Source organism: Triticum urartu, chromosome 6A (genome assembly GCF_056163025.1).
Source record: "Triticum urartu cultivar PI428250 chromosome 6A, HENAU_Tu73, whole genome shotgun sequence".
Taxonomy (NCBI): Eukaryota; Viridiplantae; Streptophyta; class Magnoliopsida; order Poales; family Poaceae; genus Triticum; species Triticum urartu.
The window spans coordinates 552,883,169-553,171,526 of record NC_141878.1 but is presented as its reverse complement, the minus strand read 5'-3'; the positions used below and the strand labels follow the sequence as shown (position 1 = coordinate 553,171,526).

The 288,358-nt window shown below is 47.5% G+C and overlaps 4 protein-coding genes, 1 long non-coding RNA gene and 2 pseudogenes across 7 annotated transcripts; 5 read left to right on the top strand and 2 right to left on the bottom strand.

Annotated features, from left to right (window-relative positions):
* Positions 1 to 89,778: 89,778 nt before the first annotated feature.
* LOC125516919 (subtilisin-like protease SBT1.4 pseudogene) lies at positions 89,779 to 232,346 on the bottom strand (annotated as a pseudogene).
* LOC125512705 (uncharacterized) lies at positions 137,795 to 138,555 on the top strand. The gene is made up of 4 exons (XR_007285492.2): positions 137,795 to 137,992; positions 138,080 to 138,175; positions 138,263 to 138,388; positions 138,484 to 138,555. It is a non-coding gene; the product is annotated as an uncharacterized LOC125512705 (long non-coding RNA).
* Positions 172,646 to 182,671, top strand: LOC125530859 (chaperone protein ClpC2, chloroplastic-like). The gene is made up of 10 exons (XM_087528774.1): positions 172,646 to 172,733; positions 173,038 to 173,154; positions 173,933 to 174,351; positions 174,440 to 174,568; positions 174,655 to 174,840; positions 175,008 to 175,223; positions 175,334 to 175,551; positions 175,707 to 175,782; positions 175,870 to 175,959; positions 181,574 to 182,671. The coding sequence occupies exons 1-10, from the start codon at positions 172,646 to 172,648 to the stop codon at positions 182,624 to 182,626; spliced, it is 2,592 nt and encodes an 863-aa protein (XP_087384900.1). The 3' UTR covers positions 182,627 to 182,671.
* On the top strand, positions 176,916 to 178,243 carry LOC147966257 (uncharacterized). The gene is made up of 2 exons (XM_087528775.1): positions 176,916 to 177,873; positions 178,200 to 178,243. Exons 1-2 carry the CDS (start codon positions 176,931 to 176,933, stop codon positions 178,241 to 178,243), a joined length of 987 nt encoding a protein of 328 aa, XP_087384901.1. The 5' UTR covers positions 176,916 to 176,930.
* Positions 232,347 to 236,293: 3,947 nt separating the features above from the next.
* On the top strand, positions 236,294 to 238,426 carry LOC125512690 (pentatricopeptide repeat-containing protein At3g29230 pseudogene; annotated as a pseudogene).
* A 1,262-nt stretch (positions 238,427 to 239,688) lies between these two features.
* LOC125516912 (DNA (cytosine-5)-methyltransferase DRM2-like) lies at positions 239,689 to 245,801 on the bottom strand. 3 transcript variants are annotated; one of them, XM_087528772.1, is made up of 8 exons: positions 245,396 to 245,801; positions 243,424 to 243,549; positions 243,221 to 243,329; positions 243,091 to 243,137; positions 242,837 to 242,995; positions 241,524 to 241,623; positions 241,340 to 241,431; positions 239,689 to 241,248 (listed from the first exon to the last, which is right to left on the bottom strand). In XM_087528772.1, the coding sequence occupies exons 1-8, from the start codon at positions 245,399 to 245,401 to the stop codon at positions 240,070 to 240,072; spliced, it is 1,818 nt and encodes a 605-aa protein (XP_087384898.1). In that variant the 5' UTR covers positions 245,402 to 245,801; the 3' UTR covers positions 239,689 to 240,069. The 3 variants fall into 3 exon arrangements, with proteins under 3 accessions (XP_087384898.1, XP_087384899.1, XP_048538133.2); XM_087528773.1 differs by having other exon boundaries at positions 243,433 to 243,549; XM_048682176.2 differs by lacking the exon at positions 245,396 to 245,801 and having other exon boundaries at positions 243,433 to 243,558.
* Positions 245,802 to 255,430: 9,629 nt separating this feature from the next.
* Positions 255,431 to 256,036, top strand: LOC125512692 (uncharacterized). The gene has a single exon (XM_048677782.2). The coding sequence runs from the start codon at positions 255,513 to 255,515 to the stop codon at positions 255,762 to 255,764; it is 252 nt and encodes an 83-aa protein (XP_048533739.2). The 5' UTR covers positions 255,431 to 255,512; the 3' UTR covers positions 255,765 to 256,036.
* The last annotated feature ends 32,322 nt before the right edge of the window (positions 256,037 to 288,358 follow it).

The window sequence follows — 288,358 nt, the reverse complement described above, 5'->3', positions numbered from 1 at the left end:
CATGGGTTACTGTTGGAATGGAAAGCAAAAGATGGATCCAGGCAACCCGTTGTTCGGATACATGACGCTGCGCCGAATGTTTCATCGTAACCGTAAAGGACTGTTACGTCTCACAATGCCTGCATCAGTATCCATCGTCTATGTAATGGATGGATTTGCATGCACATGTGTTCTTACGGAGAGGAAACCCCCAACAAATGAACGCGGACGGAGACGGTGCAATGAATACGTTACACAGACCAACACATACCAGATACATACAATGCTTTTCACTGTGACTTCCTCCTGACGACGAAGCGATTCTACGGTGCCTCCAACACCTGTCCGCATCAGCATTCATCGTCTGGCAAAGAACCACCGTTCGTCCCATATAAAACCGTGAGATGGATGGATGTGGATTTGCTCAGGCAAGCATGCATGTTCGTTCAGGCAAGCATGCATGTTCCTCCACGGTTCATTCGTGTGCACTGAAAACCAAGTGCACATGCGCATTGCTACGCTGCTGCAACTCTTCAGAGGTGTACGCACGTGGCGTGCCGTGTAGTACAGCGAGCTGTGCAGCAACATGAGGCGGCACATGGGTAGGCTCTTGTCACGTAGTTGCATGTCCTCCTCTGTCTCTCGATTATTTGGCTCATTGTGCGACCCGTACGACTCCATTCTCGTCTTTGATAACAGAAGCAAAGGTAGGTGATGATGTTGTCCTTGGATGGATGGATCATAGTGTGCACCGGAAGACTCACATGATCACACATCGAGAAAACCGAACGAAGCATGCTAACAAAAACAAAAGGATGGGCTAAATTAACCAACTATACTGAATAATTCTCACTTCAATTGACACCAGTATTTCATAGTATATAAATGAATATAAGGTTTATATTTAACAATGAAAAGTTATGACAACAATCAATAATTGATTCATTACATGGAGAACTTCATGATCAGTATTATGATGAGCATTTTTAGGAAGATTTTCTTTGACAGTTTCGAGAGGGGCGATGGAGGGTTAGGAACATCTACAACACTTGCAGTTTTCATGCGGTGATAAGACCTTTTCCATTCTTCTTGTGTTCCTAGATGGACTGATGTATCATCCAATCAGTCTTTTTCAGTTTCCCACCTTTTAACATAATCTCAAAAAAAAAGTTTCCCACCCTCGGCATGCACTCACATAGACCACCATGATCTTTTACGAACGACTTGCTTTGCTTCAATTATAACAACCTTCCAAGTACTTGTCTTGAGCCAAAAGATGTAACGACGACGGGGGAGGAGATAGATCGAACGGGGGTGGGGGGGGGGGGACTGTTGCCCCCCTCCACCCAGTGGCGTAGCTAGGATTTTATGCCAGGGTGGTCCAATTGATAGGAATCTTTTTTACACCACAATGAGTGGAGGATACTTTGGTACTGCAGCAATACAAAAAGATTGGCAAATCAGGGGTCAAAGAACTAAGAATAGTCAAGGCAGGGGAAGAGAAGCAAGAGTTCGGAGATCCACGGGGAAGAAGAGAAGCAACGTAGTGTGACTATGGCCCTGTGGGTGGAGCCTAGAAGCAGATGGGGAGAAGGGGTAGCAGATGAGGAGGAGAAAAGAGGAGACTTACTAGAGTGGCGGGGGTAGTGAGGCTCTGGAAGATGACTTAGCGATGCAGTGACTTCACCGGGCTGCGCCAGAGGAGATGAGGCCGCCGGCGCAGGACTGAGCCGTGGAAGGTGGTGCTCAAGTTGCAACTGCCGGCCACCGCCCAAAGCTCTGCTCTCAATCGTTTAGTATGGTTTGCACCCCTCTCCTCTGTACCCTCTTATATTTCTGAAATGGTAACTAACCCCAAAAAAAATCACTGTGTTTTTGGACTGAAGAATTTTCCTCTTATCCTGGTGGTTGGAACTTTGCATGTATAGTGCATACCAATATATTGTATAAAATTTATCAAAAGACACATCAATAAGGTCTTACAAAGCATATAAAAATCCACAGTTGAATTTCTAAATTTGCATAAGAGAATACCACACCTTATTTGTCGGGATAACGCCTTCTCAATCAGTGACGGAGCTACAAGCAGAATTATGGGCGGGCCAGATTGAACCTGGGCTACAGCTGGGCTGGTGCTACTGACCTGTTGCAGTACGTGGGCTGGGCATACCTACATAATTGTATTTTTTTACAGAAAACATGGGCGGGCCACGGCCTGGTTTGGCCCTAACGTAGCTCCGCCAGTGTTCTCAATGTCATGAAAGTATCGATTATATCATCATCACTTTGGAGAAAGCATCTCGCTCAATGTATGTGACTAGACAATCATCCAACAGACTATCAACCATCTTATTTCTTGGCTTGCTCTTGACCAAACTCATTGCACAAAATGCTCTTTCAACACTTGCGGTCAACACTGGTAGCAGCAACACCAATTTGAGAAGCAAGTACACCAAATTATAAACTATATGCCTCTTTGTTTGAAGAAGATTAACTGAGAACTGAGAGATCAACAAGAGAGTTTCTTGGCCTCTCTATTTTGCAACAATTTCAAAATAAAAAGAAGTTTGATCTGTAAATTGTCTGTTTGATTGAATACATAATAATCATTAATCAATCAGCTCGGTACATAAATTCTGAGTTCCAATTTGCAGTCAGAGTAAACTTGTTTAAATCGTAAAGGCAAATTATACCTTGAATAAAATAAATGGAGATCATACTTCTAATGTAGACACTGCGCGTCCGTGTTGCTAGCCGGCGATGCCGGGCGCCGGCGCCTCTAACTCCCTCCTTCGCCAATCCTCCTCTACCTAACAGCCTCCAGCCGCCGGCCGTGCCTCGCTAGGGTTCGCTGATAGCCTTGCGCCAGTTCGAGTCGTACAAAATATGAAGGAAACGACGACTGGGAGGCTGGGAGCGAACGAGGAAGCCAGGCGCTAGCCATCGATCGACTGCCGTCCTTATATTTTGGGGGCCTTGGCCGCTGCAGACTAGTTTTTTTGAATTCACATATATATAAGAGGATGAAGTAATGGGCCGAATTACAGGGTGATCCATGGACCACCCAGCGCCCCCCCCCCCCCCCCCCCCCCTCGGATTCATGCATATAAAAGATCTCTAATGTAAAACTTATGAATGAAATTAATTGTGGTGAGTAGACATAGACCAACGTAATACAAATTATATATCACAAAAAACATATCATTAGAAAGTTCAAATCGTACACTTTCTAACGGTATTATAATTTTTAAACTATACTCCCTCTGTAAACTAATATAAGAGTGTTTAGATAACTAAAATAGTGATCTAAACGCTTTTATATTAGTTTACGGAGGGAGTACAACTTATCTTATTGGTCAAATTATAGATCTAGGGATACACGCAAGTCTTATAAACCAAAAAGGAGGTAGTAGCAAACTTGCCGCCAATAAATTACTCCTGGTTGCTGATATAAGTGTCTTATGCACAGGATTATATCTATAGGGTGTAGATTAAATGATCTTTTTTCCCTTTATAATTGCTGTTTGGAATGTAGCGATATCAGACAGTGTGGCAACCAATTGACTCGGCACTCTTGAGTTGAGGGTTCATAGCAACTCCAATGTGCTAAACTATTTCGTCCGCGCGTGTTCGTGTGGGTCGAAACGGACACAAAAGTCGGCTAACGAGCCGACCCAAACAGACGCGTGTTCGCTTTTTGTCCGTTGGGCGACACATTCCAGGCTCAAATTTGGGCCTCGTTTCTTTCTGCGCGGACACAGAACGAACACGGGCGACGCCTGCTTACTCCCTGACCTGGCCCGCTAGTCGGTGGCACATAGGCCATTCTCTTCCTCGCACCAACAGCCAACACGCCTCGGCACACAACCCCCGTTGCCGCCGCTGCCCAGTTCCGGTGCCCAGGCCAGCCGCTTGCACAGTCGTCCCTCTCCCTGCAACACGCCACCTACCAACGTCGCCGCCACCACCACCCCATCGCCGCAGCTTCCTCGACATCGCCGCCAGCACCACCTCACCCCCACCCATGCCTGAAGCGGGCAAAGCATGGCGATCATGCTCGCCGGACGCCGACAGGGCCTGCTACCAGGTCCAGGGAGGCGTGAGGCTCTTCGACGACGAACTTCTTCAACGACGCCCGCAAGCTATTCGTTAGTTTTCCCGCAAGGTACAAATGGACTCCGGCGATCAGTTCTTTTTCCACAGTTTCCTTTGCGACCGAGATGATTCCTCATCCGACGATGAGGAGCTTGTGGCTGCTGTGTTGGTCATCCATGACCACCTTAGTAGGCAGCGGCCGATGTTCCGGTGCTCGATCCCGGGACACACTCCGGCGTTGAATTGCAACCGAGAGAGCGACCATTTCCTTCTTTGGAAGGACTACTTCGAGACCCCCCCCCCCCCCCCCCCGCTGTTCAAACACCACCTATTCTGGCACCGCTTCCGTATGGCTAGACATGTGTTCAACCGTATCCGGGAGGGGGTTGTGGGGTACGATTATTATTTTGAGTGCAAGGAGGATGCCCTGGGAAAGATTGACTTCTTCTCTTATCAAAACTGCACTACGACTATTCGGATGCTTGCAAACGGAGTTCCCGGTGATCTCATTGAAAAGTATGTCTGTATGAGCGAGTCCACGTGTCTAAAGTTCATGTACAAGTTCTGCAAGCCTGTGATAGCAGTGTTTGGCCTTGAGTACTTGAGAGATCCAAATGCTGCAGATACAACCTGGTTGTTGGCGATGAATGCCAGCAGGGGCTTTCCGGGGATGCTTGGTAGTATAGATTGTATGTACTGAGAGTGGAAGAACCGCCCTTCTGCTTGGGAGGGGCAGTATAGGGGCCATGTCGAAGCTTGCACCATCGTACTCGAGGCTGTGGCTTCACAAGATCTCTGGATTTGACACTTTTTCTTCGGCATGGCCGGATCACACAACGATATCAACGGCTTCTACGCTCTCCTTTGTTTGCAAGGCTTGCAGAAGGCAACTGCCCGAAGGTTGATGTTGACCTCAATGGCCACAACTACAACTAAGGATAATACCTAGCTGACGGTAACTATCCCCAGTGGACTACTCTTGTGAAGACAATCCCCAACCCTATAGGAGATAAGATGAATAGATTTGCCCAAGAGCAAGAGAGTGCTAGGAAGGATGTGGATCATGCCTTTGGTGTTCTGCAATCTCGATTGGGCATCGTTCGATATCCTGCTAGAACTTGAAGCACCAAGAAGTTGTGGGAGATAATGACTGCTTGTGTGATCATACACAATATGGTCGTAGAGGATGAGTGCCCGGAACGTATCTATGACCAAGGGTTTCAGTTTCAGGGTGACAATGTTGTGTCTGAGCATGAAGGAGTGGCAATGTTTGCATAGCTCATCCAATTTCATTATCAAATGTGTGATTGAGAAACTCACATGCAACTGCCAAATTTTTTAGTTGAGTATATGTTAGCTCACGTTAGTAACCAATAGATGTATATTTTTTCAAATGAACTTGAGACAATTTAATTTTTATTTGGCTTTGTAAACTATGATATATTTGTTTGGTTGTGAAACTCTATAAGATGTTTGTATTTCTTTTGAATTATTATGGAAACAATGGTTAAATTTTCATATGTTTGAAAAAAAGACAGGCCGGCCGCGAGGACGAAAATGCGTCCGGGTGTTGGGTGCACCGTCGACCCAAATGCATAAGCACGCAGACCACGAGTGTGCAGCCGACCCAAACAAGTAAAAAGCGGACGAAACATGCATCCGTTTACGACCAGCAAAGCAAGCTGCTCATGCCCTCCATGTTTTTTTTATGATTGTTCTGAACATCAGTTTACCTGAAGCAACCTTGCTGTATGCTACATTAAGAGGTGTTCAGCTTCTTCTAGAAATATTTTCTGTTTTATCATGGCATTGCACCATGCATGATTAACCTACATGGAGTGAAGCGATAACATACGCAAGTGGAGGCAAACAAGAATTTAGTCCACTGGAGTAAGCGTTGCATATTATGAGTGTGCTAGATACATCTGTATCTTGACACTTCTGCATCAAAATAAAGCTTGGAGACCACCTACACTTTTACATATGTGATCACACAAATATATTCGTAAAGTCTGAGAAGATGCTGGAGTGCTCTGCTGATACTTACTAGAAATGTATGACCACACATATAGTTATAGTACATGGGATTATATCATCTAATGCAACATATTCTAGGTCTACCGGTACTTCAATATGTTGTAGTTTTCCTGTAGAATCTTATGCTCGACTTTTTTGTCCCCATATAACATATTTTTTAATATCGGATTCTTAGAACACATCAACTTTTCTCACTTATTCAGGTTAATGTTAAATAGTAGAAGCTGCATTGAAGGTGCCTCCATAGTAAGCTAATCTTTCTAATTGGTTAACCATTTCTTTTCTTTTCTTGCGTACCTTCTATTTTCTTCTTATCAATGTAGCAACTATTACGTAGTTTACAAGAGATATCCTCCCCCCTTTCATGTGATTTTTCTCCAGTCGATTTTGCTGCAGGATGATGCCCTTTTTGTATATGAACCGATTGGTTGTGCTCACTGATTCACAACCTTTTGAAGTGCATTTTCTCCAGGAAGCTCTAAGTTTTGGTCTCTGGAAGCAACGCAAAGCAGCTTCTCAGCTTCTCTGTCCAGTCCCATGTCTTCATCTTTCATCAGTGAGTACCACTCAGCAAAAATTTTTGTAATCTTCTTCATATTTTTTCCTTGCGACTATTGTGGTTCCAAATCCCATGATCATTCTATGTTCTGTTCATTTTATTGACATGGATTTTGCCTCATAAAAATAGTTCTGATCTACATATTCTACTATTGAAGTTTTCTGAATATTGTGAATGAGCAAGCACTGGTGCAGCAGCCCACTTGTGCTCATGCTTTAAAAGATATGCAATTATCGAAGTTTCTTATTTTCAGAAATTGGCTTCTAATTGAAGTGAAAAACTTATGTGGACAGTCTGGCAGATTCAGTGGCAAGATTTTTTGCACGTTTTCAGTGGAATATTTCAGAAAATTATTGATTTTTTGACAGAAAATTGCCCATTTGAACTGTTCTTATTTGGTAAGTTTACTATTATGTTCTGTTGAGTGCACAACTCACTGCTTTCAGTATGAACTCTCTCGCTTGCTGATGCGCTACATTCATTCTCTCAATATTATTGAAGGAGTCAATTATCTTCAAACTTTATGAACTTTTGGAGAACTCAATGTTCTAGCTAGAACTTAGCATGGATGTATATTTATTTTTATTTATGAATCTGAACAAATGTTTACGGTTCATTGAGTATGCAATATTTAAGCCATGGTAGCAAAGGGAAACATGCACTACTTATATCTAGATAAGTGTGCATGTGTTTATGATGTCATATTATCTCATGCCACGTCATTATTCTTTGCTATTTTAGGCAATGCTATTGCGCAGAACGGCATCGTGGTAACTGGTAAGGCATCATAAGGTTCCATATGAGTTTCCATTCATACTTCTTGCTTCAGTTTGTTGCCACTGTAGCTTATACCTTCATGTGAATCTGATAAAAAAGATGCATGTGTATAGTTTGTTGTTACCTGTAATGTGTTCCAACGCCCCATATGGAACCTTATGATGCCTGCAGTAGATGATCTAGCTAGTACCTAGATTGAAAATATATTATTATTTTTTTGTCTTTGTGAATCTGAACATCAGCATCATAATTGAAAGGTACAATAAGTTTAGGCATACAAGAGATGGATTAGTATCGTTTGTTATCTTACTTTACTATACGATCATGATAATTTGCTTAGTATGATGCTTCACTTTCAAATTACTTCATCTTTCATCAAATTTAATTTCTCCAATCATTTGTAGCTGGATTAATGTAGGCGTGGATTAGAGAAGCAAAAGAGTATAGTCCTTCAAAAAGTTTCTTTTTTTGACTTGGAAGTCCACTAACAATGTACTAAAGAGTTATCTGTCCGAACCAAGCTGGGGCTAATCTGTTGGAAAGAAGAAAAATATATACATTACCAGCAGTCAATATCTGCTGAGTTCACTTCAAAGTACGTTCCGTGTTTTCTTAGTGTGGAAAATAGCAACATGACACTTCAATACGGTTGTGGGGCTGGGCGTACAAATTAAACCATTGTAATCAGTTTCAATTGTATGACAGAGATTGAAGTGGCTCTACTGGTTTAGTTCCATTCGAATGTCTCTTTGCCCACCTTGTCCATTGAGCCATGTCCTTATTTCTATGGAGAATGATAAAATGATTCACCTTTAAGTGATTCTGCTGCTTCATTTATCTTTAGTTTCTGAATGTTTCTTTGCCAACATTTTCACCTACTAACCATTCTTTTATGTAGTACTCCCTCTGTAAACTAATATAAGAGCGTTTGGATCACTATTTTAGTATTCTAAACGCTCTTATATTACTTTACGGAGGGAGTATTTATTAAGATGTCATCAGCTTGGTGTGAATAATAAGTGCCAATGTACCTAGCTGTCAAATTGTTCTGTTCTATTTATAGAAGTAATTCTGCATTTATGACAGTACAGCTTCAGTTTGTTTACTCTTGCAAGTCGTAAGAATGCTTTCTTTCCCCTAGCCCTGTTCCGGCATGGAAAACCATGAGTCATCTCCACTTATTCGCATTTCTTCACAGCCATATATTCCACCTAATCCAATGCCGCTTCCTGAAGCTAGCATCGTCGATATGCTTAATGGTGCCTCCATTCCTGACGGCACTCTTGTCCCTAATGATATCATGGATGAACGTCTTTCACCTACTTAATGTACTAGGACTTCGCCTACATCTTGAGATTCCATCCCCCATTCAGTCCGACCAACATTTTGCATACATAAAAGAGATAGGACGAGTGCTAAAAGAAGATAATGTACAATGGCAAGCATACAATGTGGAAACAGAGGCGGAAGAAGTGGATGAAGAAAGCAGTGCTCCCGCAAATGGAGAGTGCAGAAACTCAAAATGGCATGATTATGGCTTCCTCATCAGATGAAATTGAATTATATTGATGTTGTGATCTGTATATGAGTGTACGAACTTTGGCGCGTATGGTACTACTCAGTTCACGGTCTACTTGCTCTTATTCCGTTTATGTAAAACTTATGCAACTTCATTTTATTTCAATTTGCGCTGTAGTTTTTTCATGTAAAATACTTGAACTAGCTTATATTAAATAAATAAACATCCATGAACACCACTTCTACAATCTGCACCCTTTACCAAGACTAACAAATAAGAAAAATGTATACAACAAAATACAATGTCATACGCTGCCACGTACAAGGCGCGGCGTGCCGCTGCGCGGGTATAAGCTAGTATAGACTAAAAAGGAACGGAGGGAGTACTCAGGAGTACTCTGTAGGCTCATAACTTAATTTGGGTAGCTTCATTGGCCCCTGCTGTAGAATATTACTACCATAGGATATGTGTTTTTTTGTGTGAGTAGGATATATGAGTCTTGCTCACCTTTCTTTTTTCTTTTTCTTATGTTATTTTGAGAGGGGGTCTTGCTCACGTTCACCAGCCGATCACTACCATTTTCGCAGTACAAGGTTGCGCTTGTGCCACTATACGTAATAAAATCAATTTTTCAAAAACGGCGAAGGGGCGGAATAAACCTTTGCGGCTGAAACTTTATTAAGCAAATAGTAGTACTACTACTACCCATTTCCAACATTTAACTCCACGCGTAGTTAGATTGATCTTCTGTGTGTGGAGCATTACTTGATTTTTTTTAGTTTAAAGACTAGATCGTTGAGAGGAGATGCAAAGTTAAGTTGCCATTCTTGTAGTCCTAGACACAAAAAAGGAAAGCAGTACTAAACCACCGCATGCAGAACTACTGATACAGTCCACATGAAACCGATGAGAGAAGTTTCCTCGCAAAAAAAAATGAAACTGATGAGAGAAGTTGGGGGAGTAGCTCGTTAAGAAAAGAGACAAGAACACACATTCCAGTCTTCCGACAGCACACATCACAGACACACACGCGTTTCGATAATTAAGCCCATCACAATCATCACACTAAGAATAATACTACTACTCCAGTAATTATGCCAATTACTGTATAATCACTAAGATCCATGGATGTAGTGTTGATTGGTAGAACCGTAGAAGAAGATAGATCGATGCTGCGAGCTGGCACTTATGGCTCTACGTAGTACATGCAAACAGCAAGGTGTGCGGCAGAGCGAGAGTGAACCGGACTCGCGCTACAAGGCCAGCTTATTTACGCTACTAAAGGTGACGGCCGGCGACGTTAGTCTGAGAGGGCGGCGGCGAGGCTGGCGCAGAAGAAGGCGAAGAAGGAGGAGGCGATGGAGATGTGGGTCCAGACGTCGAGGACGTCACTACCGGAAAACGGCTCTACGCCGACGGCAAAAACTATGCCGACGGCTGCTGTCGGCCTACATGGAGCTATGCCGACAGCCTAGTCCTGGCCGTCGGCTTAGACTGGCCGTCGGGCTATCCCGATCTACGCCGACGGCAGCCGTCGGCACAGAAGAGCCGTCGACCTAGATGCATGAACGCCGACAGCAGCCGTCGGCATAAACCAGCCATCGGCATACCTGTGGGCCCGGCGACCCCGCCCGTGACCAGCGGCTAACGGCGTCAAACCTATGCCGACGGTCGGGACCGGCCGTCGGCATATATCCGCACGCCGCGTCACTGATCCGCGGTGCAGATATGCCGACGGCTGCCGTCGGCATAGGCGCCACGTCACCGATCCGCGGCATGGCGCCCACCCAAACCCTGTCGTCTCTATGCCGATGGCATAGTTATTTTTTTACTTGTGTTTCCTTACATATGTTTTTATGCATTTTTACATACTATGTTTTTTATGCTTTTTTTTACATATGAAATAATAATACATAAAAAAATGAAAAAGAAAAAAATATAACTATACAAAACATCAAAAAAATTATATGAAATAAAAAAACATAAAGAAGAAAAAAAATATAAACTATTATAAACATTAAAAAAATAAAAAGTATAACTATACCTACGGCTAAGCCGTCGGCATAGTTATTTTTTTTACATGTGTTTTTTTACATATGTTTTTATGCTTTTTTTACATATGTTTTTATGCTTTTTTACATATGTTTTTATGCTTTTTTATGTATTATATGAATATATTTATGTAGTTTGTAATTTTTTCATAGATTATGAATATATATATATATATATAATTTGTTTTTTTTCGAGCACATTAATAATGTGCCGTCATGTTCTTTTGAATATAGGACATTATATTTTATTAAAATCAAAAACAGCTATGCCGACAGAAGTTTTCTGGCGGTTGCAAACTCCCGGCACCCGTCTCCGGAGTGTGACCCCCTCATGTCCGCGGTGTGCCCCCCTCACGGACAGCGTCGCCGCCGGCATCTGGAGGGCGGAAATAGCTGCATCAGGTCTATACGGAGGGGACGTTGCTCCGAAGTGTTTCTATGGGATGACCTACCACAACCGGGTGGTGTTGTGGCATGTCCGAAGAGGCGGCAAGCATCTCCGGGGCGTGGTCCCCCTAACGGAAGGCGCCGCCGCCGGCACCTGGAGGGGGGAAACGGACGCATCGGGTCTACACGGAGAGGATGTAGCTGTCGGTTTGGCCCCGGATGTTGCTCCCAGGTGTCCCTTTGGGCTGACCTGGCACAACCGGGTGGAGAGGTCCACTGTTTAAAGCCGGTCCGTGGAAAGTTAAAGGGCTAGATCTCGTGGTCAACCGCTCCAGGGTTAGGCGGAACGGGGGCCCTGGGGGTAGCAATGCCACCGGAGCGTCGCATCGGCCCCTCATACAGGCGAGGTGGTGTTGTGGCATGTTTGAAGAGGCGGCATGCGTGTCCGGGGTGTGCCCCCCCTCACGGACGGCGCCGCCGCCGGCACCTGGAGGGGGGAAACGGACGCGTCGGGTCTACACGAAGGGGATCTTGCTGTGGGTCTGGCCCGGTTGTTGCTTCAGAGTGTTCCTATGGGCTGACCTAACACAACCGGGTGGGGAGGTCCGCTGGTCAAAGCCCGTCCGTGCAAAGTCAAAGGGCTAGAACCCGTGATCAAACGCGACAGGGTTAGGCAGGACGGGGGCCCTGGGGGGGGGTAGCAATGCCACCGGAGCGTCGCACCGGGCCCTCATACATGCGGGGTGGTGTGGTGGCATGTCCGAAGAGGCGGCACACGTCTCCGGGGCATGGCCCCCCCCACGGACGGCGATGACACGGTAGTAGACGTTCTGCGGTAACGATGCGGCGTGAATATTATTAAATACTCGGAGCGTGATAAAATCATGAGTTTTTTTGCACGACGTGGGAACATGTGCTATAGGAACGGTGGTATTTTTTCATAATTTTTGGTGATGGAGCAGTATCCAAAAAATTCCCTCTACGCGGATTGCCCTTCGTGCGTCTACGGCTGTGGACGGCGGCTCCGGGGGCTAGCATGTCGCCAAATCTTGCGTAGGCGGCCTCTCACAAGTCTGGAAGTGTTGTGGCGGTTGCAAACGCCGGCACGCGTGTCCGGGGTGTGCCACCCCTCACGGACGGCGCCGCCGCCGGCACCTGGAGGGGGGAAACGGACGCGTCGGGTCTACATGGAGGGGATCTTGCTGTGGGTCTGGCCCGGTTGTTGCTCCAAAGTGTTCCTATGGACTGACCTAACACAACCGGGTGGGGAGGTCCGCTGGTCAAATCCCGTCCGTGCAAAGTCAAAGGGCTAGATCCCGTGGTCAAACGCTACAGGGTTAGGCGGGACAGGGGCCCTGGGGGTAGCAATGCCACCGGAGCGTCGCACCGGGCCCTCATACTTGCGGGGTGGTGTGGTGGCATGTCTGAAGAGGCGGCACGCGTCTCCGGGGCGTGGCCCCCTCTCACGGGCGGCGATGACACGGTAGTAGACGTTCTGCGGTAACGATGCGGCGTGAATATTATTAAATACTCGGAGCGCGATAAAATCATGATTTTTTTTGCACGACGTGGGCACATGTGCTATAGGAACGATGGTATTTTTTCGTAATTTTTGGTGATGGATAATTATCCGAAAAATTCCCTCTACGCGGATTGCCCTTCGCGTGTCTACGGCTATGGCCGGCGGCCTTCGGGGGCTAGCATGCCACCAAATCTTGCGTAGGCGGCCTCTCAAAAGTCTGGAAGTGTTGTGGCGGTTGCAAACGCCCGGCACGCGTGTCCGGGGTGTGCCACCCCTCACGGACGGCGCCGCCGCCGGCACCTGGAGGGGGAAAACGGACGCGTCAGGTCTACACGGAGGGGACCTTGCTGTGGGTCTGGCCCGGTTGTTGCTCCAAAGTGTTCCTATGGGCTGACCTAACACAACTGGGTGGGGAGGTCCGCTGGTCAAAGCCCGTCCGTGCAAAGTCAAAGGGCTAGATCCCGTGGTCAAACGCTACAGGGTTAGGCGGGACGGGGGCCCTGGGGGTAGCAATGCCACCGGAGCGTCGCACCGGGCCCTCATACATGCGGGGTGGTGGGGTGGCATGTCCCTCATAGGCGCCACGTCACCGATCCGCGGCACGGCGCCCACCCAAACCCTGCCGTCTCTATACCGACGGCAATGCCGTCGGCATAGTTATTTTTTTTACTTGTGTTTCCTTACATATGTTTTTATGCTTTTTTGCATACTATGTTTTTATCTTTTTTTACATATGAAATAATAATACATAAAAAATGAAAAAGGAAAAATATAACTATAAAAAACATCAAAAAATTTATATGAAATAAAAAACATAAAGAAGAAAAAATATAAACTATTAAAAACATTAAAAAAAATAAAAAGTATAACTATGCCTACGGCTAAGCCGTCGGCATAGGTGCCACGTGGCATCGCTACCTTCTTAACAGAGGACCATTATCGATATCTAGTCACACAACTAATACACATGCATATTGATGTCCTTAACAGTTCAAAGAGGTGCGGGAGAAGCTCCTAACAGAGGACCACATAGAAGCAATTCAAGAGGAAATAGCGGGATTTTTACTCGACCAGGTCATAGATCCCAAAGGAGAATACTATTACCCGCTACCGCCCCCATGAACCACTTTCAATTGTCCTCGTGCTCCGAAGGCACCAATTAGGCTAATGCCACTGGCTCCAAAGGCACCAATTAGGAGAAATTATATATATATATATATATATATATATATATATATAGTATATATGTGTGAATTAACTAAAGGTGGTTGTGAGACATTCGATGATATATATATATATATATTATGATCGGTTCTACTAGAAATTCTATTTATATATATGCATAACGTGTACAATATGTAGTATCGTAAAATACCAGCAAATGAAAAAAAATTAAATGAAAAACACAAAATTAAATGAAAAAGAAATCATAAACCCCAAACCCCCCAACCTTTTAATACCGGTTGGTGACACCAACCGATACTAAAGGGCTCCCTGCCCCCGAAGCTGGCTCGTGCCACGTGGTTGCCCTTTAGCACCAGTTCGTGCTGAACCGGTACTAAAAGGGGGGGGGGCTTTAGTGCATACACTTTAGCGCCGGTTACCAAACCGGCACTAAAGGGCCTTACGAACCGGTGCTATTGCCCGGTTCTGCACTAGTGGTTTGATATCCTGCTAGAACTTGAAGCACCAAGAAGTTGTGGGAGATGATGGCTGCTTGTGTGATCATACACAATATGGTCGTAGAGGATGAGTGTCCGGAACGTATCTATGACCAAGGGTTTCAGTTTCAGGGTGACAATGTTGTGCCTGAGCATGAAGGAGTGGCAATATTTGCATAGCTCATCCAATTTCATTATCAAATGTGTGATTAAGAAACTGACATGCAACTGCCAAATGTTTTGGTTGAGTATATGTTAGCTCACATTAGTAACCAATAGATGTATATTTTTTCAAATGAACTTGAGACAATTTAATTTTTATTTGGCTTTGTAAACTATGATATATTTGTTTGGTTGTGAAACTCTATAAGATGTTTGTATTTCTTTTGAATTATTATGGAAACAATGGTTAAATTTTCATATGTTTGAAAAAAAGACAGGCCAGCCGCGAGGACGAAAATGCGTCCGAGTGTTGGGTGCACCGTCGACCCAAATGCATAAGCAGGCAGACCACGAGTGTGCAACCGATCCAAACAAATAAAAAGCAGACGAAACATGCATCCGTTTACGACCAGCAAAGCAAGCTGCTCAGCCCCCAGCAGCCATTATTGTGGGTCATGTCCACGTAATATACTCCATATGTTAAATTTGTGTCAAGTCAAACTTTGCAAAGTTTAACCAAATTTATATTAAAAAATATCAGCATCTACAATACAAAATATATATTCTATAAAACTACATTTCGTAATTAATTTAACAATATTGAGTTGGCATTATGAATGGATACTTTTTTCCTATAAGTTTAGTCAAAGTAGAGATACTTTGACTTTGGACAAATTCTTTATTTAGGGGGAGCCTAATCTTTATTGATCAAAAAGCCACAAAGTGACCACGTGACATATGTGGTAAGCAATTCAAACCAATCCAAAAAATAAGCCACAAAGTGTGGGGTAACATTTGCATCATGTGCTTGGCTAAAATTTATATATATACTAAAAAGGAACGGAGGGAGTACTCTGTAGGCTCATAACTTAATTTGGGTAGCTTCATTGGCCCCTGCTGTAGAATATTACTACCATATGATATGTGTTTTTTTGTGTGAGTAGGATATATAAGTCTTGCTCACCTTTCTTTTCTCTTTTTCTTATGTTATTTTGAGAGGGGGTCTTGCTCACGTTCACCAGCCGATCACTACCATTTTCGCAGTACAAGGTTGTGCTTGTGCCACTATACGTAATAAAATTAATTTTTCAAAAACGGTGAAGGGGCGGAATAAACCTTTGCGGCTGAAACTTTATTAAGCAAATAGTAGTACTATTACTACTCATTTCCAACATTTAACTCCACGCGTAGTTAGATTGATCTTCTCTGTGTGGAGCATTACTTGATTTTTTTTAGTTTAAAGACTAGATCGTTGAGAGGAGATGCAAAGTTAAGTTGCCATTCTTGTAGTCCTAGACACAAAAAAGGAAAGCAGTACTAAACCGCCGCATGCAGAACTACTGATACAGTCCACATGAAACTGATGAGAGAAGTTTCCTCGCACAAAAAAATGAAACTGATGAGAGAAGTTGGGGGACTAGCTCGTTAAGAAAAGAGACAAGAACACACATTCCAGTCTTCCGACAGCACACATCACAGACACACACGCGTTTCGATAATTAAGCCCATCACAATCATCACACTAAGAATAATACTACTACTCCAGTAATTATGCCAATTACTGTATAATCACTAAGATCCATGGATGTAGTGTTGATTGGTAGAACCGTAGAAGAAGATAGATCGATGCTGCGAGCTGGCACTTATGGCTCTACGTAGTACATGCAAACAGCAAGGTGTGCGGCAGAGCGAGAGTGAAGCGAACTCGCGCTACAAGGCCACCTTATTTACGCTACTAAAGGTGACGGCCGGCGACGTTAGGCCGAGAGGGCCGCGGCGAGGCTGGCGCAGAAGAAGGCGAAGAAGGAGGAGGCGATGGAGATGTGGGTCCAGATGTCGAGGACGTGCCCACCGGCGACGACTGCCACCTTGTAGACGACTCTGCAGAGAAGGTACGTGTTGCTGGCGGCGACGACGAGCGCGCTGGCGACGAGGCACCGGCCCAGAAATGCGAGGGAGCCCCCCGCGAGGACCACGACGGCCGCCGCGGCGGTCATCGCCTGTGCGACCCCGAGGAGCACCAGGGTGAGCGCAGGCGCAGGCGGCGCAGCGCCTCCGCCTCCATGGCCGCGGCCGCGTGCCCGATCTGCGACTGCATGCATTGCATGGGTAACCATCCAGCAAATTAGTACGTACGAATACGATACCGATAGATGCCGGAGTTGTGGAGTTACCTGGAAGTCTCCCGGGTTGCTGGTGGCGGCAACGACCCCGATCACGGCCATCACCAAGCCCAAGACGAAGCAGGCCTTGGCCACCATGAACACTTGCCTCAGCGCAGGTTGATCGCCACCAGCCATCGATGCTTGTCTCTCTTCCTCTTCCTCTTCTCGCGCAGGCGGTGCTTTCCTGATGGGTCAAGGCAGCGAGGGACGGGAGGTTTGGCCGGGCTATATAAGGAAGCACATGAAGTGATGAACGGCTGGCGAGACGAAGGCGTGGGCAAAGGAAAGCACGACACGTATAAACGTACCATCGATCGATCTTTGGCAGTGCCCAGCCCAACTTCTTTGCAATTGCATGTGCATATCCTGTGACGCCGTTCGCCGAGCGTTTCACACTTTTATGCTTCCACAGGATGGCTTGAATTCTTGCACACGAATGAAGTGGCGTGCATGGGGCCATGGCCACGTACGAAACGCATCGTAGTGCTACATAGTGATAGTAGCAGTTAGCCGGCCTTTAAAGGATCCATACATGCATTCATCGACGATGGAGACATAAGCTAGGTGGCTGGACCGGCCGGACCTCACGCTCTTCTCCACTTCATTTGATAATCTTAAGAATTGATTGTTCTACTACTAATTACTTCCTCTGTCTCAGAATATAAGAACATTTTTTACACTATGCTAGATATCTGTAAAAAAAGTTAACTTACAACATTTTTTTTCTGCGAATAACTCACAACATATCCCTCAAAAAAGTTAACTCACAACATATCCAATACCAAGCGCATATATACATGGCTAGCTGGAAGTGATTCACAAACAGAGTTTCCAAGACCAAGAGGACTGTAGCCTGCTAAAAAAAGAGTATTTTAGCTACATGGAGCAACTTACTACTACTTTGTTCTTTTTTGATACTTACCACTAGTAGAAAAAGGGTCTTCTGTCCCGATTGGTAAGGGCCTTTTGTCCTGATTTTTGAACCGGGACTAAAGGATCGTTACTAATGCCCTGGCCCTTTAGTCCCGGTTTAAACAGGAACCGGGACAGATGGGCCTCCACGTGGCCGGTGCGCCGAGCCGAGGCAGGAGGGCTTTTGGTCTCGGTTGGTGACACCAACCGGGACCAATAGGCATCCACGCGTCAGCATTTCAGGGGCTGAGGTTTTTGTTTTTTTTTGCCTTTGGTCCGGTTGGTGGCACCAACCGGGACCGGTAGGCATCCACGCGTCAGCATTTCAGGGGCCGAGGTTTTTGTTTTTTTCTTGAGGGGGGGGGGGGGGGGTGGGGGTTTTGGGAGGTTAATTTAGGTGTTTCATATATTGTGTTAGCTAGCTAATTAATAGAGAGAAGTGTCCTCTCTTATGTCCGTGCTTGGTCGACGCTACATACTATATACGTATAGAGAGGACTAGACACGCTAGCTAGCTAGTAAGCAAACGAAGGAAACAGAAGATCGTCATGAACATATATGCATACAGAGAGAAGTGATATCGACCACCTCTCCTTCTTCGAGAGATTGGTCGAACAACAAGTTCTCGTATATCTATCCGACACTACCGGCTACATATATACAATAATTATCTCTTACAATATAATCTCCTAATTATATACGAACACATGATCCACATAGTATTCTCCTTCTTTAGCGATCACGTGGTCAAGGACGAATGCCGCCAATTCCTCTTGAATTGCTCGCATACGATGTGGTGCTAGGAGTTCATCCCGCATCCGAAAGATCTAATTTGAAGAAGGGGGTCAATATACTTTGGTGCTACGATGTGGTGCTAGAAACTCAACACAAATGATGGTAATAAAATAAAATTGTGAATATTATTGCTTACGCACTTCATATTGTTCGTCAGAGTACTCTCGTTCACAGGTCGTGTGGCGGATGGACTCGCAAACGTAGTATCCACAGAAATCATTCCCTTGTTCCTGCCACAACCACTTTACAAGAAATAGAGGTCAATCAAACTGATAAGTAAGCATGCCAAATGGTATTAATGAAAGTAGCGCTTGAATCACTAGGAGATGCGTGGAACATGTTACTATAGTACTTACTTTCGGGTGTCTAAATTGCAGCTTCTTCGGCAGTCCCGGAGCTTTTTTGGTGAATTTTCTCCAAACCCTGCCAGACAAGAAAACAATTACTTGATATCAGGAAATGAACAAAGTTGCTGATATGGTGGATAATGATCAATTTAACTTACTTCTCGAGCATTTGAGTCATGTCCGGATAGTCCTGGGGATCTTTTCGTCTCGAGTCTAAGACGGTTGCTAGTCCCTGCTCAAACTTAATCTCTAGGAGAATATAGTGGAACATGTGCACGCATGCATAACTCATCAATTATATTATTATAACCTGGACTAATAAGGGAAATCGAATATGCACAAGACAGTAACACTCACTTGAAGTTGTAAGGAAAAAGTATTATATCTTTGTTTTTATTTATTACCAACGATCGTAGCAAGTTGGCCTCGGTATCTTCGGCACGATATTTAACCTCGGTTGCATTTATGAAATTTGTGTTAATGAACCCAATATCACCGATTTGTCTTTTCTTCAATTCGGTGATTTTCAATCTGCATCGTAGTGCTACATAATGATAGTAGCAGTTAGCCGGCCTTTAAAGGATCGATACATGCATCCATCGACGATGGAGACATAAGCTAGGTGGCTGGACCGGCCGGACCTCACGCTCTTCTCCACTTCGTTTGATAATCTTAAGAATTGATTGTTCTACTACTAATTACTCTCTCTGTTTCAGAATATAAAAATGTTTTTGACACTATGCTAGATATTTGTAACTCACTAGATATCTGTAAAAGAAAGTTAACTTACAACAATTTTTTTCTGCGAATAACTCACAACATATCCCTCAAAAAAGTTAACTCACAGCATATCCAATACCAAGCGCATATATACATGGCGAGCTGGAAGTGATTCACAAACAGAGTTTCCAAGACCAAGAGGACTGTAGCCTGCTAAAAAAAGAGTATTTTAGCTACATGCAGCAACTTACTACCACTTTGTTCTTTTTTGATACTTACGTCCATTTCGACTACTAACGATGGTAAATGACACATGAAAAGACGACTTTATCTCTGATGCAACTTGTGACCAGGATTAATGTGATGAACAGCTGGTGAGACGTACGCGTAGGCAAAGGAAAGCACCGCACGTATAGACATAGTACCGATCTTTGGCGGTGCCCAACTTCTCTGCAATTGCATGTGCATATCCTCCGTGACCGATGCGTAGGGCCATGAGCTAGTGCCATGTGCTGATGTGAAGGAACATGAATCATACACAATTCCTAAGCAGAGAAGAATGTGTAATTGGCCTAGTAAAATTTTAGTTGTAAAAGAGATACTGTATGGATGGGTCGGCATGTTGCACACAGCCATGATAGAAGGTGCATGCGTGACGCCGTTCGCCAAGCATTCCAGAGAATGGCGTCAATTCCGGAACTCACACTCTTCTCCATCACCAGTTTGTGGTAGTAGAAGGTTAGCTGTAATAGTTTGATGCCATGTTATGTCTAATCAACGTTATTCCAGTGCATGACCCTTTTTTTTTACTGTGAAAGGTGTACAAACTCAGAAGCAAAACAATGGCATATATAGTTACTCCCAACAGTTATGCAGCTCTGAATGCACATAGCAGTTCATAGCCTCAAGAACTGTTCTACTGCTAAGAGTGTGGTTGTTCTACACCCACGCACATTCAACCCCCGGTGCACCCACGATAAAAAACTTAGCAAAACATTTCAAAAAATTCTGAAACTTGGTGGATGTGATTATGTGCAAATGTTTTAGGCGCTTGCAAAATTTGGTGGCGAAATAACATCCGAGGAAATCTGTACAAAAAAAAACAAAGTTTTGCTGAAAACATGTGAACAGTAACGTGGGTGCACAACATCATTTGTATTTCGTTTTGTATGGAAATCATTTGATATTTTTTGGTGACCAAACTTTGCAAGCACCTAAAACATTAGCTCATAATCACATCCACCAAGTTTCAGATTTTTTTTACTGTTTCTTTCAAATTTACTGTTCATTCTGTGGGTGCACCAAAGGTGGGTGCAGCCACTACTTACTCCTACTGCTAATTAACTCACAACATATCCCTCAAAAAAGTTAACTCGCAACATATATCCAATACCAAGCGCTACTAGCTGGAAGTAATTTACAAACAGAGTTCTGAAGAGTACTGTACCTACCTGCACGCTACATTGTGTTGATTGATGGAATTGCTCAGCCCACTCGTTGATGGAATTGCTCACATCAAGTACCGAAGCAGAATACAAAGCATTAGCGAATGCAGCAGCATAGATTATTTGGGTCAAATCCATGTTAAAGGAACCTGAAATACATCAGACACAAACTGCATATCTTTCGTGTGACAATCTTGGTGCTACTTACTTGTCTGCAAATCCTGTCTTTCATGTGAGAAACAACCACATTGAAATTGGTTATCACTTTCTAAGATAAAGGGTTGCTAGCAAGAGGTTAGAAATTCGGTTGGTGCATTCCAAAGATCAAGTTGTTGATGGATTCACAAAGGCATTGCCTACAAGACCATTTGGAGAATTTTAGCTTAATCTTAACTTTGGAAAGTTATGATTAGGGGAGGATGTTAAACAAGTATATGGTTAGCCGCAGTAACCATGACTTGTGCGCTACACATTGATAGGATAGAGATAGATTTCCTATGGTTTAAACTTGTTGTTTATCTGTTGGCCATATGCATCGTTCTGATGCAGAGGCCGGGGAGTCCCCCTTTTCGAAAAAAAACTTGTTGTTTATCTCTATCTATCCCTCTTGTAAATCTCTTTCGGTTGCTAACCGAAACTCCTTGTACTCCATGCCAATATCAATATATACACACGAGGCTCCCATGTTAGAGAGTAGGAACGCTTCGACGTAACTTTACAGAGAGAACAAGTGGAGTAACCCGTTTACTTTTATTGTTTCTTTATCGATTCCCTTTACTGATTTCTTTGGGCTCGTTTTGATTTTTGGGGGGGATTTTGTGGGCTCGTTAACAGAAAATGGTGAGGCGGGACAAATAGAGGACAAAGGGCATACATTACACAACCACACTTTTGTTTCGAACCTGCCAACTTGTGGTTCATCCAACTGTTAAATAGACAGTCCCTAATTTAATGTTTAATGTTTTACAACGAGAGAAATAATTTACATCAAAGCTAAATAATGTTTTCTATACTCTGTATTGCTAATGAAGCGGGGAGTCGGAGAATGATGTACTGGAGAATGATGTTAGATAGTGGCAACAAACGACTTGATTTGCGAGTAATAGCCAGAAGATTATGATACGTCCATTTTGCATCATGCTTTTATATCGATATTTATTGCATTATGGGATGTTATTTCACATTATGTCACAATACTTATGGCTATTCTCTCTTATTTTACAAGGTTTACATAAGGAGGGAGAATGCTGGCAGCTGGAATTCTGGGCTGGAAAAGGAGCAAATATTAGAGACCTATTCTGCACAACTCCAAAAGTCCTGAAACTCGACGGAATACCTTATAATAAATAATGAAAAATTCTCGCCAAAGATGAAGACCAGGGGGCCCACACCCTGCTCATGAGGGTGGGGGCGCCCCCCTAGGGCGCGCCCCCTACCTCGTGGGCCCCCTGGTGGCTCTCCGATGACCATCTTCTCCTATATGAAGTCTTTCGTCGAGAAAAAAAATAAGAAGCAACCTTTCGGGACGAAACTCCGCCGCCACGAGGCGGAACCTTGGCGGATCCAATCTAGAGCTCCGGCAGAGCTGTTCTGCCGGGGAAACTTCCCTCTGGGAGGGGGAAATCATCGCCATCGTCATCACCAACGCTCCTCTCATCGGGAGAGGGCAATCTCGATCAACATCTTCATCAGCACCATCTCATCTCAAAACCCTAGTTCATCTCTTATATCCGATTCTTGTCTTCAAGTCCGGGATTGGTGCTAGTAGGTTGCTAGTAGTGTTAATTACTCCTTGTAGTTGATGCTAGTTGGTTTAATTGGTGGAAGATCATATGTTCAGATCCTTTATGCATATTAATACCCCTCTGATTATGAACATGTTTATGCTTTGTGAGTAGTTACGTTTGTTCCTAAGGACAAGGGAGAAGTCTTACTATTAGTAGTCATGTGAATTTGGTATTCGTTCGATATTTTGATGAGATGCATGTTGTCTAGCCTCTAGTGGTGTTATGTGAACGTCGACTACATAACACTTCAACATTATTTGGGCCTAGAGGAAGGCATTGGGAAGTAATAAGTAGATGATGGGTTGCTAGAGTGACAGAAGCTTAAACCCTAGTTTATGCGTTGCTTCGTAAGGGGCTGATTTGGATCCATATGTTTCATGCTATGATTAGGTTTACTTTAATACTTTTGTTGTAGTTGCGGATGCTTGCAATAGAGGTTAATCATAAGTGGGATGCTTGTTCAAGTAAGAACAGCACCCAACCACTGGTCCACCCACATGTCAAATTATCAAAGTACCGAACGTGAATCATATGAACGTGATGCAAACTAGCTTGACGATATTCCCATGTGTCCTCGGGAGCACTTTTCCTTATATAAGAGTTTGTCCAGGCTTGTCCTTTGCTACAAAAAGGATTGGGCCACCTTGTTGCACTTTATTTACTTTTGTTACTTGTTGCTCGTTACAAATTATCTTATCACAAAACTATCTGTTACCACTTATTTCAGTACTTGCAGAGAATACCTTGCTGAAAACCATTTATCATTTCCTTCTGCTCCTCGTTGGGTTCGACACTCTTACTTATCGAAAGGACTAGATAGATCCCCTATACTTGTGGGTCATCAAGATTCTTTTCTGGCGCCGTTGCCGGGGAGTGAAGCGCCTTTGGTAGGTGGAATTTGGTAAGGAAAAATTTATATAGTGTGCTGAAATTTACTGTCACTTGTTACTATGGAAAGTAATCCTCTGAGGGGCTTGTTCGGGGTATCTTCACCCCGACCAGTAGAGCAAAGAGTTGCTCCTCAACCTACTGAACCTATTGAAAATGAATATGAAAATGAAATTCCTTATGAGTATCCTTCGGGTATGATAGAAAAACTGCTAGCTAATCCTTTTACAGGAGATGGAACAAAGCATCCTGATGAACACCTAATATATGTGGATGAAGTTTGTGGATTATTTAAGCTTGCAGGTATATCCGATGATGTTGCTAAGAAGAAGGTCTTCCCTTTATCTTTGAAGGGAGACGCATTGGTATGGTATAGGCTATGTGATGATACAAGATCATGGAATTATAGAAGATTGAAATTGGAATTTCATCAAAAGTATTACCCTATGCATCTTGTTCATCATGATCGTAATTACATATATAATTTTTGGCCTCGCGAAGGAGAAAGCATCGCTCAAGCTTGGGGGAGGCTTAAATCAATGTTATATTCATGCCCCAACCATGAGCTTCCAATAGAAACAATTCTTCAAAAAATTTATGCTCGGTTTTCTGATAACAATCGCACCATGCTTGATACTTCTTGTGCTGGCTCTTTTATGATGAAGACTATTGGATTTAAATGGAATTTATTGGATAGAATTAAACGCAACTCTGAAGATTGGGACCTCGACAATGGTAAGGAGTCAGGTATGACACCTAAGTTTGATCGTGTTAAATCTTTTATGGATAACGATATTTTTCGTAAGTTTAGCACTAAATATGGACTTGATTCTGAGATAGTAGCTTCTTTCTGTGAATCTTTTGCTACTTATGTTGATCTCCCTAAGGAGAAGTGGTTTAAATATCATCCTCCCATAGAAGTGAAAGTAGGTGCACCTATTAAAGTTGAAGAAAAGACTGTCACTTATAATGATCCTATTGTTCCTACTTCTTATGTTGAGAAACCACCTCTTCCTATTAGAATAAAGGATCATGCTAAAGCTTCAACTGTGGTTCGTGAAAGCAATATTAAAACATATACACCTCCTGAGCAAGTTAAAGTTGAACCAAATATTGCTATTGTTAAAGAGCTCTTGTCTGATAATATTGATGGGCATGTTATTCAGTTCTGCGGTGAAACTGCTAGAATTGCTAAACCTTGTGCTAAAGATAAACATAGACCTGTGGTAGGCGTGCTTGTTATTTCTGTTAAAATAGGAGATCATTGTTATCATGGCTTATGTGATATGGGTGCTAGTGCTAGTGTTATACCTTATGACTTGTATAAAGAAATCAAGCATGAAATTGCACCTGCCGAGTTAGAAGATATTGATGTCACAATTAAACTTGCTAATAGAGATACTATTTAAGCAATGGGAATTGTTAGAGATGTTGAAGTCTTGTGCGGGAAAACTAAATATCCTGCTGATTTTCTTGTTCTTAGTTCCCCACAAGATAGCTTTTGTCCCATTATATTTGGTAGACCCTTCTTAAACACTGTTAATGCTAGGATAGACTGCGAAAAGAATGACGTTACTATTGGCTTGGATGATATGACTCATGAATTTAATTTCTCTAAATTCAGTAAACAACACAGTGAAGAAGAATTGCCTAGTAAGGATGAAATTATTGGTCTTGCTTCTAATGCCGTACCTCCTAGTGATCCTTTAGAACAATATTTGCTAGACCATGAGAATGATATGTTTATGAATGAAAGAAGGAAAATAGATGAAGTATTCTTTAAACAAGAACCTATGCTGAAACACAATTTGCCTGTTGAAATCCTAGGGGATCCCCCTCCACCTAAGGGTGATCCCGTGTTTGAGCTTAAACCGTTGCCTGATAATCTTAAATATGCTTATCTTGATGAAAATAAGATATACCATGTTATTATTAGTGCTAACCTTTCAGAGCATGAAGAAGAAAGATTATTGAAAACTCTGAAGAAGCACCGTGCTGCTATTGGGTATACTCTTGATGATCTTAAGGGCATTAGTCCCACTCTATGTCAATATAAAATAAATTTGGAAGCAGATGCCAAACCAGTTCGTGATCCTCAACGACGTCTGAACCCTAAAATGAAAGAAGTGGTAAGAAAAGAAATACTAAAGCTTCTGGAGGTAGGTATAATTTATCCCGCTGCTGATAGTCAGTGGGTAAGTCCTATTCACTGTGTCCCTAAGAAGGGAGGTATTACTGTTGTTCCTAATGATAAAGATGAATTGATTCCACAAAGAATTATTACAGGTTATAGGATGGTAATTGATTTCTGCAAATTAAATAAGGCTACTAAGAAAGATCATTACCCCTTACCTTTTATCGATCAAATGCTACAAAGATTATGCAAACATACACATTATTGCTTTCTAGATGGTTATTCTGGTTTCTCTCAAATACCCGTGTCGGCTAAAGATCAATCAAAGACTACTTTTACATGCCCTTTTGGTACTTTTGCTTATAGACGTATGACTTTTGGTTTATGTAATGCACCTGCTACCTTTCAAAGATGCATGATGGCTATATTCTCTGACTTTTGTGAAAAGATTTGTGAGGTTTTCATGGACGAATTTTCCGTTTATGGATCTTCTTTTGATGATTGCTTGAGCAATCTTAATCGAGTTCTGCAGAGATGTGAAGAAACTAATCTTGTCTTGAATTGGGAAAAGTGCCACTTTATGGTTAATGAGGGTATTGTCTTGGGGCATAAAGTTTCTGAAAGAGGTATTGAAGTTGATAAAGCCAAGGTTGATGCTATTGAAAAGATGCCATGTCCCAAGGACATCAAAGGTATACGAAGTTTCCTTGGTCACGCCAGATTTTATAGGAGGTTCATTAAGGACTTCTCAAAAATTTCTCGGCCTCTGACTAATTTATTACAAAAAGATATACCATTTGTCTTTGATGATGATTGTGTAGAAGCATTTGAAATATTTAAGAAAGCATTAGGCTTTGCACCTATTGTTCAGCCACCTGATTGGAATTTACCCTTTGAAATTATGTGTGATGCTAGCAATTATGCCGTAGGTGCTTTTCTAGAGCAAAGAATTGATAAGAAACTAAATGTTATCCATTATGCTAGTAAGACTCTAGACAATGCTCAAAGAAATTATGCTACTACTGAAAAAGAAGTTTTAGCAGTTGTATTTGCTTGTGATAAGTTTAGACCTTATATTGTTGATTCTAAAGTAACTATCCACACTTATCATGCTGCTATTAAATATCTTATGGAGAAGAAAAATGCTAAACCTAGACTTATTAGATGGGTTCTCTTGTTACAAGAATTTGATTTGCATATTGTTGATAGAAAAGGAGCTGAGAATCCTGTTGCAGACAACTTATCTAGGTTAGAGAATGTTCTTGATGACCCACTACCTATTGATGATAGCTTTCCTGATGAACAACTAAATGTCATAAGTACTTCTCGTAGTACCCCTTGGTATGCTGATTATGCTAATTACATAGTTGCTAAATTTATACCATCTAGCTTCACATACCAACAAAAGAAAAAGTTCTTCTATGATTTGAGACATTACTTTTGGGATGACCCACATCTTTATAAAGAAGGAGTAGATGGTGTTATTAGATGTTGTATACCTGAGCATGAACATGAATAGATCCTACGCAAGTGCCACTCCGAAACTTATGGAGGACACCACGGGGATATAGAACTGCACATAAGGTATTGCAATCCGATTTTTATTGGCCTACTCTCTTCAAGGATGCCCGTAAGTTTGTCCTATCTTGTGATGAATGTCAAAGAATTGGTAATATTAGTAGACGTCAAGAAATTCCTATGAATTATTCACTTGTTATTGAACCATTTGATGTTTGGGGCTTTGATTATATGGGACCTTTTCCTTCCTCTAATGGATATACACATATTTTAGTTGCTGTTGATTATGTTACTAAGTGGATAGAAGCTATTCCAACTAGTGCTGATCATAACACTTCTATTAAAATGCTTAAAGAAGTTATTTTTCCTAGGTTTGGAGTCCCTAGATATTTAATGACTGATGGTGGTTCACATTTTATTCATGGTGCTTTCCATAAAATGCTTGCTAAATATGACGTCAATCATAGAATTGCATCTCCGTATCACCCACAGTCTAGTGGTCAAGTAGAATTGAGTAATAGAGAAATCAAATTAATTTTGCAAAAGAGTGTCAATAGGTCTAGAAAGAATTGGTCCAAGAAACTTGATGATGCATTATGGGCCTATAGAACTGCATATAAAAATCCTATGGGTATGTCTCCGTATAAAATGGTATATGGAAAAGCATGTCACTTACCTCTCGAACTAGAACATAAGGCATATTGGGCTATTAAAGAGCTCAACTATGATTTTAAACTTGCCGGTGAAAAGAGGTTATTTGATATTAGCTCTCTTGATGAATGGAGAACCCAAGCTTATGAAAATGCTAAGTTGTTTAAAGAAAAGGTTAAAAGATGGCATGACAAAAGGATGCAAAAGCGTGAGTTTAATGTAGGTGATTATGTATTGCTATACAACTCTCGTTTAAGATTTTCTGCAGGAAAACTTCTCTCTAAATGGGAAGGCCCCTATGTTATCGAGGAGGTCTATCGTTCCGGTGCCATAAAAATCAACAACTTCGAAGGCACAAATCCGAAGGTGGTAAACGATAAGAGAATTAAACATTATATCTCAGGTAATCCCATAAATGTTGAAACCAATATTATTGAAACCGTAACCCCGGAGGAATACATAAGGGACACTTTCCAGAATGTTTTAGACTCCGAAAAGGAATAGGTATGTGGTACGGTAAGTAAACCGTCTCCAAAAAAAATTTTAAGGCAATATTTCTCCGTTTTGGAATATTTAGAAAAATAGAAAATTAAGTAGTAGTCCGGGAAGGAAACGAGGGCCCCACGAGGGTGCAGGGCACGCCCCCTACCTTGTGAGCTCCTCGTGTGCCTTCCGGACTCCATTTTCTTGCACGATACGTATTTTGGTCGGTAAAAATTCATTATATAATCTCCCAGGGGTTTTGACTCCCGTATCATGCAATTATCCTCTGTTTTTGTTTCGAGCTGTCCCGCTGCAGATTAGATCAACATGTCTTCCCAGGATTCAGAAGGAGAAATCTATGTGGATGATTACTTAGCTAATCCTAAGGTCTATGGAGATGTGGAGCACGATGGTTGGACCACGGAGGAAGAAAAGACTATGAACCCTATGGGAAGGAGGAGACGGGCTCAGATGAAGATGAAGCCCCATTACCTCGACCTGGGGATATGCACGTGGAGTTCAAAAAGTCAAGTCTCCCTAATAGGGTAAAGAAACCAAAATTCGAGTTTATCCCTTTTCGTCTCTTGCAGGAAAATAAGAAGGACCTATGCAAAAAGATATTAACCCTGGAGTGGGAGATTGATGATCTGAGGGATCAAAATGCCGTCCTCAAGCGTAAATTAAGGGAGAAGTCTATGCCATCAACTAAGATCCCGTTCGGATCTCCTCCACGATCCAACTTCTCGAGAAGCTGGCGAGAAGCCAGTCGAACGACCCGGCTCCTGGAATCTGGCTCCTGGAATCTGACTCAGCTCCAGTGCAATTTCTAGGAGCAGCCCCGCCCCAGCTCCTAGATTCTGGAGAAGCGGGAGTTGCCGGATATTACATTCCATGCCATCCCGAAGTGCTACAGCCCACCCAGCGAACCGTTTTCCTATTGCTAATGCCCCATCGAATCGTTTTTCTCTCACTACAGTGTACCAAGTCGCTGCCGAACGCTGCCGAACGCTCGCTGGCTCCCGTGAGAAGCCAGCTAGCACTAGCTCGCGTGAGAAGTTGGCTTTCATAGAAGCCAGCGGACTTCCGAACGGGCCATAAGTCAACAACACCTCCACCTTCTTCACCAACCAAGGAGATATAATCACATGGGTATGGGCAGTCCCCTTGGCAACTGCCAAGCTTGGGGGAGGTGCCCCGGTATCGTATCACAATCACAACTCCTATCTTTACCATTTTTCTTAGTTCGATCCTATTAGTAGTATTTTGATCTAGTAGAATAAAGTTTATGGCATGATCTAGTTTCGAGTTTTGCTTTATGATCTCTCTATGTAATCGAGTCCGTGAGTTATATAATAAAGATTAGTGATTGAGTCAAGGGCTTGCTTATTTTTGCCATGATCCCAAATAAAGGAAAAGAAAAGAGAAAAAGAATAAGAAGAAACAAAAGTTCATATTGATCTTATTGATAGTAATGACTTCACATAGAAAGAGTGTGATGATTAAAAGTTGTTGGGAGTTGGCAGACATAGCTTCGATCATCGTTGCAATTAATAGGAAGTAATAAGGAAAGAGAGGTTTCACATATAAATACACTATTATTGACATCTTTTATGATTGGGAACACTCATCAAAATATGACATGCTAAAGAGTTGATGTTGGACAAGGAAGACAACGTAATGGGTTATGTTTTCTTATATCTGAGATAAAGTATGTTGTCATGGATCATCCAACATGTTGAGCTTGGCTTTCCCCCTCATGCTAGCCAAATTCTCAGCACCAAGTAGAGATACTACTTGTGCTTCCAAATACCCTTAAACCAGTTTTGCCATGAGAGTCCACCATATCTACCTATGGATTGAATAAGATCCTTCAAGTAAGTTGTCATCGGTGCAAATCAATAAAAAATGCTCTCTAAATATGTATGATTGATTAGCGTGGGAGAAATAAGGTTTATACGATCTTGTGATGTGGAAGTAATAAAAGCGACGGACTGCATAATAAAGGTTCATATCACAAGGGGAAATATAAAGTGACGTTCTTTCGCATTAAGATTTTGTGCATCCAACCATAAAAGCGCATGGCAACCTCTACTTCCCTCTGCAAAGGGCCTATCTTTTATTATTATCTTCTACCTTATGCAAGTGTCATGGTGATCTTCACCTTTCCTTTTTCATTTTATCCTTTGGCAAGCCCAACATGTTGGAAAGAACCTGATATATATATATATATATATATATATATATATATATATATATATATCTAATTGGATGTAAGGCGGCATGAGTTATTATTGTTGACATTACCCTCGAGGTAAAAGGTTGTGGGGCAGAACTATAAGCCCCTATCTTTCTCTGTGTCCGATTAAAATTCCATAACCACAAGTGTTGCGCGAATGTTAGCAATTATGAAGGACTAGATGATAGTTGAGTATGTGTACTTGCTTTTTAGCTCTGAGATAGACTCTTTCTGATGTTATGATAAATTGCAATTGTTTCAATGATTGAGGTTATAGTTTGTTGGTTCTTGTCGGTGTCAAAACCGGCGGATCTCGGGTAGGGGGTCCCGAACTGTGCGTCTAGGACAGATGGTAACAGGAGACAAGGGACACGAAGTTTTACCCAGGTTCGGGCCCTCTTGATGGAGGTAAAACCCTACATCCTGCTTGATTGATATTGATGATATGGGTGTTACAAGAGTAGATCTACCACGAGATCAGAGAGGCTAAACCCTAGAAGCTAGCCTATGGTATGATTGTATGTTGTGATTGTTGTCCTACGGACCTAAACCCTTCGGTTTATATAGACACCGGAGAGGGTTAGGGTTACACAAGGTCGGTTACAAAGGAGGAGATATCCATATACGTATTGCCTAGCTTGCCTTCCACGCCAAGTAGAGTCCCATCCGGACACGAGACGAAGTCTTCAATCTTGTATCTTCATAGTCTAACAGTCTAGCCAATGGAGATAGTCCGGCTATCCGGAGACCCCCTAATCCAGGACTCCCACAGTAGCCCCTGAACTAGGCTTCAATGACGACGAGTCCGGCGCGTAGTTGTCTTCGGCATTGCAAGGCGGGTTCCTTCTCTGAATACATCATAGAAGAATTTGAATATGAGGATAGTGTCCGACCCTGCAAAATAAGTTCCACATTCCACCGTATAGAGAATAATGTTTTCGCAGATCTAATTTGCTAGCTTGTTTTGGCAACATGACGTTACATCATGGCCCGGTGATTATTCGAACCGTTTCTTTTAACCAGCCCCGCACATAACGCGAGGCAGTTTTTCAACACGTCTTGTCAAAGCAGAGATCGTGTCCCCTTATTACGGGATTCTCATCAATACAGGCATGGGTAACCCAACCGCGCCATTAATTACGGTGCTTGGGGGATAAGCGAGTTTTACCAGGCAAGTGGGGACGCTTAGTTTTGTTCGCCCATATAAAGGGATACGGATTCACCTTTCTATCCACGCCTTCTTCCTCCTCTGCTCATCCGCTCCCGCACACTCGAGCTCTAGCTCCCAAGCTCTCACTTCCATCTCAACCTTCTCCAACCATGTCCGGAGCGGGAGGCAAGTGGATGGTCTCCTCCGTCACGGAGGGAGACGTCAAGAAACCGAGGGGAGCCGGATACCTGCCCGACGACATCGCGCACCGGCTCCCAGATGAGGGACATCTCATCCCCACCCCCGAGCCCCATGAGAGGGTGGTATTCCTCACCCATTTCCTCCGCGGACTAGGATTCCCTCTCCATCCCTTCGTCCGGGGGCTCATGTTTTATTACGGCCTGGATTTCCACGATCTGGCCCCGAACTTCATCCTCAACATCTCGGCGTTTATCGTCATGTGCGAGGCCTTCCTCCGCATCAAGCCCCACTTCGGCTTATGGCTGAAGACCTTCAATGTCAAGCCGAAGGTAGTGAGTGGCTGCCAGGCGGAGTGCGGAGGCGCCATGGTGGGCAAGATGCCCAACATCACATGGCTCGAGGGCACCTTCGTGGATACCATAAAGGGGTGGCAATCGGGGTGGTTCTATATCATCGAGCCGTGTGACCCCGCATGGGTAGCGGCCCCCGAGTTCCGATCTAGCATCCCCATGTGGCTCACCTCCTGGAAAGAGAAGGGCCTATCATGGGGTAATTCAAAAGAGCTGACCGGACTCCAGTCATGTATTCAGAACATGGTGGACAAGAAGCTCAAGCTTGTAAACATAGTCCAGGTTATGCTCGTCCGCCGGATACTCCCGTGCCAACAACGGGAGTTTACCTTGTGGGAGTTCAATCCGGCGTAGCACCGAACTCTGAACAGGCTCTTCGATACGACTCATGAAGATGCCTGGAGGGTGCTGTTCAAGAGCGCCGAGGTCCCTCCCCCCATTACTGAGGATCGCGGATTCAGCGCGAAGCGCCACGCCAGTGCAGTAAGTTGTTTTACCTTTTATAGGATATTTGTTTTCTATATAGATTGGCTCTATGCGGGATCTAAACTCCCGTAATTTTGATAGGACTGGCAGAAGATGGCCGGACAGATCGACTGTCCGGCTCCCTTGCCCGAAGGCCCCGCAGACGCTCTTCTAACGAAGATGCTAACTCCGGCCCCTTATAAGGTGCTGGAGAAGACCAAGAAGGCCAAGGGAGCTCGAAAGAGTTCCCGACGCCAGGTGTCGTGGGACTCACCGTCCGATGACTCTGCGGCGCACTCTTCCCCCGAAGACGAGGAAGAGGAAGAAGAGGCTCCCCCACCGACCGGGGGAGACAAGAAAAGGCAGGCCGCCCCAGCTGGGGAGGCCGGAGGGTCCAAGAAGGGAAGGACGCTCCTTCTGGACAGCTCCACCGCCGCCGACGAAAGTGAAGACGAGTGGTTGCCCAGGGCCAAGCCCCAGGGGAGATCGTAAGTATTCGAATATCAAAGTAACCCATAGGATTCCTTTGTCGCATTGATGTCCCTAACGCCGAACTCAATTGTGCAGGCCACCCCAAGCCAATATCGAGGTATCCTCGGACGGCTCCCTGGGCTCGTCGGACATGGATAGCGATCCAGTCCCGACCGCCACCTCCCCTCATCCTACCGACGATGCCGAGGTGTTGTCCCAAGAGGCACCGGATCGAGGGGAAACAGTCCTGAAGGCGCCTCAAGGCGACCTTCCGGACTCCGGGAGCAGAGGGGACGGGCCCCCTGAGAGCTCCGAGTTTGGCCCTCAGCCGAACCCCGCGCCAGAACCTCCAGCGGTTCCGGGCTCGGGCAGGCTGTCTCCTTCTAAGAGGGGTGAGACGCCTGTGCCGGCGACCTCTGTCCATCCAGAGGCACCGGATAATATGTTGGAAGCGCTTCGCAGCGCTTCCATCGAGGAGGAGCACCACACTATCATGAGTACGGTGATCCAGAAGGTTCAGTCCGCCAAGAGCGGATTGACTGAAGCCTGTACTAGCCTTCTAACAGGCTTTGAGGTAAGTGTTTTAAAATGTAGTAGGAATATTACCGCATAGACAGTAGCCCCTGATGCTTTGTTCGGTGTTCACAAGGAAAAGCCGATCAGAGGATCAAATAATATCGCAGGAGTTTAATATGAGTATGTCAATATGCATATGCAGGCTTCGCTACTGGCGTCCGCCGCACTAACCGCGGAGGTCGCCGTACTGAAGGAGGCCCTCGAGGGGTCCCAGAAAGAGCTCGGCCATGCTAAGAGGTAGCTCGAGGAGAACAAGGGTAAGTAATACCTCGTCTATAGATAAGAAAAAGGACGCGATTGCTAAATGACAGGACCGTTGTATGTTTGCCAGGGGCCACGACCGAGGTGGCGACCCTGAAGCAAGCGCTGTCCCAGGCTGAAGAGAAGGCGGCTCAGGAGCGCACCGAGCGAGAGAGGCACGAGGCTCGGGTGGGCGAGGTGCAGCAAGAGCTCCAGGCTCTCGTGACGAAGCATAAGGCGTTGGAGCTTGACTTGAAGACGCGAGAGTCTGAGCTTGCCGCGGCCCGTGAGAGCACGAGGAGTGCCAAGGCCGAGGCCCAGAAGGCCCTTCGGGAGATCGACACGATGAAGAAGATAGCGGCGGGTAAGGCTTTCTATATGCAAAGCTAGCATGTAAAAGTAAATTATCGATTACTTACCCGGATCCGGAGCTCTTCGGGAGCATTCGCAGATTTGCCCCGCAGTGTGTCCGATGCTGCATGCTTTTACCAGGCCGAGGACGGGAGCTCGACGGAGAAGCTGTTCTGGTCTCAGTATGCTGAGGCCGAGCATCCGGTGCCGATGAGCGACCAGCTGAAGCAGATGGCTGAGCTACATAAGGCGCCCGATCAGGCCATGAAGGGCTTCATAGTCCGGTTGTGGCCTGGCGATGCCCTTCTGAAAAGCTTCTTTGGCCTGGTGAGGCGGCTTGTGGATGCCTGCCCACGGCTGGAGGTCGTCAAGCGATCCGTCTCCATTGAAGGTGCACGCCGGGCCTTCGCCCGTGTAAAAATGTAGTGGGTCAAGCTAGACGCCGTGAAGCTGATCAAGGAGGGGCTGCCGGAGGGCATGGAGCACCGCCACCCCGAGATGTACTATGAGGGTGTTCTGCCGGGCGCCCGTCTTATTGCGGATGAGTGTTCGCAAAATGTAATATGTGAATGAGACTTGCTCGTTTTGTCCTGTATGTATGAAAACTTGTATCGTATTCGTTATGCAACGCTTGTGTAAATTTAAAATATTACCTTCTGTTTGGCTGTTTATCCAATCTAAGAGATGGCTAGTCCTCAGCTTTTGCCCCCATGCCACGAGTGCTGGGGTGTTCAGGATAAACCTGAGCACTCTTGTTCCCATGCTTGGGTCCTTCGAGGGAGGTGCTCAGCACAACGAACAAGGCAACCGGACTAATAATGCTTTATCACTCTCACTTAGCCATAGAATTCTATAATTTTAAATTTCAGCGAAGCCCCTGGTATTCAGAAAGCCGAATTGGGGGCGCGATACACGCCTTTAAGCCGGACGGAGTCGACCCCTCGCCCTAAGCGGCATAAGTCTTTAGGGACTCGAAAAACCTCGCCGAACAGCGACCAGTCTCTCGCCTTATCATGACAGTCAGTTTTAGCTTTCTCTACTGAGGTGCTCGGCCCGGCAGAACCGGGGCACAATCGCAGTAGTTCTCCTAGCGCTACCTTAGCCGATAGAGCGGAACGTAAGGTACCAAAACATAGGAGCCGGACAAACCCAACATTTGACCAAAGACATGATTCAGAGCTGATGCATATAATGCTATAAGTTCGGGGTGCCGCACTTGTGAAAGTGTTCGGACTTTTCAGACCATATTGTGGGTACGCAAGCCCCTGGTGCATTGGCCATACCAGAGTGTATGGTTGCAAGGCGTCATTAATGAACACAGATATATATATATGTATATATATGTATAACAAAAATGCAATAATAGTCGTAATGTCATGCATTGTGTATTAAAAAATTGCATTAAAGCAGAGTGATACAGATAGTGCAATAAGCAAAAGAGTAGGACTATGTCCCTTCCAAGGGCGAGATGAGGAATGATATGAAACCTATAATCCACCTGGGAATTCCGTAGTTGTCTGCCTCCTTGGTTGCTGTATCATGTGTTCGGCAATAGAGCGGCCGGATAGTGTTTCCAGAGATTAAAGTCCTGAAAAAAGAAAAATAGCCAAACGGGAAGCCCAGAGTGCGGTTTAGGCCGCGTTTTGGGACGTGCCGCAGTTGTGCCCCCCTACCCACCTGTGCCCATGGTATTTTTAATGCGTAATTATGTACGCGCGGCACGAATAACGCTGTTGGGCTGGGATTGGGGTGGGGGCCGTATTGCTAAGCGAGCTTAGATCGCGCCAGGCGGTCTGTTTGCCGATTGCCCTGGGCGCGCTTGAAGGTGTCTGAGCTTTGAAACGCCGAACTGGTAGATTGCCTTGGGACGCTGCTTTGCGCTTCTGCTACAAGGGCCGCGGTGTGCTCCTCTGTTCGGAGAGAGCGCTCTGTGTTTCCATTGACTGTGATAACTCCGCGAGGTCCTGGCATCTTGAGCTTGAGGTATGCATAGTGTGGTACCGCATTGAATCTAGAGAATGCGGTTCGTCCGAGCAGCGCGTGATAACCACTGCGGAACGGGACTATATCAAAGATTAACTCTTCGCTTCGGAAGTTATCCGGGGATCTGATGACCACTTCCAGTGTAATTGAGCCTGTGCAGTGGGCCTCTACGCCTGGAATGACACCTTTAAAGGTTGTTTTTGTGGGTTTGATCCTTGAGGGGTCTATACCCATTTTGCACACTATGTCTTGATAAAGCAGGTTCAGGCTGCTGCCGCCATCCATAAGGACTCGAGTGAGGTGAAATCCGTCGATGATTGGGTCTAAGACCAGTGCGGCGAATCCGCCATGACGGATACTAGTGGGGTGGTCCCTGCGATCGAAGGTGATCGGACAGGAGGACCAAGGGTTGAACTTTGGGGGCAACTGGCTCCAACGCATATACGTACCTGAGCGCATGCTTCCGCTCCCTCTTGGGGATGTGGGTTGCGTATATCATGTTCACTGTCCGCACTTGCGGGGGAAACCTCTTCTTTTTTCCAGTGTGCGGCTGCCGGGGTTCTTCCTCGTCGTCGCTATGCAACCCCTTGTCCTTGTTTTCGGCAATTAACTTGCCGACCTGCTTGAACACCCAACAATCCATGTTGGTGTGATTGGCTGGCTTGTCTGGGGTGCCGTGTATTTGGCACGAGCGATCGAGTATACAGTCCAATCTGGACGGACCCGGCGTACTTTGTTTGAACGGCTTTTTCCGCTGACCGGGTTTAGAGCCTTTGAATCCGGCATTGACTGCCGTATCCTCAGTACTTTCACCGTTAATGCGGCGCTTATGCTTGTTGCAACGTGACCTGCTATTGCGGTCCTTGGTATCTGAGGTACCATGGTTCTTGGATATGTTATTACTGCGAGCCAACCAGTTGTCTTCTCCCGCACAAAAGCGGGTCATGAGCGTCGTGAGGGCTGCCATAGATTTTGGCTTTTCCTGACCAAGGTGCCGGGCTAGCCACTCGTCTCGGATGTTGTGCTTGAAAGCCGCTAAGGCCTCCGCGTCCGGAAAGTCGACAATTTGATTTTTCTTTGTAAGAAACCAAGTCCAAAATTTCCTGGCCGACTCTTCTGGCTGCTGAATTATGTGGCTCAAGTCATCGGCGTCTGGTGGTCGCACATAAGTGCCCTGAAAGTTGTCGAGGGATGCGGCTTCCAGATCTTCCCAATAGCTGATGGAGTCCACTGGCAAGCTATTAAGCCAATGCCGCGCTGGTCCTTTGAGTTTTAGTGGGAGGTACTTGATGGCATGTAAGTCATCACCGCGGGCCATGTGGATGTGGAGGAGGAAGTCCTCAATCCATACCGTGGGGTCTGTAGTGCCGTCGTATGATTCAATGTTTACAGGTTTGAAACCTTCTGGGAATTGATGTTCCATTACTTCGTCTATGAAGCATAAGGTGTGTGCGGCACCTCTGTATTGGGCTATATCGCGACGCAGCTCGAATGGGTCCTGCCCGCTGTGTTCAGCCCGGCCGGATTTGCTTTTACTGTATCTGGCGTGACGTTTATCGTCTCATAGAGTGGTGCGCCCTCGTGATCCGTAGATCGATCTTGAATGCTTTGCTTTGTCCTCCAATATGTCTCGCAGGTCTGTCATATCTCCCCATGCCTTTTTATTTGAATGGTGTTGGGGTGGAGGCTGAGCTTTTGGCTGGAATGCCTCTCTATCGCGGCCACGAGGTGGCCGATCAGCCGTTTAATACGCTTCTTCCTCCAGTCGGGGAAGTAACCTACGCCTTGGATAACTCTTGGAGGGATGCTCGAGTTTATATTACTCGGCTGCGAGGACTTCTGTCCATTTGTCAGCTAGCAGATCTTGATCAGCTTGAAGCTGCTGCTGCTTTTTCTTCAGGCTATTTACCGTGGCCATAAGCCTGCGCTTGAAGCGCTCTTGTTCGACGGGATCCTCTGGTACGGTGAATTCATCGTCGCCGAGGCTTGCCTCGTCTTCGGAGGGGGGCATGTAATTGTCATCCTCCTCCTCTCCGCCAGCCGCTCTCTCACGAGAGCTGGCTCCTTCCTCCTCCTGCTCTAAATCTTGCTGGAGGGGATTGTTGTTGTCTTCGGCGCTATCCGGAGTGTTATTATCTCCTGTGCCAGTATCACCACTTTTGCTTTGGCAGGACTTAGAGCGGCACCTCTGACGTCGGCACTTGGGTTGCTTCTTGGAGGGGTCATCCTCCATTATCTCGTCGCCATTGCCTTCATTGGGTGTATCCACCATGTATATGTCATACAACGAGGTGGCTATCTAGTGCCCTGTAGGTGCTGGTTCATGTTCGTCTCCTACATCGTCGTCCATACCGTCGATGTCTTCGGAGTCGAAGTCGAGCATGTCGGTTAAATCATCGACAGTGGCTACAAAGTGGATGGTGGGTGGGCGTTGAATTTCTTCGTCGTCCGCATCCCAGTCCTGTTGGCCATAATCCGGCCAGGGCTCTCCTGACAAAGAGAGAGACTTTAGTGAATTCAGAATGTCACCGAAGGGCGAGTGATGAAAGATATCCATGGCGGTGAATTCCATGATCAGCGCCCACTCGGATTCGATTGGCAGGGGCGCGGATGGTTCAGGGTCCGGAAGAGAGTCCGGCACCTTGGAGTCCCGGGCTGCGCAGAGGATTATGCTGGTGTTTGGCTCGATCGCCGTCGAGACTGCAGCCCCTGAGGCGGTGTCTAGCATCCCGTCCTCGATTGGCGCAGTTGGCTCCGAGCTAAGGGTCGGAGCTGATGTGGGCGCGGCCTCTGGAGTATCGTCCGGTGGCAGAGCTAGGTCATACCCATCGCGACAGTGCGGCGCGCCCGGCTGTGGCTCGAATCCGTCAAAGATCAAGTCCCCACGGATATTGGCCGTGTAATTCAAACTTCCAAATCTGACCTGATGGCCAGGGGCGTAGCTTTCAATCTGCTCCAGATGGCCAAGCGAATTAGCCCGCAGTGCAAAGCCGCCGAATACGAAGATCTGTCCGGGGAGAAAAGTCTCACCCTGGACCGCATGTAGGATCGAAAGTATGTCTAGAGGGGGTGATTAGACTACTTGACCAAATAAAAACTTAACCTTTTCCCAATTTTAGTTCTTGGCAGATTTTAGCTATTGTAGGACAAGTCAAGCAATCATCACACAATTCAAGCAAGCATGCAAAGAGTATATTGGCAGCGGAAAGTAAAGCATGCAACTTGCAAGAATGTAAAGGGAAGGGTTTGGAGAATTCAAATGCAATTGGAGACACGGATGTTTTTCCCGTGGTTCGGATAGGTGGTGCTATCCTACATCCACGTTGATGGAGACTTCAACCCACAAAGGGTAACGGTTGCCCGAGTCCACGGAGGGCTCCACCCACGAAGGGTAACGGTTGCGCGAGTCCACGGAGGGCTCCACCCACAAAGGGTCCACGAAGAAGCAACCTTGTCTATCCCACCATGGCCATCGCCCACGAAGGACTTGCCTCACTAGCGGTAGATCTTCACGAAGTAGGCGATCTCCTTGCCCTTACAAACTCCTTGGTTCAACTCCACAATCTTGTCGGAGGCTCCCAAGTGACACCTAGCCAATCTAGGAGACACCACTCTCCAAGAAGTAACAAATGGTGTGTAGGTAATGAACTCCTTGCTCTTGTGCTTCAAATGATAGTCTCCCCAACACTCAACTCTCTCTCATAGGATTTGGATTTTGTGGAAAGAATATTTGAGTGGAAAGCAACTTGGGGAGGCTAGAGATCAAGATTCATATGGTAGGAATGGAATGTCTTGATCTCAACACATGAGTAGGTGGTTCTCTCTCAGAACATATGAGTTGGAATTGTGTATGTGTTCTGATGGCTCTCTCCACGAATGAAGAGGAGGTGGAGGGGTATATATCACCTCCACACAAAATCCAACCGTTACACACAGTTTTCCAATCTCGGTGGGACCGAAACAACAAACTCGGTCGGACCGAAAAGGTAAACCTAGTGACCGTTAGATATTTTTGGTGGGACTGACATGCAACTCGGTAAGACCAATATGGTTAGGGTTTGGGCATAACGTAATCTCGGTGAGACCGATTACACAAACTCGGTGAGACCGATTTTGGTAATTAGCTAACCAGAGAGTTGGTCAGGCAAACTCGGTGGGACCGATTTGTTCTTTCGGTGAGACCGAAAAGTTACAAAAAGGAAACACTGAATTTACATTGCAATCTCGGTGGGACCGATTCGCTCTTTCGGTGAGACCGAAAAGTTACAAAAGGGAAACAGAGAGTTTGCAATCCCATCTCGGTGAGACCAAGATCCCTATCGGTAGAACCGAATTGCTAGGGTTTGGCAGTGGCTTATGACAAATGAAACTCGGTTTCGCCGGATAGAAAGAATCGGTAGGACCGAGTTTGGCTTAGGGTTTAGGTCATATGTGGATATGGGAAAGTAGTTGAGGGTTTTGGAGCATATCATTAAGCACATGAAGCAAGAGGATCATTAAGCAACACCTCATCCCTCCTTGATAGTATTGGCTTTTCCTAAAGACTCAATGTGATCTTGGATCACTAAAATATAAAATGAAGAGTCTTGAGCTTTTGAGCTTGAGCCAATCCTTTGTCCTTAGGATTTTGAGGGTTCCACTTTCACATCCATGCCATGCCAATCATTGAGCTTTCCTGAAATAATCATCTTGGAATAGCATTAGATCAATGAGCTATATGTTGTTATGAATTACCAAAACCACCTAGGGATAGTTGCACTTTCAATCTCCCCCTTTTTGGTAATTGATGACAACATATAGATCAAAGCTTCGACAAATGATAATAAGCATGAAATATATCGTCGCTTTGAGAAGTATGTGACAAGTAAGAGCCCTGACAGAAGATAATGCACTGAGCCAAATTTGAAAGTTTCAAGAGCTTTATTTGGAATTTCTTTGTACATATTTGCTATTGAGTTGTGGTCCATCTTCTTCTTGGCAGAAATGTCCAAGTCATCCTCATGCTCTTCAGGGGCGTTGATCAGCTGAGCCCATTCAGCAACTGTAGATTGGTACCTCGTACCCTCAGACATCCAAGTTATCCTACCATCTGGATAAAAGTGTGCTGTGGAATAGAACTGCATGATAAGCTCCTCATTCCACTTTGTGAGCTTCTGCCCAACAAAGTCTGCAACTCCACAAGCACTAAAGCTGTCTTGCACTCCAGGATAGTGCTCTTCATTGTCCTTGATGTACTCCCAATCAACCCATCTCATGTCACAAACTATTGGCTTCTTGTCAAGCAAAACTGTCTCATAGAAGTCCTGCTGTTCCTTGGTGTGAAATCTGTAATCCACAGCAGTTCTTCTCCTTGAAGCATACGGATCTGCTTCTCTCCACTTCCTGAGCCCTGAGTCTCTCCTGAGCTTCATATCCTCAGCCACAGGATGAGCATCGTTGTGGTCTGGGATCTTGGGCTTGAGCTTTCTCAGAACATTCTCTTCCTCTTCTTCTGCAGCTTCAGGCACTGGGGCCTTGTTCTTTTCAGCAGCTGGGATGCTTCTTGTATTTCTATTTGGTTTTGGCTTTGGAGCTGGCTTGGCCTTGGAAGCAGCTGCCCCTGATCTTATGGCATCACCCATCAGCTTGGGTGCCTTAGGTGCTGGTGCAGCTACCTCTTCTTCTTCCTCTTCTTCCATGATGGAAGCCTTTCCAAGCACTCTGGCTACGGTCTTCTTGACCCTTTCCTTCCTCTTCTTGCCCTCAGCAGCAATTGGCTCTATGGGAGTGGGCTTCTCAGAAATCTTGGTTGAAGCTCTGGCCTTTGGCATTGGCTGCCTACCTGCTGGCCTTTTGATCTTTAAGTCTGGCTTTGTGCCCTGTGCTGGCTCAACTCTCTTGGAAGTTGCTTCCTCTTCTGCCACATAATCTTCATCCTCAGAATCTGAAGTTCTCTTCTTCCTCTGTCTGGTGGCAGCTTTTGGCAAATTGCTAGGAGTGCTCCTGCTGCCATCATCTGACGAACTTGAGGGACTAGTGCCCTCACTCATCTGCACTTGCTCTTCTGACATGTTCTGGCTATCACTTTGGTCTGACATGATAAACAAGCTGACTGCTGACCCTGTGAACAGTTTATAGATGAGGTAGAGTGGATGAGCATCACAAAATGCAGAGATTTTTCCAAAAGAATGATCCAAAAACTTAGTTTTAGTTTCCCACTGAAATCATCTCGGATCTACCGATTTTCAAACTCGATGATACCGAAGCAGTTTTGGAACCTAAACTAGTGAACTCGGTCAGACCGAGTCACAGTTCGGTGGCACCGAGACTGCTAGGGTTTCACAAAGTTCCAAAATCGGTCACACCAATAAGTAATTCTTGGTCAGACCGAGTCTCACTTGTGCAATGGCATGAGCCAAATCGGTGGGACCGAGTTTTTCAACTCGGTGGGTCCGAGATGGTTTCGGCGGAAACCTAACCCTAAAATTTTCGAATCAAACCTAATCTACGAATGCATTGACTGGACAGGAGTGTTTCAATCGTGGCAAGAATCATGATGATCACAATGTGCTAAGAATCGGATTGGAGAATAGCACAAAGATCGAGTCCATACCCTAGTTCGGCGGAGACTCGCTACGGCGGCAATGGCGGGGTAGAATTCCGTTGACGGCGACGGAGACTAGCGATTGGAGGCGGCTAGCGGCGAGGAGACGATCCCGAGACCACGCTGGCAGAGCAGGCTATCGCGCGGGTGAAGGGGTTCAAAGAAATTTCCAAATTTTTACCCGTGACTATATATAGCCCGACCCTGTCGGTGTGACCGAGTGGAACAACTCGGTGGCACCGAGATGCAAAACTGTATACAGTTGTTGCAACTCGGTGTGACCGAAAGGTTCAAATCGGTTGCACCGAGATCGAAAACCTAGATCAACTTAATGATCTCGGTAGGACCGAAAGTGGGGTATCGGCCAGACCGAGAATCATAAAGAGGTTTTGGAAGTTTAAGTCTATGACGAATCGGGGACTCCGAGCGCTCCTCACACAGAGTGGTTCGAATCTGACTTGATCAAATTTTGTGATGTAGCATGAATAGAGTTTGAGACGAGAAAAGCATAGATAGCTAGAGGAGGTTCTTAGGCATTCTTGTCCATCCACTTGGCAGAAGGAAATAAAACCAAACAATCAAAACAACAAGTGGATGTCCTCGAATGAGTAAAATATGCGACCAGCATGCTCACACAATAAGATGGCAAATGAAATATGTGACAAGACATGCACAACCAATTTTAGCATCTATCAAGCAATTTGCGATGACAAGGTCATCTATATATGAGCATATTGACTTAGGAGTCAAGTGAGAACACTTGATCATAGGTCATACTCATCGTTTAAGCTCAAGTGGGGTTACCACTTTTACATAAAGCATTGTTGTGTTCACATCTTTAGAGTTGCTTTAGCTCAAGTCTTAGAGTAAAGCTCCCCCTAGATGTGATATCCCCCCTTAGAGGGATGAACTAACCTCAGGTTTTGTCGATGATGACTTCATGTAGATGTTGACGATGTGGATGCTCAATGTTGATGTAGATCACTTGGAGCTATCCATTTGAGTGAATTGCACTTTCAATACCTACATGGGTTAGTCCCACAAGGAACAAACAAGGATATCCATAGACATAGAGTGATGCACACACAAGATGATGTCCACGAAAACTTTCAGGTTACCTTGTCCCTTGTCTTACCAACAAGAGGGTTTGTGACTCCTTGAACTAGTGCAAGATGTGGAAGCTGATTGCACTTGTTCTTGCCAAAATGATAAGAGTGAAGTATGTTGGCGGAGTCACCCTCAAGAACTCTCTAGTTTTTCTTCTTTTGGATCCACATCATCTTGATGGGAATCCTTGGAGTTGTAGTCGTACTTGATGAAGTGGAACTTGAAGTAGTCTTGGGAATCCACTTGACTAAGGTCATAGGAGCTTCTTCAAATGCATCAATTTCCTCTTGAAGATTGTCCTTGCCTTTTTGCTTGTAGTCTTGTGGTGGAAGATCATCTTGAGCTTGTGTCCCCTTGAAAGAAGTATCATACTTCTCTTGTTGAGGAACAAACTTTGTCTTGGGGTATTGATCTTCTTCCCACTCAACTCCATTGGCATTGAACTTTCGTTCAAAACCAACACCTTGATTCTTCCGGTGCATTCCTTGCTTGCGCACAATTTCCTCTAATTGCTTACTCCCGGCAAGGCTTTTGTACACTCCTTTCTCTATAATTCCCTTCAATAAGCTATTTTCTTGCTCAAGTGTAACTTGGCTAAGAGAATCATTAGTGGAATCAAGAGAACTACTAGAAGCAACAATATTGGATTTTGCATGATCATTGTTACTGCTAGAGGAAGAATCTTTCTTGTTCTTGTTACTAGACTTGACTTGAGGCATGTAAGTGGATAAGAGTAAACGCTTGGCAATGTAAGAAGAACTTTTCTTGCGGAGATCATCATTGATTGCTTTTAAGAACTCATGCTCTTGCTCAAGATTGATCTTTTCAAAGCGTAATTTCTCATGAGCTCTCAAAAGTTCTCGATGATCTTCGAAGATAGTTTCATGAGCTAACTTAAGAGTGTTTAGTTCTTTAGTTAGAGCCTCAATCTTCTCCTTATCATTGTCATTCGTTTTATCTTGATTAGCATGATTAATTGACGTTTCATCATAGTATTCATCACTAGAGTTGTCAACAAGCAAATCATCACCTAACAAGTCATCTTCATCACTATTGAAATCAACATACTCGGGGTGTGTTACCTTAGGACCTTTGGCCATGAAGCATCTTCCAATTTCTTCATTTGGTGAGTCAAATATGTCGTAGGAGTTGGTTGACACAAGTGCTAGACCGGCAACACCTTCATCTTTAGTATCTTCGGAGTCGGAGTGATAACTTCTCTCGGAGTGGCTGTTGGAGTCGGAGCTGGATACCCATTCACCAACATGAGCTTGATGTCTTCGTTTTGTGTAGCTCCTTGATGATTTTTCCTTCCTTTCCGAATCCTTGCTTCTCCGTGAGTATCTTCGTTCATAACGATCATCTCTACTCCTTCTCTCTCTTGGTGGTGATTCTTTGCTTCTTCTTTTTGGAGAATCTTCTCTTCTCTTGTAGGGAGCCGTACACTCATTGGAATAGTGTCCGGGTCTTCCACAACTGTAGCAGTTTTGCTCTCGACTAGAAGATCTTTTGTCATTGTAGGACCTTGACTTGAAGCTTCTATCTTTGCTTCTACTCTTGTAGAACTTGTTGAAGTTCTTCACCATTAAGCTCAATTCTTCATTGAAGTTTTGTTTCTCACTTGATGATGTAGGGGCTTCACATGAGGCTTTGTAGGCACCACTTGATTTGTTGTGAAGTTCCTCTTTATCCTTAAGTGACATCTCATGAGCAACAATTCTTCCAATCACCTTCGTTGGCTTGAGATCTTTGTAATTGGGCATCATTTGGATCAATGTGCACACGGTATCATATTTTCCATCCAAGGCTCTTAGAATCTACTTGATGATGAATCTATCAGTCATCTCTTCACTTCCTAAGCCGGTAATCTCATTTGTGATGAGAGCAAGCCTAGAGTACATTTCAGCAACACCTTCACCATCCTTCATTTTGAACTTGTCAAGTTGACTTTGAAGCACATCCAACTTGGATTCCTTGACGGAGTCGGTACCTTCGTGCATATCAATCAAAGTGTCCCAAATTTCCTTTGCATTCTCAAGACGGTTGATTTTGTTGAATTCTTCGGGGCACAATCCGTTGAAGAGAATATCACAAGCTTGAGCATTGTATTGCAACATCTTCAACTCGTCCGCGGTAGCTTCACGGTTTGGTTCTTTCCCATCAAAGAAGTCACCTTGCAAACCAACACACACAATAGCCCAAACGGCGGGGTTATGTCCAAGAATATGCATTTTCATTTTATGCTTCCAACTAGGAAAGTTAGTACCATCAAAGTAAGGACCTCTACGGTGATAATTTCCCTCGCTAGACGCCATACTCTCCTAGGTTGTGAAACCAAGGCTATGACCACCAAAAGCTATGGAGATCAAAGCAAATGGAGACCAAAGCTCTGATACCACTTGTAGGATCGAAAATATGTCTAGAGGGGGGTGATTAGACTACTTGACCAAATAAAAACTTAACCTTTTCCCAATTTTAGTTCTTGGCAGATTTTAGCTATTGTAGGACAAGTCAAGCAATCATCACACAATTCAAGCAAGCATGCAAAGAGTATATTGGTAGCGGAAAGTAAAGCATGCAACTTGCAAGAATGTAAAGGGAAGGGTTTGGATAATTCAAACGCAATTGGAGACACGGATGTTTTTCCCGTGGTTCGGATAGGTGGTGCTATCCTACATCCACGTTGATGGAGACTTCAACCCACAAAGGGTAACGGTTGCGCGAGTCCACGGAGGGCTCCACCCATGAAGGGTAACGGTTGCTCGAGTCCACGGAGGGCTCCATCCACAAAGGGTCCACGAAGAAGCAACCACCCACAAAGGGTCCACAAAGAAGCAACCTTGTCTATCCCACCATGGCCATCGCCCACGAAGGACTTGCCTCACTAGCGGTAGATCTTCACGAAGTAGGCGATCTCCTTGCCCTTACAAACTCCTTGGTTCAACTCCACAATCTTGTTGGAGGCTCCCAAGTGACACCTAGCCAATCTAGGAGACACCACTCTCCAAGAAGTAACAAATGGTGTGTAGGTAATGAACTCCTTGCTCTTGTGCTTCAAATGATAGTCTCCCCAACACTCAACTCTCTCTCATAGGATTTGGATTTTGTGTAAAGAAGATTTGAGTGGAAAGCAACTTGGGGAGGCTAGAGATCAAGATTCATATGGTAGGAATGGAATGTCTTGATCTCAACACATGAGTAGGTGGTTCTCTCTCAGAACATATGAGTTGGAATTGTGTATGTGTTCTGATGGCTCTCTCCACGAATGAAGAGGAGGTGGAGGGGTATATATAGCCTCCACACAAAATCCAACCGTTACACACAGTTTTCCAATCTCGGTGGGACTGAATCAACAAACTCGGTCGGACCGAAAAGGTAAACCTAGTGACTGTTAGAGATTTTCGGTGGGACTGACATGCAACTCGGTAGGACCGATATGGTTAGGGTTTGGGCATAACGTAATCTCGGTGAGACCGATTACACAAACTCGGTGAGACCGATTTTGGTAATTAGCTGACCAGAGAGTTGGTCAGGCAAACTCGGTGGGTCCGATTTGCTCTTTCGGTGAGACCGAAAAGTTACAAAAAGGAAACACTGAATTTACATTGCAATCTCGGTGGGACCGATTCGCTCTTTCGGTGAGACCGAAAAGTTACGAAAGGGAAACAGAGAGTTTGCAATCCCATCTCGGTGAGACCGAGATCCCTATCGGTAGAACCGAATTGCTAGGGTTTGGCAGTGGCTTATGACAAATGAAACTCGGTGGCGCCGGATAGAAAGAATGGGTAGGACCGAGTTTGGCTTAGGGTTTAGGTCATATGTGGATATGGGAAAGTAGTTGAGGGTTTTGGAGCATATCATTAAGCACATGAAGCAAGAGGCTCATTAAGCAACACCTCATCCCTCCTTGATAGTATTGGCTTTTACTAAAGACTCAATGTGATCTTGGATCACTAAAATATAAAATGAAGAGTCTTGAGCTTTTGAGCTTGAGCTAATCCTTTGTCCTTAGCATTTTGAGGGTTCCACTTTCACATCCATGCCATGCCAATCATTGAGCTTTCCTGAAATAATCATCTTGGAATAGCATTAGCTCAATGAGCTATATGTTGTTATGAATTACCAAAACCACCTAGGGATAGTTGCACTTTCAATCTCCCCCTTTTTGGTAATTGATGACAACATATAGATCAAAGCTTCGACAAATGATAATAAGCATGAAATATATCGTCGCTTTGAGAAGTATGTGACAAGTAAGAGCTCCCCCTAAATTTGTGCATATTTAAAATTTGCTTTGGACTGCAAATGCACAAAGAGTTAGAGTCATGGGTTACTCTTCCATGTCACATACATCTTGGTGGAGCGCTTAAAATGATAAGAATGAAATCCATGCACTCATCACCAAGAATAGTGAATGATCACATAAGATAGATAGGATAATAACATTAAGCACATTAAGTGTAGCTTATGATCAAACACATGATCATCAATGTCTCACAAGCATAGTATCTCAAGCACTCAAAAGCAAACAAAGTTTGAAAAACCACCAAATAAAGAAAGAGAGAAAAAAGCAACACTCTCTCGAAGCCTATGATCTATACATTTTTCTCCCCCTTTGGCAACAAGTTACCAAAAAGTTCCTAGAAAATGCATAGTGCTAGATCGACACTCAGGCTTGATCTTCAGGTGGTGGTGGAGTCCGGATTACTCCAAGGACGAAGGCTTCTGTAGACGCTGAAGTAGACGCTGGAGTTGGAGCTGAAGTAGACGCTGGAGCAGGTTGGGCTGGTGCTACGGCTGGAGCTGAGGCGGTTGCTCTTGTGTTAGGAACTGGCACTGCAGATGACCTCGGACCTCGTGGCACTCTGGCAAAGGCATCAGTTGTAGTCCTGCCTCTCCTCTCCTGCATGTCATCTTGGAGCTGCTCCAATGCAGTCTGAATCTCTGTCACCTTGACATCCAGGTCATAGAACTTTTGTTCCATGATTCTCTCTAGGCTTGCCTGGTTCTGAGTTAGGGTGGCTAGTCCTTTCTCAATCCGCAGGGTGGATGCAATTAGGTAACCAAGCTGCTCTTGTTTAGTTTTCAAGAAATATTCAGATGCCTCATCTTGAGTTGGCATCTTGGCATCTTTCTCCTTCCTTGCCTTCTCCTTCTTTGCTTGTGCTTGTGCTGATGATGGTTCATTCTCAGTCATACCCACTTGATTATCCTCAAAATCTGGACGGATGGGCAGGTGTTCCTTGTCCAATAAGTATATGCCCGTGCCCATCTTGGAGTTAATGAGCTCCTGAATTTGTGGGGCATACCACAGCTCCTCTTCTGATCTGCTGCAGTTCTCTTGATAGTTTCTACTATGAGGCTCATGACCTTGAATTTCTGAGGCACATCAAATACATGAAGCAAATTGATTGCATGGCCTCTGATCATCTTGTGATCTCCAGACTTGGGCAATAAGGTGTGCCTCAAGATCCAATTGATAGTTGGCAGCCCTGACAGAAGATAATGCACTGAGCCAAATTTGAAAGTTTCAAGAGCTTTATTTGGAATTTCTTTGTACATATTTGACATTGAGTTGTGGTCCATCTTCTTCTTGGCATAAATGTCCAAGTCATCCTCATGCTCTTCAGGGGCGTTGATCAGCTGAGCCCATTCAGCAACTGTAGATTGGTACCTCGTACCCTCAGACATCCAAGTTATCCTACCATCTGGATAAAAGTGTGCTGTGGAGTAGAACTGCATGATAAGCTCCTCATTCCACTTTGTGAGCTTCTGCCCAACAAAGTCTGCAACTCCACAAGCACTAAAGCTGTCTTGCACTCCAGGATAGTGCTCTTCATTGTCCTTGATGTACTCCCAATCAACCCATCTCATGTCACAAACTATTGGCTTCTTGTCAAGCAAAACTGTCTCATAGAAGTCCTGCTGTTCCTTGGTGTGAAATCTGTAATCCACAGCAGTTCTTCTCCTTGAAGCATACGGATCTGCTTCTCTCCACTTCCTGAGCCCTGAGTCTCTCCTGAGCTTCATATCCTCAGCCACAGGATGAGCATCGTTGTGGTCTGGGATCTTGGGCTTGAGCTTTCTCAGAACATTCTCTTCCTCTTCTTCTGCAGCTTCAGGCACTGGGGCCTTGTTCTTTTCAGCAGCTGGGATGCTTCTTGTATTTCTATTTGGTTTTGGCTTTGGAGCTGGCTTGGCCTTGGAAGCAGCTGCCCCTGATCTTATGGCATCACCCATCAGCTTGGGTGCCTTAGGTGCTGGTGCAGCTACCTCTTCTTCTTCCTCTTCTTCCATGATGGAAGCCTTTCCAAGCACTCTGGCTACGGTCTTCTTGACCCTTTCCTTCCTCTTCTTGCCCTCAGCAGCAACTGGATCTATGGGAGTGGGCTTCTCAGAAATCTTGGTTGAAGCTCTGGCCTTTGGCATAGGCTGCCTACCTACTGGCCTTTTGATCTTTAAGCCTGGCTTTGTTCCCTGTGCTGGCTCAACTCTCTTGGAAGTTGCTTCCTCTTCTGCCACATAATCTTCATCCTCAGAATCTGAAGTTCTCTTCTTCCTCTGTCTGGTGGCAGCTTTTGGCAAATTGCTAGGAGTGCTCCTGCTGCCATCATCTGACGAACTTGAGGGACTAGTGCCCTCACTCATCTGCACTTGCTCTTCTGACATGTTCTGGCTATCACTTTGGTCTGACATGATGAACAAGCTGACTGCTGACCCTGTGAACAGTTTATAGATGAGGTAGAGTGGATGAGCATCACAAAATGCAGAGATTTTTGCAAAAGAATGATCCAAAAACTTAGTTTAGTTTCCCACTGAAATCATCTCGGATCTACCGATTTTCAAACTCGGTGATACTGAAGCAGTTTTGGAACCTAAACTAGTGAACTCGATCAGACCGAGTCACAGTTCAGTGGCACGGAGACTGCTAGGGTTCCACAAAGTTCCAAAATCGGTCACACCGATAAGTAATTCTTGGTCAGACCGAGTCTCACTTGTGCAATGGCATGAGCCAAATCGGTGGGACCGAGTTTTTCAACTCGGTGGGTCCAAGATGGTTTCAACGGAAACCTAACCCTAAAATTTTTGAATCAAACCTAATCTACGAACGCATTGACTGGACAGGAGTGTTTCAATCGTGGCAAGAATCATGATGATCACAATATGCTAAGAATCGGATTGGAGAATAGCACAAAGATCGAGTCCATACCCTAGTTCGGCGGAGACTCGCTACAGCGGCAACGACGGGGTAGAATTCCGTTGACGGCGACGGACACCAGCGACTGGAGGCGGCTGGCGGCGAGGAGACAATCCGGAGACCACGTTGGCAGAGCAGGCTATCGCGCGGGCGAAGGGGTTTGGAGAAATTTCCAAATTTTTCCCCGTGACTATATATAGCCCGACCCTGTCGGTGTGACCGAGTGGAACAACTCGGTGGCACCGAGATGCAAAACTGTATACAGTTGTTGCAACTCGGTGTGACCGAAAGGTTCAAATCGGTTGCACCGAGATCGAAAACCTAGATCAACTTAATGATCTTGGTAGGACCGAAAGTGGGGTATCGGTCAGACCAAGAATCATAAAGAGGTTTTGGAAGTTTAAGTCTATGACGAATCGGGGACTCCGAGCGCTCCTCACACAGAGTGGTTCGAATCTGACTTGATCAAATTTTGTGATGTAGCATGAATAGAGTTTGAGACGAGAAAAGCATAGATAGCTAGAGGAGGTTCTTAGGCATTCTTGTCCATCCACTTGGCAGAAGGAAATAAAACCAAACAATCAAAACAACAAGTGGATGTCCTCGAATGAGTAAAATATGCGACCGGCATGCTCACACAATAAGATGGCAAATGAAATATGTGACAGGACATGCACAACCAATTCTAGCATCTATCAAGAAATTTGCGATGACAAGGTCATCTATATATGAGCATATTGACTTAGGAGTCAAGTGAGAACACTTGATCATAGGTCATACTCATCGTTTAAGCTCAAGTGGGGTTACCACTTTTACATAAAGCATTGTTGTGTTCACATCTTTAGAGTTGCTTTAGCTCAAGTCTTAGAGTAAAGCTCCCCCTAGATGTGATATCCCCCCTTAGAGGGATGAACTAACCTCGGGTTTTGTCGATGATGACTTCATGTAGATGTTGAAGATGTGGATGCTCAATGTTGATGTAGATCACTTGGGCTATCCATTTGAGTGAATTGCACTTTCAATACCTACATGGGTTAGTCCCACAAGGAACAAACAAGGATATCCATAGACATAGAGTGATGCACACACAAGATGATGTCCATGAAAACTTTTAGGTTACCTTGTCCCTTGTCTTACCAACAAGAGGGTTTGTGACTCCTTGAACTAGTGCAAGATGTGGAAGTTGATTGCACTTGTTCTTGCCAAAATGATAAGAGTGAAGTATGTTGGCGGAGTCACCCTCAAGAACTCTCTAGTTTTTCTTCTTTTGGATCCACATCATCTTGATGGGAATCCTTGGAGTTGTAGTCGTACTTGATGAAGTGGAACTTGAAGTAGTCTTGGGAATCCACTTGACTAAGGTCATAGGAGCTTCTTCAAATGCATCAATTTCCTCTTGAAGCTTGTCCTTGCCTTTTTGCTTGTAGTCTTGTGGTGGAAGATCATCTTGAGATTGTGTCCCCTTGAAAGAAGTATCATACTTCTCTTGTTGAGGAACAAACTTTGTCTTGGGGTATTGATCTTCTTCCCACTCAACTCCATTGGCATTGAACTTTCGTTCAAAACCAACACCTTGATTCTTCCGGTACATTCCTTGCTTGCACACAATTTCCTCGAATTGCTTACTCCCGGCAAAGCTTTTGTACACTCCTTTCTCTATAATTCCCTTCAATAAGCTATTTTCTTGCTCAAGTGTAACTTGGCTAAGAGAATCATTAGTGGAATCAAGAGAACTACTAGAAGCAACAATATTGGATTTAGCATGATCATTGTTACTGCTAGAGGAAGAATCTTTCTTGTTCTTGTTACTAGACTTGACTTGAGGCATGTAAGTGGATAAGAGTAAACGCTTGTCAATGTAAGAAGAACTTTTCTTGCGGAGATCATCATTGATTGCTTTTAAGAACTCATGCTCTTGCTCAAGATTGATCTTTTCAAAGCGTAATTTCTCATGAGCTCTCAAAAGTTCTCGATGATCTTCGAAGATAGTTTCATGAGCTAACTTAAGAGTGTTTAGTTCTTTAGTTAGAGCCTCAATCTTCTCCTTATCATTGTCATTCGTTTTATCTTGATTAGCATGATTAATTGACGTTTCATCATAGTATTCATCACTAGAGTTGTCAACAAGCAAATCATCACCTAACAAGTCATCTTCATCACTATTGAAATCAACATACTCGGGGTGTGTTACCTTAGGACCTTTGGCCATGAATCATCTTCCAATTCCTTCATTTGGTGAGTCAAATATGTCGTAGGAGTTGGTTGACACAAGTGCTAGACCGGCAACACCTTCATCTTGAGTATCTTCGGAGTCGGAGTGATAACTTCTCTCGGAGTGGCTGTTGGAGTCGGAGCCGGATACCCATTCACCAACATGAGCTTGATGTCTTCGTTTTGTGTAGCTCCTTGATGATTTTTCCTTCCTTTCCGAATCCTTGCTTCTCCGTGAGTATCTTCGTTCATAACGATCATCTCTACTCCTTCTCTCTCTTGGTGGTGATTCTTTGCTTCTTCTTTTTGGAGAATCTTCTCTTCTCTTGTAGGGAGCCGTACACTCATTGGAATAGTGTCCGGGTCTTCCACAACTGTAGCAGTTTTGCTCTCGACTAGAAGATCTTTTGTCATTGTAGGACCTTGACTTGAAGCTTCTATCTTTGCTTCTACTCTTGTAGAACTTGTTGAAGTTCTTCACCATTAAGCTCAATTCTTCATTGAAGTTTTGTTTCTCACTTGATGATGTAGGGGCTTCACATGAGGCTTTGTAGGCACCACTTGATTTGTTGTGAAGTTCCTCTTTATCCTTAAGTGACATCTCATGAGCAACAATTCTTCCAATCACCTCCGTTGGCTTGAGATCTTTGTAATTGGGCATCATTTGGATCAATGTGCACACGGTATCATATTTTCCATCCAAGGCTCTTAGAATCTTCTTGATGATGAATCTATTGGTCATCTCTTCACTTCCTAAGCCGGTAATCTCATTTGTGATGAGAGCAAGCCTAGAGTACATTTCAGCAACACCTTCACCATCCTTCATTTTGAACTTGTCAAGTTGACTTTGAAGCACATCCAACTTGGATTCCTTGATGGAGTCGGTACCTTCGTGCATATCAATCAAAGTGTCCCAAATTTCCTTTGCATTCTCAAGACGGTTGATTTTGTTGAATTCTTCGGGGCACAATCCGTTGAAGAGAATATCACAAGCTTGAGCATTGTATTGCAACATCTTCAACTCATCCGCAGTAGCTTCACGGTTTGGTTCTTTCCCATCAAAGAAGTCACCTTGCAAACCAACACACACAATAGCCCAAACGGCGGGGTTATGTCCAAGAATATGCATTTTCATTTTATGCTTCCAACTAGGAAAGTTAGTACCATCAAAGTAAGGACCTCTACGGTGATAATTTCCCTCGCTAGACGCCATACTCTCCTAGGTTGTGAAACCAAGGCTATGACCACCAAAAGCTATGGAGATCAAAGAAAATGGAGACCAAAGCTCTGATACCACTTGTAGGATCAAAAGTATGTCTAGAGGGGGGGTGATTAGACTACTTGACCAAATAAAAACTTAACCTTTTCCCAATTTTAGTTCTTGGCAGATTTTAGCTATTGTAGGACAAGTCAAGCAATCATCACACAATTCAAGCAAGCATGCAAAGAGTATATTGGCAGCGGAAAGTAAAGCATGCAACTTGCAAGAATGTAAAGGGAAGGGTTTGGAGAATTCAAACGCAATTGGAGACACAGATGTTTTTCCCGTGGTTCGGATAGGTGGTGCTATCCTACATCCACGTTGATGGAGACTTCAACCCACAAAGGGTAACGGTTGCACGAGTCCACGGAGGGCTCCACCCACGAAGGGTAACGGTTGCGCGAGTCCACGGAGGGCTCCACCCACAAAGGGTCCACGAAGAAGCAACCACCCACAAAGGGTCCACGAAGAAGCAACCTTGTCTATCCCACCATGGCCATCGCCCATGAAGGACTTGCCTCACTAGCGGTAGATCTTCACGAAGTAGGCGATCTCCTTGCCCTTACAAACTCCTTGGTTCAACTCCACAATCTTGTCGGAGGCTCCCAAGTGACACCTAGCCAATCTAGGAGACACCACTCTCCAAGAAGTAACAAATGGTGTGTAGGTAATGAACTCCTTGCTCTTGTGCTTCAAATGATAGTCTCCCCAACACTCAACTCTCTCTCATAGGATTTGGATTTTGTGGAAAGAAGATTTGAGTGGAAAGCAACTTGGGGAGGCTAGAGATCAAGATTCATATGGTAGGAATGGAATGTCTTGATCTCAACACATGAGTAGGTGGTTCTCTCTCAGAACATATGAGTTGGAATTGTGTATGTGTTCTGATGGCTCTCTCCACGAATGAAGAGGAGGTGGAGGGGTATATATAGCCTCCACACAAAATCCAACCATTACACACAGTTTTCCAATCTCGGTGGGACCGAATCAACAAACTCGGTCAGACCGAAAAGGTAAACCTAGTGACCGTTAGAGATTTTCGGTGGGACTAACATGCAACTCGGTAGGACCGATATGGTTAGGGTTTGGGCATAACGTAATCTCGGTGAGACCGATTACACAAACTCGGTGAGACCGATTTTGGTAATTAGCTGACCAGAGAGTTGGTCAGGCAAACTCGGTGGGACCGATTTGCTCTTTTGGTGAGACCGAAAAGTTACAAAAAGGAAACACTGAATTTACATTGCAATCTCGGTGGGACCGATTCGCTCTTTCGGTGAGACCGAAAAGTTACGAAAGGGAAACAGAGAGTTTGCAATCCCATCTCGGTGACCGAGATCCCTATCGGTAGAACCGAATTGCTAGGGTTTGGTAGTGGCTTATGACAAATGAAACTCAGTGGCGCCGGATAGAAAGAATCGGTAAGACCGAGTTTGGCTTAGGGTTTAGGTCATATGTGGATATGGGAAAGTAGTTGAGGGTTTTGGAGCATATCATTAAGCACATGAAGCAAGAGGCTCATTAAGCAACACCTCATCCCTCCTTGATATTATTGGCTTTTCCTAAAGACTCAATGTGATCTTGGATCACTAAAATATAAAATGAAGAGTCTTGAGCTTTTGAGCTTGAGCCAATCCTTTGTCCTTAGCATTTTGAGGGTTCCACTTTCACATCCATGCCATGCTAATCATTGAGCTTTGCTGAAATAATCATCTTGGAATAGCATTAGCTCAATGAGCTATATGTTGTTATGAATTACCAAAACCACCTAGGGATAGTTGCACTTTCACCGCATCGCTATCGATGATAGTAGGAGCCATCAAGCCTAACGGCGACAACACTGAGGAACTCTCAATGAAAGCACCAATGTCGGTGTCAAAACCGGCGGATCTCGGGTAGGGGGCCCTGAACTATGCGTCTAGGCCGGATGGTAACAGGAGACAAGGGACACGAAGTTTTACCCAGGTTCGGGCCCTCTTGATGGAGGTAAAACCCTACGTCCTGCTTGATTGATATTGATGATATGGGTGTTACAAGAGTAGATCTACCACGAGATGAGAGAGGCTAAACCCTAGAAGCTAGCCTATGGTATGATTGTATGTTGTGATTGTTGCCCTACGGACCTAAACCCTTCGATTTATATATACACCGGAGAGGGTTGGGGTTACACAAGGTCGGTTACAAAGGAGGAGATATCCATATACGTATTGCCTAGCTTGCCTTCCACGCCAAGTAGAGTCTCATCCGGACACGAGACGAAGTCTTCAATCTTGTATCTTCATAGTCTAACAGTCCGGCCAATGGAGATAGTCCGGCTATCCGGAGACCCCCTAATCCAGGACTCCCACAGTTCTCAATAAGGTTTCTGATTCATACATTTGCATTGTGAAAAGATCATCACTTGAACATAAGTAATCATATGACAATATCTATATATGTTGTTGTTATGAGAATAATCATGATGCCCTCATGTCCGTATTTTATTTTTATCGACGCCGCTACCTCTAAACATGGGGACATATTTATTGTTATCGGTTTTCGCTTGAGGACAAGCGAGGTCTAAGCTTGGGGGAGTTGATACGTCCATTTTGCATCATGCTTTTATATCGATATTTATTGCATTATGGACTGTTATTTCACATTATGTCACAATGCTTATGGCTATTCTCTCTTATTTTACAAGGTTTACATAAGGAGGGAGAATGCCGACAGCTGGAATTCTGGGCTGGAAAAGGAGCAAATATTAGAGACCTATTCTGCACAACTCCAAAAGTCCTGAAACTCCACGGAATACCTTATAATAAATAATGAAAAATCCTCGCCAAAGATGAAGACCAGGGGGCCCACACCCTGCTCACGAGGGTAGGGGGCACGCCCCCCTAGGGCGCGCCCCCTACCTCGTGGGCCCCCTGGTGGCTCTCCGATGACCATCTTCTCTGTCTTTCGTCAAGAAAAAAAAATAAGAAGCAACCTTTCGGGACGAAACTCCGCCGCCACGAGGAGGACCCTTGGCGGATCCAATCTAGAGCTCCGGCAGAGCTGTTCTGCCGGGGAAACTTCCCTCCCGGAGGGGGAAATCATCGCCATCGTCATCACGACCGCTCCTCTAATCGGGAGAGGGCAATCTCCATCAACATCTTCATCAGCACCATATCATCTCAAAACCCTAGTTCATCTCTTGTATCCGATTCTTGTCTTCAAGTCTGGGATTGGTGCTAGCTAGTAGGTTGCTAGTAGTGTTAATTATTCCTTGTAGTTGATGCTAGTTGGTTTAATTGGTGGAAGATCATATGTTCAGATCCTTTATGCATATTAATACCCCTCTGATTATGAACATGTTTATGCTTTGTGAGTAGTTACGTTTGTTCCTGAGGACAAGGGAGAAGTCTTGCTATTACTAGTCATGTGAATTTGGTATTCGTTCGATATTTTGATGAGATGCATGTTGTCTAGCCTCTAGTGGTGTTATGTGAACGTCGACTACATAACACTTCACCATTATTTGGGCTTAGAGGAAGGCATTGGGAAGTAATAAGTAGATGATGGGTTGCTAGAGTGACAGAAGCTTAAACCCTAGTTTATGCGTTGCTTCGTAAGGGGCTGATTTGGATCCATATGTTTCACGCTATGGTTAGGTTTACCTTAATACTTTTGTTGTAGTTGCGGATGCTTGCAATAAAGGTTAATCATAAGTGGGATGCTTGTTCAAGTAATAACAACACCCAAGCACCGGTCCACCCACATGTCAAATTATCAAAGTACCGAACGCGAATCATATGAACGTGATGAAAACTAGCTTGACGATATTCCCATGTGTCCTCGGGAGCGCTTTTCCTTATATAAGAGTTTGTCCAGGCTTGTCCTTTGCTACAAAAAGGATTGGGCCACCTTGCTGCACTTTATTTACTTTTGTTACTTGTTGCTCGTTACAAATTATCTGATCACAAAACTATCTGTTACCACTTATTTCAGTACTTGCAGAGAATACCTTGCTGAAAACCGTTTATCATTTCCTTCTGCTCCTCGTTGGCTTCGACACTCTTACTTATCTAAAGGACTGCGATAGACCCCCTATACTTGTGGGTCATCAGATTACCACTGGGCACAACACAAGCAGCAAGGGCGCTTGCCCTTTGCCGCTCTCTTCCTGCGTTCCTCCGCCTGTTTCGTTGCCTCGTCGGGGCACCACCGGTGCTTGGCTAGATGATATAGGCGTCGCAGTAATTTTTATGTCGTCCTACAGAAAAATCACATCGCTTATGTGCCATATAGAAACCAACACGTTCAAAGTTAGATTAATTGACGCATATATAAATGTGCATACATTACTATGTAGACAATGAGGAAGATGAAGACGAAGAGGATGACTGGGCAGAGGAGGCAGAAGAAGGCATTGCTTGCTTGGGTAAGCCGGGCTAGTGTCGTAATCGAAGGTACAAATGAGACCAACAAGGTCCATAATAGTGAAAAAACCAACATGGATAGGGGGCATATGCCCCCCTCCTCGACACAGTTCACCACATTGTATTTATTCAATAGTTATTTACAGTTAAGTACATTATAATCATTATTTGCATCATATAATCACATATAGTTGGTGTATTGAGACATTATTTGACAAGATCAAGATGCACACCTCGCATAAGAGTTCTTCACTTGACGGCAAGGAAGGAAGATGCCCAGTTTACAGACTGAAGGAAGGAAGTCATCCAGTTTTTTATAGACTGAAGGTAGGAAGAAAGACGCATAGTTGCATGCGTACACATATGGTTTGCTCGTGTGCACCTGCGCATTGCTACATTGCGGGAGGTGTACCCATCATTACAGTACAACGAGCCGTGCAACAACTCTACTCTGCTACATAGATGCTGCAAGAGGTGTGCAGTTCAGCAACTGCGGAACTAAAACCCACGTCACATCACTGTGATTTCGCTCACCGACGGCCACCAGGCGACAGTGATGGGGCTAGTCACCCTGTGCGTGCCGTCGCTCCACGCGATGGACCCGAACGTGTACTTGAAGGAAATATGCCCTAGAGTCAATAATAAAGTTATTATTTATTTCCTTATTTCATGATAAATGTTTATTATTCATGCTAGAATTGTATTAACCGGAAACATAATACATGTGTTAATACATAGACAAACAGAGTGTCACTAGTATGCCTCTACTTGACTAGCTCGTTGAATCAAAGATGGTTAAGTTTCCTAGCCATAGACATGAGTTGTCATTTGATTAACAGGGTCACATCATTAGGAGAATGATGTGATTGACTTGACCCATTCCGTTAGCTTAGCACTTGATCGTGTAGTTTGTTGCTATTGCTTTCTTCATGACTTATACATGTTCCTATGACTATGAGATTATGCAACTCCCGTTTACCGGAGAAACACTTTGTGTGCTACCAAACGTCACAACGTAACTGGGTGATTATAAAGGTGCTCTACAGGTGTCTCCGAAGGTACTTGTTGGGTTGGCATATTTCGAGATTAGGATTTGTCACTCCGATTGTCGGAGAGGTATCTCTGGGCCCACTTGGTAATACACATCACTTAAGCCTTGCAAGCATTGCAACTAATGAGTTAGTTGCGGGATGATGTGTTACGGAACGAGTAAAGAGACTTGCCAGTAACGAGATTGAACTAGGTATTGAGATACCGACGATCGAATCTCGGGAAAGTAAGATACCGATGACAAAGGGAACAACGTATATTGTTATGCGGTTCGACCGATAAAGATCTTTGTAGAATATGTAGGAGCCAATATGGGCATCCAGGTTCCGCTATTGGTTATTGACCAGAGAAATGTCTCAGTCATGTCTACATAGTTCTCGAACCCGTAGGGTCCACACGCTTAATGTTCATTGATGATATAGTATTTATGAGTTATGTATGTTGGTAACCGAATGTTGTTCGGAGTTTCGGATAAGATCACGGACATGACGAGGAACTCCGTAATGGTCCGGAGATAAAGTTTGATATATGGGATAATAGTGTTTGGTCTTCAAAAGGGTTCCAGAAGGGGTTCCGGATGTTTCCCAAAATGTTTGGGTACGAGAACACTTTATTTGGGCCAAAGGGGGAAAGCCCATGATGTTTTTGGAAAGCGCAAAAGGAAGTTTTGCGGAGTCCAGGGGCCAGACGCCAGGGTCCCTGGCGTCTGGGTCCAGACGCTGGGAACCCTGGCGTCTGGCCCTGGAGTCCAAGAAGGACTCTTGCCTTTCGGGTGAAACCGACTTTGTGGAGGCTTTTACTCCGAGTTTCGACCCCAAGGCTCAACATATAAATAGAGGGGCAGGGCTAGCACCCAAGACAGATCAAGAAACACCAAGCCGTGTGCCGGCTACCCCGTCCCCTCTAGTTTATCCTCCTTCATAGTTTTCATAGTGCTTAGGCGAAGCCCTGCGGAGATTGTTATTCGCCAACACCGTCACCACACCATCGTGCTGCCGGATCATCAACTACTTCACCCCTCTTGCTGGATCGAGAAGGCAAGGACGTCACCGAGCCGAACGTGTGCAGAACTTGTAGGTGCCGTGCTTTTGGTACTTGGATCGGTCGGATCGTGAAGACGTACGACTACATCAACCGCGTTGATATAACGCTTCCGCTTTCGTTCTACGAGGGTACGTAGACAACACTCTCCCTTCTCATTGCTATGCATCACCATGATCCTGCATGTGCGTAGGAATTTTTTTGAAATTACTACGTTCCCCAACAGTGGCATCCGAGACAGGTTTTATGCATTGATGTAATATGCACGAGTAGAACACAAGTGAGTTGTGGGCGATATAAGTCATACTGCTTACCAGCATGCCACACTTTGGTTTGGCGGTATTGTTGGATGAAGCGGCCCGGACCGACATTACGCGCACGCTTATGCGAGACTGGTTTTACCGCCGTGCTATGCACACAGGTGACTAGCGGGTGCTAGTTTCTCCAACTTTAGTTGAACCGAGTGTGGCTACGCCCGGTCCTTGAGAAGGTTAAAACATCACTAACTTGACAAACTATCGTTGTGGTTTTGATGCGTAGGTAAGAACGGTTCTTGCTCAGCCCGTAGCAGCCACGTAAAACTTGCAACAACAAAGTAGAGGATGTCTAACTTGTTTTTGCAGGGCATGTTGTGATGTGATATGGTCAAGACGTGATGAGATATAAGTTGTTGTATAAGATGATCATGTTTTGTTGAAGTTATCGGCAACTGGCAGAAGCCTTATGGTTGTCTCTTTATTGCATTAGATGCAAGCGCCAAATAATTGCTTTACTTTATCGCTATGCGATAGCAATAGTTGCAAGAGCAATAGTTGGCGAGACGACCATGTGACGACACATTGATATAGATCAAGATGATGGAGATCATGGTGTCATGCCGATGATGATGGAAATCATGACGATGCTTTGGAGATGGAGATCAAAGGCACAAGATGATGATGGCCATATCATGTCACATATTTTGATTGCATGTGATGTTTATCTTTTATACATCTTATTTTGCTTAGTTTGACGGTAGCATTATAAGATGATCTCTCACTAATTATCAAGTTACAAGTGTTCTCCCTGAGTATGCACCATTGTGAAAGTTCTTCGTGCTGAGACACCACGTGATGATCGGGTGTGATAGGCTCTACGTTCAAATACAACGGGTGCAAAATAGTTGCACACACGGAATACTTAGGTTAAACTTGACGAGCCTAGCATATAACAGATATGGCCTCGGAACACTAAGACCGAAAGGTCGAGCGTGAATCATATAGTAGATATGATCAACATAGTGATGTTCACCATTGAAACTACTCCATCTCACGTGATGATCGGACATGGTTTAGTTGATTTGGATCACGTGATCACTTAGATGATTAGAGGGATGTCTATCTAAGTGGGAGTTCTTAAGTAATATGTGAAAGTGCGTTATATCGACTAGAGGGGGGGGGGGTGAATAGGCGATTTTTATGAAAGTCTTCAAAACGTGAGAGTTATGAAGACAAACAGTGAAGATTATGCCTATTACTATGCAGCGGAAGTTAGATTACACTAGGGCAGCCATGGTCATGTATTCAATAGAGTGAAAGCGCAATGACAAACAGCTTCAGTGTAATAAGGATCAGGTAGGAAGAAGTTATGAAGCCGAACAGATCACACATTCATGTTGTGAAGACAAAAGATAAAGCAAGCATGCAATGGCTTCACAATGAATAACTGTAAATGAAGGGAAGTGAAGATGAAACCAGTGACACGTTGAAGACAATGATTTGTTGGACCAGTTCCAGTTGCTATGACAACTGTACGTCTGGTTGGAGCGGCTAGGTATTTAAACCGAAGGACACACAGTCCCGGACACCCAGTCAAGGACACTTAGTCCAAGACACCCAGTCCTCACCGTTTTCTCCTTGAGCTAAGGTCACACAGACCTCGCCCAATCACTCTGGTAAGTCTTCAAGGTAGACTCCCAAACCTTCACAGACTTCGTTCACCGGCAATCCACAATTTCTCTTGGATGCTCAGAACGCGACGCCTAACCGTCTGGAGGATGCACAGTCCTCAAGTGTAATAAGTCTTCAAATCACACAGACACGAAGACTTAAGTGATGCCCAATTTACTCTGGCTCTGGGTGGTTAGGGCTTTTCTCCTCACTGGGAATTTTTCTTTCAAAGGCTTCGAGGTGGGTTGCTCTCAAACGACAAAAGCCGTGCACTGAAATTTGAGCAGCCAGCCATTTAAGGTTGTGGGGGGGTGGACTATTTATAGCCACTTGGAAACCCGACCTGATCTGTCCAAAATGACCCTGGGTCACTAAGGAATTGACACGTGTACCAACGGTCGGATTTCGAACTCACACGGCAACTTTACTTGGGCTACAAGTAAAGCTGACTTGTCTGACTCTGGACATGATTTTCTCTCATAGGCTTCGCTCGAAGACATAGGATTTGAATTAGGCATCACTTCAGTCATTCTGACTGGTTCTCTTCGACCCCACTTAACAGTACGGTGGTTCCTATGACGCAACATGAATAAAATAAAACTACGAAGGATCTAGGTCTTCGAGTTTCAAAAGCTTCATAGGGAGTCTTCTCATGTCATTGTCTTTAATATGAATATCTTCATAAACCACCATTGTCTTCAATGTCTTCGTACTTTTTTTAGGGGTCATCTCTGGTAGTAAAACCGAATCAATGAGGGACTTCTACCTGTGTTTTCCTGCAATTCTCACAAACACATTAGTCCCTCAACTAGGTTTGTCGTCAATACTCCAAAACCAACTAGGGGTGGCACTAGATGCACTTACAATCTCCCCCTTTTTGGTGATTGATGACAAACTAGTTGAAGTTTTCAACGGGGAGCATAATTTGTGAAATAGTAAAGGAATTTGTCTTCATAAGTTGCAAGGGCTCCCCCTGAAGATGTGCATATAAGTAATTTGCTTCTTGAATGCAAATGCACATGGCAGGTTGTACTTGTGGAGATCCACTTCAACTTATGACAATCCACTATGCATGTGAAAGTATATGAAGATAATGACATGCATAATGGAAAATGGACGTCTGCAGAATGAGATGAGTGCGGAATTTATCGTCGCACATGTGGAATTTATCTTCGCATAACGGAGTGACAAGCAGGTAGCAGACGGCCATCAAGGCTAAGTGTTACAACTCAAGGAAGCAAATGTAGCAAAAACGGGAGTTGTAAGCACGAAGCAAAATGTAGCAAGATATGAAGGCACCCGCCCATAGTGACCCGCTTGAAGACTATTACCATCATATGCTTCTCCCCCTTTTGTCAGTGATGACCAAAAAGGTTTGAAGACATAGAGATTTCTACGTGTTCCCAGGCGCAGCAGGGTCGGTGGAGTTGTTTGGCGGCGGTGCAGACGAGCTTGGTGCAGATTCGACGCGCGTTGAAGCAGGTGGAGATGATGTCGCGTCGTCTTCTTCAATAATCCGGGCAGACACGGTGGCAGCAGAAGAAGAGAACTCTGACTCTTCAAGTGATGGTGTGCTGCGCATCACCGCTCTTCTCGGAGGCGTGGAGTCAAACTTGAAGTGCTCTGTGAAGCCATCCTCATGCAGTTCAGCTTCAGGGCACATCATGGTGAGGCCCTTCCAAGTGCGGCGACAGGTCTCGTGTGTGACAAATGCATTCTTTGTTGCCATATTTCTGATGCGATTGACGTCTTGCATGATGCTTCTCATCTGCCTCTTGAGCCAGTCGTGATGCCTATCTTGTTTTTGGTGAAGAGCCACAAGAAGCTCTCTGTCATTGAGTGCACGAGTGCGCTTCTTGGGTCTCTTTGCAGCTGTGCTGTTGGTGGCTTCAGTTGATGCAGGGGCACGTGTGGTGCCAGCCATTGGATACACTCGGGAGAGAGCTTCAACACCTTCAATATTTTGAGTGAAGCTCTGGTGTTCTGCATTCTGAAGACTTAGTGGTTGCTTGGCCGGCTCGGGATATATGGCTTCAGCAGATGTGTCCACATCTGGCAAAAATATCCTATGATTGCGGGCTGAGGGTTGATAGGAGATGGCAGAGTGAAGCTTGATCAGCCTCATAACCCAAGGAGCATAAAACTTTAGTCCAAACAGTTCTGAAGCAGATGCTGCAAATTGACGGATGAAGAAATCCTGTGCATTGAAGCATTTGCCATGAAGAATGCAGAAGAGGAGAGTCTTCATTGCACCATTAATCGTTGCATATCGAGAGTGTCCCTTGACTGGCCAGAGAGTCCGCCTTATGATGTGATATATTGTTCTGGGCAGGTATTCTAAGTCTTCAACGAAGAACCTAGTTGGATAGGGTGCATTTGGAGGAAATGGCTTCATCATTGAGAGCATCTGACTCATATCTGGCTCAGGACGCTGAAATATGCTCTCAATTGCTTCAGCATGGAGTTGGCACCCTTCTTCAAAGAATTCGCCAGGAGTGGGAAGGCCTGTAAGCTCAATTAGGTTGAAAGCATTGGCTTCATGATGGATATTGCCTGTCATCCACTCCAGGATCCATGTCTTCGGATCTCTGTTATAGCCTTTGATATGCAAAGTGGCATAGAACTGGAGCAGAAGCTCTTCGTTCCAGTGCTCTTCGTCAGTGATAAATGGCAGCAAACCCACTTGCTTGAAGCAATCCAGTGCTTCTTCCAGACCAGGCAGACCTGCAACAGCTTCAACCTCAAGGCGCTTGTGAGGAAAGATGCGGCCTTGGTTGTAGAGGATGCATGAATAATAGCTGCGCTGTTGATGGCTGCAGAACCTATCTGATACAATCCGTTCCCTTGAATAAGGGTTCTTGGAGCGGTCGAAAAACGTGTTATCTGCCCTGAAGCCGTTGATGTTGAAGGAACCAGGAGCTGATGCAGGACCTGGGAACCTTGGTAGTCGTGGGATCGGCTTCTGGACCTGGGGCCTGTGCACAATATGATAGTTGAATTGTGGTCCGGCAGTAGACTCAGGCACAGAATGTTCAGGAGCAGTAGCTTCAGTGTCTTCTGAAGCTGTTGTTGGGGAGGGCTCCACATTTGCTTCGGCGTTGTTTGTGGCAGCCTCAACATTTTCAGCTTCAGGCACGTTCTCCTTGAGAACTGCTTCTTGTTGGTGCGGGGGAGTTGGAGCTTGTGGTGGTATTTCTGCTTGCTCTTCGGCTGATGCAGCCGGAATGTCTTCAACAGCCTGAGCCCTTGGCCCTTTGCGAAGCCTATGGAGTGTAGGCGCTGGTGGAGTTGCAGTGGGATGGGGCTCATCTTCCTCATGTGGGCTATCTGCCCATGACGCATTTTGTGTGATTGGCGTCAATGGACGACCAATACTGATCTGTTCGCTTGTCTCAAGCTGAGGAAGGGCTGCATCACCTTGCACATCGTCTTGGGGATCAATGTCTTCAGCAGCATTGGGGTTGGCTGCTGGAATGTCTTCAGCGTGCGGAGCCTCTATGTAAGCAGGCTCATGCACTGTCAGCTGACGATCTGCGTCAGGATAGCGGACGCAGAGTGGTTCAACTATCAGGGGCTCTGTGGGAGCAGCCAGAGATTTCTTTGTCTTGTGCTTCTTGATAATGGGTTCAGAAGGAGAGGCTTCAGAATGTTTTCTCTTCTTAGCCTTAGCCTCTGCAGTCCGTGTCTTCTTGTGCTGTGAGGCTGTTGATTGACTCTTTGGCTTCGAGCCAGTCGTTGCAGCGGGGAAGACAATCGGAGCATTAGGTTCTGACCTTGGCGCTTCAGGTTCGGGCACAGACGCCTTCTTTTTCTTCTTCGCGGCCATCCTGGGATCAATGCCGGGATGCCCAAGTGCCTTGCGCTTTTCTGCCTCATTGTAGGCTTGCACGCAACGTTCAGCCAAAGTCTTCATGCGTTCTCGTGAGCCTTGAGCTTCGGCACGCGTCTTCAGGAAGTTTTCTTTCAGCTCGTGCAACATGATCTTGAAGTTTTTCACTTCTTGCACACTGAGTTTGGCCACGTGCTTCTTGAACTGAGCCTTTTCATGATCAATTTTCTGCTTCAGTTCTACAATGCGCTGGGCTATTGCAAGTTCTGAAGCAATTGCACCTTGAAAGGCAACGCTGAGGCCTATGGGTAGCTGCAGATCATTGAAGCTTATGTCTGGTGTGTCAAACCATTCATCGATGAAGTTGTGGATGATGGCGACATCAAACAGAGGAAGATTGTTGAAGATTTCAGCCTCCTCCTTGCTCTTGATGAGCTGCTCAAGAGCATCATCTCCAAGATCTTCATCGCTTGAGAGATCAATGGCTTTGCAGCGTAGAATGCCAATAGCTGTGAGCTCTTTGCCTGTGTGTGGCTGAGGCTTCTTGGCTTTTTGGGGCTTGGACACTCGTGATAAGCCTTCTGACTGCACACTGGCTTCAGGAGGTGCAATTGTTAAAGGCTTCACTCTTGCGATCTTGGGAGAAGCGGCTGGCTTTGAAGCTTTTGGAGCTTTTGGCTTCTTCTGCTTTGTCTTCAGAGCAGCAGGGGCGTCATCTGACTCAGTATCTGCTGGAGGGTCATTCACAGCAGTCCCTTGGATTAGGATGCGAGTGATGAGGCCTGCAAGATTGGCATACGGCCCGATGATATTGGGATTGGCGTTGCGTGTGCCATCTGCCCTTGGTGAGGAGGGACCAGGGTTGAAGTCAAGCCCAAATTTCTTCTTGTTTATCTTCGCTGACTGTTGTGCAAACTGAAAGTTGCGCTTGAAGAGATTATCATCGCGGCACCAGAGAAGTGATGACGGATGTGCCTCAGCTGGCTGTGGTCCTCTCACCATGCATGGATAGAATCCTTGAGCAATGGCTTCGTCTTTGGACTTGGGTACGAGATTTTTGTATAATACATCTCCCCACGGTCTCTTGATGGCGCACTTCTCCGCATATTCCTGAGTGACGAAGCGGTAGTGGAACCATTGCTCTGCCCAATATCTTCGAATCCATTGGATTCGTGTCTTGCCTGACCATAGCTTTCTTCAGGATCAGTTTTGTACATCTCTGCCAATTCATCAGGCAGATCTTTGGACGTTTCACCACGTCGCTGTCTGCCTCCCTTCCTTGCTGCTGTTTCTGAAGCCATGGATAACTTGGAAGGCTTCAAGATATTCAAAGGCTTCAAGGGCTTCCTTCTGCAAGAACTGGCTTCAGGCGAGTTGATGTGATGCTGCAAGTACTCTGCAAATGAATGCAGACTATGAGAACCGAAGGATTCTCCCACGGACATGTACCTGTGACAGCATTAAGGTGCGAGGGAAGGGGAAGAGGTCATATGCATTCTCAGAAGATTTTGAAGATAAATCGGTTTAGAAGACATTGACCTCATTATGCGAAGACATTCACTTATAGATAAGAAGTTGGTTCCAGATTTGTACGAACCCATAGATCAGTACAAGTGAGGAATCTAACTACTTTATGAAGTACAAGTGAATATACTAGGCATGTTATGAGATGCAGCGAGAGATTTAACTGGTGTGAAGAGAAACTTCTTATGGCAGAAAGTGACTGAACTGTAGGATCAAAAGAAGCTGTAAAAAGAGGTTTTATTTACCACACTTGGAACTGCTAGACGAAGTGAGATTTGAGGCCGAGCAGTTCGATCCTCCGTGCCCTAACTTGGCGACGGAAGACACCTATGGCGACGGCGGAGAGAGCGATGTCCGCTGTCGGCGTGAAAACGGCGTCGGAGATTTTGCGGCAGTGAAGCGCTTCGTCGTCGGCGTCGTCGAGTGCTAGCGGTGGCGCTAGGGTTCGTGCGAGGGTGGAAGAAGGAGATAATGACCGCAGTGAATCGTATATTTATAGGGATAGAGGCGGCACTGCGCTATTACGCAGGTACCCCTGGCGGTTCGCATTTGAGGCACGCGTGGCCAGTTAGATTATCGGGATTTGTTCCACGTCCCACGCACGCCTAAATTATCGGGCGGTCGTTTCTGCTTCTCCGGATCTTATGTGGAGGAATGAGCATTAAAACTGACTTTTATGGTTGTCTCAATGTCTTCGGCTGACAAGGACACAGTGAAGACATTCGACAGTTTCAACAGAATGCATATGACTTGGAGAGATAGAGTTTGAGATAGAAAGCATAGAGAGGTTAGGGTCCGATCACATTCACTTAGTTCAAAAGATTCAACCAAGAAGACATAGCTATAAGTGAATGCTGTAGAGGACAGAACATCAGTACATATATATATCCATATAATCAACGCAGTGAAGATAATCATGAAGACATACAGAGAATGAAGCCAAACCAATTGTGAAGACATTGAGAGGTGACGCCATGAGAGAAACACTTCAAAATGGAACGTTTGGTGGTGGCGTTACCCACCGTATAGGAAGTATTAGACCCAGACACGGCGCACAATTATCGTGGCGCTCCGAAGTCAAATTCCACATTAATGTATTCACACTTAGAATGTATGTCTTCATTGATTGAAGATATACGCTACTTCGTGTGTTGCACATCTAAGTCATCAATATGCATAAGTGTTAGGATGTGTGCCTGATCACAGGACATTTGAGGATTCCAAGATATTTAGCTCACACCGTAACTTGCAAAATCTCTTCTCATCCAAGGGCTTTGTGAAGATATCTGCCAATTGCTCTTCAGTGTTGACATGTATGATATCAATGTCTTCCTTCACAACATGATCTCTGAGAAAGTGATGACGAATTTCAATGTGCTTTGTCTTCGAGTGCTGAACTGGGTTGTTGACAATCTTGATGGCGCTTTCGTTGTCGCAGTAAAGTGGCACTTGCTTCAGATGAATGCCATAATCCTTGAGTGTTTGCTTCATCCACAGAAGCTGAGCGCAGCAAGATCCAGCAGCAATGTATTCAGATTCAGCAGTGGAGAGAGATACACAGTTCCGCTTCTTTGAAGACCAACATACAAGTGATCGTCCCAGAAAATGACATGTGCCTGATGTAGATTTGCGATCAACTTTGTCACCAGCATAATCAGCATCCGAAAATCCAACCAGATCAAACTCTGAGCCCTTTGGATACCATAATCCTAGAGTTGGGGTGTGAGCCAAATATCGAAGAATTCGCTTCACAGCTAAGTGATGCGACTCCTTTGGTGTCGCTTGAAATCAAGCACACATGCAAACACTAAGCATGATATCTGGCCTAGATGCACATAAATAAAGCAAAGACCCAATCATGGAGCGGTATACCTTTTGATCGAACTCTTTACCATTGTCGTCGGGACCCAGATGATGCTTGGCTGGCATTGGTGTTGTGAAGCCTTTGCAGTCTTGCATACCGAACTTCTTCAGGCACTCTTTAAGATATTTCTCTTGAGATATGAAGATGCCGTTGCGTTGTTGCCGTATTTGAAGACCGAGAAAGAACTTCAGCTCCCCCATCATGGACATCTGATATTGCTCTTGCATCATGTATCCAAACTCTTCACTATACTTCTGATTGGTGCAGCCGAAGATAATGTCATCCACATATATTTGGCACACAAACAGTTCACCATCATATGTCTTCGTGAAAAGAGTGGGATCCAGGGAACCAGGTATGAAGCCTTTGCTTTTCAGAAAGTACTTGAGTGTATCATACCAGGCCCTAGGGGCTTGTTTGAGGCCATACAGTGCCTTGTTGAGCTTGTATACCATATCAGGATGTTTTGGATTTTCAAAGCCAGGTGGTTGTGCAACATACACTTCTTCTTCAATCTTGCCATTGAGAAAGGCACTTTTCACATCCATCTGATAGAGAAGTATGTTATGATGATTTGCATAGGCCAGTAGTATGCGTATGGCTTTAAGCCTAGCCATAGGAGCAAATGTTTCATCGAAGTCAATGCCCTCCACTTGAGTATATCCTTGAGCAACTAGACGAGCTTTGTTTCTGACAACTTGACCATGCTCATCTTGCTTGTTGCGGTATATCCATTTAGTGCCTATTATGTTGTGCTTCCGTGGATCAGGGCGCTTAACCAGTTCCCATACATTATTCAGCTCAAACTGTTGAAGCTCTTCTTGCATAGCTTGAATCCATTCAGGTTCCATGAAGGCTTCTTCAACTTTCTTGGGTTCTGATATTGAGACGAATGCGAAATGCCCACAGAAGTTTGTTAGCTGAGTTGCCCTTGAACGAGTGAGTGGACCGGGTGCATTGATGCTGTCCAGTATTTTGTCAATTTGTACTTCATTTGCAACACGAGGGTGTGTGGTGCGAAGACTTTGCTCTTGCTGATCTATGTGGTCATTTGAAGGTATATCTTTAGTCTGAGCATTGTCTTCATGTGGATCAGGGGCTGAGATGATAAGTTCTTCTTCAGGTTGAGCTTCAGAAGGTACAATTTCTCCAGTTCCCATAAGCTTGATTGATTCATTTGCTGGAACTTCATCTAGCACATTTGGCAATTGCTCTCTTTGTGATCCATTGGTTTCATCAAATCGCACATCCACTGTTTCAACCACTTTGTAGTGGAAGAGATTGAAGACTCTGTAGGAGTGTGAATCATTTCCATATCCAAGCATGAAGCCTTCATGTGCTTTTGGTGCAAACTTTGAGGTGTGGTGTGGGTCCTTGATCCAGCATTTTGCGCCAAATAATCTGAAATAACCGACATTTGGCTTCTTGCCAGTTAGGAGTTCATAGGATGTCTTGTTCAGAAGCTTGTGAAGATAAACACGATTGATTATATGGCATGCAGTATCAATGGCTTCAGTCCAGAATTTTCTTGGAGTCTTGTATTCATCTAGCATTGTTCTGGCCATCTCAATGAGTGTTCTGTTCTTGCGTTCGACGACGTCATTCTGCTGTGGCGTGTATGGAGCTGAGAATTCATGTGTGATGCCCAAGGTATCCAGATATGTATCAAGGCCAGTACTCTTGAATTCAGTGCCATTGTCACTTCTGATGTGCTTTATCTTGGCGCCAAAATTGTTCATAGCTCGATTTGCGAAGCGTCTGAAGACATCCTGCACTTCAGTCTTGTAAAGGATTATGTGCACCCAAGTATATCTAGAATAATCATCAACAATTACGAAGCCATAAAGGCATGCAGAAGTAGTAAAAGTTGAGTAGTGAGTGGGACCGAAAAGATCCATGTGAAGCAATTCGAAGGGTTGAGTAGTGGTCATGATTGTCTTCGAAGGATGTTTTGCCCTTGTCATCTTCCCTGCTTCACAGGCACCGCATAAGTGATCTTTCTTGAACTTGACGCCTTCGATGCCTATGACGTGCTTTTTCTTCGCAAGGGTGTGGAGGTTCCTCATGCCAGCATGCCCAAGCCTTCGATGCCAAAGCCAGCATTCTGAAGCTTTTGCAAGAAGACATACTGCAAGTTGTGGTCCTGCTGAGAAATCTACCACATAAAAATCACCTTTCCTATACCCTTCAAACACTAGAGATTTGTCAGATTCCATTAGCACCAGGCAGCGATATTTGCCAAACATTACAATCATATTCAAATCGCAAAGCATTGAGACAGACATTAAGTTGAAGCCAAGGGATTCAACAAGCATGACTTTCTCCATGTGTTGATCCTTTGAGATTGCAACTCTACCTAGACCCAATACCTTACTTTTACCAGTGTCAGCGAATGTAATGTGGCTCTTGTCGGATGGACGTAAAGTTGAGTCCATAAGAAGGCTTCTTCTGCCAGTCATGTGATTTGTACACCCACTGTCAATAATCCATTCTGAAGACTTTGAAGTCGCTGGTATCGTACCCTACAGTGCAGTTAGGGGGATAGGCTTCACGAAGAGTGTTGTGAAGCATAAACATTTGACGAACCAGTGGGTTATGAAAACTTAGATCCAGACTAGGACTAATGGGGAGAGTAGCATGCGATTCAGGAACGAAGTACATAATGATGCCATTTGGGCATTTTATCTTGCGCCCCACAAGATTTTTATGGTCCCCAGCAATAGCATCAGAAGATTTTGTTTTTGTGCTGGAGACCTTTCCCTGCAAAGGAGAGTTAAGCTTTCTTAACCACCCACATCTTCAAGGGTGGCTTAGAAGCTATAAGTCTAAGTGCAGCATCTGAGAATTTTGGCTTTGAAACCTTAGCAAACAGTCCAGCAGGTGGACAATAATACTCATAGGAATAAGCAGAATAATTTTTGGTCATATGAACATGACGGTTCGACGAACCACTCTCATATTCATATGCCTGAGTATGGTTCCCCTGCAAAACATTTGCGTTAGTGCGACTCAGGTGAGTCCCCTGTTTGTATGAAGCATTTGGACCATATGAAGCCTTTGGTCTGAGGTTTGTCTTCTTCAAGTGAGGTGTCATGAAGACGTTCACAGGAAAATTTTCCAGACATGTTTTCGGAACCCAGATCTTCTTCATAGGCGGTCCATTCCTGCAGTTAGTACCAATGTACCTGGCAAACACTTTATCATTCTGATTCTTAAACAGTTTATAGTTTGCATCAAAGGATTCATCAATGATAATTGGGTTAGCACAAGTGAAGCCAGACAGATTGGATGGATCTGCTGAGGATTCCTTTGCAGCAACCCATGTGGTTTTGGGGTACTGCTCAGGTTTCCAGTAAGACCCATCTGCATTAATTTTCCTCACGAACCCAACACCCTCTTTCCTAGGGTTTCGGTTCAGAATCTGCTTCTTAAGGACATCACATAATGTCTGATGCCCTTTCAGACTTTTGTACATCCCTGTTTCAAGCAATGTCTTCAACCTAGCATTCTCATCAGCAATAGCAGTGGTATCCTTAGCAGAGGGGTTAGTTACCACGTCAACAGTTGAAGATATTGAAACGGTAGTAGCAGTGGAACATTCAGCAATAGAAGCAGCATTATCACGCTCAATGCATTTAAGACATGGTGGTTCAAATCCTTCCTGAGCGGGACTGATCTGTTCAGCGCGAAGTGACTCGTTTTCCTTTTGAAGATCTTCATGAGCCACCCTCAATTTCTCAAGTTCTTGCTTCCTTTGAAGATAATCATAGGAAAGCTTTTCATGAGTTGTTGAGAGAGTATCATGACGATCTTCAAGTTCCTGATACTTAACGTGAAGGTTTTTTATGTCTTCAATTAAGGATTCAGATCGAGTCATTTCAGCACCCAACAGATCATCGCTTCTGTCTAACAATTTTTGAATATGTTCCATTGCTTTCTGTTGTTCAGTTGCAATTTTAGCAAGTGTTTTGTAGCTAGGTTTTGAATCACATTCAGAGTCATCGTCACTAGATGTTTCATAGAGAGTTGTGCGTGTGTTTACCTTGGCACCGCGTGCCATGAAGCAGTAGGTAGGAGTGGAGTCGTTCTTGTCATTTGCGTCGGTGTCGGTGATGCAGTCATTGTCTTCAGTATTGAAGATGGACTTGGCGACGTATGCTGTAGCCAGACTCGCAATGCCAGAATTAGACTCCTCCTCAGACTCCACCTCTGCCTCCTCAGATGCGGACTCCTCCTCTGAATCCATCTCCTTTCCAACAAACGCACGTGCCTTGCCAGATGAGCTCTTCTTGTGTGATGAAGACCTTGATGAAGTTTTGGAAGAAGACTTTGAGTATTTCTTCTTCTTCTTGTCGTCAGAGTCATATTCCTTGCTCTTCTTCTTCCTTCTGTTCTCATTGTCCCACTGTGGACACTCAGAGATGAAGTGCCCAGTTTTCTTGCACTTGTGACATGTTTTCTTCTTGTAGTCATGAGCAGAAGCTTCATCATTCCTTGAGCTTGATCGTGAAGATTTTCTGAAGCCTTTCTTCTTGGTGAATTTTTGAAACTTCTTCACTAGCATTGCAAGTTCTCTTCCAATGTCTTCAGGATCATCAGAACTGCAGTCAGATTCTTCTTCAGATGAGGAGACAGCTTTTGCCTTCAAGGCACGAGTTCGCCCATAGTTTGGGCCGTAGATATCTCTTTTCTCAGAAAGCTGAAACTCATGTGTGTTGAGCCTCTCAAGTATGTCAGACGGATCGAGTGTCTTGAAATCAGGACGTTCTTGAATCATCAGGGCCAGAATGTCAAATGAACTATCAAGTGATCTCAGCAGCGTCTTGACGATTTCATGTTTGGTGATCTCAGTAGCGCCGAGGGCTTGAAGCTCATTTGTGATGTCAGTGAGCCAATCAAAGGTGTGCTGGACATTCTCATTGTCATTTCGTTTGAAGCGGTTGAACAGATTGCGAAGGACACTGATTCTTTGATCTCTCTGGGTTGATATGCCTTCATTAACTTTGGAGAGCCAATCCCAGACCAGTTTGGATGTCTTCAAGGCACTCACACGGCCATACTATCCTTTGGTCAGATGACCACAGATGATATTCTTGGCAGTAGAGTCCAGTTGAACGAACTTCTTGACATCAGCAGCAGTGACACCTTCTCCAGCCTTGGGAACGCCGTTTTCGACGACATACCATAGGTCGACGTCAATGGCTTCAAGATGCATGCGCATCTTATTCTTCCAGTAGGGATATTCAGTTCCATCGAAGACGGGACAAGCAGCGGAGACTTTGATTATCCCTGCAGTCGACATAGCTAAAACTCCAGGTGGTTAAACCGAATCACACAGAACAAGGGAGCACCAAGCTCTGATACTAATTGAAAGTGCGTTATATCGACTAGAGGGGGGGTGAATAGGCGATTTTTATGGAAGTCTTCAAAACGTGAGAGTTATGAAGACAAACAGTGAAGATTATTCCTATTACTATGCAGCGGAAGTTAGATTACACTAGGGCAGCCATGGTCATGTATTCAATAGAGTGAAAGCGCAATGACAAACAGCTTCAGTGTAATAAGGATCAGGTAGGAAGAAGTTATGAAGCCGAACAGATCATACATTCATGTTGTGAAGACAAAAGATAAAGCAAGCATGCAATGGCTTCACAATGAATAACTGTAAATGAAGGGAAGTGAAGATGAAACCAGTGACACGTTGAAGACAATGATTTGTTGGACCAGTTCCAGTTGCTGTGACAACTGTACGTCTGGTTGGAGCGGCTAGGTATTTAAACCGAAGGACACACAGTCCCGGACACCCAGTCAAGGACACTTAGTCCAAGACACCCAGTCCTCACCGTTTTCTCCTTGAGCTAAGGTCACACAGACCTCGCCCAATCACTCTAGTAAGTCTTCAAGGTAGACTCCCAAACCTTCACAGACTTTGTTCACCGGCAATCCACAATTTCTCTTGGATGCTCAGAACGCGACGCCTAACCGTCTGGAGGATGCACAGTCCTCAAGTGTAATAAGTCTTCAAATCACACAGACACGAAGACTTAAGTGATGCCCAATTTACTCTGGCTCTGGGTGGTTAGGGCTTTTCTCCTCACTGGGAATTTTTCTTTCAAAGGCTTCGAGGTGGGTTGCTCTCAAACGACAAAAGCCGTGCACTGAAATTTGAGCAGCCAGCCATTTAAGGTTGTGGGGGGGTGGACTATTTATAGCCACTTGGTAACCCGACCTGATCTGTCCGAAATGACCCTGGGTCACTAAGGAATTGACACGTGTACCAACGGTCGGATTTTGAACTCACACGGCAACTTTACTTGGGCTACAAGTAAAGCTGACTTGTCTGACTCTGGACAAGATTTTCTCTCATAGGCTTCGCTCGAAGACATAGGATTTGAATTAGGCATCACTTCAGTCATTCTGACTGGTTCTCTTCGACCCCACTTAACAGTATGGTGGTTCCTATGACGCAACATGAATAAAATAAAACTACGAAGGATCTAGGTCTTCGAGTTTCAAAAGCTTCATAGGGAGTCTTCTCATGTCATTGTCTTCAATATGAATATCTTCATAAACCACCATTGTCTTCAATGTCTTCGTACTTTTTTAGGGGTCATATCTGGTAGTAAAACCGAATCAATGAGGGACTTCTACCTGTGTTTTCGTGCAATTCTCATAAACACATTAGTCCCTCAACTAGGTTTGTCGTCAATACTCCAAAACCAACTAGGGGTGGCACTAGATGCACTTACAATATGATTAATTGAACTTTAGTTTATCATGAACTTAGTCCTGGTAGTATTAGCATATCTATGTTATAGATCAATAGCTCGCATTTAGCTCCTCTATTTTATTTTTGATATGTTCCTAGAGAAAACTAAGTTGAAAGATGTTAGTAGCAATGATGCGGATTGGATCTGTGATCTGAGGATTATCCTCATTGCTGCACAGAATAATTATGTCCTTGATGCACCGCTAGGTGACAGACCTATTACAGGAGCAGATGCAGACGTTATGAACGTTTGGCTAGCTCAATATGATGACTACTTGATACTTTAGTGCACCATGCTTAACAACTTTGAATCGGAACTTCAAAGACGTTTTGAACGTCATGGATCATATGAGATGTTCCAGGAGTTGAAGTTAATATTTCAAGCAAATACCCGAGTTGAGAGATATGAAGTCTCCAACAAGTTCTATAGCTAAAAGATGGAGGAGAATAGCTCAAGCAGTGAGCATGTGCTCAGATTGTCTGGGTACTACAATCGCTTGAATCAAGTGGCAGTTAACCTTCCAGATAAAATAGTGATTGACAGAATTCTCTAGTCACAATCACCAAGTTAGTAGAACTTCGTGATGAACTATAGTATGCAAGGGATGAGGAAAACGATTCCTGAGCTTTTCATGATGATGAAATCAATGAAGGTAGAAATCAAGAAAGAGAATCAAGTGTTGATGATTAATAAGACCACTAGATTCAAGAAAAGGGCAAAGGGGAAGAAAGCGAACTTCAAGAAGAACGGCAAGCAAGTTGCTGCTCAAGTGAAGAAGCCCATGTCTGGACCTAAGCCTGAGACTAAGTGCTTCTACTACAAAGGGACTGGTCACTGGAAGCGAAAATGCCCTGAATATTTAGTGGATAAGAAGGATGGCAAAGTGAACAAGGGTATATTTGATATACAGGTTTTTGATATGTACCTTACTAGTATTTATAGTAGCCCTGGGTATTTGATACTTGTTTGGTTGCTAAAAATTAGTAACTCGAAACAGGAGTTACAGAATAAATAGAGACTAGTTGAGGGTGAAATGACGATGTGTGTTGGAAGTGGTTCCAAGATTGATATGATCATCATCGCACACTCCCTATACTTTCGGGATTAGTGTTAAACCTAAATAAATGTTATTTGGCTTTTGTGTTGAGCATGAATATGATTTGATCATGTTTATTGCAATACGGTTATTCATTTAAAATCAGAGAATAATTGTTGTTCTGTTTACATGAATAAAACCTTCGATGGTCATACACCCAATGAAAATAGTTTGTTGGATCTCGAAGGTAGTAATACACATATTCATAATATTGATGCCAAAAGATGCAAAGTTGATAATGATAGTGCAACTTATTTGTGGCACTGCCGTTTAGGTCATATCAGTGTAAAGCGCATGAAGAAAATCCATGCCGATGGGCTTTTGGAATCACTTGATTATGAATCAGTTGATGCTTGCGAACCATGCCTCATGGGTAAGATGACTAACACTCCGTTCTCCGGAACAATGGAGCGAGCAACAGACTTGTTGGAAATAATACATACTGATGTATGCAGTCCGATGATTGTTGGGGCTCATGGCGGGTATCGTTATTTTTCTGACCTTCACAGATGATTTGAGCAGATATGGGTATATTTACTTGAAGAAACATAAGTCTGAAACATTTGAAAAGTTCAAAGAATTTCAGAGTGAAGTGGAAAATCATCGTAACAAGAAAATAAAGTTTCTACGATCTGATCGCAGAGGCGAATATTTGAGTTATGAGTTTGGCCTTCAATTAAAACAATGTGGAATAGTTTCACAAACTCATGCCACCTGGAACACCACAGCGTAATGGTGTGTCCGAACGTCATAGTCGTACTTTATTTGATATAGTGCAATCTATGATGTCTCTTACCAATTTACCACTATCATTTTTGGGTTATGCATTAGAGATAGCTGCATTCACATTAAAAAGGACACCATCTAAATCCGTTGAGACGACACCGTATGAACTGTGGTTTAGCAAAAACCTAAGCTGTTGTTTCTTAAAGTTTGGGGTTGCGATGCTTATGTGGAAAAGTTTCATCTTGATAAGCTCAAACCCAAGTCGGAGAAGTGCATCTTCATAGGTTACCCAAAAGTAACTGTTGGGTACACCTTCTATCACAGATCCAAAGGCAAGATATTTGTTGCTGAGAATGGATCCTTTCTAGAGAAGGAGTTTCTCTCGAAAAAAGTGAGTGGGAGGAAAGTAGAACTTGATGAGGGAACTGTACCCACTCCCTTATTGGAAAGTAGTTCATCACAGAAATCTATTTCTGTGACTCCTACACCAATTAGTGAGGAAGCTAATGATGATGATCATGTAACTTCAAATCAAGTTACTACCGAACCTCGTAGGTCAAGCAGAGTAAGATCCGCACCAGAGTGGTACGGTAATCCTGTTCTGGAGGTCATGTTAATTGACCATGACGAACCTACGAACTATGAGGAAGCAATGATGAGCCCAGATTCCGCGAAATGTCTTGAGGCCATGAAATCTGAGATGGGATCCATGTATGAGAACAAAGTGTGGACTTTGGTTGACTTGCCCGATGATCGGCAAGCCATAGAAAGTAAATGGATCTTCAAGAGGAAGACGGACGTTGATAGTAGTGTTACTATCTACAAATCTAGACTTGTCGAAAAAGGTTTTGACAAACTTCAAGGTGTTGACTACGATGAGATTTTCTCACTCGTAGAGATGATTAAGTCTGTCTGAATCATGTTAGCAATTGCCAAATTTGATGAAATCTGGCAAATAGATATCAAAACTGCATTCCTGAATGGATTTCTGGAAGAAGAGTTGTATATGATGCAACCAGAAGGTTTTAACGATCCAAAGGGTGCTAACAAAATGTGCAAGCTCCAGCGATCCATCTATGTACTGGTGCAAGCGTCTCGGAGTTGGAATATATGCTTTGATGAGTTGATCAAAGCATATAGTTTTATACAGACTTGCGGCGAAGCCTATATTTACAAGAAAGTGAGTGGGAGCTCTGTAGCATTTCTGATATAATATGTGGATGACATATTGCTGATTGGAAATGATATAGAATTTCTGGATAGCATAAAAGGATACTTGAATAAAAGTCTTTCAAAGAAAGTCCTCGGTGAAGCTACTTACATATTGAGCATCAAGATCTATAGAGATAGATCAAGACGCTTGATAAGTTTTTTCAATGAGTACATACCTTGACAAGATTTTGAAATAGTTCAAAATGGAATAGTCAAAGAAGGAGTTCTTGCCTGTATTGCAAGGTGTGAAGTTGAGTAAGACTCAAAACCCGACCACGGCAGAAGATAGAGAGAGAATGAAAGTCATTCCCTATGCCTCAGCCATAGGTTCTATAAAGTATGTCATGCTGTGTACCAGACCTATTGTATACCCTGCCCTGAGTTTGGCAAGGGAGTACAATAGTGATCTAGGAGTAGATCACTGGACATTGGTCAAAATTATCCTTAGTGGAATGAGGATATGTTTCTCGATTATGGAGGTGACAAAAGGTTCGTCATAGAGGGTTACGTCGATGCAAGTTTTGACACTGATCAATATGACTCTAAGTCTCAATCTGGATACATATTGAAAGTGGGAGCAATTAGCTAGAGTAGCTCCGCGCAGAGCATTGTTGACATAGAAATTTGCAAAATACATACGAATCTGAATGTGGTAGACCCGTTGACTAAACTTCCCTCACAAGCAAAACATGATCACACCTTAGTACTCTTTGGGTATTAATCACATAGCGATGTGAACTAGATTATTGACTCTAGTAAACCCTTTGGGTGTTGGTCACATGACGATGTGAACTATGGGTGTTAATCACATGGTGATGTGAACTATTGATGTTAAATCACATGGCGATGTGAACTAGATTATTAACTCTAGTGCAAGTGGGAGACTGAAGGAAATATGCCCTAGTGGCAATAATAAAGTTATTATTTATTTCCTTATTTCATGATAAATGTTTATTATTCATGCTAGAATTGTATTAACCGGAAACATAATACATGTGTGAATACATAGACAAATAGAGTGTCACTAGTATGCCTCTACTTGACTAGCTTGTTGAATCAAAGATGGTTAAGTTTCCTAGCCATAGACATGAGTTGTCATTTGATTAACGGGGTCACATTATTAGGAGAATGATGTGATTGACTTGACCCATTCCGTTAGCTTAGCACTTGATCGTTTAGTTTGTTGCCATTGCTTTCTTCATGACTTATACATGTTCCTATGACTATGAGATTATGCAACTCCCGTTTACCGGAGGAACACTTTGTGTGCTACAAAACATCACAACGTACCTGGGTGGTTATAAAGGTGCTCTACAGGTGTGTCCGAAGGTACTTGTTGGGTTGGCATATTTCGAGATTAGGATTTGTCATTCTGATTGTCGGAGAGGTATCTCTGGGCCCACTCGGTAATACACATCACTTAAGCCTTGCAAGCATTGCAACTAATGAGTTAGTTGCGGGGTGACGTGTTACAGAACGAGTAAAGAGACTTACCGGTAACGAGATTGAACTAGGTATTGAGATACCGACGATCAAATCTCGGTAAGTAACATACCGATGACAAAGGGAACAACGTATATTGTTATGCGGTTCGACCGATAAAGATCTTCGTAGAATATTTAGGAGCCAATATGGACATCCAGGTTCCGCTATTGGTTATTGACCAGAGAAATGTCTCGGTCATGTCTACATAGTTCTCGAACCCGTAGGGTCCGCATGCTTAACGTTCGTTGACGATATAGTATTTATGAGTTATGTATGTTGGTAACCGAATGTTGTTCGGAGTTTCATATAAGATCAAGGACATGACGAGGAACTCCGGAATGGTCTGGAGATAAAGTTTGATATATGGGATAATAGTGTTTGGTCTTCGGAAGGGTTCCGGAATTCACCGGAAGGGGTTCCGGATGTTTCCCGAAATGTTTGGGTACGAGAACACTTTATTTGGGCCTGATACGTCTCCCATGTATCTATAATTTTTGATTGCTCCATGCTATATTATCTACTGTTTGGACATTATTGGGCTTTATTATCCACTTCTATATTATTTTTGGGACTAACCTATTAACCGGAGGCCCAACCTAGAATTGCTGTTTTTTGCCTGTTTTAGGGTTTCGAAGAAAAGGAATATCAAACGGAGTTCAAACGGAATGAAACCTTCGGGAACGTTATTTTCGCAACAAATAAGATCAGGGAGACTTGGACCCTACGTCAAGAAATAAAACAGGAGGCCACGAGGTAGGGGGGCGTGCCCACCCCCACCAGGCGCGCCATCCACCTTCGTGGGCCCCTGTTGCTCCACCGACGTACTCCTTCCTCCTATATATATCCACATACCCCCAAATGATCAGAGCAGGAGCCAAAAACCTAATTCCACCACCGCAACTTTCTGTATGCACGAGATCCCATCTTGGAGCCTGTTCCGGAGCTCCGCCGGAGGGGGCATCGATCACGGAGGGCTTCTACATCAACACCATAGCCCCTCCGATGAAGTGTGAGTAGTTTACCTCAGACCTACGGGTCCATAGTTAGTAGCTATATGGCTTGTTCTCTCTTTTTGGGTCTCAATACAATGTTCTCACCCTCTCTTCTGGAGATCTATTCGATGTAATCTTCTTTTTGCGGTGTGTTTGTTGAGATCGATGAATTGTGGGTTTATGATCAAGTCTATCTATGAATAATATGTGAATCTTCTCTGAATTCTTTTATGTATGATTGGTTATCTTTGCAAGTCTCTTCGAATTATCAGTTTGGTTTGGCCTACTATATTGATCTTTCTTGCAATGGGAGAAGTGCTTAGCTTTGGGTTCAATCTTGCGGTGTCCTTTCCCGGTGACAGTAAGGGCAGCAAGGCATGTATTGTATTATTGCCATCAAGGTTAACAAGATGGGGTTTTCTTCATATTGCATGAGTCTATCCCTCTACATCATGTCATCTTGCTTAAGGCGTTACTCTGTTTTTAACTTAATACTCTAGATGCATGCTGGATAGCGGTCGATGAGTGGAGTAATAGTAGTAGATGCAGGCAGGAGTCGGTCTACTTGTCTTGGACGTGATGCCTATATACATGATCATACCTAGATATTCTCATAACTATGCTCAATTCTGTCAATTGCTCAACAGTAATTTGTTCACCCACCGTAGAATACTTATGCTCTTGAGAGAAGCCACTAGTGAAACCTATGGCCCCCGGGTCTATCTTTATCATATTGATCTCCTACTACTTAGTTATTTCCTTTGCTATTTACTTTGCCTTTATTTTACTTTGCATCTTTATCAAAAAAATACCAAAAATATTATCTTATCATATCTATCAGATCTCACTCTCGTAAGTGGCCTTATAGGGTTTGACAACCCCTATTTGCGTTGGTTGCGAGGATTTATTTGTTTTGTGCAGGTACGAGGGACTCGCGCGTAGCCTCCTACTGGATTGATACCTTGGTTCTCAAAAACCGAGGGAAATACTTACCCTACTTTGCTGCATCATCCCTTCCTCTTCGGGGAAAACCAACACAGTTCTCAAGAGGTAGCAAGAAGGATTTCTGGCGCTATTGCCGGGGAGGTCTACGCAAAAGTCAACATACCAAGTACCCATCACATACCCTTATCTCTCGCATTACATTATTTGCCATTTGCCTCTCGTTTTCCTCTCCCCCACTTCACCCTTTCCGTTTTATTCGCCCTCTCTCTCTATCCTTCCTCTCTTTCTCTATTTGCCTCTTTTTGCCAGCTTGCTTTTTGCTTGCTTGTGTGTTAGTTTGCTTGCTTGTCGTTATGGATAGTCCCTTATCTTCTCCGTTGACTCCTGAGTTCGAAATCTTTCACTTTAAACAGAGACTAGGAGAAAACTTAAAAGATGCCTGGTTGAGAATAATGGAGTCTTATCGTAATTGTACCTCTGAAATAAACCTGAGAATTTTGCTACGCAATTTTTATGTTGGTTTAAATATGTCTCATAGACAACTCTTGGATTGCATTGCCAAAGGCAATTTTATTGAAATCGATCCCCATATTGCACTTGAAATTATAGAAGGTATAGTGGGAACACTACCTCAACAAAAGGGGCCTCATCCTACTCAGGAAGAGACACACGTTTTTGAAAAAATTTGTGAAGTTATTAAAATCTTGCAGAAATCTCTTGAACCTCTTAAGAACATTAGTGGAAATATTCACCGCATGAATATGTTGATTACCCTTTGCAATAAGCGGTTGGATTCATTAGATCTAAAAATTTCAGAATATGAAGGGAAACGTAAAGAACCTCCCGGATTCGAGCTTGATTCCGCAAAAAAGTTGAAAACCAAAGATGGCAATGCATAGATCTATTCTTGCTTGTTATGCCTAGCTAGGGGCGTTGAACGATAGCGCTTGTTGGGAGGCAACCCAATTTTATTTTTATTACTTGCTTTTTTCTCCTGTTTAGTAATAAATAATTTATCTAGCCTCTGTTTTGGTTGTGTTTTTTGTGTTTAATTAGTGTTTGTGCCAAGTAGAACCGTTGGGAAGACTTGGGGAAAGTCTTGTTGAACTTGCTGTAAAAAACAGAAACTTTAGCGCTCATGAGAACTGCTGTCATTTTTATTTGGAAAGTGATATTTAGTTAATTATTTCTGCAGATGATTAATAGATAAATTCCTCACGTCCAGAAATTTATTTTATAATTTTTGGGGTTCCAGATCTTGCGCTAGCTATAGATTACTACAGACTGTTCTGTTTTTGACAGATTCTGTTTTTCGTGTGTTGTTTGCTTATTTTGTTGAATCTATAGCTAGTAAAATAGTTTATAAACCATAGAGAAGTTGGAATACAGTAGGTATAACACCAATATAAATAAATAATGAGTTTATTACAGTACCTTGAAGTGATCTTTTGTTTTCTTTCGCTAACGGAGCTCACGAGATTTTCTACTTTAAGTTTTGTGTTGTGAAGTTTTCAAGTTTTGGGTAAAGATTTGATGGATTATGGAACAAGGAGTGGCAAGAGCCTAAGCTTGGGGATGCCCATGGCACCCCAAGATAATCTAAGGACACCTAAAAGCCAAAGCTTGGGGATTCCCCGGAAGGCATCCCCTCCTTCGTCTACTTCTATCGGTAACTTTACTTGGAGCTATATTTTTATTCGCCACATGATATGTGTTTTGCTTGGAGCCTCTTGTATGATTTGAGTCTTTGCTTGTTAGTTTACCACAATCATCCTGTCTGTACACACCTTTTGAGAGAGTTATACATGATTTGGAATTTGTTAGAATACTCTATGCGCTTCGCTTATATCTTTTGAGTTATATAATTTTCTCTAATACTTCACTTATATCTTTTAGAGCACGGTGGTGGATTTGTTTTATAGAAACTATTGATCTATCATGCTTCACTTAGATTATTTTGAGAGTCTTAATAGCATGGTAATTTTCTTAAAATCCTAATATGCTAGGTATTCAAGATTAGTAAAATTTTCTTAAGAGTGTTTTGAATACTAAGAAAATTTTGATGCTTGATGATTGTTTTGAGATATGGAGGTAATAATATCAAAGTCATGCTAGTTGAGTAGTTGTGAAATTGAGAAATGCTTGTGTTGAAGATTGCAAGTCCCGTAGCATGCATGTATGGTAAACTTTATGTGACAAATTTGAAACATGAGGTGTTATTTGATTGTCTTCCTTATGAGTGGCGGTCGGGGACGAGCGATGGTCTTTCCTACCAATCTATCCCCCTAGGAGCATGCGCGTAGTACTTTGATGACTTGTAGATTTTTGCAATAAGTATGTGAGTTTTTTATGACTAATGTTGAGTCCATGGATTATACACACTCTCACCCTTCCATCCTTGCTAGTCTCTTCGGTACCGTGCATTGCCCTTTCTCACATCGAGAGTTGGCGCAAACTTCACCAGTGCATCCAAACCCCGTGATATGATACGCTATTTCACACATAAACCTTCTTATATCCTCCTCAAAACAGCCACCATACCTACCTATTATGGCATTTCCATAGCCATTCCGAGATATATTGCCATGCAACTTTCCATCATTCCGTTCATCATGACACATTCATCATTGTCATATTGCTTAGCATGATCATGTAGTTGACATAGTATTTGTGGCAAAGCCACTGTTCATAATTCTTTCATACATGTCACTCTTGGTCCATTGCATATCCCGGTACACCGCCGGAGGCATTCATATAGAGTCATCTTTTGTTCTAGTATCGAGTTGTAAATAAATAGAAGTGTGATGATCATCATTTTCTAGAACATTGTCCCAAGTGAGGAATAAAAAAAGAGAAAGACCATAAAAAAGAGAAGGACCAAAAAAAGAAGAAAGGCCATAAAAAGGAGAAAAGGCCCAAAGAAAAAAAAAGGAAAAAATGAGAGAAAAAGAGAGAAGGGACAATGTTACTATCCTTTGCTACACCTGTGCTTCAAAGTAGCACCATAATCTTCATGTTAGAGAGTCTCTTGTTTTGTCACTTTCATATACTAGTGGGAATTTTCATTATAGAACTTGGCTTGTATATTCCAACAATGGGCCTACTCAAGTGCCCTAGGTCTTCATGAGCAAGCAAGTTGGATGCACACCCACTAGTTTCTTTTGTTGAGCTTTCATACATTTGTAGCTCTAGTGCATCCGTTGCATGGCAATCCCTACTCCTTGCATTAACATCAATCGATGGGCATCTCCATAGCCCATTGATTAGCCTCGTTGATGTGAGACTTTCTCCCTTTTTGTCTTCTCAACATAACCCCCCTCATTATATTCTATTCCACCCATAGTGCTATGTCCATGCCTCGCGCTCATATATTGCGTGAAAGTTTATAGGTTTGAGATTACTAAAGTACGAAACAATTGCTTGGCTTGTCATCAGGGTTGTGCATGATGAGAGCATTCTTGTGTGACAAAAATGAAACATGACTAAACCATATGATTTTGTAGGGATGAACTTTCTTTGGCCATGTTATTTTGAGAAGACATAATTGCTTAGTTAGTATGCTTGAAGCATTATTATTTTTATGTCAATATGAACTTTTGTCTTGAATCTTTCGGATATGAATATTCATACCACAATTGAGAAGAATTACATTAAAATTATGCCAAGTAGCACTCCGCATCAAAAATTCTGTTTTTATCATTTACCTACTCAAGGACGAGCAGGAATTAAGCTGGGGATGCTTGAGACGTCTCCAACGTATCTATAATTTTTGATTGCTCCATGCTATATTATCTACTGTTTTGGACAATATTGGGCTTTATTATCCACTTCTATATTATTTTTGGGACTAACCTATTAACCGGAGGCCCAGCCTAGAATTGCTGTTTTTTGCTTGTTTTAGAGTTTCGAAGAAAAGGAATATCAAACGGAGTCCAAACGGAATGAAACCTTCAGGAACGTTATTTTCGCAACAAATAAGACCAGGGAGACTTGGACCCTACGTCAAGAAATAAAACAGGAGGCCACGAGGTAGGGGGGCGTGCCCACCCCCACCAGGCGCCCCCTCCACCTTCGTGGGTCCCTGTTGCTCCACCGACGTACTCCTTCCTCCTATATATATCCACATACCCCCAAATGATCAGAGCAGGAGCCAAAAACCTAATTCTACCGCCGCAACTTTCTGTATCCACGAGATCCCATCTTGGGGCCTGTTTCGGAGCTCCGCCGGAGGGGGCATCGATCACGGAGGGCTTCTACATCAACACCATAGCCCCTCCGATGAAGTGTGAATAGTTTATCTCAGACCTACGGGTCCATAGTTAGTAGCTAGATGGCTTCTTCTCTCTTTTTAGATCTTAAGACAATGTTCTCCCCCTCTCTTGTGGAGATCTATTCGATGTAATCTTCTTTTTGCGGTGTGTTTGTTGAGACCGATGAATTGTGGGTTTATGATCAATTCTATATATGAATAATATTTGAATCTTCTCTGAATTCTTTTATGTATGATTGGTTATCTTTGCAAGTCTCTTCGAATTATCAGTTTGGTTTGGCCTACTAGATTGACCTTTCTTGCAATGGGAGAAGTGCTTAGCTTTGGGTTCAATCTTGCGGTGTCCTTTCCCGGTGACAGTAAGGGCAGCAAGGCACGTATTGTATTGTTGCCATCGAGGATAACAAGATGGGGTTTTCTTCATAGTGCATGAGTCTATCCCTCTACATCATGTCATCTTGCTTAAGGAGTTATTCTGTTTTTAACTTAATACTCTAGATGCATGTTGGATAGCGGTCGATGAGTGGAGTAATAGTAGTAGATGTAGGCAGGAGTCGGTCTACTTGTCTCGGACGTGATGCCTATATACATGATCATACCTAGATATTCTCATAACTATGCTCAATTCTGTCAATTGCTCAACAGTAATTTGTTCACCCATCGTAGAATACTTATGCTCTTGAGAGAAGCCACTAGTAAAACCTATGGCCCCCGGGTCTATCTTTATCATATTGATCTCCTACTACTTAGTTATTTCCTTTGCTATTTACTTTGCCTTTATTTTACTTTGCATCTTTATCAAAAAAATACCAAAAATATTATCTTATCATATCTATCAGATCTCACTCTCGTAAGTGGCCTTACAGGGATTGACAACCCCTATTTGCGTTGGTTGCGAGGATTTATTTGTTTTGTGCAAGTACGAGGGACTCGCGCGTAGCCTCCTACTGGATTGATACCTTGGTTCTCAAAAACTAAGGAAATACTTACGCTACTTTGCTGCATCATCCCTTCCTCTTTGGGGAAAAACAACGCAGTGCTCAAGAGGTAGCAGGGCCAAAGGGGGAAAGCCCATGATGTTTTTGGAAAGCGCAAAAGGAAGTTTTGCGGAGTCCAGGGGCCAGACGCCAGGGTCCCTGGCGTCTAGGTCCAGACACCGGGAGCCCTGGCGTCTGGCCCTGGAGTCCGAGAAGGACTCTTACCTTTCGGGTGAAACCGTCTTTGTAGAGGCTTTTACTCCAAGTTTCGACCCCAAGCCTCAACATATAAATAGAGGGGCAGGGCTAGCAAGCCATGTGCCGGCTACCCCGTCCCCTCTAGTTTATCCTCCGTCATAATTTTCGTAGTGCTTAGGCGAAGCCCTGCGGAGATTGTTATTCACCAACACCATCACCATGCCGTCGTGCTGCCGGAACTCATCTACTACATCGCCCCTCTTGCTGGATCTAGAAGGCGAGGACGTCACCGAGCCGAACGTGTGCAGAACTCGGAGGTGCCGTGCTTTCGGTACATGAACCGGTCAGATCGTGAAGACGTACGACTACATCAACCGCGTTGATATAACGCTTCCGCTTTCAGTCTATGAGGATACGTAGACAACACTCTCACCTTTCGTTGCTATGCATCACCATGATCCTACGTGTGCGTAGGAATTTTTTTGAAATTACTACGTTCCCCAACAGTACTCCTTGATGCTCCCCGCAGCTCGGATAGCAAAGGTGACCCGGTACTCCTGTGTGTTGTGAGTCGTGTTGAAGCGTAGCTTTCGTGGCTCCACGGTGACGCGCATGCCAGCGGAGCTGGTGACCGCGGCTCGGTACGTCGCGTCCACATTGTTGCCGACGTTGCGCACCATGCGGCGCTGCGTGATGGTCTCGCTACGCGAGGTGAACACCGCCACGAAGGCCGGGTAGTTGTGGTCTCCCAGGTAGGCAGAACCCCGGGGCGTTGAGTAGTTAGTCGACGGGCCATCTCTCGTGAAGACGGCCATCTGATCAGCGGTGTAGCCGAGCGCGCACAGGAAGGTAACATAGTCGTCCGTGCCGGCGTCGTACACAAGGCCTGTATCAAGGGCGTTGTTGGGGTCCACGTGGCCTGCCCCGCGCGCGAACGGCGTGGACGCCTTGCTAGTGGCCATGTCTCGGATGACGTGGCCGCCGCTGTCCACATTAGACGCGGTGGTCATCAAGGCGGACTTGATCGCGGCGGGGCTCCACTCCGGTCTCGCCTGCCATAGCATTGCGGCGATGCCGCTCACGTGAGGGCACGCCATGGACGTGCCTGATATAACATTGTAGTGCACTCGCCTCGTGTCGGTGTTGAGGCCCGAGGGAGAGGCGGCGCCGGTCCAAGCGGCGAGGATCTCCACGCCGGGTGTCGTGACGTCCGGCTTGAGGATCTCCGGCGCATGGAGGTTCGGCCCGCGGCTCGAGAAGGGTGCCATTCTAGGGGAAGGAGGCGTCAGGCTGATGACCATGCCATGGAACACGGTCGTCGCGATCGGAGATGTAGTCGTGTTCATGTACATTTTAATCCTTCTCGCAGCAGCGAACGCAACGGTTGTTGCAGGGAAGGTGTGGGGCTGCCGATGACCAGCTCGTTGAATTCTTTGGTGCTCGTGAGGATTGCTCCGACGCCGCTGGCGAGTTTGATTGTCTCTCCTTGCGCAGCATTCAAGACAGCAGGGCCGCACAAAATGATCTTCCCGGCGACCAAGCTGGCGTTCAGCTTCTCGGCTTCACAGGTTTTTGAGCCGGCGGTCTGGCCGTACACGAGCGGTATGTCGGTAGCGCCAAGCGCCGGGCCGGCGCAGGGCGAAGCGCCAGAAAAGGTATCGCCGTTGCCGAGGACGACGTTCACCGGGAAACGGCGGTTGATGGTGGACGCGCCGAGGGTCAGGAACCATGGCGCGATGTTGATGGCGGTGGACTCAGCTGGGTCGGAGTTCCCCGCCGCGGCAGAGACGATGATGCCCTTGCGGACGGCGCTGAAGGAAGTGATGAATCGAGTGTTTGACTGAAACAAGCGAAGGAAGGATTGGTCAAAGCTGGTCATGCTAGCTGCTTGAGATGCATGCATGCGTGCGTGTCGGTCCCACCCTCCATCCATCCATCCAGGGAAAGGGAAGGCGCCGGTGCGGTCTGCTCTGCTCGCGACTCGCGAGGCGTACACCAAACAAAAGTCTCATTTATTCTGTCAATCAATCGAATCAGCGTTTTCATTTAGGATGCGTCTAGTGGGCGGCCGGCTGTCCACTAGTGCGATCGAGCGGCCAGTCTGAAAAGAAAAGTCTCTGTCCCCCGCGAAACAGAAAAGGAAGGGCCACCAAACCGACCGATCGATCGGCCACAAAACAGACCGATCGAGCGGCCACCAATAGAATTGCCCACACCCCCACGTGGCCAGCTGTCCCCAGCTCGCCCCCACGCCCCAGCCCCTCCCATGCTACCTTCTTCTTCTTCTGCACGCCAGAAAGGAGATCCAATAGAATCGCCCCCAGCCCTTCTTCCTCCTCCTACACAGCCGCCATGGAAGCCCCAAAATAGAATAAGGAGCTGCTTCAGAAAAGAAGATCTAAGGGCAGGGTGGTCAGAGCCATACCAGGCAGTAATATCAAGTAGGTAAGCCCCCTCTGCCCCTCTTCACTCCCCCCTTTCTTCTACTACATATATGTAGGCATATGTAAACCCCCTTCTCCATGGATCTAGCACAAATCCATGGAGAAGCTGCTTCAAAAAAGAGGTGAATCTGGCACACCACCCTACTTGATGTTATTTGATGTGTTAAACAAGCCAAAAACTACTTGGTACATGCCAAACAAGTTTCTACCGCCTGGATGTGTTAAACAATCCAACTAAAAAAATTCACTGGCCAATTAAAACATGATTAAAGCCAAGTCAACAAAGCATTGTAGCCAAAAACTAAACATGCATTCTACCAACTTGTAGTTATTGTTTGCAAATGAACAAAAGGATGAACAAATTGACTGTCCAATAGATATGTGCAACGAAAAATTCATAAATGTGCAACTAAACATGCATCCCAGCCAACTGAAACTATATTCTAGCAACTCAGCATGCATGCTAGCCAAAACTAAAACATGCATTGTACCCCACGTGTACTGGATATTTGTGAGTAACACTTTAGAAAACCTGTAGTATATGTGCAATAAAAACATGTTTTCTGGCCAGCTAAACATGCATGTTGGCCAAAACTGAGAAAATGTATCCTAGCCAACTGAGACATCTATTCTAGCCAACTGAATACATTAACTGTCCTACTGAACATGCATGTTGGCCAAAACTGAAAAAATGCAACCTGGCCAACTGATACATCTATTCTAGCCAACTAAAAAACATTGAATGTCCAACTGAATATGTATGCTGGCCAACTGGAAAAATGCATCCTAGCAATTGAGACATCTATTGTAGCGAAAACCAGAAATTTGTAGTGCGACAGCAAAAAACACAAGAACTTTTGTCCATGGCTAATGAAGCCACAAACCATATTAACATATTCATGCATGTAATCTTGTCCCACACATATATTCTGGTCCCACACCTATTGCAAACCATATTAAATATGTTCAATATAGCAGAACTAAAAACATAAAAACGGCGATGAAAAACATATAACTATAATCTGTCCTGCAATTCTTCTTTCTTCTTTCACCTGGATTCTCCGTCTCAAATGTAACATCAAATTATGTGCAGAAAAATCTGAAACAGCTCCTTGCAGAAAACCTACAGATGATTGCAACAAAACAAAGGGAAAAAGTCAGAAAACTCTGAAAAGAAGTCATGCTCTTGCCAGCTATTTACTACAAACTGTGCAACTAACATAACAACTCTGTGCAAACAAAAAAAATTCACAACTGTTATAATAAAAAGATTATGCTATAGTCATGTTGCTTTTGGAACTAAGATTGTCACAAAATGGTGTGCAAACTGCCTATTTACTAAGTTTTTAGGTTGTTTGAAACACTCTTTTCTGTGGTTACCAACTGATGACATCATTTTCTTCCTTTTTATATGTGCAGGTAGTGTGTGGCAGCATCCAAAAAAAGGAAAAAAAATGCTTGATCTCAATGAGTTGCCTCCTGATCTCAATGAGCTTCCTCATGATATGGACCAGTAGCAACCCAGCATACAACAAGGAAATTGGACAGAAAATGGTCGATCTGTTTACTACACGCAGGCAAGTTATGATGGTAACCCTATGGGCCATGAGAATGTGGCAGGCCAGTCATCAGACCGTGGTGCCCCTGCAGTGGTGTCTTTGTAGTCAGAGAGCCATACTCTTGATAACACGAGAACCGAGGCAAATGTTTCTGGTCCAACCAGGACTGAGCTAGGAGCTGAGGCTGTTGATGGAGCTGTGCAAGGAGAAGAAGGAGAGGATGAGGCTGGTTCTCAACCTATGGAACCCTATGTGTTGGCATGAGATTTGACAGCCTTCAAATTGCTAAGGATCACTACAACAACTACGCACTACGGATGGGTTTATCTATCAAGATGAACACCGCTAGACGGACACCCCACACCAATGATTTGATAAAACAACAGTTTTGCTGCAACAAGTTCAAGAAGCCCAAGGCTGATGATGGAGGAGCTGAGGCTCCTCCTGTCCTGGACCCTATTCCAGATCCAAAATCTGTTGACAGTGGTGAGGAGATGGAAGAAGAACCTCCAATATTTTCTGAAGAGGAGGTTGGTACTAGTAAGAAGAAGATGAAGCACAAACGCGAGACAATAAAGCAGACTTAATGCAAGGCGAAAATGTTGGTGAAGCTGATAGATGGGCGATGGGAGGTGACGCACTTTGTTCGTGACCACAATCATCCGCTTGTGAACAAACCTTCATTGTCCAAATACTTGAGATCCCACCAAGGCATCTCACCTGATGAAAAGGAGTTTCTACGCATCTTGTATAACTGCAACTTGACTACAGGTGTGGTGTTTTTCTATATCCCTTAAAGAATTAAGTTTCCCTCTAGGCAGTCCAGTGTACAGCTGTTATGGTACTACTGTGCAACTGGTGTCCAACTTCCCATGCTGTTTGTATATCACTTTTGTTGCTTGTTGTGCAACTAGATTGTCTTTACTGTGCAACTACACAATGTCCTGTATGCAAAAAGTGCAAAGTGTTTTTAAAAAGGTGCAACTAGGTGTCCATTTCCTGCGATTATCTTTTGTGCCAACACATGTCCTATTACTGTGCAGATGGATGTGCACGTTCGTGCAACTAAAAAAAGGATATACTGTTTGTTTTTGTATTATGCAGGACGTATGATGCATATAATGGCAGAGTTCTACGGATCTGAGATGATGGTGCCATTCGGACTAAAAGCAATAACAAATCTGTGTACAAGTTTCTGTAGAGATGACACAAAGGAGGGTGATCTGATTGAGACAATTGCGCACTTCAAGGATATACAAAAAACCAATCCAGACTTCTTCTATAAGGTAAAATATGATGAAGAGGACAGAGTTGTCAACATATTTTGGGTGGATGGCTTAGCTCGAAAAGCTTATGCGAAGGCGTACCACGATTGCATATCGTTTGACACCATCTACATGACCAACATGTATAATATACCGTTCGCGCCCTTCATAGGAATAAACCGACATGGCCAATCTTTCATGCTGGGTTGCGCGTTTGTGAGGTAGGAGTTGGCATCGAGCTTTGATTGGGTCCTGGGAGCATTCCTAGAGGCTATGGATGGCAAACCTCGTGACAACTTCATCACCGATCAGGATGGTGCAATGAGGCAGTCAATACAGAGCATCTTTCCAACCATCGTGCACCGTTGTTGTCGATGGCACATCGTGAAAAAGGCTCAGGAAAAAGTTGGTTGGCTGCTGTGCCGGAATCCAGGACTCTCTGATGATTTCAACAAGTATGTTGACTTCAGCTTCACTATAGACGAGTTTGAGCACAATTGGGTTGGGTTAATGATGAAGTACGTGGCTATGACACACACGCACTTTGAGAAGTTGTACGAATACATGTCAACTTGGGTGCCGTGCTACTTCAAACACAGGTTCTTCCCCTTCCTACAGTCTACACAGCATAGTGAGGGGTTCAACGCCGTCCTAAAAATATATGTGAACCCACACAACTCAATGCTGAACTTCGTCAAGCAATATGAAAAAATCCAGAACCACATCCTTGCTAAGGAAGGCTGCAATGATTACAGGACAGAACACCTTGAGATTGAGCTGTGGTCCAACTTCCCAATAGAGAAGCAAGCTTACAAAACCTATACTAGGGACCTTTACCGCAAGTTCAGAGAAGAGTTTAAGCTGATTGGACGTTATAATGCATTCCAAGTTGGTGCTGATATATTTGAGCTCGGACCGAACCAGGAATTTGTTGCCAAATATGGTTCTCGAAACTACTTGGTGCAGGCAAGGGTGGAGGAGGGTTCCTATTTGTGTGAGTGTTGTAAAATGGACAAGGACGGCATCCTCTGTTGCCACATCCTCAAGGTGTTCACCCATATTGGAGATGATGTCATACCGGAAAGGTACCTGCTAAGACGGTGGACACCTACTGCTATACCTAGTGCGCCAGGGACTGGTTATGAGCACCCGGATGAAATGCCTCCTCAATCAAAGAAGCAGATAAGGGAGAGGAACATGATATACGATTTTCGGAAACTAGCAAAGTTTGCGAGTGGTTCTGATCCAGCACAAGCTATTGTATACAAGCATATGCGCGCAACACGTACCGAGATCGGCCACCTAAACAAGTCCAAGAAAAAGAAAAAACCGACTGCTGCCACGGGGCCATCAGATGATGGCAACCCTCGAGGACCTCCTCCACCTCTAGGCAACAATCAGGGGGCTCATCATCCAGGTAATTACATGCCCCAACTCCTGATCTAACTAGGTGTGTAACTTTAGTTGCACACATCATTGTGCCCAGTTGCACACATCATGGTGGCCAATTGAACATAACATGCTGCCTAGTTGCACACGCTGTGTTAGTTCAAGCATCAAGATAACACAACTAACTTGTTATTCCTGTTCTGGATATAGGTGATGTCAACCCTCAATGACCTCCTCCACCTCCTGGCTGTACACGGCATCCTCCGCCACCTCCTCCCCCGCGTGCTCCTCCCAATGGCCCTACAGGCAACACTTAGGGGGCTCATCGTCCAGGTAATTACCTGCCCCAACTCCCCATCAAACTAGGTCTGTAACTCCAGTTGCACACATCATGGTGCTCAGTTGCACAGAACAGGCTACCTAGTTGTGCACGCTGTGTTAGTTCGAGCATCAAAGATAACACAACTAACTTGTTTGTCCTGTTCTGGCTATAGGTGATGCCAACCCTCAAAGACCTCCTCCCCCGCCTGGCCCAACTAGCAGTGCCCTGCGTGCTACTCCCAATGGACCTACAGGCAGGACTCAGGGGGCTCATCACCCAGGTAAATACCTGATACGTCTCCAACGTATCTATAATTTTTGATTGCTCCATGCTATATTATCTACTGTTTTGGACTATATTGGGCTTTATTTTCCACTTTTATATTATTTTTGGGACTAACCTATTAACCGGAGGCCCAGCCCAGAATTCCTGTTTTTTTGCCTATTTCAGTGTTTTGAAGAAACGGAATATCAAACGGAATAAAATCTTTGGGAATGTGATTTTCTCACCGAACGTGATCCAGGAGACTTGGACCCTGCTCCAAGGAACAAAAGAGGCGGTCACGAGGGTGGGCCCCCCTAGGGCGCGCCCCCTGCCTCGTGGGCCCCTCGTTGCTCCTCCGGCATACTTCTTCCTCCTATGTATACACACGTACCCTCAAACGATCAGAAGAGGAGCCAAAAACCTAATTCCACCGCCGCAACTTTCTGTATCCACGAGATCCCATCTTGGGGCCTGTTCCGGAGCTCCGCTGGAAGAGGGCCGTCATCACGGAGGGCTTCTACATCATCCTAGCCCCTCCGATGAAGTGTGACTAGTTTACCTTAGACCTTCGGGTCCATAGTTAGTAGCTAGATGGCTTCCTCTCTCTCTTTGAATCTCAATACAAAGTTCTCCCCCTCTCTTGTGGAGATCTATTCGATGTAATCTTCTTTTTGCGGTGTGTTTGTTGAGACCGATGAATTGTGGGTTTATGATCAAGTCTATCTATGAATAATATTTGAATCTTCTTTGAATTCTTTTATGTATGATTGGTTATCTTTGCAAGTCTCTTCGAATTATCCGTTTGGTTTGGCCAACTAGATTGGTAGTTCTTGCCATGGGAGAAGTGCTTAACTTTGGGTTCGATCTTGCGGTATCCTTTCCCAGTGACAGAAGGGGCAGCAAGGCACGTATTGCATTGTTGCCATCGAGGATAACAAGATAGGGTTTATTTCATATTGCATGAATTTATCTCTCTACATCATGTCATCTTGCTTAAGGTGTTACTCTGTTTTTAACTTAATACTCTAGATGCATGCTGGATAGTGGTCGATGAGTGGAGTAATAGTAGTAGATGCAGAATCGTTTCGATCTACTTGTCACGGACGTGATGCCTATATACATGATCATGCCTAGATATTCTCATAACTATGCTCAATTCTGACAATTGCTCAACAGTAATTTGTTCACCCACGGTAGAATACTTATGCTCTTGAGAGAAGCCACTCGTGAAACCTATGGCCCCCGGGTCTATTCTCATCATATCAATCTCCATCACTTTAATCTTGCTTTGCTTTTACTTTTTACTTTGCATCTTTATACCAAAAATACCAAAAATATTACATCTATCAGATCTCACTCTCGTAACTGACCGTGAAGGGATTGACAACCCCTAATCGCGTTGGTTGCGAGTAGTTATCGTTTTGTGAAGGTACGAGGGACTTGAGCGCGGCCTCCTACTGGATTGATACCTTGGTTCTCAAAAACTGAGGAAAATACTTACGCTACTCTGCTGCATCATCCCTTCCTCTTCGGGGAAAACCAACGCAAGCTCAAGACGTAGCAATACCTTCCCCGACTCCTAACAAAACTATGGTTTGTTACTTCAGTTGCACATATCATAGTGCCCAGTTGCATAGAACATGCTGCCTAGTTGCGTGCACTGTGTTAGTTTGAGGATCAAGCTAAAAATCTAACTTGTTTTTCCTGTTATGCCCATAGGCGATTACAATCCGAGTACCATGACAGGTCATGCTACTACAGGTGTTTTATTCAACTTAACTTGCACACATCAACCAGTTAGTTGCACAACATGGGTTGTGTGGTTGCAGAGAACATCAGTGCTGGTTGCACAACAAAAAACCTAAACTTTTTATATGATTATTACACAGGTGATCGTGATGGTCCTACTGCCCCGTTGGAGGTTGCATCCCCTGCACAAGCTTCTGATGATTTTGTGCTCAGGGATCCTCCAAGGTCTACTACAAAGGGTAGGGCAAAGAGTCGGCGGTACAAATCGGTGCTGGAGCTGCACCCAAAGAAGAAAAACAAATGCAACCAGTGCCAATCTACAGCGCACACTGCTGGTGTGTGTCCACTCAGGCTACTGTGATTCTGTTTCATCGTTTGTAACTTTGGGACAAAAATGAAAAAAGAATGATGTTTTTTAGCAATGTTGGGACCAAGTGGACACAAGCTGTGTAAAAAATGTTGTTGTTTGTGCCGCAGTGGATGGGCTAACCATGGCAACTGGTTAAATATTTAGTTGTTGAACAATTGTATGTCCAGTGCTCCTAATGTATCAACAAAAGTGATGATATTGAGTTGCAAACAAAATTACTACTAGTGTGTACAAAATCTGCTTAAAAATTGTGCAAACCAGCAACTTCCTCCATGGAGCAGAGAAAGAAAAAGAGTACTGACCTAGTCCTTGTCATATCTCAGCAACTTCCTCCATGGGGCATCGTTGTGCACGCTAGTGACCCAATCATATGCCAGCTTCTTCCTGATATTGAGTACTTCCTTGGGTTCGTGGTTAGTCAGTTGGCTACCGTTCCACTCGGTGGCGTTAAGCAGTGCGAACAACCCACACTCATTACTGCGATGGGAAAAAAAGAAAATTTGTCAAATAAAATTAAAACCAAAAAAGATAATGCACTCTGTGCAACTGCTTATGTTCTACTGTGCAACTACTTATGTGCCACTGTGCAACTACTTATGTGCCAGTGTGCAACTACTTATGTGCCACTCTGCAACTGGCTAGATAATCCATTAGAAACTCATAAAAATGATAAGCAGATTGCAGACTAGTTCTGTGTCCTGAAAAACTAAAGATTGCACAAGTAGAACAATTGTAAAAACTACAAATTGATGGTGAGAAATTGAGAAGAATGCCATTCTTAATGTCTTACTTGCCGAGCTGCTTTGGTACGTTAATGTCAATAATCTGGAAGTGCTCGATGCTGAACTTTGGGTAATGCTTCCTCCATAGCTGGCGTACTGCCCCCGTGATGGTAGAGGCAGTGTTCATCAGCTCAATGTTGTCCAACTTCCTGCTTGAATCAAGAACTTCGAAGCATCCGTCCCTCAAGTTGACACTGAAGACCCAATAATGCCTCCCTCCGTCCTTATCGGTTACATCAGTACACTCGAGCACTGGCAGCATGACCTGCAAGCGTGAATGATTTCAGACACAGATATAGGTTGTAGCTAAGAAAAATAGTAAAAGACTTGGTCAAGTTAAAAACAAGTTGCAACAAGTATTTGCCAACTAACAGGTGTATCATGTGCAACTGAACATGCTGCGGGTGCCAACTAAAAAGAGATGGATCATGTGGGCACAACAATCACCAATTCTTTCTTGTCGAGACGGTTCTTGTAATCAAACTTCTTGTTTATCTCATTCACGTTGTGGATCTCTTGCTGTAAATTCATCTGCAGAGATTATAAAAGCATGCCTCAAACTCCTTAGTAGATGAAAGGCCTCCCTCAATTGGTCAACAAAAAAAGTACTACAGAACAAAAGATGAGGGTAAAGAAGGTTTTGGAAAAACTTACAGAAAACCTCAGTGGCATAAAGACCTTCTTTGACCCTTCTGGTAAGTTATCCATGATGTGTAAGATTCCAGTCTCAATAACAATTTTTGACAGCCATTGAATAGTCTTCATCGAATCAACTAACTCCTTTAAAGAAATGTAGAAAGCACCAAACCTGAAAATCTCAGGGCAGAATTTTTTTTGAAAGAAAATAAAAAGACAAGTTAGCTCGAAGGGTCACAACAGCAAAAAAAATGTGCATGAAACTGAAACAGAACAGTGTGCAACTAAAAGCCCTGTTTTGTGCAACATGCTATGCTTTCTGTGCAACTAAGTGGCTGGTCCTTTGCAACTGAAAAAGATATGTATGTAGGCTGTGGGGAGTTCGTTTACCTGGTAGTTTCACCATTTGCTCCTGGGTGATGCCTGACCCAATACAAGAGGGCATCGTAAAGCTTGTTCACTGCCTCATTGGAGCTGAACGTCTTCTTCTTGTTGTAGTCAATGAATGGAGTCCTTTGAGATGCTGCGGGCCTTCTTACCCTCCTTTGTCTTCGTGCAAGAGGTGGTCCCAAAGAACTACTCGCACCAAGTTCTGGTTCTGCGCATATTGGGGTGTGGCAATTCTCTGGTGATCCAACATCTAGCTCTTGAGCTATTGCCTTGCCAGCATCAGCAGCAGCGCATCCTTCATTCGCAGCTGCTGGGTCCAACTCACACTCATCAATGCAAATCACACTGGCTTCCGCTGTTTCTGCTGCTGGAGTAGGTGCTGGAGCATCACCATCTATGCCGAGGTCAAAAGATGGTGCATTGCAGAACCCGTCACCATGATAAGAATTTGATCTTCGTATGGGTTCAAGGACCAGGGAATCTCCTTGCGGCACAAACACGGGTGCATCGTTCACTGACTTGGTTCGCAAAAGTGTTGTAGTTGGCGGCCTTGGAGGCTTGCACCTACTTATAATGTTGAACACCTCCTCTTGTGTTAATGGTTGCTGAAAGTCAGCTCTTGGTGATGCAGGCTTGCTTGGCTGCTGTGTGCTAGCTCTTGGGGAAGGCACTTTGGTAGTTGGATCACCTCCTTTTGTGTTCGGAATTGAAGCATCTCTACGAGTAGGCACCTTGGGGCTTGTAGTTGCAGTGGTGCCTTCCTGAGCAGCTGTTGTGGTTTTGATTGTGACCACGCTGCTAACTGACACATCAGTTGGGACATTGGTATCTGTAGTTGGCATCTTTCCAGTCTGAGTTGGCAGCAACCTAGCAGAACTTGGCACCCCTGCATCAATGGCTGCGGCACGCAGTTCTCTCTCGTCTCTGAACCCCAAATCTTTTGTGGCATGTTCCCCCTTTGTGCCACTGGCAAACTTGACAATCTTTTGCTGCTTAGGTGGTTTTGGTGGGACTATTGAAAGGGGAGTCTTCCCCTTGATCTGTTGAACTCCTGTGATGGTGGTTGGCTCTCTACTCACTACAGTTGGCATATCAGTTTGAAGCACAACTTCCTTGACCATATTTATTTTAGCATCTGCACTCACCATCTTCTCCTTGGTTTGAGACAACTGCAGATTCTTCTTCATTGAAACTGCTTTACGCTTCTGAACCACGTGAGGTTTTGCCATGGATGCTGCCTTGCTCTTGCTGGAGCTTAGGTCTGGAAGCTTCTTCAAATATTCCTTGTATTTTTCTTTTGAATGAACCCAATCAAGACCCTTTCCTGCTTCCCCCGTGTCAATTTGATTCTTTTTAGCATCACTTGATAAGAATAGGCTCTTGTCAATGGCAAAGTTGATCTTCTCACACATATCTTTGTCGCTAAAATCTGGCACGGGAAATGTGGTTGGCAAAGCTGGCTTCAAATTGCAGAGCTTGAACATATCAATGCTGCATTGACACTCTGCTTCGTCATTTTTCTTCGACTTTGGCAAATCCTTGTCTTTCCAGCAAGTTTTGTCAATCAACATCTGTAGTGTGCTCCTACTACTCAATGAATTGTTGCTGCTGGCAGGGGTGGCAAAAGTGCTAATCCTCCTGGATGTGTTGCCGCCTGTACCACCAGAACTAGGGGCGTTGTCATCATCATCATCATCATCATCGCTATTGTCGCTGCCTCCATTGGATCCCCTTTTATCATCACCATAACCATCCTCGTCTTCTTCATCGTCGTCTTGTTCCCTCTCACTGCTATCAACTGCTGCATCTTTGTCTTCTCCCCACTCACTGCCATCAACTGCTGCACCTTTGTCCCCGTCCCCCTCTTTGGCCTCATCTTCTTCTTCCTCCTCCTCTGCCTCTGTGACGCCCCCGATTTAATCGTACACTAATCATACACGCAAACGTGTATGATCAAGATCAGGGACTCACGGGAAGATATCATAACACAACTCTACAAATAAAATAAGTCATACAAGCATCATATTACAAGCCAGGGGCCTCGAGGGCTCGAATACAAGAGCTCGATCATAGACGAGTCAGCGGAAGCAACAATATCTGAGTACAGACATAAGTTAAACAAGTTTGCCTTAAGAAGGCTAGCACAAACTGGGATACAGATCGGAAGAGGCGCAGGCCTCCTGCCTGGGATCCTCCTAAACTACTCCTGGTCACCGTCAGCGGGCTGCACGTAGTAATAGGCACCTCCCGAGTAGTAGTAGTCGTCATCGACAGTGGCATCTGGCTCCTGGGCTCCATCGTCTGGTTGCAGCAATTGGATATAGGAAAGGGGAAAAGGGGAAGAAAAGCAACCGTGAGTACTCATCCTAAGTACTCGCAAGCAAGGAGCTACACTACATATGTATGGATTGGTATCAAATGGAATAAGGGTATCATATGTGGACTAAACTGCAGAACGCCGGAATAAGAGGGGGATAGCTAGTCGTTTCGAAGACTACGCTTCTGGTAAACTCCATCTTGCAGCAGGAGAAGAGAGTAGATGGTAAGTTCACCAAGTATCATGGCATAGCATAATCCTAACCGATGATCCTCCCCTTGTCGCCCTGTGAGAGAGTGACCACCGGTTGTATCTGGCACTTGGAAGGGTGTGTTTTATTAAGTATCCGGTTCTAGTTGTCATAAGGTCAAGGTACAACTCCAAGTCGTCCTATTACCGAAGATCACAGCTATTCGAATAGATTAACTTCCCTGCAAGGGTGCACCACATAACCCAACACGCTCGATCCCATTTGGCCGGACACACTTTCCTGGGTCATGCCCGGCCTCGGAAGATCAACACATCGCTGCCCTACCTAGGCACAACAGAGAGGTCAGCACGCCAGTCTAAATTCTATGGCGCAGGGGTCTGGGCCCATCGCCCATTGCACACCTGCACGTTGCGAGGGCGGCCGGAAGCAGACCTAGCCTAGCAGGCGTTCCAGTCCAATCCGGCGCGCGCCGCTCAGTCGCTGACGTCACGAAGGCTTCGGCTGATACCACGACGTCGAGTGCCCATAACTGTCCCCGCGTAGATGGTTAGTGCGTATAGGCCAGTGGCCAGACTCAGATCAAATACCAAGATCTCGTTAAACATGTTAAGTATCCACGAACGCCGACCAGGGCCAGGCCCACCTCTCTCCTAGGTGATCTCAACCAGCCCTGTCGTTCCGCCACAAAGTAACAGTCGAGGGCCGTTGGGAACCCAGGCCCACCTCTACCGGGATGGAGCCACCTGCCCCTTTAGCCCCCAACTCCGAATAGTACCACAGGTAATGTAACAGTGCAAAGTATATAGTATATGCCTGTGATCACCTCCCGAAATGATTATGGCACAGTAGTATAGCATGGCAGACGGACAAGAGTGTAGGGCCACTGATGATAATCTAGCATCCTATACTAAGCATTAGGATTGCATGTAAAGGTAACAACAGTAGTAGCAAGGACAGGCTATGCATCAGGATATGATTAACGGAAAGCAGTAACATGCTACACTACTCTAATGCAAGCAGTATAGAGAAGAGTAGGCGATATCTGGTGATCAAGGGGGGGCTTGCCTGGTTGCTCTGGCAAGAAAGAGGGGTCGTCGTCGATGTAGCCGATCACAGGGGGTATCAACAACGGTCTCAGAGCCTACCGGAAAGAAGTAACAGAGGGGGAACACAATAAATAATAGAGCAATCAAATGTAACACAAAGCAAGACGCGGCAATACGGTGTGCTAGCGGTGACATAACGCAGGGATATGTGATATGAGCGAAGGGGGGGAAACATCCGGGAAAGTATCCCCGGTGTTTCGCGTTTTCAGACAGATGTATCGGAGGGGGAAAGTTGCGTGTTTGCTATGCTAGGGATGTGTGGCGGACGAACGGGCTGCGTATCCGGATTCGTCTCGTCGTTCTAAGCAACTTTCATATATAAATTATTTCCATCCGTGTTACAGTTTAAAAGATATGATTTTCTAAAGATTTTATTAATTTCTGGAATTTAATTAATTATTTAAATTAATTCGAAATAAAACAGGATATATTTTTTATACCCACTGAGGGCTCGCCATAGTCAATGACATGTGGGGCCAGGGGACTAGGTTGACCCGGTCAAATGTCCAGTCAGCAGTTGACTAGTCATCTGTTGACTGGTCAAACCTGGGTAGTGGGGCCCAGGTGTGTCATTGACTGTTTTAGTCTACTCTAACCATTTAGTTACCTAAACTAGGTGGTCACCCTAATTAAGCTTAATTAATTAAGATAATTAATTGTTTAACTAATTAATTAATTATTTTTATTAGTATAAATTGTTTTTACATTTTTTTTGCAAACAGGTGGGCGTGGGGCCCCGTTGTCATTGGCCCCTGGGGCTTTAACGAGCGCGCGGGTTCGGGCGAAGCCTCCTGGGGTGCAAGCGCAGCCCGCATGGGCGCACCCCAGGGGCATGGCCGTGGCCATAGCAGGAGCGGCCGGTGCTGGTCGGCGGGTAGAGGCCGCGGGGGGGGCCAACGAGGACGACCGCCGATGCGGCCAAACAGCGGACGAACGGGCGCGGGGGTAGGCAGAGCAGCAGGTGGCAGCGACGGCATCGGCGTCAAGGGATGCACGGGAGCACGGCCGAAGGCCAACGGCGCGCGACAGGAAGCGGGTCAGGCGTGGTTTGTGCGGCGGCGGAAAGGAGGCCGAAGGCGGGGCGCCGGAGCGAGACGCGTCAGCGGGGCGCCGCGGGGTTGGCCGGTTGCGGCCGTCCACGGGGGGGGGGGGGGGGAGGTGCTGGGCGCGCAGGGGAGAGGGGAGAGGGGGAGCTCACTGGGGCAGTAGGGGTTAGGCAGTGGGGGTCGAGGAGGATGACTGAGGCGACGCGTCGTGGGGGAGGCCGACCGGCGAGGAGGTCCGGTGAGGTCCTCGGGCGGCTGCGCGGGATCCGGGCGGTGTCCATGGAGCTCCGGGCGGCGGTGAATCGAGGACGAGGTGGCAGCGTACGGCGGGTCGGGCGCGGCGTCGGAGCTCGCAGATCAGGAGAGGGGGAGGCGAGGAGGACGGCGGTGGGGCGGCGGGGACATGCCGGGGCATCGGGCGACCAAGGCGTCGGGTGCCCCGACCCGATCCAGAATGGGGAGTGGGAGAGGTTGTGGGGGGGAATCATGGGGGAAGTGGGGAGGGGCCGCTAGGGTTTCGGGGGGGAGTGGGTTAGTAGGCAGGGGGTGGGCTGGCCTCGGGTTTGACCTAGCTAGCAGCTGGGCCGAGTGGCCTAGTGGGGGGTTGTTTCATCCCTTTCCTTTTTTTTACCTTTTCATATTTTTCTTTTTTTGTTTTATTTTAGTTACACATTAATTTTAATTTTAGACAAATATATCTTTGGCCCCTAAAATAATGTTTCAGAACAATCCACTACTATAAAAAGTTTTACCCTGATAAAAATAGTCTAGTATTTTATAAAATACCAAAGTCGTTTAAATAGTTGTTTAGCTACTGTTTAAATCATTTTAGTGCTTTAAATCTTTTTACTAAAATGTGGTTCCTCCACCATTTGGACTTAGGATTTATTTGTCCCATTTTGAACATTTAGTTTTAACGTTTGAAGAATTTGCCGTTTGACTCGATTTTGAATTTGAATTTGAATCGGTTTCGAACTAACACGAGATTAGCAACAGTAACCATGATGACGTGGCATCATGAACAGAGGTTTACTATATCTCAAATACCCGGGCGTCACAATTCTCCTCCACTACAAGAAATCTCGTCCCGAGATTTAAGAGGGGAGTAAGGGGGAAAGATCTGGTTACGAAATTCTAACGAGTCTTCTCGGTCTTGCTTGCTCTTCTCGAAATGGTCGATCCATTACGTTGATGTTTTCATTTCTCCGCTTCAGGTCATCATGGTGAAGTCGTCCTTTTCTTCGGGAACTCCAACGTACTTACGAATAGGTAAGGGGCAGCTTGGCTACGACAGAATGCTTATGAGGGGAACAATCTGGGGATAACCCATGAATGAACATAAGATTATCTCTCGAGTTGAACATATAAAATACATCAAGAGTAAGGTACGAAGGTACCATGAGAAGTTTCAAACGGATAGGCAATCATTCCATGTCTGAAACAACACGCGAAAGGGGTCCAGAGCAACGAGATTGAGTATTGCGTCTGTTACCAGAATAGATCACTAGGACGGTGGTCCGTGAATTACATACAAGGCCACGCACGAGGAATAACTTTAGGAACAGGGGGTGTACAGGAGGGTCAGGTTTCGATCCTGGGACCTGTGGGTTATGGGCCCACCATGTGGGTTAAAGTAGGAAGGGCAGTGACGTCTTGCAAGATCATGTAAGCAAGGCATGTCAGAGGATAGCCTGTCAGCTATGTCGGCAAAAACATCGATATCAAGGGCGAGGGACGAAGAGAACCATTTTCCTGCTCGTTGAACTAGGCGGGCCAATAGGCAAGGTTCTCGTCCATCGGTGGCTACCGAAATGTCATCAACAATAGTAACAGGGTCTTGCTGACAGAATTGTACACCGAGGTGTTTACATAAGCAGGAGAATATTACCGCTTAGATCATATAGATCACAAGACGCGTTAAACCAACCAATGGAAAGGCAAATATGATTATCAGATTAAACAGAACAATGGAAAGGAAAATGGGTTTAAACACATATTTCAAAGGTATATCCTTCCCAAGGACAAGTAGAGCATGATATCCATGACAGGATATAATGTAGAAAACTCTTTAGGTACGGGAGAGAATTTTCATGACATTACCCATACAGCGGTGTTTGGATAATTGAGCAGGAAACATTTAACATTGGGCTTCAAATGTTCCTGTTGAAAATCGGAGTACCATAGACATGCTTTGAGATAGCATTGACATGGTCAACAGGTGAAGATCAGACTTTGGAGACAAAAAGGATCCATCAGGAACAACTTATATAATAAGTCTTACAATTTCCTCACGGAAGAATGACTAACCTTGCCAAAAGGAAACTATAACAATAGGTCCTCCGGTCAGGTGTGCTAGGCATGACATCACCTTACCGGGTCATATAAAGACCAATGCTATAACTCTTGGAAATATGTTCCAACCATCATATCTGGCCGAGATTCAAATCTGATTGGTGTCAGGATACCTCAGACATTTGGATGCCTGAGAAGAAAAGGTGCAACACAATTTGACGAGAAGACATTGTAAGATTCTCGGGAAATGTACTATGGAAGGGAGTTCCAGAAAAAGAGCTCATCATTAAACCAATGAAGGAATAAGGAGGTAGTTGATGAACTCAGTGACAATTCATCGAGATTTCGAAAGGATGGGTTTCCACAATTATCTGAACAAGGAGATAACATTTGTCAGATAAAATGATATAATATAATGATGTATGCTTGAGGAAAGCATACACAATTGAACATTGATTGAAAGGTGCACCCAAAAGATGGGCTTAGGTAGCATGATCAACGTTTGAATGGTGGTTCAACAACCAATAGTCTAAGAACGAACTATCGACCATCAACTTCAAAGCAATAGGGTTGTTAGAAGTACAAAATCCACGTAGTACAGCTCACTTGTTGGAATCCCAGTTAGAACCAACATGGGGACCAAGAAAGAAAGGTGATGGTGAGAAGTATTACCTGTATCAAGAATCCTTAAGAGGTGATGAAATCCTCACGACTTTCTTGACATTAAAGATGGTAATACTCCAAGGTAAAGAAGAACAAATGCGGGATAGCAAGGAACTCAAGGTATAACACAAAACACGAACAAGTTTGTGTTGGAGGGAAGTCAATAAAGTGGTCGATGGTAACACAAATCATCGAGGGAAAGGATGGTATTTATCATCATGAACTCAATTGATATCTTGGAAGAGCTCGGAATGCTGATGATGATCACGACACATTTGTCGAGAGATTTCATGAAGATGTAATCAATCGGTGATGACATCTAGTCAAACGAATGATAAACGGAAAGTTATTGGAACCATGGTTACGACACAAACTCGAAATCAAGCTTGCGGTTCAAGGCAAAATGATATGATGAGGAAAATCGACGTAAGCTTAGCTCATCATCGAGAATTGTGCTCCGTGAAGAAGGACCAAGTAGCACAGTTAAAATTTAGCACCATGATGATATAGCCGATCAGGCTAGGAATGACTTAAGTGATTATTAACTCGTAAGCAACAACAATTATTTAAGAGTTATTGAACGAGAGTGCGGAATCGATTCACTTATTGGTGTCCTCGGTTGACGACAACCCAAAACCCGGGAAAATTGGAATCGGTGAGAAATAATAGTTGATGAAGAACCCATAAGAAGTTATGCAGTTCTATGATATTCTTAAGATACCAGAGTGTAATACACGACGGTAGATCAAAGTAAAGGTTTGTCGGGTGCAATGATCTGTAGAAGACAATTACTTCAACTTGTCCGAGAAATGGTATTTAAAGGAGAACATGGTCGAAAACACTATTGCAAAAGGCCAGATCCCGGATATAAGATGAACTTATACCAAAGGAATAATTTAATTTAAGAGAAGCTTTAATGATAAGATCTACATCGTGTCCATGGGCATGAACACAAAGTTCAAGGTCGACTCCCACTTCTCCAATGCATAACCTTTCATTCACTTCTCACTTTCGAAGAAGTTGTAGTGTTGAAATTTTATTTGGCAAAATACTAGAAGTGTATGACTCGTGAAAACTTCCGAGTTCACACAGTTTAGAGAAGGCATATGTTCAACCCATAGGGGCTTCTTAGAAACATATACCACAAGTTTCAAGAGTAAATATCACAAGCTCGAAAGTAGATCAAGGTTGAGAAAGTAGATGATACCATTTACCAAAGGCATTATGTATCCGAAGGAAGGCTCACAAGGTTATTGAATATGAAGGACGTTGTTGGATAAAGTCCATTAAAGGATCTTCCGGTCCATAACAGAGCTGACGTGAGCATCGGCACACAACCAGAGGAAGTAACAATGCAAAGGCATTGGATTATGGAAACAACTGACTAATCCAGAGCTCGAATGCAAAGGAATTATGATTTTCAAATCAAGGGATCAGAAGCAATGTTCTGATTAGGGATGGATAAGTTGAATAGACTTAGGGGTACAATCGACGGCAATTGGATTTGTTGAGAACCAGCTCATGTTTAAAATGACGTCTAAGCCGGAAAGATAATTTAGAAGGATCAACTGATGATTGCGTGCATTCGCACTCATGTTGAATCAAAGGGATCAAAATGACGGTGTCTAAGGATACTAACGAATATTGCCAGACATATGGAAAGCATCCATCATGCAAGCAGACAAGTATTGCAGAGAAATAAGCTACTAATGATTTTTGGAGGATCGAATAGTATTTCAATGACCATTGTGAAACACATGAACAACTGGGGGATGAGCGGACACTCGATAAGTGCGAGAATTATCCGTAGGGGTATTCAGGTGACAAAGAACAGCAAGGCAGTAAGCTCAAAGGATTATCGAAACAACGACGAGTATTTCGGGGTATCTTGTAATAACAAAACCAACTGGGAATAAAAGTAAGAACGACAGGTGTAAGTATTTATCCATAGGGATTTTTCAGTGGTAGGGAATTGCAAAAGCAATGGCACAAAGTTTCAGGAGAACATCGGAGAGTATTATCAGAATCTTCTGTTGAAGCAGTCGATCATCTGTAATGAAGGGCTCTCCGGGAGAAAGTGATAACGAGATCCTAATGTTAGATTTTAGCAAAATTCATTTAACCCGAATAGAAGAGAGTTCAGAGTCCCAGAGTAAGGATCGAGGAGTAAAAGATCCTAATACCACCCAGAGGGCGACGTGGGCCCGTAAGCCGCACAGCCATGTTGGTAAAAGTTTTTCAATGACTAGACTCGACTTCGGCCAAGGAGTTGGAAAGGGGGATTCCTACAGGCATTCGGCTCTGATACCAACTTGTGACGCCCCCGATTTAATCGTACACTAATCATACACGCAAACGTGTACGATCAAGATCAGGGACTCACGGGAAGATATCACAACACAACTGTACAAATAAAATAAGTCATACAAGCATCATATTACAAGACAGGGGCCTCGAGGGCTCAAATACAAGAGCTCGATCATAGACGAGTCAGCGGAAGCAACAATATCTGAGTAGAGACATAAGTTAAACAAGTTTGCCTTAAGAAGACTAGCACAAACTGGGATACAGATCGGAAGAGGCGCAGGCCTCCTGCCTAGGATCCTCCTAAACTACTCCTGGTCGCCGTCAGTGGGCTGCACGTAGTAATAGGCACCTCCCGAGTAGTAGTAGTAGTCGTCATCGACAGTGGCATCTAGCTCCTGGGCTCCATCGTCTGGTTGCAGCAATCGGATATAGGAAAGGGGAAAAGGGGAAGAAAAGCAACTGTGAGTACTCATCCAAAGTACTCGCAAGCAAGGAGCTACACTACATATGTATGGATTGGTATCAAATGGAATAAGGGTATCATATGTGGACTGAACTGCAGAATGCCGGAATAAGAGGGGGATAGCTAGTCCTTTCAAAGACTACACTTCTGGTAACCTCCATCTTGCAGCAGGAGAAGAGAGTAGATGGTAAGTTCACCAAGTATCATCGCAAAGCATAATCCTAACTGATGATCCTCCCCTCGTCGCCCTGTGAGAGAGCGACCACCGGTTGTATCTGGCACTTGGAAGGGTGTGTTTTATTAAGTATTCGGCTATTCGAATAGATTAACTTCCCTGCAGGGGTGCACCACATAACCCAACACGCTCGATCCCATTTGGCCGGACACACTTTCTTGGGTCATGCCCGGCCTCAGAAGATCAACACGTCGCAGCCCTACCTAGGCACAACAGAGAGGTCAGCACGCCGGTCTAAATCCTATGGCGCAGGGGTCTGGGCCCATCGCCCATTGCACACCTGCACGTTGCGAGGGCGGCAGGAAGCAGACCTAGCCTAGCAGGCGTTCCATTCCAATCCGGCGCGCGCCGCTCAGTCGCTGACGTCACGAAGGCTTCGGCTGATACCACGACGTCGAGTGCCCATAACTGTTCCCGCGTAGATGGTTAGTGCATATAGGCCAGTGGCCAGACTCAGATCAAATACCAAGATCTCGTTAAACGTGTTAAGTATCCGCGAATGCCGACCAGGGCCAGGCCTACCTCTCTCCTAGGTGGTCTCAACCTGCCCTATCGATCCGCCACAAAGTAACAGTCGAGGGCCGTCGGGAACCCAGGCCCACCTCTACCGGGATGGAGCCACCTGCCCCTTCAGCCCCCAACTCCGAACAGTACCACAGGTAATGTAACAGTGCAAAGTATATAGTATATGCCCGTGATCACCTCCCGAAGTGATCACGGCCCAGTAGTATAGCATGGCAGACGGACAAGAGTGTAGGGCCACTGATGATAATCTAGCATCCTATACTAAGCATTAGGATTGCAGGTAAAGGTAACAGCAGTAGTAGCAAGGACAGGCTATGCATCAGGATAGGATTAATAGAAAGCAGTAACATGCTACACTACTCTAATGCAAGCAGTATAGAGAAGAGTAGGCGATATCTGGTGATCAAGGGGGGGGGGGCTTGCCTGGTTGCTCTGGCAAGAAAGAGGGGTCGTCGTCGATGTAGCCGATCACAGGGGGTATCAACAATGGTCTCGGAGCCTACCGGAAAGAAGTAACGGAGGGGGAACACAATAAATAACAGAGAAATCAAATGTAACACAAAGCAAGAGGCGGCAATACGTTGTGCTAGGGGTGACATAACGCAGGGATATGTGATATGAGCGAAGGGGGGAAACATCCGGGAAAGTATCCCCGGTGTTTTGCGTTTTCAAACACATGTATCGAAGGGGGAAAGTTGCGTGTTTGCTATGCTAGGGATGTGTGGTGGACGAACGGGCTGCGTATCCGGATTCGTCTCATCGTTCTGAGCAACTTTCATATATAAATTATTTCCATCCGAGTTACGGTTTAAAAGATATGATTTTCTAAAGATTTTATTAATTTCTGGAATTTAATTAATTATTTAAATTAATTCGAAATAAAACAGGATATACTTTTTATACCCACTGAGGGCTAGCCATAGTCAATGACATGTGGGGCCAGGGGACTAGGTTGACCTAGTCAAATGTCCAGTCAGCAGTTGACTAGTCATCTGTTGACTGGTCAAACCTGGGTAGTGGGGCCCAGGTGTCATTGACTGTTTTAGTCTACTCTAACCATTTAGTTACCTAAACTAGGTGGTCACCCTAATTAAGCTTAATTAATTAAGATAATTAATTGTTTAACTAATTAATTAATTATTTTTATTAGTATAAATTGTTTTTACATTTTTTTGTAAACAGGTGGGCGTGGGGCCCCGTTGTCATAGGCCCCTGGGCTTTAACGAGCGCGCGTGTTCGGGCGAAGCCTAGTGGGGTGCGAGCGCAGCCCGCATGGGCGCACGCCCAGGGGCATGGCCGTGGCCATAGCAGGAGCGGCCGGTGCTGGTCGGCGGGTAGAGGCCGCGGGAGGGGCCGACGAGGACGACCGCCGATGCGGCCAAACAGCGGACGGACGGGTGCGGGGCTAGGCAGAGCAGCAGGTGGGCGCGGCGGCCGGAGATAAGGCCAAGGGCGGGATCACGAGGGACGGTGCGGGGAGGCGGCAGAAGCAGCAGGAGGCAGCGACGGCAGCGGCGTCGAGGGATGCACGGGAGCACGGCCGAAGGCCAACGGCGCGCGACAGGAAGCGGGTCAGGCGCGGTTTGTGCGGCGGCAGAAAGGAGACCGAAGGCGGGGCGCCGGAGCGAGACGCGTGAGCGGGGTACCGCGGGGTTGGCCGGTTGCGACCGTCCACGGGTAGCGGCAAGCGACGGAGCTGAGCACGGGGGGAGGTGCTGGGCGCGCAGGGGAGAGGGGAAAGGGGGGAGCTCACTGGGACAGTAGGGGTTAGGCAGCGGGGGTCAAGGAGGATGATGGAGGCGACGCGTCGTGGAGGAGGCCGACCGGCGAGGAGGTCCGGCGAGGTCCTCGGGCGGCTACGCGGGCTCCGTGCGGTGTTCGTGGAGCTCCGGGCGGCAGTGAATCGAGGACGAGGCGGCGGCGTACGGCGGGTCGGGCGCGGCGTCGGAGCTCGCAGATCGGGAGAGGGGGAGGCGAGGAGGACGGCGGTGGGGCGGCGGGGACGTGCCGGGGCATCGGGCGACTAGGGCGTCGAGTGCCCCGACCCGATCCAGAATGGGGAGTGGGAGAGGTCGTGGGGGGAATCATGGGGGAAGTGGGGAGGGGCCGCTAGGGTTTCGAGGGGGAGTGGGTTAGTAGGCAGGGGTGGGCTGGCCTGGGGTTTGGCCTAGCTAGCAGCTGGGCCGAGTGGCCCAGTGGGGGGGTTGTTTTATTCCTTTCCTTTTTTTACCTTTTCATATTTTTCTTTTTTTGTTTTATTTTAGTTACACATTAATTTTAATTTTAGTCAAATATATCTATAGCCCCTAAAATAATGTTTCAAAACAATCCACTACTATAAAAAGTTTTACCCTGATAAAAATAGTCTAGTATTTTAGAAAATATCAAAGTCGTTTAAATAGTTGTTTAGCTACTGTTTAAATCATTTTAGTGCTTTAAATATTTTTACTAAAATGTGGTTCCTCCACCATTTGGACTTAGGATTTATTTGTCCCATTTTGAACATTTTAGTTTTAACGTTTGAAGAATTTACCGTTTGACTTGATTTTGAATTTGAATTTGAATCGGTTTCGAACTAACACGAGATTAGCAACAGTAACCATCGTGACGTGGCATCATTAACAGAGGTTTAATGTAGCTCAAATACCCGGGTGTCACAGCCTCACTATCTTCTTCCTTGCCCTCCTCCTCTCATTTGTCCTCTTTTTCTTTATCCTCCTCCTCCTCCTCTTCCTCCTCCTTTGTATCTTCTTCTTCGTCCTCCTCCTCTGATTCATCCGCGTCTGTGTCCTCGTCATCGTCAATATCTATCGCTGCTTCTATATCCTCATCTCCTTCTAACTCCTCCTCAACAAACTCTTCTTCTCCTTGTATAGTTGGCCCCCGTCTCTTTCTTTTTGGAACACGGCATGACGGCCCGGCTCCCATTGATGGCTGCTGTACATAAGGATCAAAATCCGGTTCCTCATCATCGATCTTGGCAACTGCTTCAATGAAGGTGCCAACCTGTTCAGTTACAGCCTTGTACAGGTCATTGACCACTTTCGCAATCTTTGCCTTTTTCTGCATCAACACACAAAAGAAAAAGATTTAGTCCCGATTCAGTTAGAAAAAAAATTCAAAAGTAAAATGTCTGTAACTGACAATGATGTGATAAGTAAAAACCAACTAAGACACACTTTCTGGCAAACTAAAAACATGATTCTAGCCAACTACACATGCACTGCGGCACAAACTAAAAACATGCATTCTGCCAACTTGATGCCAATGGTTGCAAAAGAACACTTGGACTGTCCAAAGAAAATGTGCAACTACAGAAGCTTATATGTGCAACTGAACATACATCCCAGCCAACTGAATCATGTATTCTCGCAACTACAAAAGTTATACATGTGCAACTGAACATACATCCCAGCCAAAATAAAAATGTTGGTAAGTGGTACAAATTTCTGTATGCAAAACACTAACCTGCGGATTGTAGGTTATTGGTAACTTGGATGCCACGAATGCTTCAGCTTGTAAAATTCCACCAAATAGTGGTGTCTGCTCCGTGCCTCTATACTCCTCTTTAGAGAAAAATAAAAGAACAAGGTTATCAAAACATATTTGTGTGTTGAACGAAACCAAACATTATAACCTGTGCAACTACAACAAGATACTAGGGTAGATAATTCAACTATACATATATGCAATTGAACAAAGACACAAAAACTGTGCAACCCACATGGCACCTAAATTTTTTTTCTACCAACTGATGCCACACATCTGTGCAACAAATTAGTAAAATTGTGCAACTTAAAAAAGATGGTGTGCCAATTTAAAATGAACATGTGTGCAGATGCCAAGCTTAAAGCTACAACCTGTGCAACTACATGCATTGTTGTGCCAACTGACGACCGTTTTTTGTGCAATTTCCAAAAAAGTGACCAGACATCAAAAGAACATAAAAAGAAGACACCGTTGGAAAAAACAAAGAGAACTCACTTGTAATTTGCCGAGCACACCAGGAGAGATAGTATCCTTCTTGATCACCTTGGCAATTAGAGTACTATCCCATGCATTCGATCGTATCGCGCAGTTGCTTACTAGGATGTCATGTACGAGTGCATCAAGGTATAGTATCTGCACCAGACCCAACAAAAGAAAAGCCAAGTTCAGTTATTATTATGAGTATTTCAATAAACTATAACTGCACAAAAGAAAAAGAACAGATGGAAGTGGTCGTTTTCACTAACCATCAAGTGATACAAGCAGCAGCAAACAGTTTGCTTCTCCTGGTCCATGTTCCAGAAAGCTTCATTAATGTGTTCTGCTATAAAGAGGCAAATTTTTGTGTTCTTGAGCGTTTGATGATCTAGCACAAGTCCGTAGCACTTTGGGCTGAGCTGCAAGGCCGTGGTTGGTGCTAGAAAAGTGCTGAAGGCAACCACAAGCCAGGCCATAAAGAATGTGTCATTCGTTCTTCTAGCCATATCCCGAATCATCTTGAGCCATGTAGTGATCTGGGGATGAGAATTTCTAGTTATGTTGAAAGCCTCTCTGAATCTCCTAGTGGTATCCTTGTCAACTAAATATCTGACTTTTTGACCCCTGTTTGGGAGATCAAATACCCTCTGAACACTGCCAGCATCGACACGGATCCTTCCCCTTTCTGGGAAAACCATTTCAGAGGTCTATGGCTAGTAGGACTGCACCAGGAACTTAGTGAGGTCCGCTGGAAGTGTGTCTGATAAGTTCAATACCCCCTGAACAACCTTGAAACTGGCTCTGACTTCTGTGATGGGGTTAGAGAGGCGTTTAAATTTGCAAACCGCGCTGGTGATGCCCTTATCCTGCCCGCTTGTGATGGTCGCTCCACATCTTCCCCTGCAGCCACCTCAACTCCTTCACCGCTGGCCTGTTGATGAGAAGATAAAAACATTAAGGAAACATTAAACAAAAACAGAAAAAACAAGAATGAAAAAAACTAGCAATCATCATTTGGATTCAGTATTGGAATAAGCTATATATTCATAAAATTGGATCATGCCAACTAATATGATGTATTTGTGCAACTAATAAAGCTCATGAGGAAAACTGAAGACTGTCAGTGTGCAACTTTAAAAAAACTAAGAAAAAATACGAGACCTGGCAACTACAAAAAGTTCTAGCGGATGTGCAACGATAAAAAATGATATAGCAACAAGATAACAACAACTAAAAAAAGGTTTGCAAGGAACTGTTCAATAGCTCATAAACACACACAAAAAACCCACATACCTCAGCATCTGCTGCGGAAGATGAGACACCTCCTCTAGCAGCTGCTGCCTGCACAAAAAATTGACCAGTGATGTCAACTATAAAAGATGCCAACTTGTCAACTACAAGATGTCAACTAATGCCAACTAATGTCAACTGTATTTAGATCAAGATGACTAGAGATGTCAACTACAAGGTTGCTATTGACAAACTAAAAACAAAAATAGTGGTGCGAACTGCTGCATAATTTCATCGGCATCTAAAAAGCTAGAAACACTTATATTCGAGAATTTACTTACCCTAGAAGATGACTCAGCTCCCTTTCCAAGTGCTGCATGTCTAGTCCGCTTTACAACACGGAACTAATCAGCATCCTAAGAAAAAATAAAAACATGAGCATGGGAAAAAACAAAAAATGTTATATGACCCAAACAAAACCGAAAAATGGGCATGTGTCATCAGCATGCCACTTACCTCAACATCCTCTCCCTGCTCAACACTCCGTGCAGGTCGTGGCTGGCGATTAGCAGGACGCTTCGAGTTCCGGCGAAGCGACTGACTTCTAGAACGCTGATTAAGCAACCGAAAGAAAACATGAAAAAAGGACATTAGCATACATGCATAAGTTGAAAAACTCAAAAACACAGAAAAAAGTGAAAAAAATACATCTTCATTGCCATCCGCATCTCCTCCTATTATAACCATTTTTGCCCTGCGGGAGGAAATACAACAAAAGAAAACTTAGTTAGAAGATGCGGAAACAAACTAGAGAAATCATAGAAGGTTGCTTTGATCTGCGGAAAACATGTGGACAACGAACTATAAAATGTGTGAACAACCAACTACTATAGTGATGCAATCAACTAGGCAGTTAACCTTGTGCAAACTGGACAGCATATAAGCCAACTAAGTTTAACTGTGGAAAGTAATAACTAGGAAGAAAATAGTTAACTAAAAGGCAACAAGCTCATTATGATAACTTGTGCAACTGGGACAAACAAAAAATGCATAGCCAACAGGAAAAAATATTCAGCAAAATAATTGAGTATAATATATTGGAAATTGGAAAGCATTGGTACTGATTTGCACAAATAAGGGTCCCTATTTGCACACATCAGGTGAAAACACATGAACAACCACATCCACAACAAAGACCGCGAGATTCGGGTAGACCATATTGAAAAATTGGTAAGCATTGATACTAATTTGCACAATAAAGAGGGCCTAGTTGCACACAGCAGGGGGAAAACGCATGAACAACTAGATCCAACACAAAGGCTGGTAGAAAAATCAGTAGACTATATTGGACAATTGTCAACCATTGGTACTGATTTGCACAAGTGATGATCTCTATTTCCACACAGCCGAATAAAAAACACGTGGACCACCAGATCCACCACAAGGCTGGCAGATTGGGTACACTATAATGCAGAAAAATGGCAAGCATTGGTTCTAAACTGCACAAAACAAAGGGTTCCTATTTGCACATAGCAGCGCGAAAACACACATACCACCAGATCAAACACAAAAGGCTGACAGCTTGGATAGAGAATATGGGGAAATTGGCAAGCATGGGTACTAATGTGCACAGGTAATGGTCCCTAATTGCAAACAAGAGGAGAAAAAACACATGACCCACGGGAACCACCATAAGGCTGGCAGATTGGCTATATTATCTCAAAAATTGTCCACTACTGCTCCTAATTTGCACGCAAGGGGCGACAGAGTTGCACACCGCGGGGGAAAAACACTCATAAAAACCACCAGATCCACCGCGAGGCTTCAATCCACAGAAGAGGCTATATCGCCACGAACCACTCATCCTCCCTGAACCACTCGTACCGTACGTATATGCATGAGCTCACCCCCTACTGCAACGTAAAAACGACGGGATGAGCACAACCCTAACCCACCCCTGCCAATCCGGCGGTTTCCCAAACGAAGTAGCCCGCGGAGGTGACCTCAACCTCGCCGGAAAATGAGTTCGACCTCCCTAACCCCGACCGCGACCTCGACTTCGACCTCTACCTCGACCTCCCTGACAACAACCGCGACCTCATTGGAAAACGAGTGACCTCACAAGAAAAAGGAGGGCGGGCGAGTGGAGAAACAAGAAGGGATGAAGACGACGAGTGCGCGTAGGAGCAGTACCTGTGCCGCCGCGGACGACGACCCTCGCGGCGCGCCCCGCCGTCGACCACAACCCGGCGGATTTGGAACCGCCTCCGAGCACCAACCAATGGCAAAAGCAAAGGGGGAAAGTGGAGGAATGGGCGGCGAGAGGTGGGGGTGGATGGGGTAATGGCATGAAATTCGAAACTGCCGCCCACTACGCACGACGGCTAAAACGCTCGAGAACTACCTAATCCTCAATGACATGTGGGTCCCACGGGCGGTTTATCTCGCGCGGCGTGGCGCAATCGGACCAGGCGATCGGTCCACGCGCGGTTCTGAGCGACGCGGCCCCACCTCCCAACCAGGGGACACCTGGACACCGCGCGGCGTCGATCGGGACGAGATCGAGCGGCTCTCGTTCGACTGCTCATTCTCTCTGTTTAGCGCGCGACCACTTTTTAGATTTTGGGTAATCAATAATATATGGGTGAACGAGAAGCCTACCTCGAACGTCATATCACCCTAACAACGACCGAGAGGGCGACGTGGGAGGAGGAGTGGCCGTAGTGGTGCAACACCGCCCTCGTCGCCTACACGTGAACAGATCCCATGAAATCGGTACCGCAAATGTAAATCACCGGTAAAGGCTCACATGTCGGTGTTTTTTCTCTCTCCTTTTGGTCTTGTTTCCCACCGAATCGACAGTAGGCAGCTACTTCCAGTCAGTCGCTGCACATTTCCCCTGCCTGTGTGCTTGGCTAGCACTAATAAATCTGGTTGCGCGTTTGCGGGAGTGACCAACCACGGTAGACTGGAGCACACGCGAGCCGCCGCGGTCCATTAGGAGCACGCGCCGCCACGACCTTGGCCTCCCAGTGCCGATCCTTCACCTCGCGGCTTACAGCTCATAGCCCAAGCTTGATGCGCAACCAACGCTCGGAATCGGCACACCGTGGTGAAGTTTTTCCGGATTCCAGCGTGTGCGGCACATATGAATCTGTCATTAAAATGCGCATCTATCTAGTACTCCCTCCATTCCGATTTACTCATCGTGGTTTTAGTTCAAATTGAAACGTATTTCTATGGTATATGAATCATTCATGGGCAAAGTTAAAATAATCCATCCATCTTGACCAGCCGTTGGATATGGACGAGCGGCTGAAATCTGTTGAAGAGGCGAGTTGATCCGAGGGAGATGGGCATTGACCAATAAGGAAGTAGCCAATCCGTGGGAGTGGTGGGGAGGTGCCGATTGAGTTGGCCAATGGAATCAGACTAGCCACAGTGGGAGCAACTTCAGCAGTAACATCGAGTCCAACTCAGTAAATTTGCTTATGTGGCAATGAGTTAATGAAGAGAGAGGTAGTTTGAGTAACTTAGCTAGTTACTATAACATCACATGTCCCAATGTAATATGAGTCTATAACCTAATAAATGAGGCTTTGCATGTTACCATACCTATGTTACTACCCACTATGAAGGTAGTAACATGGTCTAGAGTACACTCAAAAAAATCATGGTCTAGAGATATGTGTATGTTAATGTATGTTACTCTCCATTCTCCATTGTGGCTAGTCTCGATCGTATAGTAGGCCCAGCAAGCCACAACTTTTTTCTCTTCTTCGTGGGGAGAGCAACCCAGCCCACCCACCCGACCCGACCCGATTCAGTCGTCCCCTCCCCTCCCACATCATGCCGTCACCCACCGCCGACCTCGCCGCCGGCCTCCCCCACCCTTACCACAGAGAAGAGAAGAGAAGAGAAGAGAAGAGGGAGATCTACCTGGCCCCGCAATCGCCCGCGTTCCGGGACAGGACCGACGACGCGCCCGTCCGTCAGGAGACGGCTGCCTTGCTCACGATTCAATCCTCACCTCCCGGTTCAATCCTCTCCCGACATGGCCGCCGCTCCCCACCACGATCTTCAAGGGCCTCGGCAGAGAGCGGGCTGGGCGGCCATGGCCGCGGTGCTGCCTCCCGATCCGGAGAGGACCGCACCCTCCATGCGCTTCGCTTCTTCTCCGGCGAGGGTGCAGCCGTGAGGATTGCATGCAAGACCGCAGGCCACCTCCAGACCTAACTGGCGGTTCCTGCCCCCAACCCCAACGGCATCTACCTCAACGTCAACGGAATCATCCACTCCCTGCTTCCACCCCTACCCTAGTGCCTGCCACGTATGTCTCGATTACGCTAAAATTTAACTGTAATTGTTTCCCTGCTTATTGTGCTCACTCAGTTTGGCCTTTTCTAAAATTCTTCCAAGTACAAGGCAGCCTTGTGCGTGTCAATATATGGTTGTTCTACAAGGCAAAATTTCCTTCTTTGATTAATGTGTCCCCGGAAATGCCCAGTTTTGCAACTTTGCTTAGATTGGAGACAACAAGCCAGTGAGTGTGAGATGCTATGATAACGGTGGGAGGGATGGAGGTCCCTAGTCGGCTCCGCCGACTCCACTCCCTCCGCGCCTCCCCCCCACCCCCGTCGCCGGCGTCTGCGATGTCGGCCGGTTTGCCGCCCTCCTCGCCCGCTCCCCGCGTCCGGTGGGCCGATTTTGCGGATGATGAGCCGTTCCCCCCCCTCTCCCGTTGCTCCCCGTCGCACCGCCAAGCCCGGCCGGGCCGGTGGCTCAGCCCCCCATGAGAGGGGTTCTGCCACCGGCTCGTGGTAGGTGCGGTCGCCGCAGCGGCCCTCGAGCTCGTCTCGGGCCACGGGCACGCAAGGCCGGAGCTTGCGGGTTGGGGATGCGCGACGCCGCCGTGCCCATTCATGGGGTGTGGCCGGCCGCTCGGACCGCGGCCTCGCGCGCGCTTCCTGGCGCCACCCGCCGCCGGTGCGGTTGGAGCTTGCCCTGGCTTCGCCTCTGTCGTGACGTGTCCAGGCCCTCAAGGCTTCGGTGAACCGCGTATCGCCCTTTCGGCCATTTATTGCCTCGTTTGGGTCTTCATCCCTCCGCGTTCGCGTCTCCCTCCCCCTGTGCCGCCTTGCGCCGGCCATCACCGGCGGCGGGTCGCTGGTGCAGTCTGCCACGACGGCGGCTGCCAGTTGGAGGGAAACCCTACGGCTCCCCCCCCCCCCCCCGCCGCCGCCTGCTGGGCCTCGCTGCTCCCAGCCAGGGCATCCTGGGCTGCGGCCCGGGCCGTATGGTGTTCGCGCCCGCTGGGCCTCCTTCGCCTTGGCCCTAGGTGCCCTGGCATCCTGGGCCGCGGCCTGGCCCGTATGGCGTCCGCGCCCGCTGGGCCACCTTCGCCTCGGCTGGGCCCGCTCAAGCTGGCTGGGCCGCCTAGGTGCCCTTGGCCCACATCCCCGGCCGGCTCGATTTGGTTCCCTTGGGGTTACCCGATCGCCACTCCCCCCCCCTCCGCCGCCATTCCTGCTCTCCCTCCCCGTCTGCCTGCCTCTCCCCACCCGCCCTCCTCCCCGCCGCCCCCCGTTGCACGCTCGTACTCGCATCCTCTCCCGCCGCTGCTGCCGGCCATGCGCCAATGGCACGACGGCGAGCCGCGGCCGAAGCAGGGTTCGGACGACCACCGCGAGCCCCGCCGGCCGTCGCCTAATGCGTTGCGCCGCGAGGAGGACCTGCGACGAGAGCTGCGGGAGCTCCGTGACGGCCGACGTGATGCCCGGCGTTCGCCGGCCCGTCATGACGACCGGGGTAGGTCGCGCTCCTCCTGTGCTGCTGCTTCGGGTGACTGGCGGTCCCGCCGCCGCTCGCCCTCCCCCCCCTCCCCACCGCGGCGTGGCCGCTCTCCGTCCCCGCCGCGTTCGTCGATCCCTGCGACATCCCGTCCTCCTGCTCAGACTACGGCGGCAGCTCCATGGAAGTATGTCCTGCCCCACGCCGCATGGACCTCGGTGCCGGCCCCTTCGGCCGCCCCAGGCTCCGGTCCGTCCCGCGGTCGTCAGGGTCCAGCCAAGAAGAAGAAGCACCGCGGGCAGGGGCCGGGCACCCCCGCTTCGCTTCCCTCGTTGGCTCCGGGCTCTGCCCCGCTTTCGGGCCTGGTCTCCAACCTTCCTCGCCCCCCGTGCTTCAATTGCGGGGTGGCGGGGCACTCGCAAGTCAACTGCGTCAACCCCCAGTGTTGCTACATTTGCCAGGACCCCGGCCATCCCACCCTGCTTTGCCCTGCTCGCCCTGTGACGTCGGAGCTCATGATGTATGGCCACGGGATTGAGGAGTTGGGCTTCTTCCACCTCGAGGTCCCCGATCTCCCCCCACCCACCCCCTCCCTTCAGCCGATCGTCACTGTGGTCGACGGGGTGGCCTCTCCAGAGATGATTGAGGCCGAGCTTAACCACCTCTACCGTTGCCGGTGGGACTGGCTGGCCACTCCCACTGCCGGTCACATCTTCACTGTGGTCTTCCCCAACTCCGTTAGCTACGGGTACGCCACGCGTAGTGGACAGATCACCCTCGCCCTCAACCAGCTTGTCGTCGACATCACCGAGCCGATCCTCAACGCCCTGCGGTGGCTGTGCTGGATACCGCCTGGCTGCTTGTGGGTGGTCTCCCCGACATCGCCCGGTCCGAGCTCGTCATCCGCCAGATGTCCAGGATGTTGGGCACGGTGGTGGTGGTGAACGAGCTCTCCCTTCGCAAGGAGGAGGAGGTCCGGGTCAAGGTCAAGTGCTTGGACTCCTCCAAGCTTCACGTCATCGTCCGGGTTTTTTTCAACGACCAGGGCTACGATCTCCGCATCGCCCCCGAGCCCCCCAACCACATCGGCCGCCCCCGCTTCACCGACGATGGACCTCCTGGCGGCAACCCGGGGACCGGTGGCGACTACCGCGGCCGCCACCACCCGCGTTCCCGCAGGTCAGAGGACGGGGAGGGCTCGGATGACTCGCCCTCTCGGTCGGCGTCCCGCTCGCCTTCTCCTCCGGCTGATGGTGGGCACGGGCGCCAGGTCGCGTCGGGCCCCCTCCCCTGGCTCCCCGCGGCCCGGTGGCCGAGTCCCCTGCCGCCAGCGACGCTTCCAGCGTGGGCTTGGTCGTCTGCCCCGCCTCCTCTCCACGCTCCCCCATCTCCACCGTTCCGGACGGGCCGGTTCTGGACCTGGCTCTACTCCCTACGGGATCGGTGGTCCAGGACCCGACCTCGCCGCTCGCCGGGGGCGAGGAGACCTTCCCCTCCTCCTCCCATGGTGCCGCCCCCATCGTCGCCCCCTCGGCCCCCCTGCCGTCCTCGGTCGCGACCCCCCTGCTGTCCCCGGTCCGGACCGGGGCCCGGATGGCTCTCGCCGACGACTCTGCTCCTCCGCCGTCATCCCCAACAACGCTGTCGTCTTCCTCTATGACCCCGGCTCTTCAGCTTCTCCCCACTGCAGTCTCTGGCCTGGAGGGGGAGTCCCAGGTGACCACCCCCCTGGTTGCCCCGGCTCTGCCTCCACGCGTTGTGGCCTTCTCTCGGCGCGCCCGTTCGGCCTCTTCTCTGGCAACTGCCTCGCGCCGGAGCGCTTGGTTGGACACAGTGCTGCCCATCCGCGAGCGGGCGGAGCTTCGTGCCGCGGCACGGAACCTGGAGCCAGGTACCCCTTCAGTCCCCCCCTCGGCAGCTACTTGTTCCTTCTCTGCTCTTGAGTGGGTGCCTCTTGGAAACCTTGTGAAGATCGTGACTGATTCCGTCATTATCTTTAGGGGGAAGGTCGGCCCCCCTTAGTTCAGATCGCGGCCATTAGGGGGCGCGAGATCCACGACGGGAAGCTAGCCGAGGCTAGAGCATCCCTGCTCTCGCCCCTCGGCTTGACGTCCGAGTCGGTGGTGCCCATGCCACCCCCTCCTTAGAGGATTGGTGGAATTCCCCCTCTGACTGCCTCCGAGCTTCGGGGTCGTACCCGCTCTCGGACTGCCGCTCTCCGTGCCCGAAGCGCATCTCGTGTTCTGGGGTCAAGCAGCCCCTCAATGGTTGCGTGATGCATGCCCTTTTCTGGAACATTCGCGGTTTCGGCCATGACGAGCGCCACCGCCAACTCATCGAGTACATTCGGGACAAACACATTGATATTGTGGCTATTCAGGAGACCATGCGTACGGATTTCTCCCTCCCTGAGCTTGACCGCCTTAGCTCCCACCTTTTCGCCTGGCATTGGCTCCCTTCTAGTGGGACCGCGGGCCACTCTGGTGGCATCCTGCTAGGTGTGAAGGATGCCACCTTCGAGGTGGACAGTATGGACCGGGGTCAGTTCTTTGTTAGCATGGAGATTTTTGAGCGCTCCATTAACTTCAAGTGGGAGGTCATTATTGTCTACGGCCCCGCCGATCACAGCCGATCCGCCTCCTTCCTCGAGGAGCTCAACAGGAAGGTGTTGGCTGCCTCTCTGCCGGTTGTGGTGGGGTGATTTTAATCTCCTCAGGTGCGCAGAGGACAAGAGAAATGCTAACGTCAACTTTGCTCTGATGCAAATGTTCAACGATTGCATTGCTGATCTTGGCCTCAATGAGATTGACCGGGTTGGCGCCAGGTTCACCTAGACCAACCGCCAGGCAGCCCCAACCCAGTCCGTCCTGGACCGGGTCCTAGTCTCTCCGGAATGGGACCTCCGTTGCTCCCTTGCCTCCCTCCGGGCCATCACCTGGATTGGCTCCGATCACGTCCAACTCCTCCTCTCCTCCGCCGATGAGCGCCCACCGCTCCCCCCCCCCCGATTCCGGTTTGAGACTTTTTGGTTGTCCCAAGCGGGCTTCATCGACGCGGTCAGTGCGCGTTGGTTGGAGACTCGCTCCCTCGCACGGACTCCTTCTCGCCCTTCCTCTGTTGTCAACTCTTGGCACGCCTATGCCAAACGAGGCAGGCAGTTCATGAAGGGGTGGGGCGCCAACCTGGGGCGCGACCTCGGCGAGCGTAAGAAGGCCCTGCTGTCTGCGATCCAAGCCCTGGACTTGCGTGCTGACACTACCGGCCTCTCTCCCAAGGAGTGGCTTTCCCGCTACGACTTGGAAGATCAGCTCTCTGTCATCTACACTGATGAAGAGGCCTACTGGCGTTTGCGTGGTGCTCAGAAATGGGTCTTGAAGGGCGATGCGAATACGGCTTACTTTCAGGCCATTGCTAATGGTCGTCGTGGGTGCAACACCACCCCCCTCCTTTGGGATGGCCCGACCCTCCTGCAGTCCCCCCGGGACATTAGGTCCCACGACGACGGCTTCTATAGGGCCCTGTTCATGGCCGCTCCTCGGAGCGGCCTATCTTTGGCTCTTGGCTGCTAGTCCGGTCGCCAGCTTGTCACCGAACCTGAGAACGCCGCCCTGTTGGCACCCTTCTCAGAGGCTGAGGTCTGGGCCGCCATCAAAGGCATGAATCCTGCCTCGGCCCCTGGCCCGGATGGCCTTCCAGTCAAGTTCTTCCAAAGCTTCTGGAACGTGATCAAGCCGGAGGTCATGGCCCTCTTCGACGAGTTCTATGTTGGGTCCATCGATCTCGGGCGCCTTAATTATGGGACTATCTCGCTCATCCCCAAGGTCCCTGGCGCTTCTAACATCCGTCAGTTTCGCCCAATTGCTGTGATCAACGTGATCTTCCAGATTCCGGCAAAAGGGTTCTCCAATAGGGTGACCCTGCTCGCGAACCAGATTACTCACCCCAACCAATCGGCTTTCATCCAAGGCCGTTATATTCTGGATGGGGTGCTGGTCCTTCACGAAGTCCTCCATGAGGTCCGTTCCAAACACCTCAAGGCGGTCTTCCTGAAGATCGATTTCCATAAGGCCTATGACACTGTTAGCTGGCCCTTCCTTCGAGAAGTTCTCCTGCGAAAAGGCTTTGATGACCGCTGGGTGACGCGGGTTATGCAAATGGTCTCGTGTGGACACACCGCCGTCAACATCAATGGGGAGATCGGTCCCTACTTCCCCACTTTCTGTGGGGTGAGGCAGGGCGACCCATTCTCCCCATTCCTGTTTAACATGGTGGTCGATGCTCTTGCGGCCATTCTGGATAAGGCCAAGGTCGCGGGTCACATTAGAGGTATCACCCCCCATTTGACGGGGGGTGTTGGCATCTCCTTGCTCCAGTACGCTGACGACACCATCATCATGGTCGAAGGCTCGGATACGGACATCGCTAGCCTTAAATTCCTCTTCCTCTGCTTCCAACAAATGTCTGGCCTTAAGATCAATTTCGAAAAGAGTGATGTGATGGTGATGGGCTATTCTTCGGCTGAGGCACTTGACATTGCCAACCGCCTCAACTGCCGCATGGGCTCCTTCCCAACGACCTACCTGGGAACACCCATTAGTGATTCTCGGCTTACTGTGGCGGACCTTCGCCCTGCGGTGACCAAGTTGCAAACGCGCATTGAGTCTTGGCAAGGTCAGTGGCTCTCGAAGGCAGCCCGGACGATCCTCATCAACTCCTCGCTCTCTAGTCTCCTCCTATTCCTTATGAGCTTCTACAGCCTCCACGAGACCCTCCATCACGAGATCGCCAAAATCCAGTCGCGCTTCTATTGGGCTGGGGACAATAACAAACAGAAGTATCATATGGTTAGCTGGCCCGACATCTGCAAGCCCCGGGAGCAGGGAGGCCTTGGCATCACGTGCTCGAAGCGCATGAACATTGCCCTCCTCTCCCGCTAGCTATGGCGCATTTCACAAGGGCATGGAGGTTTGTGGTTAGATATCATCCGGAATAAATACTTGCGTGGCCAGCCTCTGGCCTTCTGCCAACGTTCGGGTGGATCCCAGTTCTGGAAATCGGTCATCCAACTGTTCCCCGTCCTCTGCATTGGGACTTCCATCTCGGTCGGCTCGGGCTCAGCGACCTTGTTCTGGTTTGACCGCTGGGCGGGGGACGCTCCTTTCGCAGCCCGCTTCCCTGACCTCTTCTCCATCGCCGTCGTCCCTACAATCTCAATTCAGCAGGCCCTTATTGACTTAGGGCGCCTCGCGTTCCGGAGGCCATTTGGGCCTCCGGAAGTGGCCGCGTGGCACGAACTTCTTGATTGTATTGCTCTCCATGAACCGTTGGTCGATGCAGGCCCGGACGAGGTTCGCTGGCGCCTCGAGACCTCGGGACAATTCTCCACCAAGTCCCTTTACGCGGCTATCGCCCCATCCTTCGCCCCGCCTCCCCTCCAGGCGGTATGGTCCATTCGCCTGCCCCTCAAAATCCGCATCTTCATGTGGCAATGGATTCGTGGCAGGCTGCCGTCTGGAGTTGAGGTCCGCAAGCGCAACGGCCCGGGCTCCGGTCTCTGCCCCCTCTGTCTTACCCCCGAAGACTCGAACCACATCTTCTTCTCCTGCGTGTCTGCTCAGTTTGTTTGGAGCTGCTTTAGAGAGGCGGTTGGTGGGGATTGGTGCCACTCCAACTTCCCCGACCTCTTCGCCGAGCTTCAGGCCTCGCCGTCGCCATCTCACCACATTAGGTGGCTTGAGATTGGGGCCCTCGCATGGACGCTCTGAACTATTCGCAATAAGCTTGTGATTCAGCGCTCCCCTCTTTGACGCTCTACTGACGCTCTCTTCAAACTGTCTGGTTACTTGCAGCTTTGGCGGCCGCTTAGCCGCCTTCGGGACCGGGACGCCATCTCCGCCTTCATCGCCGATCTTCGCTCGATGGCCTTCCGCCTGTCGCCGCCTCCGCCGCCGCCTCCACCTGAGCCTGATTAGTAGTCTGTTTGCTCCCCGGCCTTAGCCCCGGCTGAGCAATCTTTTATGTCGTGTGTGTTTTGGGCTTGTTGAGCTGTGCCCTCAGCAATACCTATGGATTTCTCTGTTGTGCGTCTTGGGTGTGTGTGTCTGAACTAGTCCTTGTATGTGCTCTTGGCGGTTTGCTTTATTTATAAAGCGGGGCGAAAGCCTTTTTCGGTAGTGTGAGTCTAGTCTTGCTATATGCATGTGGTTGCGGGGAGCACTTGTTTCCCTGCATGTAATCTATAAGTGTGCAGGGTGCACAGCACCGGAGCACTTCCTTTGTCAAAATTGCCCATCACCGCAGTTTGGATCTAGTGTTGGGTGAAACAGTGAAACGCGGCGGATCGTGACTGCTATTTTTCTTCCTAGTAACAAATGTCGTATACATCTTGGATTGTCTAGTTGTCGCATATTTGTTTAGTTAATTTATTAAAAGTTCCTACCAAGAATTTGTTGCAAACTAAGACCTGGATTCATATCACTAATGCTTACTCCCTTCATTCGGAAATACGTGCTGTGGTTTTAGTTCAACTAGTTTTTAAAACCTGGAGTGATGTCTGCTTACAGTTGTTAACAGGGCTGATTTGCGCCACTGACCTTGTTGTAACCATGCCCACCTATCATTACCGCAGGAAGAGAACTTTAAGCAGTTCATACAATGGGGATGCTCCACCCCGAGAACTTTTAGACTCCTGGAGATCAGAACAAGTTCAATGTCTTCTCTTCCTCTTGGAGGAGGAAGATGAAGTAGAATATCTTGGAAGAATAATAAAAGATGAGGGGGGGTTAGCATGGTAACGATGGTGTTGCTGTACACGGTGGTGGTGCCACTGCTGCAGCTGGCCTTGTACCTCTTCCTCGCCATGTTCCTCATGCTCTTCGCCGAGCACCTCTACATGGGGATCGTCGTCGCCGTGCTCTGGCTCAACCGCCGACGCCGTCAGGCGCCATCGGTGCCGCAACCGCAAACCAAGCAGGAACAAGGCGGAGCTGGAGGGTGCGATGATGATGACCTGGCATCGGGTGGCGCATACCGGCCCATGGTCCTGGTCCAGATCGCCATGTTCAACGAGAAACAGGTCAGTATACACACGTAGTGGTGTACTCCATGGATTGAGTGATCCATCATTTCGATGTGCATGACCACTCGTCCACTCTGATTGCGGCTACTTACTACACGCATATGATGATCCATCCATGCGTGTATCATTCATGTCATATGCACTGCGAGTAATGCTGGTAACGCTAGCTGCATGTGTAGCACGCATATTCTTTTTCTGCTTATTAAAATTCTTCTACAAGGCAACAGCCTTGTGCGTGTCAATATATGGTTGTTCTACAAGGCAAAATTTCCTTCTTTGATTGACGCGCCTCCGGAAACTCCCAGTTTTGCAACTTTGCTTAGATTGGTTGTCGGAGTAGAATGCAAGGGGTGCCCTTGTTTCCCTGCAAGTAATCTGCAAGTGTGCAGGCTGCACAGCAGCGGAGCATCACTGAAATCAAATTTCGGTGTTTTCATTACTGTACTAAGTACCAACCCAGCATGAGAGGCTGGTCACTTCCGTTAGAGCTCGCCCTTTGTCAAACTAAGCTGCAAGTTTATTATTAGGTAAAAAGCTAGCCATTGTCCGTCACCACTGCAAGGACCATTATAGTTTTTTCTTCTTATGTGCGCAGTTTGGATCTTGTGTTGGGTGAAATAGTGAAAGGCGGCGTATTGTGACTGCTATTTTTCTTTCCAGTAACAAAATGCCATATACACCTTGGATTGCCCAGTTGTCGCAGATCTGTTTAGTTAACTTAAAAGTTCCTACAGAGAACTTGTTGGAAACTAATTAAGACTTGGATTCATCACTAATGTTTACTCCCTCCGTTCGGAAATAAGTGCTGTGGTTCTAGCTCAACTAGTTTCTAGAACCTGGAGTAATGTCTACATATAGTTGTTAATAGGGCTCATTTGCGCCACTGACCTTGTTGTAACCATGCCCACCTATGATTCCTGCAGGAAGAGGACTTGAAGCAGTTCAGACGGCGGGGATGCCCCACCCAAGAACTTTGAGACTCTTAGAGATCATAACATGTTCAATATCTTCTCCTGCTCTTGGAGGAGGAAGAGGAAGAAGATCTTGGAAGAAGAATCAAAGATGTGGGGGGTTAGCATGTTGACGATGGCGTGTGCGGTGTCGGCGGTGCTGCGGTACACGGTGGTGGTGCCACTGCTACAGCTGGCCGTGTACCTCTGCGCCACCATGTTCCTCATGCTCTTTGCCGAGCGCCTCTACACGGGGATCGTCGTCACCATGCTCTTGCTCAACCGGCGCGCTCTCAGCGCCGCAACCGCAACCAAAGTAGGAACAAGGCAGAGCTGGGCAACTGTGATGACGACAACCTGGAGTTGGGTGGTGCAGACCGGCCCATGGTCCTGGTCATGTTCAACGAGAAACAGGTCAGTAAACACATGTAGTAGTGTACTCCATGGACCGATTGATCTATCATTTCGATATGCATGACCACAGTCCACTCTGATTGCTGCTACTTACTGCATGCATATGATATTCCATCCATGCACGCATCATTCATATGCACTATGAGTACTGCTGGTAATGCTAGCTGCATGTGTAGTACTTGATTTTGTCGCTTTCTCCAATGATCAATCATGCAAGAGCTGCTTTACAACTCCATTAAATTCATCTCTTTCAACATATGCTACTCCCTCCTTCCATCTATATAGGGCCTAATGCGTTTTTAAGACCGTCTTTGACTATGTATAAGATTAATAATACCTGAGATGTATAATGTGCAAATTATATCCTTGGAAGCTCCTTGGAAGGCCCTATATAGATGGAAGGAGGGAGTAGGTGATATGCATGCACAACTACAACTGTAATTGCTGCACTATACTCACTCTTGTTGGCTGGCTGTTGCTACGTCCATCCAGATTCATCAAGATTAATAAGTAAATAAGAAATGGCGGTATGTAAGACAAGAGTCAACTATCACTCTGGGTTACTGGAGTGACGACGTATGCCAGTCTTCCTTTGTTTATTCCCTTTCCAGTCAGCACCACTCATAAGCTACTCTACTCACTAGCTTGGTTTGCTTCTTTCTTGCTTTGTATGTCTGTGTGCACGTACGGAACATGCATGGTTCACGGTGACTAATTACTGAATCAACCATGCGTATGTACAACAGACAATGTAGGTGTACCGCCTGTTGGTCGGCGCGGCGTGTGCCCTGTGGTGGCCGGCGGAGAAGCTGCTGTGAATGAATATATGGCTATATCCTATATGGGCAAATTTTCCTTCTCTGACGCTCATAGGAAATGCCAAGTATTGCAACTTGTTTAGCTTGGAGAAAACAAGCCAGTGAGAGTAGTCTTGCTACATATGAGTATATATATGGTTGTCAAAGTAGAATGCAAGGGGTGCCCTTGTTTCCCTGCAAGTAATCTCTTAATGTGCAGGGTGCACAACACCGGATCATCAATAGAATCAAATTACAGATTTTCCTTGCCGTACCAACTATAAACCCCGTGTGACAGGCCGGCCGGTCATTTCCGTTCGAGCTCGCCGTTTGTCAAACTAAACTCCACATTTATTATTGCTTAAAGCTAGCTACTTCTGTTGCCACAGCTAGGACCATTATAGTTCTTGTTCTTGTGTGCGCTGTTTGGATGTTGTGTTGGGTGAAACAGTGAAAGGTGGCGGATCATGACTGCTATTTTTCTTCCTAGTAACAAATGTCGTATACACCTTGGATTGTCCATTTGTCGGAGATATGTTTAGTTGACTTAAAAGTCCCTACCAAGAATATCTTGGAAAGTAAATTGTGCATGCATCTTAGATTCGTCACTAATGTTTACTACTCCCTTCGTCCCATAATATAAGATCTTATTACATCCAATATATTCACATATTAGATGTAATAAGATCTTATATTTTGGGACAGAGGGAGTAGTTTCTAAAACCTGCAGTAATCTGCTTAGTTGGTTAACATGGCTGATTGTGCCACTGACCTTGTTGTAGCCTATGTTTGCTGCAGACAGAGGACCTGAAGCAGTTCAGATAGTGGGGGAGCCCTACCCTGAGTACTTCGGGACTCCTGGAGTTCAAGTCACCACTGGTCTGTTCATCTCAGTTGAGCTCAGACACAGTAATTCTTATCTGCCGCGCCGTTTCACAAAGCTGAAGTTTTGACTTTTGTTTGGCTTATGCAGGTCTTCTTGGCCAGAGCTCATGTGAACCGGAGTTTGCAACTGAACCGATGCGAATTCAACATAGTAGTAGTTTAATAACTTATGGATTAAATGACCAGGCCAGTTAATTCAGTAGGTCTGCAACTACCCCATAATAATTGCAGTGCCCAACCCTTATAATTAAGCCCTCTTTTTTACTGGAAAAGATATAGAGCCGGTTAGTAATTAATTATACTGAGTAGTAGTATAGATGTAAAATCTGTAATATTTTCACTTCAAGAGCTAGCTAAGTGTGCAGAGTTGTAACAACTAGCCAACTAATTGCAGCTAATACATATTATACAACTTTTTCTGGATGTTCCATGTTCATTAGCTAGCTCAACAATTTTGCAGTTGGATAATTTGTTATATGAGCATCGCTTTCACTTTGATTTGTACATTTGATGATCCAGACATGTTGTTTGTGACCTTGTTGTCGAGTTATGATCTCTACATATGAATTAATAGTTGTTTGTCTCCAGTGCTAGTACTTGATGTGAAATTTCTTATTTTTATGTGACCCGTTTGCCACGCCAAAATTCAGTATCGGGTATTTGACTGTTAACATCTCATCTTTTCCTTTTTTTTTAAGAAAAGGAGGATGACCCCCGGCCTCTGCATCTGGGAGATGCATACGGCCACTTTATTGATTATTCTCAAGGACCTTACAAAGTATTACAATAATGTGCCTGAATCCACCATCTTGGCAACATATGCCGCTACTCCTATTCAAAATGATGAAGGGGTGCTACCTGGGCCACTACCCAAACCACTCACCTAAGCCTAACATCAAAAGCCGGAAGCCGAAACTCATTCGGAAGCCCAAGCCGAGCCACATACCGGGTCTGGGGCACAATCCAGTCAGACGCACTCGTGTGTCGTCGCCGCCATCTTCCACAGTTCTTCAGATCATATTGAGGCTTCTACCTTGTCTGGCCACTCTGCCATCGACGTCACCATGACGCCAGACAGCAACCTCCTCCTGCGCGAGCCCATCTCCGCACGTCAGACGCCGAGTCTCCACAGCGCCATGCCATCGATCTCCGCCGCCATCAAAGTGTGGGATGGAACACCGCTCCACCATCCCTCCAGCCAGCACTTGCTCCAAGACGATGCCCCCAGAAGAGAAAGCGATAGAACGCCATCATCATCCGATCCGGAAGACCCAGATCTGGGGTTTCCCCCTGAGCACCCCGAACCTGATGGCGCAGACTACCAACGATGCCTCGACCATCGGCAGTAGCTCCACCAGACGAGCGCCGCCTACGTCGTCGCAGCCTCCAAGATGAAGCTGACCAGAATGCATGTGTCGACACCGAACCACCGCCACTTCCACCGCCGCTTGAGCAGCCCCCGAGCAACGCCTTCAGGAAGGAGCACGCCACCGTGGTGTCGTCGTCGCTTGGAACAGGGGGGTCTGAGGTTTTCACCTGAGCTCCTAGGAGGGGTGGAAGGAAGGAGATCCTCTCCGAAGCCTCCAACAGGGGAAGCAACACCCAAAGGCACTGCCATCGGAGTGGCCGCCACGCCGGCCAAGAGATTCCCCCGGAACCCTTCCAGCCACCGGATCTGCAAGGCCAGCACCCAGAACAGTGACCCAAGCCACCAAGGGCCGGATCCGCTGCAGATCGGAGTAGATCGGGGTCGAGGACGAACATCACCATGGCCACCAACATCCAGCGAGGAACCGCCGCCGCAGCCGAAGTCCACCACCTCCCCGCCATCCACATAGCCAGGGGAGTGGCCCACCTGACCACGCCGGCGCCGCCCGCCGCAGCAGCGCCGCGTGCCACCAGCCATGGCCGCCGGCATGGATCCGAGCTGCAGGTGGGCCGCCAACCGCGGGGCCCCGCGGGAGAGGAGAGCCGCGCCACGGGCGGAAGACCCCGCCGCCGCCGCCACGACGCGGGCTTCGCCCGGTTGTGGCCTCCGGCGGCGGCGAGGGGATTAGCTAGAGAAGGGTGGCCCGGCGGCGGCGCGGTTGGGGGCTGCCGGGCGACGCGGGGGCCGACGCGGAGATGGTTTTGTCTTAAAATGGGGGTAGAATTTCACTTCCCCGGCCTCTGCACCAACTAGGGATGCATCACTACCGGAACAGGGCTCTAAGCCGACAGCCAAATGTATGCTGACGGCCACCGTCGGCCTAATACGAGATATGCCGACAGCTAGATCCTGGCCGTCGGCGTACAATGGCCGTCGGGCTATCCCCGTCTACGCCGACAGCAGCCGTCGGCAGAAAATAGCCGTCGGCTTATCCCGGACTACGCCTACAGCTGTCGTCGACATATATTGGCCGTCGGCATAGATGCGGGCCCACCGACAACACTCATCACGGCCGGCTAACGACGTCAAATCTATGCCGACGGCCGTGACGGCTGGCCGTCGGCATAGATACGGGTGACACATCACCGATCCAGAGCGCACCGACCAGGACCTATGCCGACGGCAGCCGTCGGCATAGATGACACGTCATTGATGCGCGGCGCTGTCCATCTGCCCTGGCCGCAGCTATGCCGTCGGCATAGTTTTTTTTCTTTTTTTCTTTTTTCCATATAGTATTATTATTATTAAGCATACAGTATGTGTTAATAAGCATACATATAGATTGTGTTAATAAGCATACATATAGTATGTGTTAATAAGCATATAGTAAGCATACATATAGTTTTTTTTTCTTTTTCTTCACTGTTTTCTTTATTATTATTATTTAACTAACTTACATACAATATGTGTTAATAAGCATACATACATTATTTTTCGGTTCTGTACAGAGCGGTGTGACCCCCCTCACGAACGGTGCCGCCGCCAGCCGGCAACTGGAATGGGGAACAGCCGCATCGGGTCTATACGAAGGGGACTTTGCTCCAAGTGTTCATATATATCGGATGACCTACCACAACCGGATGGTGTTATGCCATGTCCGAAGAGGCGGCACGCATCTCCGGGGTGTGGCCCCGTCACGGACGGCGCCGCCGGCACCTGGAGGAGGGGAACGGATGCGTCGGGTCTACATGGAGTGGATGTATCTGTGGGTCTGGCCCGGATGTTGCTCCCGGGTGTCTCTATGGGCGGACCTGACACAACCGGGTGGAGAGGTCCACTGGTCAAAGCCCGTCCGTGCAAAGTCAAAGGGCTAGATCTCGTGGTCAACCGCTCCAGGGTTAGGCGGGACGGGGGCCCTGGGTGGTAGCAATGCCACCGGAGCATCGTACCGCGCCTCATACATGTGGGGTGGTGTTGTGGCATGTCCGAAGAGGCCGCACGCGTCTCCGGTGCGTGGCCCCCTCACGGACGGCGCCACCGCCGGCACCTGGAGGGGGGAAACTACCGCATCGGGTCTACACGGAGTGGATTTAGCTGTGGGTTTGGCCTAGATGTTGCTCCCCGGTGTCCCTCTGGGCTGACCCGACACAACCGGGTGGAGAGGTCCACTGGTCAAAGCCCATCCGTGCAAAGTCAAAGGGCTAGATCCCGTGGTCAAACGCTACAGGGTTAGGCGGGAGGGGGGCCTGGGGGGTAGCAATGCCACCGAAGCATCGCACCGGGCCCTCATACATGCGGGGTGGTGTGGTGAAATGTCCGAAGAGGCGGCACGCGTCTCCGGGGCGTGGCCCCCCTCACGGACGGCGCCGCCGCCGGCACCTGGAGGGGGAAACGGACGCGTAGGGTCTACACGGAGGGGATCTTATTGTGGGTCTGGCCCGGATGTTGCTCCCGGGTGTCTCTATGGGCGGACCTGACACAACCGGGTGGAGAGGTCCACTGGTCAAAGCCCGTCCGTGCAAAGTCAAAGGGCTAGATCCCGTGGTCAAACGCTACAGGGTTAGCCGGGACGGGGGCCCTGGGGGGTAGCAATGCCACCGGAGCGTCGTACCGGGCCCTCATACATGCGGGGTAGTGTTGTGGCATGTCAGAAGAGGCGGCACACGTCTCCGGGGTGTGGCCCCCATCACGGACGACGCCGACGCCGGCACCTGGAGGGGGTAACGGACGCTTCGGGTCTACACGGAGAGGATCTTGTTGTGGGTCTGGCCCGGATGTTGCTCCCGGGTGTCTCTATGGGCGGACCTGACACAACCGGGTGGAGAGGTCCACTGGTCAAAGCCCGTCCGTGCAAAGTCAAAGGGCTAGATCCCGTGGTCAAACGCTACAGGGTTAGCCGGGACGGGGGCCCTGGGGGGTAGCAATGCCACCGGAGCGTCGTACCGGGCCCTCATACATGCAGGGTGGTGTTGTGGCATGTCGGAAGAGGCGGCACACGTCTCCGGGGTGTGGCCCCCTCACGGACGGCGCCGCCGCCGGCACCTGGAGGGGGAAACTACCGCATCGGGTCTACACGGAGTTGCAGTACGAGGTGCGCTGGGTTGCCGTCTCGCAGTACTACCACTACTACCTGCAGCAAAAGATGACCAAAACTCAAGCGCAGAAGCTACGACTTACCTTGAGCAAGGAGCAGTTCATGATGGTAACTATTACTAACTTTTCATTGTTTCAAGTAGTCAACTATATGTTTCGTGCTCACATGTCATGCTTTCAAAATTTGCATAGGTTGTTCCTCGTTGGTGCTATGGAAGGCATGACGGATGGGCGAGTTTGGTGGATAGGTGGCTCGGCGCCGATGCAGAGTTTGCTGCCAAGAGCATCAAGGCCCGGGCTAACCGTGGAGACGACGGGACACACGGCCAAGGAAACAGGAACCACTGGGGCTTCAAGGCCATGAAGGTATATCTATGTGCATGATGCATTTTTGTTCTTCTTTACGTCATGTTCTTATGTATGGCTGACTTCTATTTGACGTTGTAGGAGGACAAGTTGAAGAGGCCGCTCTCAGACATGGAGTCGTGGAAGCTGGCCCGCGAGCGGAGTCATCGCAAGGAGGGCGAGAGCCAGTACTACGGCAAGACCGAGGAGCACCTGGGGTCTTACATTCATCACTATCAGGAGTTGCATCTGGATGTTCCTGTTGCTGAGGTCGCCCAGTCTCAGATCGACGACACGGCGGTGGTGGCCATCCAGGGGAAGAAGAATGGCCGGTATCCGTGTTTCGATGGCTTGATCACTCCTTCGATCTCGTACACACGGCTTCGGGCTAGCAACCCGAGCCAGTTAGAGAGTACGGGGCGTTCACAGACTCCCTTAGCCCGCCAGCATGCTGTAAGTACTTCCTCCTTATCTTTTTCTATCTTGCATTCTCAGTTTATTTTCAGCATTGCTCACTTAGAAACAACCTAAATTATGTAGGCATATAAGGAGTTTGTCGAGCATAGGAATCTCGAGGTGCGGGAGTACTTGAAACGAGTGAAGGCAAACGATGATTACAACCGTCAGATGATGACGGTTAGTTTTGCCCTCTTAAAACCAACCTAAATTTTTGCACTTCCATTCCTTCTGATCTTCTAGTTTGCTTGTTTAACTAACATTCAGGCTATGTTGGCGTCTTGGACTAACCGCACGGATCCACCACAAATGGGACCCCCACCACCACCTGCGGGAGAACCCCCACACGTGCCCACGTTCGATGAATGGGTGGCACTAGGCAGTGATGGTTCGGTTAGTACATTTGCCTAACTACTAGCAAACTAGTTCTCGTTCATGAAACACTATCATATCATATTTACCGTTAGAATCTTTTTTGAAACATGTAGGGGACCGGTGGCTCGACTCCTGCTCCGTCGACCCCAGTCACTCCGATCTGGCAGAGTGGTGGTGGTCGCGATGACGGTTTTGGCGGAGGTGGTGGTGGTTATGGCGGAGGTGGTGGTTTTGGCGGGGGTGCTCTTGCTTGATGATTCCGTGCATGTGGCCATCGTGCCATGCCTTTCATATTCCTACTTTTATCATGTTTCATGTCTTGCACTACTTTTATGTTCATGAACTTCCATCCGTGATGATCTTTAGATGATGTGATGAACTTGAGTATGTTTAGATGAACTTGAGTATGTTCACATGATGAATTGTCATATTTCATATTGTTCTGTTTTGAAATGCTGTCAAATGAATTGGAAAAGAGAAAACAGGGAAAATAAAAAAAACAAAAAAAAACTATGCCTACGGCAAAGCCGTCGGCATATATACGCCCAGGAGTTACCAGGGCTTGCCACGTGGCAAACTATGCCGACGGCTTTGCCGTAGGCATAGCCCTGCTGCCAGGAGAAACCAGGAGCTGCCACGTGGCAGACGTATGCCTACGGCAAAGACGTCGGCACAGATGGAAATCTATGCCGACGGCTTTGCCGTAGGCATACGTCTGTGCCGTCGGATAGCCGTTGGCATAGATTTCCATCTGTGCCGACGTCTTTGCCGTAGGCATAGTCCTGCCGCCAGGAGAAGCCGGGGGGCGACACGTGGAGCAGGTATGCCGACGGCCAAGCCGTCGGCATACCTGCTCCACGTGTCGTCTCCTGTATCGCGCCACGTGTCGTCTCCTGAATAGCGCTGTTGACGGCGCCGTCCGTTGCCGTCAGACGGAAAACAAGGCCGACGGCTAAACTATGCCAACGGCTATCCCACGGCCGTCGGCATATGCACCTATGCCGACGGCTATACTACGCCGACGGTCTGACACATCTACGCTGACGTGATCTACGCCGACGGGGCTATGCCGACGGCAGCCGTAGGCATAGATCTATGCCGACGGCAAAGGACCTATGCCGACGGCCTTGGGCCGTAGGCATAGCCCGCGAGTCCGGTAGTGCATACGGCCATTTTAGTATGAGTACCAAGATAAACATGGTCCTCGGAATTTTTTTAAATGAGTATCAAGATATTTTTTGATGGGTGGTTTCACCACACACCAAACTTGATCCTCAATAAATGGGGGAAAATCCCTGTGCATCACCTGTCAATTCTAGGAATTGAACTCGATCGGGTCGTTAGGCTGCACAACCGCATGCCCAACCACTAAGCCAAGGCTCTCTTTGCATCTCATCTTTTCCTACCATTGTGCTTGATTAAAGTTAGCTGCACCGGTTTTGCATGCATATATAAACTGGGTCGTGCTCTTGTAGTTCTTGTAGTACTTTACATGAATTAGCCCGCGCCTACTGTGATGTTAAGAACTTCAATATGAGAACAATATTATCTGTGTGAATTAGGACGAGGAGGAAGGAGGATGGCGATGAGATGATCTTCTTTATTCTTGTAGTCACTACTGTGAGGAAGTTTCAATTTTTCGGTTGCCTTTTTGTAGGATCATGCCTGGACACTCGGAATGGCAATGTGTTTTTTTTTGGTGTTGGTGTGAAGTTCATCTTCTGGCCAGCTTTCCTCTATAGCAACTGAATTTTGTGATTTTTTTGATTGGTTTCTTTGAACTGTGAGGTGAAGGTGTTGGAGACTTGCATGTCCAGTATTCTTTAGGATGTCTTAGTTTCCAATCTCCCAGGCTTCTTCCATTACAAACTTGTACATATGTCATTGTTACCTGAATCGTGCAAAATTTGTTTGAAAACGGTGGTTGAATTCCCGTGAATGGTATGCTATGGCATTGCTTTTTGAACGGCGGTGATGCTTTTGTTTGAGTGTGATGGAATTGCATTTTGAATGGCCGCTACGCTTTTGTTTGAACCGGTGGTGTTGAATGACCGTGAGTGGCAGGCACGAAGTGTGCGGGTCGCTGCTGGTGAAACCCTTCATGTTCTTTGTGTTGGTGTGTTTGCACTTTTAGTTGTTCCGATAATTGTTTGTTCTCTCCATGTGCTGCCTCTCCACACATGAGTAGTGGTATGCTTTCTTCTTGTCATCAGGAGTTCGATGGAAACTCCAGAGCCAGAAGGGATCTTTCCCTTGTGATCAGGAACGTAGTTAGTATTTTTATTTGTGTTTGCACTTTTGCTATATTCCATATATGAGGGATTAATTAATTCCTAAGGGAAAATCCCTATGTTGACTTGGCATTTGGCAAGTGCCTTTGAGAGTTAGCATTAGTATTGCATTTATAGGTTAGCTGAATTTAATCTGAAGGCTAACCTCCGTACTAACTTAATATGGGCATTTCTTCTAAGGAGCTAGTGTTGTAGGGTTTCATTAGCTAAAGATTGTGGCTTTGATTAAGTTTGATCAGGTTCCTGATGTTGTTTTGATGAAGTAGTGTTGCATTCGTTACTTCATGTGTGGCTTGATCTTGCTTTGGTCATTTCCGTGTTTCTTGGACATCTATTGCTGCTGGATTCATAAGAAACCCACTTTTAATTTCCCAAGTGCCCTTATCTGAACATTTATTTACTTCATTGTTGAATAGCCCCTTTGATGCCTGGCTGCGTCTTCGAAGGCCTGGCTGGCGCTCCCCCATGCCCGTGCACACGGTTCAGTACGGCAAGGTGCTCCAGCTCGAGGCATGGCAAGGTTCATACGGCAATTTACCGTTGCTTTGGTCATTTCCTTGTTTCTTGGACATCTATTGTTGTTGGATTCGTAAGAAATCTACTTTAATTTCCCAAGTGCCCTGATCTCAACACTTATTTACTTTATTGCTGAACAGTACCTCCGGTGAGCATGGCCACGGGGATGGGAACTAGAACAAGATGGCGAGCAACAACAGGTCTGCGTTCATCAACTTGGGTTCTTCGTCTTTGATCTGATGGCACACCCCAGGCATCTGTTTTGGTAAGTCCTGGTTTTCCTGTGTCCTTTCCTCTATCCCACTTGCTCCCGAGCCGTGGTTTAGCCCATTGCTTGATATTGGTGCCAAGATTGATTGATGATGTGGTTAACCCCCAAAAGCTTAAAGCGGAGCTAGTCGTTTTGTTCAGATTTTTCATCTGATTGATTTGTTTGTTTTGTTCCATACTATTGTGCAAGTAAATAATGTGGGAAAACAAACATAAGGCAGTTACTTGTGTTTCGATTTTATGTTTCTCCATCTTCCACTTTTTTGCGTTGGTTCGGTCAAGTGAGATGAGAATATATGATTGCCTGATGAAATGGACTGCTGATCCACTGGAAATATGTTTCACAATCTAATTACAGTCGTACTATAGCTGCCATTTTATTTGTATGGCGGATATGGAGGGGTTCCACCTTGGCTCCACTCATCTAGTTAGCAAAACTTGGCACCCATAAAAAAAAGTTTCTATCTTGTTTCTCGCCATAGCTTTTTCTAAAATTCTCTTGCATGAACCATTTTTTTGTCCGGCTGGCTGACATAGCATGCATTAGTGATAAATTGAAGGGTTTCTACATTGGCATCACCTCATCCAGTTTGCAAAACGCCCCACATGATTGACCAACCATGGCCACTTCTCTAAATTTGTTTGATATTTATATGTTTGTTGCATATTCTTGTGACAGTATGTGCGGATGGGGTTATGAGAGTATCCAGGATCGATAGCTTTAAGCAAGTCATTTCATTCTATGCGAGCTATCCCTTGTTACAACATATTCTAACACTACGAGGTGCTGCAGGATTCTTTAGATAAACTCGCCTGCTGGGGCACATCCCACTGCCATTGCTTTCTCAGAAGGGGCATCATATGTTGCTGTGGCAGCACTGGCACTGTTAGTCTCGTCTCTCTACATGTACGCGGGTGCTGGTGCTCCTCCTACTGGGGAAAACAAACAGCAGGGCAAGCTTTTCCCTCCTAAGATAAAGTGGGATCACAAAAAGATTCACAGCAAAGAATCGGTACTGATCCTTGCGGCAGCTCAAGTGACTCATGGGACTGGTTATGGGAGCACAATAGTAATTTCTTGCTCTGAAGGTATGGGTTGTATACTTTCTTTGGACTATTTTCATTTAAGTAGTTACTCATGAGTCAGACTTGCTTACTACAGTGATCTTTTAAGATCAAAAGGCAATGGTCTGCGGATATTTGTAATTACTGTGTCATTATAGATTTTTTTTATTTCAGCATTCATTATTTCGCCATGAATCGTAATACCATATATGCAGTTAGAGCTTTTTTGATCCTGTACCGGTGTAGGCTCCATAATATTGTGCATGATTTGATTCTGGCATAAGTTCATGTCTTTCAGCTGATAAGAATAACAGATGCTACACTTGGTCTGGTTATACATGGATTGCTTTCTATTCATAATATGTTTATAGGGCTTTGTTCTTAGTTATGGAGATAAATTGGTCTGTGTGGGTTGTGAAACTGGTGAAAGCTCCTGTAGATTGCTGGATGGTCCCAACAAACATTCATAGATCATCACCTAACACACGAACAACTGACAGCAACAGTAAGTTTTGACAAGTTTGTAGTTTCTGAAATGTGTAAATAAGCACACAGTAGCAGTTTGTTTGTTTTAAAATGACAAAGAAAATCCATGTACAAATAGTTTTGGAGTACATCCATCATGCCTAGCTTGGTGATTTTCCCATAAAGTGGTGTCAAGCTTCTCTACACATGAATAAGAGCAAAATGCAGAAGGCTCACAATCATTGTGTCTATATTCTCACTAATCCGGTGGATATCTGCTGCTTGGTGCTCCAGGACATTGACGATGAGATCACCGAGCTGAATCTCTCGGTGAACACACATGGCTGGCCAGCTGGTTCATCTGATCTCACTGGCCGACTTCTCCTCCTCGCATAAGGACCTATTCTTCATTTGGAGTTCCTTGACCTCCTCCGAGGAGGCATTGGCTGCTCTCCTCGGAGCAACGAGAGCTTTTGAAGGTAGTGGTGCGACGGGTCAATTGACAAACGTAAGGAATAGTGTGAAGGAACAATTAGCTATTAGAAAAGTGTCTGGCGAGGTTTAACTATGAGCCACAAGAGTAGTAGAGAGTATTGGTGTATTACATATGGTTAACAGTGGAGTTCGATGTTATTATGTATAGGGAGTAGATTAAATCATCTTTTTTCCCTTCATAATTGCTGTTTGGTGGAATAAACCTTTGCGGTCGAAACTTTATTAAGAAAATACTACTCATGATTGATGCATGCATTTCCAACATTTAATTACACACTTAGTAAGATTGATCTCCTGTGTCTGGAGGATTACTTGATTTTTGAGTTAAAGGCTGCTAGACCGTTCAACCGCAAAAAAAAGACTGCTAGATCCTTGAGAGGAGATGCATAGTGAAGTTGTCATTTCTGTAATCCTAGGCACAAAAAAAGAAAAGCAGTACTGAACCGCCGCATGCAGTACTACTGACACAGTCGTGCCACATGCAACTGATGAGAGAAGTTAGGGGGCTAGCTCGGTAAGAAAAGAAACAAGAACACACAATGAAATGTGAAACACACATTCCAGTCTTCAGACAGAACACATCGCAGATACACACACGTTCCAATAGTTAAGCCCATCTTGATCATCACGCTAATAATGTACTACTAGTAATTATGCCAATTATAATCACTAAAGATCCATGCATGTAGTGTTGCTTGGTAGTCGTAGAACCGTAGAAGAAGATAGATCGATGCTGCGAGCTGGCAAACTTAAGCTAGGCTAGAGGGGGCTCCTAGCTTAGCTTAGCTTATGGCTCTATACGTACATGCAAAGAGAGAGGTCGATCTGCGGCAGAGACGTGAACACAACTCACGCTACAAGGCCAGCTTATTTACGCTAAAGGTGACGGCCGGCGAGGTTAATTAGGCCCAGCCAGGGTGGCGGCGAGGCTGGCGCGATGGAGATTTGGGTCCAGAGGTCGAGGACGTTCCCGCCGGCGCTCTGCCCGCCGGCGACGACTGCCACCATGTAGACGACTCGGAAAAGAAGGTAGGTATTGGTGGCAGCGACGACGAGCGCGCTGGCGACGAGGCACCGGCCCAGAAATGTGAGGGAACCCCCCGCCAGGACCACGACGGCCGCCGCGGCCGTCATCGCCTGAGCTACGCCGAGGAGCACCAGGGTGAGCGCCGCCGCGCGCAGGCGCAGCGCCTTCGCCTCCGTGGCAGAGTGCCCGATCTGCGACTGCATGCATGCATGGGTAACCATCCAGCAAATTAGTACATACGATACCGACGATAGTAGGTACCAGCGAAAAGGGAGATAGATGCCGGAGTTGTGGAGTAATTACCTGGAAGTCTCCCGGGTTGCTGGTGGCGGCAACGAGCCCGATCACGGCCGCCACCAAGCCAAGCCGAAGACGAAGCCGATCACGGCAGCTGGTTGGTCACCACCAGCCATTGATGCTTGTCCTTCTTCCTCTTCCTCTTGTCGCGCAGGCGGTGCTTTCCTGATGGAGCTAGCTAGCTATCTCTCACGGTCACGGGTCAAGGCGGCGAGGGACGGGAGGTTCGGTCGGCTATATAAGCAAGTAGTAGTACATCAAGTGAAGTGATGAACGGCTGGCGAGACGTAGGCGTGGGCAAAGGAAAGCACGACACGTAACTGTACGTACCATCGATCTTTGGCAGTGCCCAGCCCAACTTCTTTGCAATTGCAATTGCAAATGCATGTGCATATCCTGTGACCCCGTTTGCCGAGCGTTTTACACTTTTAATTTGCTTCAAGCGGACGGCTGAATTCTTGCACCCGAACGGAGGGGAGTGGCATGCATGGGCCATGGCCACGTACGAAAGCAAGCATCCCAGTGCTACACAGTGATAGTAGCAGTTGGCCGGCCTTTAAAGGATCGATGCATACATCCATCAACGATGTAGACATAAGCTAGGTGGCTGGACCGGCCGGACCTCACGCTCTTCTCCACTTCGTTTGTGGTGGAAGCTAGGTTTATCTGTCACACCACAGTTCACTACCAGAAATTATCTAGTTGCCGACGGCCTCATCTATGTCGACGGCGCCCGTCGGCATAAATGGACATATGCCGACGGCCAAGGGCAGGCCGTAGGCGTAGAATAGCCGTCGGCATATGTGTATCTATGCCGACGGGGGCCGTCGGCATATTACGGCCGTCGGGACAGCTCGCGGTACGCCTACGGGGACCGTCGGCATAGAAGAGGCCGTCGGCATAGAAAGGGCCCCCCTACCCGATTAGCGGCGACCGTTTGACGGCGTCAAAACTACGCCGACGGGGGATAACGGCGGCCGTCGGCATAACTGGCCGTCGGCATAGAATTGCTAACATCACCGATCCGCGCCGTCGACACGTCATCGATCCGAGGGAGTGAGGGCCTGTGGTGTGGCAGAGATATGCCGACGGCTATGCCGTCGGCATAGTCCTAGCCCATGCTATCTGCCACGTCATCAATCCGCGTGCAATGCCATGTCATCGATCCGTGGGATCGTAGCTCCGTGTGCGCAGCTATGCCGGCGGCCTTGCCGTCGGCATACCTTTATTTTTTTATTTTTAGTTTATATATTTATTATTTTGTATTTTTTCACAGCATAAATGTGCCTTATCTAAACAAAAAACATGCCCCGATGGTATATCGATTGCCCCCCTCACGGACGTCACTGCCGCCGTGTCACGGAGGGGGGAAACAATCGACATGGAGGGAATCTGGTTAGAGGGGGGATTCGCGGTGGCCTTCGGGGTGTAGCTATGCCACCGAAACATCGCACGGGTCCCGATGCATGTGTGAAAGTGTTCTGGCATGCGTAGACGCCCGTCTTGGGGCTCCGTGGTGTGGCCCCCCTCCACGGAAGGCAGAGCAGCCGTCACTTAGAGGGGGGGATGGTGCGGGTGCGATGGAACCGGAGGGAATCTAGTGTTGGGTTGGGTCCAAACCGTGTTCGGGGATGTTGCTATGGGCTGGCCTATCACAACCAGGTGGAAGAGTCCACCGGTCAAAGCCCGTCCGGCGAAAGTCAAAGGGCTAGATCTACTGGTCAACTGGGATTCGGGGTGGCCTTCGGGGTGTAGCTATGCCACCGAAACATCGCATGGGTCGCGATGCATGTGTGAAAGTGTTCTGGCATGCGTAGACACCCGTCTTGGGGCTCCGTGGTGTGGCCCCCCTCCACGGAAGGTAGAGCAGCCGTCAGTTAGAGGGGGGGATGGTGCGGGTGCAGTGGAACCGGAGGGAATCTAGTGTTGGGTTGGGTCCAGACTGTGTTCGGGGATGTTCCTATGGGCTGACCTATCACAACCAGGTGAAAGAGTCCACCGGTCAAAGCCCGTCCGACGAAAGTCAAAGGGCTAGATCTACTGGTCAACTGGGATTCGGGGTGGCCTTCGGGGTATAGCTATGCCACCGAAACATCGCACGGGTCCCGATGCATGTGTGAAAGTGTTCTGGCATGTGTAGACGCCCGTCTTGGGGCTCCGTGGTGTGGCCCCCCTCCACGGAAGGCAGAGCAGCCGTCACTTAGAGGGGGGGATGGTGCGGGTGCGATGGAACCGGAGGGAATCTAGTGTTGGGTTGGGTCCAGACTGTGTTCGGGGATGTTCCTATGGGCTGACCTATCGCAACCAGGTGGAAGAGTCCACCGGTCAAAGCCCGTCCGATGAAAGTCAAAGGGCTAGATCTACTGGTCAACTGGGATTCGTGGTGGCCTTCGGGGTGTAGCTATGCCACCGAAACATCACACGGGTCCCGATGCATGTGTGAAAGTGTTCTGGAATGCGTAGACGCCCGTCTTGGGGCTCCGTGGTGTGGCCCCCTTCCACGGAAGGCAGAGCAGCCGTCACTTAGAGGGGGGGGATGGTGCGGGTGCGGTGGAACCGGAGGGAATCTAGTGTTGGGTTGGGTCCAGACTGTCTTCGGGGATGTTGCTATGGGCTGACCTATCGCAACCAGGTGGAAGAGTCCACCGGTCAAAGCCCGTCCGGCGAAAGTCAAAGGGCTTGATCTACTGGTCAACTGGGATTCGGGGTGGCCTTCGGGGAGTAGCTATGCCACCGAAACATCGCACGGGTCCCGATGCATGTGTGAAAGTGTTCTGGCATGTGTAGACGCCTGTCTTGGGTCTCCGTGGTGTGGCCCCCCTCCACGGAAGGCAGAGCATCCGTCACTTAGAGGGGGGATGGTGCGGGTGCGGTGGAACCGGAGGGAATCTAGTGTTGGGTTGGGTCCAGACCGTGTTCGGGGATGTTGCTATGGGCTGACCTATCACAACCAGGTGGAAGAGTCCACCGGTCAAAGCCCGCCCGGCGAAAGTCAAAGGGCTAGATCTACTGGTCAACTGGGATTCGCGGTGGCCTTCGGGGTGTAGCTATGCCACCGAAACATCGCACGGGTCCCGATGCATGTGTGAAAGTGTTCTGGCATGCGTAGACGCCCGTCTTGGGGCTCCGTGGTGTGGCCCCCCTCCACGGAAGGCAGAGCAGCCGTCACTTAGAGGGGGGGATGGTGCGGTTGCGATGGAACCGGAGGGAATCTAGTGTTGGGTTGGGTCCAGACTGTGTTCGGGGAGTTTAAAAACTGTGCCGACGGCTAGGCCGTCGGCATAGGTGCCATGTGTCAGCTACTGGGAGCTCTGTATGAAGGACTATGCTGACGGCCTGGCCGTCGGCTTAGTTTCAAACTATGCCGACGGCCCGGCCGTCGGCATAGACCTGGTCCACGAGCAGCGGCTGGTCGCCACGTGGCACCCCTATGCCGACGGTCTAGCCGTCGGCATAGGTTTTGACTAAGCCGACGGCTAGGCCGTCGCCATAGGGGTGCCACATGGCGATCAGGCATTTGGCAGACTTGACGGCGGCCGCCGTTAGGCGTGATAGTTGCCGACGGCCGGGGCCGTCGGCATAGATGTACGGCCCCCGTTGGCGTATCATATATGCCGACGGCTTTTCTAAGCCGACGGCCTTCCTGGCTGTGCCGACGCATATGTTGCCGACGGCCCTATGCCGACGGGGGCCGTCGGCATAGGTCAACCCCGACGGGACTCAGGCCTATGCCGACGGCCAGGGGGGCGATTCTGGTAGTGGTTTGATTCCAAGTGGATGACTTTTTTTACTGGCAAATGTATGTACAAATTCAGAAGCAAAACAATGGCATAGATAGTTACGCGCAACAGTTATAGAGCCCTGAAGGCACATACCAGTTGATAATCTCAAAAACTGATTGTTCTACTACTAATTAACTCACACTAGATATCCTTAAAAAAACTTAATTCACACCATTTTTTTCTGCGACAACATAGCCCTCAAAAAAGTTAACTGACAACATATCCAATACCAAGCGCAGACATGGCTAGCTGGAAGTAATTCACAAATAGAATTCCCAAGAGTACTGAAGCAATAATGCTAAACATACAGAGTTACACGCAATTACATGCTGACTAGAATGTTTTCCATCTACTAACCAATCACAAACTTGCCCCCCCCCCCCCCCCCCTGATTTTCAGGGGGATAGGCCGTCTCCCCATCTATTGACCAATCAAATTAAGCCTCTTTGCAAAATCGTGTAACTCGTTTGTACGTGTAGCATTACTCGTACTGAAGCCTGCTAAAGAAAGAGTATTTTAGCTACATGCAGCAACTTACTACTTGTTCAGTAGCAGTTAGGAGGTAGAAAGGCAGCTTACTTACCATTATTAAAGCATCTCTAGGCTCTAGCATATCCCCTTAAAGTGTATCAATGGGTATGTTAGTCTGCAAAAACAAGATCATGGTTTCTTTATACAAGATCAGAGAGGGCAGCCTTTCTTTTGGTTAAAAAATCCCCTTAAAGTCATATTTAAGGAGAAAAACTGTCGTGTAGGAAAAAAGTGTATTTAGCAGATCCCTAAACCCAAAAGAGAGAATTCCTTATCTAACATTTTCTTTCTTATCTAACACAAAGTTTAAATTTTGTTCCTTTTGTGATAATTACGTCCATTTTGAGTACTAGCGATCGTAAATGACACTAGAAAAGATGACTTTACCTCTGATGCAACTTGTGACCAGGATTAATGTGATGAACGGCTGGCGATATGTACGCGTAGGCAAAGGAAAGCACGGCACGTATCTACGTACCATCGATCTTTGGCGGTGCCCAACTTGTCTGCAATTGCATGTGCATATCCCCCGTGACCGAATGAACTAGTGCCACGTTTATGTGAAGGAACATGAATTACTCAAGAGAGGCATGCATCATATACAATTTCTAAAGAGAAGGATGTGTAATTGGCCTAGTAAAATCTTAGTTGTAACAGAGATACGGTAGGCGGCATGCATGGGTCGGCATGTTGCACACAGCCATAATCAGAAGGTGCATGCGTGACGCCGTTCGGCGGGCATTCCAGAGAATGGCGTCAACTCTTTGCACCCGAACGGAGTGGCATGCATGGGGCCATGGCCACGTACGAAAGCAAGCATTCGCAGTGCTTACTACACAGTGTGGCTGTGGAAGGCCCTTAAAGGATCGATGCATGCATCAAGGACGATAGAGGCATGAGGTTGGCCGCGCGCCAGGCTTTATTCTGAAACATCAGAGGTTTTTGCGCTAGGGGGCGCAGGGACCAATTCAAAGATTTGGTGCAGTCTGAAAAAGTTGATTTTATTGGCCTTGTTGAGACCCTCAAACCCTCCTTCTCCTCGAGTGAACTTTCGGCTGTTGCTGGGATAGACAGATTCAGGTGGAATTTTGTGGCCTCTGTTGGTCAGTCGGGTGGCTTTCTTCTGGGCACCAATAATGATATATTTGATTTTGTAGCCTTTGATCATGGTAGGTACTGGGCTAGTACGGTAGTTTCCCATCGTTTCCTCAATTCTCTTCTCGAGTTCATGGTGGTTTACGGCCCGGCAGATCATTCCTTTTCTTACGATTTCTTGGACGAGATTTATAATAAAACTGACTCCTGCCAGCTCCCCCTCTTGATTGGGGGTGATTTTAACCTGTTGAGAGACCCTTCTGATAAGAGCTCCGCTAATTTCTCTTGAGCTCTGGCTGAGGCCTTCAATGCTTTCATCAGGGATACGGCCATTCGTGAAATCCCTAGGGTTGGGGCCCGCTTCACTTGGACTAACCGTCAAGCTTCCCCCATCCGCTCTGTTCTTGACAGGGTTTTTCTCTGTCCTGGCTGGGATGCCCTTTTCCCTCAGGTTTGTCTGCGTGCCCTGCCCATTGTGGGATCTGATCATGCTCCCCTAATCCTTGACGATGGGTCCGGTCCAATTGGTTGCCAAAGGTTTCAATTCGATGCGTCTTGGCTCTTAGTGGAGGGGTTCCCCACCATGTTGGCCCGGAAGATCTCCGCATGTCTTTCATCTCCTCGTCGCTCTTTTGGCCCAATGGATGATTGGCATCATGTTTCCTACTGCCTGCGCAAATTCCTCAAAGGCTGGTCTAAGAATCATTTTGCTGAGTTAAGGCGTGACAAAACGAGGCTGGGTGCCCAAATTGGCAATCTTGATATTCGTGCGGACAGTTCTGATCTCTCTGAGGCCGAATGGCTGCTCCGGTATGGCCTAGAAAAGGCGCTCTTGGATATTCACCGCCAGGAGGAAGTTTATTGGAAACAAAGAGGCATGATTAACTGGACTCTTAAGGGTGATGCGCCCACAGCTTATTTCTTCGCCATTGCGAATGGTAGACGTCGTAGATGCCTAATCAACAGCCTTCTGATTGATGGTGTTAGGGTTTCGGACCCTTCGGTCATTCTTCGTCATGTGGTCCAATTCTTCTCTAACTTATTAGCGGCTAAACCTGAGCTGGGTTTTTCGCTTGCTCCGGCCTTCTGGCCTCCCCTTGAGCAGTTGTCGAGCGTTGATAATGATCTCCTGCTTATTCCCCCCTCTGAAGAGGAAATCTTCGAAACTATTCGGACCGCCAATTCTAATGCGGCTTCAGGCCCTGGCGGCTTCTCCATCCCTTTCTTTCGGCATTTCTGGCCTCAATTAAAAGGCCTTATTAAAGCAATCATCCAAGGATTTTGGCTAGGCACCGTTGACATTTCGAGGCTCAATTACGCGGTTCTCACCCTTATCCCTAAAATCAAAGGTGCTGATTTGATTTCGCAATTTCGGCCCATTGCTTTAATTAAAAACTTTGCTAAGATGCCAGCTAAGGGCATGGCCACTAGGGTGTCCCTGTTAGCTCATCGGGTCATTAGCCCTTTCCAATCTGCTTTCATTAAAGGGAGATTCATCTTGGATGGGGTGCTGTGCTTACATGAGATAATCCATGATCTGCGGATTAAGGGGACCAAGGTTGTGGTCCTTAAGCTTGATTTTGAGAAGGCTTACAACTCGGTGAGTTGGAATTTTCTTCGGCAAGTCCTACTGGCTAAGGGCTTTGAGGGTCCGGTGATGCACCGTTTGATGCAACTTGTTTCTGGTGGGCACACGGCGGTGGTTGTGAATGGCCAAACTAGTGATTTTTTTGCTAATGGTAGGGGCCTTAGACAAGGGGACCCGGTGTCCCCTCTGCTTTTCAATTTTGTTGCTCATGCTTTATCTCGTATCCTCTCTCGGGCCGCGTTGGCTGGGCATATTTCCCCGGTGAGCTCTCACCTTATCCCTCATGGCATTACTCATCTTCAGTATGCGGATGACACCATCATTATGGTAGAGCTCAACGAGACCAGTCTCACCAATCTGAAATTCCTTCTGCTTTGCTTCGAAGCTCTTTCAGGTCTTAAAATTAACTTTTCCAAGAGCGAGGTCATTGTGACTGGGGTTTCGGATTTGGAAGCGCAATGGGTGGCTCACCTTCTAAACTGTTCCCTTGGGTCTTATCCTCTCAAATATTTAGGAATTCCTATTTCCCCGTTTAAGCTCTTGGCAAAAGATTTTGCCCCGGTGGTTGCTAAAGTTGGCAATAGAGTCCTCCCTTGGAGAGGACGATATAACACGCAGGCGGGCAAGGTTGCCATTACCAACTCATGCCTCTCATCCCTCCCGATGTACCTGATGGGTTTCTACCTTCTGTCCAACGGGATCCACTCTGGTTTCGACAAGCATAGGGGTGCATTTTACTGGAACTCCACGGACAATAAACGCAAATATAGATTGGTGAGATGGAACATCATTTGCCGTCCTAAGGACAAGCGGGGTCTTGGCATTATTAATACGAGAGTCATGAACAATTGTCTTATGATTAAATGGTGGTGGAAGATAATGACACTTGAGGAGCGCCCATTCTGGCTCTCGATCCTTAAAGCTAAATATTTCCCTTCCTCGAGCCCTATGTTCGCCTCTGCTTCTGGCGGGTCTCAATTTTGGCGTCAACTGGTTAAAGTTCGGCCGATTTTTTGGTCCCTTGTCAAATTTGTTGTCAGGAATGGTAAGTCCACTCGTTTTTGGTTAGACTGGTGGGTCGGGGACACCACGCTTGCGGCTGCCTTCCCGGCCTTGTTTTCTTATTGTGCTGATCCTGAGATCTCTATCTTTGAGCTCTCGGTTCAGGGTTGGGTTTTAGATTTCCGGCGATCCCTTTCCCCTGTAGAGTTGGAAGACTGGCAGCGCCTTACTGCTTGCTTCCCCCTGCTCTCGGAGGAAGAGGATTCCGTGGTTTGGCCCCTCTCATCTTCGGGGCGCTTCTCTGTTAAATCGGCTTATTCTAAGCTTATCTCTGGTAGCCGCTCATTGAAGTTTAAGGATATTTGGTCTGCCCGAATCCCCCCTAAGATTAAAATCTTTTTCTGGCAAGCTGTTCGCCGTAAGCTGCCGGCGGCCGATCAAATTAAGAAGAGGAACGGGCCGGGCACTGATAGGTGCGTGCTATGTGGGGCACTTGAGAACACTGATCATATTTTCTTCCACTGCTCCTTAGCTAAATTCATGTGGTGTTGCATCAGACTTTGGCTTCATGTTAACTGGACTCCCTCCTCCTTTGAGGACCTGAGGCAATATACTAACTCCTTATCAGGGCAGTCCAAGAGGGTCTTCTTAGTGGGCTGGGCTGCGATCGGGTGGTCGCTGTGGACTATTAGGAACAAGTTCACGATTGAACGCATTTTTCCGGCTAACCCTGTCAGCTGCTTATTTAAAGCCAATGTCTTTTTGCAGCAGTGAAGATTATTGACTAAGGAAGGGGACCTTCAGGCTTTCGACGACATGTCATCCAAAATGAAATCTACGGCGTCTTCCCTTCTTCGGCGTACTTCGAGGGCGGCTTCCTAATTTCACTGCCGGTGTTTTTGGTGATTTGCTGGCCTGCGTGTCATGTTAGGCTGGAGGCCTTGTAATGCTACTTATGTTCTCTGGCCGTTAAACTTGTTCTGTGTGCTGGTTCTGCTAGTGTAACTCTGCCTGGTGGCTTTATTTATAAAGTCGGCCTCTTGCCTTTTCTCTAAAAAAAAGGTTGGCCTCGCGCGCGTCGTGCTTGCCTGACCTTTCTGCCATTCGAGTCGATACAGCTGGGCTCGACGGTGAGCCTACGCCCCTGATGGATGCTTACCGGAAACGGAAACTAGCCGAGCCATCATCACTCACTAGCGTATGATATGTGTCGACTGAGAGAGAAGCGGGCAGCTTGCATTGTCTTCGCTGTCAACGGGCAGCTGCTGCTATGACCGGCCGCCCGGCCGGACCGCCTCACGCTCTTCTTCACTTCCGTTTGTAGTAGTAGAACGTTAGCTGTAATAGTTTGATGGCATGTTATGTCTGATCAACGTCATTCCGGTGCATGGCCCTTTTCTTACCGGGAAAGGTGTACAGACTCAGAAGCAAAACAATGGCATATATAGTTACTCCCGACGGTTATGCAGCTCTGGATGCGCATAGCAGTTGATAGCCTCAAGAACTGTTCTACTGCTGATTAACTCACAACATATCTCTCAAAAAAGTTAACTCGCAACACATATCCAATACCAAGTGCATGCATGCATGGCTAGCTGGAAGTAATTCACAAACAGAGTTCCAAAGAGTTCCGTACCACCTACCTGCACGCTGCATTCTGTTCATTGATGGAATTACTCAGCCCACTCGTTGATGGAATTGCTCACATCAAGTACTGAAGAAGCAGAATACAAAGCATTAGCGAATGCAGCAGCAGAGATCGTTTGGGTCAAATCCATGCTAAAGGAACTTGGAATACATCACACACAAACTGCATGTCTTTGGTGTGACAATCTTGGTGCTGCTTACTTGTCTACAAATCTTGTCTTTCATGCGAGAAACAAGCATATTAAAATTGATTATCACTTTGTAGGAGAAACAGTTGCTAGCAAGGAGTTAAAAATTTGGTTTGTGCATTTCAAAGATCAAGTTGCTGATGGATTCACAAAGACATTGCCTACAAGACCATTTGAAGAATTTTGGCGTAATCTTAACTTAGAAAAGTTATGATTAAGGGAGAATGTTAAACAAGCATATGGTTAGCCGCCTAACCATGATTTGTGCGCTACACATTGATAGGATAGAGATAGATTTCCTACGGTTTAAACTCGTTGTTTATCTCTATCTCTCCCTCTCCTAAATCTCTTTCCGCTGCTAACCGAAACTTGTTATACTCCACGCCAATATCAGTAGATATACATGGCTTAGGGCGTAGAAATGCTTCAACATAACTTTACAGGGGGAACAAGTGGATTAACCCGTTTACTTTTTGTTTTTTTATCAATCCCCTAGTTCTTTGGGCTCGTTTTGAATTTTTTGAGGAATTTGTGGGCTCGTTAACATAAAAAGGTGAGGCGGGACAAACAGAGGACAGAGGGGCATACGTTACCAAGCGACACTTTTGTTTTTAACCTGCCAACTTGTAGTTGGATGAAAATCAATTGGGCTTCAATTGATTTTCATCCAACTGTCAAATAGACAGTCGCTAATTTACTGTTTAATGTTTTATAGTGAGGGGAAGAATTTACATCAAAGCTAAATAATGTTCTCTATACTCTGTATTGCTAATGAAGCGGGGAGCCAGAGAATCATGTCAGATAGTAGCAACGAACTGGAGAATGATGTCAGATATTAGTAGCGGATGACTTGATCTCCGAGTAATAGCCAAAGATTATCACTGGGCACAACACAGGTAGCAAGGGCGCTTGCCCTTTGCCGCTCTCTTCCTGCATCGCTCTGCCTGTTTCGTTGCCTCGTCAGGGCACTACCAGTGATTGGCAACATGATACAGGATCGCGGTAATTTCCCTCTCACCCAGTAGAAAAATCACATCGCTTATGTATCATATAGAAATCAACATGTTTGAAGTTAGATTAATTGGCGCAAATGAGACAAGCAAGGTCCACGATAGTGAAAAAAACTAACATGGACAGGGGGCATATGCCCCCCTCCTCGACGCACTTCACCACATTGTATTTATTCAATAGTTATTTATAGTTGAGCGTATTATAATCATTATTTGCATCATATAATCACATATAGATGGTGTATTGAGACTTTATTTGACAGCTAAAATTATGTCTTTTATGTTTATGCATTTATATTTTTTGATGATGTACAACATATATTGCTGACAGTATATATGTTACTTTGTTAATGTTCATTGTGCCTCAATCGCACTAGGGCCTTCATAATGCTAGGGCTGGCCCTCCCAGGCCTTGACGTCCTGCCAAAATCCTCCAGGGAGGTTCATGACTGACTGGTATGACAGCGTCGCCGCCAAGGATGCTAGCAATATAAGCGACCCACGCATCTCCTTGATCCACTTGTTATGCCTCTCCAACAGCTAGTCGTCATTGTCATCCTCATGGAGGACGACCATGCTACTATCCGAAGGAGGGGCGCTGGCACCGAAACCGGCCGACCCGCCGCCCTGCTCGATGTCGATGAAAATGTGTCCTGGAGCACCTCCCCGTGCCTTGTGATGAGACGACATAGTCTGCTACCTAGCACGATCGAGTAGCACACCGTATTTAGAGAATGACAAAGAACCATGGAAGTGAAAGTTTGCGTGGAAGCGTATGCCTTTGGGCAGGGACGCGTACGTGTTTATATAGCCAGAGATAAGATACAAGGCGCAGTAGTTAGGTTATGGATTGATCCTCAAGAAAACCTATACAAGATCTAAGGATAAACCCTAACAACCTAACTACCAGATTACAACAAACACACGCACACGTTCTAGCCCTATCTACGGGTGAGTACGGTTTATACAATACCGTATACCCAAAGTACAATACTTTCTAACACGCCCCCTCAATCACAACTTCACCAAGTTGAGATTGGTTTTAAAATCTTCTAACTTCCGTCATGATAAGGCTTTGGTGAAACCATCTGCAACTTGATCTCCTGTAGGAATAAAACGAATGTCCAGCAATTTGCTAGCTACTCTCTCTCGAACAAAATGATAGTCAACTTCTATATGTTTTGTCCTTGCATGAAACACTGGATTGGCTGATAAATATGTAGCACCAATGTTATCACACCAGAGGCGTGCAATTGGTGAGTGCATAACTCCAAGTTCACGTAGCAGAGCTTGAACCCAAATAATCTCATCACGTCTTGACCATATCACATCACAACATGCCCTGCAAAAACAAGTTAGACGTCATCTACTTTGTTGTTGCAAGTTTTACGTGGCTGCTACGGGCTGAGCAAGAACCGTTCTTACCTACGCATCGAAACCACAACGATAGTTTGTCAAGTTGGTGCTGTTTTAACCTTCGCAAGGACCGGGCGTAGCCACACTCGGTTCAACTAAAGTTGGAGAAACTGACACCTGCCAGCCACCTGTGTGCAAAGCACGTCGGTAGAACCAGTCTCGCGTAAGCGTACGCGTAACGTCAGTCCAGGCCGCTTCATCCAACAATACCGCCGAACCAAAGTATGACATGCTGGTAAGCAGTATGACTTATATCGGCCACAACTCACTTGTGTTCTACTCGTGCAAATATCAACGCATAAAACCTAGGCACAGATGCCACTGTTGGGGAACGTAATAATTTCAAAAAAAATCCTACGCACACGCAAGATCATGGTGATGCATAGCAACGAGAGGGGAGAGTGTTGTCTACGTATCCTCGTAGACCGATAGCGGAAGCATTATGACAACGCGGTTGATGTAGTCGTACGTCTTCACGGCCCGACCGATCAAGCACCGAAACTACGGCACCTCCGAGTTCTAGCACACGTTCAGCTCGATGACGATCCCCGGACACCGATCCAGCAAAGTGTTGGGGAAGAGTTCCGTCATCACGACGGCGTGGTGACGATCTTGATGTTCTACCGTCGCAGGGCTTCGCCTAAGCACCGCTACAATATTATCGAGGATTATGGTGGAGGGGAGCACCGCACACGGCTAAGAGAACGATCACGAAGATCAACTTGTGTCTATGGGGTGCCCCCTGGCCACGTATATAAAGGAGTGGAGGAGGGGAGGGGCTGGCCCTCTCTATGGCGCGCCCTAGGGGAGTCCTACTCCCACCGGGACTAGGATTCCCCCATTCCTAGTAGAACTAGGAGCCCTTCCAAGTAGTAGGAGTAGGAGGGAAGGAAAGGGAAGGGAAAAGGAGAAGGAATGAAGGCCCCCCCCCCTTCCCTAGTCCAATTCGGACCAGACCAAGGGAAGGGGTGCGGCCACCCTTGAGGCTCTTTTCCTTCTTTCCCGTATGGCCCAATAAGGCCCAATACGTATTCCCGTAACTCTCCGGTACTCCGAAAAATACCCGAATCACTCGGAACCTTTCCGATGTCCGAATATAGTCGTCCAATATATCGATCTTTACGTCTTGACCATTTCGAGACTCCTCGTCATGTCCCCGATCTCATCCGTGACTCCAAACTCCTTCGGTACATCAAAACTCATAAACTCATAATATAACTGTCATCGAAACCTTAAGCGTGCGGACCCTACGGGTTCGAGAACAATGTAGACATGACCGAGACATGTCTCCGGTTAATAACCAATAGCGGAACCTGGATGCTCATATTGGCTCCCACATATTCTACGAAGATCTTTATCGGTCGGACCGCATAACAACATACGTTGTTCCCTTTGTCATCGGTATATTACTTGCCCGAGATTCGATCGTCGGTATCTCAATACTTAGTTCAAATCCATTACTGGAAGTCTCTTTACTCGTTCCGTAATACATCATGTCGCAACTAACTCATTAGTTGCAATGCTTGCAAGGCTTTAGGTGATGTGCATTACCGAGAGGGCCCAGAGATACCTCTCCGACAATCGGAGTGACAAATCCTAATCTCGAAATACGCCAACCCAACAAGTACCTTCGGAGACACCTGTAGAGCACCTTTATAATCACCCAGTTACGTTGTGATGTTTGGTGGCACACAAAGTGTTCCTCCGGTAAACGGGAGTTGCATAATCTCATAGTCATAGGAACATGTATAAGTCATGAAGAAAGCAATAGCAACAACTAAATGATCAAGTGCCATGCTAACGGAATGGGTCAAGTCAATCATATCATTCTCCTAATGATGTGATCCCGTTAATCAAATGACAACTCATGTCTATGGTTAGAAAACATAACCATCTTTGATCAACGAGCTAGTCAAGTAGAGGCATACTAGTGACACTCTATTTGTCTATGTACTCACACATGTATTATGTTTCCAGTTAATACAATTCTAGCATGAATAATAAACATTTATCATGATATAAGGAAATAAATAATAACTTTATTATTGCCTCTAGGGCATATTTCCTTCAGTCTCCCACTTGCACTAGAGTCAATAATCTAGTTCACATCGCCATGTGATTTAACATCAATAGTTCACATCATCATGTGATTAACACCCATAGTTCACATCGACATGTGACCAACACCCAAAGGGTTTATTAGAGTCAATAATCTAGTTCACATCACTATGTGATTAACACCCAAAGAGTACTGAGGTGTGATCATGTTTTGCTTGTGAGAGAAGTTTAGTCAACGGGTCTGCCACATTCAGATCCGTAAGTATTTTGCAAATTTCTATGTCAACAATGCTCTGCATGGAGCTACTCTAGCTAATTCCTCCCACTTTCAATATGTATCCAGATTGAGACTTAGAGTCATCTGGATCAGTGTCAAAACTTGCATCGAAGTAACCCTTTATGACGAACCTTTTGTCACCTCCATAATCGAGAAACATATCCTTATTCCACTAAGGATAATTTTGACCAATGTTCAGTGATCTACTCCTAGATCACTATTGTACTTCTTTGCCAAACTCAGGGCAGGGTATGCAATAGGTCTGGTACACAGCATGGCATACTTTATAGAACCTATGGCTGAGGCATAGGGAATGACTTTCATTCTCTCTCTATCTTCTGTCGTGGTCGGGTTTTGAGTCTTACTCAACTTCACACCTTGTAACACAGGCAAGAACTCCTTCTTTGATTGTTCCATTTTGAACTACTTCAAAATCTTGTCAAGGTATGTACTCATTGAAAAACTTATCAAGCGTCTTGATCTATCTCTATAGATCTTGATGCTCAATATGTAAGCAGCTTCACCGAGGTCTTTCATTGAAAAACTCTTATTCAAGTATCCCTTTATGCTATCCAGAAATTCTATATCATTTCTGATTAGTAATATGTCATCTACATATAATATCAGAAATGCTACAGAGCTCCCACTCACTTTCTTGTAAATACAGGCTTCTCCAAAAGTCTGTACAAAACCAAATGCTTTGATTATATTATCAAAGCGTTTATTCCAACTCCAAGAGGCTTGCACCAGTCCATAAATGGATCGCTGGAGCTTGCACACTTTGTTAGCTCCCTTTGGACTGACAAAACCTTCTGGCTGCATCATATACAACTCTTCTTCCAGAAATCCATTCAGGAATGCAGTTTTGACATCCATCTGCCAAATTTCATAATCATAAAAAGCGGCAATTGCTAACATGATTCGGACAGACTTAAGCATCGCTACGGGTGAGAAGGTCTCATCGTAGTCAATCCCTTGAACTTGTCGAAAACCTTTTGCGACAAGTCGAGCTTTGTAGACAGTAACATTACCGTCAGCGTCAGTCTTCTTCTTGAAGATCCATTTATTCTCAATGGCTCGCCGATCATTGGGCAAGTCAATCAAAGTCCATACTTTGTTCTCATACATGGATCTCATCTCAGATTTCATGGCCTCAAGCCATTTCACGAAATCTGGTCTCATCATCGCTTCCTCATAGTTCGTAGGCTCGTCATGGTCAACTAACATGACCTCCAGAACAGGATTACTGTACCACTCTGGTGCGGATCTCACTCTGGTTTACCTACGAGGTTCGGTAGTAACTTGATCTGAAGTTACATGATCATCATCTTTAGCTTCCTCACTAATCAGTGTAGTAGTCACAGGAACAGATTTCTGTGATGAACTACTTTCCAATAAGGGAGCAGGTACAGTTACCTCATCAAGTTCTACTTTCCTCCCACTCACTTCTTTCGAGAGAAACTCCTTCTCTAGAAAGGATCCATTCTCAGCAACGAATATCTTGCCTTCGGATCTGTGATAGAAGGTGTACTCAACATTTTATTTTGGGTATCCTATGAAGACGCACTTCTCCGATTTGGGTTTGAGCTTATCAGGTTGAAACTTTTTCACATAAGCATTGCAACCTCAAACTTTAAGAAACAACAGCTTAGGTTTCTTGCCAAACCATAGTTCATATGGTGGCGTCTCAACGGATTTAGATGGTGCCCTATTTAACGTGAATGCAGCTGTCTCTAATGCATAACCCCAAAACGATAGTGGTAGATCGGTAAAATACATCATAGTTCGCACCATATCTAATAAAGTACGGTTATGACGTTCGGACACACCATTATGCCGTGGTGTTCTAGATGGCGTGAGTAGTGAAACTATTTCACATTGTTTTTAACTGAAGGCCAAACTCATAACTCAAATATTTTACTTCTCCGATCATATGGTAGAAACTTTTATTTTTTTGTTACAATGATTCTCCACTTCACTCTGAAATTCTTTGAACTTTTCAAATGTTTCAGACTTGTGTTTCATCAAGTAGATATACTCATATCTGCTCAAATCATCTGTGGAGATCAGAAAATAATGATACCTGCCACGAGCCTCAATATTCATCGGACCACATACATCAGTATGTATGATTTCCAACAAATCTGTTGCTCGCTCCATTGTTCTGGAGAACGGAGTCTTAGTCATCTTGCCCATGAGGCATGGTTTGCAAGCATCAACCGATTCATAATCAAGTGATTCCAAAAGTCCATCAGCATGGATTTTCTTCATGCGCTTTACACCAATATGACCTAAATGGCAGTGCCACAAATAAATTGCACCATCATTATTAACTTTGCATCTTTTGGTTTCAATATTATGAATATGTGTATCACTACGATCCAGATCCAACGAACCATTTTCATTGGGTGTGTATCCATATAAGGTTTTTATTCATGTAAACAGAACAACAATTTATTCTCTTACTTAAATGAATAACCATATTGCAATAAACATGATCAAATCATATTCATTCTCAACGCAAACACCAAATAACACTTATTTAGGTTCAACACTAATCCCAAAAGTATAGGGAGTGTGCGATGATGATCATATCAATCTTGGAACCACTTCCAACACACATCGTCACTTCACCCTTAACTAGTCTATGTTCATTCTGCAACTCCCGTTTCGAGTTACTACTCTTAGCAACTGAACCAGTATCAAATACCGAGGGGTTGCTACGAACACTAGTAAAATACACATCAATAATCTGTATATCAAATATACCTTTGTTCACTTTGCCATCCTTCTTATCCGCCAAATACTTGGGGCAGTTCCGCTTCCAGTGACCAGTCCCTTTGCAGTAGAAGCACTTAGTCTCAGGCTTAGGACCAGACTTGGGCTTCTTCACTTGAGCAGCAACTTGCTTGCCATTCTTCTTGAAGTTCCCCTTCTTCCCTTTGCCCTTTTATTGAAACTAGTGGTCTTGTCTACCATCAACACTTGATATTTTTCTTGATTTCTACCTTCGTCGATTTCAGTATTACGAAGAGCTTGGGAATCGTTTCCGTTATCCCTTGCATATCATAGTTCATCACGAAGTTCTACTAACTTGGTGATGGTGACTAGAGAATTCTGTCAATCACTATTTTATCTGGAAGATTAACTCCCACTTGATTCAAGCGATTGTAGTACCCAGACAATCTGAGCACATGCTCACTGCTTGAGCTATTCTCCTCCATCTTTTAGCTATAGAACTTGTTGGAGATTTCATATCTCTCAACTCGGGTATTTGCTTGAAATATTAACTTCAACTCCTGGAACATCTCATATGGTCTATGAAGTTCAAAACGTCTTTGAAGTCTCGATTCTAAGCCGTTTAAGCATGGTGCACTAAAATATCAAGTAGTCATCATATTGAGCTAGCCAAACGTTCATAACGTCTGTATCTGCTCCTGCAATAGGTCTGTCACCTAGCGGTGCATTAAGGACATAATTCTTCTGTGCAGCAATGAGGATAATCCTCAGATCACGGATCCAATCCGCATCATTGCTACTAACATCTTTCAACTTAATTTTCTCTAGGAACATATCAAAAATAAAACAGTGGAGCTAAACGTGAGCTATTGATCTACAACATAGATATGCTAATACTACCAGGACTAAGTTCATGATAAATTAAAGTTCAATTAATCATATTACTTAAGAACTCCCACTTAGAAAGACATCCCTCTAATCTTCTAAGTGATCACGTGATCCAAATCAACTAAACCATGTCCGATCATCATGTGAGATGGAGTAGTTTCAATGGTGAACATCACTATGTTGATCATATCTACTATATGATTCACGCCCAACCTTTTGGTCTCCGTGTTCCAAGGCCATATCTTTTATATGCTAGGCTTGTCAAGTTTAACCTGAGTATTCCGCGTATGCAACTATTTTGCACCCGTTGTATTTGAACGTAGAGCCTATCACACCCGATCATCACGTGGTGTCTCAGCACGAAAAACTTTCGCAATGGTGCATACTCAGGGAGAACACTTGTACCTTGATAATTAGTGAGAGATCATCTTATAAAGCTACCTTCGAACTAAGCAAAATAAGATGAATAAAAGATAAACATCACATGCAATCAGAATATGTGACATGATATGGCCATCATCATCTTGTGTTTTTGATCTCCATCTCCAAAGCATCGTCGTGATCTCCATCGTCACCGGCATGACACCATGATCTCCATCATCTTGATCTATATCAATGTGTTGTCACATGGTTGTCTCACCAACAATTGCTCTTGCAACTATTGCTATCGCATAGCGATAAAGTAAAGCAATTATTTGGCGCTTGCATCTTATGCAATAGAGAGATAACCATAAGGCTTTTGTCAGTTGCCGGTAACTTCAACAAAACATGATCATCTCATACAACAACTTATATCTCATCACATCTTGACCATATCACATCACAACATGCCCTACAAAAACAAGTTAGACATCCTCTACTTTGTTGTTGCAAGTTTTACGTGGCTGCTACGGGCTGAGCAAGAACCGTTCTTACCTACGCATCAAAACCACAACGATAGTTTGTCAAGTTGGTGCTGTTTTAACCTTCGCAAGGACCAGGCGTAGCCACACTCGGTTCAACTAAAGTTGGAGAAACTGACACCCGCCAGCCACCTGTGTGCAAAGCACGTCGGTAGAACCAGTCTCGCGTAAGCGTACGCGTAATGTCAGTCCGGGCCGCTTCATCCAACAATACCGCCGAACCAAAGTATGACATGCTGGTAAGCAGTATGACTTATATCTCCCACAACTCACTTGTGTTCTACTCGTGCACAACATCAACGCATAAAACCTAGGATCAGATGCCACTGTTGGGGAACGTAGTAATTTCAAAAAAAATTCCTACGCACACGCAAGATCATGGTGATGCATAGCAACGAGAGGGGAGAGTGTTGTCTACGTACCCTCGTAGACCGATAGCGGAAGCGTTATGACAACGCGGTTGATGTAGTCGTACGTCTTGACGGCCCGACCGATCAAGCACCGAAACTACGGCACCTCCGAGTTCTAGCACACGTTCAGCTTGATGACGATCCCCGGACTCCGATCCAGCAAAGTGTCGGGGAAGAGTTCCGTCAGCACGACGGCGTGGTGACGATCTTGATGTTCTACCGTCGCAGGGCTTCGCCTAAGCACCGCTACAATATTATCAAGGATTATGGTGGAGGAGAGCACCACACACGGCTAAGAGAACGATCGCGAAGATCAACTTGTGTCTATGGGGTGCCCCCTGGCCACGTATATCAAGGAGTGGAGGAGGGGAGGGGCCGGCCCTCTCTATGGCGCGCCCTAGGGGAGTCCTACTCCCACCGGGAGTAGGATTCCCCCTTTCCTAGTAGAACTAGGAGCCCTTCCAAATAGTAGGAGTAGGAGGGAAGGGAAGGGAAGGGAAAAGGAGAAGGAAGGAAGGAAGGGGGCTCCCCCCTTCCCTAGTCCAATTCGGACCAAACCAAGGGAAGGGGTGCGGACACCCTTGAGGCCCTTTTCCTTCTTTCCCATATGGCCCAATAAGGCCCAATACGTATTCCCGTAACTCTCTGGTACTCCGAAAAATACCCGAATCACTCGGAACCTTTCCGATGTCCGAATATAGTCGTCCAATATATCGATCTTTACGTCTCGACCATTTTGAGACTCCTCGTCATGTCCCCGATCTCATCCGGGACTGCGAACTCCTTCGGTACATCAAAACTCATAAACTCATAATATAATTGTCATCGAAACCTTAAGCATGCGGACCCTATGGGTTCGAGAACAATGTAGATATGACCAAGACACGTCTCCGGTCAATAACCAATAGCGGAACCTGGATGCTCATATTGGCTCCCACATATTCTACGAAGATCTTTATTGGTCAGACCGCATAACAACATACGTTGTTCCCTTTGTCATCGGTATGTTACTTGCCCGAGATTCGATCGTCGGTATCTCAATACCTAGTTCAATCTCGTTACTGGCAAGTCTCTTTACTCGTTCCGTAATACATAATCTCGCAACTAACTCATTAGTTGCAATGCTTGCAAGGCTTTAGGTGATGTGCATTACCGAGAGGGCCCAGAGATACCTCTCCGACAATCGGAGTGACAAATCCTAATCTCGAAATACGCCAACCCAACAAGTACCTTCGGAGACACCTGTAGAGCACCTTTATTATCACCCAGTTACGTTGTGACGTTTGGTGGCACACAAAGTGTTCCTCCGGTAAACGGGATTTGCATAATCTCATAGTCATAGGAACATGTATAAGTCATGAAGAAAGCAATAGCAACAAACTAAACGATCAAGTGCTATGCTAACGGAATGGGTCAAGTCAATCACATCATTCTCCTAATGATGTGATCCCGTTAATCAAATGACAACTCATGTCTATGGTTAGGAAACATAACCATCTTTGATCAACGAGCTAGTCAAGTAGAGGCATACTAGTGACACTCTGTTTGTCTATGTATTCACACATGTATTATGTTTCCGGTTAATACAATTCTAGCATGAATAATAAACATTTATCATGATATAAGGAAATAAATAATAACTTTATTATTGCCTCTAGGGCATATTTCCTTCAGTACTGACATACCTTATTGACAGGGAAACAAATATCAGGTCTTGTCAGTGTTAAATATTGCAAAGCACCTACCATACTCCTATATTTGGTTGACTCTTCGGCCCCCAATGGTTCTCCTTCTTCTCTTGACAATTTTTCTGATGTAGAGAGAGGCATGTTTGAAATCTTGCAATTTACCATTCCTGCACGCTTAAGCATGTCCAAGACATACTTTTCTTGGGTGAGAAGTATTTCATCTTTTACTTCTCTGATTTCAATTCCCAAGAAGTTGTGTAGATCACCTAAATCTTTCAAGGCAAAATCCTTCTGAAGATCTACCAACAGTGCTACAGTTGCATCTTGTGATGAGCTAGCGACAATGATATCATCAACATAGACCAACATAAAAATAGTGATATTTCCTTTCCTATAAAAGAACAAGGAAGTATCTCCTTTGGATGATTTGAAACCAAGTGTCTGAAGTTTTTCACTTAACTTGGAGTACCAAGCCCTAGGTGCTTGTTTTAATCCATATAAAGCTTTATCAAGCTTGCAAAGATAATTTTCCTTGCCTTTGACCTCATAACCAGGTGGTTGTCTCATATAGACCTCTTCCTCTAGAACGCCATGGAGGAACGCATTCTGAACATCCAATTGCCTCAAACTCCAGTTTCTTGATACTTCAACAGAAAGAACAAGTCTGATAGTAGCTGCTTTCACAACGGGACTAAAAGTATCTTCATAGTCTATACCATATCTCTGTTTAAACCCCTTTGCTACTAGCCTTGCTTTATACCTATCAACTTGACCATATGCCTTCCTCTTAATATGGTAAACCCACTTGCAATCAATAACATTTTTGTTTTGTGTTGGTGGGACTAGATGCCATGTCTTATTTTTAATAAGAGCACCATACTCATCATTCATAGCCATTTTCCACTTAGTATCATTTAAAGCTTCATGTAGACTACTTGGTTCACCAGTGGTCGTTAAACCCCCAAACCGAATCTTAAGCTTGTCATACCTGACCGTACCATCTGTACGAACTTGTGGTTTTACAATACCGTGTTGTGATCGTGTTCTCCGAGTTGGCACATCAAGAGCTGTATGAGAATCCAGCGTAGAGGATCCGGGAGAAGGTGACACAGCCGCATGAGATCCTGCTTCGATCCTATCGTCAGCGGCGGGAGATCCCATATCGATCCAGCCGCCAGCAGCAGGGGACCCACCATCCTGTCTTGTTTCTGCGCCATCTGATGCTCTCGCGACAGGTTGGGCCACCTGGTTGCGATCGAGGGACGGCGTGCGACGCGAGGAGCCGGTCGGCTGGTCTAGCGAGCCGGTCGGCTGGTCCCGCGCACCAGCGGTTGGCCCACCTGGGGAAACAGCGCCCGACGCACCCACGCGTCGTTCTCTGGGTGGAGTGCGCTGACCCGAGGCAGATTCGCCTGGGCTGCCTGCACCTGCGCCACCTGCGCCAGAATCAGCGCCAGGATCAGCCTCGGGATCACCAGCACCTGGATGTGCTTCGTGCTCCGCGCCATTTTCGCCTTGTTCTGGCTGCATAAAATGATACATGGGAGCTGGATTTTCATCGAGATTAGTAGGAAATTTAGCATGCTGATCAAATACACGTTCTTCCCCATGATCAATAGGCTTGGAGGGAGTAGTTTCGGGAAGCAACAAAACTTCAGAGCGGAGAGGGGTGCCTGCATTTGGATTGAGTGCTTTGAATGGAAAAAACGTCTCATCAAAGATAACATCACGAGATATATAGACTCGGCCGGCAGCAACATCAAGGCACTTGAAGCCTTTGTGAAGGTTATTGTATCCAAGGAAAACACATTGTTTGGATCTGAATTCTAATTTTCTAGAATTATATGGGCGGAGATTTGGCCAACAAGCACATCCAAAGACTCTAAGCGAATGATAGTTTGGTTGTTCATGAAATAAACGGCCTAGGGGAGTTTCATAGTTGATCACCTTGTTGGGTGTGCGATTTATTAGATATGTGGCAGAGAGAAACGCCTCATCCCAGAATTTGAGGGGCATAGAGGCATGAACCAAGAGGGAAAGTCCCACGTCTACAATATGGCGATGTTTTCTTTCGGCTGATCCATTCTACAATATGATGAGCATGTGGACAGGCGACATGGTGAGTAATTCCTAGTTGGCGAAAAAGGTGTTTAGGCGTTCATATTCGCCTTCCCAGTCTGTTTGCATGGTGATAATTTTTCTATTGAACAATCTTTCTACTAATGCTTGAAATTCATGGAAGATCTTAAAGACTTCAGATCTGTGCATGAGAAGATAGATCCATGTGAATTTGCTATAATCATCAATAAAAGACAAATAGTAGTTTTTTCTATTGTTAGAATCACGGGCAGGCCCCCATACATCGGAGAAAATTTGTTGTAAAGGAGCTTTAGATACACTGAACGAATTTGGGTAAGGGAGTTGATGACTCTTGCCCAATTGACAAGCATCGCAAACACCCTCTTTATTCAACTCACTACTAGAGAAAGGAATATTGTTGTGGCTAAGGACATGATGAACGATAGTGGATGAAGGATGCCCTAGCCGACTGTGCCACCTGTCCGTGGACACTTTATTGACAGCAAATGCATGTTTGCTTGAACTCAACGGAGCCGATGATAGGGGGTAGATACCACGTCTACACCTGCCGTGGAGGAGGTTTCTCCTCGTTCCCTGTTCCTTAACGAAAAAGAAACGTGGGTGAACTTCAAGAAAGGTATTGTTGTCAGTGGACAAACGATGAGCTGAAATAAGATTTTTTGTGGCATCGGGTACATGCAATATATTTCTGAGATGAAGATCATGAGTAGGGGTTCGAACAGTGGATTGACCAATATGACTAATTTACAGACCTTCTCCGTTTGCGGTGTGGACTTGCTCGTTGCCGTGGTACTTGTTGCAGACGGTCAGCTTGTCGAGCTCGCTGGTGATGTGATCAGTGGCCCCCGTGTCGAGGTACCAGTTTGTGTCCACTCCATAGGACGAGTTGGTGGCTGATCCTGCACTCTTTTCGTTCTTGGCGGAGGCGTGGAAATCTTCATCATATAGATGTTGCCAGGCGCTAACTGATTCAGCCATGCTCTAGCTGAGCCCTCCAACATCAGAGGAAGGTATTTCATGGCCACTTCATGATTGCCGCCACCAATCTGGACAGCCACTCGGTAGTCTTCAAGCCAAGTGTCAGGCTTGGACTCTCCGGTGAACTTACTAACTCCAGACGTCAACCTGAAGTTGGGGGGAATCACCGCAGCTCTGATAGCTCTGCTGAAGCACTCTGGACCAGAGACATGCACCCTGTTGCTGGTTTGTGGATCTCTATCATGGCCCTCTCGGTGAGCTCTGTTTCTGTCGACCAAGCCCTGCACGAGAATAGATCTTGCATCAAAGCCTGGCTCCCTGGGGTCGATTGGAATACCTCGCCCAACACTGTGAGGGTGTCTGTCTTCATGCTGCCGATGCATGTACGACTCGCTCCTTGGTGGAGGCGTGGGCACTCGACGGCGATCATCACGATCGACTCGGCGATCATACTGCTCTTGGTTTCTGTACTGATCTCGTCGATCCCCACGTCCTTCACGCCTCGGAGGCGATCTTGGGCTATGGGCCGACTGAACTGTGTCAGTCATCACGGATCTGCTGTGGATCCTATCCCGCGACTGAGATACAACCGTATTCTATTCTCCCGCCGCCCGGAGCAAGGCTCGGATCTGCACCAGACCTCGACCAGCTTCTGACTGGGAGGGTTGGATCAACTCCGCTATCCGAGCAGCAGCAGCCAGATTCTGGATTGGGGTTCGGTATACCTGAGTTGGAGGAGGAAAAAGCTGGCGTCGACTGGATTCGGGAGCGCGCTGCCGAGCGCGATCGTCGAGTGCGCGCTGTAGGTTCTCCAGTCGAGTGCGCTCAGCCAGGTTGGCCAAGCGCGCCTGCTCCAAGGCCTGGGCCTCAGGGGTTTCTCCAACTATAGGAGTATGTAATGCATCCATGTTCCGGCGGCGAAGTTCCTCGCTCTGCTGCGAGGAGAGGGGTTCGGGGCGGTACTCCTCGTGAACGCGCAACGGATCGCCGTTTCCATCGCCTCCATCTTCACGGTTGAAGCCAGGAGGGCTGCATGGTCCATTGACCATCAGAACTTCAGCCGCTGGATCGCTGCTGTCGCACTCGGATGCGGTCTCTACGGAGCCAGTCGACAGATCGAATAGGCCGTAGAGAGTTTCGTCGGACTCGATCGCCGCAACTTGAGGGGTGGCCGACTGGCGGGCCCCTGCATGCCGCACCCACCGCTGAAGCCTCGACCGACCGGAGCGTTTGCTCCGGCGAGCCGCAGGGAGGGGGAAAACTGCTGGAGTCGACTGATACTAGGTCGACGGTTGCCGCAGGAGGACGCCGCGGACGCACGCGCGAAAGTGCGTCGCCCCACGGGCGGGGAGCGCGTCGACATCGAGTGGAGCCTCCTGAAGCCAAGCGGAGTCGTCGGCAAGAAACACGAGCGCGCCGAGACGGATCTCGCGGCCCTCAGCCAACCTCCGCCTGAAACCATGATGAGGGGGATCGGAAAAATTGCAACTTCTCCAACAAGTCGCTAAGACACCTGCCCCACGGTGCGCGCCAACTGTCGTGGTTCTAAGACTGATAGTAGAATAGGGGGTAGGAATGTAGAGGCAAGATCCTAGCTATGGAGGAGTTGTACACACGAGTTTTACGAGTTCAGGACCTTCTCGGAGGAAGTAACAGCCCTACGTCTCGGAGCCCGGAGGCGGTCGACTGAATATATGTGTGTGAATTACAGAAAGTGCGAACCCTTGTCCCAGAGGAGGGGGTGACTTATATAGAGTACGCCAGGACCCCAGCTCCCCTCCGTTACACAAGATTCAATGCTCATAAAGGAGGGGCGTTACTGGTAACGTCTGCAATAAAGTGGTGTGAATGCCCATAAAGCTACGGTTTATGTCCTGACCGTTACAGAGTGGAGGGCTTCTCATCTTCTGGTGGTCGAGTGTCTTCAAGGTGGTCGAGTGTCTTCAAGGTGGTCGAGTGAGCACATCTTCATGGTCGAGTGGATGATGGTTTCTCTTCGACTGCTTTTGATTCTTTGTAGAGATGTCCTTGGGGAGGGTATGTCGGACAGATCCATGACCCTACCCTAGGTACATAGCTTCATCACACACCACTCCAGTCCTACGTGGCACGACAAACATGCCAAGATTCGTGCAACCACAAACGGACGTGGATCCACGCGTTTGGGCGAGATGCAAATGCCCACACGTGTGGGCGTTAGCATTTCTGTAGCCCATAACTTGTTTTCAATAATGACATTATAAAATGTTCATCGTACGTGAAAGGTTGGATTTATAGTAAAAAGATAACCATGCATTATAAAATGTTTATCGTACATAAAGAATTTGTTCAATGAATACTACAAATGTTCAATGTGTATTTGAATTTTTTTTCAGCGTATATTACACAAAAAGTTCAAAAAGTGTTCAAGGTACATTACACAAATGTTCAATGCGCATTCAAAAATTGTTCAACGTACATTACAAAATGTTCAATACATTTTAAAAATTGTTCAATGTGTATTTGTTTTTTGAGCATACATATTCATATGTTCAAAATATTCGAAAATAAAAGCCGAGCAAAAAAAAACGTGGCGCAACAGTGAACCGAATGGTACAGTACCGTCCCGCTATAGTGTTCCAGCATTACTTTTTTTTTATTTGAACTGCAAATGGGCCGGCCCAGCTGCATGGACCCTGTGCGAAGCCAGAGCTTCTTGACGCACACGCACGTCCGACAGGGACTCACGATCAAACTATTCCCCATATCCCCCTAAAAAAATATTCCTTATCTAAAAAAACGATCGAGCGCTCACACGTTCAGATCCGTGTGTGCACGCGTGGCATCTTTCAGCATCGATCTAATTAATGGAAAGAAAGCCTTGGCCTATATATGGGAATATCATGTTTCCTAATCGTATCCGGCACAATTCTCTACCCACAACAAGACAGCGCTCGTTTCGCCCAACCCAACATGCTCTATATATATAAGATAGGGAATCGCAGGCTCTGCGCGCGGGCGGAACGGCCGGAGTTTGTTCAGGAGCTACTCGCCTGCTTTAGGAGGTCAGAGAAAGCTCCTTGGATTGGCTCGGCCATTGTTTTTGGAAGTACCTAGAACTCATCTAGATGAGACATAATTTGATCTCATTCACCTGGAAAATAAGAACAGATACAACCTACGTCAGCACACACGCATCTTATAGCATCACATCCAACGGTTATAAAATGTGAATGAGACCAAATTATATCTCATCTAGATGAGTTCTAGCAAAACTGATTGTTTTTTGCATGCATGGCGCAACTGGGAGATCGATGGTCGACTTTCTCAGCCATGATATTTTTTGCCTAAATTTTCATTCCCTTGCTTCTTGTGTATTCTAGCTATCGCACAAACACTCGTAATATCATCATACATATTTTTGTTTTGAATATTTTGGATTGCTTACCACATGTGTCACGTGGTTAATATCATCATACATATAGCATGTGGGGATGATCTTGATAGCGACTAGTTGATCTAGTCATCTTCCATTGACAGGTTTTCTGAACATACTCAGCAAGTCGCAATCATGGCCTTACAGTACTACGCTCCTCTGCTGAAGCCCCAGCTTTCCCAAGTCTTGGTCAGCCCTTCCCTTAACACGATACAGATTCCAGGTTCGCCTCGCACGAATATGCTTGTTCCATGAGTAACTGCTCATCATTTTCTAGTTGATCGAGAGGCTGGATGGTGTTAGTGCTTATGTTTTTATGCCCTGTTTATGCCAGCTCTGTCCAAATTTTAGTGTATGTTCGAGGAGTAGCTCATTCTAGGGATTTCAAGTGTTAGAGCTTAGAACATCTTGTAGTATCATCATATAGCACGTAAGCCGGGGGTACTGCTCCTTTTAAAAAAAAACCATCATAGCACGTGGGGGGCACTGGTTTACGACTAGTTGATCTAATTATCTTGCACTGACAGGTTTTCTGAGTATACACGAAATAATGACCTTACAGAGTCAGTGCTACGCCCCTCTGCTGAAGCCCGAACTGGCCCAAGTCTTGGCCAGCCCTTCTCTAAACGCGATACAGATTGCAGGTTGGCCTCTCAAGAATATGCCTGTTGCATAAGCTAGTAACCTCTAGTCATTTTTTCATTTTTTTAATACTATACTTGCATCATGCCAGATGACTTTTTTTGTGTTACCCATAGTGTATATATGTTGGAGGAGTTGCGGCTTTTATGGATTGTGCTTTTTTCGTATAGTTGCTTCAAATGGAAATTTAAGTAACGGAAGATTGGTCAAACAGAAATTTAAACCAGTTTATGATCTGGTGAGAAATCTATATATACTAGTCCATGTTGCTACATTGAGCTCTAAATAACGGGGAGCACATACATTCAATCCAAATAAGGCTGGTGTTTGCATCTGTATGCTTTATTCAAGTAAACTACTCCTATTTCTTTGGGGGGTTTTAGTGCCATATGGGGGTTCATTTTTCCTCTTAATAATGGTAATCGTTGTTTACTTGAATCTATGCAAATCTACAGTTTAACTATAAATTTGCCATGTTTTAAATATTATATGCTAGATACATCAATTTAAGCGACAAGTAATTTAGGATGGAGGGCCCCCCATTTAAGAATAAGTGTTGTAGTTTTAGTTCAAATTTGAACTAATAAAACCATGCCACTTATTTTGGAACGGGTGGAGTACTTTGTCCTGGGAATCTTTCTTCCCAAAGTGGAGGAAAACTTTCCAGCATTCTGCATAAAAAAAAATGGGGTGATCATCAGAATGCACGAACTGTAGTATTTTGTTTTAAGGAAGCATCTGAATGTTGTTTGTCTTGATCTAATTATCTGCAATCCATAGGTTATGGAACTGCACTTGCAATGGTGGCAGGAACGGCCTTGTTTGGGCCACCTTCTCTTCGATCACCCCACATAACTAGGAGGCGGCGTCCCTCAGTGGTTTCTATGGCCGCTCAACGCTACAATGCTAAGATGGTGGTGCACGCCGGTCTACGAGCAGCACACGCTCCCGTGGTTACTCCTAGCCTCAGCTTCGGATCAACAAAGCAATGTTTGAGGGTTTCATCGCCGAGAGGGAAAAAGAATGCTCGTTTCGTCACCAGAGCAATGCTTGAGGGTTTCACTGAGCAAGCATTAGATGTCATCGCTCTAGCACAAGAGGAGACACGACTTTTTTTAGACCAGCACAATGTTGCAAACATAGTGCGTCTCATTGCACACATCATTGTTATACTTGCAGTGGGCTATGCGCTTAATGAGGTAAGGTGCATTTAGATTTTAGAGTCCTCTTATATATGGCTAGATGAGAGTTCATGCTTGATTGTTGTAAATTTGTCTTGCATCGCAGATCTTCCGAAGGATTTTTGAAGCCACCCGTAGTAAAGGAGGTGGTGCTCGTGTTCAGGCAGGAAGCAGTGAAACTAAGATGCTAATACTCGAGGAGTATGGGACAAATCTTACAAAATTAGCACAGGAGGTACTATACTAGAGTGACTGTGCATTGCGAATTAATTTCAACACAAATGAGAATGTTGAAAGAGAAGACATGCCATTTTTCTGCAGGGGAAGTTAGAACCTGTTGTCGGAAGGGAAAAAGAGATCGAGAGTGCCACACAAATCTTGGGGAAAATGAAGAAGAAGAATCCCTGCCTGATTGGAGAGCCTGGTGTTGGGAAAACGGTGATAGTTGAAGGGCTTGCTGTACGCATCGCTCCTGGGGATGTGCCTGAAACACTTAAAGGGAAAACGGTTCGTCCTTGTTCCGATGACATCTCTTCCCTTTGACGAATTGATGACCTCTCTTGTACTAAAAAAATTCTGATCTTGAATTTCTGTAGTTTTAGCAGTCCTGCACTTTTATGTGAGATGAACAATTAGTTAGTTACTCTTGTTCTAAATATAATCTATCATGGCAGGTTATCAGCCTTGATATGGCGCTTCTAATTGCTGGTACCAAGTACCGTGGAGAGTTCGAAGAAAGGCTGAAGAACTTGATGGAAGAAATCAAACAGAATGGTGAAATAATACTGTTCCTTGATGAAGTTCACACTCTAGTAGGAGCAGGAGCAGCAGAAGGTGCTATTGACGCTGCCAATATTTTGAAGCCAGCACTGGCAAGAGGTGAAATTCAGGTATACCAAAATGTGCATAGTTGGTCAATTGGTGGTGCCGACGTTGCCAGTTATGAAACCTCTTGATCATTTTCTTTTGCCAAACTGCTCACCGTAACTATGGTTGACAGTGTATCGGAGCCACAACATTCGACGAATACAGGAAGCACATTGAGAAAGACCCTGCATTGGAGAGGCGGTTCCAGCCTGTGAAAGTTCTAGAGCCCACAGTTGATGAAACCATAGAAATTCTTGGAGGCCTCCGGGAGCTATACGAAATCCACCACAAACTCAAATATACCAAGGAAGCACTGATCGCCGCTGCTCGGCTCTCGCACCGATACATCAGGTTTGTGAATTCCAGTAAGGCTAGTAGTGTATCATACACTGGTATATCTGATTCTCTTGCATACCAATATACCATCCACTTAATTAGATGGTTTCGTGATTCCATTATTTCGGTATTTCCCTGAGGTTTTTTTTTACACTGTCTTTTGTTTGTAGCGGTCGTTTCCTCCCAGATAAAGCCATAGACTTGATTGATGAGGCGGGATCTCAAGTCAGGCTACGACATGGCAATGTAAACATTCTGAAATGATACACCTAAACATAATCTTGCACGCATTTTTTATGATCAGAGAATCTGAAATTTAAACTATACTGACAGGTACCTGAGGAAGTCAAAGATCTCTACAGGAAGCACGATGAAATCATCATACAGAGGGATGACGTCGTCCATTGCCAGAATTTCGAGTTGGTAATTGTTGGGCTGTATATGTGTGAATCTGGCTCACATGGCCCATGTAAACCAGTATATGTATTGTACAGACTAGAGAGGAAGAGAGTTATCCAGGAATTTCCCAAACCCACCACACTTCATGGTGTCAGAGCACAGGCAGGAGGCGATGCTGGGTTCTGTAGGTCGCCGGCGGTGAATCGGCAGCGTGGGGCGGAGCTCCGGGCACCCAGGGTGGTTGTTGGCGCGCATGTGCTGCGCGGGGCACTGGAGGCGGGACCGGCGGCGGTAGAGGCGCGCCTGGAGAGGGCCGGCGGGCGCGGCTGCGTGCGAGCGCGCGGGCTGCCTGCGGAGCGCCTGGAGGGGATTGGAGGCTACAGGCGGCACTGCTCTCTCCCATGAAGAGGTGCGCGCGCGCGAAGTGCTCCTGGTGGTGCGGGTGCTACTGTGTGTGGCAGAGGGCAGAGGAAGGAGGCGGCTGCGCCAGGGGAGAGGCCAAGTACTGGCTGGTTTGCTGCTTGTGCGGCTGGCTTGCTGCTGCTGGAGAAAGACTGAGAACAGTCTGCAGTTGCTGCTGCTTGCTGTTGGTGCGGCAGAGGGTGCTCTTTGCACTGCTGCTGCTTGTGGCTGCTGTGTGCTGGAACTGCTGTTGTTTGCAGAGGAGAAGGAGGAAGATGATGTTGTTGCTGCTTGCAAGTGCTGCTGCTGACTCTGTTGCTGCTGGTGGTGTACTACAGTGGAGTTAGCAGAGAAGAGGAGGTAAGAGCTCCTGGATTGATTTGGTGCTGCTGTGTGAGGGGCTGCTAGATAGCGTACTGAGGAAGAAGGAAAGTTCTTGCCTGCTGTGATTGAGGCAAGACATGGGAGAAAATCAGAGACTCGAGAAGGCAATTGAAAAATTGGCTGAGCTCCTAACAGCCAAGGTAGGAGCTGCAGCATCTCTAAATAATGCAATTGTTCCTCACATTGAGCCAATTTAGAAAATTGACTTGATGCCAAATGAAATTAAGCTGGAAGGTGTTAAGAATTATTTGAGCTGGTCAAGAAGGGCGCTACTCATCTTGAGGACTAAAGGGCTCAAGGGCTTTGTCAGTGGTGAGGCAGAGGAGCCAGGAGACAAGAAAACTTCAGAATGGAGGACATGGAGCAGTACCAACTCTTTGATAATGGCATGGTTGTTGAACTCCTTGTCTCCAACCATTGCTGCAACTGTTGAGACTATCTCAACTGCTACTGAGGTATGGAAAACCCTCTCAAAACTGTACTCAGGTGAAGGGAATGTGATGTTAATAGCTGAAACAGAGGAGAGAGTTGGTGAACTCAGACAAGGGGAAAATTCTGTGATGGAGTATGTTGCTGAACTGCAGCGTTTGTGGGCTGATTTAGATCACTATGATCCTCTGGATTTGCCACATGCAGATTGCATAGCAGCTGCTAGAAAATGGATTGAACGCAGACGAGTGATGCAGTTTCTCAAAGGATTGAACTCTGAATTTGAGGTGAGACGTGCTACTTTATTTCATCAACCTACTCTACCTGCCTTAGAGGATGCCATAGCAGCAATGGCACAGGAGGATGTCCGATTAAAGTTGATGAAGAACAATACAACGACTCCATCTCATCCAGCCTTCATAGCAACCGACTATAAGAGCAGAGAGTGCTTCAACTGCGGTGAGAAGGGTCATTTGATTCGTTCTTGCACGGCTCCACGTAGGAACATGCGTGGAAGGGGGAGAGGATATAACCGAGGTGGATTAAGGGGAGGCCGAGGCCGGGGATACTCTGGTGGTCAAAGGGTAAATGTGGCAGTCTCAGAAGAAGGATCCTCACTCGCAACCCAAGAAGAATCAAAGAAAAGAACAGAAAGCACAGGTGATAAGGATCATGAGGATTGTAGTTACGGCAACTTTGCTCACTTTGTATCTACAGATGAAGGTAATTGTGCTCATGCATCTATTCTCTCACAAAGATCACATCCTGATTGGATATTAGATTCGGGGACATCAAAGAATGTTGCCGGCACATCAATGGAATTTGAGTCATATATTCCATATCCACCCACATGTAAGGAGACTATCCAAACTGCTGATGGCACCTCACAACCCATTAAAGGCATTGGCACAATACAATGCACAACATCTATTAAACTTTCATCTGTTTTGCATGTTCCTGCCTTTCCAGTCAATCTTATGTCAATGAGTGCTTTGGTTGACGATGTGGATTGTCGAGTAATAGTTGACCGCTATTTATGTCTAATTCAGGAGAGACAAACGGGGAAGAGGCTTGGGACTGGAACCAGGCGTAATGGGCTATGGTACATGGATCGCGAGGTGCCAAATAATGCGGTGTCTACGATGTTAGCAACAATGATGGGAGAAAAGGAAACAAAGGTAATGCTTCACCATTGTAGAATGGGACATATGTCTTTTGAGAAGATGAGTAAAGTCTTTCCCGATGTAATGTGTGGGGTGGATAAGAACAAGCTTGTGTGTAATGCATGTGAGTTTGCTAAACACACAAGGACATCTTATGTGAGTAAGGGTCTTAGGAGTATTTCCCCTTTTATGCTTGTTCACTCAGATGTATGGACATGTCCTGTTATCTCTCTAAGTGGAATGAAGTACTTTGTTACATTCATTGATTGCTATACTCGTATGACATGGGTGTATCTTATGAAGCATAAGGATGAGGTTTTTAAATGCTTTCAGTATTTCTATGCTTATGTGAAAAATCAGTTCAATACACAGATACAGATGATCAGGACAGATAATGGGACAGAGTATGTGAATAAGGAGTTTGTCACATTCCTATCAAGTCAAGGTATATTGCACCAAACATCTTGTCCGGGTACACCACCTCAAAACGGAGTAGCTGAGAGGAAGAATCGCCATATTTTGGAGGTTGCTCGGTCACTAATGTATACAATGAACGTGCCAAAATTCTTGTGGAGTGAGGCTGTAATGACAGCTACATTCCTCATCAACCGGATGCTGTCAAGGGTGATTGGAATGAAGTCGCCATGTGAGATGTTACTAGGTGAGAACAAATTCTTAGTTCCTCCTAAGGTATTTGGATGCACCTGCTTTGTCCGGGATCATAGACCCTCAGTGGGAAAATTAGATCCACGAGCAGTAAAGTGCATCTTCATAGGTTACCCATCTGGTTAGAAGGGATACAAGTGTTGGAGTCCCAGCGAGCGGAGAACATTTGTGAGCATGGATGTGACATTCAGGGAGTCTGAACCGTTTTATGGAGAAAAAACGGATCTCAGCTCGTTATTTGACTTCGACTCTCCTAGCATGAGTGGTGCTAGTCGAGAGGGCGGGAGTGAACCACCAAGGACAAAGGAAGATGAACCACCGAGAGTTGTGGTTAGTTCAATTCCATGTCATGCAAGGGAAGAGAGATGGAGAAAGCCAAATGAGGAAGAAAATCTAAGGGTGTATACCAGGAGGCAACCTATGACTGAAGAGAAATGGAGAAAGCCAAATGAGGAAGAAAATTTAAGGGTCTATACCAGGAGGCAACTACAAGATGAGCAGCAACAACAACAATCTCCAATAGCAAGTGACACACATGTGCAGGGGGAGCAACAGGCTCCAACAAGTGTTGAAATTGTTGAATTGTCTGATGGTGAGACATGTGCCACTCCAACTCCATCTAATGTAAACGATTCAATGAACTTGCCTATTGCCTGGAGGAAAGGAACCCGAGTTGGAGCTGGAAAACCTCCAGAGAGGTATGGTTTTGAGCATGACATAGCTAATTACATATCATATACATCTCTGTCTCCGAGATACAAAGCATTCATTGCATCATTGCAATCTGTGGTGACTCCAAGAGATTGGAAAATGGCAAAGCAGGATCCAAAGTGGTACGAGGCAATGTTGGAGGAAATGAGAGCACTTGAAAAGAACAAGACATGGGATATTGTACCTCTTCCAGCAGGAAAACGACCGGTTAGCTGTAAATGGGTGTATACTGTGAAGCAGACTCCTGAAGGAAGGGTAGAAAGATACAAGGCAAGGTTAGTGGCTAGGGGCTATAGTCAGACATACGGGATTGATTATGATGAGACTTTTGCACCTGTCGCAAAGATGGGCACAGTGAGAACCTTAATTTCTTGTGCCACTAACTTTGGTTGGGCTTTGCATCAGTTAGATGTAAAGAATGCATTCCTGCATGGTGATTTACATGAGGAAGTTTACATGGAGATTCCACCTGGTTTCTCAAAGCCCAAAACATCAAGAAAGGTATGCAAGTTAAGGAAGTCTTTGTATGGCCTCAAACAGTCTCCACGAGCATGGTTTGATAGATTCAGACGCGCTGTGTGCAATATGGGATATAAACAGTGCAATGGGGATCATACAGTATTCTACCGGCACTCAAATTGTCAGATTACAATCCTTGCGGTGTATGTGGATGATATTATAATCACCGGAGATGATGATGTGGAAATATCACGACTGAAGAAGAGCCTGAGCAAGGAGTTTGAGGTAAAGGATTTAGGCCAACTGAAGTACTTTCTTGGTATAGAAATTGCTAGATCCCCTAAAGGAATTGTTCTGTCACAACGGAAGTATGCTCTCGACTTGCTTAGTGATACAAGCATGCTTGGGTGTAGGCCTGCTTCAACACCTATTGACCAGAATCATAAGTTATGTGCTGAATCTGGGGAACCAGTGGATAAGGAGAAGTACCAGAGACTTGTTGGAAGGCTCATCTACCTATGTCATACACGACCCGATATCTCATATGCAGTGAGTGTGGTGAGCAGATACATGCATGATCCTAGGAGTGGACACTTAGAGGCTGTCTATCGAATCCTCCGATATCTGAAGGGTAATCCAGGAAGGGGGCTATGGTTTAAGAAGAATGGGCATCTTAATATAGATGGATACTGTGATGCAGACTGGGGAAGTTGTTTGGGTGACAGAAGATCAACTTCTGGTTATTGTGTGTTTGTTGGGGGAAACTTGGTGTCATGGCGAAGTAAGAAGCAGCCAGTGGTGTCCAAATCAACAGCTGAAGCTGAATATAGAGCTATTTCACAAGGCTTGAGTGAGATGTTATGGGTAAGAAATCTTCTCTCTGAGTTAAAGGTAATAAGGAAGGATCCCCTAAGGTTATGGTGTGATAATAAATCAGCTATCAGCATTGCTAATAATCCAGTTCAGCATGACAGAACCAAGCATGTCGAGATAGACCGCTTCTTCATCAAAGAGAAGTTAGATGATGGCATAATCAGGATAAGTTATGTGAGCTCTAGAGAACAAGTGGCTGATTGTTTAACTAAGGGTTTAAGTGTCAAGGAGTGTAATTCTGCGTGTAACAAGATGGGAATGATAGATATCTATCACCCATCTTGAGGGGGAGTGTTGGGCTGTATATGTGTGAATCTGGCCCACATGACTCATGTAAACCAGTATATGTATTGTACAGACTAGAGAGGAAAAGAGTTATCCAGAAATTTCCCAAACCCACCACACTTCAGTAATCGTCTTCTCTTCGAATCAATCAGTCAACCTGTAATTTCTTTATTATTATTCTTATGTATATGATCCTAAAAGTTAATCAGTCAATTATAGTTGCACGTTTCATTGAAATTATTCGTTCGAATGCTATGTGATTATAGGCGGAACAGCTTCACATGAAAGAGCTGGAGCTGACGTCCCAGATCAAGTCTGCCGAGCCGACGGTCACAGAGGCGGACGTCCAGCGCATCGTCTCCTCATGGACAGGCGTCCCCGTGGAGAAGGTCTCAGCGGACGAGTCGGCCTGGCTGACTAAGATGGAGGAGACCCTGCACCGGCGCGTCATCGGCCAGGACGAGGCCGTCAAGGCCGTGAGCCGCGCCTTCCGCCGCTCGCGTGCCGGCCTTGGGGACCCCAGCCGGCCGATCGCCAGCTTCGTATTCGCCGGTCCGACGGGCGTCGGCAAGACGAAGCTCGTCAAGGAGCTCGCGGCCTGCTACTACGGCTCGGAGGAGGCCATGGTCCGGCTCGACATGAGCGAGTTCAGCGAGCAGCACGCGGTCGCGAAGCTGGTCGGAGCGTCCCCAGGCTATGTCGGGTACGAGGAGGGCGGACAGCTGACCGAGGCGGTGCGCCGGAGGCCGTACACGGTGGTGCTATTTGATGAGATAGAGAAGGCGCACAAGGACGTGTACAACTTATTGCTGCAGGTGTTGGAGGACGGCAGGCTGACGGATGGCAAGGGGAGGACGGTGGACTTCAGGAACACGATCATCGTCATGACGTCCAATGTCGGCAGCAGCCTCTTGGACGGCGACGAGCAGATCACGAGCTTGATGGTCCAGAAGGACATGAAGGAGAAGCATGGCTTCCCGCTCGAGTTCCTGAACCGGCTGGACGAGGTGATCGTCTTCCGGCAGCTCACCAAGCCCGAAATGAAGGAAATTGCCTCCATCATGCTGGAGGAGATCGTCCGCCGGATGAGGGAGAAGGGGATCGAGCTGCGGATAACTGAGAGATTCAAGGAGCTCGTTGTCGAGGAAGGCTACGACCGCAGAAATGGCGCGCGGCCGCTAGGGAGGGCCATCGGCAGGCTGTTGCAGGATAAGCTCGTGGACATGATGCTCGCTGGGGAGGCCAAAGAAGGGGATTCGTTGACTGTAGATACTGACCCGGAAGGGAACGTGGTCGTCCACACCCGACGGGCTGGCTGAGCTTTATTTTTGCGTGGACGTCTGATTTTCATTTGGTCCCCATTTTTTTGAAGGAACACAATGCTTCCATTACATAACAGGCTTGGACAAATCGCCAGCAACAATATCTTTTATAAAGGGCCACTCATCATATATAGGCGCCGGATCAAATTTGGGCCGGTCGCACCACAGTGATATAATTAGTGCTCCCACTGACTGGTTTACTAGCTGGCCCACGCCCCTCGTCATCTTCGTCTTCCACCACCGTGAGATCCGAAAATCGTCCCTCTCTAAGAATCGTTTCTCGCAGCAGGTCACACCTCACCCCCCGCCAGATCGCAGTTGATCGCCCCCGCCTTGTTGCCGGTCGTCGCGCGGCTCCAACAGGACGCCACCACCCCACGTAGCAAAAATAAAGCAAAGACGACCGGCACCTTGTCACGTTGCAGCACCTAGCCCCGCCGTCGCCATAGCGCATCTGTCGCAGAACCACCCTGTTGCTGGCCGCAGTTTTCTTCATCGTCCGCTCGTACCATCGGTGTTCCTTTGGTTGAAATTTTTTTCACATGTGGAAGTTCTTTCGTCATTGCTGCTTGAATCTTTTCCTTCCGCTGGTTGAAGCTTTTCCACCGCCGCTTGAAACTTTTTTCACCATTGAAGCTTTTTTCCTGTGGTGGAAGATTTTTCCTCATGCCGCTCTGAAGATTTTCCCCTAGGCAGATGGCGCTTTTCCACAGCTGGTTGAAGCTTTTTCCACAAACGGTTCAAGCATTTTCTCCCGGGTGGAAGCTTTTTTCCCATGCCGGCTTGAGGCTTTTCTAGAGCCGACACTTGACTAATTCCTGCAAAAGAAATGCCGCTTGTTGCAAATGTATGTGCTGGTTGTAGCATTATTCCACCCTGGTTGCAGCTTCTGCCGCGCCGACATTCGTAGCGGACAGTCGACTGGTTCTAGCAAAAAACGTTTGTAGCGGACAATCGACAAGGTAGTATCCACAGTCTCACATGCTCCAACTGAGCTTTTCTCCACACCTCTTTTACCTTCTTACATTTAATGAAATAATGACCGCCATCCTCATCCAAATGAAAGCAAATTGGAGGCGATTTTGTTTCCATATCATTTGTGATTCATGCATCGCATATAATTTGATCGAATGGTCTTCAATACACGTGTCGTCTTAGGACACCGCTTCACCAGTGCATTATCCCTTGTAAAGGACATGAAACTATCGGTATTCAATATGCCGCTATACTTACCATTTATGTCCAGCCGTCGTAGCTCTCGTATATTAGGTGATACCAGCCCTTGGATGCTCCCATGAGACTATTTAAAAAAATTAAATTTATTTTAAAAAAAATCAAAAAAAATCATGAATGTTCACAACACATGTGTGTACAAACGCTAAAGAATTTAGATCCAAATTCGATATACACAATGAGAGAAAAAGACAAATTCAGCATAAATAGTGTCAATAAAGACAAAAACATGAATAGCGTAACAAAAGGTACACTATTCACATCAGATTTGTCTTTTTTGTTTCTCAATGTGTATATGAAATCGAATTTGGATCTGAATTATGTTGTGAACATCCATGAGTTTTTTTAATTTTGTGAAACATTTAAATTTAAATTTTTTGAATTAGTATCACGGGGGCATCTAAGTGTTAGTAGCACCTGATATTTTCCCGCGTGGCGTATTGTATATAAGCCTGCCAAGAGTGTTGGGTTGGGGGTTTGAAATATTTCTAATCACACTTTACTCAAGAGAATAACACCACAGACTGGAAGTAAGGTATTGCCTCCGCCGCAGAGAGCATTAACTTGTTGTACTTCCATTTGCACATGGGTAGTTGTACGCTTCATACACACCCCTACTCTATTGTTAGGGTAATATCCACAACAACGATCTTATCCTCACCTAATGCCACATGTCTACACATCTTTCTCATTCTCGAGGAAAGTCGCTCCCCTCAAAAGTCTCTCTCTGTCACTTGCGTCCTCGCCACACGCCAGTCCCCTCAAGCGAGCTCCCTCCACTCCAAACTAGGGCTTAGAGCATCTATAGCCGTGTATGACAAATATGACCTGTCAAATGCCCATGGACGCGCCCGAGTGACCGGACACGCCTCAAATTAGCCAGGGCCGGTGATGAGATTTCGAGGGCCCGGGGCAAGATAACATAATGGGGCCCTAAAACAACATAAACATTTGAGTATTTTCTTTTCATATTTCAACTGCAAATTTATACCCAGTACACTATAACTTCTGTTGCATTGTCATCTCAACTATAAAACACAAGGGTCATAATTATTCATAGTAAAAGTTGTCAATCTTGCCAATTGGCACCTTTTATTTTGTATTATTAGTTCATCCTATAATTTTTTGCTAGATTGTTCTTCAACAGTATCTTAAGCTAATTCGTTTGAATTCCCAGTAGTAGAACTACTTATGCCTGTTTATAAAAAAATTCAATACAGTAGCTACTTTCGGGAACTCAATTAACACAATGCATGTTTTTTGTCCTTACCAGATACATAGTAGCAATCTTGCTAATTAGCACACAAATGTATGAAGCGAAAAACTAAAAGACTGCTAATCAAATGAAAAAAGCTAGAACAAGGTACCTGGATGGCTAGAAAATCAGAAACTGCAAGATTTAGCTTCTGCTTATAAATCATGAACAAACATCTGAGTTCCTCTTTTCTAATCCCAACAAATCAATAAATCGGACTGTGAGAAAGAGATACGTAAGAGGGAATAAAGAATGATCTTCACGAACAAATGAATGATCTAACAAGAATATAAAAAGAGGAGATTTGCCTGAAGAAGAGGTTAATGGAATCTGGAAAATCGCAATACCTTCTTCCCCTAATCGCACCCAGTAGCAGAAAATCACAATTAGATGACGCCGGCGGGGCAATGACTGATTTGTTGCCTATTGGGGAAGAGAAGGAATAAAAGCCGAGAAGACTACGGTTGCGTCAAGCCGGGAAGTAATCAATATTTTGCATACTTTACCACTAATTCGTCGCAGAAAATCAATATTTTCTATACGATCCCCACAAAGGAGGGGTATTAATCGATCTAACATCTTTTTCTTGTTATATGAGAATCTATCGATTGGTTATATGGGCTACGCACGTTTGGGGAACCAGGCCATCGGGGGCCCCTTCGTCCTGAGGGCCCGGGGCAGCCGCCCCCTCTACCTCCCTCAGGGCCGGTCTTGAAATTAGCACAACTGCATCTAGACATCTCATACTAGATTTTTAAATTCATACAGATGCATGCAAAAGAAAAAAAACTACATACTATGTAGATCACCTAACTACTCCTCGTCGGAAATGTCGACTATCTCCGTGTCCGACGCCGGGTACATGGGCGGCAGCTGCAGCTCCGCCGCTCCGGCCTCCTCCTCCTCTATCTCCGCGTTGAATTTGGCGAAGAACACGTCGGACGCCGCGTGCTCCTGCCGAAGGAACTGCCGGTTGGCCTCCACATAGGCCTCATCCTGGATGGATTCCAGGATGGTCTGCTACCCCGCCATCTCCGCGGCTCGGGCGACAGCGAACTCTGCCTCCGCCTCCGCCACGTTGTACCCCGGAGCAGGCTGCTCCGCCTCATCCCCATACGGATCCGCCACCTTCATCGGCTACTTTAGCTGCTCTCCCTCCTCCCCCTCCTCCTCCTCCGGCTCCGGGGAGTCCGGAGGCAGCCCGACAGCGATGCGGGTGTCGCGCCTTGCCTCGATCTCCTCCGTGATCTGCCTCCGGCGCTCCGGCATGAGCATAGCGTACGTGGTGATCTACGTGCCGTCCGGGTGTTTGAGGCCAGTTTGGGGCACCCGGTTGGGTCAGATTTTCGTGACCGGACGGGCCATTCGGGTGTTTGAGGCCGGTTTGTGGCGCCCGTCCGTAGATGCTCTTAGGGAGGGGGGAGGGGAAGGGGTTGCAAGCTCACTGTGCGGCGCTGCAAGGGGGCGCTTGTGTTGTTATTGCGATAACACGGGGTGATGCGAGGACAACGTTTAGCTATTGGTGAGGGATGGCGAGTTGTTGCAGGCTGGTCATGGTGGTGCTTTGACGATCGATGGCAGTGTTGCGATCGTTGTCGGCTGATGCTGTGGTGTCGCCTTGTGTCCGGAAGGTTGTGCTATGGAGATGATGATTATCGACGTGTTGGGTGCTAGAACCGGCAACCACCGTTGCTGGAGACGAAAACTACCGGCGCTGCAACTGACAACATTGAGACGATGCCCACTCGATGTTGGGTGCTGCAACCGCCTGCGAGGGGGGGCGACCCAAACGACCAACTTGTCTGGTGTAGGTGACAACACGATGCTTTGATGAGGGCACCGTTGGGTGCTGCCCGGTGGTGTTGCTGTGAAGACGGTACTGCTTGGTCTCTGCGTGCTCCGGTGGGTGCAACGGTCACATAGATATAAGCAGTCAAACAATCGGAGCCTCTATGATTGAAAACATGAGCGCGTTTCAAAGTTGAAATACAAGGTGCCAGCATGAAATTGCAATTTTGGTAAGACGAGACCACTAGAGGGAGAGAGAGAGGGCATCTGGGAGGGAAGAGAAAGACGTGGTCGCCGAGGAACTGATATGCACGGATCACGACCATCCAAACCTTGCATGCTGCTGCCGGGGAAAAAGTGTACGTGCCCTGTGCACCTGCGCGAACGGCGCGGCCAGAGAGAGAGAGAGGCCGCGTGCGACGTACGATTTGGCGCCGGTAGTGCGCGGGAGGGAGGGAGGAAGATCTTTCTTTTGGCGGGGAAGTGTGTAGATCTACGCGCGAGCGAGTCGCCCGATCGTTCTAGATGGATCAGGTCGTGTTCAATAACGGTGAAATGTGGCCGGCACGCACGCATACCAGCTAGCAGCGGCCGATGGATCATGGTGCCTGCACCTACCTACCTACGTACGCACGTAAATCGCCCGAATCGTTGGCCTCCTGGGCAATTGTCTTCTCAGCCAAGAAATCACACAGCAAAGTAGGGAGCCAGCAGGAGTCGCCGGATGGGATCGGTCCCACCAACTGCAGACACCACCCACCCTGCCGCTGCCGGGGTCAGCCATGGCCTTGCATGCATGGCCCGTGCAGTTTTGTCCTCTCCTAACTCCTGGTCTCCTCTCTGCCAACGGGCACGCATCCGTCTTCCTTCCTTCCTTCCTTCCTTCCTTTCTGCCCATAGCCCTGCCATCTTTTCTCTCTTCTTTTCCATCCTCGGGATTCGGGAACACAAAGTCGACACAGAAGCATGTGGGCAGGGCAGAATCGCAACGCATCTCTGGTTCCAGCGATCTGCATGTCGGATGCAATCCGGAAAGTATCATTTTTTTTTCTTTTGCTTTCGTTCGATTTGGTTAGCGGTGTGGGTGGAGGCCGCTCCCTCTCGATCTTTTGCACACGACAAATTTGAATTCAAATACAGAGTGAAACTGCGGACATAACTATACTGCCCCCACTCGCCAGAGAGGACGAGAGCACCGCGCCGAAGCGAGCCTCTCGTAGCTTTTTTCCTTGCTGCTGCCCCTCTCCTTGCTGACCTACCCGGCCATAAAAGGGAGCACCTACACTAAGCCAGGAGCTTCACTCTCATCACCGTCTCGTGTTCGGCATGGCCCCAATCATCTCCCTTCCTGGCAGCGGGCTGGCCATGCGCGGCATGGGGGACTCTGGGAGTGCCGCCGGCGCGCTCTCCATGTGCGGCATCTCGACCTCCCGGGGTGGCGGCGGCCAGCTCTCCATGCGCGGCATGGGGCCCTTGTTAGCCTAATCCTGCCCTGTTGCTTTTCAATCAGTTTCGTCAGGTTCAGAGAATAATGCTGCAGTGGCAGCCGTAGCTAGGTTCAGTTAACTTTGGATTCGCTTGATTAGTTAGCTTAGGCCGCAAGATGCGTTCTGTGCGATCTGTGGCGACATAGTAGGAGTGGCAGGAGTGCACTCGAGGTCGTGGGATGGCACGATCTGGTAGCCTGAGCGAGTCTCGCTGTACGTTTGTTTCGTTCTCTGAATAAAAGGAGCAGAAACCAGAAAAGCTACAACAGTTCGCAGCACAAATCTCTCTCGCCTCTTGAGTTCTCTCTCGGCTTCGTTCTGAATCCACAACAACAACAATTGGCATCAGAGCCTTCTGAGATCCATGGCTGGAGGGCGTGGGACGCGGCATGGCGCTGGTGGTGTCGCTCCGCAGGGCGGCGCTGGGAGCGAGCAGCAAGGCGACGGCAATGGCGCCCAACAGGAACCTAGCGGCAACGAGTCGCAGGGCACCGGCGGCGCTGGTGACGGTGCGCAACGCCTCGGCTCCAGGTCACCGGCGCGCCATCGCAGGTTGTTGCGCTCTCCTCCGCCGCGTCATGGGCGGCACGGCGAGCTGGTGGTGCGCGAGCGAGTGGTGAGGGAGAGCGGCGGCTCTGCCCAATATCCGACACTCACTCGCACCAACTACGTCGACTGGGCTATGGTGATGCGCGTGCAACTGCAGGCACAGGGCCCGTGGGAGGCCGTGGAGTACGGCGATGGCGACCGCGATGATCGCGCCGCGCTGGCCGCGCTGCTCCGCGCTGCTCCGCGCGGTGCCTCCGGAGATGATCCGCGCCCTCGCCGGCAAGGACTCGGCTAAGGAGGCGTGGGACACCTTGCGCACGATGCGCATGGGTAGCGAACGCGTGCGGGAGGCCAGGGCGCAGACCCGCCGACGCGAGTTCGAGGAGATACGCTTCCGTGATGGTGAGTCCATAGAGGATTTTTCTCTTCGTCTTACAGCGATCGTCAACGAGCTGGAGCTCCTGAACGACCCGGTGACCGAGTACCGCGCCGTGCTCAAGTTCCTCCGCGCGGTGCCTCGCAAATTCCGGCAGATGGCATTAGCCATCGAGTCCTTCGTCGACCTGCGCACGCTGTCGATCGAAGAGCTCTGCGGGCGTCTGCGGTCCGTGGAGGAGAGCTACGCTCTGGACGACGTCGACCGGGCGTCGGCGAACTCCTCCTCACGGAGAGGGAGTGGATCGCTCGGAGTCACCATCAAGGCCAAGGCTCCTCCTCCTCCGCCGCCGCGAAGGAGGGGAAGGGGCAGTCCGGTCCGCGACCGCAAGGCAGCGAGCGGGGCAGTGGACGCGACGGCGGCAAGAAGCCCGCCGGCGGAAAGCGGAAGGGCAAGTGCCGTTACTGCAATATTCCTGGCCACTGGGCCAGGGAGTGCAGGAAGGCGGAACGCGATCGCCAGAACCAGGGCGAGGCGGCGAACCTGGCCGAGGCGGATGTGGAGCCTCCCGCGCTCCTGCTGGCCACCGTCGAAGAGGGCAAACTCCCGATCCAGGCCCCGGGCACGGCGGGCAAGGTGCAGGCGGCACCAGTTCGCGCCCAGGCAGTCTACCTCAACGAGGAACGCGTGGTTCCGGTCACCACTGGAGCGCGCGGCGCCTGGTACCTGGACACCAGGGCCAGCAGCCATATGACCGGGGCGCGCGACCCGTTCACCAGCCTCGATGACACCGTGCATGGCTCCGTGCGCTTCGGGGACGACTCCCTCGTCACGATCAGTGGCAAGGGAAGCGTCATGTTCCGGTGCGCAAACGGCAACCAGCGCGTGCTCGCGGACGTGTACTACATCCCCAAGCTGCGGGCCAACATCATCTCTCTCGGGCAGCTCGACGAGAAGGGTTGCAGGTCCGTGATCGAGGACGGACATCTCTGCGTGTACGACCAGCAGCGGCAGCTGCTCGTCCGTGTCAAACGCACGGCGAACCGGCTGTACGTGCTGCGGCTGGACCTGGCCATGCTTGTCTGCTTGGTGGCCAAGCTGGATGAGCCAGCGTGGCCGTGGCACGCACGGCTCGGGCATCTTCACTTCCGGGCGGTGAAAGCCATGTCCACGAGGGGCATGGTGCGTGGGATGCCGCAGGTTGATCACGTCGACGAGATCTGCGACGGCTGCACGCTCGGGAAGCAGCATCGCCTGGCGTTCCCGCGCGCGAGTCCACACCGTTCAGAGCGTGCACTGGATCTCGTGCACACCGACCTCTGCGGCCCGATCAAACCAGCTACAGCAGGCGGTAACCAGTATTTCCTATTAGTAGTTGATGATTATAGCAGATATATGTGGCTCGAGGTCCTCAGGTCCAAGGACGAGGCGTTTTCCCGCTTCAAGAAGATCCAGGCAATCGCGGAGGCGAAGCAGAGCTGTCGCCTGCGCGCGTTCCGCTCTGACAGAGGGGGCGAGTTCAATTCTGGTGAGTTCAAGGCCCATTGTGAGACGAACGGCATCGCGCACCACACCACCGCGCCCTACTCGCCGCAGCAGAACGGCGTCGTCGAGCGCCGCTACCAGACGGTGGTTGAGATGGCCCGGTGCATGCTGAAAGGAATGGGCATGCCGGCCACGTTCTGGGGCGAGGCGGTAAAGTGCGCCGTCTACATCCTCAACAGAGCTCCGACCAGAAGCGCCTGGAACAAGAGAAGCCCCACTGTCGAACACCTGCGCACGTTCGGCTGTGTGGCTCACATGAAGAAGACAGGACCCGGAGTGACAAAACTCTCGGATCGCTCCGTGCTCACCGTGTTCATCGGGTATGAGGAGGGTGCGAAGGCCTATCGAGTGTACGACCCGGCGGCAAAGCGAGTGCATGTCACTCGCGACCTGGTGTTCGAGGAACGGCGCGCGTGGAAATGGGCGGGCGACACCGGCTCTGCAAGCGGCGGCGAACCGTTGTCGCCATCCTTCTCTATGACGTACAGCACCGAGACCGGAGAGCACCTCGTCGACGCCGGTGACACGGGCGGGCACTCGGGATCGCCTGACGACGTCAGACATTCATCGCCGGCGGTCGCCACGCCAACGAACGCTACACCCTTGCCGGCAGGGGACCGGCGCACTCCTCCCACACACGACAGCGCCCTGGACGCTGCAGTGGACGCTGACGCGGTCCAGAGATACAAGCGCCTGGCGAGTGTGTACGACGCCACCAAGCCCGTGCCCACTCCACCAGAGGCGCCCGATCCGGCGTTCGACGACGACAAGCTCGAGACTCTGTGCCTCGCCACGGCGGACGAGCCGGTGTGCGTCGAGGAGGCGATGTCCTCCCCCGAGTGGAGGGCAGCAATGGAGGAGGAGATGAAGGCCATCGCCGACAACAACACGTGGACGCCCGCAGCGCTGCCCACCGGGTCGCGGGCGATCGGGCTGAAGTGGGTCTTCAAGTTGAAAAAGGACGCCGACGGGAACGTGGTGAAGCACAAGGCCAGACTCGTCGTCAAGGGGTACGCCCAGCGCCAGGGGGTGGACTTCGACGAGGTATTTGCACCAGTGGCGCGGATGGAGACGGTGCGCGTGCTGATCGCGCTCGCCGCGCATGCCGGCTGGCCTGTTCACCACATGGACGTCAAGTCGGCCTTCCTGAACGGCGATCTCGCTGAGGAGGTCTTCGTCCACCAACCAGAAGGGTTCATCAACGACGACAACCCGCACGGCGTCCTCAGGCTCAGCAAGGCGTTGTATGGGCTGCGATAGGCACCACAGGCATGGTATGCAAAGCTCGACGCATCACTCTGTGAGCTTGGTTTTGTGCGCAGTCCCCTGGAGCATGCCGTGTACAGGCGCGGTAGCGAGACCTCATTCCTGCTGGTTGGGGTCTACGTTGATGATCTGATCATTACGGGGACAGACGGCATCGACATCGCTGCGTTCAAGGCCGAGATGCAGCACTTGTTCAAGATGAGCGACCTCGGGTTGTTATCTTACTATCTCGGGATTGAGGTGAAGCAGGAGCACGGCAGGATCACTTTCTGCCAGCGTGGGTACGCCGAGAAGGTGCTTGAGCGCGCCGGCATGGCCGGGTGCAACCCGAGCCAAACTCCCATGGAGGCAGAGGCTCAAGCTCTGCAAGGAGGACGGTTCGCCACCGGCGGACGCAACTGAATATCGCAGCATCATAGGATGCCTGCGCTACCTCGTCAACACACGCCCCGACATCGCTCTGGCCGTCGGAGTGACAAGCCGGTACATGGAGGCGCCCAGCACACGCCATTGGACCGCGGTGAAGCAGATCCCCAGGTACATCCGCGGCACTTTGCACTATGGGTGCAGCTACACGAAGGGCTCCGGAGCTCCGTCACTCGTCGGCTTCAGCGACAGTGATCACGGTGGCGATGTGGATGATCGCAAGAGCACATCAGGCGTGGTGTTCTTCCTCGGTGGCAGCGTAGTCACTTGGACCTTGCAGAAGCAGAAGGTGGTGGCAACTTCGTCCTGCGAGGCAGAGTACGTGGCCACGGCGGCGGCGACGTGCCAAGGGGTGTGGCTGAGTCGCCTCTTGGCTGATCTGACGGGGCGGTCGGTGGAAAAGTTTCAACTCTACATCGACAACAAATCCGCGATTGCCCTGAGCAAGAACCCGGTGCATCACGACCGAAGCAAACACATCGACATCAAGTATCATTTCATCCGTCAGTGTTTGGAAGAGAACAAGCTCGACGTTGATCACGTCGGCACTGACGAGCAGCTCGCAGATATCCTCACCAAGGCGCTGGGGAAGATCAAGTTCGTGGAGATGCGGGCGAAGATTGATGTGGCAGGCTTAAGGGGGTGAATTGTTAGCCTAATCCTGCCATGTTGTTTTTCTGTCAGTTTCGTCAGGTTCAGAGAATAACGCTGCAGTGGCAGCCGTAGCTAGGTTCAGTTATCTTTCAGTTAACTTTGGATTCGCTTGATTAGTTAGCTTAGGCCGCAAGATGTGTTCTGTGCGATCTGTAGCGACATAGTAGGAGTGGCAGGAGTGCACTCGAGGTCGTGGGATGGCACGATCTAGTAGCCTGAGCGAGTCTCGCTGCACGTTTGTTTCGTTCTCTGAACAAAAGGAGCAGAAACCAGAAAAGCTGCAACAGTTCGCAGCGCAAATCTCTCTCGCCTCTTGAGTTCTCTCTCGGCTTCGTTCTGAATCCACAACAACAACAGCCCTCGCGGGGCGGCAGCGGCGGCGGGCTCGCCATGCACGGCATGGGGTCCGCCAAGGGCGGCGGCGGGTTCGGCGTGTGCGGCATCGGGAGCTCCGGGGGGCACGGCGTCGGTGGGTTCGGGCACGCCATGCGCGGCATGGGAGGCGGGCCGGCTCTGACGAGCCAGATCCTCGGCGCGGCCACTGGCTGGCGCAACCGCGACCGCGACATCGCCTGCCAAGCGGCGGACACCAGCGACGCGCAAACTGGGCCATTGGGCGAAGACGGCGGTGATTATCCTCACAACAGGCCCGACGAGTGGGTAAGAAACCCTTTCCTCTCGCGAGCGTGCTTTCCTCTTCCTTGCGCATATTTATCTAGGATACGATCTGCTCGAGTACACGTTCGGCTAGCACTTGTTTCCATGCGCGCACGAATTGCTTCTCGCTCTCCCGTAGCTGCGACGGGCTTCAGCGACGGCGTACGGCGCCGGAGCTGGCCGCCCTCTCCACAGCCCACACCTGCGACGGCTGCGGCGGTGCTGGTGTGGGCTCTGTCACCGGCGCTGGCACTGCCCGTGCCTCCGTGTCCGACAGGCGCCGGATCTTGGCCGACCCGTCGAGGCTTCCGACGGCTCCGGATCCATGGCGCCACACTTCACGGGTCCTCTTTGTCCGTCTAGCACGGCGAGACCGACGTGCTCTGCCCCTTCGCGACGCCAAACTAAGAGGGTCCGGTCTGTCGAGCCGCATCGCGCGTTTGTGTCCCCGGCGGCGTGTACGTAGCTGGTGGGTCTGACGGTGCTCGTCGGGTAGTCCTTGAGCTTCGGGGCACGGCAGGGTTGTCCACGTCAGCGCGCCACACCACACCCGCACCTTGCCGTCCTGGTGGCCGGTGAAGATGCGCCCGTCGTCTGCGAGGACGATGGGCGCCGGCGGCCTTTACGAGACCGCTGGCGGCCCTGAACCCCGCGAGCGAGCTCTGGTCCTGCCACACGCGCATGTTCCCTGGACGTCCCCGGTCGCCGCCAGCTAGTTGAGCTGCCCGTCCTCCTTGACCAGCGATGCGATGAGGATCGTCGCGCTCGATCGGGTCGATGGACAACGACACACCCAGCGCCGAGTCGTGCACCCACACGGCGACTTGGGTTGATACGAATTTTCCATTGATTCTTGTCTCATACGATGATACGAGTTTTCCATTGATTGCCTGTTCTGTCCATCACAATTTTTCATTGATTGTTTCACGGATGTTAACTGTAACGTGTATCTGCAGCTCCCATCCCCCGAAGAACTTCTTGACTTTCTCGCAAAGAAGACTACGGTGATGCTGGACAGGGTCTACCTGCCGGTGCTCCAGGGCGAGCCCAAGCGCGAGCGAGACGCGATCATTGCAGGGTGTGTTAACTTGAGTGAGCTGCTGGTCACCGACAGAGTCACCCTGCACAGCGCCACAATTCAGCTAATGGCGCTCCACATCAGGATGTTCAACCTCTTTAGCTGTTCCATGGGTCTGATGCAAAACAAGACAGAAGAGTCAGCTGGCATTGGCGAGAGTGACACCCTCTACGCTGAAAATCTCGCAGTGCTGCTTGACAGCTTGGATGAAAACATGAAGCTCTTCCATCAGTATGGGTCAGACGTGGCTGGGCTATCCGACCAGGCCACAACATCAAGTGATTTTGTGATCCTGGTGATGGACAAGACAAGCGAACTTCTGCAGGTCCTTCCCAATCTGCCATTGAGGGATGGGGAAGAATGGATAACCGTGAGTCAGGCATTATCATTCTCATTAGAGCTCTACAAGCTGCGAGTCAGATGTGCCGACCTCAAGATGGATTCTCATTATCATGGTAACCAGTCTGGAAGCTGTGAGCATCACCACTGCAATCAACATCCGTGTCATCGTGATTCTGCAATTCATTGATACCATTTTCTACCATACCTTCACCGACCGCCCGCGGCTCAAGCTCCGCAGTTCCTTCGATGAAAGAACACGCGTGCAGCTGGTTACCATGATGTACGCTGCCGAATCGCAGATGGAGAAGTGGTGTGTTTTCGAGCCGTGAGATGTTCTTGTGAGTTATGGACCTGGGGGGTCGCACTATGCTTGTCTATTCGTAGTAGCTAGGACCATGACGAAGCTTTAAGTGGTCTTTACTTTTTAAGGCATTCGGCTCTGCTTGAGACTTATTATGCAAGTGCACTGTTTAAGTTATGCTAAGTGGTTTTGCTGGTTCCATATTGTTTGCCTTTTACTTAGAAATTCTGGCTTTGTTTGCGATCAGGCTGGATCCTAGTATCTGACCAACTGTTTATATTCTATTTGCGCTTGGATTGGACCTGGGGGTGTCCAGTTCTAGATTCGAGCCGAATTGGCCTCTGCACTCTTAACTCTTTTAGATAAGAGTTGTGATGGAGTTTTACAGAGATGTCTCATAGTCCTGTTGCTCTTGTAGGCAGAAATTCCACGTTTTATTATTTTAGACCAGTTCTCATTGAGTTGCTTCAGTGGACTTCTCAAAATCACCGGTCTGTGTATTTTTCTTTTGCATTGCAATGGACCTCAAGAAGACTGGCATTTTAATTTTGACAATAATTTTCATACAGTTTGTCTAAAATACTGACTAGAAGCTGAACATGTTATGGCATCTTCAACACGGATCCTCACAACATTTACATACATCCAGACACATTTTGCCATCTTATATAGACCCGTATTAATCTATAAACGCATCCGCTAGTGTATTTTCCGGCAAACCAAAAACAAACAAAGGGTAACTTTGCAGGAATCTGGACCTCCGCCGCGTACATGTCCAATGGCCTCGGCCCACTCAAAATCAAGGGGGAACCCATACATTTGGAGGGAGGGGTCCACTATTTACATTCCGCTGCCTTGAGGTCTTCCTATTGTCGCCCCGACCCGCCTGCCGTCGCTGCGTCACCCCTTCGGGCCGTAGCGCCACGGCCCGTGGTCCACTCCGCCGTCCCCGTGCGTCGATTTCCCGTGCTATGTGCCGCACCGCCTCCCTCGGCACGGGAACGCCACCATCCATATCGGTCTTCGTCACGTTGCCTGGTTCCTCGTCTACTTCGTGCACCGTCACCGCGCTCCTAACCTAGCCGTCGCCGTCAGGCCGCCACCGCCACCCGTGCACCTTCTTTGTCTTCGTACAGCACCAACTCGTCGCCAGTGTCGCCATCATCTTTCCCGACTACTTTGTCTACTCTGGCCACCATTGGTAACATCAGCTCCAGGCCGATTGGCGCCCCAACTGTTGTCAAGTCTCCATCTCTGTTGGCCTCTCCAACTCCTCGACATGACGTACAGATCGTGCAGGCCCCTCGTCTACGGATGTCAGGTGCTACCAACACCGATGCGTGCCTTCATCCATGATGTGTCCCCGGGCCTGGCAAGCATGTTGCGGCGCTTCGTCAACTTCGACTTCGCCCGTCTACACATGCCCAATGCTGGCAACACCGACGCGTGCGTTCGTGTACGACGTGTCCCCAGGTTTGGCAAACCTGACGCGAGCATCACTACTTAGACACCACTGCGTCCATGACTAACTCGGCGCCTCCTTGCGCCCGCGCCTCCATGGCAATTTTCTCGACACTAGCCACCCCGACTCGACATCGACCATGGTATTCTTCGCACGGATATCTCGACCACGACTACACCATCCTACACTCCCGGCTACCTCGACAACGACACAAAAAGCTACCGCCTTGCTTGAGCAATCTCCCGTGATGCATCGACCATTATGACTGTGGGTGGGTGGGGGGGGGGGGGTCCGTTGGCTTGCATTCGGATTCTTCTCCAGTCTCACTCTCTGCGTCGCTGCCATTGTGATTGCGGGGGGGGGGGGGGGGGGGGGAGGGGGATGTTTAGTGTTATGATTAGTTAGGAAATACAAGATAGACTAGGATTTGCTCCTGTCTTGCCTTGTATTTCAAGTTGGTCATTGTACTCCTGTATATATGCCCACGAGACTCAAGCAATATCAACAATTCCACGGCTTCACGTCGACGCGCATGGCGGAGAGGCTGGTGACTGTGGCTCGGTACGATGTGCATGCCTGCGTGATGGTCTCGTTGCACGAGCTGGACACCGCCATGAAGGCCGGGTAGTTGAGGTCTCCCACACAGGCGGAACCCCGGGGCGGCGAGAAGTTGGTCGATGAGCCATCTCTCGTGAAGACGGCCATCTGCTCGGAGGTGTAGCCGAGCGCGCATAGGAAGGTGATGTAGTCGTTGGTGCCCGCGTCGGTACACGAGGCCAGTGGCGAAGCCACGTTTTGGTTGTGTGGTCACTTGACTACACATGAATTTCACAGGTCAAGTACTCCCATGTATGGGTACTGAGCTGCTGAATAAACAATTTCTAAAAATGCCTAAACAGGACAACTCGTCATCTGTGTTGGGTAACTTTTGGCTGGGAAAAGAAAGCAAATTTGCAATGGAAGTCCTAATAACTATAGAAATAGCATTAGATATTGGTCTAAATATATGAAATATTGAGGAAATACACACTTATGTGGGATACTTGAGGACATGCAATAGTACCGAAGTCTATTCTCCATTTGTACCAGTCTCTTGCTTCTTTTCGACTCCGCAATCGCCAAGAGTTAAATCTAAAAATCATCAGCTCTTATATAAATCATGTATTTTCTTTCTTAAGATGTTGAGCCTCTAGTTACATCTGTATTCGTTTAATCTATTCCATGAGCATTGTCTCCGAAGATCAGATGTTCTACGCTTGCCCATCTACTCGAGTTGTCTTGTTCGAACATTTTTTCACATTCAGTTTTATTGTGTCTTTTTTAATTCAAACGCCATTTCATATATCTCAAATCTATGTATCAGCAAAAAAAACATGAACATGGTCAAAGATAATAAGCTATGACGATAGTACTTGCAAATGTATACTTTTTTCGAAAATACATTTATAATTAAAATATTAAAATAGCTAAAAAATAATGCATTGAAAGAAACACTGATAATAAATTTGGGAAGCCGATAACTGCCACACGTGTGGCGTGGAGGGCAACCCGCCCGCACGCATCGTGTGGCATGGACGGGAACCGCCCCGCACGACCCCATCCGCACGCACAAAAGCACGCCCGCACGTCCGGTGCGTGGCAACCCCGTCCGCACTGCCTCGTCCGGGCCAGACGAGCCGCTGCCCGCACGACCCAGCCGTTCCCGGCCTCCGATCCGTCCCCTCTCTCGTCTGCGCCCTCGCCCCCCGCCTGTCGAACCCCGACCTCCGTCGCCGGCCATTTCTGGTTGCCATGGCAACCAGGGAGGATCTGTAGGGCGCTTCCACCGCAAACCACACCCCTTATCTCCCCCCACCCCATCCCACCCCCCCAACCCCCACTCCAACAACGCCCTCCAGAGATGACCAGCTAAAAGCAGGTGAATCTCCCGATCTCCCTACTGTTTCTCATCCTCCTTCTGGGCAGAAAATTGCAAAATTACCGACGAAGTTGGCAACTAGATCCATCCTACAGGGTTAAAACACTACATACGTTGTGTGACTTCGCAGTTGCCAAGCAGAATACACTAGATCTGCCATGTAGTACGCTAGAGATAACCGTGAGTTCTCAGTAGGTTGATGCTCCTAGTTGGTGAATGAATGGATGTGCAGGAAGCCATAAAAAGGGAGAGAGAATTCATAAATTTGGAATAATGGGGGGTGTGAAAATTAATTGCCATTGGTGTATAACGTCAGTTGCCACCTGTCATTGTCGTCAACTGCCACCATGTCAACTTATTGCTTGCCATCCTATTGTAGAGCCTGATGCCATCGAATCAAACGGATAGCTAGCACCAGATTTTAGAAAAGGATAGTGGATGTGCATGTCCTACTAGCCATGATATGTTGGTCGCCAACGCATGAAAATGTGATAGCACTGACGTGTTAACTTCTACATGCAAGCAGCACAATGATAAAAAAATTGGATTGTTGATGCCTTCTTGTTCATCCAGTGATTGAGAGCACATTAGAACAGAAGCGAGACACGGAAAAGAATGAATCACGAAGATGGTGCAGATGATTGGGGTTCTCAAAGGCCAGAAACGCCGCCACCTTTCGATGCATCAGAGTACAGTCAGCTCATCTCTGCAGGGCCGCTGCTGCCGCTGCTAGAACAGTATGCAGGCGTAGGTACGATGCGTGCTAAAAAATAAAGAGAAACATTTGCCATCTTCGCGACGATGGACATGACATTCTACTTATGTCGTGCACTGTCATTTGTCTTGCAGGTTCTTATGACCAGAACACTCTTAGGGGGGCCCCGTGGCAAGTGCAGTCACAAGGCGCTAACGCTGACAAATGTACGGGCAGCCAACTCCAACTAGCTAGTATGGCTAATCAAGGTAATGCAAAAACGAAAAAAGAGCACATAATGCTGTGGACATGAAAAATGAACATGAAAAAAAGATGGCAAAAGGACTCACGAGTTATCACGGGTGTAAAATGCAGAGCCTTCGTGCAGCACGTGGAATCGGGCAGCACCCATGTACCTGCCATCGACGTCGTACACAGGTGAGTCCATAAACATAGTGAAGATGCGGATGCTCAGTCAGCACAAGGAGCATAGTTGACAACTACAAAAATTGCCATGACTGGTCTTCTACGGTTGCCATGTATTAAAAACAACATTTGTCATCTCTGCACACCTGCAGTTGCCATGTAGGAAAAGCTGCAGTTGCCATTTCATGACAACTGCAATTGCCATCTAATAACAAACTGCGATTGCCCTACCGATGCAACTTCAGTTGCCATGCAAGCAAAAATACATTTGCCACATAAGGGCAACTGTAGTTTCCGTGCTAGCACGAAATGCGTTTGCCGCGATTTGACCAACCACTACTATGATTGCAGGTTATTACACTGGCGGTGACCCGGCAAACGTCTCCTGGCAAGCTTCGCAAATTCCTGGTGGATCACGTCATTATGGTGTAACAGACCACACACGATGGTCAAATACAACACAACAAGGTAGAGGGAAAATATCTGAACCACAAAAAACAGCGCTACATTTGCTATTTGTAGTTATTTGTAGGCAAAACAATGGTTGCCATGTTTGTTGAACAGTAGGTGCCATGTCTGTGTTGGAAATATGCCCTAGAGGCAATAATAAAAGCATTATTATTATATTTCCTTGTTCATGATAATTGTCTTTATTCATGCTATAATTGTGTTATCCGGAAATCGTAATACATGTGTGAATAACAGACACCAACATGTCCCTAGTATGCCTCTAGTTGACTAGCTCGTTGATCAACAGATAGTCATGGTTTCCTGACTATGGACATTGGATGTCATTGATAACGAGATCACATCATTAGGAGAATGATGTGATGGACAAGACCCAATCCTGAACATAGCATAAAGATCGTATAGTTCGTTTGCTAGAGTTTTTCCAATGTCAAGTATCCTTTCCTTAGACCATGAGATCGTGTAACTCCCGGATACCGTAGGAGTGCTTTGGGTGTACCAAACGTCACAACGTAACTGGGTGACTATAAAGGTAGACTACGGGTATCTCCGAAAGTGTCCGTTGGGTTGACACGGATCAAGACTGGGATTTGTCACTCCGTATGACGGAGAGGTATCACTTGGTCCACTCGGTAATGCATCATCATAATGAGCTCAAAGTGACCAAGTGTCTGGTCATGGGATCATGCATTACGGTACGAGTAAAGTGACTTGCCGGTAACGAGATTGAACGAGGTATTGGGATACCGACGATCGAATCTCAGGCAAGTAACATATCGATTGACAAAGGGAATTGCATACGGGGTTGATTGCATCCTCGACATCGTGGTTCATCCGATGAGATCATCGTGGAGCATGTGGGAGCCAACATGGGTATCCAGATCCCGCTGTTGGTTATTGACCGGAGAGTCGTCTCGGTCATGTCTGCTTGTCTCCCGAACCCGTAGGGTCTACACACTTAAGGTTCGGTGACACTAGGGTTGTGAAGATATGTATATGCAGTAACCCGAATGTTGTTCGGAGTCCCGGATGAGATCCCGGACGTCACGAGGAGTTCCGGAATGGTCCGGAGGTAAAGAATTATATATAGGAAGTGCTGTTTCGGCCATCGGGACAAGTTTCGGGGTCACCGGTATTGTACCAGGACCACCGGAAGGGTCCCGGGGGTCCACCGGGTGGGGCCACCTATCCCGAGGGGCCCCATGGGCTGAAGTGGGAGGGAACCCAGCCCAAAGTTGGCTGGGCCGCCACTTCCCTAGGGCCCATGCGGCTAGGGTTGAGGGGAAACCCTAAAGGGGGCGCCCCCTTGCTTGGGGGGCAAGCCCCCCACCCTTGGCCGCCGCCCCCCTAGGAGATTCCATCTCCTAGGGCTGCCGCCCCCCCTAGCACCCCTATATATAGTGGGGGAGAGGAGGGACTTCATACCCCAGCCCCTGGCGCCTCCCTCTCTCCCCGTTACGTCTCTCTCTCGTAGTATAGGCGAAGCCCTGCTACTGTGACGCCCTGCATCCACCACCACGCCGTCGTGCTGCTGGATCTTCATCAACCTCTCCTTCCCCCTTGCTGGATCAAGAAGGAGGAGACGTCTCCCGTGCCGTACGTGTGTTGAACGCGGAGGTGCCGTCCGTTCGGCGCTTGGTCATCGGTGATTTGGATCACGTCGTGTTCGACTACATCATCACCGTTCTTTGAACGCTTCCGCACGCGATCTACAAAGGTATGTAGATGCATCCGATGACTCGTTGCTAGATGAACTCCTAGATGGATCTTGGTGAAACGAGTAGGAAAATTTTTGTTTTCTGCAACGTTCCCCAACAGTGGCATCATGAGCTAGGTCTATGCGTAGTTCTTCTTGCGCGAGTAGAACACAATTTGTTGTGGGCGTAGATTTGTCAACTTTCTTGCCGCTACTAGTCTTTTCTTGCTTCAGCGGCATTGTGGGATGAAGCGGCCCGGACCAACCTTACACGTACGCTTACGTGAGACCGGTTCCACCGACTAACATGCACTAGTTGCATAAGGTGGCTGGCGGGTGTCTGTCTCTCCCACTTTAGTTGGAGCGGATTCGATGAACAGGGTCCTTATGAAGGGTAAATAGAAGTTGAAAAATCACGTTGTGGCTTTAACGTAGGTAAGAAGTCGTTTTTGCTAGAACTCTAAATTCAGCCACGTAAAACTTGCAACATCAATTAGAGGACGTCTAACTTGTTTTTGCAGCAAGTGGTTTGTGATATGATATGGCCAAAGTTGTGATGAATGATGAATGATCTATATGTGATGTATGAGATGTTCATGCTATTGTAATAGAAATCACGACTTGCATGTCGATGAGTATGACAACCGGCAGGAGCCATAGGAGTTGTCTTTATTCTTTTATATGACCTGCGTGTCATTGAGAAACGCCATGTAAATTACTTTACTTTATTGCTAAACGCGTTAGCCATAGTAGTAGAAGTAATAGTTGGCGAGCAACTTCATGGAGACACGATGATGGAGATCATGATGATGGAGATCATGGTGTCAAGCCAGTGACAAGATGATCATGGAGCCCCAAGATGGAGATCAAAGGAGCTATGTGATATTGGCCATATCATGTCACATTTATTATTTGATTGCATGTGATGTTTATCATGTTTTGCATCTTGTTTACTTAGAACGACGGTAGTAAATAAGATGATCCCTCGTAATAATTTCAAGAAGTGTTCCCCCTAACTGTGCACCGTTGCGACAGTTCGCTGTTTCAAAACACCACGTGATGATCGGGTGTTTTATTCAGACGTTCACATACAACGGGTGTAAGACAGATTTACACATGCAAACACTTAGGTTGACTTGACGAGCCTAGCATGTACAGACATGGCCTCGGAACACAGAAGACCGAAAGGTCGAGCATGAGTCGTATAGAAGATATGATCAACATGAAGATGTTCACCGATGTTGACTAGTCCGTCTCACGTGATGATCGGACACGGCCTAGTTAACTCGGATCATGTAATACTTAGATGACTAGAGGGATGTCTAATCTAAGTGGGAGTTCATTAATTATTTGATTAGATGAACTTAATTATCATGAACTTAGTCTAAAATATTTTACAATATGTCTTGTAGATCAAATGGCCCACGTAGTCCTCAACTTCAACGCGTTCCTAGAGAAAACCAAGCTGAAAGACGATGGCAGCAACTATACGGACTGGGTCCGGAACCTGAGGATCATCCTCATAGCTGCCAAGAAAGATTATGTCCTACAAGCACCGCTAGGTGAAGCTCCCGTCCCACAGAACCAAGACGTTATGAACGCTTGGCAGACACGTGCTGATGACTACTCCCTCGTTCAGTGCGGTATGCTTTACAGCTTAGAGCCGGGGCTCCAAAAGCGTTTTGAGAGACATGGAGCATATGAGATGTTCGAAGAGCTGAAAATGGTTTTTCAAGCTCATGCCCGGGTCGAGAGATATGAAGTCCCCGACAAATTCTTTAGCTGTAAGATGGAGGAAAACAGTTCTGTCAGTGAGCACATACTCACTATGTCTGGGTTACATAACCGCTTGACTCAGCTGGGAGTTAATCTCCCGGATGATGCGGTCATTGACAGAATCCTCCAGTCGCTTCCACCAAGCTGCAAGAGCTTTGTGATGAACTTCAATATGCAGGGGATGGAAAAGACCATTCCTGAGGTATTTGCAATGCTGAAATCAGCAGAGGTAGAAGTCAAGAAGGAACATCAAGTGTTGATGGTCAATAAAACCACTAAGTTCAAGAAGGGCAAGGGTAAAAAGAACTTCAAGAAGGACGGCAAGGGAGTTGCCGCGCCCGGCAAGCAAGCTGCTGGGAAGAAGCCAAAGAATGGACCCAAGCCCGAGACTGAGTGCTTTTATTGCAAGGGAAGCAGTCACTGGAAGCGGAACTGCCCTAAATACTTAGCAGACAAGAAGGCCGGCAAAACAAAAGGTATATGTGATATACATGTAATTGATGTGTACCTTACTAGTTTCCGTAGTAGCTCCTGGGTATTTGATACCGGTGCAGTTGCTCACATTTGTAACTCAAAGCAGGGGCTGCGGAATAAGCGGAAACTGGCAAAGGACGAGGTGACGATGCGCATCGGGAATGGTTCCAAGGTCAATGTGATCGCCGTCGGCACGCTACCTCTGTATCTACCTTCGAGATTAGTTTTAAACCTTAATAATTGTTATTTAGTGCCAGCTTTGAGCATGAACATTGTATCGGGATCTCGTTTAATTCGAGATGGCTACTCATTTAAATCCGAGAATAATGGTTGTTCTATTTATATGAGAGATATGTTTTATGGTCATGCTCCTATGGTGAATGGTTTATTCTTAATGAATCTCGAACGTAATACTACACACGTTCATAATGTGAGTACCAAAAGATTTAAGGTTCATAATGATAGTCCCACATACTTGTGGCACTGCCGCCTTGGTCACATAGGTGTCAAACGCATGAAGAAGCTGCATGTAGATGGACTTTTAGAGTCTCTTGATTATGAATCATTTGACACGTGCGAACCATGCCTCATGGGTAAGATGACCAAGACTCCGTTCTCAGGAACAATGGAGCGAGCAACCAACTTATTGGAAATCATACATACTGATGTGTGCGGTCCAATGAGTGTTGAGGCTCGCGGTGGCTATCGTTATGTTCTCACGCTCACTGATGATTTAAGTAGATATGGGTATATCTACTTAATGAAACACAAGTCTGAAACCTTTGAAAAGTTCAAAGAATTTCAGAGTGAGGTTGAGAATCAACGTGACAGGAAGATCAAGTTTCTACGATCAGATCGTGGAGGAGAATACTTGAGTCACAAATTTGGCACACACTTAAGAAAATGTGGAATAGTTTCACAACTCACGCCGCCTGGAACACCTCAGCGTAATGGTGTGTCCGAACGTCGTAATCGCACTTTATTAGATATGGTGCGATCTATGATGTCTCTTACCGATTTACCGCTATCTTTTTGGGGCTATGCTTTAGAGACTGCCGCATTCACTTTAAATAGGGCTCCGTCGAAATCCGTTGAGACGACACCGTATGAATTATGGTTTGGGAAGAAACCTAAGCTGTCGTTTCTAAAAGTTTGGGGATGCGATGCTTATGTCAAAAAACTTCAACCTGAAAAGCTCGAACCCAAGTCGGAAAAATGCGTCTTCATAGGATACCCAAAAGAAACTATTGGGTACACCTTCTACCTCAGATTCGAAGGCAAGATCTTTGTTGCCAAGAATGGGTCCTTTCTAGAGAAAGAGTTTCTCTCGAAAGAAGTAAGTGGGAGGAAAGTAGAGCTTGATGAAGTATTACCTCTTGAACCGGAAAATGGCGCAACTCAAGAAAATGTTCCTGAGGTGCCTGCACCGACTAGAGAGGAAGTTAATGATAATGATCAAGATATTTCTGATCAAGCTCCTACTGAAATTCGAAGGTCCACAAGGACACGTTCCGCACCAGAGTGGTACGGAAACCCTGTCTTGGAAATCATGTTGTTAGACAACGGTGAACCTTCGAACTATGAAGAAGCGATGGCGGGCCCGGATTCCGACAAATGGCTAGAAGCCATGAAATCCGAGATAGGATCCATGTATGAAAATGAAGTATGGACTTTGACTGACTTGCCCGTTGAACGGCGAGCCATAGAAAATAAATGGATCTTTAAGAAGAAGATAGACGCGGATGGTAATGTGACCATCTATAAAGCTCGACTTGTCGCTAAGGGTTATCGACAAGTTCAAGGGGTTGACTACGATGAGACTTTCTCACCAGTAGCGAAGCTAAAGTCCGTCCGAATCATGTTAGCAATTGCCGCATTTTACGATTATGAGATATGGCAAATGGACGTCAAAACGGCATTCCTTAATGGTTTCCTTAAGGAAGAATTGTATATGATGCAGCCGGAAGGTTTTGTCGATCCTAAGAATGCTGACAAGGTGTGCAAGCTCCAACGCTCGATTTATGGGCTGGTGCAAGCATCTCGGAGTTGGAACATTCGCTTTGATGAGATGATCAAAGCGTTTGGGTTTACACAGACTTATGGAGAAGCCTGCATTTACAAGAAAGTGAGTGGGAGCTCTGTAGCATTTCTCATATTATATGTAGATGACATACTATTGATGGGAAATGATATAGAACTCTTGGACAGCATCAAGGCCTACTTGAATAAGAGTTTTTCAATGAAGGACCTTGGAGAAGCTGCTTATATATTAGGCATCAAAATCTATAGAGATAGATCGAGACGCCTCATAGGTCTTTCACAAAGCACATACCTTGATAAGATATTGAAGAAGTTCAATATGGATCAATCTAAGAAGGGGTTCTTGCCTGTGTTACAAGGTATGAAATTGAGCTCAGCTCAATGTCCGACCACGGCAGAAGATATAGAAGAGATGAGCGTCATCCCCTATGCATCAGCCATAGGTTCTATTATATATGCCATGCTGTGTACCAGACCTGATGTAAACCTTGCCGTAAGTTTGGTAGGAAGGTACCAAAGTAATCCCGGCAAGGAACACTGGACAGCGGTCAAGAATATCCTGAAGTACCTGAAAAGGACTAAGGAAATGTTTCTCGTATATGGAGGTGACGAAGAGCTCGTCGTAAAGGGTTACGTCGACGCTAGCTTCGACACAGATCTGGATGACTCTAAGTCACAAACCGGATACGTGTATATTTTGAATGGTGGGGCAGTAAGCTGGTGCAGTTGCAAGCAAAGCGTCGTGGTGGGATCTACATGTGAAACGGAGTACATGGCAGCCTCGGAGGCAGCACATGAAGCAATATGGGTGAAGGAGTTCATCACCGACCTAGGAGTCATACCCAATGCGTCGGGGCCAATCAAACTTTTCTGTGACAACACTGGAGCTATTGCACTTGCCAAGGAGCCCAGGTTTCACAAGAAGACAAGGCACATCAAGCGCCGCTTCAACTCCATTCGTGAAAATGTTCAAGATGGAGACATAGATATTTGTAAAGTACATACGGACCTGAATGTAGCAGATCCGTTGACTAAACCTCTCCCTAGAGCAAAACATGATCAACACCAGAATTCCATGGGTGTTCGATTCATCACAATGTAACTAGATTATTGACTCTAGTGCAAGTGGGGGACTGTTGGAAATATGCCCTAGAGGCAATAATAAAAGCATTATTATTATATTTCCTTGTTCATGATAATTGTCTTTATTCATGCTATAATTGTGTTATCCGGAAATCGTAATACATGTGTGAATAACAGACACCAACATGTCCCTAGTATGCCTCTAGTTGACTAGCTCGTTGATCAACAGATAGTCATGGTTTCCTGACTATGGACATTGGATGTCATTGATAACGAGATCACATCATTAGGAGAATGATGTGATGGACAAGACCCAATCCTGAACATAGCATAAAGATCGTATAGTTCGTTTGCTAGAGTTTTTCCAATGTCAAGTATCCTTTCCTTAGACCATGAGATCATGTAACTCCCGGATACCGTAGGAGTGCTTTGGGTGTACCAAACGTCACAACGTAACTGGGTGACTATAAAGGTAGACTACGGGTATCTCCGAAAGTGTCCGTTGGGTTGACACGGATCAAGACTGGGATTTGTCACTCCGTATGACGGAGAGGTATCACTTGGTCCACTCGGTAATGCATCATCATAATGAGCTCAAAGTGACCAAGTGTCTGGTCACGGGATCATGCATTACGGTACGAGTAAAGTGACTTGCCGGTAACGAGATTGAACGAGGTATTGGGATACCGACGATCGAATCTCGGGCAAGTAACATATCGATTGACAAAGGGAATTGCATACGGGGTTGATTGCATCCTCGACATCGTGGTTCATCCGATGAGATCATCGTGGAGCATGTGGGAGCCAACATGGGTATCCAGATCCCACTGTTGGTTATTGACCGGAGAGTCGTCTCGGTCATGTCTGCTTGTCTCCCGAACCCGTAGGGTCTACACACTTAAGGTTCGGTGACACTAGGGTTGTGAAGATATGTATATGCAGTAACCCGAATGTTGTTCGGAGTCCCGGATGAGATCCCGGACGTCACGAGGAGTTCCGGAATGGTCCGGAGGTAAAGAATTATATATAGGAAGTGCTGTTTCGGCCATCGGGACAAGTTTCGGGGTCACCGGTATTGTACCAGGACCACCGGAAGGGTCCCGGGGGTCCACCGGGTGGGGCCACCTATCCCGAGGGGCCCCATGGGCTGAAGTGGGAGGGAACCCAGCCCAAAGTTGGCTGGGCCGCCACTTCCCTAGGGCCCATGCGGCTAGGGTTGAGGGGAAACCCTAAAGGGGGCGCCCCCTTGCTTGGGGGGCAAGCCCCCCACCCTTGGCCGCCGCCCCCCTAGGAGATTCCATCTCCTAGGGCTGCCGCCCCCCCTAGCACCCCTATATATAGTGGGGGAGAGGAGGGACTTCATACCCCAGCCCCTGGCGCCTCCCTCTCTCCCCGTTACGTCTCTCTCTCGTAGTATAGGCGAAGCCCTGCTACTGTGACGCCCTGCATCCACCACCACGCCGTCGTGCTGCTGGATCTTCATCAACCTCTCCTTCCCCCTTGCTGGATCAAGAAGGAGGAGACGTCTCCCGTGCCGTACGTGTGTTGAACGCGGAGGTGCCGTCCGTTCGGCGCTTGGTCATCGGTGATTTGGATCACGTCGTGTTCGACTACATCATCACCGTTCTTTGAACGCTTCCGCACGCGATCTACAAAGGTATGTAGATGCATCCGATGACTCGTTGCTAGATGAACTCCTAGATGGATCTTGGTGAAACGAGTAGGAAATTTTTTGTTTTCTGCAACGTTCCCCAACAGTCTGCACACCTACAGCTGCCATAAAAATGACCACCCACAGACTGACGGCTTGCTGTCTGTAAAAGATGTCATGGAAAATCACTCAAAGATGGTGTGATCCGTTGCGATCCACATGTTATCCAACACAAAATTCTTAATCTCGTACCTGTTTTTCCCTGTTACAGAACCTACAACTACAATGCACAGCGGCGCCAGCACATCTACTGCGGGGAGCTCTGAGCGCACGAAAGACGCATTCCACCAGACAGCAGACAAACATGCCGCAAACAATTTTGAGTCAGAGTCGGGAATGGCAATCATTCCAGCAATGCCGGCAAGCACACCTTTGAACACAAGCACTGGCAACTCTCAGGTAGATGGGACTGCCGCCCATACTGAAGTGAACGATGAAACTGACGACGACGCGCAAGGGGATGAAGATGGTGGGTAATCAGAGATCGTGGTGCCTCAGCCACCGTACATTGGGCAGAGATTTGAGTCATTCGAAGCAGCAAAGGAATACTACCAGACATATGCAAAGTTCCATGGGTTTGCGGTCAACACCGAGTACCGTAGGAAAATTAAGAAAACTAACGAGTACAACAGAGGTGAGATGAGGTGCCACAAGGCACGCAGGAACAAGAAGGGGAAAGGCGATGCGCCTGTCGTTCCGGAATGAAAGAGAGGTATCATTCAGAAGACTGAGTGCCCTGTCCGGTGTAAGCTAAACGTAGATGGAGCACAGTGGGTGGTCAATGAGTATTTTGACGAGCACAACCACCAACTGATAAAGAAGTTCGACCTGGTGAAATTTCTGACCGCCCACAGAGGGTTCACCCCCGTCGAAAGGCAATTCATAAAGCTGCTACATGATTGTAACGTCGGTCCATCGAGAATGGTGCAGATACTATCTCTCATCCACAGCAAAAAGGGGACTCTGAGTAGCATGCCGTACATACCAGCTGACGTCACAAACCTACGGGCAAGGTACCGTAGAGAGAGCAAGTTGGCAGACATAGAGGCCACAATTGCCTACTTCGATGAGAAAGCCAAAGAAGATGCAGATTTCTTCTACAGGATAAGGTTGGACGATGAGGACCGTGTCAGGAACATGTATTGGGTGGATGGTGCTGCAAGGAGAGCCTACAAACATTTCCGAGATTGCATTTCATTCGACGCGACGTACCTCACCAACATGTACAAGATGCCATGCGCTCCGTTCATAGGGATAAATAACTACAATCAGTCGTTGCAGTTCGGCTGCGGGCTCGTCCGGAACGAAGACACGGATGGGTACGTTTGGCTGTTCAAGACCTTCTTGGAGAGCATGGATGGACTTGCTCCGATGAACATAATAACGGACCAGGATTTTAGCATGCGTGTAGGCATAGAGGAGGTCTTTCCGTTGGTAGTGCACAGGCACTGTAGGTGGCACATTATAAAGAAGGCTGAGGAGACGCTAGGACCGTTCTTTGCTGACTGTCCAGAGCTGCACAAGGCATTCGAACTGTGCATGGACCACAGCTTGATGGTGGAGGAGTTTGAAAGGAGCTGGATGGCCATGACTGAAACACATCAAGTCCAAGACAACGAGACTCTTGTAAGCCTGTGGGAGAAGCGAATGTACTGGGTGCCGGCCTACTTCATGCAGTGCTTCTTCCCCTTTCTGCAGACTACGCAGCGCAGCGAGGGATTCAATGCTGTTTTGAAGCGGTACGTCAGTCCTGGCAACTCATTGCTATAGTTTGCCAAGCAGTACACAGCTTTGCAACAAAAAATTCTGGGATCTGAGCTGCAGCAAGAAGCGAACACCGCGCTAAAGCAGCCAAAATTGCTAACGTACTTACCGATGGAGAGGCAAATGAGCAAGATATACACCAACAAGATCTTTAACAAGTAAGTCAGTTGCGTTACAGTCTTATTTGCAGAAAAAGCACCAAGTCAGTATGTGCCTTATAGAGTGCGATGCAGTTGCCATGATTTTGCGGTTGCCATGTTTAATAAAGTACTGTTTGCCATGCTTACTCAGATGCAGTTGTCATATTCAATAGAAATTCTGTTTGTCATGCTTACCCGGATGCAGTTTCAATGTTCAATGAAATACAGTTGCCATGTTTAATGCAATGTACTTCCACTGGACATGTTGGTGTGCAAATGCTAGTGTCAAATGGAAAATGTTATGTTGTTGCCATGTCTATTGAAATGCAATTGCCATGTTTACTAAAATGCAACTGCCATGTTTGCTGAAATGCAATTGTCATGTTTAATAAACTCTAGTTGCCATGTTTAACAAAATGCAGTTGCCATGTTTAAATAAGATGCATCTGCCATGTTTGTTGAAAATGCAGTTGCCATGTCTATTGTACTGCATTTGCCATGTATAGCGTACTGCATTTGCCATGTTCAACATACTATATTTGCCATGTTCAATGAATTATGTTTGCCATGTTCAAACAAAATGTATATCTATTTTCCATGACAACATAAGGTGCTACAAGAAAAAAGCCCACAATAGTTTAACAGAAAACACACAAAAAATGCAGATTCCAGGAAGAAATAAAGCGTGCCAGCATGTTCATGGCTTTCCAGGTGGACGAACGTACGTTCAAGGTGTGTTCTATTTTGGGCATGTCAGATTCAGAACCTGAAGACCCGGACAAAGGAAGGAACTACTTCGTCACAGCCTCGATAGGCGAAGGCGAGTTCTACTGCCAATGCCGCAAGTTCGAACGGGACGGCATTGTGTGCTGTCACATACTAAAAGTAATGGACGTGAACGCTGTGACACGGATGCCCCGACATTTCATAAGGCGGCGATGGACTTGGGACGCTGACGATGCGTTGGCGCCGCAAACAACACACGCAGTTCTGGCTGTGCATGACGAGAGACCAGAGTCAACCATGGAAGCCGTGAGGCACGTTGTGCTGACAAAGAACTATGCTGAACTAATTGATGAAGCGTGCAAGAGTGATGACACAGCGAGAGTCACAGAAAAACACAGGAAAGCACTAAAAAGAGAGCTTGATGAGATCAAGAAGAGGAAAGCCGAGGAAGCCTTACACCAGTTCCCCCGCACATCAAGCGTGCCTTCATCCACGGGGCCGTCGTCTGAAAACTCGAAGATAGGATCTGGAACAGCAACCACACAGACCCAGGTCAGGAACCCACCCCGTTCCATCACAAAGGGTCGTCCAAGAGAGATAAGGTACAAGTCGGGATTGGAGATCCAAGCAAAACACAAGAAAACGAAGAAAGGGGCGGCCAATCCATGAGCAAAAATTGTGGCGTTGTGGACATTTTGTTTTGTACCCTAGATGTTGAGAATTCTTTTTTAAAACAATTGGGGGAATAACTCTTCAGGGGCATCATAAGTGCAAGGGAAAATTCATTGAATGGTTAAATGCAGTTGCCATGTTATGGGTACTTAATCTGCCATGATGTATGCATTTAATTTGCCATGTTATGTGTAGTTAGTCTGCCATGATTTTTGATACTAAACATGCCATGCTAATTTATGCTAAATATGCCATGCTGTTTTGTACTGAATATGCCATGCTAGTTGTAGTGGATCTGCCATGTTAATTGTACTGGATCTGCCATCTTAGTTGTGCTGTAGTTGCCATGTTAATTATGCTGGAGCTGCCATGTTGTTTGTACTGTATCTGCCATGTTAGATGTACTAGACATATGCCATGGTATTCCTGATGACTCTGCATGGCATGTATTCACATGACAAAAACGACGCAGTTTACGGGCACGTAGTGTGTTGTGTGCAAGTGTATGGGAAACAAGTTGGAAAACAGCGTAACGTGCATAAACCCCAGCAAAAACATTGTGGCTGCATGATCAACCTACCCCCGTGCAGTTACCGATGAAAATGAAGAAGCAAAACAGCCAAAAATGTAAAACGACAATGACTTCCACTACCCATGTCTGATGAACTACATTTGCCATCGTTTTTAAAACATCGTAGACGCGTTCAAAGCATCAAACCGGTGCTAGAAACGACGAAACCATTGTAATAATTACGCCTAAAAGTAGGTTCACGTCCACACATATATTACATGAAACTATTCAAATGTCACTCGCACACCACCACTACATAGTAGCCTACGCGGGGTTGTAGCCACAACATAGCACACAAACATAGTTTTCAACGATAAACAACGAGATAATACCTTACATTCCTCGGCAACAGAATGTAAGGTGTGCGTCCGGTCTGTAACGCCACGTGATCACTTGTACTTCTTGGTGACTTTCTTGACAGCTTCCTGCACAAACTCGCGTGCTCCCGACCGCTTGTTGAAATCTTCATTCGTCAACCAGTTCCATGTGTGGATTTTCCGGAGCTCAACGACCGTTGCAGCTGTGATAGCGGGGACAATTCCGCCTTCACACTTCGCAAGGTACTCCAGCGCGTGAAAGCCACAGTCCGTCTTGCACGAGGAAAAGAGTAACGTGACCACGCAAAGAGCTCAGACGTAACAAAAGACAGACTTCAATTTCAGATCTGACAAACAAAACAGGAATTGGATTGATGTAAAATGGCAGACGAAAAGGGAGGAAGGAATTACGTGTTCCCTTGCTTTGTAGTCGCCACATACTCAGTCGGGAAATGACTGATCTGGACCTTTGAGTGTTCATAGTGACGGTGCCATGTCTCTTTGAGGTTCTTAATGAAGAATTCAGCATGCGTGGTGAGGTCTGCATCATCTTCCGAACAGATTGAATCAAGCACCTCAACACGTTGGTTCTTCAGGTCAAGACAGATCACGTAGTGGTGACCACACTTGTCGTGTGGGTCATGTGGTGAAAGCTCCTGGAACATGGGGAACATGACCTGCATTTAAAAAAGTGAGGAAAATGAGAATCAGCGTTCGTGTAAAGAACAGCAGAGGGACAAAGGAATTAGAATCACGTAGAAAAACTCTGGTTATGGGTGGGGGTAGTTGAAATAAAGTTGCCGTCCATGTGTGAACAAAAGTATGCCATGTATTTTACTGTCAAGTTGCCACATAGTTTGCGCGGCATGCAAAAATCAAATAAGTCAGTGTGCACGACAGCTGTTGCCACATGAAAACAGCTGCCACGTAAAACACAACTGCAGATGATGGCAACAAAAAGCACACCTTGTGAAAAAAAAAGTGCAGACATTGAAGGAGTACTCACATATTTCTTCATTGTGAGCTTGAAATCACCGTGTTGGGCAAAGTTCTTCCTCGGGATTTTGTGGTGGAAGTCACCGTCCCATATTTTGCAGATCACACTGTAATGCATGATTGTCTTGTCGGCGCACACATCGGTGTGGTTGTTGATGTAGTCAATCCTGCATGCAACTACGTTCATCGACATTTTGCTGTTTGGCCTCACGGACTCAGCAAGATCACCAAGGTCGACGTACGTCGCTCCGCATTGAATGACTTTGGTTCTGTCCAAACATGAGCTGTATGAAAACAATATAACATGGAAGGATCATGCCTACTAAGTAAAAAAAATTATGAAAGAACTAAAACAATATAACATAGAAAGTACGAAGGATGTGAATGGTAAAAAAGGAGCAAAGCAAAATGAGATGTTATGGGGTGTGGTCGTTTACGCTTTCAGCTCCTTCATGTGCTTGCCGCTGGACCTCGCATTTCCAAACCGCTTGACGATATCGTACAGCTGGGTCTGTTCTTTAGTGGCCCTGAATTCGGGCTCGTAGTCTTCCGCGGGAGGTGGGTGCACTACCCTCTGCTGCCTCACAGAACCAGGAGTGGCACTCCTAATGGTATCCTCAGATACCGTGTCTGCAGGCACGTTGGAACTTGATTGCCCTTGCCCTCGTGAGGACTTCCTCTGCAATGCTGCCTCCTCAAGCATGCGGTAAGTTTCTTCAAGAGACGGTGAAATCTCCTCGGGTGTGGCTGAAGTGATAAAAAAAAGTGGGTTAGGATACCTAGGAAATCAAAAGAAGATGGATTGTGAGAAAAGATGGGGTGCATGATGTGAGTTGTAGGTAGGAAAAAGTGGGGCAGTTGCCATGTGTGGTCCAGCTATAGTGACCATGTCATAGCAACTACAGTTGCCATGTAGTTGGAATGTAGTTGCCATCTAGTTGGAATGTAGTTGCCATGTCACAGCAACTACAGTTGCCATGTTGTGTCAACTGCACTTGCCATGTGATTGCTTTATGAAAAAATGCAGCATGGAAACAAAAAAAATGCAGGTGACATGGTGTTGAATCAATTCCAGTTGCCATGTGTGATGCACTGTGTTTGCCATGTTACGGAGACTACGGTTGCCATATTGAATCAACTTCAGTTGCCACATGGTTGCCCAAATGTAAAATGCAGCATGGCAGAAAAAAAAAGTAGGTGACATGGTGCATCAAATCCAGTTGCCATGTCATCGCATGTCAGTTGCCATCACAAGTGAGAACCCCCCAAAACAAAAAATATGATTGGGACAACAGTGAAACTACACAGACGTGTGCAAGAAAAATCATATGGACATGGCAAGTGTACCTGCCACAATCGGCTCTGCGAACTTGACAGCCTTCCTGCCCTCGACCATTGGTTGCGCCATCATTGCAGGCATGCCTCCTGGGAGTGCAAAGGCAACTGGCATAGGATCTTGCATAACCGGTTGATCTTGACTGATGCCAAGGTTGAAACTTGGTGGGGTAAAGGCCATTGGGTGCCTCTCATTCCTGCTGGCCGGACCATGAACGACTTGCGGGGCAGAATCCAAGGGTGAAAGATCAACAAACATATCTGAATCGGCCGCTGCAGAATGATCGTCCTTATTTGTAGGGCGGGGCGTGTTGTCAGTGGTATCAACCGTAGATTTCATGACAATCTTCTTGTTTGGGCTGTAGGGGACACCGACGTTGACTGGGAGCCTGGAAGTGCGCGGATTTATGCTGGGGATTTCCACTGCAGGAAAAGGCGCAGTCTGCTCCGGGTGTTCACCTGCGTCACTCGTGCCCGGCTTGACACCTGCATCAGTTGTGCTCCGGTCTTCAGGTTTCTCCGTCATATTGCTTTTGGCAGGTGGCGGGAACAGTGTGGACGCAAGAACAAAACCAGACTCGTCTCTCCTGCTCCTGGCTACTGTCGGTGCGTTCGGTATGTCTGTTGGTTGCTTGCGGGGGCTACGACGCCTAGGTGGTAGACCAACACGCGAAACAGTCACCTTAGCAGTATCTGCACCGCCAGGAGCTGGAGCTGCTGTGCCAGGACTCTCACCTGTAGATGGCATGTCCTTGTGAACTGCCGCCTCGACCGCTTCTGTCGTGGACACAGGAGTGCCACCGCGCACGCGCTTGGAATCAGTGTCAGATGTGCGGGAATCTTCCTTGCCTAGGTTCATCTCGGGAGCGTCCACTTCAATGCTTGCTGATGGGGTGGCATGACTCACAGCAGCATCCTTCATTGCCAGAAGGGTTGGCAGTATTTCAGCTTTCCTGGCAGATACCGACTCGTCACTCCCCGATGTACGGATGCCTGTTGTTGTAGGCTGCACATCTGCAGCCGGCGGAGATGGTCTGCCACTTGCATCAGAGTTGGTGGGAGCGGTCAACGGTGCAGCAGTAGTATTGTCGACTGGTGCCTCCTGTACATCTGAGTTGCCCCCTGTTGACAACTTTGAATGCATGCGTTCGAGCGGGTCCTTACTGATATGCTTGGACCCACGCGTAGTAGTCTTCTTCACCCTGCAAAAAAAATGAAGCGCATGAAAAAGGTATTTAAAAATGAAACAAAATTATGTTTGCCTTGGTAGAAATCTTAAGAAAATGGAAAAACAGGTGGAAAAGCTGGCAGTTGCCATGTAAGGGGAACGTCAGTTGCCATGTGTCATAACTAGCAGTTGCCATCCAGCAGCAGTTGCCATGTTAGCAACCTTGAAAGAATGATAAAAATGTCTGATCTGCCATGAATGCAATTTCAAACCTAGGTGTGGGATGAGCTCACAAGACAACGGTAAAAAGATGGCAGTTGCCATAAGGTACATTAAAGTTACCATTTGGCCTACATTCCACTTGCCATGTGAAAAACAAAAATAGAAGTTGCCACACGTTCAAAAAGTAAATAAAATATCATTTGGTAAAACAGCGGTTGCCACGTGGGGGGGCGATGACAGAAGACAATGTGACAAGCTAAACGAATGCATTGGAAAATCAAAAAATATAGCGCTATGTCAATGAAAGCGGATGAAGAAACCTACTTCCTGAGTGCCTTCCTCAGGTCTGGCAACACGACAGGATCCCCGTGTTGGGTTTCGTAGTAATTTCAAAAAAAATTCTACGCACACGCAAGATCATGTGATGCATAACAACGAGGGGGAGAGTGTTGTCTACGTACCCAACGCAGACCGACTGCGGAAGCGCTGACACGACGTAGAGGAAGTAGTCGTACGTCTTCACGATCCAACCGATCAAGCACCGAAACTACGGCACCTCCGAGTTTGAGCACACGTTCAGCTCGATGACGATCCCCGGACTCCGATCCAGCAAAGTGTCGGGGAAGAGTTCCGTCAGCACGACGGCGTGGTGACGATCTTGATGTACTACAGCAGCAGGGCTTCGCCTAAACTCCGCTACAGTATTATCGAGGTATATGGTGGCAGGGGGCACCGCACACGGCTAAGGAATAGATCACGTGGATCAACTTGTGTGTCTAGAGGTGCCCCCTGCCTCCGTATATAAAGGAGTAGAGGGGGGAGGCTGGCCGGCCAAGGAGGAGGGCGCAGGAGAGTCCTACTCCCTCTGGGAGTAGGATTCCCCCCCCCAATCCTAGTCGCAATAGGATTCGCGGAGGGGGAAAAGAGGAGGAGGGGGCCGGCCACCTCTCCTAGTCCTAATAGGACTAGGGGAAGGGGCAGCCCCTTCTCTTTTCCACTAAGGCCCACTATGGCCCATATAGCTCCCGGGGGGTTCCGGTAACCCTCCCGGTATTCCGGTAAAATCCCGATTTCACCCGGAACACTTCCGATATCCAAACATAGGCTTCCAATATATCAATCTTTATGTCTCGACCATTTCGAGACCCCTCGTCATGTCCGTGATCACATCCGGGACTCCGAACAACCTTCAGTACATCAAAATGCATAAACTCATAATGTAACTGTCATCGTAACCTTAAGCGTGCGGACCCTACGGGTTCGGGAACAATGTAGACATGACCGAGACACGTCTCCGGTCAATAACCAATAGCGGGACCTGGATGCCCATATTGGCTCCTACATATTCTACGAAGATCTTTATCGGTCAGACCGCATAACAACATACGTTGTTCCCTTTGTCATCGGTATGTTACTTGCCCGAGATTCGATCGTCGGTATCCAATACCTAGTTCAATCTCGTTACCGGCAAGTCTCTTTACTCATTCCGTAATACATCATCTCACAACTAACATATTAGTTGTAATGCTTGCAAGGCTTATGTGATGTGTATTACCGAGAGGGCCCAGAGATACCTCTCCGACAATCGGAGTGACAAATCCTAATCTCGAAATACGCCAACCCAACATCTACCTTTGGAGACACCTGTAATGCTCCTTTATAATCACCCAGTTACGTTGTGACGTTTGGTAGCACCCAAAGTGTTCCTCCGGCAAACGGGAGTTGCATAATCTCATAGTCATAGGAACATGTATAAGTCATGAAGAAAGCAATAGCAACATACTAAACGATCGGGTGCTAAGCTAATGGAATGGGTCATGTCAATCAGATCATTCAACTAATGATGTGACCTCGTTAATCAAATAACAACTCATTGTTCATGGTCAGGAAACATAACCATCTTTTGATTAACGAGCTAGTCAAGTAGAGGCATACTAGTGACACTTTGTTTGTCTATGTATTCACACATGTATTATGTTTCCGGTTAATACAATTCTAGCATGAATAATAAACATTTATCATGATTATAAGGAAATCAATAATAACTTTATTATTGCCTCTAGGGCATATTTCCTTCAGTCTCCCACTTGCACTAGAGTCAATAATCTAGATTACACTGTAATGATTCTAACACCCATTGAGCCTTGGTGCTGATCATGTTTTGCTCGTGGAAGAGGCTTAGTCAACGGGTCTGCAAAATTCAGATCCGTATGTATCTTGCAAATCTCTATGTCTCCCACCTGGATTAGATCCCGGATGGAGTTGAAGCGTCTCTTGATGTGTTTGGTCCTTTTGTGAAATCTGGATTCCTTTGCTAAGGCAATTGCACCAGTATTGTCACAAAAGATTTTCATTGGACCCGATGCATTAGGTATGACACCTAGATCGGATATGAACTCCTTCATCCAGACTCCTTCGTTCGCTGCTTCCGAAGTAGCTATGTACTCCGCTTCACATGTACATCCCGCTACGACGCTTTGTTTAGAACTGCACCAACTGACAGCTCCACCGTTTAATGTAAACACGTATCCAGTTTGCGATTTAGAATCGTCCGGATCAGTGTCAAAGCTTGCATCAACGTAACCTTTTACGGTGAGCTCTTTGTCACCTCCATATACGAGAAACATATCCTTAGTCCTTTTCAGGTATTTCAGGATGTTCTTGACCGCTGTCCAGTGATCCACTCCTGGATTACTTTGGTACCTTCCTGCTAAACTTATAGCAAGGCGCACATCAGGTCTGGTACACAGCATTGCATACATGATAGATCCTATGGCTGATGCATAGGGAACATCTTTCATATTCTCTCTATCTTCTGCAGTGGTCGGGCATTGAGTCTTACTCAACTTCACACCTTGTAACACAGGCAAGAACCCTTTCTTTGCTTGATCCATTTTGAACTTCTTCAAAATTTTGTCAAGGTATGTGCTTTGTGAAAGTCCAATTAAGCGTCTTGATCTATCTCTATAGATCTTAATGCCTAATATGTAAGCAGCTTCACCGAGGTCTTTCATTGAAAAACTTTTATTCAAGTATCCCTTTATGCTATCCAGAAATTCTATATCATTTCCAATAAGCAATATGTCATCCACATATAATATCAGAAATGCTACAGAGCTCCCACTCACTTTCTTGTAAATACAGGCTTCTCCAAAAGTCTGTATAAAACCAAATGCTTTGATCACACTATCAAAACGTTTATTCCAACTCCAAGAGGCTTGCACCAGTCCATAAATGGATCGCTGGAGCTTGCACACTTTGTTAGCTCCCTTTGGATCGACAAAACCTTCCGGTTGCATCATATACAACTCTTCTTCCAGAAATCCATTCAGGAATGCAGTTTTGACATCCATCTGCCAAATTTCATAATCATAGAATGCGGCAATCGCTAACACGATTCGGACAGACTTAAGCATCTCTACGGGTGAGAAGGTCTCATCGTAGTCAATCCCTTGAACTTGCCGAAAACCTTTTGCGACAAGTCGAGCTTTGTAGACAGTAACATTACCATCAGCGTCAGTCTTCTTCTTAAAGATCCATTTATTTTCAATTGCTTGCCGATCATCGGGCAAGTCAACCAAAGTCCATACTTTGTTCTCATACATGGATCCCATCTCACATTTCATGGCTTCAAGCCACTTTGCGGAATCTGGGCTCACTATCGCTTCTTCATAGTTCGTAGGTTCATCATGATCTAGTAGCATGACTTGCAGAACAGGATTACCGTACCACTCTGGTGCGGATCTTACTCTGGTTGATCTACGAGGTTCAGTAGTATCTTGATCTGAAGTTTCATGATCATTATCATTGGCTTCCTCACTAACTGGTGTAGGTGTCACTGAAATAGTTTTCTGTGATGTACTACTTTCCAGTAAGGGAGCAGGTACAGTTACCTCATCAAGTTCTACTTTCCTCCCACTCACTTCTTTCGAGAGAAACTCCTTCTCTAGAAAGGATCCATTCTTGGCAACGAATGTCTTGCCTTCGGATCTGTGATAGAAGGTGTACCCAACAGTTTCCTTTGGGTATCCTATGAAGACACATTTCTCCGATTTGGGTTCGAGCTTATCAGGTTGAAGCTTTTTCACATAAGCATCGCAGCCCCAAACTTTAAGAAACGACAACTTTGGTTTCTTGCCAAACCACAGTTCATAAGGCGTCATCTCAACGGATTTTGATGGTGTCCTATTTAACGTGAATGCATCCGTCTCTAGAGCATAACCCCAAAACGATAGCGGTAAATCAGTAAGAGACATCATAGATCGCACCATATCCAGTAAAGTACGATTACGACGTTCGGACACACCATTACGCTGTGGTGTTCCAGGTGGCGTGAGTTGCGAAACTATTCCACAGTTTTTCAAATGTACACCAAACTCGTAACTCAAATATTCTCCTCCACGATCAGATCGTAGAAACTTTATTTTCTTGTTACGATGATTTTCAACTTCACTCTGAAATTCTTTGAACTTTTCAAATGTTTCAGACTTATGTTTCATTAAGTAGATATACCCATATCTGCTTAAATCATCTGTGAAGGTGAGAAAATAACGATATCCGCCACGAGCCTCAATATTCATCGGACCACATACATCGGTATGTATGATTTCCAACAAATATGTTGCTCTCTCCATAGTACCGGAGAACGGTGTTTTAGTCATCTTGCCCATGAGGCACGGTTCGCAAGTACCAAGTGATTCATAATCAAGTGGTTCCAAAAGTCCATCAGTATGGAGTTTCTTCATGCGCTTTATACCGATATGACCTAAACGACAGTGCCACAAATAAGTTGCACTTTCATTATCAACTCTGCATCTTTTGGTTTCAACATTATGAATATGTGTATTACTACTATCGAGATTCAATAAGAATAGACCACTCTTCAAGGGTGCATGACCATAAAAGATATTACTCATATAAATAGAACAACCATTATTCTCTGATTTAAATGAATAACCGTCTCGCATTAAACAAGATCCAAATATAATGTTCATGCTCAACACTGGCACCAAATAACAATTATTTAGGTCTAATATTAATCCCGAAGGTAGATGTAGAGGTAGCGTGCCGACCGCGATCACATCGACTTTGGAACCGTTTCCCACGCGCATCGTCACCTCGTCCTTTGCCAGTGCCCGCTTATTCCGTAGTCCCTGTTTCGAGTTGCAAATATTAGCAACAGAACCAGTATCAAATACCCAGGTGCTACTGCGAGCTCTAGTAAGGTACACATCAATAACATGTATATCACATATACCTTTGTTCACCTTGCCATCCTTCTTATCCGCCAAATACTTGGGGCAGTTCCGCTTCCAGTGACCAGTCTGCTTGCAGTACAAGCACTCAGTTTCAGGCTTAGGTCCAGACTTGGGTTTCTTCTCTTGAGTAGCAACTTGCTTGCCGTTCTTTTTGAAGTTCCCCTTCTTCTTCCCTTTGCCCTTTTTCTTGAAACTAGTGGTTTTGTTAACCATCAACACTTGATGCTCCTTTTTGATTTCTACCTCCGCAGCTTTCAGCATTGCGAAGAGCTCGGGAATAGTCTTGTTCATCCCTTGCATATTGTAGTTCATCACGAAGCTCTTGTAGCTTGGTGGCAGTGATTGGAGAACTCTGTCAATGACGCAATCATCCGGAAGATTAACTCCCAATTGAATCAAGTGATTATTATACCCAGACATTTTGAGTATATGCTCACTGACAGAACTGTTCTCCTCCATCTTGCAGCTGTAGAACTTATTGGAGACTTCATATCTCTCAATTCGGGCATTTGCTTGAAATATTAACTTCAACTCCTGGAACATCTCATATGCTCCATGACGTTCAAAACGTCGTTGAAGTCCCGATTCTAAGCCGTAAAGCATGGCACACTAAACTATCGAGTAGTCATCAGCTTTGCTCTGCCAGACGTTCATAACATCTGGCGTTGCTCCAGCAGCAGGCCTGGCACCCAGCGGTGCTTCCAGGACGTAATTCTTCTGAGCAGCAATGAGGATAATCCTCAAGTTACGGACCCAGTCCGTATAATTGCTACCATCATCTTTCAACTTTGCTTTCTCAAGGAACGCATTAAAATTCAACGGAACAACAGCACGAGCCATCTATCTACAATCAACATAAACAAGCAAGATACTATCAGGGACTAAGTTCATGATAAATTTAAGTTCAATTAATCATATTACTTAAGAACTCCCACTTAGATAGACATCCCTCTAATCTTCTAAGTGATTACGTGATCCAAATCAACTAAACCATAACCGATCATCACGTGAGATGGAGTAGTTTTCAATGGTGAACATCGTTTATGTTGATCATATCTACTATATGATTCACGCTCGACCTTTCGGTCTCCGTGTTCCGAGGCCATATCTGCATATGCTAGGCTCGTCAAGTTTAACCTGAGTATTCTGCGTGTGCAAAACTGGCTTGCACCCGTTGTAGATGGACGTAGAGCTTATCACACCCGATCATCACGTGGTGTCTGGGCACGACGAACTTTGGCAACGGTGCATTCTCAGGGAGAACACTTCTTGATAATTTAGTGAGAGATCATCTTATAATGCTACCGTCAATCAAAGCAAGATAAGATGCATAAAAAGATAAACATCACATGCAATCAATATAAGTGATATGATATGGCCATCATCATCTTGTGCTTGTGATCTCCATCTCCGAAGCACCGTCATGATCACCATCGTCACCGGCGCGACACCTTGATCTCCATCGTAGCATCGTTGTCGTCTCGCCAATCTTATGCTTCCACGACTATCGCTACCGCTTAGTGATAAAGTAAAGCATTACAGCGCGATTGCATTGCATACAATAAAGCGACAACCATATGGCTCCTGCCAGTTGCCGATAACTTGGTTACAAAACATGATCATCTCATACAATAAAATTCAGCATCATGTCTTGACCATATCACATCACAACATGCCCTGCAAAAATAAGTTAGACGTCCTCTACTTTATTGTTGCAAGTTTTACGTGGCTGCTACGGGCTTAAGCAAGAACCAATCTTACCTACGCATCAAAACCACAACGATAGTTTGTCAAATAGACTCCGTTTTAACCTTCGCAAGGACCGGGCGTAGCCATACTTGGTTCAACTAAATTTGGAGAGACAGTCGCCCGCAAGCCATCTCTGTGCAAAGCACGTCGAGGGAACCGGTCTCGCATAAGCGTACGCGTAAGGTTAGTTCGGGTCGTCTCGTCCAACAATACCGCCGAACCAAAGTATGACATGCTGGTAGGCAGTATGACTTGTATCGTCCACAACTCACTTGTGTTCTACTCGTGCATATAACATCAACATAAATAACCTAGGCTCTGATACCACTATTGGGTTTCGTAGTAATTTCAAAAAAATTCCTACGCACACGCAAGATCATGTGATGCATAGCAACGAGGGGGAGAGTGTTGTCTACGTACCCAACGCAGACCGACTGCGGAAGCGCTGACACGACGTAGAGGAAGTAGTCGTACGTCTTCACGATCCAACCGATCAAGCACCGAAACTACGGCACCTCCGAGTTCGAGCACACGTTCAGCTCGATGACGATCCCCGGACTCCGATCCAGCAAAGTGTCGGGGAAGAGTTCCGTCAGCACGACGGCGTGGTGACGATCTTGATGTACTACAGCAGTAGGGCTTCGCCTAAACTCCGCTACAGTATTATCGAGGTATATGGTGGCAGGGGGCACCGCACACGGCTAAGGAATAGATCACGTGGATCAACTTGTGTGTCTAGAGGTGCCCCCTGCCTCCGTATATAAAGGAGTAGAGGGGGGAGGCTGGCCGGCCAAGGAGGAGGGCGCAGGAGAGTCCTACTCCCTCTGGGAGTAGGATCCCCCCCCCAATCCTAGTCGGAATAGGATTCGCGGAGGGGGGAAAGAGGAGGAGGGGGCCGGCCACCTCTCCTAGTCCTGATAGGACTAGGGGAAGGGGGAGGCGCGCAGCCCATCTAGGGCAGCCCCTTCTCTTTTCCACTAAGGCCCACTATGGCCCATATAGCTCCCGGGGGGTTCCGGTAACCCTCCCGGTATTCCGGTAAAATCCCGATTTCACCCGGAACACTTCCGATATCTAAACATAGGCTTCCAATATATCAATCTTTACGTCTCGACCATTTCGAGACCCCTCGTCATGTCCGTGATCACATCCGGGACTTCGAACAACCTTCGGTACATCAAAATGCATAAACTCATAATGTAACTGTCATCGTAACCTTAAGCGTGCGGACCCTACGGGTTCGAGAACAATGTAGACATGACCGAGACACGTCTCCGGTCAATAACCAATAGCGGGACCTGGATGCCCATATTGGCTCCTACATATTCTACGAAGATCTTTATCGGTCAGACCGCATAACAACATATGTTGTTCCCTTTGTCATCGGTATGTTACTTGCCCGAGATTCGATCGTCGGTATCCAATACCTAGTTCAATCTCGTTACCGGCAAGTCTCTTTACTCGTTCCGTAATACATCATCTCACAACTAACATATTAGTTGTAATGCTTGCAAGGCTTATGTGATGTGTATTACCGAGAGGGCCCAGAGATACCTCTCCGACAATCGGAGTGACAAATCCTAATCTCGAAATACGCCAACCCAACATCTACCTTTGGAGACACCTGTAATGCTCCTTTATAATCACCCAGTTACGTTGTGACGTTTGGTAGCACCCAAAGTGTTCCTCCGGCAAACGGGAGTTGCATAATCTCATAGTCATAGGAACATGTATAAGTCATGAAGAAAGCAATAGCAACATACTAAACGATCGGGTGCTAAGCTAATGGAATGGGTCATGTCAATCAGATCATTCAACTAATGATGTGACCTCATTAATCAAATAACAACTCATTGTTCATGGTCAGGAAACATAACCATCTTTTGATTAACGAGCTAGTCAAGTAGAGGCATACTAGTGACACTTTGTTTGTCTATGTATTCACACATGTATTATGTTTCCGGTTAATACAATTCTAGCATGAATAATAAACATTTATCATGATTATAAGGAAATCAATAATAACTTTATTATTGCCTCTAGGGCATATTTCCTTCACCCCGGTGTTGGTTGTCGTCGTGCGAGGAGATGTCCTGGTGGAAGTGGTATCACCGGCAATGGGGGCACCTTTGTTCAACCGAGCAGAAACACGGGTTGGCGTTGGCGCCTGTTTCTTTGTAATTGCTCGTCCACCAGCTGTCGGCTCGCTGCACGTATGAGATGGAGGTTAAAAAAAAGAGGTGGCAATTGTCAGTCAGCAATCTCGTTACCGCGTTTGACAAAACACAAGTGCAAAAAAGAGGATGAGTCTGTTCGAAGAAAATAGACAAAGCAAAAAGCTAAGATGAAAGTCGAACCTCTTCCTGGCAGCTACAGGGTCGGTCCTAGACCTCTTGCCAGCAGAAACTTGCCCAGCACCCTCTGGAGTCATCCCCCTCTTTGATGGCAAAACCCCTTCGCCTCTCACAACCGTGTGTTGTTTGACTTTATCCGGTTGGGGGACATCTGTTGCATCCTTGCCCTTGTTACCACCTGCGCGAACTTCAGCGTGTTCATCATCATCGGTGTCCTCTTGCACATTATCCATGACATCATCGTCATCCTTGCTGAGACCAGCGTCTCCACCTAGTTCATCTTGTGTGTCAGCGGGCTCCTGGGAACTGTTGTAGTCATACCGGCCACGGCAACTGGTTGGCCGGTGTGTACGTTCTGGGACGAATGAAGTGAATTGCCTTGCAATCGCGTCGCCGTCAGAGCCACTGAGGGGCGTCCACCCCTCAACCAACTTCCCGAGCAAGCCAGTCATTCCAGATGCAAACTGCCCTATTAGCTGCTCAACAGGTGCCCTCGCTTGTACACAAAACAAAGAGGCATCAGTGACAACCCCGTATTGCAATCACTTGCACGACATCGAAAAATACTCCACGGCAAACCATATATGTAGATCTTTTGATTACCTCTGAAGGACAAGACGGAGCTGAGTGCACGTCCATCCACTTTTCAAAGTTTTGAGGCCCCCTAAACACGCTGTAGTCTATAGAATGCTTGGCCATCAGCTGGGGAGAAAGAAAAAAAAGTAGCAACGATATAAGAGAGAGAATGATGAACACTGACTAGTAGTTCATGTGTTGCAAAAAAAAGCAGAACTAACCTGCAGTTTACCATATTTGCTATCAGTTACCCTCTCTGCAGCAAGCACAGCCTTGACAGCATCGATAGTCCACGCAGAAATAGCAAACTTGTGCACAGGCGGGGGGCCTCCTGTCCCAGTGAAGTCCACGGTGGACAGATCAAGGCAGTCGACGTACATGATCTGATGTACAACAATTTTAAAAAGAAAGAAAAATCAGTTGCAGTCATGGTATTTTGCGACAAATAACAGGATAAAATATATGGTATTTTACGAAGAATATGCCATCTGCATGTGCTAGTTGCCATCATAGAGTGATGGCAGTTGCCATTATAGTATGATGGCAGTTGCCATGTTGTCATGTTGGCAGTTGCCATCACAGTATGATGGCAGTTGCCATATAGTCATGATGGCAGTTGCCACATAATCAACATGGCAGTTTCCATCTTGTTATGATCATGTTGACATGCATGAATAAAGATGTGTTAAAAAATAGTGTTCACATAAAGGACCGGTAAAAAAATACCATTAAATGCAGTCGACAACCCTTCTGGTACACCTTGCTTGCAAATGCATCATGCAGGAAGTCGGCAATGAACTTACACCAGTTCATGTTCTTCACATCTTTCAGTTTCGCCTGCACCGCATAAAATTCAGGACAAGGAGTTGCCACGTCAGAATTCCAATGGAAAAAACAACAACAAAAACTGTCAGTGACTAGCTTGCACATGACATCGGAGAAAAAAAATTGAAGGAAAAATAATGTAGTAAAGATAGATCATTCACCGGGATGAGGAAGCATTTGTTGCTTGGGCGAAGAGAAGTGGTCGGCGCGAAAACGGCTGAGATGAGGTACATGAGTAGCTTCATCTTGAAAACATCTCCGTGCGTCGTCATGGCCTCCAACGAATCTGCCACTGCAGTCGTGTTCGGCATGGATTCCAACCCAGGAAACAAACGGGGGAACAGCGCTTCCTCGATCTCGTTGTTGACCTCGTACGGGACTTTGATATGTCCACGGGGCACACCCAACGTGCAGAACACGGATTCCTCATTCAGCGGTAATCTTCCGCGTCCCGGAATCACGAATTCTCTGGAGGCAGGGTCGTAGATCTCACCAAGCCAATCGCATACAGGGTTGACAAGGTTCGTGCACCGGACAGCCATCATAGACTGCATACCCATCTCAGCAGTAGCCCCCTTCTGATCGTCGCTGAATTTGTCAGTCAACGCAGTCAGTCGTTCTTGGGAGGCTCTGTTGCGAATACGTTTCTTCTTCTGCAAAAAAACAGACATAAAGTGATCAATTGTTGCCATGTTTTTACAAACAAAAACATGATATCAGTTGTTGCCGCATTTTGCAATGTAATGAAATTTTAGTTCGTGCCAGACGATTGCGGGCTCAAAGGTGTCAACCATTAACATACATCAGGAAGAAGGGGGGTGTGTGTGAACATTTACCTCATCACCCTCTTTTCTCCGCCCAGTTGCCCGATTACGCTGTGGTGGATCCATGAAATCATCATCATCGTTTTGACGATCGCCACGAGCCATTCTGCTGAGATGGGAACATACCAAATTGTCATGGTGGAAAATGTAAATGCAAGGGGGTCAGCAAAAACACTTGCCGCATGCAACGCATACGTATGGCATCTGAAACATTTGATATGCAAATTCGGTTGCCACATTGTGCAGACAGTTTGCCACACTGTCTTATATGCAGAAATGGCAGCAGGCAGTCTGTTCACACTCTATTTGCCACACCGTCTTATATGCAGAATGGCAACAGGCAGTGTGTTCGTACTCTATTTGCCATATGAATATACTACCTAGATGGCAACAAGCACACTTTAAGTGCGCAGTGGTTGCCATCCAGTGCACTTGGCTCTTGAATGCCCACTGACTACCGATTGTGGCAACTGTCACACCGTGGTTGCTGTCACATAACATTTAGAAAACACACTAGCCGCAATGAAAATAGAATGGTTGTGGCACCTAACACAGGAATTCAGCAATCTTAGTTGCCACACGGAAAAAAGAGCGTGTGTTTGGTAAATATCACATTAGTTTAGCAGAATTAGTTGCCACATGGAAGAGCGTGTGTGTGGCAAGTATCGCATTACTTCAGCAAAATTAGTTGCCATGTGCGAAAGCTAACATGTGGCAACTAACACAGTCGTTTTCAGTAATTTGTTGCCGTAAGGGGAAACACATTTGTGGCAACTATCAAATATGTTCAGGGAGTAAGTGGTCGCGCAATCATGATAGTTAATGTAACTATCAAGTTCGCCTCATTCTGCATTTTCAAAAACCAAACTAACTAGATCTAGGGTTCAATGGCAACTACTTCGACTTCAAATTCACCCTCGAAATTCTCCCACGAACTCACTGCAAAACACAAAATCGAACCAACGCGCATCAAAAACTACCCGGAAGACACCTGCTCAATCCATATGCAAAAACTAGTGCGTGCCTCCGAACAAGCAGAACCACGCCGACGATGCCGCCGCCGCGGCCGCGACGAAACTGGCCAATGCAACCAAAAACGTCTAGCAGACGACTTCGGCGCCGGCGGGAACGCCGACGCATCGACGAATCGCCTGAATCTCTACAAATCTCGATCGAGGAATCGAACAGGGAGGGAAGGGGAGGAAATGCAGGAAGGGATTGCGAAGGGTGCATCGAGCAGTACCTTCAACCCGCAGGCGCTCCGGCGAGCCGCTCCGTTCCGGCGAACACCACCGACGGTCCCGAGCACCGTCGATTCTTCCGCCTTCACCGTCGCCTTCTCCCCTCTCCTTCTCCTTCGATAGTTGGAAATGCGAGTGGGTTCTGCCAGTAACTGCGGTGCAGAAGAGTAAATGGGAGCGTGAGGGGGAGGGGGCAGAGGCGTGCGACGTCAACCGCAGTCGAAGCGTGGCGTGCGGGCGCATTGCAGTTCCACCGCACGACTCAGATGACAACCGCTGACCGCGGGGTGGCAACCAACGTGCGGGCGAACCTACTCGCCGCACATGCGCCTCATCCTACGTGGCACAAAAAACCACCTAGTTTGTTCCAAGATTCGTGCACACACCTGCCAACGGTGATACTTGCGTGTGGTCGGGATGGTGAACGCCCACACGTGTGGGCGTTAACATTTCCGTAAATTTAAAATACTAACTATCTTTAAAAAGGAATTACAATCCTTTGTGTTCCTATTTAATTTGTCTACAAAAATTCGCTAGTACAAAACCTGACATCACAAGGTTTTGATCCTGGCACCGCCACTGCACTAGGCCTGGGTCAAGGGCGCGGTTGGGGTCCATGTGGCCTGCCCCACGCGCGAACGGCGTGGACGCCTTGCCGATGGCCATGTCTCCGATGACGTGGTCGTCGCTGTCCACGTTGTACGCCGTGGTCATCAGGGCGGACTTGATCGCGGCAGGGCTCCACTCCGGCCTCGCCTGTTGGAGCATTGCGACGATGCCACTTACGTGTGGGCACGCCATGGGCGTGCCCAATAGGACATTGTAGTGCCCTCGTCTCTTGTCGCCGGAGGCCCGAGGGCGAGGCGGCGCCGGTCCAAGCGGCGAGGATCTCCACGCCGGGTGCCGTGACGTCCGGCTTGAGGATCTCCGGCGCATGGAGGTTTGGCCCGCGGCTCGAGAATGGTGCCATTCTAGGAGAAGGAGCCATCCGGCCGATGACCCTGCCGTGGAACACGATCGTCGCCGCCGGGATGCAATGTTGGTTATGTACTTTTTAATCCTTTTCGTGGCGGCGAGCGTGACGGTTGTGGCAGGGAAGGTGTGGGGGCTGCCGACGACCAGCTCGCCGAATTCTTTCATGCTCGTGAGGATTGCTCCGACGCCGCCGGCGAGTTTGACAGCCTCTCCTTGTGCAACATTCAAGACGGCAGGGTCGCACAAAACGATCTTCCCGGCGACCAAGCTGGCGTTCAGCTTCCCAGCTTCGCAGGTTTTCGAGCCGACGGTCCGGCCATGCACGAGCGGTGTCTCGGTAGCGCCAAGCGGCGGGCCAGCGTAGAGCGAAGCGCCATAAAAGGTATCGCCGTTGCCGAGGACGACGTCCGCCTGGAAATGGCGGTTGATGGTGGACGCGCCGACGGTCATCAAGAACCAGGGCGCGATATTGTTGGCGGTGGACTCAGCTGGGCCGGAGTTCCCCGCTGCGGCAGAGACGATGATGCCCTTGCGGACGGCGCTGAAGGCGCCCACGGCGGTGGAGTCCACATAAAACGGCTCCGCGTAGCCGGAGGAGACGAATGAAGCGGAGATGACGTCGACCCCGTCGGCGATGGCCTCGTCGAACGCCGCGAGGATGTCGGAGGTGGCGCATCCGTATTTCCAGCACACTTTGTAGGAGGCGACGCGCGCGCCCGGGGCCATGCCGACGGCGTTCCCTCTGCCGTAGCCGTAGAAAGCCGCGTCCGGGACGGCAGAGCCGGCGGCGGTGGAGGCGGTGTGGGTGCCATGGCCGAGGGTGTCGAGCGGCGACTTGGACTCCTCCGTCTCGTTGATCGGGCCTCCAAGTTGAACCTCATACCCCACGTAGAAGACCTTGGCGCCGACGAGCTTGCCATTGCAGTAGGCGGAGGCGTTGAACGACGGAGCCGAGACGCAGGCACCGCGGAACTTGCCGGGCGGCGGCGGCAGCAACGGGTCCGCCGCGAACGCCGCGCGGTCGATGGGGTACACGCCGGTGTCGAGGACGCCGATGACGACGTCCGAGGCGCCGTTGGACGCTGGTAGCAAGCCCGACGATGCCGACAGGCCGAGGAAGGATGGCGTCAGCGTGGTGTGTAGCTGCTGCATCACATCGGGCACGACGGCGAGCACGGAGCGCTGGGCCGCGAGGTGCGCGGCCTGGCGACCCGTGAGGCGAGCCGCGAAGCCCGTGGCGGCGTGGGAGTAGGAATAGAGCACCCGCGGCGCCGGAAGGGACATGTCCGCCGGCATGCGGTCACGCAGGAATGAGGCGTACGCCCGGGTATTGAGCAGGCCACGGCACGGCAGCGGCGGCGCGTGCGTGCGAGCGACATGCACGATGCAGCAGGACCGCTCCTCCTCCTTTTCCCTCGCCGGCGACGCCGCGGCGGTGGCAACGATGGCGAGCTGGACGCACAGAAGCGCGAGTGGTCTGGCATCGTTGCACGGAGAGAAATACGCGGCGGCGGTGTTGTGTACTGTGAAGTACGGTGATCGGAGTCGCGAATAAGTAGGCGTCCGTCTATAATTTCATGTCCGTCAGAGTTGGCTGGATGAGTAAAGGCGTCAGATTCATCTTCGGTTGAGCCGCATCGATCGTTGTGGAGGAGCCAACAATCATGTGAGATGTTCACCGGATCCAAATCCATCGAAATTACTTAATTGTGGGTTATCTGGAAGCAGCATTCATTCATGTAGTCCTTATCCCAACCAGACGGTTTTATGCTCGTGAAACAGTAACAGTATGTTTTGCATTGCTCAATCGGACATTTTGGTCGACTGAGATTTAATGAAGTCTGGGTCGATGTTATATTCATGAGCTCTTACATAAAGATTCATGCAAAAAAAACTATTTTTATATGTTTTAACTTGATTAAGACTTTGTTAAGTCTCAGTCCATGGCGATCTAACCATATCCTTAGGGTATGTTCGATTCGGGAACGAAGTGGAATGGAATGGAACGGTTCCATTCCACTGGAGCGGGTTGGTTCCGTCCCTATGTTCGGTTAGGATAATTATGTGGAACGGAATGGCTACATTCCAGTGTTTGGTTAGGATAATGGAACGGAATGAATTTGGTTAGAAATGGAGAGATTATTTCTCGGAATTGCCGCATTTAAATAGAACAATATTTTTTATCAATAAATTATTTGAATTGTCAGCGAAAATTCAATTGTTATTATAGTTTGGACAATTTATAAATTTTGTCACTATACACAAGAAATAATTGCCATTACCATCCACCCTTCCTGGTTCAGACTCTGGCATATACGAACAATTCAGAGTTCAGACTCGCTCATGCACCAACAATTCAGAGTTCATACTCGACATTGCAACACACGCATTTGCTAATTGCAGTTTACAATCAGTAGCAAAAGTTTTCCTTCTTTTTTACTAGCAAAAGAAAATGAAGCTCTCGAACTGCACGGCGTACAGCACCAGAACAGTCAGCACGCACACCGCGGTGAACACCCCCATGGCGCAGAGGTCTGCAACGGCTTCCTTGCCGGCTCGCTCTCGGCCAAATGGGCCGTCGCCAAGCCTCTCTTCCACGCGAGCCGCCTCTGCTCGCACTGCTAGTCTGCTGTCGCGCTGCTGGTGCACGCCATTAGAGAGGGATAGTCGAAGCCGAAGAGGGAGAGAGGAGGGAGCGGCCGGCGGCGTCGCAGATCGAGCGGGAGAGACAAGGGGGTGGCCGCCGGCGTCGCAGATCGAGGGGGAGAGACGAGGGGGGTGGCCGCCGGCGTCGCAGATCGAGTGGGGAGAGACGAGGGGGTGGCGGCGCTAAGATTGGGGGTGAGCGAGAGTCAGGGGAAGGCGTGAGACTGAGGCGTTCCGCGTCGTCCGGCCAATTCGAAGGAACGACCTGGTTCGGCATATCGACCGAATATGCCGTTCCAGGAATGAGTGGGTTCCGGTTCCTCGGGTCAACCATACACGAGAATGGTACTTCGGGACAGAACCGACCCATGCCGTCCCACTCGGTCACATAAACCAAACACATCCTTAGGAAAATGGTATCTGGCTAACGCCCATGATGGCATCACGACCTTTCTCGGCCGTCTATTTCTTTGCACGGATCTCAGGCAGAGAAGAGAGTCACGGCATATTTTTACTAGTTCACTACACAACAAAATAAACGCAAATGATCTCATTACAAATGTTACAAATGCATGGGCTAGCTAATTGGTTAGGGCCGTACACCTGGGAGACCTGGTTTCAAATCCTCCTCCATTTTACTCCTTTTGTAAATAAATATAAGACGTTTCTGAGACTTTACAGAGGTAATACTTTTTTAGCAGGGATGGCAAAATATGCACACAAAAATTACAATAAATCCATAGATGAAAAAATTGTAATAAAAAACCTTTTCTTCACTAGGTGGCAAATTTTTTTTAGATATATGACAAAATTATTTTTCCTTTTGTCCCTTTTTTTTTCAATTCATCCATGGCAAAAAAATTGTATTTTACCATGGCAAATATAGTTTTTTGACCATGTCAAAATTATTTTTTGACTATGGCAAATTTAGTTTTTGAACTTTGGCAAAAAAGAAATTTGTGGCATGGCAAAAAATTGGAACATGGAAAATTTCACAGCATAACACAATATGCCATGGCAAAATTGCCATGGGTATAGATTTTTTTTCCTTTCAAACCATTTTTCGTTTTTGTAATTATATCGTCTTGGTAACATGGCAATTGTAAATTTAATAGTGTTTCACATAGTCTCATGGGAATTTCACAATTTTTGGGTTTTAAAAAACGACATTTTTTTGCAACTTACTATGCATTATTGTTTTTACATGGCAATTTTTTCAAAAAAAAAACAGCTAATTGGGCCTAACCCATTTTTCTGCATGTTCCATAATTTGTTGTGCCAGCTAGGGTCGCCGGGAAACTCCCCCTAGGGAAAACGAATCATTCGCCCAGGTTCCCGCAAGAGCTGTCAATCGTATCTTGTTTCATAAAAGGTGAATTGTACAACTCATAATGCCGCATCAAGATGATACAAGCATCAAGAGCACACATTCAGCCTTTGTACGAAGTAAGCACACAATAACACCGACCCACAAAGAAAAGAAAAAAGGAACATCCAAAAATTCTGTCAAAGCGAACTCAAAAATGCAGTTGCAACCGTCAACATCACCTATCACCAATGACGGGGCTCATGTCATATCGATGACACAAATGGAAATCTAGCCTGTCATTACACATGACCATTTTATTCCTCCCAAGCTTCTGTATGATGTATCTTGTAGGGCATAAACATGACATGAATAAATACCCATGTTCCCCTAAATGAATCTGAACATAGAATTTTAATTTTGTCAACTTATATTATTGACAACAATATAGCTTGTCTTTGTACAATTTGCTACTTGTGTAAGGACAACCTATGTTTGGGTGGCGTGAAGCTAACTGCCCCTAAAATCGGTACTCCGTCCGATCCATATTACTTGCCGTCAAACGGATGTATCTAGGTGTATTAGTGCTAGATGGATCAGAGGAGTAGTTTGGTTGGAAAAATATTTCAAAAAAGGTGGCAAGTTGGTGAGCCAACTTTAAATTTTTTGGTCTGGTGATGGTTACCAGTTTTTTCATGCTACAAGAAATGACTAATTTTACCCCGTACTTGACATTTTTCAGTGTTAGTGTGTGCCTTTGTGAGTTATTCCAAAGGATGGTTTTGAGATTTAGTGGACAAAATAACTGCCATTTGATTCACTTCACGTGATGCACCATGAAGAATTCAAATGATGGTTTTAGGGCATTACTACGCAGATATCTACAATGTAATACTCCCAAGAAACAATTACCTCCTCGGATCATTGTACGAAGTTGCATCAATTACCCCCGGGCAACAAGTTTTACATACATATACAAAGATTACGCACAAAATAGTCAAAACCAAGCTTGCCCGATCCATATCAACTGTTTTTTAGTACAGATCCAATATCAACTTTAGATGCTAAATCTAACCGATATTAAGAGTTAATCATTAAAGTTAGCCATGATGGCATTCCCTCGAAAATAAAAAGTTGATATATTGAAGGTTGAAAGAGAGTTTAGAAACGAAAGCATCACTTGTCGATAAGTTGAGGGATGGAAAATGCAATTTATTTTTATTTTACTAGTAAAAAAATAGAACAGAGACCTCATCAGTGAGGGAGTGAGACTGCCTCGTGGGTCCAACCAATTTGGAGTCCTTTGAAACCTCACGACGCCAGCAAACCTCCTCCCGCCCCGCTCCGGCGCCCCCGCCTGCATGCCGCCGGCGGCCCCGCTTCCGGCGCTCCTCACCGGCCTCGCCAACCGCGCGACAACCCCAGCCGCGGCGAGGCAGCTGCACGCGCAGCTCCTCCTGCGCGGCCTCCCGCTCCCCGCCCGCGCCGCCGTCACCCTCCTTGCCGCATCCTCCTCCTCCCCGCGCTACGCCCGCGCCATCTTCGACAGCGTCCCCGCCGCCTCCGCCAACGTCTACCTCTGGACGGCAACCATCTCCTCCTACGCCAAGCACGCCTCCTCCCCCGCGCTCGCCGCCGAGGCGTTCGCTCTGTTCCGGTTCATGCTCCGGTCAGGCCCGCCACCCAACGCCTTCACCGTGAGCTCCGTGCTCAAGTCCCTCTCGACGCTCCGAGGGGTCTGCGAGGTGTGCCAGGTGCACGGGTTCTTGGTGAAGGCCGGCCTAGGCTCCTCCGTGCACGTGGGCTCTGCATTGCTCGATTCGTATGGGAATCTTGGCCTGGTGAGGGACGCAAGGAGGGTGTTCGATGAAATGCCTGCGAGGAACGTGGTGGTTGGAAACGCCATGGTAGCATGTTATGCCAGAGCAGGGGATGTGGAGGCTGCGCAGGAAATGTTCGACGGTATGGCGGAGAGGGACCTCATCTCCTGGAACACGCTCATGTCAGGGTACCTGCGGCAAGGCGATGCTGGCGTCGCGAGGGGCCTGTTTGATCAGATGCCGCAGAGGAATGTGCACAGCTGGAACATGATGATCACCGCGTGTTCCCAGGCAGGGCTGTGGGCTGACTCAGTAGCGGTGTTCAATCGGATGCGGCTGGTGGGTTTCCACCCTGATGCTGCAACAATGGCCGTGTTGATGTCCGCATGCGCACAGCTAGGCTCCTTGTCAGTTGCAAGGCAGGTGCACGGACTTTTACACAAGGGCTGTGTCGAGATGAACTGCCATGTGCGGAATTCTTTGATCGACATGTTTGCAAAGTGCGGTTGCATTACTGAAGCTCGTTTCTTGTTTGGCGAGACACGTCCGAAGGATGTGGTGTCTTACAATGTGATGGTCACTGCTCTTGCGCAACATGGACATGGCAAAGATACACTGAAGCTTTTCAATGACATGATTGAGGAAGGATTGCGGCCTGATGCAGTGACATTTCTTGGCGTGATATCAGCTTGCGCACATGCTGGGCTAGTGGACGATGGAAAGCACTATTTTGAGTCCATGGGAACAACGTACGCAATTCAGAAATCTGCAGATCATTATGCTTGCATGGTGGATCTCTATGGCCGAGCTGGGCTTATTGAAGAAGCACACTCCTTTGTGAAGGTAATGCCGGTGAAGCCACATGCAGGTGTCTGGGGAGCATTGCTCAGTGCCTGCCGGAAGCATTGCAATGTTGATGTAGGCGAGGTCGCCGCAAGAGAACTCGTCAGGATCGAACCCATGAATGCTGGCAACTACGTTCTCCTTGCAAACACACTAGCTCGAAACCAGCGATGGGATTCTGTTGAGGATGTACGACGACTGATGAGGGGAAATGTTGTTGAAAAAGATATAGGGCTCAGCTGGGTTGAAGTAGACACTGTTGTTCATGAGTTCTTGACGGGGGATTTCAGCCACCCCAGTTTTAATCAAATTTACAACATTCTGGAGCATCTGTATCTGCAACCAACCTAAGACTAAGAATTATCACTTCTTACTGCTAAATTTCATTATACATGGCGACAGGACAACACAACTACCATGAAACATTGAAATGTATACATGCACTTTAATGAGAAGAGAGGCCTCCGAGAAGCCGAAATGTATGAGCTTAGGGTAGTTCTAATTCACAATGCCTGAAGGATTAAGATCAAGGCTATCAAGTGTAGTATCATGGAGGTAGTGTCTCAATGACAGTCTAGTTTTATATGGCAGCAGAAATAGTGCAAAAAATTAGAGAAACATGCAAACAGTGTTTTGCTCGTCTTTTCATTAAGAGGAAAAGCAAATGTATATACAAGAGTCCATAGGTTTGGTCGATGAAGGCCCCCAGTCACCACCAAGTACATGTAACCCTTTCATATTCAGGCAACACTGTACAGCACAAAAAAAAAACCTTTAGCCTGTCTCTTGTGGTGGAAAGTCCGATTAAGGCAAGCTATTTACTTTGTGTGTGTTGTGAACAATTTATGTTAGAAAAAGCGCATACAAACGTGCATAGAAAGATGGAACAAACGAGCTTTACTGAACATACATAAGCTCGTTTCTTTCTTTTTCCTATGCAATTTTGCTTGTTTTATTGCAATGGGGTGCCATAACTGGCAATGCATCATAATTAAATCTTACAGATTATTTTTTGAAATTTACATAGCATACATGGTGCTTAAGATTGAAAGCATGATTTGTATTGTATTTGAGTGCTGTATGTATATATTATGTAGTCCTAGCTTTATTGTCATGAGGGTGTCAACTGGTTAGTCTTTTTCCTTGTTTTGATTACCTTGTGACAGAATGAAAACATCACCAGATCTCTGGTTTTTGTTAATGTTATCGCAGAATGCAATGTCTTCATGATCTCTACATTTTCCCCGTTCTTCAGTAAACAATAGCATATTGAACCAATGTGCGGTTTCTGTAAAGTAGAAATAAAAATATCATACCGTGAGGCTCCCTTTTAGATACCTAAAACTAATGACAATGTAGATTCCATACTGCACGAGGAATCTAAACGAGCTGATGGTTTGAATTTAAATGCCATTTTGTTAACAATTTACATGCTGAAGAATCCCTGCAATTAGTATATGAGAGGAATATTTGTCCTTCTAGTACCAAAATTTTGGAGAACATTAATGATTCCATCAGAGTTCATAATAATTGAATCTCCATTCATTCCTCTCTTTCTCATCATTCTTTTCTCCAGTCTGGCAGAAATTTGAAGAGAACAGTGAATAAGTTGATGCTTTAGAATTAAATAATGGTGTGTTTCAGTTACCTCTACTATTCCTAATGGCTCTGAGTCAGGCACATGAAGTTTTTTTCTTTTCTAAATTTCGTGACTTAATGAAGAGGAGACCGAGTATCTTTGATCTTGAAGAGTCGGGCCAATCCAACCGCTTGCTCCTGCCACTCCTCTTCGGCTTTTCCAGTGGCAGTTGTTATACAGCTATGTTAACTGGCAGTTCACAAAAGGTACGTATGTCCTAAAATTTTGCAGTGGCAGCTAGATTACTATGTAACGTGTCACCATTAGAGAGCCAATGCAAACTCGTTTGCACGAATGTAGTTATCTCATCTCCAGTGATAGTTTGATAATCATTATTTCTATTCATTCACTACAGAATACAGATCGAGGTTACTATTTTTGGTTTTTGCCAGTTAACATTCTGTGCACCAGGAGTACAGGGCACTAGGCAGGCTCTAAACATAACAATCACTATCACAAAAATCAGAACCCAAGTTCTGACCCTTACTTCTTTCCTGACTTTGAAGGCCCTACACGATGAAAGCGGCATAAGACACAATGTATTTTTCACAATAGGCTTCATAGCAAAGCAGCATCCTCCTTTAACCTTATTGGGCTCACCATTTTCATAGCCTGGAACCCACAGATTAAGTGCTTGATACATAGTTGTAAGTGCAAGCAAAGAAAAGGACATGAAGCAACTAAACAAAAGAAGTCGCGGTTCCTAGATATAAGCACTACGTGATAAGATAGGGTACTGCAATGCTTAGGCTACATCCTTGCCATAGCCTACATCCTCGCCATAGCCGACTTAACGACATCCAAGATTCTGAAGTAGTGGTAGAACAAAGAAGATTGCTCGCCCTTCAAGCCATCACGGTGGTGTCGGTTGCTCCCGGCAAGATTGTTACATGGGCTGCCCCCAATCACCAAGTCGAAGCCGCCAAATCTACCAACGTATGATGCAATTATATCAGGTGTGAGAGATTTCACATCAGCAATCTCAATCAGCGTGCCTGTCTGGGTCTGATCCCACCAACCCCTCAAAATCCTCCTATTAGCTTCACCTATCTCAACAGAAACCACTGCCCTCATGTGGATCCCAAGCCTGTGCAAAGCTACCTCTCCTCCTCCAATACCGGTGAATAAGGACAGCACACTAACACCATTAGGAAACATGTCCCTCAGCACCGACAAATGGTAAGCAACAGTATCAACATGGAATGAGTTGCCAAGAGATTTATATCTCTCTGTCTTGCCGACCCCTCTTGTGTGGTCCCTTGGGAAACCAAGTAGATATTCCACCTCATTAGGCTCCAACGGAGCAACCTTGTTTTTTCCAACCCAGACAAGATTCCATTTTCTGCACTCATCAATGACATATTTCTGAACACTTGGAGGTGGTGAATTGCCTGACCTTGCAAGAAGACTCTGGATCCGCTCGGTCGTCTTTGCACTTGCCACAGTTGTTTGCAAGCAATTGAGTTGTCTTCTCGGGTCCCAAGAAGGCCACCACTTCTTATAATGAGGAAATGCCTCAAATATGGTCTTTGGAGGCAGAGGAAGAAGAGGTGATCTGTTCTCAATTGGCAAATTATGGATGTAGCCTCTTTTCCTTGCAGCTGCAGACAAATGCATAGAATCCACAAACTCTGGTTCAATGTCATACAGAAATCTTGAAATGGTCTCCCATACACCTCTTGGAGTTCGGGCCACATTTTCATAGTAGAAAAAAGGTGGTCCAATAACTTGTTGAGGAAGCATTCTCATCACTGATGGCCGCCTATAACCGGGCAGGTTAAATCCAACCATTGGATTTGGGAGAAGCATTGGTTCATCATCGCTACCATCCAAGGAAGATCGATTGCCATGTGCTCCACCTCCATATCGCTTCCTCTTTTTCTTGCGCTCTTCCATCAATCTTGTTTTCTTTCTCTCTCCAAAGGAATCAAAGCATCTATCCATAACCTGCCAAATGTCACAGATTTCAGTGTCCTTACCTCAAATTAAAAGAGCGAAACTGTTATCGTATTCACATGTACATCAAACCACAACGCACCTGATCGTCACATAAGTTTGTGGAATGGCAATCTCCTGCAACCCGTGATGCACTGATCGAATCAACTAATACACAGAGATCAGCATCCACACCTAGGAAAATTGAAACAGGAATTTATATAGCACAAGGTGCCTTTAACATGAAAGAAGGACCGTCAAGGAAACAATTTGAAAATGAGGCATACCACATGTTGTCATAGCCATATTGGCTTCATCTTCAGAAAAGCCCATGTCTACTAATAAGTTTACCTTCTCGTCCTTCGCTGACATCTCTTTTAGAAAATCCTGCACAAAGGTACAACAACAAACCGAGATTAGAAAACACTAGTTATATCTCATTAACTTTTTAATGCCAACTATGTGACTCCTGATAGGGAAATACAACTACATAGCGACATGTATAGGGCCAGAGAAAAGAAGGGGACCTACATCTAAATGATCAAGAAATGAATAGCACAAACTACCCAAGAATCAAGAGAAAGAAAAACTGATCAAAAATTAAATCAATGAAATCATTTAGGAACTTGACTTCTTATTCCCCGGCGCTGTTTGAAATGACGTTAATACAAAAGGTACTGTATGCATGAACACAAATGCTCATCATTTTACACTTGAGCAACTATGCACACTAGCAATATGAAGCACTGGTGCTGCTGGACTGGAATAAACTGAAGGTACATGTACAACTTTGTCGTTTCATATGATGGCACTCTGTGTTGGATGCATATCAGTGGTGAAACACAGTTATCTGGTCTCTTCATGCTGCTTGCGTGATAGAAAGTTAAAAACTGATGAATGATGATATCTGTGTATTTTCAGGAGAACATGACGATATTCCCATTCCTCCCATTTCAGGTTATCGCCTTCCTAGGCAAGATGTTTTTTTTGGCTGAGCAGGTGCAATACAAATCAAACACTACATACTGTTTCCCTGTCTGTTGTGTTCAGTCAACTTTATGAAAACTGGTTATCACATCATATATTACATGCTGAGAATTCCAAATTAGTGACTTCGTCTATGCATTTCTAGCAGAATATTTATGGACCAAATCCATCATTTTTCTCGGCTCTAACAGGTAGATGTTGCTCTTCTTGAGGTTGATCTTAGAAGGATATTTGATGCAATTAGTGTGGCATGTGATGTTCTTTTCCAGTATTATGATTGTTTTGTGTAATTGAAAATAAAAAGAAGAATCTTGAACTATGCCATTCTACAGTGAAGAATTCTAAAATCAAGTGTTCAAACTCACAATGCAATTCTACAGTGATGAAAGGCTGGGAGCAAAATAAACAAAGCTCAAACAGAACGTAAAGGAGGTGCTCAAGGTATGCATGGCAAATACTTCCTCCGTTCCAAATTATAAGATGTTTTGGTAGTCTATAAAATATCATAACAAAACCTCTCATAATTTGAGACCGAGGTAGTATTTCACATATATCAGCATACAAATGATTTAAAAAGTTCTAGCAACATAACTAAAGATAAAGAATCATCTACCTCATCACCAGAACTATCAGAGTTGTGCTCTCTACCACCAGTATCATTGTCGTTATCCCAGTTATCGGAATCAAGATCATCATCATCATCATCTTGAACATTTGGGCAGGCGCAGCCAGAAGTAGAGCAATCACCCAATGCACCTTCATCACCTAGTGCCTGCATTTCATATCGCCTTATAACATAAGATCCTTGCCACCAAGCAGCAAAAGTATCATAAGATAAACTCACTAATAAAGCACATTGACAAATACCTTATATGTGAGAAGTAGCTCTAGCAACGCATTTACATCATTGTGCCCTGAAAGCAAAAGCCATGGTTAAAACAGAAGGTGCAAACACAAAGAAGACAAATGAAATGACATTGGTTATTTTTAATATTACCAATCTCCTTAATGCCCTTCACAACCATCGCTTTTGGGAAACCCATTGTCACATATTCCTCGACTAAAGAAGTAGACATTGCTTCCCCGTTTGCCCACCCGTTAGAATTCTTTAGACAGTTGCACAAACAAATATTACAATATGATCATAATAATAACAAGCCATGGCTAGCTCTTATGTTGAAATACACAACCAGTTACTACCTGACGTACCAGCGTGGACGGGCCAGGAGCATCCAAGTTCCTCAAGGTCGGAGCTGATGAGGGCGCAGCCTCACCATCACTTTCCCACTCAAACTTATCACTATCATTGCTGTCGCTAGTCAAGCCCTGTGACATGAGTTAAACACACCTCGATCAATATTAAAAGCAAACCACAAGAAAAGCAATTATAGAGAATAAAACGGTGCAGGAAAATAACTTTATTGTGCCAGAAGCCCACAACAACCATAAGATATCGCAATTGAAATCTCCAGTGCGAAATCTGTACAACGATTCAGCTCTAGAGTTCAGAACTCAGCAAAAAGGGAGAGCAAAACCCTTTTTTTTATTTAACAAGCTCCCCTTCACCACTCTCAAAGCAAAACATCAAGCTAATGCCCAAAAAATAACATTAGTGCAATTAGAAACAGTTTGATTTGCAGTTATGGGGATGCCTCACTAACTGAAGTATGCTAACTTTCCAATGCCAGGAAGAATAGTTTTCTGGACAGTAATATGAAGGCAGAGCTATAAAAACCGTCCATTGGCAGAATACAACAGTTGAATTTTCAACTGTAGGGATGCCTAACTGATGCAGTGCTCTAGCTTTAACAGGTCAGGAAGAGCATCTTTCTTGAGACACATGATCGTTATAGTTGACAGGATATAACAGAATTCCGTGGGAGGCTCGTGACCAGGCTGAATGCATTAGTGGTATTCAGAAATCGGTGCACCCATCGCTGATCGGTTTTCTGCCTCAGGAAGAACTACTGATGTCCTAGAGACATCCAGCTTACAGCTATGTGCAATGGCGCGACACAACCCGTTGCAGCAGAGCTATAGCAGCAAAGCTACACAAATGGTGGCACTGGAATTAGTAACTGCGAAGCGAGACAAGCTTTTGCTCACAAAGACCAATGCAACAGTCGAAATCGCAGATGCGGAATCAGTACAAATGACTGCAGGATCTAATTTTTTTGAGCAAATGATTGCACCATCCTATTGGGCATAATCCCCTGATACATGATCAGACAATGACAAACATATTGAGGAAACCAGCCACTGCAATATGGCAGAGCCAAGAATTGTGGTTTTCCCCCCGGGGGGGGGGGGGGGGGGGGGGGGGCATTTAATTTAGGGTCGAGATTTATCAAGGCAAATGCAAGTCCGCTCAACAAAATAAAAGGTCCAGAAAAGAGATCCATGAAATGCGATTACCAGGACACGAGAAAACGTACTAAAAAGACTTTGAAACTATTAACAATGGTTTTAGCTTTTGATACTGAAATTGATTAGTACATCAACACAAGCATGATGAATTTCCTACAACATCACATTTGGACATTGAATTTCTAAATCCCAGTTCTAATTAGTCCCAGGTTCTATTCTAATAACACGCAGCAGAGATTAAAAAATCACCAGAATCCAAAATGAAAAGGCGAGGAATTAGTATCTGCTGCTGCTGGTGGTTGTCAGACCAGCGGCGCCGCCGCAGCAGCAGCCTTGGCGGCCTCTATCCAGTCAGCTCAACGCGCATTTGCGGTCGTGCAGCTAGGGATTCAGGATTTGAGTTTTGAGACCGAGAGGCGTGTGGGGAATTTTATTTCCCCCTCACAAGTCACAACTTAGCAGTCCATTAGACCAGTCCAGGCGCGTAGTTCCATCCCCTTCCTCTATCTAATCGCCATCAATCGCTATATGGCTTCAAGAATATACATGTTCTCGATCGAACAAACCAGAAAACCCCCCATATGCAGAACAGGAATCACACACGGGACAGAGTTTGAGAAACAGAGGAATCTTTCAGAGTTTCTAGTCAATGGAAATTTTGCTGACAGTGTGTGCGCAGGATATTCCGTGCGATAGAAACCCTCGCATACCTCCATGATCCAGAGTGCGAAAAACTTCGGATCAACGAGGCCACAAATTGCCAGACAAGAGAGGAAAGAGAGAGGGAGAGAGAGAGAGAGCCCACCGCCATTGTTGATGCCAGAAGATCGGCACGCCCGCTCTCACTGTCTCCCTGCCGTGAGAGGTGGGAGGAGGAAGAGGAGGACAGCCCGAGGCGGAGGGCGGCGACGGCGTGCTCGTCCGCCCCTCGCTGGCTTTCAAGACGGTGCTACTGCGGTGCGCCCGCCGGGACGTGTATTTCTGACCGGGCGCGCATGGTTTTCTACCAACGGAACTGACACTGGGGAGTACTTTGCGAGCCGTGCTGCTCTGTTTCAGACGTGGCGTGCGGCCGCGCACAAAACTGGCGGCACCGTTTTGTGCGCAGCACACATCTCAATGGATAAATAAAAGAGAAGAGAGATGGGGAGATGTGCCAAAGCGGTGATGGATGGTGATGAAGGTGTCGGTGGTGATAATAACTAAGTTAAATTGGTCATAGCTGTCCAGCACAGTTTTAGGCTAGACTTAGCTGGATAGCTTTGACCGGTCTTTTCATATAAATATAGGTATAAATTAATACTGTGTTATTTCGTAGGACTTATAGGATCATTGCATATTTCTATATTTATTTTGATCATCAATCGGGCTGATAATTATGTTGGGTGCCGTAAAAATTATACATTAAAAACTTATTTTGAATACAATTTTATTTTTCTAGTTCTATGGCATGTCATTAATATTTTATTAATGAAATTCACGATTTAAGTTGGTAAATCTTGGGAGTTTTCAATAGTATATCAGTGTGGTTAATACAATTACTAATATCTAATTTTGTTATTATCTCCCTTTGTACATAAACGGCTTTCTAAGAAGCTTGTAGTAGAAATTTTCTAATTTTGACTCATAACATTTCATAGAACATTAATATAGGGTGGCAGTCGCGCTACATGCTACAAGCGTGACGCGCCAAGCATTAACATAAGAATCAGGGACGCCCCCTTGTTAGAGTTGTGTTGAATATTGTGTACAAGGTAGGTTACAGTTGGATTGTAGTTGTATTGTGTTTAGATAGGATATGGAGTCGTATTCTAGTAGGACACTTGTATCCTAGACCTTTCATATATAGCGGGGCTAGACACACGATGTAACATATGCCAACATAATAGCACATGCGCGCAAGGGGGAGTCGGCGGCGTGTGCCGGCGCCCGGGTGGCCGGTGTGCGGTATTGTGACGGTGTCACGGGGAGGAGCGCCCGTAGTCAGGCCCCGGGATGTAGCCATATCGGTGAACCTCGTTAATAAATTTCGGTATCGTGCTCGTGTGATTGCTTGGTCCTCGGATGATCGACGAAATACCTCAGATTTATTCTAACAAGTGGTATCATGAGCTAGGTTGTTCAGAGGTTGTGGATCATTGATTTAGAGAAGAGCATGTGGAAGCTGTCAATGGGATCTGACAAAGGTGCAACGCGTGTGATTGGAGACATGGAAGCAAGTTGTCGCGTCGGTGAATCATGGTTGCACGAGTTGAAGATTCGGGAAGACGGCATCGTGTATGGAAGAAGCGATCGCAGAGAGTTCTCGGCGGCTGGATCGGTTTAGCAGCGGCGATGGCGTGGAAGGCCTTCGTGATCAATCCGGCGTTATTACAGCGAGTCCGTGCGGCACCAGGAGTTCGTGTGGCGAGCGAGGCGCTCCAACGACGCGTGTTGTAAGACACGTAACCTGGCTGGAGGCTGCCCACGAACGGGTGCATGCAGCAAGGCCCGTGTGGCAGGGGTGGAGCCGGATGTCTAAGGGTGGAGTGCAGCGCTGGGAGGCCAAGCTGGACTGATTATGTGCAAGGACAACAGACATAGATTTGTTTTGGAAACAAAAGAAGACCGAGTCTCCATAGTACATGGACAGGCAGGCAAATCAGTCAACGGCAAAGATCTATCAAGCGTGTCCATCAGAAGTACTATTTGCGTAGGCGTTGGCAAGGCAAAGGCAACTAGCCAGCATTAAAAATTTGTGTCAAGGGAGCTACGCGAGAAGACCAGAATGTTTTTTTGGTTGGAATTTGCCAGTAGTACGCGGAGGTCTATTCGTGTACTTGGGACATTGCATGGAAAGCTCAAATTATTTTTTCACTAGGTTAGTTATACGAAGAACCATGCCGTCAATGGGTACCTGGTTTGAGGTGGAGAAGTTCAACGGGACAGAAAACCTTGGGTTATGACAGACAAGGGTGGGAAATTTGTTGGCACAACATGGATGCTTGAAGGCATTGCAGGAAATCAGGTCAGCTAAGATGGAATTATTTTGTGATGGATGGAAATTCGTGAAAGACGATTTGGGAGCCTCGAACGTGTCATATAGTCGAACGAGTTCGGCTGGGTCGGACTAGGCAGTCTGACGGATCGATGCAAGTCGGTTGGTATAGAAGACGGTGGTGGGATCGGCGACAGCGACATAGGAGCGTGATGCCGATGGTGATCGTTTTCTGGGCGTGGAAACACGCGGCGCAGGCCGAGGGCTTGTGTGGCTTCAACAAGACTATGGCGCGGGGTTGATTCAAGATGGTGCACATAAGAGTTTGGAGTCGACGAGGCGCGGGGTGGCACGTACAATCACCATGGAGTCATGTTGAAGGTGGAGCTGGATTGAGGGGCTACGATGTAAGGATCCAGGGAATCGAAGCCTATTCAGCAAGGGAGAAAAGTGAGCGACATGCAGTTTAGACTGGAGCCCAGTGGTTTGATGGAAGCATGAGACTCGTCATCGGTCGGTGATGATCGGTGGTACTCTGAAGTAGAGGTTGAGTGGTGTGGGTTCGCAACTCTTGAGACTCGACCGGGACAGTGGAGGCTCGACGCGGTAATAGCGGCGAGGCATGCGGTACGCACGGAACATGAAGACGGTTCAGGGCTCTGGTGGTCATACATGTGGTGAGACAACTACAAATTTGACTCGGGATGACCTCAAGCAATGGTGAAATTTCTTCAAGTTTCAGTCAGGCGGTCAAGAAAGGAGCGGTGATGTTGAGTTCAGGTAACTCTTATGTTTGACATCTAATATGTGAGTTGTTTACTTTCACGCAGGTCAGTGATCGGTGTGTGATGGCGCTGAACGGATACTCTGGAAGTTGGGAGCACAAACTAGAGCAAGGGGAACTTAATTTTGCTCGAGTGTTGACTGTGGTCAAGAAAAGAAGGGACTACAAGTTGCAGGTGGAGTCACATGGAGTCTATGTAGTTGCAGCGATACTCATGGGATAAGCTCAAGTCCAATGTACATGGAAGTTTGACACATGGACGAACTCAAGGTGGTGGAGAATATTCGCCAAGGTGGAGTTTGTTAGAGTTGTGTTGAATATTGTGTACAAGGTAGGTTACAGTTGGACTTGTAGTTGTATGGTGTTTAGATAGGATATGGAGTCGTGTTCTAGTAGGACACTTGTATCCTAGGCCTCTCATATATAGCGGGGCTAGACACACACTGTAACCTATGCCAACATAATAGCACAGGCACGCAAGGGGGAGCCGGCGGCGTGTGCCGGTGCCCGGGTGGCCGGTGTGCGGTATTGTGACGGTGTCACGGGGAGGAGCGCCCGTAGTCTGGCCCCGGGGATGTAGCCATATCGGTGAACCTCGTTAACAAATCTCGGTGTCGTGCTCGTATGATTGCTTGGTCCTCGGATGATCGACGGAGTACCTCGAATTTATTCTAACACCCCTCGAGCATGGTGGTGAAATGGCAAAGGCATCAAACGTGAATCATCGACACATCTTATGTCATCATATGGGAGCAAACATGGGAGCATCTACAAACGGACTTGGCAAATTTGATCCCTCAAACGTTTGTGGACGCGCCCGCACATGTTCGCGGACAATGACCGGTCACGTCTCAAATAATCAATTCCACAACGGGATACTTCAAATTAGAAACCTCAAATCCATACTATAACATGCAATGTAAACCTAATCTTAGGCGAAGCCTGTTCGGCTCCGCCGTGTCCATGTCCGGCGGTCGGTTGCGCTATCTGGAGTGTTGGTCTAGTCCCCGACTAGGTAGAGTAGTACATGGGACACGAGCCGGCTCACGGAACTCAAGGTGATGAGGTCTCCCATGGCCTACTCTTTCTCGTCGGAGCCGGGAACCCTAACGGTGCCGGTGGACGTTAGATCGATGATGGATCTGTCCCGTCCTGGGACGAGCCGACATCATCCACCACAACACAGTTGCACACCCAGACTGATCCACTATACGGGACGACAGAGAACGCGACTCCACGCCACCGAGTTCGGACACCAGACGGGCTGCATCACCTCCGATGAGGCAGCGATGCCGCACCTTGTGGTGGATCCATGCGCCATTTGGGCGGACGCAATAAATTCCAAATGAAAGGAATCCAAGCGTTGTTGTCGGGCGGCCTCCTCCCGGGAGCAACGGAGCACAAGCCCGGCGGTCATCTCCTCCTTGGGGCTGCATGGGATGAGCTCGGGGTCAATGGATCTGAAGGTGTAGGATCCAGATTTGTTGCCTGCCATGTAGGAGAAGGCCGGAGATTGCCAGACAGGAGCTTGGCGGATTGGGACGAATGTATGTGGGATCGGGTGGGCCAACATGGATCGGGTTCAACGTGGCGGGCACCCCCATATTCGCCCTAGATTTGGGCTGGATATGAGGGGTGTCGGTCAGGCTGAACGTTTGAGGCCAGTTTGAGGCGTCCGTGTGGGTCGTTTTTTTTGTGACCGGTCAGTGACCAGGCCGTCCGCCCGGGCGTTTGAGGCAAATTTGGGATGCCCGGCTGTAGATACTCTAAGATCATCATATCTTATATATTAGTAACGTGAAACTAATATTATTTGATGTGTCATTAAAACATTTTCACGATTCCCCAATAATGTATCTCTACAAAATTTAATGATCAAAGATGCATATAAAGACGATATTAAGCCAGTTATTTAAAAAAATGAAGTGAACACTTTATCTCTATATATGTGCAAAATGCGTGATGAGGTGACGTATGCAATGGGGTTTAGTAGTTTGCATTTTTCTCGCATATCCACATGTTCAGTGTGACAGCTATGAGAAAATATTGATAACTACGGATGCAGGCAGTCGCGTTTGCGCCGTCCGCTTGCAACTCTATCGATAACCATTGTAGGTGGCCTCGCCAAACATTCTCTTCGTCCATAGATATAAGAAATGCTTTTGTTTCCGGATTTAACTTTGAAAAATAATTAATACAACCATATATAGATTTTGAATACAAATTTGACAAGTTTACACAATCATATGCCGCTAAACAAAGCTTGGAAAATATGTGCACATTATATTTCTAGACCTTGGGAGTACTTGGAGATGGCAAGACAGACCAACTATCTTCCGACCAAGCCGCGAGCTTGTAAGTTACACACACACACAAAAATACGGTCAGAAGAAATATATGCACCTTCCCACAAAAGAAGAAGAAGAAGAAGAAGAAGAAGAAGAAGAAGAAGAAGAAGAAGAATATGCACCAATCTTTAATTGTATATTCACAAGTACTCCCTTCGTTTTTATTTACTATGCATATTAGATTTGACTTAAGTCAAACTTCATAAAATTTGATCAAGTTTATAAAAATAATATAAACATTAACCATAACCAATCTATATGATGTGAAAGTATATTCAATAATGAATCTAAAGGTATTGATTTGTTATTGTGTATGTTAACATTTTTGTTTACAAATTTTGTCAAAGTTTACAAAACTTGACTTTGACCAATACTAATACGCAAACTAAATAAAAACAGAGGGAGTACTTGAAAATAGGCAAGGTCAGGTAATGTAATTAAGCATGTTGATGAAGTCCTCCCAGATTTTACATTATTCAGCTCCGTCTCTCTCTCTCTCTAGTGCAAAACACTGCTCTGCTGGATGTGTGGCTGTATACAAAGATGCTTGCAGCTTTTGTGGGCAGCATACAGTTCAATGGCAAGTAAGAGGAGAGAGATAAAAAAATATATGCCCCATGTGTTGGTTGTGATAATAATGGAGCCAAAGCAAACGAAATTGACAAGCGTGAGTTCTTGCAAGCATACATGTTTGACAAGTATCCACATACGCGAGTGGCCTGGAGTCGAAGATGGTGACGCTTGCGAGCGCCTCTAACCTTCTTGGAGACCTCATGGTTCGAGAGCCTATGCCCTCCTCTCTTAGACTCTGGGTAACCCTTTTTCTATCTGGATTGGGCGATGGCGACGCACATGCGTCGTGCTCCTTCCTGAATGCGGCGTCTTGGAGTTTGGTCGGGAGTCTCCCCCTCCCCACTCCCTGCCGCTTGTTGCAAGGATGCCAGGGCGACGACCTTGGGTCTATTAGCATGGTCTCTTTGTTTGTCGATGATGGCATCTTTGGGCGGTGCAAGGTTGCGGTAGGGTTTGGTAGTCGGTGTCTCCCGACATGTTTGAGGGGTCTCTTTCACCATGTCTTTGTGAAGTTGGAGCTGCATAGAAGGTCCCTCGGCAGTGACAATGACACGGGTTGAGGTTTGGCTACGGTGGTCGTCTCAACGCAAGCTCAACATTTTTTCTCCTACAAGGTTTGTCGCTCAAGTCAGAGCTGTCTGGGTACCAACACATTGGTCATCTATTTGGCATGTGTCCCAATGTCTGTTTCAACAAGCAGGGCTTCGTTGATGGCTATGTCGGAGTCTTTGGCTCGTGGAGGAGTGATGATGGTGATGCTTAATGACAATCTTGACAATGTTTTTCTTCTCAGCGGCGTGTGTGTTTTCGTGAGGGTAGCCAGGATTGCCGGTGTCAGCCTGAATGGGCTGTTTTGATGGTTTCACCCGGTTATCGTATATTAACCGGGCAACTCTCTTCTCCTTTTAATGAATCAAGAACCTCCAATCCTGGGGTGCACATTACTGATGCATAATGGATACTTTCTTTGTTTCTAAGTCGGATATGGGTTTTTAAGTCTTCAAATTTACTAGCGAAACATGTGTTATATGCCACAAAAGGTATCTTTATATTCGCTATCGAATGAAGTTTCTAAACATATATTTTTGTGGCATATTACACACGATTTGTTAGTCAAAAGACCTAAGAATTCATGCCTGACTTATAAACATAACCGGAGGGAATACTCCGGTTGTTTGGGTGTGTAGGTCCGCAAACGTTTTCCATAAATTTCGCAGATGTAGGGCCAAAGGAATTCAGTGTGCTCATTACTCCATGATTTTATCTTCCACTTAGTTTCGTTATATGTGTGCAATTAGTTATCTACTTCATGTGAGCTCATCATCTTGAAAGGGAGTAGTTGCACAATTAATTGAATGATTTAGGGGGGAGGGCACGACAACCAGTGAAAAATAGTACTCCCTCCGTAAAGAAATATAAGAGTGTTTAGATCACTAAAGTAGTAATCTAAACGTTCTTATATTTCTTTACAAAGGGAGTATCAACTTAGAGGAAGTGCTCGCTTTAGACGTTGCCAAAATCAAAATTCCGCATCAATTGATCCCTCTCTGCCTTGGTTATGCCACTTTGGTTAAACTGCCCAACCTGAAAAAAGGGAGTAGCAATTAGTGATCAAAATTATACATTAGCACATAGGAAGCTTATGGATAGCAATAAGCCATTAATAAGAAAACAAGATGGTTTATGAAATCCACCAAGTAAGATTACTAAGTTAATTGATGCCACTAGTGGGAAAGTGCTCTTTTGATCCTGAGCTCATATGCTCCCGGATGAACAGTAAAATCAAAAAATATTTTAAAAATTCAAAAATATCTGATTTTTTGTGATGAACATTGATGAGTGTTCTAACCGCATGCAAAATTTCAGGCCGAAATGACATTTGTGGAGGTCTGGGCAAAAATAACAAAATCGATGCTCCAAAATGCTTCCAACAATAGTCTTTTTGGACCATCATTTTTTTACTCAGACCTCCACGAATGTCATTTCAACCTGAAATTTTGCACGCAGTTAGAAAATTTATCAATGTTCATCACAAAAAAATCAGTTTTTTTAATTTTTTTACTATTTTTTTATTTTACTGTTCATGCGGGAACATATGAGCTCGGGATCAAATACTCCATATGTCCCCACTAGTGGGGCATAGAATCAACAATGATTGAGGAGCACCTCTATTATATGGACAAGGAGGTGATCTTAAATATTCCGCTTAGAGTGAGAGTGCAAGCGGACTTTTAGGCGTTTAATCAACCTACATGATGCTAATGATAGTCAAGAAGGAGTAGGAAGAGTGTTTGGAGCAGCGTACAAGGCACTCAAATGTCTCGGCTGAGCAGAATTCGGGATATGTGTAGTTTAAGTTTATTGTTTTTGCATGAAGATTGGTACGAATGTCACTGCTTGTCTGCGATGTCCATCAACACATGAATATAACCCCCTAGAAGAAATGGTTTATATGTAGTGTTGTTGCTGATTCTGAGACACTCGCTCATTGATTGCCACATGTCGTGTTGTGTGTGGCCTCTTTGTAAATGATGACTTGACAGAGCATATGATCATGAACCAATCACTTGATTCTCGGTTGTGGTCGTTTTGGTTATGTGATATCTTGAATCAATTTGGCCAGCTCAAGTTCTTGTGGCATTGTTGGCTATATTGTGGGCATGGCGCCAAGCGATTCATTATGATAAATACCATAATCCTCTCTCCATGGTGAGCTTCATTGACAAAATCTTGGATGACGTGCAACATGGACCGGTATGGACCTAGAGAGTGGAGAAAGAGCATACATTGGCTGGAACATGAAAGTAATTAGGCTAAGATCAACGTTGATGGGGCTACTCTCACTAGGGAAACCGGAGCATTGTAGCTGATGTTTGCAGACATAGAAAATGTTTATACCATGGTGCTTCTCAGTCATTGTCCACGACAGCTAGTCAATACACTACAAGTTCTAAGGCTCATGCCCGCGACAAGGCCTTGTCCCTTGCACTTGACCTATCGACAATCTTGGAGCTTCGTCTGTCTAAAAGTGGTTATAGACATGAAGAGTGGGGCATCTGCGTGTCCGCGCAATTTCTTTGGGGTTGCATCCGGCAGGTGGTCAGCGAATGTTGGTTGCAACAACAATTTCCCCAACCTCTTCGAGGAAATTCAGGCCTCTTCATAGTGTTCCAGCCACATTAGGTGGTTGGCTATTGGGGTTCTCGCATGGACGTTATGGATGGCGCAATAAGCTTGTGATCCAGCCCGTCCCTCTTCGACGAGCTACCGACGTGATTTTCAAAATATGTGGCTATTTGCAGCTCTGGCGGCCGCTTAGCTGCCCGCAAGATCAAGACGCCATTAACATCTTCATTGCAGATCTCCGTGCAATGGCCCTACGCTTGGCGCCTCCGCTTCCTCCACCACCGCGGAGCCGGATTAGGCACTTGGTGCCGTTGTGGTGTGGCGTGGCAGGGCCGATTGGGGATCGGAGCCTCCCTTGGCCTGGGCTACCTTTTCTTTTTTAGAGCTTGTTGAGTTGTGCCATCAACAAAATCCTCTTGTACTTTGTTTGTGTGCTACGTGTGTGGTGTGAATATTTATGTTGGATTTTTGTGGCTCTGGTGGTTTGCTTTATATATAAAGTGGGGTAAAAGCCTTTTTCGATAGAGTGGGACACTGATGATTCTCCATGGAATCTATCATCGTCAATCTTCGTTCGACGAAGTTTCTTTTTCAATTTGAGCATAAGGACTCAAACAAGGAACCTCATTCTATAGCTAATGATATATGTTTTTTTCCGACGGGAGGAAAGGTTCCTCACCTGAATTTTCATTTTAAAACAGGCTAAATTCAAGATCGTTTTAAATGAGGGAGGAGAGGGGCAAAAACCAGATGAACAAGAGGGAGACAAATGAGGAGAAAGTCGGAGACTACAAACTAGACAGGACGGCTGGCAAGGCGATATAGGGCCGCGATCCAGATGTCGACACCACTATGAAGATCCACCCTTAACCTAGAGATCACGAAACACAAACACCAACGTTACATCTTCCTTCCTGGTGTCTTTAATTTGGTCTTAATCGCGAACACTACCGCTTTTGCTATAGCCTGAACGTGAGAAACTCTGCTCCCCGTTTGCTCCGCTCTCGACACGCCAAGACGTATTCTGCACCTCCCGTCTTCGCCAGTCCTTTTGCGCCACCCAGCCCCATCCCGTCTCCCACGCTCCCTACCCTACGACGCGAGAGGAGGCGACATGTCGTGGCTGCAGTACGCGGCGACCCGGAGGCAGCGCGCCGCCACGGCCTGCCTCTTCCTCACCGGCGCCGCGCTCATCGCCGCCGCCGCGCGCCTCTCCTACGCCAACATCGAGCCCCAGCGCGCCAAGGCCGCCCAGCGCCGCAAGGTCCTCGAGGACTTCATCGCCCGCAAGCGCGCAGCCGTGGCCGGACCCGGAGCCGGAGCCGGAGCAGGCTCCCACCCCCAGCCAGATCCCCCCAAAACCTAGCCATGCATCGGCGCCACGACACCACCCGGGATCAAGCTTGAAGCTATCATCCGAGCAAAAAGGGGATCGGTTTTTTGTGCAGGCCCTCCGTAGTTGCAAGCTTTCTTCAGCAAAGGGGGCGATTGTAATGGCCATCGATTTCTGTAGCACTGGGAGATTTCTTTACCCTCTCTGAATTGTGGTGCTAATTTGGTTTGCTGTAGTTCTGCCGAGTGCTGTAACATGACTTGAATAATTTTCCCTGGCTAAATGGCAGTGATACATTCATACCAGGGTGCTGTGCCTTGTTCAGCTGTGCAGTCGCATATCTTGCATACATTTCTGAAGATTTTCTAAAGGCTAGATCTGCAACTCTAATGGGTTCCTACAGCAGACTTCAGAGTTGCGCAATCGCACATCTTCCATACAAAGCTAATGGGTTCCCTAGCAAAATGAGGGATATCCACTCTATGTTACAGTTGCTACCCAATTGCCACAAGCATGTATGTTTGAACTTCTAAAGTTTGCTGTGCACAGTATGGTCTGGTCTGAACTCTCAATGTTTTTATCAAAGCAATCAGCATGTTCTCCATCTAACAATGTCATGTGCTTCAACTTCACACCGGGCTAGCAAACAAAGGATTGCCTTAACTGATTGATTTTCTACCTTTTTATCCCTTCAATGCTATGATGAATAATTACCCTTTCCCCTGACACTTCCGAGCTTATGTGCAGCAGGACAAAGCAGGAAATCCTGAAGAACTGAAAGTTGGCACCTACATTTTGTCACAAACACTAATACTTCACATCTTTGTCCATTTATTGTTTTCAGTGATTTGGATTTTACCATCAACCATGCAAATATGAACCTTACCTTTTATTTGCCTTCAGTGTGAGCTGTGGGAAGGATCAGTGGTCAGTTGAAGGATTATGGTTCCGACATTGAAGACAATCAGATCTCAAGGGTGTAAGTACCAGGGGAATTTGTGTCAAACAGAGTCAAGTAGATTGCCCACCTTACCTGGTAATCCTTCCGTATGTATCTGTTTCATCTTCTGGATTATTTTGGCTTGCTAAGTCAAACATTCTATGTTTAAGAGGTTACCATTCTGTGTTCGCATGCTAGCATTGCTCCATTAAACAACTGAGAAGCGCATCGGCACTGGTGTGTATAGATTCTTTTACTGATACTTTCCTCTTCGGTTAGAAATTGAGGATTGATATCAAGGAGGCCCTGCTAGATTTTGTTGGAGTTGTGTCCATTGCACTCTGAGGCCATTCTTTTTTCCATTGCACCCTGCTAGATTTTGTTGGAGTTGTGTCAAGGAGGCCCTGAGCTTAGGTTGGAATCGCGATCTTGAGCGGATCTGGTCAGCCTTGTCGTAGGGCTGCGATGCTCTCAACAATGGGCTGTTTAGCATTGTGTTGTGGCGTTCGCTCTAGCCAATTCATAACAAGCTAACAATCTAACAAATGTATTCATCGAATAGCAAGCTAAATTTTAGGCCTAACTAGTATTTCAAGTAAATATTTGCCCCTCCTTCCTACTAATTTGTTCCCCTTTAAGTCACGCACCCATCTTAAATTTTGCTCAAGCCCCGCCACTGCAACGGACGCTGCTTAACCAGATTCGTGCCATCGCAGGACTAGGACGGGCATCCCCTCTCCCATGCCCTACTGTTCTATTGTTTCGAGTCTGCGTACTCGTTTGCAAGTTGTTGTGTATCTTATAGTTATTTTCTTTGTTGTCGTGTGGCTCTCAATTTGTTGTTAAGTACTTTCTCCGTCCACATAAGAGTGTACATCTGTCTCGATCGTTTTTCGAAAATAAGTGTACGTCTGGCTCCACCACGGTAAGTTTGCGTTCACCCCCTCGGTCTACACCTTGAGGTAACCGCAGCGATCCACGACCCAATCCACTCACTCTCTTAATTTGAAGCTTCTCGCATCTTGCACCTTGCACCTTCGCTCTAAAACAATAACTATCCCCCATTTTTATTGTACTCTTGTTGAATTATGGATGGGCTTAGGCCCATATAAGACAATAATCCCTGGTTAATCTCTAAGGTCCATGCATGTGTACGACAAGTGATGAGAAGTGTGGGAAGTTTAGTACCATACTGCTATAGTAAGAAAAGTGAGACATCTTTATAAGGGCTTCTCCATCACTTGTTATTGGGAGCTTGGGGATAGGAGTTGTATACGCACGCTCCTCCTCCTCCATCGCCCGCCACGCCTTGCCTCGCCTTGCCTTGTCATGATGCGCGCCGCGGGTTGTGGGAATGAGTCGAGCCAAAACTGTTCCTCTCACTCTGCTGCTTCCGGCGATCCCATCCCGACGACCGCATGCACGGTTGGTCGGAAGAGCAGGTGCCTCCGGAACCCTGTCGTTCGAGATCCTGCCCGGGAGAACGGCAATAAGGTTTTTGAGGAGCGTCTCGACGCAACTGCCCCCGACCCGCCCCCTTCACCGTCCGCCTCTGCTTCCCCTACTTCTCCTGCATCGACTCCATGGCTGACGACGAAGCCGCCAAGAAGAAGGCCTCGGCCGATGCTGAGGCTGCTGCTGCCGCCGCCGCGTTGGCCTGGCCAACCGGAGGGTATGACTCGTTCATGTGTTAGCCGTATATATGTTGTTCATAGATGTTTTGGTTCTGTGTATTGTACGTGCTTACATGCTTAGGTATCGGTATGGGATGCATATCGTATTTGTCATGTTTACTGTTTACTCGTGGATTAGATTAATCGAGAAAGTGCTAATATTTCCAACAATCCAAAAACCTTATTTTAGGCACTTGTCGACTCATGGCTTCGCCGCTACTATGAAACCGGAAAAGCTTACTGGAACGCATTTTAAGCATTGGCAGAGCAGGACCATACCTTGTGGCTCACGACAGTGAACGTGTTCTGGGTTGGTGGCGTGTCTCCCACGGTAACGATTGCTTCTGAACAGGAGAATGGGTTTAGGGAGGCAACCACCATCTTTGTGCGAGGCGTTCTTACTGTGATCGGAGGCAAGCTGGTGGACACATATCTCCATATGCGTGTTGCCAAAAACTTACCGGATGCGCTCGAAGCGAAGTTTGGCGCAACCGATGCTGGCAGTGAGTTGTATGCCATGGAACAGTTCCATGATTACACGATGGTCGATAACCGTCCTGTATTGGACTAGGCTCATGAGATATAATGCATTGCTAAGGAGCTGGAGCTCCTGAAGTGTGAGTTACCGGACAAGTTTGTCGCGGGTTGTATTATTGCAACACTCCCTCCTGGATGGAGGAACTTTGCTACTTCTCTCAAACACTTGAGACGTGAATTCTCTATTGAGGATGTCATCGGTCTGTTGGGGAACGTAGTAATTTCAAAAAAATCCCTACGCACATGCAAGATCATGGTGATGCATAGCAACGAGAGGGGAAAGTGTTGTCCACGTACCCTCGTAGACCGAAAGCGGAAGCGTTAGCACAACGCGGTTGATGTAGTCGTATGTCTTCACGATCCGACCGATCAAGTACCGAACGCACGGCACCTCCGAGTTCTGCACACGTTCAACTCGATGATGTCCCTCGAACTCCGATCCAGCCGAGTGTTGAGGGAGAGTTTCGTCAACACGATGGCGTGGTGACGATGATGATGTTCTACCGACGCAGGGCTTCGCCTAAGCACCACTACGATATGATCGAGGTGGATTATGGTGGAGGGGGGCACCGCACACGGCTAAGAGATCAAGAGATCAATTGTTGTGTCTTTGGGGTGCCCCCTACCCCCGTATATAAAGGAGTAGAGGAGGGGGAGGGCCGGCCCTCTCTATGGCGCGCCCTAGGGGAGTCCTACTCCCACCGGGAGTAGGATTCCCCCTTTCCTAGTAGAACTAGGAGCACTTCCAAGTAGTACGAGTAGGAGGGAAGGAAAGGGAAGGGAAAAGGAGAAGGAAGGAAGGGGCGCCCCCTCCCTAGTCCAATTCAGACCAGCCCATGGGTAGGGGTGCGGCCACCCTTTGAGGCCTTTCTCTCCTTTCCCGTATGGCCTATTAAGGCCCAATACGAATTCCCGTAACTCCCCGGTACTCCCAAAAATACCTGAATCACTCGGAACCTTTCCGATGTCCGAATATAGTCGTCCAATATATCGATCTTTACGTCTCGACCATTTCGAGACTCCTCGTCATGTCCCCGATCTCATCTGGGACTCCGAACTCCTTCGGTACATCAAAACACATAAACTCATAATATAACCGTCATCGAACTTTAAGCGTGCGGACCCTACCGGTTCGAGAACTATGTGGACATGACCGAGACACGTCTCTGGTCAATAACCAATAGCGGAACTTGGATGCTCATATTGGCTCCTACATATTCTACGAAGATCTTTATCGGTCAAACCGCATAACAACATACGTTGTTCCCTTTGTCATCGGCATGTTACTTTCCCGAGATTCGATCGTCGGTATCTCAATACCTAGTTCAATCTCGTTACCGGCAAGTCTCTTTACTCGTTCCGTAACACATCATCCCGCAACTAACTCATTAGTTGCAATGCTTGCAAGGCTTATAGTGATGTGCATTACCGAGTGGGCCCAGAGATACCTCTCCGACAATCGGAGTGACAAATCCTAATCTCAAAATACGCCAACCCAACAAGTACCTTCGGAGACACCTGTAGAGCACCTTTATAATCACCCAGTTACGTTGTGACGTTTGGTAGCACACAAAGTGTTCCTTCGGTAAACAGGAGTTGCATAATCTCATAGTCATAGGAACATGTATAAGTCATGAAGAAAGCAATAGCAACAAACTAAACGATCAAGTGCTATGCTAACAAAATGGATCAAGTCAATCACATCATTCTCTAATGATGTGACCCTGTTAATCAAATGACAACTCATGTCTATGGTTAGGAAACATAACCATCTTTGATTAACGAGCTAGTCAAGTAGAGTCATACTAATGACACTCTGTTTGTCTATGTATTCACACGTGTATTATGTTTCCGGTTAATACAATTCTAGCATGAATAATAAACATTTATCATGAAATAAGGAAATAAATAATAACTTTATTATTTCCTCTAGGGCATATTTCCTTCACGGTCATCTAAGTGTTGAGCAGGACTCGAGAGCAAAGGACTCACACGCGAAAGGGGCAGTGGGTTCTTCTAGCGCCAATGTGGTGCAGAAGAACTTCCACAAGTTCAAGGGAAAGAACTCTGTCCAGCAGAATACTACCTTTAAGAAGAAGGGTAAGAAGAAAGACAAAAAGAGAAATGGCTGTTGAACTTGTGGTTCAGAGGAACATTGGGCAAACAAGTGCCCAAACAAGTACAAGAAGCCAGGACAGGACGCCATGTCTGTCATTGTAACTCTGAGCAACAATGATGGGGCATCTGGGTATGGTAATCTGTTTACTGTACTTTCAGTTTGTCAGTCCACTGATTGATGGGTTGACACTGGGGCCAATATTCATGTGTGTGCTGATGTGTCTTTGTTTTCTTCTTATCAGGTCGCAAGAGATTGTTCTGTCCTGATGGGGAACGGCTCGCATGCTTCTGTTCATGGTGTTGGCACGGTAGATTTGAAGTTTACTTCGGGAAAGATCGTGCAACTGAAGAACGTGCAGCATGTCCCCGCCATCAAGAAGAATCTCATTGGTGGCTCCCTTCTATGTAAAGAAGGGTTTAAGTTAGTATTTGAGTCTAACAAAGTAGTCGTATCTCGTTATGGACTATTTGTTGGAAAAGGATATGATTGTGGTGGTTTGTTCCTCCTTTCCCTGGAGGATTTCTGTAATAAAGTCGTGAACCAAATTCATTCCAATGTGAACGAATGTGAGGTTTGGAATTCATGTCTTCGTCACATAAATTTCGGTTGTATGACGCGGCTAGCTAAGATGAATCTAATCCCGAGTTTCACTTTAGCCAAAGGCTCTAAGTGCCATGCGTGTGTGCAAGCAAAGCAACCTCGTAAGACTCATAAGTCTACGAAGGAGAGACACCTGGCACCACTAGAGCTCATACATTCAGATCTCTCTGAGATGAATGGTGTGTTTACTAAAGGTGGAAATAAATACTTCATGACTTTGATTGATGATTCCACTAGATTCTGTTATGTGTATTTGTTAAATACAAAGGATGAGGCTCTACACTACTTTAAAATCTATAAGACTGAAGTTGTGAACCAACTTGAGAAGAAAATAAAACGATTTTGGTCTGATTGTGGTGGAGAGTACTTTTTTCGTGAGTTCAATTTATTCTGTGCGAAACATGTTATTATTCATGAGAACGCCTCCCTATTCACCCCAGTCAAACGGGGTTGCCGAAAGGAAAAACCGTACTCTAACAGATTTGGCTAACGCCATGTTAGATACATCGGGTTTATCCAAGGCATGGTGGGGGAAGGCCGTATTGACATCATGTCATGTCCTGAATAAAGTTCCCGCAAAGGATTCCCGCAAAGGATAATGAGACTACTCCCTATGAGCAATGGGAAAAGAAAAGAACTACACTCCCTTACTTGTGTACTTGGGGTTGTTTGGCAAAAGTCAATGTGTCGATCCCCAAAAAGCATAAGCTTGGACAAAAGACCGTGGACTGCATTAATTTGGGCTATGCTGAGAATAGCGTTGGCTATAGCTTTCTAGTAGTGAAATCTGAGGTACCTATCGTGGTTTTGTCACGGCAGATGTCCTAGTGTGAGGACTTAGTCGTGGAGCCATCGCAACATAGTTAGCTTAAAGGGGTTAAAGCGGGATAAAGGACACAAGGAGTTTATACTGGTTTGTCCCCTTGCGGTGAAAGTAAAAGCCTAATCCAGTTGTGGTGGAATTGCTAGGGTTTCGATGACCAGGGAGCGAATACGCTTTGCCTGGCTCTCGATCTGTTGTTTCTTGTCCCTAAACCGCCACCGGGTTGTCCTTTATATACATAGGTTGACGCCCGGCGGTTCACAGAATCTCGGCTGACTCATAAACGTGTCCGGCTCGGTTTCTACCCTTTCCTGTCTTACAACACAAGGCATACACCATATGGCGGTTTACATCTACGGGCCCTAATCCGCCTTTGGGCTTTGGGCCTTCTTGTTAATCTCCTTCGTAAAGCGCCATATTCCTTGTCTTCATGGGCTTCAATATAAGCAAACCACTATGAGTATAACCCGACCCCTCCTGGGCAGTTTATACTCAATAGTTATACCCCCAACATTAGGCCCCATGTTGATTTGAACTTGTTCATGTCAATCTTCAACACTTAGAAAATTCCTTCAATACCTTTTGCGGGAACTTTGTAACTCGCTGTGACGTCATCTTCCACTAATTTTACACATAAATGAAATCCTTTAATGCATCTCCTTTCCTTTAATGAATCTCCGAAGATCGAGGCGTCCGCATGCCTACAGATCCTTTTTTTGACCTCCTCGTTTCCCGCGCTTGCCTCTTATCCATTTGCCTTATAAATTGGGCCGAGTGTCCCTTTCACTTTCCCCCTGTACCTATTCGCTCCGTCTTCTTCCTTGCGTCGACCTAGCGCTCGAGCTCAGCCGCCGCCGCCAAGTCCTCGTCCTCGTCCTCTTCTCCGGCCGCTGCATCACCCTGAACATACCAGAGAAACGCGACGCCTCTCCGCTATTCCACCAGCCTCTGTAAGCCTTCTTTCCTCCCCCTATAGATCTATCTTTAGGGTTTGAGCATTCATCGGTGTTCGTCGGTGTTCGTCTTTGCGCAGTGGCTTTTTGATTTAAACTTCAATATCCAATATTTATAGCAATGGCCACATTCCTTCTTTCTATCAGCGCGTCTCATTTAAGTAGAAAATCCCATCTGGATCCTTCAACTGCTCAAATACCAGAAAGTTTAACCTTGAATATTTTTCCATTTTCTGACACGCGGTAGATCTAGATTGGCAATACCAATTTGTAAAACCTATTTCTCCATCACTTAATTATTCCAGATATGTACCTTTAATGCTAATATAGGCGGTTTAATTTTAGAAAATGATAACCCGCCAGGTACCATTAGTCCCCTCTTAAACCACCAATCACTTGTTATTATGATTCTGATAACATCAACTTCCAGTTTAATAATCTTGCATGTTTGAATAACTTCTGTCTCCTTCACCTGTAACACTTTATGCTTGTCCATCATGAATCTTAAACCGGCACAAACCTTCCTTCAGGTTGTTGTTCAAATGTCCAAGACTTTTTATGCTTGTAACTGGGTTCCTTCCTGGGTTACCGAAGACCAACTGAACTGGTGCATCGCAACCAGCGCTTTAGCAAAAAAGGAAGTTATCCACTGGAGAGTCCCTGGCTCAGAAAATCCTCCTGAACCTAAGGATGGAGAAGTAGTTGTGTTTGCTGATCATCTGGGTCGAGGGTTTAGCCCTCCCGGGTCAAAGTTTTTTCGTGATGTGCTTGCTAGCTTCCAACTCCGCCCTCAAGATATTGGACCGAACTCCGTGTCTAATATTTGTAATTTTCAAGTATTTTGTGAAGCTTATCTGCAAGAAGAACCCACTATGGAATTGTTCAAGGACTTCTTCTATTTGAACCGCCGTACTGAATTTACAGACGGGCCCAATACTGAACTTGGCGGTGTTTCAATTTAGAAGAGGAAAGATGTCAGTTTCCCTCATGCCAAACACCATAGTCACCCCAAAGATTGGAACCGGATTTGGTTCTATTGCCGAGATACGTCTCCTACTGAAGAAAATCCTCTGCCGGGTTATCGGGTTCACCGGCTTACCAGCGCACATCCATGCCCCCAAGGACTGACCGCAAAGGAACGAGCCAAATATGCTCCACATCTTTCGAAGCTCCGATCCTTTGTGGCAAACAGTTTAACTGGCGTCGACTTTGTCCGTTGCTGGGTTTCTTGGAGTATCTTGCCTCTAAGCCGTCACCCCGGTTTAATGTGTGAATACACAGGGGATTTAAAAGACCCTCAATGTCATATTGACATCCAGCTATGTGATGCTGAAATTACTGAAGCTCTTAAGAAAATGTTGGATGAATTAGTGGCCGAATGCAGCAAAACAGGGCTTAGTCCTTTCTGCGTTTCCAATAAACGGCCAACTGTAAGAATTGCTTACTTTTATTTTAATCCGTCCCTTTTTACTATTCCCTTACAACTTTTTGCCGATCTTTTGACAGGGTGATGATCCGTTCTGGAAGAAGAAACCGCCGCAGGATAAACTGACCAAGACACCTCGCCCCAAGACTAAGGTTATAAAAAAACCTACCAAGAAGAAAAGCGCTGAGTCCACCGATTTACACATTGATGATGATCTTGATAATCCGGAATTAGAGGTAGAGCTTGATTCTCTTGGCTCCTTTTTCATACACCTTATTGACAATGACTATTATCAGGATGACGCTGAAGCCAGCCATGCTGATGATGTAGAGGTAATTATTCTTTCCTCCGGATCAGATCCTCTGCCAACATAGAAAACCCGTCAAGCAAACCGGAAAGTAAGATTTTCTCACCCCTAGCTCACTTGGATCCAAACTTTCTTCTGAAGAAGCAGCAACATGAAGCTCGCCGCACAACCCGGCATAGTGGTCAGGTGGTGACCTCATCCGGTTTACCAAACACGCCGGTTCGTAAACGCCGCCCAGAGGTTTCTCCTATTCCTGACACATCTTATCCCAAGGCAGGTTATTTCCGACAACCTCTTAATCCGTCTGATTCAAACTATCAGGGAACATCTCATTCATCCTCTGGCGAGTCAACAGGGACACAACTTCCACCTCTAAAAACTGTTCCTGGGTAAGTATATTAAACTAACCCTTTATACCTCATGCTTGCTTCTCATACTAACCTTTATGTTCATTCCTTTCAGAGCTAAGGCCAGGCCTGAACCGGAAGATACCAATGCTGACTCTATACTCAATGATCTACCACCGCAAGATCATGACTTAACAACTGAACAAATGGAAGTTGACCCTGAAGAAGGCCGTGTTGATAAACCGGCAAGCCTAGTCGGAGCCACTGACAAACCGCCAAGCCCACTCAATAGTGCTAATGACAATATTGATGACATTATGATCACCGGCGTCGTCCACACCACCCCTGGCAATCCTACCGCTTTATCAAAGCATAGTGCCAAGGAAGAACTTTCTGCAATGGATAAGGGCAAGTGGAAAACAGATTTGTCCAGCTATGCCCACCTCAATGCCCAAGACCTTCATTCTGGTTTTTTAAACCATCTGTACACAAGCCGTGACTATGAAGCCGGTTTAGTGAATATGATGAAGGAGCGATATGAGGTAAATATTGTTTACGCTGCATAATTGTTTCTTTCTTGTATCCAGTTTCTAATATCAACTCCAGTAGCCCCCAAGGGCCGGTTTATGATAGCAATGTAAACCGGGACTCTGTAATACTTCAACTTTGCCTGCTAGCCCCCAAGGGCAGGTTTATCTTTTCAAGATGAATCGGGACTTTGTAATATCTGAACAAATATACATTAGCCCCCAAGTGCCAAGAATAATACGTGAATTGATCTTGGGACTTATAAGAAAATTTTGATAAGAAGAAATAGGCATTAGCCCCCAAGTGCCAAGTGTATAACTTGTTATGTGCTTGGTACTTCAAATATATGCTGCCAACTCATAACATGTATGTCTCTTACAGGCTGAGCTGAGCAAAAAGGAATCTCAAACCGCTGATCTTCAAAAAATTATCAAGTCCCAACAAGCAGAAACTTCCAAAGCCAAAGAGGAGCTGACCAGTGACTTAGCAACCATGGAGAAACCGAAGGAAAACTTCAATAAGGAGTGGGCAGACTGGGACATAGAGAAAACCGCACTGCAAAAGAGGGTTGAGGATGCAGAGGCAACCCTTAATCTGGTGGTAGAAGAGCTGACTGGTTTGAAGCGGCAAATAAATGCCATGACCACTCCTGTATTTGGTAAGTATCCTTATTATAAGATGTTATCAAGTATTATCCCATAAACTGCCGGTTTATCGACGTGCGTAATGATGCAGGATCACGCATTACGCATCTGGGCTCCGATATGTAGAAGAAATTGAAGGTTGCCTATACTCTTATAGAGCAATTATATACCGGCGCGCAACGGATCATTTGTACTACCTCTCATAACAAACTGCCCCCGACCTTGATCAAGGAAACATTAGAAAGGCTATCAATGCTGCCTGCCCGGTTTGGAGAGTTAAAAAGATCAGCTGCAAGGGCAGGTGCTCTGACCGCACTAATCCGGGATAAAGCTTGGATACCAGATCTTGACCCGGCTGATGTAGGAGGCAGGTATCCGAGCATAAAGGAAGGCGGGTCAGATTTTGATAATGATGATCTCCGAGCTCTAACGAAGCAAATGCGCTCATTAGCTAGCAAATTGGCTGAAGAGGTGGATCTTTCTCATTACCAGTCGATTTATGATGCCAACAACAAACGGGTTAATGCGCTAACGTATGATGTGCAAAATCTTATCCCACCAATCCATAAGCATACTTACGCCCCTGATGTTGGACCCTCCACACTTATAAGCAATGAAGTTGTATTCAAGGCCCTAACTGGAATCGATTGGGCAACCATTGACTTCCAGCCGCTGGGCGGAGAGAAGGAGGATGAACCGGCGCAGGATGATCCACAGCCATCAAGTCAGCCCGGCGAAGAGTCATGATCCGGAGGCTGGCTTAGCCTTCTGCATACTGTAACACTTGTTGAAAACAATTATCCTTTTGGGCATCAAAGCGCCTTGTAATAGGCTACTTTTATACACTTGGTCTGCTATGCCATCATGCATATTCACTTTGCATGACACTGTTAATCCGCCATTATTATGCTATGCCTGCTTATGATCCTTAGCAGCTTTATTCAACCTATTTCTGCATACAACAAGTTTAAAGTGTCCTAGCGGTTTACCGCCGGACGGGTCATAATGCCCAACATATAACCCCGGTTTATAACCAAGGTTGTACTTAAGAATAATCAAATATGAAATATATCATACATGTGACATTGAATCACATCGTTGGTTTACCAACTTTTTGTAGTAAGGGTGATAACCCAAATCTTGAGTACTGATAACTCCTCCCATGTTTTGCCGGTTTATAATAAAGCCGTACCGGGTTGTAATAAACACCGGATTATCCGTATATCATACTGGCGACTTATAGTCGAAAGCTAGACCAGGTCAATCAACACCGGATTATAACTGAGTGTATGCTGACGATTTATAATCGACAACCAAGCCGGGTCAATAAACACCAGCAATATTTTTAGTGTGTTCGGCCGACATATAGTCAACAGCCAGGCCGGGTCAGTAAACACCGGATTTAGTATAAACCGCATTAAAATAAATCTCAAATAGAAAGATTGCAAAGGAAAAGTATGCAAAAAGCGAGGCTTTTCATGGGCTGCCAGGCCACTGAGTTAAACCATTTTACAAAGCCTTATAAGATGGACCTCACATTAACCAACCGTCATTTTAACTAAGACAAGTTCAAGGTCTGTATAAGATTGACTTGTCAAACGTTCGACGGGTCATACCAGGATTACCTAGATGGAGTGACTTACTTAAAAAGGCAAGATAACCCGGGGTTTTAGGTGAATACACCTGGCTTCCAAGCCTGGCTTTTATAGCTTATTACAAGGTTGTAAGCTCTGTGTTCTTGTAGAACAAAAGAACCCCCAAGCAATATTTTGAGTTGTGCTCAATGGACGCCTATGTTTGAGTTGTGCTCTGCAACAGACTCTCTTTTGGACTTTGGGTAGCAAGCCCCCAAGTTTTTTATATATGTGGCTTATAAGCCGGATCAATAAGTAACAAGAACTCCGCTTTATAAACAGAAGCCCCCATGTAATCAAAAACTTTTTAAAGAGAAACAGCAGAGGCCCTGCTTTGGCAGGGATGCCGGTTTATTATATTAATCATCATAATATATACATTGTCAAGAATATGTACATAAGAGGAGCCTATGGCTCAGGTGTAGTAGGGCCGAAGATGAGCGATATTCCACGGCCAGTGGGTCTCCTCCTTCGATTTACGTGAGTCTTTGTGCTCTCGAACATCGATGAGGTAGTATGACCCATTGTGCAGATTCTTGCTGATCACAAAGGGTCCTTCCCAAGCTGGAGATAACTTGTGCATATCAGTCTGGTCCTGGATGAGCCGGAGCACCAGATCGCCTTCTTGAAAAGTTCTGGTTTTAACCCGACGGCTGTGATAACGACGCAGATCTTGCTGGTAAATCGCCGAATGAGCCGCTGCAATATCACGCTCCTCATCTAACAGGTCAAGTGCTTCCTGACGTGCTTTCTCATTGTCAGCTTCAACATAAGCCACCACACGGGGTGAGTCATGACGTATGTCACTAGGGAGAACCGCCTCTACTCTGTAAACCATGAAAAAAGGTGTGTAACCCGTAGATCTGTTGGGAGTGGTATTAATGCTCCATAACACAGAAGGTAACTCCTCCACCCAACAACCCGGCGTCCGTTGTAAAGGAACCATAAGCCGGGGCTTGATCCCTCTCAAGATCTCTTGATTGGCTCTCTCTGCTTGACCATTAGATTGGGGGTGAGCCACTGATGACATGTCAAGCCGGATGTGCTCACGTTGACAAAATTCTTTCATGGCACCCTTGGACAGATTAGTGCCATTATCAGTTATGATTTTGTGTGTGAAACCAAACAGGAAAATCACCTTTTTGATTAATTGAGCCGTCGTGGCTGCATCACACTTACTGACTGGCTCTGCCTCCACCCACTTAGTAAACTTATCAACCACCACCAGAAGGTGGGTCTTCTTATCCTTGGACCTCTTAAAAGGCCCAACCATATCCAGCCCCCAAGTTGCAAACGGCCAAGTGATTGGAATCATCCTCAATTCCTGAGCCGGAACATGAGCTCATCGTGAAAACTTCTGACAACCATCACACTTTTTCACCAAGTCCTCAGCATCAGCATGAGCCGTCAGCCAATAGAAGCCGTAACGAAAAGCTTCAGCTACCGGGGACTTTGAACCGGCATGGTGACCACAATCTCCTTCATGGATCTCACGCAAAATCTCACAACCTTCTTCAGGAGATACACAACGCTGAAACGCCCATGTTACACTGCAATGATGCAATTCTCCGTTGGCAATGGTCATTGACTTGGATCGCCGGATTATCTGCCTGGCCAAAGTTTCATCCTCCGGTAACTCACCCCAGTTCATATACGCCAAATATGGGACTGTCCAATCTGGGATAACATGAAGAGCCGCCACCAACTGAGCCTCCAGATCAGGAATAGCCAAATCCTCCTCTGTGGGTAGTTTGACCGACAGGTTATGCAAAACATCCAGAAAAACATTGGGTGGCACCGGTTTACATTGGGAACCCAAACGTCTTAAAGAGTCCGCCGCTTTGTTCTTTTGTCGGTCCACATGGTCAACCTGATAACCCTTGAAATGACCAGCCACAATGTCCGCCTCTCGTCGATACGCCGCCATGAGCGAATCCTTGGAATCCCAAGTACCAAACACTTGTTGAGCTACCAGGTCCAAATCACCAAAGCACTTAACCCGGCTTAAATTCATCTCCTTAGCCATCCGAAGACCATGGAGTAAGGCCTCATACCCAGCTGCATTGTTAGTGCAAGGGAACATTAAACGGAGAACACAACAAAATTTATCACCTCGTGGGGAAGTTAACACGACTCCAGCCCCCGAGCCCTCCAATTGCCTGGACCCATCAAAATAAATAGTCCAATAAGTGTTATCCGGTTTTTCTTCCGGCGCCTGCAACTCTGTCCAGTCATTTATGAAATCCACACGTGCTTAGGACTTGATTGCCGTGCGAGGCACATACTTTAACCCATGAGGTCCAAGCTCAATGGCCCACTTGGCAACCCGGCCAGTTGCTTCTCTGTTTTGGATTATATCTCCCAAAGGGGCAGAACTGACCACAGTGATGGGATGACCCTGAAAATACTGCTTAAGCTTCCGGCTCGCCATAAAAACTTCATACACCAGCTTCTGCCAATGTGGGTACCTCTGCATGGAATCAATGAGCACCTCACTTATATAATAAACCGGACGTTGAACCGGATACTCCTTGCCAGCCTCCTTACGTTCTACCACAATGGCCACACTGACAGCCCGGGCATTCGCGACCACATATAACAACAATGGTTCTTTATCGACCGGAGCAGCAAGGACATGTGGCTCAGCTAACTGTTTCTTCAAGTCCTCAAACGCCGCATTAGCAGCATCACTCCAAACACAATTTTCTGTCTTTTTCATCATCTGATATAGAGGGATAGCTTTCTCTCCCAATAGGCTGATAAACCGGCTCAATGCTGCAATGCGACCCGCCAGACACTGAACATCGTTAATACACGCCGGTTTAGCTAGAGACGTAATAGCTTTGATCTTTTCCGGATTAGCTTCAATGCCCCTGTTAGACACCAGAAAACCCAAGAGCTTGCCTGCTGGTACACCAAAAACACACTTGGATGGATTAAGCATCATCTTATAAACCCGAAGATTATCAAAAGTTTCCTTCAAATCATCTATTAACGTCTCTTGTTTTTTGGACTTCACCACAATATCATCCACATAAGCATGAACATTGTGCCCAATCTGAGTATGAAGACAATTCTGCACACAACGCTGATAAGTCGCCTGGGCACTCTTGAGCCCAAAAGGCATAGATACATAGCAGAAGGCTCCAAAGGGAGTTATAAAAGTTGTCTTTTCCTGGTCCTTAACTGCCATTTTGATCTGATGATAACCAGAATATGCATCCAGAAAACTCAAACACTCACAACCCGCTGTAGCATCAATGATTTGATCAATACGAGGGAGAGCAAAGGGATCAGCTCAACAAGCCTTGTTCAAATCTGTGTAGTCCACACACATACGCCAAGTGCTGTTCTTTTTAAGTACAAGCACCGGGTTAGCTAACCACTCAGGGTGAAAAACCTCCACAATAAACCCTGCTGACAAGAGCCGGGCTACCTCCTCACCAATGGCCTTGCGCCTTTCTTCATTGAAGCAGCGGAGAAACTGCTTGACCGGTTTATATTTGGGATCGATATTAAGAGTGTGCTCAACGAGTTCCCTCGGTACACCTGGCATGTCAGAAGGTTTCCATGCAAAGATGTCCCAGTTCTCACGGATGAACTCGATGAGCGGGCTTTCCTATTTCGGATCCAGGTTAGTGCTGATGCTAAACTGCTTGGATGAATTGCCAGGAACAAAATCAACCAGCTTGGTCTCATCAGCCGATTTAAACTTCAAGGACGGATCATGCTCTGTAGTTGGATTTTTTTAAAGAAGTCATATCCGCCAGATCAACATTGTCCTTATAGAACTTCAACTCCTCTGTTACATAAACCGACTCAGCATAGGCCGCATCACCTTCTTCACATTCCAAAGCTATCTACGGCTCTCATGTACCGTGATGGTCCCCTTATGACCCGACATCTTGAGCTGCAGATAAACATAACAGGGCCTTGCCATGAACTTAGCATAAGCCGGCCGTCCAAACAGGGCATGATAAGGGCTCTTGATTTTGACCACTTCAAAAGTCAATGTCTCTGATCTTGAATCATGATCATCTCCAAAAGCAACCTCCAGAGCTATCTTGCCAACTGGATACGCCGATTTACCAGGCACCACACCATGGAAAACAGTGTTCGACGGTTTAAGATTCTTATCTGTCAACCCCATGCGACGGAAGGTTTCATAATAAATGATATTGATACTACTCCCTCCATCCATGAGCACCTTGGTGAACTTATACCCTCCAACCTGAGGCGCCACCACCAATGCCAGATGACCCGGATTATCAACCCGGGACAGATGATCCTCTCGACTCCACACAATGGGCTGTTCAGACTAGCATAAGTAACGGAAGCTTCTGATCGCGCCTGCACATGCTAGTAGTGAAGACATGATACTGCACACTATTCAATTGCTTCGGGTTGCTCTGATAACCCGATTGTTGCTGCTGTTGACTCCCCTGATGATGTTGCTGGTTATAACCACCCTGGTTGCCATGATTGCCTTGATTGCCTTCAGGTCCTGAGCCAGAACTGCCTCCACCATAACCCGGCCCTGAACCGCCGCCCGGTCCATGACCATCTTGAAAAAGGTTTGAGTTTTTGAACTCCCTCATAATAAAGCAATCCTTCCAGAGGTGCGTAGCTGGCCTTTCTCGCGTCCCGTGCCTTAGGCAAGGCTGATTTAACAGGTGCTCAAGATTGATACCTGGTCCTCCACTCCGCGGGGGCGGTTTACCCTTACGACGCTGACCATTATTCTGTGTGTTGGTGTTAGCCAAAAGATCCAAACTGTTATCCGCCTTGCACTTATCGTTGTTTCCATGGCCCGCCGGGTTATGCTGTTGCCCCTTGGTGTTGCCGCTCTTCTTTCCCTTCCCCGGCTTTTCATCATCAGACTCGGGGTCCTTGGTACTATCAGAGTCAGCATACTTAACCAGAGCTGCCATAAATTTCCCCATGTCACCGCAGTGACGCTTGAGCCGCCCTAACTTCAGCTTCAGAGGCATGAACCGGCAATTGCCTTCCAATGTTAAGACTGCTGTATCAGCGTTAATGCAGTCCAATGAATGCAGAATTGCTGAGACCCGACGCACCCAATGGGTTGTCGATTCACCTTCTTCTTGGACACAGGCGGCTAAGTCCACATTTGGCATGGGCTGCTTGCACGTATCTTTGAAATTCCGGATAAACCGGGCCTTTAACTCGGCGCATGACCCAATGGAGTTAGCTGGTAAACTTTTCAGCCAAGTATGAGCTGTTCCTTCCAACATCATGGTGAAGTATTTAGCACATGCCGCATCATCCACATCCAGCATCTCCATCGCCATTTCATAGCTCTCAACCCATGATTCAGGGGGTAAATCGGCAGTGTAATTGGGCACCTTACGAGGACCTTTGAAATCCTTGGGCAGCCGCATGTTGCGTAGAGCCGGGGTGAGACACGGAACCCCCAAAGAGCTGAAAGAAACACATGGTTCCACCAAAGTAGTTGGACGGACCGGAGTAAGCTGACAGGCCGCGTACGGCGCCGCTAACTCGGCTTCTCGACGTGCTCTACCATGATCCACCACTTCCCGAGCATTAGCACCACCGCCCGCCGGGTTATGCCCTCGAGGCGGGTTACAGTTCCACGCACTGCTTGACACAGCTGGTTCATCAATATGCCTGCTGTAACTCTGGCTCGGGCGGGGGGCGGAATGAATCCTCTCGTGGCTTGATACGTCTCCAACGTATCTACTTTTCCAAACACTTTTGCCCTTGTTTTGGACTCTAACTTGCATGATTTGAATGGAACTAACCCGGACTGACGCTGTTTTCAGCAGAACTACCATGGTGTTATTTATGTGTAGGAGCAAACGTTCTCGGAATGACCTGTGTCGGAGTAAATAGCCATGGGTAGCCTAGCCGGCTTCCCCTGGCCCTTCTGAAAAAATTACGAGCCCGTCCGGCTCTCAAGAATCCAAGACATGGGGCCGCCTTCCCCTTGCTGGCTGTCACCCAGGCCGGCTTTCGGAAGGCGGCCCGACTTTAGCCCTCATGAAGAAAGCCACGGGAGGGCCGACTTCGAGAAGTCGGCCGCGAGAAGGCCGACTCCAAGAAGCCGGCTCCCATAAAGCGGTCAAGACCGTACACTCAAAGTTTGCATCCACCTAGCGGCGATGTGACGGGGCGTGGCTACAGTGAAGCCTGCCACCCCCAAATCCCGGAGCACGATCGACACAGTGCGCCGTACGAGTGATCACGACCCGCCCGGCGCAACACTGTTGCCATGTTGACCCTGACGCCATCCACGATGGGCGGCCAGTATGGCCCACGGGCGGTGGGCCCCTTCGGGCAAAGAGACACCCGAAGGCGGCCACGCCTCCCCCAGTCGGCCTGAGACAGAGCCGGCTCCCCGCAGCCGGCTTGCCGCCTTCCTCGAAGGGGACGCCCCATTAAGGAGACAAGACGCGGTGAGGCTACAGCAATCGCCCGCTGGGCGGCGGTACTATAGCCACGCCTACCACGACGAAGCCCACGTCACCAAGATGGAGCAACAGTAACCAGCCGCTGACCAGGTCCTGGACAGTGGGGCCTGCCTGTCGACCGAGGAGCCGGCAGCTGGCGGGACCCACCAGTCGGCGGGCCCCAGCGGCCGGCGCAGAAGCCGGCGAGCGCAGTCACAGACGGCTGGGCCCCGCGCCCAGTCGGATTACCATTGTACCCCCCGGGGGGTAGGCCTATATAAACCCCCCGGGGCGCCCATGCAAAGGGTTCGACCCCAGCTAGTTTTAGATACCACACAAGGAGGAAGAGCAAGCTGACCGCGCCCTTCTTCCTCCTCCCACCAAACAACTCAAGGAGCATTGTGTAGTTACTTGTCCTTCTAGTGATCATGCGGAGACCCCGCAGAGCAGCAGTAGGGGTGTTATCTCCACGGAGAGCCCCGAAGCTGGGTAAGATCCGCCGGCGTGCATGTCTTCGCCTCATCTCATTTCCAGGCACTGGCGATGTCTTACTGGCTCCCACAATGATAAGCCATCCGTTGGCATATGTCGCACCTACCACCCGACATTTGGCGCCCACCGTGGGGCCAGGTGCACCGTCGTCCGGAGACCTGTTCTGGACGGGAACCCTCTTCCTCCCCAGCGAGCGTAGCCAGCCCGACACGCTCGATGGCGCTTGCCACGACGCGCTGCAAGGCGTCGCCAGCATCTGCGCGGCGAGCAGCCTCGCCGATCTCCTCGACGAGACCCTCATCTCCGATGAGCTCGCCTCTGATGCGAGCCCCGACCACCTCGCCAACCTCCTCGGCCAGCTCCATGTCTCCAGCGAGCCCGCTGTGGATCTAGAGTCGGTTGGCTCCACCGACCCGATGCCCGTCGACTCCGACACGGCCTCATTCGACACCTTCCCCACCAACGCCGCGATCTACAATGACCCGCTTCCTCGGACCGACGGCTGCGATACTGTCACCACCGAGGTGATGGTCATCGGCCACGGCGGCACGGCTGACGAGAGCACCCATGACGCCCCGCACGCGGCGGCCCACGACTTGTCCGTCCCCCTCCCGGCTGATGCCGACGACGAAGCACTGGAGGCACGCCGCCTCGCTCTCCTCGCAGAGGGCCGGAGGCTGGCTTCCGTGAGATGCCTTACTGAGGCCTACCAGCGCGAAGCTGACCGCGCCGCCTTCGGCACGCCGGCCCCGGGCCGGCCAAGCTGGGCCGGGGTGGTCAAGCAACACGGCGCTGCCATCGCCGACACGCTGGGAGTCGACCGCCCGGTCTATGCCACTCCACTCGAGAACTTGCGTGCCGCCCAGGCGGCCGTGGACGAGTTGGACGGCTTGGAGGCCGAAGAACTCCCCCACATGACCCGGCGCATCCAGCAGCTGATTGACGCGGCCGCACGGCGGCACGAAGCCGACGCCCGCGCGGGAAGCCCTCCCCCGCGCCGAGATCACGGCGCGACGTCCCGGACACCGACTACGAGCAAGGCCCGCGCGCGGCGCGGGAAAGAGCCGGCGGCCAGCCGAAGCCGGACCCGAATCTCCATCGAGCGAGACGCGGAAGGCCATCCCCGAGCCATGGAATGGCGGGGCAACCCACCTCCGCCTCGACCCCATGGAGAGAGATATCCCACTCCGCCGCCTGTGGCGCACCCGACTCTCAGCGGCCGACTAGGTCGCCGCGAAGGAGTCAGCAAGAACGACGCCCGCCATCGGATCGACCACCTGGCGCGATCCCTAGCGCTGGAAGAAGAAGACGATGTCGGCGCGCCTTGTTTCGGCCCCCGCATCCGCGATGAGCCTTTCCCCAAAGGGTTCTCGCTCCCAAGAGACACGCCCAAGTACAACGGCTCCGTGAAGCCGGAAGATTGGTTGATCGACTACTCCACGGCGGTCAGCATAGCCAACGGCAACCGGCGTGTTGCCGTGAAGTACGTGCCCCTCATGCTCCAAGGCACGGCGCGGACCTGGCTCAACAGCCTCAAGCCTCTCAGCATCAACAGCTGGCTATATTTCACTGAGGCTTTCATCCGCAACTTCACCAGCACCTACAAGCGGGCTCCCAAGCCCAGGCAGCTCTCCTTGTGCGTGCAGGGCCCAGCCGAGTCCACTCGCGACTACCTCACGCGTTGGGCCGAGCTCCGCAATTCTTGCGAGGGGGTGCACGAGGTGCAAGCCATAGAATACTTCACTGTCGGGTGCCGGGAAGGCACCCTCCTCAAGCACAAGCTTCTCTGCGACGAGCCGACTACCCTCGACGAGCTTCTGGACATAGCGGACAAATACGCCACCACCGACTCTTCGATGAAGACCGAGCTTCGGGTAGACGCGTCCGGGAAAGTACTCAACCCGGCGCCCAAGACGCCGGCAGGGGATTCCGGCCGACGCCCCCACCAAAACGACCACAAGCGCAAGGGTCCTGCGCCGCCTCCCGCCAGTCGGCAGGTGGCCACAGTCGAAGACGCGCCGCCTGAAGGGCGGCCCGCACCCAAGAAGCCCAAGGGCGGCCGGCCGGCTTGGCAGTCGGCTTTCTCCTACGAGCAAACTCTCGACGCCCCGTGCAAATTCCATAGCGGCGCGAAGCCGTCCAACCACACAACCCGGAAGTGCCACTGGCTCACCCGAATCTCTAAAGGCGAAGGGCTCGCGCCGCCTCCGCCTGCCGGCCCGCCGCCTCCGGCTCCGCCGCCTCCGGCCGCTCGGCCCGCAGTTGGAGCCGTGCACGACGAATTCCCCAACGAGCAAGCAACCTACATCGTCTTTACAAGCCAGCTCGAAGACCGGTGCGGCAAACGCCGAGAGCACCAGGAAGTCAGCGTGGTTGCTGCCAACCCCGCCGGGCACATGCATTGGTCAAAAAACCCATCAGCTAGAGCCGGGCCGACCACCCAGAGGTGATGCCGTCTCCCGGCTCTTATGCGTTGGTCCTGGAAGCCACCCTCGCAAAAGACAGACGCGCCGCCCGTTTCTCCCACGTGCTGATAGACGGCGGGAGCAGCATCAACATCCTATACCGTGACACCCTGGAGAAGCTAAATGTCAAGATGAAGCAACTCATGCCTACTCGGACAGTGTTCCATGGCATCATACCCGGCTTGTCCTGTGCCCCCATTGGCAAGATCAAGATTGATGTACTCTTTGGGGACAAGGATCATTTCCGCCGGGAAGCAATCTGGTTTGAAGTGGTGGACCTGGAGAGCCCCTACCATGCGTTGCTTGGCCGACCCGCCTTGGCCAGGTTCATGGCATTTCCCCACTATGCATACCTCAAGATGAAGATACCGAGTTCCAAGGGCGTCATCACCGTAGCCGGCGATTACAAGAAGTCTTCCGAGTGCGCTGCCGCCAGCAGCCGGCTGGCCGAGTCCCTTGTGATTGCCGAAGAGAAGAAGATGTTGGACCGGGTCGTGGCCATGGCCGGCAAGCAGCCGAACCTGTCCCCCGACCCCAAGGAGTATGATGCCCAAGGATCCTTCCAGCCGGCCAAAGAAACCAAGAAGATACCCCTTGACCCCGAGCACCCCGAGAGGTTTGCCGTCATCGGGGCAAGCCTGAACAGCAAATAGGAAGGCGAGCTCGTCGATTTCCTCCGTGAGAATCGGGACATCTTTGCATGGTCCCCCAAGGACATGCCGGGTGTTCCGAAGGAATTCGCCGAGCACAAACTACACGTCCGAGAAGACGCAAAACCAGCCAAGCAGCCCCTCCACCGACTATCAGAGGAAACGAGAAGGATTGTAGGGGAGGAGATAGCCCGGCTTCTGGCGGCCGGCTTCATTATGGAAGTCTTCTTTCCAGAGTGGCTTGCCAACCCGGTCCTCGTGCTAAAGAAGAACAACAAGTGGCGCATGTGTATAGACTACACAAGCCTCAACAAGGCCTGCCCTAAAGATCCCTTTGCCCTGCCGAGGATTGACCAAGTGATAGACTCCACGGCCGGATGCGAGCTGTTGAGTTTCTTGGATGCTTACTCAGGATATCACCAGATAAAGCTAGATCCGGCTGACCGCCTGAAGACCGCCTTCATCACGCCATTTGGAGCCTTCTGCTACCTGACTATGACATTCGGCTTAAGAAATGCCGGTGCCACTTTTCAGCGTTGCATGCAGAAGTGCCTCCTCAAGCAACTCGGCAGAAACGCTCACGTCTACGTAGACGACATTGTGGTGAAGACGGAGACGCGCGGCACCTTGCTGGAAGACCTCAAAGAAACATTTGAGAACCTACGCCGGTTCCAAATCAAGCTCAACCCCGAGAAATGCGTGTTCGGAGTGCCAGCCGGCCAGCTCCTAGGCTTCCTGGTCTCCGAACGTGGCATCGAATGCAACCCGGTGAAGATCAAGGCCATCGAGAGAATGGCGATCCCCACCAAGCTTCGAGACATCTAGAAGTTCACCGGATGCTTGGCCTCCTTGAACCGCTTCATCAGCTAGCTCGGAGAGAAAGCTCTCCCCCTCTACCGCCTCATGAAGAAGAGCACTCATTTCGAGTGGAATGACCAGGCCGACCAAGCTTTTCACGAGCTGAAGAAGATGCTGGCCACGCCGCCTGTCCTAGCGGCGCCGACTGAGAAAGAGCCCATGCTCCTTTACATTGCCGCAACCAGCCGGGTGGTCAGCACCGTCATCGTAGTCCAACGCCTAGAAGAAGGCCGAGCCCAGCCGGTCCAGAGGCCAGTGTACTACTTGAGCGAGGTGCTGTCCGCCTCAAAGCAGAACTACCCGCACTACCAGAAGATGTGTTACGGCGTGTACTTCACCGCCAAGAAGCTGAAGCCCTACTTTCAAGAGCATCCCGTCACGGTCGTATGCACCGCCCCGCTGGCCGAGATCATAGGCAGCCGGGATGCATCCGGCCGGGTGGCGAAATGGGCCATCGAGCTGGCCCCTTACACGATCTTCTACCAGCCCCGCACTGCCATCAAGTCCCAAGCACTGGCCGACTTCCTCGTCGACTGGGCCGAGACCCAGTACCTGCCGCCGGCTCCCGACTCCACCCATTGGCTCATGCACTTCGACGGGTCCAAGATGCGCACCGGCTTGGGAGCCGACATCGTCCTTACCTCTCCCAAAGGCGACAAGCTCAGATACACACTGCAGATTCACTTTGCCGCCTCCAACAATGTAGCCGAGTACGAGGCACTCATACACGGGCTCCGGCTTGCCAAGGAACTCGGCATCCGCCGGATCCTATGTTATGGTGACTCGGACTTGGTGGTTCAGTAATCATCCGGCGACTGGGACGCCAAGGACGCAAATATGGCAAGCTACCGCTTCCTGGTTCAGCAACTCAGCGGATACTTTGAAGGATGCGAGTTCCTCCATGTACCGCGAGCCGACAACGAGCCAGCCGATGCCCTGGCTCGAATAGGCTCCACTCGGCAAGCAATACCAACCGGCGTCGCTCTACAACGCCTCCTCAAGCCGTCCATCAAGCCGTCTCCAGAGTCTGATTCCATCTTCGTACCGCCTGACCCCGACGCGGCCGGGTCCGGCTCGAAGAACCAAGCAGGCGACCCAGGGACTTCAGTAGTCGGCCCGGGGACTTCGGTAGCCGGCTCAGGGACTGCCACACCCGGCTCGGGGACTGCACCAACACAACAGCTGACGGCCGACTCCAGCATTTCACCACCCAGCCCGCCCACCCTGATGGCAGTAGCCACATTGGCAATAGGAGAAGTCGCGGCTCCATCGTGGGCACAGTCCATGCTCAACTTCCTAGTAAACCAAGATCTGCCGGCTGACAAAACAGAGGCAAGACAAGTCCAACGCCGAGCCTGAGCATACACAATCATCAACAGAGAGCTCGTCAAGCGCAGTGTCACTGGAGTCCTCCAACGATGCGTCGAGCAAGAGAAGGGCATTGCAATCCTCAGAGACATCCACCAAGGAGAATGAGGCCACCATGCGGCTTCAAGATCACTCGTCGCCAAAGCTTTCCGCCATGGTTTCTTTTGGCCGACTGCTTTGGATGACGCCAAAGAATTAGTTAAAAATTGCAAAGGGTGCCAACTCTTCAGCTCCAAGCAACACATGCCGGCTTCGGCACTCAAGACCATTCCCCTCACCTGGCCCTTCGCCGTTTGGGGACTGGACATGGTGGGCCCATTCAAGACGGCGCGCGGCGGCATGACGCATTTGCTCGTCGCCGTGGACAAATTCACCAAGTGGATCGAGGCAAAGCCGATCAAGAAGCTGAATGGGCCAACTGCCGTGACATTCATCGCAGACATAACAACTCGGTACGGCGTGCCACACAGAATCATCACCGACAATGGCACGAATTTTGCCAAAGGAGCCTTGGCACGTTTCTGTGCAACGCAAGGTATCCGGCTGGACTTAGCGTCCGTAGCCCACCCGCAGTCAAACGGCCAGGTCGAGCGAGCCAACGGCCTCATCCTCTCCGGCATCAAGCCCCGACTGGTCGTACCACTGGAGCGTTCAGCCGGCTGTTGGCTCGACGAGCTGCCGGCTGTCCTCTGGAGTCTGCGCACTACCCCAAACAAGTCAACCGGCTTCACTCCTTTCTTCCTCGTGTACGGTGCCGAGGCGATCATCCCAACCGACATCGAGTTCGACTCGCCCCGGGTAACCATGTACACGGAGGCGGAGGCCAAGGAAGCACGAGAAGACGGCGTTGACCTGCTGGAAGAAGGCCGGCTGTTAGCCCTCAGCCGGTCTGCCATCTACCAGCAGGGTTTGCGCTGCTACCACAGTCGGAAGGTCAGACCAAGATCCTTCCAAGAGGGCGACCTTGTGCTCCGGCTGATCCAGCGAACAGCCAGCCAGCACAAGCTCTCGGCCCCTTGGGAGGGCCCCTTCGTCATCAGCAGAGCTTTAGGCAACGACTCCTACTACCTAATCGACGCACAGAAACCCAAGGCACGCAAGAGAGACGACTCCGGCAAGGAGTCGGAACGACCATGGAACGCCAACCTCCTTCGAAGGTTTTACAGTTGAAAGGCAGTATGTATCACGCTAACTTTTGTACTAAGTACGAGACAATAGGCCCCCCGAGGAGGGCTCGGGGACTGCCATCCTTTATCTATGAATGAAGAGTATCATGCTTATGACCTCGTCATTTCATTTACTTGTTCCATCTGGCACCGGGTTAGACTAGTCGGCCCGGGGACTGGCCGACTGGAGTTATATTAGAAGTCCTACCCGCGGTCAGACAAGTAGTGTGCCGACACCCAAGCTTAGCTCTTGCCAAAGTCACAGTTCGAAGAACCGGCTGTCCAGCTGGCAAGAGTCAAAAGCAGGAAAGGATGCCCACACGAAAAATGGCTAGGGACCAACGGACTAATATAACGACAGCCGGTTTGCCGCCTACCACCGACCGACTACCAGAGTAGCCGGCCAGCCGGTTTCCATTCACTTCACTTCAATCCAAGAAAGCTCGAGTACTTGCCTCCCGGCTCGTCGGTCGCTCCGCCGGCTTAACCGACCGACGACAGGTTAAGCCGGCGGAGCGACCGACGGTTGTGCCGGCTGAAGGAGTGGCCGGCTGGCGAACCTCGGCTTGATCACCGCCTCCCGCAGAGGGCGCGCTTCCGCGCGCCTCGTTGCTGGAGGCACGGTCAGCCTGAGGCCGGCCGGTTGTTCCACTAGCCGGCTCGACGTCTTCACCGTCCTCTTCTTCGTCATCTTCGCCCTCGTCGCTGGAGGCGATCTCCTCTGCCGAGTCCTCGCCCACCGCCGGGTTCAGCCCGAACCACTCCTCCGGCTGGGCAATGCCGTCATCGTTGATTTCAGGCACGAAAACGCTAATGTCGGTGCACTCGGCGATCGTCGAAGCACGCTGGGCGATAGCCGGCCACACCTCCTCCAGCTCTGCGTCGGCCTCCAGCCGCCAAGTGCGCAGCTGGTCCAGGTTCAGCCCTGGGTACCAGGCTCGGACGAACTCCAATGCCCGCCCGGCTCCAAGCCGGGCCGCCGACGCCTTCCAAGCTTCAAAGCGACTGACTGCAACCTCCAGCCAGTCGGCAGTCCGGCTCAGGGTGCGGGGGATCGTCTCGCTGGGCCAGAGGGCGGCCAACACCTGCGCTCCGGCACGTTGGAGCCGGCGAAGCATCCGGTGAGCCGGCCGCAGCCGCGCTTGGACCGCCAAGAGCTGCTCCTCAAGCGTCCGGCGCGATGTTGACCCCCGCCTGACGGCGCGCCTCGTGATGGGCCTCGATGGTTTGGGCGGCGAAGGCGGAGTAGCTGGGAAAGTAGTCTGCACAGAAAACAGGAAGCAGCACAAGTCAGAGCAAAAACCAGGCGGCCGGGGGCAGGAGAGGAGCGAGGAAGGCGGCTTACCGTCGATCAAGTCCTCGATGCGACCGAAGCCTTCATCCAGCGCTTGCCGGGTCTCAGCCCAGCCTGCCGCCTCGGTCTCAAACTCTGCCTTTAGGGCGGCTTCGCTATCCTACGCTTTCTTCAGGGCCGCCTTGTGGCTCTCCTCCTGGTCAGCCAGCTTCTTGGCCAGGCGGTCACGCTCCTGGACCAAGGCAGCGTACTCAGCATCCTTGGTGTGAAGGGCGGCCTGCGCTTCGCCGAGCTCCCTCCTCAAGTCGGCGTTGGCCCCTGAAAGCACGAAAGACAAAAGAAAAAACCAATAAGGAAAAAGTCATCAAGGAAGATCCGACCCGACTGCTCAGCAGTCGGCCCGAATCTCGGGGATACACCCAGTGGGTGCGCTGACACGCCCCCACAGGAGACAGACAAGATCAAGCACTTACTTCGGCTGTTGGCCAGGTCGTCGGTCTTCTGACCCAACTCCTGAGCCTGGGAGTTGAAGGGGGCAGCACGGGAGTTATGATATTCCTGGAAGATCAGATAGGAAGCAAGAATAAGGTAGTCGTCAAGGAAGATTCGACCCGACTGCTCAGCAATCGGCCCGAATCTCGGGGACTACACCCAGTGGGTGCGCTGACGCGCCCCCACAGAAGAAATCAAGAGACCAAAGCGCCCAAGAATGAAAGACTCACCCGAATGGCGGCCCGTGTCGAAAGGAACTCCTGGGTGTACTGCTGCAGCAGGGTGGCTTGAGCTTGAAGCCGGCTCCGGACCTCTTCGGCCGCCATGTTCAGCTCGCCAGTCCCCCCGCTGGGAGTCCACTCGGACGTGGCGGTGCTGGCCGCCTCCAGGGCCTCCGCCGACTGGCCGACGCGACTCCGGCGGAGCGGCACCTCCCCCTGCGCGCCGACACGTTACCGGCTGCACCTCGAGGCCGGCTCCAACCTCCGGCTCACCCCCGGCCGGCTCCTCTGGCGCCGCTGACGATTGGCCGCCTTGGCCCGCTCCGGTTGGCGCTGCCGGCGGTGCTCTCTCCGCGAAGACCACGAGGTCCTCCCTCCTCTCCATCAGCGGCGGGTCTTGGACGATTTCCTCCGCCAGGGGCAATGGGGTGTCAGGGGCCACGGCTCAGAGGGGAATGGCGAGCAACGGAGGCTGGTTACGCAAACCCTCTGCCTCCGTCTCCGTTGTCGCCGCCCCCGCTTGGGCCTTGGCTGCTGCATCGGCCTGCTCCTTCGCCGCCTGGGCGGTCGCCTGTTCCACCGCCTCCCGCTCCTCCCGCGCCTCACGGGCGTTCCGCTCCGTGGCCTCCCTGAGGTCGGCGCGGGGGTCCACGCGGCGGGAGCCCGAAGACCCTCCAGTCGGCCCAACTACGGAGCCGCCCGGACCCCGCTCAAGGGAAAGCGGCGCCCTGCCCAGCGAGCGGGGAAAGGTTAGAAAGAATGTTCAACAGAAGAGAACAATGAAAAGCATGCGTCCAAGAAATCGACGACTTACGCTGAGACCGCCTGAGGCTGCTTCACCGCCTTGCGGAAGCGGGCCGCTTTCGCGGCTGCCTCGTCTCGTTTGGTCACCATGGTGGAAGCTCTGGACTTCTTCGGCCGGCTGCTGAAGAGGATTGACGTGGCCCGGCGTTTCTGTGCGCCGCCGCTGGTAGCCGGCGCGGTGGACGAGCCCGCGCCTTGATGGTCGGGCGCCGGCTAGCAACGCGGGGCGACTTCGACTTCGACATCATCCGGCCAGTCCTCGAAGCCGGCAGTGAGCCCTGTGCCTCCGGGCTCGGTGTTGTCCCCCACGACGGCGTCTTCCATGGCGGCCGCTCCCAAATCTGGGTTGTCGATGTCGTCCACCGTGCGGTCGGGGACGTACTGGCGTTCTATCCCTGCTGCCCCGGTCGTCGGCGGAAGAAGGGGGTTCTGCTAAGAAGAACCGACTGATCAGAAGCCGGCCATCATGAAGCCGGCTACCAACAAAAAGAAGAAAGAGAGGAAAGCCTACCACGGGCGGAGGGTTGGCGCGAGAATACGGCGCCTTACCGTATCGCCAGTCCTCGGCGAGCTTGCAATTGGAGATATAGTTCACCATGTACGACACCTCCGCATGAGGCATCTCCCTGGTGCTCAGCCGGCTTGGGTCAAAGCGGCCGCTCATCTGACACATCATGTGGGGACGGCTTTGGAGAGGAAGTAGCCGGTGCTCCACGAAGGCGGCCACCAAGTCGGCCCCGGTCAGGCCTTCCGCCTGAATCATCACCCGAAGCCAGGAGACGGCTGCGTTACCGGCCTGAGACAGCGACCGGGACCGGAAACTCCATGAGGGTTGCCTCCCAGCCGGCGGGCCGGCTACGTAAGCCGGCAGGTTGACGTGGTCTCCTTGCTGGGCGACGTTCTTCACGTAGAAGTATGACTTTTGCCAGATCTTCACCGACTGGATCAGGGGGATGGACGGGAACGGGTTGTTCTCGCCCGACCGCCTCATGGCGATGTAGGCCCCGCAGGGGGCGGGCATGCCTGCGACGACGGTGCCGAGTTTGCTCTGGAAGAATTCCCTCCAGAGCTCCAGCGTGGGGAGCACCCCCAAGAAACCTTCGCAGAGAGAGACGAAGGCCGAGAGCAGCATCACCGCGTTGGGCGTGAGGTGATGCGGCGGAAGATTGTAGAACTCGAGGAAGGAGCGCAGGAACCCGCTCGCCGGAAGGCCGAAGCCGCGCAGGAAGTGCGAGCGGAAGACGACCCGCTCGCCCTCCTCCGGTGCCGGCGAGATCTCCGTCTCCGGCGCTAGGCAGACCCGCACGAGGTTGGCGTCGGGCAGGCGCCGAGTCTGGCGGAGGAACTCAACATGGTCCTCATGGACGTTGGAGCCGTCCCACGAGCTCAATAGCGGCATGGGAGCAAGACGATGTGGTGGCGCGGCGGCGCTGAGATGGGAGGCTGTGGCGGCAACGAGAGGAAGAAAGGAGGACGAGAAGGGGCGGAGCGAGAGAGAGCGTGCGAACCTCTGTCTCTCCCCCTCCTCCCCCTACTTATAGGCTCGCGTGGCGGAGCCGAGGAGGCGCGGCGTGGGGAAACGTGGGGATCGATCGTGCCCACTCCCCTATGTCCCGCGTTTATTGCGCCCTAACGGCGAAATAAAATCGCCACAGGAAGGCGAGCGGTCCACCTGGGCCATAGAAGATCAGCGCTCAGGGCGAGGCCTAGGAGTGGTGGGCCTGGGCCTGCGGCGGTGTCCCGTCGCGCGCGTGCACTGGCAGGGTCTCGTAGCCACGTGGCCCGCGGGAGGGCCCGCGGTCAGCACGCGGGTCGACGACTTTCCCACCTGCAAGACGCAGGGCTCCTCGAAATCGGCATACACCAGCAAAGCCGGCTCTTCAGGGTAGGAAGCTGACCAAGCTTCTCGTCCCTTTGTCCGCCTCGAAGCTCGATCAGCTTCGGGGACTACTGTCGGAGTAAATAGCCATGGGTAGCCTAGCCGGCTTCCCCTTGCCCTTCTGAAAAAATTACGAGCCCGTCTGGCTCTCAAGAATCCAAGACATGGGGCCGCCTTCCCCTTGCTGGCTGTCACCTAGGCCGGCTTTCGGAAGGCGGCCCGACTTTAGCCCTCATGAAGAAAGCCACGGGAGGGCCGACTTCGAGAAGCCGGCCGCGAGAAGGCCGACTCCAAGAAGCCGGCTCCCATAAAGCGGTCGAGACCGTACCCTCAAAGTTTGCATCCATCTAGCGGCGATGTGACGGGGCGTGGCTACAGTGAAGCCTGCCACCCCCAAATCCCGGAGCACGATCGACACAGTGCGCCGTACGTGTGACCATGACCCGCCCGGCGCAACACTGTTGCCATGTTGACCCGCCCGAGACAGAGCCGGCTCCCCGCAGCCGGCTTGCCGCCTTCCTCGAAGGGGACGCCCCATTAAGGAGACAAGACACGGTGAGGCTACAGCAATCGCCCGTTGGGCGGCGGTACTATAGCCACGCCTACCACGACGAAGCCCACGTCACCATGATGGAGCAACAGTAACCAGCCGCCGACCAGGTCCTGGACAGTGGGGCCTGCCTGTCGACCGAGGAGCCGGCAGCCGGCGGGACCCACCAGTCGGCGGGCCCCAACGGCCGGCGTAGAAGTTGGCGAGCGCAGTCACAAACGGCTGGGCCCCGCGCCCAGTCGGATTACCATTGTACCCCCGGGGGTAGGCCTATATAAACCCCCCGGGGCGCCCATGCAAAGGGTTCGACCCCCAGCTAGTTTTAGATACCACACAAGGAGGAAGAGCAAGCCGACCGCGCCCTTCTTGCTCCTCCCACCAAACAGCTCAAGGAGCATTGTGTAGTTACTTGTCCTTCTAGTGATCATGCGGAGACCCCGTAGAGTAGCAGTAGGGGTGTTATCTCCACGGAGAGCCCCAAAGCTGGGTAAGATCCGCCGGCGTGCATGTCTTCGCCTCATCCCGTTTCTAGGCACCGGCGATGTCTTACTGGCTCCCACAATGATAAGCCATCCGTTGGCATATGTCGCACCTACCACCCGACAACATGGAACTTCACGGAGACACTCTTTAGAAAATAAGAAAAATACCCGCCAAAGATGAAGGCCAGGGGGCCCACCACCTTGCCACGAGGGTGGGGGGCGCGCCCCCCTACCTCGTGGGCCCCCTGTTGCCTCTCCGACTCCAACTCCACCTCCATATATTGAGTTCTGGGGAGAAAAAAATCAGAGAGAAGAAATTATCGCGTTTTACGATACGGAGCCGCCGCCAAGCCCTAAAACCTCTCGGGAGGGCTGATCTGGAGTCCGTTCGGGGCTTCGGAGAGGGGAATCCGTCGCCATCGTCATCATCAACCATCCTCCATCACCAATTTCATGATGCTCACCGCCGTGCGTGAGTAATTCCATCGTAGGCTTGCTAGACGGTGATGGGTTGGATGGGATCTATCATGTAATCGAGTTAGTTTTGTTAGGGTTTGATCCCTAGTGTCCACTATGGTCTGAGATTGATGTTGCTATGACTTTGCTATGCTTAATGCTTGTCACTAGGGCCCGAGTGCCATGATTTCAGATCTGAACCTATTATGTTTTCATCAATATATGAGTATTCTTGATCCTATCTTGCAAGTCTATAGTCACCTATTATGTGTTATGATCCGTTAACCCCGAAGTGAAAATAATCAGGATACTTACCGGTGATGACCGTAGTTTGAGGAGTTCATGTATTCACTATGTGTTAATGCTTTGTTCCGGTTCTCTATTAAAAGGAGGCCTTAATATCCCTTAGTTTCCGTAAGGACCCCGCTGCCACGGGAGGGTAGGACAAAGATGGCATGCAAGTTCTTTTCCATAAGCATGTATGACTA

What these genes read in the sequence shown, in the direction of transcription:
- LOC125512692 (XM_048677782.2), top strand. Translation starts at nt 255,513, where the DNA reads ATGTCGTGGCTGCAGTACGCGGCGACCCGGAGGCAGCGCGCCGCCACG.
- LOC125516912 (XM_087528772.1), bottom strand. An exon ending in GAAGGGCATTAAGGAGATTG is followed by an intron (nt 243,138 to 243,220) that starts GTAATATTAAAA and finishes TTTTGCTTTCAG; the next exon opens with GGCACAATGATGTAAATGCG. An exon ending in CAAACTTATGTGACGATCAG is followed by an intron (nt 241,249 to 241,339) that starts GTGCGTTGTGGT and finishes GACATTTGGCAG; the next exon opens with GTTATGGATAGATGCTTTGA.
- LOC147966257 (XM_087528775.1), top strand. Translation starts at nt 176,931, where the DNA reads ATGCCAAATGAAATTAAGCTGGAAGGTGTTAAGAATTATTTGAGCTGG. An exon ending in CTTTGTATCTACAGATGAAG is followed by an intron (nt 177,874 to 178,199) that starts GTAATTGTGCTC and finishes TGTCTAATTCAG; the next exon opens with GAGAGACAAACGGGGAAGAG.
- LOC125530859 (XM_087528774.1), top strand. Translation starts at nt 172,646, where the DNA reads ATGGCCTTACAGTACTACGCTCCTCTGCTGAAGCCCCAGCTTTCCCAA. An exon ending in AAACACTTAAAGGGAAAACG is followed by an intron (nt 174,841 to 175,007) that starts GTTCGTCCTTGT and finishes CTATCATGGCAG; the next exon opens with GTTATCAGCCTTGATATGGC. An exon ending in TCAGGCTACGACATGGCAAT is followed by an intron (nt 175,783 to 175,869) that starts GTAAACATTCTG and finishes CTATACTGACAG; the next exon opens with GTACCTGAGGAAGTCAAAGA.